This window comes from Narcine bancroftii, chromosome 3 (genome assembly GCF_036971445.1).
Source record: "Narcine bancroftii isolate sNarBan1 chromosome 3, sNarBan1.hap1, whole genome shotgun sequence".
Taxonomy (NCBI): Eukaryota; Metazoa; Chordata; class Chondrichthyes; order Torpediniformes; family Narcinidae; genus Narcine; species Narcine bancroftii.
The window spans coordinates 67,131,311-67,419,668 of NC_091471.1; the positions used below are offsets into that span (position 1 = coordinate 67,131,311).

Below are 288,358 nucleotides of genomic sequence, written 5' to 3' on the forward strand. Positions count from 1 at the left end.
GGATCCAATTATCCAGCACAGAGGTTCAAATTATCCAGCACGTTGCTTCCCATTATCCAGCACAGTGGTTCCAATTATCCAGCACTGAGGTTCCCATTATCTATCACGTTGCTTCCCATTATCCAGCCCAGTGGTTCCAATTATCCAGCACAGATGTTGCCTTATCCAGCATGGTGGTTTCAATTATCCAACACGTTGCTTCCCATTATCCAGCACGGTGCTTCCCATTATCCAGCACAGTTGTTTCAATTATCCAGAACAGTGGTTCCAATTATCCAGCACGGTGCATCCCATTATCCAGCACAGTGGTTCCAATTATCCAGCACGGTGCATCCCATTATCCAGCAGAGTGGTTTCAATCTTCCAGAACAGTGCTTCCAATCATCAATCACAGTGATTCCAATTGTCTAGCACAGTGGTTCCAATTATCCAGCATAGAGTTTCCCATTATCCAGCACAGAGGTTCCCATTATCCAGCACGGTGCTTCCCATTATCCAGCACAGTGGTTTCAAATACCCAGAACAGTAGTTCCAATTATCCAGCACAGAGGTTCCCATTATCCAGCACGTTGCTTCGCATTATCCAGAACAGTGGTTCCAATTATCCAGCACAGTGCTTCCCATTATCCAGCACAGTGGTTCCAATTGTCCAGCACAGAGTTTCCAATTTTCCAGCACGTTGTTTCCCATTATCCAGCACAGTGGTTCCAATTATACAGCACAGAGGTTCCCATTATCCAGCACATTGCTTCCCATTATCCAGCACAGTGATTCCAATTATCCAGCACTGAGGTTCCAATTATCTAGCACGTTGCTTCCCATTATCCAGCCCAGTGGTTCCAATTATCCAGCACAGATGTTGCCTTATCCAGCACGGTGCTATCCATTATCCAGCACAGTGGTTTCAATTATCCAACACGTTGCTTCCCATTATCCAGCACGGTGCTTCCCATTATCCAGCACAGTTGTTTCAATTATCCAGAACAGTGGTTCCAATTATCCAGCACGTTGCTTCCCATTATCCAGCACAGAGGTTCCCATTATCCAGCAAATTGATTCCCATTTTCCAGCACAGTGGTTCCAATTATCCAGCACAGAGGTTCCCATTATCGAGCAGGTTGCTTCCCATTATCCAGCACAGTGGTTCCAATTATCAAGCACAGAGGTTCCCATTATCCAGCACGGTGCTTCCCATTATGCAGCACAGTGGTTTCAATTATCCAGACCAGTGGTTCCAATTATACAGCACAGTGCTTCCCATTATCCAGCACAGTGGTTCCAATTATCCAGCACAGAGGTTCCCATTATCCAGCACATTGCTTCCCATTATCCAGCACAGTGGTTCCAATTATCCAGCACAGAGGTTCCCATTGTCCAGCACAGTTGTTTCAATTATCCAGAACAGTGGTTCCAATTATCCAGCACAGTGCTTCCCATTATCCAGCACAGTGGTTCCAATTGTCCAGCACAGAGTTTCCAATTTTCCAGCACGTTGCTTCCCATTATCCAGCACAGTGGTTCCAATTATCCAGCACAGAGGTTCCCATTATCCAGCACATTGCTTCCCATTATCCAGCACAGTGGTTCCAATTATCCAGCACAGAGGTTCCCATTATCCAGCACGGTGAATCCAGAACAGTGGTTCCAATTATCCAGCACAGAGTTTCCAATTATCCAGCACGTTGCTTCCCATTATCCAGCACAGTGGTTCCAATTATCCAGCACAGGTGTTCCCTTATCCAGCACGGTGCTTCCCATTATCCAGCACAGTGGTTTCAATTATCCAACACGTTGCTTCCCATTATCCAGCACGGTGCTTCCCATTATCCAGCACAGTGGTTTCAATTTTCCAGAACATTGGTTCCAATTATCCAGCACGTTGCTTCCCATTATCCAACATAGAGGTTCCCATTATCCAGGACGGTGCTTCCCATTATCCAGCACGTTGCTTCCCATTATCCCGAACAGTGGTTCCAATTATCCAGCACAGTGCTTCCCATTATCCAGCACAGTGGTTCCAATTTTCCAGCACAGAGGTTCCCATTATCCAACACGTGGCTTCCCATTATCCAACACAGTGGTTCCAATTATCCAGCACGAGGTTTCAATTATCCAGAACAGTGGTTCCAATTATCCAGCACGTTGCTTCCCATTATCCAACACAGAGGTTCCCATTATCCAGCACGGTGCTTCCAATTATCCAGCACAATGGTTCCAATTATCCAGCACAGAGTTTCCAATTATCCAGCACATTGCTTCCCATTATCCAGCACAATGGTTCCAATTATCCAGCACAGAGTTTCCAATTATCCAGCACATTGCTTCCCATTATCCAGCACTTTGCTTCCCATTATCCAGCACAGTGGTTCCAATTATCCAGCACAGAGGTTCCCATTATCCAGCACGTTGCTTCGCATTATCCAGAACAGTGGTTCCAATTATCAAGCACAGTGCTTCCCATTATCCAGCACAGTGGTTCCAATTGTCCAGCACAGAGTTTCCAATTTTCCAGCACGTTGTTTCCCATTATCCAGCACAGTGGTTCCAATTATACAGCACAGAGGTTCCCATTATCCAGCACATTGCTTCCCATTATCCAGCACAGTGGTTCCAATTATCCAGCACTGAGGTTCCAATTATCCAGCACGTTGCTTCCCATTATCCAGCCCAGTGGTTCCAATTATCCAGCACAAATGTTGCCTTATCCAGCACGGTGCTATCCATTATCCAGCACAGTGGTTTCAATTATCCAACACGTTGCTTCCCATTATCCAGCACGGTGCTTCCCATTATCCAGCACAGTTGTTTCAATTATCCAGAACAGTGGTTCCAATTATCCAGCACGTTGCTTCCCATTATCCAGCACAGAGGTTCCCATTATCCAGCACATTGATTCCCATTTTCCAGCACAGTGGTTACAATTATCCAGCACAGAGGTTCCCATTATCGAGCAGGTTGCTTCCCATTATCCAGCACAGTGGTTCCAATTATCCAGCACAGAGGTTCCCATTATCCAGCACGGTGCTTCCCATTATCCAGCACAGTGGTTTCAATTATCCAGACCAGTGGTTCCAATTATACAGCACAGTGCTTCCCATTATCCAGCACAGTGGTTCCAATTATCCAGCACAGAGGTTCCCATTATCCAGCACATTGCTTCCCATTATCCAGCACAGTGGTTCCAATTATCCAGCACAGAGGTTCCCATTATCCAGGACGGTGCTTCCCATTATCCAGCACAGTGGTTCCAATTATCCAGCACAGAGGTTCCCATTATACAGCACATTGCTTCCCATTATCCAGCACAGTGGTTCCAATTATCCAGCACGGAGCTTCCCATTATCCAGCACAGTGGTTCCAATTATCCAGCACGTTGCTTCCCATTATCAGGCACAGTGGTTCCAATTATTTAGCACAGAGGTTCCAATTATCCATCATTTTGCTTCCCATTTTCCAGCACAGTGGTTCTAATTATCCCTCACAGTGGTTCCAATTATCCAGCACGTTGCTTCCCATTATCCAGCACAGTCTTTCCAATTATCCAGCACAGAGGTTCCAATTATCCAGCACATTGTTTCCCATTTTCCAGCACAGTGGTTCCAATTATCCAGCACAGAGGTTCCCATTATCCAGCATGTTGCTTCCCATTATCCAGCACATTGGTACCAATTATCCAGCAGAGAGGTTCCCATTATCCTTTACGTTGCTTCCCATTATCCAGCACAGTTGTTCCATTTATCCAGCACAGAGGTTCCCATTATCCAGCACGGTGCTTCCCATTATCCAGCACAGTGGTTTCAATTATCCAGAACAGTGGTTCCAATTATCCAGCACATTGCTTCCCATTATCCAGCACAGTGGTTCCAATTATCCAGCAGAGAGGTTCCCATTATCCATTACGTTGCTTCCCATTATCCAGCACAGTTGTTCCATTTATCCAGCACAGAGGTTCCCATTATCCAGCACGGTGCTTCCCATTATCCAGCACAGTGGTTTCAATTATCCAGAACAGAGGTTCCAATTATCCAGCACAGTGCTTCCCATTATCCATCACAGTGGTTCCAATTGTCCAGCACAGAGTTTCCAATTTTCCAGCACGTTGCTTCCCATTGTCCAGCACAGTTGTTTCAATTATCCAGAACAGTGGTTCCAATTATCCAGCACAGTGCTTCCCATTATCCAGCACAGTGGTTCCAATTGTCCAGCACAGAGTTTCCAATTTTCCAGCACGTTGTTTCCCATTATCCAGCACAGTGGTTCCAATTATCCAGCACAGAGGTTCCCATTATCGAGCACATTGCTTCCCATTATCCAGCACAGTGGTTCCAATTATCCAGCACAGAGGTTCCCATTATCCAGCACGGTGAATCCAGAACAGTGGTTCCAATTATCCAGCACAGAGTTTCCAATTATCCAGCACGTTGCTTCCCATTATCCAGCACAGTGGTTCCAATTATCCAGCACAGATGTTCCCTTATCCAGCACGGTGCTTCCCATTATCCAGCACAGTGGTTTCAATTATCCAACACGTTGCTTCCCATTATCCAGCACGGTGCTTCCCATTATCCAGCACAGTGGTTTCAATTTTCCAGAACATTGGTTCCAATTATCCAGCACGTTGCTTCCCATTATCCAACATAGAGGTTCCCATTATCCAGGACGGTGCTTCCCATTATCCAGCACGTTGCTTCCCATTATCCAGAACAGTGGTTCCAATTATCCAGCACAGTGCTTCCCATTATCCAGCACAGTGGTTCCAATTTTCCAGCACAGAGTTTCCCATTATCCAACACGTGGCTTCCCATTATCCAACACAGTGGTTCCAATTATCCAGCACGAGGTTTCAATTATCCAGAACAGTGGTTCCAATTATACAGCACGTTGCTTCCCATTATCCAACACAGAGGTTCCCATTATCCAGCACGGTGCTTCCCATTATCCAGCACAATGGTTCCAATTATCCAGCACAGAGTTTCCAATTATCCAGCACATTGCTTCCCATTATCCAGCACAATGGTTCCAATTATCCAGCACAGAGTTTCCAATTATCCAGCACATTGCTTCCCATTATCCAGTACGTTGCTTCCCATTATCCAGCACAGTGGTTCCATTTATCCAGCACAGATGTTCCCATTATCCAGCACGGTGCTTCCCATTATCCAGCACAGTGGTTTCAATTATCCAACACGTTGCTTCCCATTATCCAGCACGGTGCTTCCCATTATCCAGCACAGTGGTTTCAATTACCCAGAACAGTGGTTCCAATTATCCAGCACAGAGGTTCCCATTATCCAGCACGTTGCTTCCCATTATCCAGAACAGTGGTTCCAATTATCCAGCACAGTGCTTCCCATTATCCAGCACAGTGGTTCCAATTGTCCAGCACAGAGTTTCCAATTTTCCAGCACGTTGTTTCCCATTATCCAGCACAGTGGTTCCAATTATCCAGCACAGAGGTTCCCATTATCCAGTACATTGCTTCCCATTATCCAGCACAGTGGTTCCAATTATCCAGCACAGAGGTTCCCATTATCCAGCACGGTGTATCCAGAACAGTGGTTCCAATTATCCAGCACAGAGTTTCCAATTATCCAGCACGTTGCTTCCCATTATCCAGCACAGTGGTTCCAATTATCCAGCACAGATGTTCCCTTATCCAGCACGGTGCTTCCCATTATCCAGCACAGTGGTTTCAATTATCCAACACGTTGCTTCCCATTATCCAGCACGGTGCTTCCCATTATCCAGCACAGTGGTTTCAATTATCCAGAACAGTGGTTCCAATTATCCAGCACGTTGCTTCCCATTATCCAACACAGAGGTTCCCATTATCCAGCACGGTGCTTCCCATTATCCAGCACAGTAGTTTCAATTATCCAGAACAGTGGTTCCAATTATCCAGTACGCTGTTTCCCATTATCCAGCACAATGGTTCCAATTATCTAGCACCGAGGTTCCCATTATCCAGCACGTTGCTTCCCATTATCCAGCACAGTGGTACCAATTATCCAGCAGAGAGGTTCCCATTATCCTTTACGTTGCTTCCCATTATCCAGCACAGTTGTTCCATTTATCCAGCACAGAGGTTCCCATTATCCAGCACGGTGCTTCCCATTATCCAGCACAGTGGTTTCAATTATCCAGAACAGTGGTTCCAATTATCCAGCACAGTGCTTCCCATTATCCAGCACAGTGGCTCCAATTGACCAGCACAGAGTTTCCAATTTTCCAGCACGTTGCTTCCCATTATCCACCACAGTGGTTCCAATTATCCAGCACAGAGGTTCCCATTATCCAGCACATTGCTTCCCATTATCCAGCACAGTGGTTCCAATTATCCAGCAGAGAGGTTCCCATTATCCATTACGTTGCTTCCCATTATCCAGCACAGTTGTTCCATTTATCCAGCACAGAGGTTCCCATCATCCAGCACGGTGCTTCCCATTATCCAGCACAGTGGTTTCAATTATCCAGAACAGTGGTTCCAATTATCCAGCACAGTGCTTCCCATTATCCATCACAGTGGTTCCAATTGTCCAGCACAGAGTTTCCAATTTTCCAGCACGTTGCTTCCCATTATCCACCACAGTGGTTCCAATTATCCAGCACAGAGGTTCCCATTATCCCGCACATTTCTTCCCATTATCCAGCACAGTGGTTCCAATTATCCAGCAGAGAGGTTCCCATTATCCATTACGTTGCTTCCCATTATCCAGCACAGTGGTTCCATTTATCCAGCACAGAGGTTCCCATTGTCCTGCACAGTTGTTTCAATTATCCAGAACAGTGGTTCCAATTATCCAGCACAGTGCTTCCCATTATCCAGCACAGTGGTTCCAATTGTCCAGCACAGAGTTTCCAATTTTCCAGCACGTTGTTTCCCATTATCCAGCACAGTGGTTCCAATTATCCAGCACAGAGGTTCCCATTATCCAGCACATTGCTTCCCATTATCCAGCACAGTGGTTCCAATTATCCAGCACAGAGGTTCCCATTATCCAGCACGGTGAATCCAGAACAGTGCTTCCAATTATCCAGCACAGAGTTTCCAATTATCCAGCACGTTGCTTCCCATTATCCAGCACAGTGGTTCCAATTATCCAGCACAGATGTTCCCTTATCCAGCACGGTGCTTCCCATTATCCAGCACAGTGGTTTCAATTATCCAACACGTTGCTTCCCATTATCCAGCACGGTGCTTCCCATTATCCAGCACAGTGGTTTCAATTTTCCAGAACATTGGTTCCAATTATCCAGCACGTTGCTTCCCATTATCCAACATAGAGGTTCCCATTATCCAGGACGGTGCTTCCCATTATCCAGCACGTTGCTTCCCATTATCCAGAACAGTGGTTCCAATTATCCAGCACAGTGCTTCCCATTATCCAGCACAGTGGTTCCAATTTTCCAGCACAGAGGTTCCCATTATCCAACACGTGGCTTCCCATTATCCAACACAGTGGTTCCAATTATCCAGCACGAGGTTTCAATTATCCAGAACAGTGGTTCCAATTATCCAGCACGTTGCTTCCCATTATCCAACACAGAGGTTCCCATTATCCAGCACGGTGCTTCCCATTATCCAGCACAATGGTTCCAATTATCCAGCACAGAGTTTCCAATTATCAAGCACATTGCTTCCCATTATCCAGCACAATGGTTCCAATTATCCAGCACAGAGTTTCCAATTATCCAGCACATTGCTTCCCATTATCCAGAACGTTTCTTCCCATTATCCAGCACAGTGGTTCCATTTATCCAGCACAGATGTTCCCATTATCCAGCACGGTGTTTCCCATTATCCAGCACAGTGGTTTCAATTATCCAACACGTTGCTTCCCATTATCCAGCACGGTGCTTCCCATTATCCAGCACAGTGGTTTCAATTACCCAGAACAGTGGTTCCAATTATCCAGCACAGAGGTTCCCATTATCCAGCACGTTGCTTCCCATTATCCAGAACAGTGGTTCCAATTATCCAGCACAGTGCTTCCCATTATACAGCACAGTGGTTCCAATTGTCCAGCACAGAGTTTCCAATTTTCCAGCACGTTGTTTCCCATTATCCAGCACAGTGGTTCCAATTATCCAGCACAGAGGTTCCCACTATCCAGCACATTGCTTCCCATTATCCAGCACAGTGGTTCCAATTATCCAGCACAGAGGTTCCCATTATCCAGCACGGTGTATCCAGAACAGTGGTTCCAATTATCCAGCACAGAGTTTCCAATTATCCAGCACGTTGCTTCCCATTATCCAGCACAGTGGTTCCAATTATCCAGCACAGATGTTCCCTTATCCAGCACGGTGCTTCCCATTATCCAGCACAGTGGTTTCAATTATCCAACACGTTGCTTCCCATTATCCAGCACGGTGCTTCCCATTATCCAGCACAGTGGTTTCAATTATCCAGAACAGTGGTTCCAATTATCCAGCACGTTGCTTCCCATTATCCAACACAGAGGTTCCCATTATCCAGCACGGTGCTTCCCATTATCCAGCACAGTAGTTTCAATTATCCAGAACAGTGGTTCCAATTATCCAGTACGCTGTTTCCCATTATCCAGCACAATGGTTCCAATTATCCAGCACAGATTTTCCAATTATCCAGCACATTGCTTCCCATTATCCAGCACAGTGGTTCCAATTATCCATCACAGAGGTTCCCATTATCCAGCACGGTGCTTCCCATTATCCAGCACAGTGGTTTCAATTATCCAGAACAGTGGTTCCAATTATCCAGCACAGTGCTTCCCATTATCCAGAACAGTGGTTCCAATTATCCAGCACAGAATTTCCAATTATCCAGCACGTTGCTTCCCATTATCCAGCACAGTGGTTCCAATTATCCAGCACAGATGTTCCCTTATCCAGCACGGTGCTTCCCATTATCCAGCACAGTGGTTTCAATTATCCAACACGTTGCTTCCCATTATCCAGCACGGTGCTTACCATTATCCAGCACAGTGGTTTCAATTATCCCTCACAGTGGTTCCAATTATCCAGTACGTTCCTTCCCATTATCCAGCACAGTGCTTCCCATTATCCATCACAGTGGTTCCTATTATCCAGCACGTTGCTTCCCATTATCCAGCACAGTGGTTCCAATTATCCAGCACAGAGGTTCCATTTTTCAAGCACGTTGCTTCCCATTATTCAGCACAGTGGTTCCAATGATCCAGCACAGAGGTTCCCATTATCCAGCACGTTGCTTCACATTATCCAGCACAGTGCTTCCCATTATCGAGCACAGTGGTTTCAATTATCCAGAACAGTGGTTACAATTATCCAGCACATTGCTTCCCATTATCAAGTACAGTGGATCCAATTATCCAGCACAGAGTTTCCCATTATCCCAGCACGTTGCTCCCCATTATCCAGCACAGTGGTTCCAATTATCCAGCACAGTGCATCCCATTATCCAGCACAGTGGTTTCAATCATCCAGAACAGTGCTTCCAATCATCAATCACAGTGATTCCAATTGTCTAGCACAGTGGTTCCAATTATCCAGCATAGAGTTTCCCATTATCCAGCACAGAGGTTCCCATTAACCAGCACAGTGCTTCCCATTATCGAGCACAGTGGTTTCAATTATCCAGAACAGTGGTTACAATTATCCAGCACATTGCTTCCCATTATCCAGTACAGTGGTTCCAATTATCCAGCACAGAGGTTCCCATTATCCCAGCACGTTGCTCCCCATTATCCAGCACAGTGGTTCCAATTATCCAGCACGGTGCATCCCATTATCCAGCAGAGTGGTTTCAATCATCCAGAACAGTGCTTCCAATCATCAATCACAGTGATTCCAATTGTCTAGCACAGTGGTTCCAATTATCCAGCATAGAGTTTCCCATTATCCAGCACAGAGGTTCCCATTATCCAGCACGGTGCTTCCCATTATCCAGCACAGTGGTTTCAAATACCCAGAACAGTAGTTCCAAATATCCAGCACAGAGGTTCCCATTATCCAGCACGTTGCTTCGCATTATCCAGAACAGTGGTTCCAATTATCCAGCACAGTGCTTCCCATTATCCAGCACAGTGGTTCCAATTGTCCAGCACAGAGTTTCCAATTTTCCAGCACGTTGTTTCCCATTATCCAGCACAGTGGTTCCAATTATACAGCACAGAGGTTCCCATTATCCAGCACATTGCTTCCCATTATCCAGCACAGTGGTTCCAATTATCCAGCACTGAGGTTCCAATTATCTAGCACGTTGCTTCCCATTATCCAGCCCAGTGGTTCCAATTATCCAGCACAGATGTTGCCTTATCCAGCACGGTGCTATCCATTATCCAGCACAGTGGTTTCAATTATCCAACACGTTGCTTCCCATTATCCAGCACTGTGCTTCCCATTATCCAGCACAGTGGTTCCAATTTTCCAGCACAGAGGTTCCCATTATCCAACACGTGGCTTCCCATTATCCAACACAGTGGTTCCAATTATCCAGCACGAGGTTTCAATTATCCAGAACAGTGGTTCCAATTATCCAGCACGTTGCTTCCCATTATCCAACACAGAGGTTCCCATTATCCAGCACGGTGCTTCCAATTATCCAGCACAGTGGTTTCAATTATCCAGCACAGAGTTTCCAATTATCCAGCACATTGCTTCCCATTATCCAGCACAATGGTTCCAATTATCCAGCACAGAGTTTCCAATTATCCAGCACATTGCTTCCCATTATCCAGCACTTTGCTTCCCATTATCCAGCACAGTGGTTCCAATTATCCAGCACAGAGGTTCCCATTATCCAGCACGTTGCTTCGCATTATCCAGAACAGTGGTTCCAATTATCAAGCACAGTGCTTCCCATTATCCAGCACAGTGGTTCCAATTGTCCAGCACAGAGTTTCCAATTTTCCAGCACGTTGTTTCCCATTATCCAGCACAGTGGTTCCAATTATACAGCACAGAGGTTCCCATTATCCAGCACATTGCTTCCCATTATCCAGCACAGTGGTTCCAATTATCCAGCACTGAGGTTCCAATTATCTAGCACGTTGCTTCCCATTATCCAGCCCAGTGGTTCCAATTATCCAGCACAGATGTTTCCTTATCCAGCACGGTGCTATCCATTATCCAGCACAGTGGTTTCAATTATCCAACACGTTGCTTCCCATTATCCAGCACGGTGCTTCCCATTATCCAGCACAGTTGTTTCAATTATCCAGAACAGTGGTTCCAATTATCCAGCACGTTGCTTCCCATTATCCAGCACAGAGGTTCCCATTATCCAGCACATTGATTCCCATTTTCCAGCACAGTGGTTCCAATTATCCAGCACAGAGGTTCCCATTATCGAGCAGGTTGCTTCCCATTATCCAGCACAGTGGTTCCAATTATCCAGCACATAGGTTCCCATTATCCAGCACGGTGCTTCCCATTATCCAGCACAGTGGTTTCAATTATCCGGACCAGTGGTTCCAATTATACAGCACAGTGCTTCCCATTATCCAGCACAGTGGTTCCAATTATCCAGCACAGAGGTTCCCATTATCCAGCACATTGCTTCCCATTATCCAGCACAGTGGTTCCAATTATCCAGCACAGAGGTTCCCATTATCCAGGACGGTGCTTCCCATTATCCAGCACAGTGGTTCCAATTATCCAGCACAGAGGTTCCCATTATCCAGCACATTGCTTCCCATTATCCAGCACAGTGGTTCCAATTATCCAGCACGGAGCTTCCCATTATCCAGCACAGTGGTTCCAATTATCCAGCACGTTGCTTCCCATTATCAGGCACAGTGTTTCCAATTATTTAGCACAGAGGTTCCAATTATCCATCACGTTGATTCCCATTTTCCAGCACAGTGGTTCTAATTAACCCTCACAGTGGTTCCAATTATCCAGCACGTTGCTTCCCATTATCCAGCACAGTGCTTCCCATTATCCATCACAGTGGTACCAATTATCAAGCACGTTGCTTCCCATTATCCAGCACAGTCGTTCCAATTATCCAGCACAGAGGTTCCAATTATCCAGCACATTGTTTCCCATTTTCCAGCACAGTGGTTCCAATTATCCAGCACAGAGGTTCCCATTATCCAGCACGTTGCTTCCCATTATCCAGCACAGTGGTACCAATTATCCAGCAGAGAGGTTCCCATTATCCTTTACGTTGCTTCCCATTATCCAGCACAGTTGTTCCATTTATCCAGCACAGAGGTTCCCATTATCCAGCACGGTGCTTCCCATTATCCAGCACAGTGGTTTCAATTATCCAGAACAGTGGTTCCAATTATCCAGCACAGTGCTTCCCATTATCCAGCACAGTGGTTCCAATTGACCAGCACAGAGTTTCCAATTTTCCAGCACGTTGCTTCCCATTATCCACCACAGTGGTTCCAATTATCCAGCACAGAGGTTCCCATTATCCAGCACATTGCTTCCCATTATCCAGCACAGTGGTTCCAATCAACCAGCAGAGAGGTTCCCATTATCCATTACGTTGCTTCCCATTATCCAGCACAGTTGTTCCATTTATCCAGCACAGAGGTTCCCATTATCCAGCACGGTGCTTCCCATTATCCAGCACAGTGGTTTCAATTATCCAGAACAGTGGTTCCAATTATCCAGCACAGTGCTTCCCATTATCCATCACAGTGGTTCCAATTGTCCAGCACAGAGTTTCCAATTTTCCAGCACGTTGCTTCCCATTATCCACCACAGTGGTTCCAATTATCCAGCACAGAGGTTCCCATTATCCAGCACATTGCTTCCCATTATCCAGCACAGTGGTTCCAATTATCCAGCAGAGAGGTTCCCATTATCCATTACGTTGCTTCCCATTATCCAGCACAGTTGTTCCATTTATCCAGCACAGAGGTTCCCATTATCCAGCACGGTGCTTCCCATTATCCAGCACAGTGGTTTCAATTATCCAGAACAGTGGTTCCAATTATCCAGCACAGTGCTTCCCATTATCCATCACAGTGGTTCCAATTCTCCAGCACAGAGTTTCCAATTTTCCAGCACGTTGCTTCCCATTATCCACCACAGTGGTTCCAATTATCCAGCACAGAGGTTCCCATTATCCAGCACATTGCTTCCCATTATCCAGCACAGTGGTTCCAATTATCCAGCAGAGAGGTTCCCATTATCCATTACGTTGCTTCACATTATCCAGCACAGTGGTTCCATTTATCCAGCACAGAGGTTCCCATTGTCCAGCACAGTTGTTTCAATTATCCAGAACAGTGGTTCCAATTATCCAGCACAGTGCTTCCCATTATCCAGCACAGTTGTTCCAATTGTCCAGCACAGAGTTTCCAATTTTCCAGCACGTTGTTTCCCATTATCCAGCACAGTGGTTCCAATTATCCAGCACAGAGGTTCCCATTATCCAGCACATTGCTTCCCATTATCCAGCACAGTGGTTCCAATTATACAGCACAGAGGTTCCCATTATCCAGCACGGTGAATCCAGAACAGTGGTTCCAATTATCCAGCACAGAGTTTCCAATTATCCAGCACGTTGCTTCCCATTATCCAGCACAGTGGTTCCAATTATCCAGCACAGATGTTCCCTTATCCAGCACGGTGCTTCCCATTATCCAGCACAGTGGTTTCATTTATCCAACACGTTGCTTCCCATTATCCAGCACGGTGCTTCCCATTATCCAGCACAGTGGTTTCAATTTTCCAGAACATTGGTTCCAATTATCCAGCACGTTGCTTCCCATTATCCAGCACGTTGCTTCCCATTATCCAGAACAGTGGTTCCAATTATCCAGCACAGTGCTTCCCATTATCCAGCACAGTGGTTCCAATTTTCCAGCACAGAGGTTCCCATTATCCAACACGTGGCTTCCCATTATCCAACACAGTGGTTCCAATTATCCAGCACGAGGTTTCAATTATCCAGAACAGTGGTTCGAATTATCCAGCACGTTGCTTCCCATTATCCAACACAGAGGTTCCCATTATCCAGCACAGAGTTTCCAATTATCCAGCACATTGCTTCCCATTATCCAGCACTTTGCTTCCCATTATCCAGCACAGTGGTTCCAATTATCCAGCACAGAGGTTCCCATTATTCAGCACGTTGCTTCCCATTATCCAGCACAGTGGTTCCATTTATCCAACACAGAGGTTCCCATTATCCAGCACGGTGCTTCCCATTATCCAGCACAGTGGTTTCAATTATCCAGAACAGTGGTTCCAATAATCCAGCACGATGCTTCCCTTTATTCAGGACAGTGGTTTCAATCATCCAGAAAAGTGATTCCAATCATCCATCACAGTGGTAACAATTGTCTAGCACAGTGGTTCCAATTATCCAGCACAGAGGTTCCCATTATCCAGCACAGAGGTTCCCATTATCCAGCACAGTGCTTCCCATTATCCAGCACAGTGGTTCCAATTATCCAGCACAGAGGTTCCCATTATCCAGCACGGTGCTTCCCATTATCCAGCACAGTGGTTCCAATTATCCAGCACAGAGTTTACAATTTTCTAGCACGTTGCTTCCCATTATCCAGCACAGTGGTTCCAATTTGCCAGCACAGAGGTTCCGATTATCCAGCACATTGCTTCCCATTATCCAGCGCAGTGGTTCCAATTATCCAGCACAGAGGTTCCCATTATCCAGGACGGTGCTTCCCATTATCCAGCACAGTGGTTCCAATTATCCAGCACAGAGGTTCCTATTATCCAGCACATTGCTTCCCATTATCCAGCACAGTGGTTCCAATTATTCAGCACGGAGCTTCCCATTATCCAGCACAGTGGTTCCAATTATCCAGCACGTTGCTTCCCATTATCCAGCACAGTGGTTCCAATTATTCAGCACAGAGGTTCCAATTATCCATCACGTTGCTTCCCATTGTCCAGCACAGTGGTTCCATTTATCCCTCACAGTGGTTCCAATTATCCAGCACGTTGCTTCCCATTATCCAGCACACTGCTTCCCATTATCCATCACAGTGGTTCCAATTATCCAGCACGTTGCTTCCCATTATCCAGCACAGTGGTTCCAATTATCCAGCACAGAGGTTCCAATTATCCAGCACATTGTTTCCCATTTTCCAGCTCAGTGGTTCCAATTATCCAGCACAGAGGTTCCCATTATCCAGCACGTTGCTTCCCATTATCCAGCACAGTGGTACCAATTATCCAGCACAGAGGTTCCCATTATCCAGCCCGTTGCTTCCCATTATCCAGCACAATGGTTCCAATTATCCAGCACAGATTTTCCAATCATCCAGCACATTGCTTCCCATTATCCAGCACAGTGGTTCCAATTATCCAGCACAGAGGTTCCCATTATCCAGCACGGTGCTTCCCATTATCCAGCACAGTGGTTTCAATTATCCAGAACAGTGGTTCCAAATATCCAGCACAGTGCTTCCCATTATCCAGAACAGTGGTTCCAATTATCCAGCACAGAATTTCCAATTATCCAGCACGTTGCTCCCCATTATCCAGCACAGTGGTTCCAATTATCCAGCACTGAGGTTCCCATTATCCAGCACGTTGCTTCCCACTATCCAGCACAGTGGTTCCAATTATCCAGCACAGATGTTCCCTTATCCAGCACGGTGCTTCCCATTATCCAGCACAGTGGTTTCAATTATCCAACACGTTGCGTCCCATTATCCAGCACGGTGCTTACCATTATCCAGCACAGTGGTTTCAATTATCCCTCACAGTGGTTCCAATTATCCAGTACGTTCCTTCCCATTATCCAGCACAGTGCTTCCCATTATCCATCACAGTGGTTCCAATTATCCAGCACGTTGCTTCCCATTATCCAGCACAGTGCTTCCAATTATCCAGCACAGAGGTTCCATTTTTCAAGCACGTTGCTTCCCATTATCCAGCAGAGTGGTTCCAATGATCCAGCACAGATGTTCCCATTATCCAGCATGTTGCTTCCCATTTTCCAGCACAGTGCTTCCCATTTTCCAGCACGGTGCTTTCCATTTAACAGCACGGTGCTCCCATTATCCAGCACGGTGCTTCCCACTATCCAGAATGGTGCTTCCCACTATCCAGCAGGGAGCTTCCCACTTTCCAGCAGGGTGCTTCCCACTATCCAGCAGCGTGCTTCCCACTATCCAGCAGGGTGCTTCCCACTATCCAGCAGGGTGCTTCCCACTATCAAGCTGGGTGCTTCCCACTATCCAGCACGGTGCTTCCCACAATCCAGCACAGTGCTTCCCACTATCCGGCACGGTGCTTCCCACTATTCGGTACGGTGCTTCCCACTGTCCGGCACGGTGCTTCCCACTGTCCGGCACGGAGCTGCCCACTGTCCTGCACGGTGCTTCCCACTGTCCAGCAAGGTGCTTCCCACTTTCCGACACGTTGCGCCACACTGTCCGGCACGGTGCGCCCCACTGTCAGGCACGGTGCGCCCCACTGTCCGGCACGGTGCGCCACACTGTCCGGCACGGTGCTCTCCACTGTCCGGCACGGTGCTCCCCACTCTCCGGCACAGTGCTCCCCACTGTCCGGCACGGTGCTCCCCACTGTCCGGCACGGTGCTCCCCACTGTCCGGCACGGTGCTTCCCACTATCCAGCAGGGTGCTTCCCACTATCCAGCACGGTTCTTCACATAATCCAGCACAGTGGTTTCAATTATCCAGCACAGAGGTTCCAATTATCCAGCAGAGAGGTTCCAATTATCCAGCACAGAGGTTCCCATTATCCAGCACGGTGCTTCCCATTATCCACCACGGTGCTTCCCATTATCCAGAACGGTGCTTCCCATTATGCAGCATGGAGCTTCCCATTATCCAGCACGGTGATTCCCATTATCCAGCACGGTGCATCCCATTATCCAGCACGGTGCTTCCCATTATGCAGCACGGTGCTTCCCATCATATAGCACGGTGCTTCCCATTATCTAGCACGGTGCTTCCCATTATCCAGCACGGTGCTTCCCATTATCCAGCGCGGTGCTTCCCATTATCCAGCACGGTGCATCCCATTATCCAGCACGGTGCTTCCCATTATCCAGCACGGTGCTTCCCATCATCCAGCACGGTGCTTCCCATTATCTAGCACGGTGCTTCCCATTATCCAGCACGGTGCTTCCGATTATCCACCGCGGTGCTTCCCATTATCTAACATGGTGCTGCCCATTATCCAGCACGGTGCTTCCCATTATCCAGCATGGTGCTTCCCATTATCCAGCACGGTGTTTCCCATTATCCAGCACGTTGCTTCCAATTATCCAGCACAGTGTTTTCAATCATCCAGAACAGTGGTTCCAATCATCAATCACAGTGGTTCCAATTATCCAGCACAGAGGTTCCAATTATCAAGCTCGGTGCTTCCCATTATCCAGCACAGTGGTTTCAATTATTCAGAACAGTGGTTCCAATTATCCAGCACAGAGGTTCCCATTATCCAGCATGGTGCTTCCCATTATCCAGCACAGAGGTTCCAATTATCCAGCACAGAGGTTCACATTATCCAGCACGGTGCTTCCCATTATCCAGCACAGTGGTTTCAATTATCCAGCACAGAGGTTCCCATTATCCAGCACGTTGCTTCCCATTATCAAGCACCATGGTTCCAATTATCCAGCACTGAGGTTCCCATTACCCAGCACGGTGCCTCCCATTATCCAGCACAGTGGTTTCAATTATCCAGAACAGTGGTTCCAATTATCCAGCACAGAGGTTCCCATTATCCAGCACGGTGCTTCCCATTATCCAGCACAGTGGTTCCAATTATCCAGAACGGTGCTTCCCATTATCCAACACGGAGCTTCCCATTATCCAGCACGGTGCTTCCCATTTTCCAGCACAGTGCTTCCCATTTTCCAGCACGGTGCTTTCCATTTTCCAGCACGGTGCTCCCATTATCCAGCATGGTGCTTCCCACTATCCAGCATGGTGCTTCCCACTATCCAGCAGGGAGCTTCCCACTTTCCAGCAGGGTGCTTCCCACTATCCAGCAGAGTGCTTCCCACTATCCAGCAGGGTGCTTCCCACTATCCAGCAGGGTGCTTCCCACTATCAAGCTGGGTGCTTCCCACTATCCAGCACGGTGCTTCCCAGTATCCAGCACAGTGCTTCCCACTATCCGGCACGGTGCTTCCCACTATCCGGCACGGTGCTTCCCACTGTCCGGCACGGTGCTTCCCACTGTCCGGCACGGAGCTGCCCACTGTCCGGCACGGTGCTTCCCACTGTCCAGCAAGGTGCTTCCCACTTTCCGACACGTTGCGCCACACTGTCCGGCACGGTGCGCCCCACTGTCAGGCACGGTGCCCCCCACTGTCCTGCACGGTGCGCCACACTGTCCGGCACGGTGCTTTCCACTGTCCGGCACGGTGCTCCCCACTGTCCGGCACAGTGCTCCCCACTGTCAGGCACGGTGCTACCCACTGTCCGGCACGGTGCTCCCCACTGTCCGGCACGGTGCTCCCCACTATCCAGCAGGGTGCTTCCCACTATCCAGCACGGTTCTTCCCATAATCCAGCACAGTGGTTTCAATTATCCAGCACAGAGGTTCCAATTATCCAGCAGAGAGGTTCCAATTATCCAGCACAGAGGTTCCCATTATCCAGCACGGTGCTTCCAATTATCCACCACGGTGCTTTCCATTATCCAGCACGGTGCTTCCCATTATGCAGCACGGAGCTTCCCATTATCCAGCACGGTGATTCCCATTATCCAGCACGGTGCATCCCATTATCCAGCACGATGCTTCCCATTATGCAGCACGGTGCTTCCCATCATCCAGCACGGTGCTTCCCATTATCTAGCACGGTGCTTCCCATTATCCAGCACGGTGCTTCCCATTATCCAGCGCGGTGCTTCCCATTATCCAGCACGGTGCATCCCATTATCCAGCACGGTGCTTCCCATTACCCAGCACGGTGCTTCCCATCATCCAGCACGGTGCTTCCCATTATCTAGCACGGTGCTTCCCATTATCCAGCACGGTGCTTCCCATTATCCAGCGCGGTGCTTCCCATTATCTAACATGGTGCTGCCCATTATCCAGCACGGTGCTTCCCATTATCCAGCATGGTGCTTCCCATTATCCAGCACGGTGTTTCCCATTATCCAGCACGTTGCTTCCAATTATCCAGCACAGTGTTTTCAATCATCCAGAACAGTGGTTCCAATCATCAATCACAGTGGTTCCAATTATCCAGCACAGAGGTTCCAATTATCCAGCTCGGTGCTTCCCATTATCCAGCACAGTGGTTTCAATTATTCAGAACAGTGGTTCCAATTATCCAGCACGGTGCTTCCATTATCCAGCACAGTGGTTTCAATCATCCAGAACAGAGCTTCCAATCATCCATCACAGTTGTTCCAATTATCCGGCACAGTGGTTCCCATTATCCAATACAGAGGATCCCATTATCCAGCACAGTGGTTTCAATTATCCAGAACAGTGGTTCCAATTATCCAGCACAGAGGTTCCAAATATCCAGCACGGTGCTTCCCATTATCCAGCACGGTGCTTCCCATTATACAGCAGGGTGCTTCCCATTATTCAGCAGGGTGCTTCCCATTATCCAGCAGGGTGCTTCCCATTATCCAGCAGGGTGCTTCCCATTATGCAGCAGGGTGCTTCCCATTATCCAGCACGGTGCTTCCCATTATCCAGCACGGTGCTTTCCATTTTCCAGCACGGTGCTTCCCATTATCCAGCACGGTGCCTACCATTCTCCATCACGGTGCTTACCATTATCCAGCACGGTGCTTCCCATTGTCCAGCACGGTGCTTCCCATTTTCCAGCACGGTGCTTTCCATTGTCCAGCAGGGTGCTTCCCATTATCCAGCAGGGTGCTTCCCATTATCCAGCAGGGTGCTTCCCATAATCCAGCACGGTCCTTTCCATTATCCAGCACGGTGCTTCTCATCGTCCAGCACAGTGATTCCCATTATCCAGCACGGTGTTTCCCATTATCCAGCACGGTGCTTCCCATTATGCAGATCGGTGGTTCCCATTATCCAGAACAGTGGTTCCCATTATCCAGCACGGTGCTTCCCATTATCCAGCACGGTGCTTCCCATTATCCAGAACAGAGGTTCCCATTATCCAGCACAGTGGTTCAAATTATCCAGTACGGGGCTTCCCATTATCCAGCAAAGTGGTTTCAATTATCCAGAACAGTGGTTCCAATTATCCAGCACGGTGCTTCCCATTTTCCAGCACGGTGCTTTCCATTTTCCAGCACGGTGCTTCCCATTATCCAGCACGGTGCCTCCCATTCTCCATCACGGAGCTTCCCATTATCCAGCACGGTGATTCCCATTATCCAGCACGGTGCATCCCATTATCCAGCACGGTGCTTCCCATTATGCAGCACGGTGCTTCCCATCATCCAGCACGGTGCTTCCCATTATCTAGCACGGTGCTTCCCATTATCCAGCACGGTGCTTCCCATTATCCAGCGCGGTGCTTCCCATTATCCAGCACGGTGCATCCCATTATCCAGCACGGTGCTTCCCATTATCCAGCACGGTGCTTCCCATCATCCAGCACGGTGCTTCCCATTATCTAGCACGGTGATTCCCATTATCCAGCACGGTGCTTCCCATTATTCAGCGCGGTGCTTCCCATTATCTAACATGGTGCTGCCCATTATCCAGCACGGTGCTTCCCATTATCCAGCATGGTGCTTCCCATTATCCAGCACGGTGTTTCCCATTATCCAGCACGTTGCTTCCAATTATCCAGCACAGTGTTTTCAATCATCCAGAACAGTGGTTCCAATCATCAATCACAGTGGTTCCAATTATCCAGCACAGAGGTTCCAATTATCCAGCTCGGTGCTTCCCATTATCCAGCACAGTGGTTTCAATTATTCAGAACAGTGGTTCCAATTATCCAGCACGGTGCTTCCATTATCCAGCACAGTGGTTTCAATCATCCAGAACAGAGCTTCCAATCATCCATCACAGTTGTTCCAATTATCCGGCACAGTGGTTCCCATTATCCAACACAGAGGATCCCATTATCCAGCACAGTGGTTTCAATTATCCAGCACAGTGGTTCCAATTATCCAGCACAGAGGTTCCAAATATCCAGCACGGTGCTTCCCATTATCCAGCACGGTGCTTCCCATTATACAGCAGGGTGCTTCCCATTATCCAGCAGGGTGCTTCCCATTATCCAGCAGGGTGCTTCCCATTATCCAGCAGGGTGCTTCCCATTATGCAGCAGGGTGCTTCCCATTATCCAGCACGGTGCTTCCCATTATCCAGCACGGTGCTTTCCATTTTCCAGCACGGTGCTTCCCATTATCCAGCACGGTGCCTACCATTCTCCATCACGGTGCTTACCATTATCCAGCACGTTGCTTCCCATTGTCCAGCACGGTGCTTCCCATTTTCCAGCACGGTGCTTTCCATTGTCCAGCAGGGTGCTTCCCATTATCCAGCAGGGTGCTTCCCATTATCCAGCAGGGTGCTTCCCATAATCCAGCACGGTCCTTTCCATTATCCAGCACGGTGCTTCCCATCGTCCAGCACAGTGATTCCCATTATCCAGCACGGTGTTTCCCATTATCCAGCACGGTGCTTCCCATTATGCAGATCGGTGGTTCCCATTATCCAGAACAGTGGTTCCCATTATCCAGCACGGTGCTTCCCATTATCCAGCACGGTGCTTCCCATTATCCAGAACAGAGGTTCCCATTATCCAGCACTGAGGTTCAAATTATCCAGTACGGGGCTTCCCATTATCCAGCACAGTGGTTTCAATTATCCAGAACAGTGGTTCCAATTATCCAGCACGGTGCTTCCCATTATCCAGCACAGAGGTTTCAATCATCCAAAACAGTGCTTCCAATCATCCATCTCAGTGGTTCCAATTATCCAGCACAGTGGTTCCAATTATCCAGCACAGAGGTTCCCATTATCCAGCACAGAGGTTCCCATTATCCAGCATGGTGCTTCCCATTATCCAACACAGTGGTTTCAATTATCCAGCACAGAGGTTCCCATTATCCAGCACGGTGCTTCCCATTGTCCAGCAAGGTGCTTCCCATTATCCAGCACGGTGCTTCCCATTATCCAGTAGGGTGCTTCCCTTTATCCAGCAGAGTGCTTCCCATTTTCCAGCAGGGTGATTCCCATTATCCAGCAGGGTGCTTCCCATTATCCAGCAGGGTGCTTCCCATTATCCAGCACGTTGCTTCCCATTATCCAGCACCGTGGTTCCAATTATCCAGCACTGAGTTTCCCATTACCCAGCACGGTGCCTCCCATTATCCAGCACAGTGGTTTCAATTATCCAGAACAGTGGTTCCAATTATCCAGCACAGAGGTTCCCATTATCCAGCACGGTGCTTCCCATTATCCAGCACGGTGGTTCCAATTATCCAGCACGGTGCTTCCCATTATCCAACACGGAGCTTCCCATTATCCAGCACGGTGCTTCCCATTTTCCAGCACAGTGCTTCCCATTTTCCAGCATGGTGCTTTCCATTTTCCAGCACGGTGCTCCCATTATGCAGATCGGTGGTTCCCATTATCCAGAACAGTGGTTCCCATTATCCAGCACGGTGCTTCCCATTATCCAGCACGGTGCTTCCCATTATCCAGAACAGAGGTTCCCATTATCCAGCACAGAGGTTCAAATTATCCAGTACGGGGCTTCCCATTATCCAGCACAGTGGTTTCAATTATCCAGAACAGTAGTTCCAATTATCCAGCACGGTGCTTCCCATTATCCAGCACAGAGGTTTCAATCATCCACAACAGTGCTTCCAATCATCCATCTCAGTGGTTCCAATTATCCAGCACAGTGGTTCCAATTATCCAGCACAGAGGTTCCCATTATCCAGCACAGAGGTTCCCATTATCCAGCATGGTGCTTCCCATTATCCAACACAGTGGTTTCAATTATCCAGCACAGAGGTTCCCATTATCCAGCACGGTGCTTCCCATTGTCCAGCAAGGTGCTTCCCATTATCCAGCACGGTGCTTCCCATTATCCAGTAGGGTGCTTCCCTTTATCCAGCAGAGTGCTTCCCATTTTCCAGCAGGGTGATTCCCATTATCCAGCAGGGTGCTTCCCATTATCCAGCAGGGTGCTTCCCATTATCCAGCACGTTGCTTCCCATTATCCAGCACCGTGGTTCCAATTATCCAGCACTGAGGTTCCCATTACCCAGCACGGTGCCTCCCATTATCCAGCACAGTGGTTTCAATTATCCAGAACAGTGGTTCCAATTATCCAGCACAGAGGTTCCCATTATCCAGCACGGTGCTTCCCATTATCCAGAACGGTGGTTCCAATTATCCAGCACGGTGCTTCCCATTATCCAACACGGAGCTTCCCATTATCCAGCACGGTGCTTCCCATTTTCCAGCACAGTGCTTCCCATTTTCCAGCACGGTGCTTTCCATTTTCCAGCACGGTGCTCCCATTATCCAGCATGGTGCTTCCCACTATCCAGCATGGTGCTTCCCACTATCCAGCAGGGAGCTTCCCACTTTCCAGCAGGGTGCTTCCCACTATCCAGCAGGGTGCTTCCCACTATCCAGCAGGGTGCTTCCCACTATCCAGCAGGGTGCTTCCCACTATCAAGCTGGGTGCTTCCCACTATCCAGCACGGTGCTTCCCAGTATCCAGCACAGTGCTTCCCACTATCCGGCACGGTGCTTCCCACTATCCGGCACGGTGCTTCCCACTGTCCGGCACGGTGCTTCCCACTGTCCGGCACGTTGCTGCCCACTGTCCGGCACGGTGCTTCCCACTGTCCAGCAAGGTGCTTCCCACTTTCCGACACGTTGCGCCACACTGTCCGGCACGGTGCGCCCCACTGTCAGGCACGGTGCCCCCCACTGTCCGGCACGGTGCGCCACACTGTCCGGCACGGTGCTTTCCACTGTCCGGCACGGTGCTCCCCACTGTCCGGCACAGTGCTCCCCACTGTCCGGCACGGTGCTACCCACTGTCCGGCACGGTGCTCCCCACTGTCCGGCACGGTGCTCCCCACTATCCAGCAGGGTGCTTCCCACTATCCAGCACGGTTCTTCCCATAATCCAGCACAGTGGTTTCAATTATCCAGCACAGAGGTTCCAATTATCCAGCAGAGAGGTTCCAATTATCCAGCACAGAGGTTCCCATTATCCAGCACGGTGCTTCCAATTATCCACCACGGTGCTTCCCATTATCCAGCACGGTGCTTCCCATTATGCAGCACGGAGCTTCCCATTATCCAGCACGGTGATTCCCATTATCCAGCACGGTGCATCCCATTATCCAGCACGGTGCTTCCCATTATGCAGCACGGTGCTTCCCATCATCCAGCACGGTGCTTCCCATTATCTAGCACGGTGCTTCCCATTATCCAGCACGGTGCTTCCCATTATCCAGCGCGGTGCTTCCCATTATCCAGCACGGTGCATCCCATTATCCAGCACGGTGCTTCCCATTATCCAGCACGGTGCTTCCCATCATCCAGCACGGTGCTTCCCATTATCTAGCACGGTGCTTCCCATTATCCAGCACGGTGCTTCCCATTATCCAGCGCGTTGCTTCCCATTATCTAACATGGTGCTGCCCATTATCCAGCACGGTGCTTCCCATTATCCAGCATGGTGCTTCCCATTATCCAGCACGGTGTTTCCCATTATCCAGCACGTTGCTTCCAATTATCCAGCACAGTGTTTTCAATCATCCAGAACAGTGGTTCCAATCATCAATCACAGTGGTTCCAATTATCCAGCACAGAGGTTCCAATTATCCAGCTCGGTGCTTCCCATTATCCAGCACAGTGGTTTCAATTATTCAGAACAGTGGTTCCAATTATCCAGCACGGTGCTTCCATTATCCAGCACAGTGGTTTCAATCATCCAGAACAGAGCTTCCAATCATCCATCACAGTTGTTCCAATTATCCGGCACAGTGGTTCCCATTATCCAACACAGAGGATCCCATTATCCAGCACAGTGGTTTCAATTATCCAGAACAGTGGTTCCAATTATCCAGCACAGAGGTTCCAAATATCCAGCACGGTGCTTCCCATTATCCAGCACGGTGCTTCCCATTATACAGCAGGGTGCTTCCCATTATCCAGCAGGGTGCTTCCCATTATCCAGCAGGGTGCTTCCCATTATCCAGCAGGGTGCTTCCCATTATGCAGCAGGGTGCTTCCCATTATCCAGCACGGTGCTTCTCATTATCCAGCACGGTGCTTTCCATTTTCCAGCACGGTGCTTCCCATTATCCAGCACGGTGCCTACCATTCTCCATCACGGTGCTTACCATTATCCAGCACGGTGCTTCCCATTGTCCAGCACGGTGCTTCCCATTTTCCAGCACGGTGCTTTCCATTGTCCAGCAGGGTGCTTCCCATTATCCAGCAGGGTGCTTCCCATTATCCAGCAGGGTGCTTCCCATAATCCAGCACGGTCCTTTCCATTATCCAGCACGGTGCTTCCCATCGTCCAGCACAGTGATTCCCATTATCCAGCACGGTGTTTCCCATTATCCAGCACGGTGCTTCCCATTATGCAGATCGGTGGTTCCCATTATCCAGAACAGTGGTTCCCATTATCCAGCACGGTGCTTCCCATTATCCAGCACGGTGCTTCCCATTATCCAGAACAGAGGTTCCCATTATCCAGCACAGAGGTTCAAATTATCCAGCACGGTGCTTCCCATTATCCAGCACAGAGGTTTCAATCATCCACAACAGTGCTTCCAATCATCCATCTCAGTTGTTCCAATTATCCAGCAAAGTGGTTCCAATTATCCAGCACAGAGGTTCCCATTATCCAGCACAGAGGTTCCCATTATCCAGCATGGTGCTTCCCATTATCCAACACAGTGGTTTCAATTATCCAGCACAGAGGTTCCCATTATCCAGCACGGTGCTTCCCATTGTCCAGCAAGGTGCTTCCCATTATCCAGCACGGTGCTTCCCATTATCCAGTAGGGTGCTTCCCTTTATCCAGCAGAGTGCTTCCCATTTTCCAGCAGGGTGCTTCCCATTATCCAGCAGGGTGCTTCCCATTATCCAGCAGGGTGCTTCCCATTATCCAGCACGTTGCTTCCCATTATCCAGCACAGTGGTTCCAATTATCCAGCACAGAGGTTCCCATTATCCAGGACGGTGCTTCCCATTATCCAGCACAGAGGTTCCAATTATCCAGCACAGAGGTTCACATTATCCAGCACGGTGCTTCCCATTATCCAGCACAGTAGTTTCAATTATCCAGCACAGAGGTTCCCATTATCCAGCACGTTGCTTCCCATTATCAAGCACTGTGTTTCCAATTATCCAGCACTGAGGTTCCCATTATCCAGCACAGTGCTTCCCATTAACCAGCACGGTGCGAGCACGGTGCTTCCCATTTTCCAGCCCGGTGCTTCCCATTGTCCAGCACGGTGTTTCCATTGTCCAGCACGGTGCTTCCCACTGTCCAGCACGGTGCTTCCCATTGTCCAGCAAGGTGCTTCCCATTATCCAGCACGGTGCTTCCCATTATCCACTAGGGTGCTTCCCTTTATCCAGCAGGGTGCTTCCCATTATCCAGCAGGGTGCTTCCCATTATCCAGCACATTGCTTCCCATTATCCAGCACAGTGGTTCCAATTATCCAGCACAGAGGTTCCCATTATCCAGCACGGTGCTTCCCATTATCCAGCACAGAGGTTCCAATTATCCAGCACAGAGGTTCACATTATCCAGCACGGTGCTTCCCATTATCCAGCACAGTGGTTTCAATTATCCAGCACAGAGGTTCCCATTATCCAGCACGTTGCTTCCCATTATCCAGCACCGTGGTTCCAATGATCCAGTACTGAGGTTCCCATTATCCAGCACGGTGCTTCCCATTAACCAGCACAGTGGTCTCAATTATCCAGAACAGTGGTTCCAATTATCCAGCTCAGAGGTTCCCATTATCCAGCACGGTGCTTCCCATTATCCAGCACAGTGGTTCCAATTATCCAGCATGTTGCTTCCAATGATCCAGCACAGAGGTTCCCATTATCCAGCACAGTGCTTCCCATTATCCAGCACGGTGGTTCCAATTATCCAGCACGGTGCTTCCCATTATCCAGCACGGAGCTTCCCATTATCCTGCACGGTGCTTCCCATTTTCCAACACGTTGCTTCCCATTTTCCAGCACGGTGCTTTCCATTTTCCAGCACGGTGCTTCCCATTATCCAGCACGGTGCCTCCCATTCTCCATCACGGAGCTTCCCATTATCCAGCACGGTGATTCCCATTATCCAGCACGGTGCATCCCATTATCCAGCACGGTGCTTCCCATTATGCAGCACGGTGCTTCCCATCATCCAGCACGGTGCTTCCCATTATCTAGCACGGTGCTTCCCATTATCCAGCACGGTGCTTCCCATTATCCAGCGCGGTGCTTCCCATTATCCAGCACGGTGCATCCCATTATCCAGCACGGTGCTTCCCATTATCCAGCACGGTGCTTCCCATCATCCAGCACGGTGCTTCCCATTATCTAGCACGGTGCTTCCCATTATCCAGCACGGTGCTTCCCATTATCCAGCGCGGTGCTTCCCATTATCTAACATGGTGCTGCCCATTATCCAGCACGGTGCTTCCCATTATCCAGCATGGTGCTTCCCATTATCCAGCACGGTGTTTCCCATTATCCAGCACGTTGCTTCCAATTATCCAGCACAGTGTTTTCAATCATCCAGAACAGTGGTTCCAATCATCAATCACAGTGGTTCCAATTATCCAGCACAGAGGTTCCAATTATCCAGCTCGGTGCTTCCCATTATCCAGCACAGTGGTTTCAATTATTCAGAACAGTGGTTCCAATTATCCAGCACGGTGCTTCCATTATCCAGCACAGTGGTTTCAATCATCCAGAACAGAGCTTCCAATCATCCATCACAGTTGTTCCAATTATCCGGCACAGTGGTTCCCATTATCCAACACAGAGGATCCCATTATCCAGCACAGTGGTTTCAATTATCCAGAACAGTGGTTCCAATTATCCAGCACAGAGGTTCCAAATATCCAGCACGGTGCTTCCCATTATCCAGCACGGTGCTTCCCATTATACAGCAGGGTGCTTCCCATTATCCAGCAGGGTGCTTCCCATTATCCAGCAGGGTGCTTCCCATTATCCAGCAGGGTGCTTCCCATTATGCAGCAGGGTGCTTCCCATTATCCAGCACGGTGCTTCCCATTATCCAGCACGGTGCTTTCCATTTTCCAGCACGGTGCTTCCCATTATCCAGCACGGTGCCTACCATTCTCCATCACGGTGCTTACCATTATCCAGCACGGTGCTTCCCATTGTCCAGCACGGTGCTTCCCATTTTCCAGCACAGTGCTTTCCATTGTCCAGCAGGGTGCTTCCCATTATCCAGCAGGGTGCTTCCCATTATCCAGCAGGGTGCTTCCCATAATCCAGCACGGTCCTTTCCATTATCCAGCACGATGCTTCCCATCGTCCAGCACAGTGATTCCCATTATCCAGCACGGTGTTTCCCATTATCCAGCACGGTGCTTCCCATTATGCAGATCGGTGGTTCCCATGATCCAGAACAGTGGTTCCCATTATCCAGCACAGTGGTTTCAATTATCCAGAACAGTAGTTCCAATTATCCAGCACGGTGCTTCCCATTATCCAGCACAGAGGTTTCAATCATCCACAACAGTGCTTCCAATCATCCATCTCAGTGGTTCCAATTATCCAGCACAGTGGTTCTAATTATCCAGCACAGAGGTTCCCATTATCCAGCACAGAGGTTCCCATTATCCAGCATGGTGCTTCCCATTATCCAACACAGTGGTTTCAATTATCCAGCACAGAGGTTCCCATTATCCAGCACGGTGCTTCCCATTGTCCAGCAAGGTGCTTCCCATTATCCAGCACGGTGCTTCCCATTATCCAGCACAGTGGTTTCAATTATCCAGCACAGAGGTTCCCATTATCCAGCACGTTGCTTCCCATTATCCAGCACCGTGGTTCCAATGATCCAGTACTGAGGTTCCCATTATCCAGCACGGTGCTTCCCATTAACCAGCACAGTGGTCTCAATTATCCAGAACAGTGGTTCCAATTATCCAGCTCAGAGGTTCCCATTATCCAGCACGGTGCTTCCCATTATCCAGCACAGTGGTTCCAATTATCCAGCATGTTGCTTCCAATGATCCAGCACAGAGGTTCCCATTATCCAGCACAGTGCTTCCCATTATCCAGCACGGTGGTTCCAATTATCCAGCACGGTGCTTCCCATTATCCAGCACGGAGCTTCCCATTATCCTGCACGGTGCTTCCCATTTTCCAGCACGGTGCTTCCCATTTTCCAGCACGGTGCTTTCCATTTTCCAGCACGGTGCTTCCCATTATCCAGCACGGTGCCTCCCATTCTCCATCACGGTGCTTCCCATTATCCAGCACGGTGCTTCCCATTGTCCAGCAGGGTGCTTCCCATTATCCAGCAGGGTGCTTCCCATTATCCAGCAGGGTGCTTCCCATAATCCAGCACAGTCCTTTCCATTATCCAGCACGGTGCTTCCCATTGTCCAGCACGGTGATTCCCATTATCCAGCACGGTGCTTCCCATTATCCAGAATGGTGGTTCCCATTATCCAGAACAGTGGTTCCCATTATCCAGCACGGTGCTTCCCATTATCCAGCACGGTGCTTCCCATTATCCAGAACAGAGGTTCCCATTATCCAGCACAGTGGTTTCAATTATCCAGAACAGTGGTTCCAATTATCCAGCACGGTGCTTCCCATTATCCAGCACGGAGCTTCCCATTATCCTGCACGGTGCTTCCCATTTTCCAGCACGGTGCTTCCCATTTTCCAGCACGGTGCTTTCCATTTTCCAGCACGGTGCTTCCCATTATCCAGCACGGTGCCTCCCATTCTCCATCACGGTGCTTCCCCTTATCCAGCACGGTGCTTCCCATTGTCCAGCAGGGTGCTTCCCATTATCCAGCAGGGTGCTTCCCATTATCCAGCACATTGCTTCCCATTATCCAGCACAGTGGTTCCAATTATCAAGCACAGAGGTTCCCATTATCCAGCACGGTGCTTCCCATTATCCAGCACAGAGGTTCCAATTATCCAGCACAGAGGTTCACATTATCCAGCACGGTGCTTCCCATTATCCAGCACAGTGGTTTCAATTATCCAGCGCAGAGGTTCCCATTATCCAGCACGTTGCTTCCCATTATCCAGCACCGTGGTTTCAGTTATCCAGTACTGAGGTTCCCATTATCCAGCACGGTGCTTCCCTTTAACCATCACAGTGGTTTCAATTATCCAGAACAGTGGTTCCAATTATCCAGCACAGAGGCTCCCATTATCCAGCACGGTGCTTCCCATAATCCAGCACAGTGGTTCCAATTATCCAGCATGTTGCTTCCAATTATCCAGCACAGAGGTTCCAATTATCCAGCACGGTGATTCCCATTATCCAGCACGGTGGTTCCAATTATCCAGCACGGTGCTTTCCATTATCCAGCACGGAGCTTCCCATTATCCAGCACGGTGCTTCCCATTTTCCAGCACGTTGCTTCCCATTTTCCAGCACGGTGCTTTCCATTTTCCAGCACGGTGCTACCCATTATCCAGCACGGTGCCTACCATTCTCCATCACGGTGCTTACCATTATCCAGCACGGTGCTTCCCATTGTCCAGCACGGTGCTTCCCATTTTCCAGCATTGTGCTTTCCATTGTCCAGCAGGGTGCTTCCCATTATCCAGCACGGTGCTTCCCATTATCCAGCAGGGTGCTTCCCATAATCCAGAACGGTCCTTTCCATTATCCAGCACGGTGCTTCCCATCGTCCAGCACGGTGATTCCCATTATCCAGCACGGTGTTTCCCATTATCCAGCACGGTGCTTCCCATTATGCAGATCGGTGGTTCCCATTATCCAGAACAGTGGTTCCCATTATCCAGCACGGTGCTTCCCATTATCCAGCACGGTGCTTCCCATTATCCAGAACAGAGGTTCCCATTATCCAGCACAGAGGTTCAAATTATCCAGTACGGGGCTTCCCATTATCCAGCACAGTGGTTTCAATTATCCAGAACAGTGGTTCCAATTATCCAGCACGGTGCTTCCCATTATCCAGCACAGAGGTTTCAATCATCCACAACAGTGCTTCCAATCATCCATCACAGTGGTTCCAATTATCCAGCACAGTGGTTCCAATTATCCAGCACAGAGGTTCCTATTATCCAGCACAGAGGTTCCCATTATCCAGCATGGTGCTTCTCATTATCCAACACAGTGGTTTCAATTATCCAGCACAGAGGTTCCTATTATCCAGCACGGTGCTTCCCATTGTCCAGCAAGGTGCTTCCCATTATCCAGCACGGTGCTTCCCATTATCCAGTAGGGTGCTTCCCTTTATCCAGCAGAGTGCTTCCCATTTTCCAGCAGGGTGCTTCCCATTATCCAGCAGGGTGCTTCCCATTATCCAGCAGGGTGCTTCCCATTATCCAGCACGTTGCTTCCCATTATCCAGCACAGTGGTTCCAATTATCCAGCACAGAGGTTCCCATTATCCCGGACGGTGCTTCCCATTATCCAGCACAGAGGTTCCAATTATCCAGCACAGAGGTTCACATTATCCAGCACGGTGCTTCCCATTATCCAGCACAGTAGTTTAAATTATCCAGCACAGAGGTTCCCATTATCCAGCACGTTGCTTCCCATTATCAAGCACTGTGTTTCCAATTATCCAGCACTGAGGTTCCCATTATCCAGCACAGTGCTTCCCATTAACCAGCACGGTGCTTCCCATTTTCCAGCCCGGTGCTTCCCATTGTCCAGCACGGTGTTTCCATTGTCCAGCACGGTGCTTCCCACTGTCCAGCACGGTGCTTCCCATTGTCCAGCAAGGTGCTTCCCATTATCCAGCACGGTGCTTCCCATTATCCACTAGGGTGCTTCCCTTTATCCAGCAGGGTGCTTCTCATTATCCAGCAGGGTACTTCCCATTATCCAGCAGGGTGCTTCCCATTATCCAGCAGGGTGCTTCCCATTATCCAGCACATTGCTTCCCATTATCCAGCACAGTGGTTCCAATTATCCAGCACAGAGGTTCCCATTATCCAGCACGGTGCTTCCCATTATCCAGCACAGAGGTTCCAATTATCCAGCACAGAGGTTCACATTATCCAGCACGGTGCTTCCCATTATCCAGCACAGTGGTTTCAATTATCCAGCACAGAAGTTCCCATTATCCAGCACGTTGCTTCCCATTATCCAGCACCGTGGTTCCAATTATCCAGCTCAGAGGTTCCCATTATCCAGCACGGTGCTTCCCATTATCCAGCACAGTGGTTCCAATTATCCAGCATGTTGCTTCCAATGATCCAGCACAGAGGTTCCCATTATCCAGCACGGTGGTTCCAATTATCCAGCACGGTGCTTCCCATTATCCAGCACAGAGGTTTCAATCATCCACAACAGTGCTTCCAATCATCCATCACAGTGGTTCCAATTATCCAGCACAGTGGTTCCAATTATCCAGCACAGAGGTTCCTATTATCCAGCACAGAGGTTCCCATTATCCAGCATGGTGCTTCTCATTATCCAACACAGTGGTTTCAATTATCCAGCACAGAGGTTCCTATTATCCAGCACGGTGCTTCCCATTGTCCAGCAAGGTGCTTCCCATTATCCAGCACGGTGCTTCCCATTATCCAGTAGGGTGCTTCCCTTTATCCAGCAGAGTGCTTCCCATTTTCCAGCAGGGTGCTTCCCATTATCCAGCAGGGTGCTTCCCATTATCCAGCAGGGTGCTTCCCATTATCCAGCACGTTGCTTCCCATTATCCAGCACAGTGGTTCCAATTATCCAGCACAGAGGTTCCCATTATCCCGGACGGTGCTTCCCATTATCCAGCACAGAGGTTCCAATTATCCAGCACAGAGGTTCACATTATCCAGCACGGTGCTTCCCATTATCCAGCACAGTAGTTTAAATTATCCAGCACAGAGGTTCCCATTATCCAGCACGTTGCTTCCCATTATCAAGCACTGTGTTTCCAATTATCCAGCACTGAGGTTCCCATTATCCAGCACAGTGCTTCCCATTAACCAGCACGGTGCTTCCCATTTTCCAGCCCGGTGCTTCCCATTGTCCAGCACGGTGTTTCCATTGTCCAGCACGGTGCTTCCCACTGTCCAGCACGGTGCTTCCCATTGTCCAGCAAGGTGCTTCCCATTATCCAGCACGGTGCTTCCCATTATCCACTAGGGTGCTTCCCTTTATCCAGCAGGGTGCTTCTCATTATCCAGCAGGGTACTTCCCATTATCCAGCAGGGTGCTTCCCATTATCCAGCAGGGTGCTTCCCATTATCCAGCACATTGCTTCCCATTATCCAGCACAGTGGTTCCAATTATCCAGCACAGAGGTTCCCATTATCCAGCACGGTGCTTCCCATTATCCAGCACAGAGGTTCCAATTATCCAGCACAGAGGTTCACATTATCCAGCACGGTGCTTCCCATTATCCAGCACAGTGGTTTCAATTATCCAGCACAGAAGTTCCCATTATCCAGCACGTTGCTTCCCATTATCCAGCACCGTGGTTCCAATTATCCAGCTCAGAGGTTCCCATTATCCAGCACGGTGCTTCCCATTATCCAGCACAGTGGTTCCAATTATCCAGCATGTTGCTTCCAATGATCCAGCACAGAGGTTCCCATTATCCAGCACGGTGGTTCCAATTATCCAGCACGGTGCTTCCCATTATCCAGCACGGAGCTTCCCATTATCCTGCACGGTGCTTCCCATTTTCCAGCACGGTGCTTCCCATTTTCCAGCACGGTGCTTTCCATTTTCCAGCACGGTGCTTCCCATTATCCAGCACGGTGCCTCCCATTCTCCATCACGGTGCTTCCCATTATCCAGCACGGTGCTTCCCATTGTCCAGCAGGGTGCTTCCCATTCTCCAGCAGGGTGCTTCCCATTATCCAGCAGGGTGCTTCCCATAATCCAGCACAGTACTTTCCATTATCCAGCACGATGCTTCCCATTGTCCAGCACGGTGATTCCCATTATCCAGCACGGTGTTTCCCATTATCCAGCACGGTGCTTCCCATTATCCAGAACGGTGGTTCCCATTATCCAGAACAGTGGTTCCCATTATCCAGCACGGTGCTTCCCATTATCCAGCACGGTGCTTCCTATTATCCAGAACAGAGGTTCCCATGATCCAGCACAGAGGTTCAAATTATCCAGTACGGGGCTTCCCATTATCCAGCACAGTGGTTTCAATTATCCAGAACAGTGGTTCCAATTATCCAGCACGGTGCTTCCCATTATCCAGCACAGAGGTTTCAATCATCCACAACAGTGCTTCCAATCATCCATCACAGTGGTTCCAATTATCCAGCACAGTGGTTCCAATTATCCAGCACAGAGGTTCCCATTATCCAGCACAGAGGTTCCCATTATCCAGCATGGTGCTTCCTATTATCCAACACAGTGGTTTCAATTATCCAGCACAGAGGTTCCCATTATCCAGCACGGTGCTTCCCATTGTCCAGCAAGGGGCTTCCCATTATCCAGCACGGTGCTTCCCATTATCCAGTAGGGTGCTTCCCATTATCCAGCAGGGTGCTTCCCATTATCCAGCAGGGTGCTTCCCATTATCCAGCAGGGTGCTTCCCATTATGCAGCAGGGTGCTTCCCATTATCCAGCAGGGTGCTTACCATTATCCAGCACGGTGCTTCCCATTATCCAGCACGGTGCTTCCCATTTTCCAGCACGGTGCTTCCCATTTTCCAGCACGGTGCTTCCCATTATCCAGGACGGTGCTTCCCATTATCCAGCATGGTGCTTCCCATTATCCAGCACGGTGCTAGCACAGTGCTTCCCATTTTCCAGCCCGGTGCTTCCCATTGTCCAGCACGGTGTTTCCATTGTCCAGCGCGGTGCTTCCCACTGTCCAGCACGGTGCTTCCCATTGTCCAGCAAGGTGCTTCCCATTATCAAGCACGGTGCTTCCCATTAACCAGTAGGGTGCTTCCCTTTATCCAGCAGGGTGCTTCCCATTATCCAGCAGGGTGCTTCCCATTATCCAGCAGGGTGCTTCCCATTATCCAGCAGGGTGCTTCCCATTATCCAGCACGGTGCTTCCCATTATCCAGCACAGAGGTTCCAATTATCCAGCACAGAGGTTCACATTATCCAGCACGGTGCTTCCCATTATCCAGCACCGTGGTTTCAATTATCCAGCACAGAGGTTCCCATTATCCAGCACGTTGCTTCCCATTATCAAGCACCGTGGTTCCAATTATCCAGCACTGAGGTTCCCATTATCCAGCACAGTGCTTCCCATTATCCAGCACAGTGGTTTCAATTATCCAGAACAGTGGTTCCAATTATCCAGCACAGAGGTTCCCATTATCCAGCATGTTGCTTCCAATTATCCAGCACAGAGGTTCCCATTATCCAGCACGGTGCTTCCCATTATCCAGCACGGTGGTTCCAATTATCCAGCACGGTGCTTCCCATTATCCAGCACGGAGCTTCCCATTATCCAGCACGGTGCTTCCCATTTTCCAGCACGGTGCTTCCCATTTTCCAGCACGGTGCTTTCCATTTTCCAGCACGGTGCTTCCCATTATCCAGCACGGTGCCTCCCATTCTCCATCACGGTGCTTCCCATTATCCAGCACGGTGCTTCCCATTATCCAGCACGGTGCTAGCACGGTGCTTCCCATTTTCCAGCCCGGTGCTTCCCATTGTCCAGCACGGTGTTTCCATTGTCCAGCACGGTGCTTCCCACTGTCCAGCACGGTGCTTCCCATTGTCCAGCAAGGTGCTTCCCATTATCCAGCACAGTGCTTCCCATTATCCAGTAGGGTGCTTCCCTTTTTCCAGCAGGGTGCTTCCCATTATCCAGCAGTGTACTTCCCATTATCCAGCAGGGTGCTTCCCATTATCCAGCAGGGTGCTTCCCATTATCCAGCACATTGCTTCCCATTATCCAGCACAGTGGTTCCAATTATCCAGCACAGAGGTTCCCATTATCCAGCACGGTGCTTCCCATTATCCAGCACAGAGGTTCCAATTATCCAGCACAGAGGTTCACATTATCCAGCACGGTGCTTCCCATTATCCAGCACAGTGGTTTCAATTATCCAGCACAGAGGTTCCCATTATCCAGCACGTTGCTTCCCATTATCCAGCACCGTGGTTTCAATTATCCAGTACTGAGGTTCCCATTATCCAGCATGGTGCTTCCCTTTAAACAGCACAGTGGTTTCAATTATCCAGAACAGTGGTTCCAATTATCCAGCACAGAGGCTCCCATTATCCAGCACGGTGCTTCCCATAATCCAGCACAGTGGTTCCAATTATCCAGCATGTTGCTTCCAATTATCCAGCACAGAGGTTCCAATTATCCAGCACAGTGATTCCCATTATCCAGCACGGTGGTTCCAATTATCCAGCAAGGTGCTTTCCATTATCCAGCACGGAGCTTCCCATTATCCAGCACGGTGCTTCCCATTTTCCAGCACGTTGCTTCCCATTTTCCAGCACGGTGCTTTCCATTTTCCAGCACGGTGCTTCCCATTATCCAGCACGGTGCCTACCATTCTCCATCACGGTGCTTACCATTATCCAGCACGGTGCTTCCCATTGTCCAGCACGGTGCTTCCCATTTTCCAGCACGGTGCTTTCCATTGTCCAGCAGGGTGCTTCCCATTATCCAGCAGGGTGCTTCCCATTATCCAGCAGGGTGCTTCCCATAATCCAGCACGGTCCTTTCCATTATCCAGCACGGTGCTTCCCATCGTCCAGCACAGTGATTCCCATTATCCAGCACGGTGTTTCCCATTATCCAGCACGGTGCTTCCCATTATGCAGATCGGTGGTTCCCATTATCCAGAACAGTGGTTCCCATTATCCAGCACGGTGCTTCCCATTATCCAGCACGGTGCTTCCCATTATCCAGAACAGAGGTTCCCATTATCCAGCACAGAGGTTCAAATTATCCAGTACGGGGCTTCCCATTATCCAGCACAGTGGTTTCAATTATCCAGAACAGTGGTTCCAATTATCCAGCACGGTGCTTCCCATTATCCAGCACAGAGGTTTCAATCATCCACAACAGTGCTTCCAATCATCCATCACAGTGGTTCCAATTATCCAGCACAGTGGTTCCAATTATCCAGCACAGAGGTTCCCATCATCCAGCACAGAGGTTCCCATTATCCAGCATGGTGCTTCCCATTATCCAACACAGTGGTTTCAATTATCCAGCACAGAGGTTCCCATTATCCAGCACGGTGCTTCCCATTGTCCAGCAAGGTGCTTCCCATTATCCAGCACAGTGCTTCCCATTATCCAGTAGGGTGCTTCCCTTTATCCAGCAGAGTGCTTCCCATTTTCCAGCAGGGTGCTTCCCATTATCCAGCAGGGTGCTTCCCATTATCCAGCGGGGTGCTTCCCATTATCCAGCACGTTGCTTCCCATTATCCAGCACAGTGGTTCCAATTATCCAGCACAGAGGTTCCCATTATCCAGGACGGTGCTTCCCATTATCCAGCACAGAGGTTCCAATTATCCAGCACAGAGGTTCACATTATCCAGCACGGTGCTTCCCATTATCCAGCACAGTAGTTTCAATTATCCAGCACAGAGGTTCCCATTATCCAGCACGTTGCTTCCCATTATCAAGCACTGTGTTTCCAATTATCCAGCACTGAGGTTCCCATTATCCAGCACAGTGCTTCCCATTAACCAGCACGGTGCTAGCACGGTGCTTCCCATTTTCCAGCCCGGTGCTTCCCATTGTCCAGCACGGTGTTTCCATTGTCCAGCACGATGCTTCCCACTGTCCAGCACGGTGCTTCCCATTGTCCAGCAAGGTGCTTCCCATTATCCAGCACGGTGCTTCCCATTATCCACTAGGGTGCTTCCCTTTATCCAGCAGGGTGCTTCCCATTATCCAGCACATTGCTTCCCATTATCCAGCACAGTGGTTCCAATTATCCAGCACAGAGGTTCCCATTATCCAGCACGGTGCTTCCCATTATCCAGCACAGAGGTTCTAATTATCCAGCACAGAGGTTCGCATTATCCAGCACGGTGCTTCCCATTATCCAGCACAGTGGTTTCAATTATCCAGCACAGAGGTTCCCATTATCCAGCACGTTGCTTCCCATTATCCAGCACCGTGGTTCCAATGATCCAGTACTGAGGTTCCCATTATCCAGCACGGTGCTTCCCATTAACCAGCACAGTGGTCTCAATTATCCAGAACAGTGGTTCCAATTATCCAGCTCAGAGGTTCCCATTATCCAACACGGTGCTTCCCATTATCCAGCACAGTGGTTCCAATTATCCAGCATTTTGCTTCCAATGATCCAGCACAGAGGTTCCCATTATCCAGCACAGTGCTTCCCATTATCCAGCACGGTGGTTCCAATTATCCAGTACGGTGCTTCCCATTATCCAGCACGGAGCTTCCCATTATCCTGCACGGTGGTTCCCATTTTCCAGCACGGTGCTTCCCATTTTCCAGCACGGTGCTTTCCATTTTCAAGCACGGTGCTTCCCATTATCCAGCACGGTGCCTCCCATTCTCCATCACGGTGCTTCCCGTTATCCAGCACGGTGCTTCCCATTGTCCAGCAGGGTGCTTCCCATTATCCAGCAGGGTGCTTCCCATTATCCAGCAGGGTGCTTCCCATAATCCAGCACAGACCTTTCCATTATCCAGCACGGTGCTTCCCATTGTCCAGCACGGTGATTCCCAATATCCAGCACGGTGTTTCCAATTATCCAGCACGGTGCTTCCCATTATCCAGAACGATGGTTCCCATTATCCAGAACAGTGGTTCCCATTATCCAGCACGGTGCTTCCCATTATCCAGCACGGTGCTTCCCATTATCCAGAACAGAGGTTCCCATTATCCAGCACAGAGGTTCAAATTATCCAGTACGGGGCTTCCCATTATCCAGCACAGTGGTTTCAATTATCCAGAACAGTGGTTCCAATTATCCAGCACGGTGCTTCCCATTATCCAGCACAGAGGTTTCAATCATCCACAACAGTGCTTCCAATCATCCATCACAGTGGTTCCAATTATCCAGCACAGTGGTTCCAATTATCCAGCACAGAGGTTCCCATTATCGAGCACGGTGCTTCCCATTGTCCAGCAAGGTGCTTCCCATTATCCAGCACGGTGCTTCCCATTATCCAGTAGGGTGCTTCCCTTTATCCAGCAGAGTGCTTCCCATTTTCCAGCAGGGTGCTTCCCATTATCCAGCAGGGTGCTTCCCATTATCCAGCAGGGTGCTTCCCATTATCCAGCACGTTGCTTCCCATTATCCAGCACAGTGGTTCCAATTATCCAGCACAGAGGTTCCCATTATCCAGCACGGTGCTTCCCATTATCCAGCACAGAGGTTCCAATTTTCCAGCACAGAGGTTCACATTATCCAGCACGGTGCTTCCCATTATCCAGCACAGTAGTTTCAATTATCCAGCACAGAGGTTCCCATTATCCAGCACGTTGCTTCCCATTATCAAGCACCGTGTTTCCAATTATCCAGCACTGAGGTTCCCATTATCCAGTACAGTGCTTCCCATTAACCAGCACGGTGCTAGCACGGTGCTTCCCATTTTCCAGCCCGGTGCTTCCCATTGTCCAGCACGGTGTTTCCATTGTCCAGCACGGTGCTTCTCACTGTCCAGCACGGTGCTTCCCTTTGTCCAGCAACGTGCTTCCCATTATCCAGCACAGTGCTTCCCATTATCCACTGGGGTGCTTCCCTTTATCCAGCAGGGTGCTTCCCATTATCCAGCAGGGTACTTCCCATTATCCAGCAGGGTGCTTCCCATTATCCAGCAGGGTGCTTCCCATTATCCAGCACATTGCTTCCCATTATCCAGCACAGTGGTTCCAATTATCCAGCACAGAGGTTCCCATTATCCAGCACGGTGCTTCCCATTATCCAGCACAGAGGTTCCAATTATCCAGCACAGAGGTTCACATTATCCAGCACGGTGCTTCCCATTATCCAGCACAGTGGTTTCAATTATCCAGCACAGAGGTTCCCATTATCCAGCACGTTGCTTCCCATTATCCAGCACAGTGGTTCCAATGATCCAGAACAGTGGTTCCAATTATCCAGCTCAGAGGTTCCCATTATCCAGCACGGTGCTTCCCATTATCCAGCACAGTGGTTCCAATTATCCAGCATGTTGCTTCCAATGATCCAGCACAGAGGTTCCCATTATCCAGCACAGTGCTTCACATTGTCCAGCACGGTGCTTCCCATTTTCCAGCATTGTGCTTTCCATTGTCCAGCAGGGTGCTTCCCATTATCCAGCACGGTGCTTCCCATTATCCAGCAGGGTGCTTCCCATAATCCAGAACGGTCCTTTCCATTATCCAGCACGGTGCTTCCCATCGTCCAGCACGGTGATTCCCATTATCCAGCACGGTGTTTCCCATTATCCAGCACGGTGCTTCCCATTATGCAGATCGGTGGTTCCCATTATCCAGAACAGTGGTTCCCATTATCCAGCACGGTGCTTCCCATTATCCAGCACGGTGCTTCCCATTATCCAGAACAGAGGTTCCCATTATCCAGCACAGAGGTTCAAATTATCCAGTACGGGGCTTCCCATTATCCAGCACAGTGGTTTCAATTATCCAGAACAGTGGTTCCAATTATCCAGCACGGTGCTTCCCATTATCCAGCACAGAGGTTTCAATCATCCACAACAGTGCTTCCAATCATCCATCACAGTGGTTCCAATTATCCAGCACAGTGGTTCCAATTATCCAGCACAGAGGTTCCTATTATCCAGCACAGAGGTTCCCATTATCCAGCATGGTGCTTCCCATTATCCAACACAGTGTTTTCAATTATCCAGCACAGAGGTTCCTATTATCCAGCACGGTGCTTCCCATTGTCCAGCAAGGTGCTTCCCATTATCCAGCACGGTGCTTCCCATTATCCAGTAGGGTGCTTCCCTTTATCCAGCAGAGTGCTTCCCATTTTCCAGCAGGGTGCTTCCCATTATCCAGCAGGGTGCTTCCCATTATCCAGCAGGGTGCTTCCCATTATCCAGCACGTTGCTTCCCATTATCCAGCACAGTGGTTCCAATTATCCAGCACAGAGGTTCCCATTATCCCGGACGGTGCTTCCCATTATCCAGCACAGAGGTTCCAATTATCCAGCACAGAGGTTCACATTATCCAGCACGGTGCTTCCCATTATCCAGCACAGTAGTTTCAATTATCCAGCACAGAGGTTCCCATTATCCAGCACGTTGCTTCCCATTATCAAGCACTGTGTTTCCAATTATCCAGCACTGAGGTTCCCATTATCCAGCACAGTGCTTCCCATTAACCAGCACGGTGCTTCCCATTTTCCAGCCCGGTGCTTCCCATTGTCCAGCACGGTGTTTCCATTGTCCAGCACGGTGCTTCCCACTGTCCAGCACGGTGCTTCCCATTGTCCAGCAAGGTGCTTCCCATTATCCAGCACGGTGCTTCCCATTATCCACTAGGGTGCTTCCCTTTATCCAGCAGGGTGCTTCACATTATCCAGCAGGGTACTTCCCATTATCCAGCAGGGTGTTTCCCATTATCCAGCAGGGTGCTTCCCATTATCCAGCACATTGCTTCCCATTATCCAGCACAGTGGTTCCAATTATCCAGCACAGAGGTTCCCATTATCCAGCACGGTGCTTCCCATTATCCAGCACAGAGGTTCCAATTATCCAGCACAGAGGTTCACATTATCCAGCACGGTGCTTCCCATTATCCAGCACAGTGGTTTCAATTATCCAGCACAGAAGTTCCCATTATCCAGCACGTTGCTTCCCATTATCCAACACCGTGGTTCCAATTATCCAGCTCAGAGGTTCCCATTATCCAGCACGGTGCTTCCCATTATCCAGCACAGTGGTTCCAATTATCCAGCATGTTGCTTCCAATGATCCAGCACAGAGGTTCCCATTATCCAGCACGGTGGTTCCAATTATCCAGCACGGTGCTTCCCATTATCCAGCACGGAGCTTCCCATTAACCAGCACGGTGCTAGCACGGTGCTTCCCATTTTCCAGCCCGGTGCTTCCCATTGTCCAGCACGGTGTTTCCATTGTCCAGCACGGTGCTTCTCACTGTCCAGCACGGTGCTTCCCTTTGTCCAGCAACGTGCTTCCCATTATCCAGCACAGTGCTTCCCATTATCCACTGGGGTGCTTCCCTTTATCCAGCAGGGTGCTTCCCATTATCCAGCAGGGTACTTCCCATTATCCAGCAGGGTGCTTCCCATTATCCAGCAGGGTGCTTCCCATTATCCAGCACATTGCTTCCCATTATCCAGCACAGTGGTTCCAATTATCCAGCACAGAGGTTCCCATTATCCAGCACGGTGCTTCCCATTATCCAGCACAGAGGTTCCAATTATCCAGCACAGAGGTTCACATTATCCAGCACGGTGCTTCCCATTATCCAGCACAGTGGTTTCAATTATCCAGCACAGAGGTTCCCATTATCCAGCACGTTGCTTCCCATTATCCAGCACAGTGGTTCCAATGATCCAGAACAGTGGTTCCAATTATCCAGCTCAGAGGTTCCCATTATCCAGCACGGTGCTTCCCATTATCCAGCACAGTGGTTCCAATTATCCAGCATGTTGCTTCCAATGATCCAGCACAGAGGTTCCCATTATCCAGCACAGTGCTTCACATTGTCCAGCACGGTGCTTCCCATTTTCCAGCATTGTGCTTTCCATTGTCCAGCAGGGTGCTTCCCATTATCCAGCACGGTGCTTCCCATTATCCAGCAGGGTGCTTCCCATAATCCAGAACGGTCCTTTCCATTATCCAGCACGGTGCTTCCCATCGTCCAGCACGGTGATTCCCATTATCCAGCACGGTGTTTCCCATTATCCAGCACGGTGCTTCCCATTATGCAGAACGGTGGTTCCCATTATCCAGAACAGTGGTTCCCATTATCCAGCACGGTGCTTCCCATTATCCAGCACGGTGCTTCCCATTATCCAGAACAGAGGTTCCCATTATCCAGCACAGAGGTTCAAATTATCCAGTACGGGGCTTCCCATTATCCAGCACAGTGGTTTCAATTATCCAGAACAGTGGTTCCAATTATCCAGCACGGTGCTTCCCATTATCCAGCACAGAGGTTTCAATCATCCACAACAGTGCTTCCAATCATCCATCACAGTGGTTCCAATTATCCAGCACAGTGGTTCCAATTATCCAGCACAGAGGTTCCTATTATCCAGCACAGAGGTTCCCATTATCCAGCATGGTGCTTCCCATTATCCAACACAGTGGTTTCAATTATCCAGCACAGAGGTTCCTATTATCCAGCACGGTGCTTCCCATTGTCCAGCAAGGTGCTTCCCATTATCCAGCACGGTGCTTCCCATTATCCAGTAGGGTGCTTCCCTTTATCCAGCAGAGTGCTTCCCATTTTCCAGCAGGGTGCTTCCCATTATCCAGCAGGGTGCTTCCCATTATCCAGCAGGGTGCTTCCCATTATCCAGCACGTTGCTTCCCATTATCCAGCACAGTGGTTCCAATTATCCAGCACAGAGGTTCCCATTATCCCGGACGGTGCTTCCCATTATCCAGCACAGAGGTTCCAATTATCCAGCACAGAGGTTCACATTATCCAGCACGGTGCTTCCCATTATCCAGCACAGTAGTTTAAATTATCCAGCACAGAGGTTCCCATTATCCAGCACGTTGCTTCCCATTATCAAGCACTGTGTTTCCAATTATCCAGCACTGAGGTTCCCATTATCCAGCACAGTGCTTCCCATTAACCAGCACGGTGCTTCCCATTTTCCAGCCCGGTGCTTCCCATTGTCCAGCACGGTGTTTCCATTGTCCAGCACGGTGCTTCCCACTGTCCAGCACGGTGCTTCCCATTGTCCAGCAAGGTGCTTCCCATTATCCAGCACGGTGCTTCCCATTATCCACTAGGGTGCTTCCCTTTATCCAGCAGGGTGCTTCTCATTATCCAGCAGGGTACTTCCCATTATCCAGCAGGGTGCTTCCCATTATCCAGCAGGGTGCTTCCCATTATCCAGCACATTGCTTCCCATTATCCAGCACAGTGGTTCCAATTATCCAGCACAGAGGTTCCCATTATCCAGCACGGTGCTTCCCATTATCCAGCACAGAGGTTCCAATTATCCAGCACAGAGGTTCACATTATCCAGCACGGTGCTTCCCATTATCCAGCACAGTGGTTTCAATTATCCAGCACAGAAGTTCCCATTATCCAGCACGTTGCTTCCCATTATCCAGCACCGTGGTTCCAATTATCCAGCTCAGAGGTTCCCATTATCCAGCACGGTGCTTCCCATTATCCAGCACAGTGGTTCCAATTATCCAGCATGTTGCTTCCAATGATCCAGCACAGAGGTTCCCATTATCCAGCACGGTGGTTCCAATTATCCAGCACGGTGCTTCCCATTATCCAGCACGGAGCTTCCCATTATCCTGCACGGTGCTTCCCATTTTCCAGCACGGTGCTTCCCATTTTCCAGCACGGTGCTTTCCATTTTCCAGCACGGTGCTTCCCATTATCCAGCACGGTGCCTCCCATTCTCCATCACGGTGCTTCCCATTATCCAGCACGGTGCTTCCCATTGTCCAGCAGGGTGCTTCCCATTATCCAGCAGGGTGCTTCCCATTATCCAGCAGGGTGCTTCCCATAATCCAGCACGGTACTTTCCATTATCCAGCACGGTGCTTCCCATTGTCCAGCACGGTGATTCCCATTATCCAGCACGGTGTTTCCCATTATCCAGCACGGTGCTTCCCATTATCCAGAACGGTGGTTCCCATTATCCAGAACAGTGGTTCCCATTATCCAGCACGGTGCTTCCCATTATCCAGCACGGTGCTTCCCATTATCCAGAACAGAGGTTCCCATGATCCAGCACAGAGGTTCAAATTATCCAGTACGGGGCTTCCCATTATCCAGCACAGTGGTTTCAATTATCCAGAACAGTGGTTCCAATTATCCAGCACGGTGCTTCCCATTATCCAGCACAGAGGTTTCAATCATCCACAACAGTGCTTCCAATCATCCATCACAGTGGTTCCAATTATCCAGCACAGTGGTTCCAATTATCCAGCACAGAGGTTCCCATTATCCAGCACAGAGGTTCCCATTATCCAGCATGGTGCTTCCTATTATCCAACACAGTGGTTTCAATTATCCAGCACAGAGGTTCCCATTATCCAGCACGGTGCTTCCCATTGTCCAGCAAGGGGCTTCCCATTATCCAGCACGGTGCTTCCCATTATCCAGTAGGGTGCTTCCCATTATCCAGCAGGGTGCTTCCCATTATCCAGCAGGGTGCTTCCCATTATCCAGCAGGGTGCTTCCCATTATGCAGCAGGGTGCTTCCCATTATCCAGCAGGGTGCTTCCCATTATCCAGCACGGTGCTTCCCATTATCCAGCACGGTGCTTCCCATTTTCCAGCACGGTGCTTCCCATTTTCCAGCACGGTGCTTCCCATTATCAAGCACTGTGTTTCCAATTATCCAGCACAGAGGTTCCCATTATCCAGCACGTTGCTTCCCATTATCAAGCACTGTGTTTCCAATTATCCAGCACTGAGGTTCCCATTATCCAGCACGGTGCTTCCCACTGTCCAGCACGGTGCTTCCCATTTTCCAGCAAGGTGCTTCCCATTATCCAGCACGGTGCTTCCCATTATCCACTAGGTTGCTTCCCTTTATCCAGCAGGGTGCTTCTCATTATCCAGCAGGGTACTTCCCATTATCCAGCAGGGTGCTTCCCATTATCCAGCAGGGTGCTTCCCATTATCCAGCACATTGCTTCCCATTATCCAGCACAGTGGTTCCAATTATCCAGCACAGAGGTTCCCATTATCCAGCACGGTGCTTCCCATTATCCAGCACAGAGGTTCCAATTATCCAGCACAGAGGTTCACATTATCCAGCACGGTGCTTCCCATTATCCAGCACAGTGGTTTCAATTATCCAGCACAGAAGTTCCCATTATCCAGCACGTTGCTTCCCATTATCCAGCACCGTGGTTCCAATTATCCAGCTCAGAGGTTCCCATTATCCAGCACGGTGCTTCCCATTATCCAGCATGGTGGTTCCAATTATCCAGCACGGTGCTTCCCATTATCCAGCACGGAGCTTCCCATTAACCAGCACGGTGCTAGCACGGTGCTTCCCATTTTCCAGCCCGGTGCCTCCCATTGTCCAGCACGGTGTTTCCATTGTCCAGCACGGTGCTTCTCACTGTCCAGCACGGTGCTTCCCATTGTCCAGCAACGTGCTTCCCATTATCCAGCACAGTGCTTCCCATTATCCACTGGGGTGCTTCCCTTTATCCAGCAGGGTGCTTCCCATTATCCAGCAGGGTACTTCCCATTATCCAGCAGGGTGCTTCCCATTATCCAGCAGGGTGCTTCCCATTATCCAGCACATTGCTTCCCATTATCCAGCACAGTGGTTCCAATTATCCAGCACAGAGGTTCCCATTATCCAGCACGGTGCTTCCCATTATCCAGCACAGAGGTTCCAATTATCCAGCACAGAGGTTCACATTATCCAGCACGGTGCTTCCCATTATCCAGCACAGTGGTTTCAATTATCCAGCACAGAGGTTCCCATTATCCAGCACGTTGCTTCCCATTATCCAGCACAGTGGTTCCAATGATCCAGAACAGTGGTTCCAATTATCCAGCTCAGAGGTTCCCATTATCCAGCACGGTGCTTCCCATTATCCAGCACAGTGGTTCCAATTATCCAGCATGTTGCTTCCAATGATCCAGCACAGAGGTTCCCATTATCCAGCACAGTGCTTCACATTGTCCAGCACGGTGCTTCCCATTTTCCAGCATTGTGCTTTCCATTGTCCAGCAGGGTGCTTCCCATTATCCAGCACGGTGCTTCCCATTATCCAGCAGGGTGCTTCCCATAATCCAGAACGGTCCTTTCCATTATCCAGCACGGTGCTTCCCATCGTCCAGCACGGTGATTCCCATTATCCAGCACGGTGTTTCCCATTATCCAGCACGGTGCTTCCCATTATGCAGATCGGTGGTTCCCATTATCCAGAACAGTGGTTCCCATTATCCAGCACGGTGCTTCCCATTATCCAGCACGGTGCTTCCCATTATCCAGAACAGAGGTTCCCATTATCCAGCACAGAGGTTCAAATTATCCAGTACGGGGCTTCCCATTATCCAGCACAGTGGTTTCAATTATCCAGAACAGTGGTTCCAATTATCCAGCACGGTGCTTCCCATTATCCAGCACAGAGGTTTCAATCATCCACAACAGTGCTTCCAATCATCCATCACAGTGGTTCCAATTATCCAGCACAGTGGTTCCAATTATCCAGCACAGAGGTTCCTATTATCCAGCACAGAGGTTCCCATTATCCAGCATGGTGCTTCCCATTATCCAACACAGTGGTTTCAATTATCCAGCACAGAGGTTCCTATTATCCAGCACGGTGCTTCCCATTGTCCAGCAAGGTGCTTCCCATTATCCAGCACGGTGCTTCCCATTATCCAGTAGGGTGCTTCCCTTTATCCAGCAGAGTGCTTCCCATTTTCCAGCAGGGTGCTTCCCATTATCCAGCAGGGTGCTTCCCATTATCCAGCAGGGTGCTTCCCATTATCCAGCACGTTGCTTCCCATTATCCAGCACAGTGGTTCCAATTATCCAGCACAGAGGTTCCCATTATCCCGGACGGTGCTTCCCATTATCCAGCACAGAGGTTCCAATTATCCAGCACAGAGGTTCACATTATCCAGCACGGTGCTTCCCATTATCAAGCACTGTGTTTCCAATTATCCAGCACTGAGGTTCCCATTATCCAGCACAGTGCTTCCCATTAACCAGCACGGAGCTTCCCATTTTCCAGCCCGGTGCTTCCCATTGTCCAGCACGGTGTTTCCATTGTCCAGCACGGTGCTTCCCACTGTCCAGCAGGGTACTTCCCATTATCCAGCAGGGTGCTTCCCATTATCCAGCAGGGTGCTTCCCATTATCCAGCACGGTGCTTCCCATTATCCAGCACAGAGGTTCCAATTATCCAGCACAGAGGTTCACATTATCCAGCACGGTGCTTCCCATTATCCAGCACAGTGGTTTCAATTATCCAGCACAGAAGTTCCCATTATCTAGCACGTTGCTTCCCATTATCCAGCACCGTGGTTCCAATTATCCAGCTCAGAGGTTCCCATTATCCAGCACGGTGCTTCCCATTATCCAGCACAGTGGTTCCAATTATCCAGCATGTTGCTTCCAATGATCCAGCACAGAGGTTCCCATTATCCAGCACGGTGGTTCCAATTATCCAGCACGGTGCTTCCCATTATCCAGCACGGAGCTTCCCATTATCCTGCACGGTGCTTCCCATTTTCCAGCACGGTGCTTCCCATTTTCCAGCACGGTGCTTTCCATTTTCCAGCACGGTGCTTCCCATTATCCAGCACGGTGCCTCCCATTCTCCATCACGGTGCTTCCCATTATCCAGCACGGTGCTTCCCATTGTCCAGCAGGGTGCTTCCCATTATCCAGCAGGGTGCTTCCCATTATCCAGCAGGGTGCTTCCCATAATCCAGCACGGTACTTTCCATTATCCAGCACGGTGCTTCCCATTGTCCAGCACGGTGATTCCCATTATCCAGCACGGTGTTTCCCATTATCCAGCACGGTGCTTCCCATTATCCAGAACGGTGGTTCCCATTATCCAGAACAGTGGTTCCCATTATCCATCACGGTGCTTCCCATTATCCAGCACGGTGCTTCCCATTATCCAGAACAGAGGTTCCCATGATCCAGCACAGAGGTTCAAATTATCCAGTACGGGGCTTCCCATTATCCAGCACAGTGGTTTCAATTATCCAGAACAGTGGTTCCAATTATCCAGCACGGTGCTTCCCATTATCCAGCACAGAGGTTTCAATCATCCACAACAGTGCTTCCAATCATCCATCACAGTGGTTCCAATTATCCAGCACAGTGGTTCCTATTATCCAGCACAGAGGTTCCCATTATCCAGCACAGAGGTTCCCATTATCCAGCATGGTGCTTCCTATTATCCAACACAGTGGTTTCAATTATCCAGCACAGAGGTTCCCATTATCCAGCACGGTGCTTCCCATTGTCCAGCAAGGGGCTTCCCATTATCCAGCACGGTGCTTCCCATTATCCAGTAGGGTGCTTCCCATTATCCAGCAGGGTGCTTCCCATTATCCAGCAGGGTGCTTCCCATTATCCAGCAGGGTGCTTCCCATTATGCAGCAGGGTGCTTCCCATTATCCAGCAGGGTGCTTCCCATTATCCAGCACGGTGCTTCCCATTATCCAGCACGGTGCTTCCCATTTTCCAGCACGGTGCTTCCCATTTTCCAGCACGGTGCTTCCCATTATCCAGGACGGTGCTTCCCATTATCCAGCATGGTGCTTCCCATTATCCAGCACGGTGCTAGCACAGTGCTTCCCATTTTCCAGCCCGGTGCTTCCCATTGTCCAGCACGGTGTTTCCATTGTCCAGCACGGTGCTTCCCACTGTCCAGCACGGTGCTTCCCATTGTCCAGCAAGGTGCTTCCCATTATCCAGCACGTTGCTTCCCATTAACCAGTAGGGTGCTTCCCTTTATCCAGCAGGGTGCTTCCCATTATCCAGCAGGGTGCTTCCCATTATCCAGCAGGGTGCTTCCCATTATCCAGCAGGGTGCTTCCCATTATCCAGCACGGTGCTTCCCATTATCCAGCACAGAGGTTCCAATTATCCAGCACAGAGGTTCACATTATCCAGCACGGTGCTTCCCATTATCCAGCACCGTGGTTTCAATTATCCAGCACAGAGGTTCCCATTATCCAGCACGTTGCTTCCCATTATCAAGCACCGTGGTTCCAATTATCCAGCACTGAGGTTCCCATTATCCAGCACAGTGCTTCCCATTATCCAGCACAGTGGTTTCAATTATCCAGAACAGTGGTTCCAATTATCCAGCACAGAGGTTCCCATTATCCAGCATGTTGCTTCCAATTATCCAGCACAGAGGTTCCCATTATCCAGCACGGTGCTTCCCATTATCCAGCACGGTGGTTCCAATTATCCAGCACGGTGCTTCCCATTATCCAGCACGGAGCTTCCCATTATCCAGCACGGTGCTTCCCATTTTCCAGCACGGTGCTTCCCATTTTCCAGCACGGTGCTTTCCATTTTCCAGCACGGTGCTTCCCATTATCCAGCACGGTGCCTCCCATTCTCCAGCACGGTGCTTCCCATTATCCAGCACGGTGCTTCCCATTATCCAGCACGGTGCTAGCACGGTGCTTCCCATTTTCCAGCCCGGTGCTTCCCATTGTCCAGCACGGTGTTTCCATTGTCCAGCACGGTGCTTCCCACTGTCCAGCACGGTGCTTCCCATTGTCCAGCAAGGTGCTTCCCATTATCCAGCACAGTGCTTCGCATTATCCAGTAGGGTGCTTCCCTTTTTCCAGCAGGGTGCTTCCCATTATCCAGCAGTGTACTTCCCATTATCCAGCAGGGTGCTTCCCATTATCCAGCAGGCTGCTTCCCATTATCCAGCACATTGCTTCCCATTATCCAGCACAGTGGTTCCAATTATCCAGAACAGAGGTTCCCATTATCCAGCACGGTGCTTCCCATTATCCAGCACAGAGGTTCCAATTATCCAGCACAGAGGTTCACATTATCCAGCACGGTGCTTCCCATTATCCAGCACAGTGGTTTCAATTATCCAGCACAGAGGTTCCCATTATCCAGCACGTTGCTTCCCATTATCCAGCACCGTGGTTTCAATTATCCAGTACTGAGGTTCCCATTATCCAGCATGGTGCTTCCCTTTAAACAGCACAGTGGTTTCAATTATCCAGAACAGTGGTTCCAATTATCCAGCACAGAGGCTCCCATTATCCAGCACGGTGCTTCCCATAATCCAGCACAGTGGTTCCAATTATCCAGCATGTTGCTTCCAATTATCCAGCACAGAGGTTCCAATTATCCAGCACAGTGATTCCCATTATCCAGCACGGTGGTTCCAATTATCCAGCACGGTGCTTTCCATTATCCAGCACGGAGCTTCCCATTATCCAGCACGGTGCTTCCCATTTTCCAGCACGTTGCTTCCCATTTTCCAGCACGGTGCTTTCCATTTTCCAGCACGGTGCTTCCCATTATCCAGCACGGTGCCTACCATTCTCCATCACGGTGCTTACCATTATCCAGCACGGTGCTTCCCATTGTCCAGCACGGTGCTTCCCATTTTCCAGCACGGTGCTTTCCATTGTCCAGCAGGGTGCTTCCCATTATCCAGCAGGTTGCTTCCCATTATCCAGCAGGGTGCTTCCCATAATCCAGCACGGTCCTTTCCATTATCCAGCACGGTGCTTCCCATCGTCCAGCACAGTGATTCCCATTATCCAGCACGGTGTTTCCCATTATCCAGCACGGTGCTTCCCATTATGCAGATCGGTGGTTCCCATTATCCAGAACAGTGGTTCCCATTATCCAGCACGGTGCTTCCCATTATCCAGCACGGTGCTTCCCATTATCCAGAACAGAGGTTCCCATTATCCAGCACGGTGCTTCCCATTATCCAGAACAGAGGTTCCCATTATCCAGCACAGAGGTTCAAATTATCCAGTACGGGGCTTCCCATTATCCAGCACAGTGGTTTCAATTATCCAGAACAGTGGTTCCAATTATCCAGCACGGTGCTTCCCATTATCCAGCACAGAGGTTTCAATCATCCACAACAGTGCTTCCAATCATCCATCACAGTGGTTCCAATTATCCAGCACAGTGGTTCCAATTATCCAGCACAGAGGTTCCCATCATCCAGCACAGAGGTTCCCATTATCCAGCATGGTGCTTCCCATTATCCAGCACAGTGGTTTCAATTATCCAGCACAGAGGTTCCCATTATCCAGCACGTTGCTTCCCATTATCCAGCACCGTGGTTTCAATTATCCAGTACTGAGGTTCCCATTATCCAGCATGGTGCTTCCCTTTAAACAGCACAGTGGTTTCAATTATCCAGAACAGTGGTTCCAATTATCCAGCACAGAGGCTCCCATTATCCAGCACGGTGCTTCCCATAATCCAGCACAGTGGTTCCAATTATCCAGCATGTTGCTTCCAATTATCCAGCACAGAGGTTCCAATTATCCAGCACAGTGATTCCCATTATCCAGCACGGTGGTTCCAATTATCCAGCACGGTGCTTTCCATTATCCAGCACGGAGCTTCCCATTATCCAGCACGGTGCTTCCCATTTTCCAGCACGTTGCTTCCCATTTTCCAGCACGGTGCTTTCCATTTTCCAGCACGGTGCTTCCCATTATCCAGCACGGTGCCTACCATTCTCCATCACGGTGCTTACCATTATCCAGCACGGTGCTTCCCATTGTCCAGCACGGTGCTTCCCATTTTCCAGCACGGTGCTTTCCATTGTCCAGCAGGGTGCTTCCCATTATCCAGCAGGTTGCTTCCCATTATCCAGCAGGGTGCTTCCCATAATCCAGCACGGTCCTTTCCATTATCCAGCACGGTGCTTCCCATCGTCCAGCACAGTGATTCCCATTATCCAGCACGGTGTTTCCCATTATCCAGCACGGTGCTTCCCATTATGCAGATCGGTGGTTCCCATTATCCAGAACAGTGGTTCCCATTATCCAGCACGGTGCTTCCCATTATCCAGCACGGTGCTTCCCATTATCCAGAACAGAGGTTCCCATTATCCAGCACAGAGGTTCAAATTATCCAGTACGGGGCTTCCCATTATCCAGCACAGTGGTTTCAATTATCCAGAACAGTGGTTCCAATTATCCAGCACGGTGCTTCCCATTATCCAGCACAGAGGTTTCAATCATCCACAACAGTGCTTCCAATCATCCATCACAGTGGTTCCAATTATCCAGCACAGTGGTTCCAATTATCCAGCACAGAGGTTCCCATCATCCAGCACAGAGGTTCCCATTATCCAGCATGGTGCTTCCCATTATCCAACACAGTGGTTTCAATTATCCAGCACAGAGGTTCCCATTATCCAGCACGGTGCTTCCCATTGTCCAGCAAGTTGCTTCCCATTATCCAGCACAGTGCTTCCCATTATCCAGTAGGGTGCTTCCCTTTATCCAGCAGAGTGCTTCCCATTTTCCAGCAGGGTGCTTCCCATTATCCAGCAGGGTGCTTCCCATTATCCAGCAGGGTGCTTCCCATTATCCAGCACGTTGCTTCCCATTATACAGCACAGTGGTTCCAATTATCCAGCACAGAGGTTCCCATTATCCAGGACGGTGCTTCCCATTATCCAGCACAGAGGTTCCAATTATCCAGCACAGAGGTTCACATTATCCAGCACGGTGCTTCCCATTATCCAGCACAGTAGTTTCAATTATCCAGCACAGAGGTTCCCATTATCCAGCACGTTGCTTCCCATTATCAAGCACTGTGTTTCCAATTATCCAGCACTGAGGTTCCCATTATCCAGCACAGTGCTTCCCATTAACCAGCACGGTGCTAGCACGGTGCTTCCCATTTTCCAGCCCGGTGCTTCCCATTGTCCAGCACGGTGTTTCCATTGTCCAGCACGATGCTTCCCACTGTCCAGCACGGTGCTTCCCATTGTCCAGCAAGGTGCTTCCCATTATCCTGCACGGTGCTTCCCATTATCCACTAGGGTGCTTCCCTTTATCCAGCAGGGTGCTTCCCATTATCCAGCAGGTACTTCCCATTATCCAGCAGGGTGCTTCCCATTATCCAGCAGGGTGCTTCCCATTATCCAGCACATTGCTTCCCATTATCCAGCACAGAGGTTCTAATTATCCAGCACAGAGGTTCGCATTATCCAGCACGGTGCTTCCCATTATCCAGCACAGTGGTTTCAATTATCCAGCACAGAGGTTCCCATTATCCAGCACGTTGCTTCCCATTATCCAGCACCGTGGTTCCAATGATCCAGTACTGAGGTTCCCATTATCCAGCACGGTGCTTCCCATTAACCAGCACAGTGGTCTCAATTATCCAGAACAGTGGTTCCAATTATCCAGCTCAGAGGTTCCCATTATCCAACACGGTGCTTCCCATTATCCAGCACAGTGGTTCCAATTATCCAGCATGTTGCTTCCAATGATCCAGCACAGAGGTTCCCATTATCCAGCACAGTGCTTCCCATTATCCAGCACGGTGGTTCCAATTATCCAGCACGGTGCTTCCCATTATCCAGCACGGAGCTTCCCATTATCCTGCACGGTGGTTCCCATTTTCCAGCATGGTGCTTCCCTTTATCCAGCAGGGTGCTTCCCATTATCCAGCAGGTACTTCCCATTATCCAGCAGGGTGCTTCCCATTATCCAGCAGGGTGCTTCCCATTATCCAGCACATTGCTTCCCATTATCCAGCACAGAGGTTCTAATTATCCAGCACAGAGGTTCGCATTATCCAGCACGGTGCTTCCCATTATCCAGCACAGTGGTTTCAATTATCCAGCACAGAGGTTCCCATTATCCAGCACGTTGCTTCCCATTATCCAGCACCGTGGTTCCAATGATCCAGTACTGAGGTTCCCATTATCCAGCACGGTGCTTCCCATTAACCAGCACAGTGGTCTCAATTATCCAGAACAGTGGTTCCAATTATCCAGCTCAGAGGTTCCCATTATCCAACACGGTGCTTCCCATTATCCAGCACAGTGGTTCCAATTATCCAGCATGTTGCTTCCAATGATCCAGCACAGAGGTTCCCATTATCCAGCACAGTGCTTCCCATTATCCAGCACGGTGGTTCCAATTATCCAGCACGGTGCTTCCCATTATCCAGCACGGAGCTTCCCATTATCCTGCACGGTGGTTCCCATTTTCCAGCACGGTGCTTCCCATTTTCCAGCACGGTGCTTTCCATTTTCAAGCACGGTGCTTCCCATTATCCAGCACGGTGCCTCCCATTCTCCATCACGGTGCTTCCCATTATCCAGCACGGTGCTTCCCATTGTCCAGCAGGGTGCTTCCCATTATCCAGCAGGGTGCTTCCCATTATCCAGCAGGGTGCTTCCCATAATCCAGCACAGACCTTTCCATTATCCAGCACGGTGCTTCCCATTTTCCAGCCCGGTGCTTCCCATTGTCCAGCACGGTGTTTCCATTGTCCAGCACGATGCTTCCCACTGTCCAGCACGGTGCTTCCCATTGTCCAGCAAGGTGCTTCCCATTATCCAGCACGGTGCTTCCCATTATCCACTAGGGTGCTTCCCTTTATCCAGCAGGGTGCTTCCCATTATCCAGCAGGTACTTCCCATTATCCAGCAGGGTGCTTCCCATTATCCAGCAGGGTGCTTCCCATTATCCAGCACATTGCTTCCCATTATCCAGCACAGTGGTTCCAATTATCCAGCACAGAGGTTCCCATTATCCAGCACGGTGCTTCCCATTATCCAGCACAGAGGTTCTAATTATCCAGCACAGAGGTTCGCATTATCCAGCACGGTGCTTCCCATTATCCAGCACAGTGGTTTCAATTATCCAGCACAGAGGTTCCCATTATCCAGCACGTTGCTTCCCATTATCCAGCACCGTGGTTCCAATGATCCAGTACTGAGGTTCCCATTATCCAGCACGGTGCTTCCCATTAACCAGCACAGTGGTCTCAATTATCCAGAACAGTGGTTCCAATTATCCAGCTCAGAGGTTCCCATTATCCAACACGGTGCTTCCCATTATCCAGCACAGTGGTTCCAATTATCCAGCATGTTGCTTCCAATGATCCAGCACAGAGGTTCCCATTATCCAGCACAGTGCTTCCCATTATCCAGCACGGTGGTTCCAATTATCCAGCACGGTGCTTCCCATTATCCAGCACGGAGCTTCCCATTATCCTGCACGGTGGTTCCCATTTTCCAGCACGGTGCTTCCCATTTTCCAGCACGGTGCTTTCCATTTTCAAGCACGGTGCTTCCCATTATCCAGCACGGTGCCTCCCATTCTCCATCACGGTGCTTCCCATTATCCAGCACGGTGCTTCCCATTGTCCAGCAGGGTGCTTCCCATTATCCAGCAGGGTGCTTCCCATTATCCAGCAGGGTGCTTCCCATAATCCAGCACAGACCTTTCCATTATCCAGCACGGTGCTTCCCATTGTCCAGCACGGTGATTCCCATTATCCAGCACGGTGTTTCCCATTATCCAGCACGGTGCTTCCCATTATCCAGAACGATGGTTCCCATTATCCAGAACAGTGGTTCCCATTATCCAGCACGGTGCTTCCCATTATCCAGCACGGTGCTTCCCATTATCCAGAACAGAGGTTCCCATTATCCAGCACAGAGGTTCAAATTATCCAGTACGGGGCTTCCCATTATCCAGCACAGTGGTTTCAATTATCCAGAACAGTGGTTCCAATTATCCAGCACGGTGCTTCCCATTATCCAGCACAGAGGTTTCAATCATCCACAACAGTGCTTCCAATCATCCATCACAGTGGTTCCAATTATCCAGCACAGTGGTTCCAATTATCCAGCACAGAGGTTCCCATTATCCAGCACAGACGTTCCCATTATCCAGCATGGTGCTTCCTATTATCCAACACAGTGGTTTCAATTATCCAGCACAGAGGTTCCCATTATCCAGCACGGTGCTTCCCATTGTCCAGCAAGGTGCTTCCCATTATCCAGCACGGTGCTTCCCATTATCCAGTAGGGTGCTTCCCTTTATCCAGCAGAGTGCTTCCCATTTTCCAGCAGGGTGCTTCCCATTATCCAGCAGGGTGCTTCCCATTATCCAGCAGGGTGCTTCCCATTATCCAGCACGTTGCTTCCCATTATCCAGCACAGTGGTTCCAATTATCCAGCACAGAGGTTCCCATTATCCAGCACGGTGCTTCCCATTATCCAGCACAGAGGTTCCAATTATCCAGCACAGAGGTTCACATTATCCAGCACGGTGCTTCCCATTATCCAGCACAGTAGTTTCAATTATCCAGCACAGAGGTTCCCATTATCCAGCACGTTGCTTCCCATTATCAAGCACCGTGTTTCCAATTATCCAGCACTGAGGTTCCCATTATCCAGTACAGTGCTTCCCATTAACCAGCACGGTGCTAGCACGGTGCTTCCCATTTTCCAGCCCGGTGCTTCCCATTGTCCAGCACGGTGTTTCCATTGTCCAGCACGGTGCTTCTCACTGTCCAGCACGGTGCTTCCCATTGTCCAGCAACGTGCTTCCCATTATCCAGCACAGTGCTTCCCATTATCCACTGGGGTGCTTCCCTTTATCCAGCAGGGTGCTTCCCATTATCCAGCAAGGTACTTCCCATTATCCAGCAGGGTGCTTCCCATTACCCAGCAGGGTGCTTCCCATTATCCAGCACATTGCTTCCCATTATCCAGCACAGTGGTTCCAATTATCCAGCACAGAGGTTCCCATTATCCAGCACGGTGCTTCCCATTATCCAGCACAGAGGTTCCAATTATCCAGCACAGAGGTTCACATTATCCAGCACGGTGCTTCCCATTATCCAGCACAGTGGTTTCAATTATCCAGCACAGAGGTTCCCATTATCCAGCACGTTGCTTCCCATTATCCAGCACCGTGGTTCCAATGATCCAGAACAGTGGTTCCAATTATCCAGCTCAGAGGTTCCCATTATCCAGCACGGTGCTTCCCATTATCCAGCACAGTGGTTCCAATTATCCAGCATGTTGCTTCCAATGATCCAGCACAGAGGTTCCCATTATCCAGCACAGTGCTTCACATTATCCAGCACGGTGGTTCCAATTATCCAGCACGGTGCTTCCCATTATCCAGCACGGAGCTTCCCATTATCCTGCACGGTGCTTCCCATTTTTCAGCACGGTGCTTCCCATTTTCCAGCACGGTGCTTTCCATTTTCCAGCACGGTGATTCCCATTATCCAGCACGGTGCCTCCCATTCTCCATCACGGTGCTTCCCATTATCCAGCACGGTGCTTCCCATTGTCCAGCAGGGTGCTTCCCATTATCCAGCAGGGTGCTTCCCATTATCCAGCAGGGTGCTTCCCATAATCCAGCACGGTCCTTTCCATTATCCAGCACGGTGCTTCCCATTGTCCAGCACGGTGATTCCCATTATCCAGCACGGTGTTTCCCATTATCCAGCACGGTGCTTCCCATTATCCAGAACGGTGGTTCCCATTATCCAGAACAGTGGTTCCCATTATCCAGCACGGTGCTTCCCATTATCCAGCACGGTGCTTCCCATTATCCAGAACAGAGGTTCCCATTATCCAGCACAGAGGTTCAAATTATCCAGTACGGGGCTTCCCATTATCCAGCACAGTGGTTTCAATTATCCAGAACAGTGGTTCCAATTATCCAGAATGGTGCTTCCCATTATCCAGCACAGTGGTTTCAATTATCCAGCACAGAGGTTCCCATTATCCAGCACGTTGCTTCCCATTATCCAGCACCGTGGTTCCAATGATCCAGTACTGAGGTTCCCATTATCCAGCACGGTGCTTCCCATTAACCAGCACAGTGGTCTCAATTATCCAGAACAGTGGTTCCAATTATCCAGCTCAGAGGTTCCCATTATCCAACACGGTGCTTCCCATTATCCAGCACAGTGGTTCCAATTATCCAGCATGTTGCTTCCAATGATCCAGCACAGAGGTTCCCATTATCCAGCACAGTGCTTCCCATTATCCAGCACGGTGGTTCCAATTATCCAGCACGGTGCTTCCCATTATCCCGCACGGAGCTTCCCATTATCCTGCACGGTGCTTCCCATTTTCCAGCACGGTGCTTCCCATTTTCCAGCACGGTGCTTTCCATTTTCCAGCACGGTGCTTCCCATTATCCAGCACGGTGCCTCCCATTCTCCATCACGGTGCTTCCCATTATCCAGCACGGTGCTTCCCATTGTCCAGCAGGGTGCTTCCCATTATCCAGCAGGGTGCTTCCCATTATCCAGCAGGGTGCTTCCCATAATCCAGCACGGTCCTTTCCATTATCCAGCACGGTGCTTCCCATTGTCCAGCACGGTGATTCCCATTATCCAGCACGGTGTTTCCCATTATCCAGCACGGTGCTTCCCATTATCCAGAACGATGGTTCCCATTATCCAGAACAGTGGTTCCCATTATCCAGCACGGTGCTTCCCATTATCCAGCACGGTGCTTCCCATTATCCAGAACAGAGGTTCCCATTATCCAGCACAGAGGTTCAAATTATCCAGTACGGGGCTTCCCATTATCCAGCACAGTGGTTTCAATTATCCAGAACAGTTGTTCCAATTATCCAGCACGGTGCTTCCCATTATCCAGCACAGAGGTTTCAATCATCCACAACAGTGCTTCCAATCATCCATCACAGTGGTTCCAATTATCCAGCACAGTGGTTCCAATTATCCAGCACAGAGGTTCCCATTATCCAGCACAGAGGTTCCCATTATCCAGCATGGTGCTTCCTATTATCCAAGACAGTGGTTTCAATTATCCAGCACAGAGGTTCCCATTATCCAGCACGGTGCTTCCCATTGTCCAGCAAGGTGCTTCCCATTATCCAGCACGGTGCTTCCCATTATCCAGTAGGGTGCTTCCCTTTATCCAGCAGAGTGCTTCCCATTTTCCAGCAGGGTGCTTCCCATTATCCAGCAGGGTGCTTCCCATTATCCAGCAGGGTGCTTCCCATTATCCAGCACGTTGCTTCCCATTATCCAGCACAGTGGTTCCAATTATCCAGCACAGAGGTTCCCATTATCCAGCACGGTGCTTCCCATTATCCAGCACAGAGGTTCCAATTATCCAGCACAGAGGTTCACATTATCCAGCACGGTGCTTCCCATTATCCAGCACAGTAGTTTCAATTATCCAGCACAGAGGTTCCCATTATCCAGCACGTTGCTTCCCATTATCAAGCACCGTGTTTCCAATTATCCAGCACGGTGCTTCCCATTGTCCAGCACGGTGATTCCCATTATCCAGCACGGTGTTTCCCATTATCCAGCACGGTGCTTCCCATTATCCAGAACGATGGTTCCCATTATCCAGAACAGTGGTTCCCATTATCCAGCACGGTGCTTCCCATTATCCAGCACGGTGCTTCCCATTATCCAGAACAGAGGTTCCCATTATCCAGCACAGAGGTTCAAATTATCCAGTACGGGGCTTCCCATTATCCAGCACAGTGGTTTCAATTATCCAGAACAGTTGTTCCAATTATCCAGCACGGTGCTTCCCATTATCCAGCACAGAGGTTTCAATCATCCACAACAGTGCTTCCAATCATCCATCACAGTGGTTCCAATTATCCAGCACAGTGGTTCCAATTATCCAGCACAGAGGTTCCCATTATCCAGCACAGAGGTTCCCATTATCCAGCATGGTGCTTCCTATTATCCAACACAGTGGTTTCAATTATCCAGCACAGAGGTTCCCATTATCCAGCACGGTGCTTCCCATTGTCCAGCAAGGTGCTTCCCATTATCCAGCACGGTGCTTCCCATTATCCAGTAGGGTGCTTCCCTTTATCCAGCAGAGTGCTTCCCATTTTCCAGCAGGGTGCTTCCCATTATCCAGCAGGGTGCTTCCCATTATCCAGCATGGTGCTTCCCATTATCCAGCACAGTGGTTCCAATTATCAAGCACAGAGGTTCCCATTATCCAGCACGGTGTTTCCCATTATCCAGCACAGTGGTTCCAATTATCCAGCACAGAGGTTCCCATTATCCAGCACGGTGCTTCCCATTATCCAGCACAGAGGTTCCAATTATCCAGCACAGAGGTTCACATTATCCAGCACGGTGCTTCCCATTATCCAGCACAGTAGTTTCAATTATCCAGCACAGAGGTTCCCATTATCCAGCACGTTGCTTCCCATTATCAAGCACCGTGTTTCCAATTATCCAGCACTGAGGTTCCCATTATCCAGTACACTGCTTCCCATTAACCAGCATGGTGCTAGCACGGTGCTTCCCATTTTCCAGCCCGGTGCTTCCCATTGTCCAGCACGGTGTTTCCATTGTCCAGCACGGTGCTTCTCACTGTCCAGCACGGTGCTTCCCATTGTCCAGCAACGTGCTTCCCATTATCCAGCACAGTGCTTCCCATTATCCACTGGGGTGCTTCCCTTTATCCAGCAGGGTGCTTCCCATTATCCAGCAGGGTACTTCCCATTATCCAGCAGGGTGCTTCCCATTATCCAGCAGGGTGCTTCCCATTATCCAGCACATTGCTTCCCATTATCCAGCACAGTGGTTCCAATTATCCAGCACAGAGGTTCCCATTATCCAGCACGGTGCTTCCCATTATCCACCACAGAGGTTCCAATTATCCAGCACAGAGGTTCACATTATCCAGCACGGTGCTTCCCATTATCCAGCACAGTGGTTTCAATTATCCAGCACAGAGGTTCCCATTATCCAGCACGTTGCTTCCCATTATCCAGCACCGTGGTTCCAATGATCCAGAACAGTGGTTCCAATTATCCAGCTCAGAGGTTCCCATTATCCAGCACGGTGCTTCCCATTATCCAGCACAGTGGTTCCAATTATCCAGCATGTTGCTTCCAATGATCCAGCACAGAGGTTCCCATTATCCAGCACAGTGCTTCACATTATCCAGCACGGAGGTTCCAATTATCCAGCACGGTGCTTCCCATTATCCAGCACGGAGCTTCCCATTATCCTGCACGGTGCTTCCCATTTTCCAGCACGGTGCTTCCCATTTTCCAGCACGGTGCTTTCCATTTTCCAGCACGGTGATTCCCATTATCCAGCACGGTGCCTCCCATTCTCCATCACGGTGCTTCCCATTATCCAGCACGGTGCTTCCCATTGTCCAGCAGGGTGCTTCCCATTATCCAGCAGGGTGCTTCCCATTATCCAGCAGGGTGCTTCCCATAATCCAGCACGGTCCTTTCCATTATCCAGCACGGTCCTTCCCATTGTCCAGCACGGTGATTCCCATTATCCAGCACGGTGTTTCCCATTATCCAGCACGGTGTTTCCCATTATCCAGCACGGTGCTTCCCATTATCCAGTACGGTGGTTCCCATTATCCAGAACAGTGGTTCCCATTATCCAGCACGGTGCTTCCCATTATCCAGCACGGTGCTTCCCATTATCCAGAACAGAGGTTCCCATTATCCAGCACAGAGGTTCAAATTATCCAGTACGGGGCTTCCCATTATCCAGCACAGTGGTTTCAATTATCCAGAACAGTGCTTCCCACTATCCAGCACGGTGCTTCCCACTATCCAGCAGGGTGCTTCCCACTATCCAGCAGGGTGCTTCCCACTATCCAGCAGGGTGCTTCCCACTATCCAGCAGGGTGCTTCCCACTATCAAGCTGGGTGCTTCCCACTATCCAGCACGATGCTTCCCACTATCCAGCACAGTGCTTCCCACTATCCGGCACGGTGCTTCCCACTATCCGGCACGGTGCTTCCCACTGTCCGGCACGGTGCTTCCCACTGTCCGGCACGGAGCTGCCCACTGTCCGGCACGGTGCTTCCCACTGTCCAGCAAGGTGCTTCCCACTTTCCGACACGTTGCGCCACACTGTCCGGCACGGTGCGCCCCACTGTCAGGCACGGTGCGCCCCACTGTCCGGCACGGTGCGCCACACTGTCCGGCACGGTGCTCTCCACTGTCCGGCACGGTGCTCCCCACTGTCCGGCACGGTGCTCCCCAATGTCCGGCACGGTGCTCCCAACTGTCCGGCACGGTGCTCCCCACTGTCCGGCACGGTGCTCCCCACTATCCAGCAGGGTGCTTCCCACTATCCAGCACGGTGCTTCCCGCTATCCAGCACAGTGGTTTCAATTATCCAGCACAGAGGTTCCCATTATCCAGCACATAGGTTCCCATTATCCAGCACGGTGCTTCCCATTATCCAGCACAGTGGTTTCAATTATCCAGCACAGAGGTTCCAATTATCCAGCAGAGAGGTTCCAATTATCCAGTACAGAGGTTCCCATTATCCAGCACGGTGCTTCCCATTATCCACCACGATGCTTCCCATTATCCAGCACGGTGCTTCCCATTATGCAGCACGGAGCTTCCCATTATCCAGCACGGTGATTCCCATTATCCAGCACGGTGCATCCCATTATCCAGCACGGTGCTTCCCATTATCCAGCACGGTGCTTCCCATCATCCAGCACGGTGCTTCCCATGATCCAGCACGGTGCTTCCCATTATCTAGCTCGGTGCTTCCCATTATCCAGCACGGTGCTTCCCATTATCCAGCACCGTGGTTCCAATGATCCAGTACTGAGGTTCCCATTATCCAGCACGGTGCTTCCCATTAACCAGCACAGTGGTCTCAATTATCCAGAACAGTGGTTCCAATTATCCAGCTCAGAGGTTCCCATTATCCAACACGGTGCTTCCCATTATCCAGCACAGTGGTTCCAATTATCCAGCATGTTGCTTCCAAAGATCCAGCACAGAGGTTCCGATTATCCAGCACAGTGCTTCCCATTATCCAGCACGGTGGTTCCAATTATCCAGAACGGTGCTTCCCATTATCCAGCACGGAGCTTCCCATTATCCTGCACGGTGCTTCCCATTTTCCAGCACGGTGCTTCCCATTTTCCAGCACGGTGCTTTCCATTTTCCAGCACGGTGCTTCCCATTATACAGCACGGTGCCTCCCATTCTCCATCATGGTGCTTCCCATTATCCAGCACGGTGCTTCCCATTGTCCAGCAGGGTGCTTCCCATTATCCAGCAGGGTGCTTCCCATTATCCAGCAGGGTGCTTCCCATAATCCAGCACGGTCCTTTCCATTATCCAGCACGGTGCTTCCCATTGTCCAGCACGGTGATTCCCATTATCCAGCACGGTGTTTCCCATTATCCAGCACGGTGCTTCCCATTATCCAGAACGATGGTTCCCATTATCCAGAACAGTGGTTCCCATTATCCAGCACGGTGCTTCCCATTATCCAGCACGGTGCTTCCCATTATCCAGAACAGAGGTTCCCATTATCCAGCACAGAGGTTCAAATTATCCAGTACGGGGCTTCCCATTATCCAGCACAGTGGTTTCAATTATCCAGAACAGTTGTTCCAATTATCCAGCACGGTGCTTCCCATTATCCAGCACAGAGGTTTCAATCATCCACAACAGTGCTTCCAATCATCCATCACAGTGGTTCCAATTATCCAGCACAGTGGTTCCAATTATCCAGCACAGAGGTTCCCATTATCCAGCACAGAGGTTCCCATTATCCAGCATGGTGCTTCCTATTATCCAACACAGTGGTTTCAATTATCCAGCACAGAGGTTCCCATTATCCAGCACGGTGCTTCCCATTGTCCAGCAAGGTGCTTCCCATTATCCAGCACGGTGCTTCCCATTATCCAGTAGGGTGCTTCCCTTTATCCAGCAGAGTGCTTCCCATTTTCCAGCAGGGTGCTTCCCATTATCCAGCAGGGTGCTTCCCATTATCCAGCAGGGTGCTTCCCATTATCCAGCACGTTGCTTCCCATTATCCAGCACAGTGGTTCGAATTATCCAGAACAGAGGTTCCCATTATCCAGCACGGTGCTTCCCATTATCCAGCACAGAGGTTCCAATTATCCAGCACAGAGGTTCACATTATCCAGCACGGTGCTTCCCATTATCCAGCACAGTAGTTTCAATTATCCAGCACAGAGGTTCCCATTATCCAGCACGTTGCTTCCCATTATCAAGCACCGTGTTTCCAATTATCCAGCACTGAGGTTCCCATTATCCAGTACAGTGCTTCCCATTAACCTGCACGGTGCTAGCACGGTGCTTCCCATTTTCCAGCCCGGTGCTTCCCATTGTCCAGCACGGTGTTTCCATTGTCCAGCACGGTGCTTCTCACTGTCCAGCACGGTGCTTCCCATTGTCCAGCAACGTGCTTCCCATTATCCAGCACAGTGCTTCCCATTATCCACTGGGGTGCTTCCCTTTATCCAGCAGGGTGCTTCCCATTATCCAGCAGGCTACTTCCCATTATCCAGCAGGGTGCTTCCCATTATCCAGCAGGGTGCTTCCCATTATCCAGCACATTGCTTCCCATTATCCAGCACAGTGGTTCCAATTATCCAGCACAGAGGTTCCCATTATCCAGCACGGTGCTTCCCATTATCCAGCACAGAGGTTCCAATTATCCAGCACAGAGGTTCACATTATCCAGCACGGTGCTTCCCATTATCCAGCACAGTGGTTTCAATTATCCAGCACAGAGGTTCCCATTATCCAGCACGTTGCTTCCCATTATCCAGCACCATGGTTCCAATGATCCAGAACAGTGGTTCCAATTATCCAGCTCAGAGGTTCCCATTATCCAGCACGGTGCTTCCCATTATCCAGCACAGTGGTTCCAATTATCCAGCATGTTGCTTCCAATGATCCAGCACAGAGGTTCCCATTATCCAGCACAGTGCTTCACATTATCCAGCACGGTGGTTCCAATTATCCAGCACGGTGCTTCCCATTATCCAGCACGGAGCTTCCCATTATCCTGCACGGTGCTTCCCATTTTCCAGCACGGTGCTTTCCATTTTCCAGCACGGTGCTTTCCATTTTCCAGCACGGTGATTCCCATTATCCAGCACGGTGCCTCCCATTCTCCATCACGGTGCTTCCCATTATCCAGCACAGTGCTTCCCATTGTCCAGCAGGGTGCTTCCCATTATCCAGCAGGGTGCTTCCCATTATCCAGCAGGGTGCTTCCCATAATCCAGCACGGTCCTTTCCATTATCCAGCACGGTGCTTCCCATTGTCCAGCACGGTGATTCCCATTATCCAGCACGGTGTTTCCCATTATCCAGCACGGTGCTTCCCATTATCCAGAACGGTGGTTCCCATTATCCAGAACAGTGGTTCCCATTATCCAGCACGGTGCTTCCCATTATCCAGCACGGTGCTTCCCATTATCCAGAACAGAGGTTCCCATTATCCAGCACAGAGGTACAAATTATCCAGTACGGGGCTTCCCATTATCCAGCACAGTGGTTTCAATTATCCAGAACAGTGGTTCCAATTATCCAGCACAGAGGTTCAAATTATCCAGTACGGGGCTTCCCATTATCCAGCACAGTGGTTTCAATTATCCAGAACAGTGCTTCCCACTATCCAGCACGGTGCTTCCCACTATCCAGCAGGGTGCTTCCCACTATCCAGCAGGGTGCTTCCCACTATCCAGCAGGGTGCTTCCCACTATCCAGCAGGGTGCTTCCCACTATCAAGCTGGGTGCTTCCCACTATCCAGCACGATGCTTCCCACTATCCAGCACATTACTTCCCACTATCCGGCACGGTGCTTCCCACTATCCGGCACGGTGCTTCCCACTGTCCGGCACGGTGCTTCCCACTGTCCGGCACGGAGCTGCCCACTGTCCGGCACGGTGCTTCCCACTGTCCAGCAAGGTGCTTCCCACTCTCCGACACGTTGCGCCACACTGTCCGGCACGGTGCGCCCCACTGTCAGGCACGGTGCGCCCCACTGTCCGGCACGGTGCGCCACACTGTCCGGCACGGTGCTCTCCACTGTCCGGCACGGTGCTCCCCACTGTCCGGCACGGTGCTCCCCAATGTCCGGCACGGTGCTCCCAACTGTCCGGCACGGTGCTCCCCACTGTCCGGCACGGTGCTCCCCACTATCCAGCAGGGTGCTTCCCACTATCCAGCACGGTGCTTCCCACTATCCAGCACAGTGGTTTCAATTATCCAGCACAGAGGTTCCCATTATCCAGCACATAGGTTCCCATTATCCAGCACGGTGCTTCCCATTATCCAGCACAGTGGTTTCAATTATCCAGCACAGAGGTTCCAATTATCCAGCAGAGAGGTTCCAATTATCCAGCACAGAGGTTCCCATTATCCAGCACGGTGCTTCCCATTATCCACCACGGTGCTTCCCATTATCCAGCACGGTGCTTCCCATTATGCAGCACGGAGCTTCCCATTATCCAGCACGGTGATTCCCATTATCCAGCACGGTGCATCCCATTATCCAGCACGGTGCTTCCCATTATCCAGCACGGTGCTTCCCATCATCCAGCACGGTGCTTCCCATGATCCAGCACGGTGCTTCCCATTATCTAGCTCGGTGCTTCCCATTATCCAGCACGGTGCTTCCCATTATCCAGCGCGGTGCTTCCCATTATCCAGCACGGTGCATCGCATTATCCAGCACGGTGCTTCCCATTATCCAGCACGGTGCTTCCCATCATCCAGCACGGTGCTTCCCATTATCTAGCACGGTGCTTCCCATTATCCAGCACGGTGCTTCCCATTATCCAGCACGGTGCTTCCCATTATCCAACATGGTGCTGCCCATTATCCAGCACGGTGCTTCCCATTATCCAGCATGGTGCTTCCCATTATCCAGCACGGTGTTTCCCATTATCCAGCACGTTGCTTCCAATTATCCAGCACAGTGGTTTCAATCATCCAGAACAGTGGTTCCAATCATCCATCACAGTGGTTCCAATTATCCAGCTCGGTGCTTCCCAATTTCCAGCACAGTGGTTTCAATTATTCAGAACAGTGGTTCCAATTACCCAGCACGGTGCTTCCATTATCCAGCACAGTGGTTTCAATCATCCAGAACAGAGCTTCCAATCATCCATCACAGTTGTTCCAATTATCCGGCACAGTGGTTCCCATTATCCAACACAGAGGATCCCATTATCCAGCACAGTGGTTTCAATTATCCAGAACAGTGGTTCCAATTATCCAGCACAGAGGTTCCAATTATCCAGCACGGTGCTTCCCATTATCCAGCACGGTGCTTCCCATTATACAGCAGGGTGCTTCCCATTATCCAGCACGGTGTTTCCATTGTCCAGCACGGTGCTTCCCACTGTCCAGCACGGTGCTTCCCATTGTCCAGCAACGTGCTTCCCATTATCCAGCACGGTGCTTCCCATTATCCAGTAGGGTGCTTCCCTTTATCCAGCAGGGTGCTTCCCATTATCCAGCAGGGTGCTTCCCATTATCCAGCAGGGTGCTTCCCATTATCCAGCTGGGTGCTTCCTATTATCCAGCAGGGTGCTTCCCATTATCCAGCACGTTGCTTCCCATTATCCAGCACAGTGGTTCACATTATCCAGCACAGATGTTCCCATTATCCAGCACGGTGCTTCCCATTATCCAGCACAGAGGTTCCAATTATCCAGCACAGAGGTTCACATTATCCAGCACGGTGCTTCCCATTATCCAGCACAGTGGTTTCAATTATCCAGCACAGAGGTTCCCATTATCCAGCACGTTGCTTCCCATTATCAAGCACCGTGGTTCCAATTATCCAGCACTGAGGTTCCCATTACCCAGCACGGTGCTTCCCATTATCCAGCACAGTGGTTTCAATTATCCAGAACAGTGGTTCCAATTATCGAGCACAGAGGTTCCCATTATCCAGCACGGTGCTTCCCATTATCCACCACAGTGGTTCCAATTATCCAGCATGTTGCTTCCAATTATCCAGCACAGAGGTTCCCATTATCCAGCACGGTGCTTCCCATTAACCAGCACGGTGGTTCCAATTATCCAGCACGGTGCTTCCCATTATCCAGCACGGAGCTTCCCATTATCCAGCACGGTGCTTCCCATTTTCCAGCGCAGTGCTTCCCATTTTCCAGCACGGTGCTTTCCATTTTCCAGCACGGTGCTCCCATTATCCAGCACGGTGCTTCCCACTATCCAGCATGGTGCTTCCCACTATCCAGCAGGGAGCTTCCCACTTTCCAGCAGGGTGCTTCCCACTATCCAGCAGGGTGCTTCCCACTATCCAGCAGGGTGCTTCCCACTATCAAGCAGGGTGCTTCCCACTATCCAGCATGGTGCTTCCCACTATCCAGCAGGGAGCTTCCCACTTTCCAGCAGGGTGCTTCCCACTATCCAGCAGGGTGCTTCCCACTATCCAGCAGGGTGCTTCCCACTATCCAGCAGGGTGCTTCCCATTATCCAGCACGGTGCTTCCCATCATCCAGCACGGTGCTTCCCATTATCTAGCACGGTGCTTCCCATTATCCAGCACGGTGCTTCCCATTATCCAGCGCGGTGCTTCCCATTATCTAACATGGTGCTGCCCATTATCCAGCACGTTGCTTCCAATTATCCAGCACAGTGTTTTCAATCATCCAGAACAGTGGTTCCAATCATCAATCACAGTGGTTCCAATTATCCAGCACAGAGGTTCCAATTATCCAGCTCGGTGCTTCCCATTATCCAGCACAGTGGTTTCAATTATTCAGAACAGTGGTTCCAATTATCCAGCACGATGCTTCCATTATCCAGCACAGTGGTTTCAATCATCCAGAACAGAGCTTCCAATCATCCATCACAGTTGTTCCAATTATCCGGCACAGTGGTTCCCATTATCCAACACAGAGGATCCCATTATCCAGCACAGTGGTTTCAATTATCCAGAACAGTGGTTCCAATTATCCAGCACAGAGGTTCCAAATATCCAGCACGGTGCTTCCCATTATCCAGCACGGTGCTTCCCATTTTCCAGCACGGTGCTTCCCATTATCCAGCACGGTGCTACCCATTTTCCAGCACGGTGCTTCCCATTTTCCAGCACGGTGCTTCACATTATCCAGGACGGTGCTTCCCATTATCCAGCATGGTGCTTCCCATTATCCAGCACGGTGCTAGCACGGTGCTTCCCATTTTCCAGCCTGGTGCTTCCCATTGTCCAGCACGGTGTTTCCATTGTCCAGCACGGTGCTTCCCATTGTCCAGCAACGTGCTTCCCATTATCCAGCACGGTGCTTCCCATTATCCAGTAGGGTGCTTCCCTTTATCCAGCAGGGTGCTTCCCATTATCCAGCAGGGTGCTTCCCATTATCCAGCAGGGTGCTTCCCATTATCCAGCAGGGTGCTTCCCATTATCCAGGAGGGTGCTTCCCATTATCCAGCACGTTGCTTCCCATTATCCAGCACAGTGGTTCCAATTATCCAGCACAGAGGTTCCCATTATCCAGCACGGTGCTTCCCATTATCCAGCACAGAGGTTCCAATAATCCAGCACATAGGTTCACATTATCCAGCACGGTGCTTCCCATTATCCAGCACAGTGGTTTCAATTATCCAGCACAGAGGTTCCCATTATCCAGCACGTTGCTTCCCATTATCAAGCACCTTGGTTCCAATTATCCAGCACTGAGTTTCCCATTATCCAGCACGGTGCTTCCCATTATCCAGCACAGTGGTTTCAATTATCCAGAACAGTGGTTCCAATTATCCAGCACAGAGGTTCCCATTATCCAGCACGGTGCTTCCCATTATCCAGCACAGTGGTTCCAATTATCCAGCATGTTGCTTCCAATTATCCAGCACAGAGGTTCCCATTATCCAGCACGGTGCTTCCCATTATCCAGCACGGTGGTTCCAATTATCCAGCACGGTGCTTCCCATTATCCAGCACGGAGCTTCCCATTATCCAGCACGGTGCTTCCCATTTTCCAGCACGGTGCTTCCCATTTTCCAGCACGGTGCTTTCCATTTTCCAGCACGGTACTTCCCATTGTCCAGCACGGTGCCTCCCATTCTCCATCACGGTGCTTCCCATTATCCAGCACGGTGCTTCCCATTATCCAGCACGGTGCTAGCACGGTGCTTCCCATTTTCCAGCCCGGTGCTTCCCATTGTCCAGCACGGTGTTTCCATTGTCCAGCACGGTGCTTCCCACTGTCCAGCACGGTGCTTCCCATTGTCCAGCAAGGTGCTTCCCATTATCCAGCACGGGGCTTCCCATTATCCAGTAGGGTGCTTCCCTTTATCCAGCAGGGTGCTTCCCATTATCAAGCAGGGTATTTCCCATTATCCAGCAGGGTGCTTCCCATTATCCAGCAGGGTGCTTCCCATTATCCAGCACGGTGATTCCCATTATCCAGCACAGTGTTTCCCATTATCCAGCACGGTGCTTCCCATTATCCAGAACGGTGGTTCCCATTATCCAGAACAGTGGTTCCCATTATCCAGCACGGTGCTTCCCATTATCCAGCACGGTGCTTCCCATTATCCAGAACAGAGGTTCCCATTATCCAGCACAGAGGTCCAAATTATCCAGTACGGGTCTTCCCATTATCCAGCACAGTGGTTTCAATTATCCAGAACAGTGCTTCCCACCATCCAGCACGGTGCTTCCCATTATCCAGTAGTGTGCTTCCCTTTATCCAGCAGAGTGCTTCCCATTTTCCAGCAGGGTGCTTACAATTATCCAGCACGGTGCTTCCCATTATCCAGCAGGGTGCTTCCCATTATCCAGCACGTTGCTTCCCATTATCCAGCACAGTGGTTCCAATTATCCAGCACAGAGTTTCCCATTATCCAGCACGGTGCTTCCCATTATCCAGCACAGAGGTTCCAATTATCCAGCACAGAGGTTCACATTATCCAGCACGTTGCTTCCCATTATCAAGCACCGTGTTTCCAATTATCCAGCACTGAGGTTCCCATTATCCAGTACAGTGCTTCCCATTAACCAGCACGGTGCTAGCACGGTGCTTCCCATTTTCCAGCCCGGTGCTTCCCATTGTCCAGCACGGTGTTTCCATTGTCCAGCACGGTGCTTCCCACTGTCAAGCATGGTGCTTCCCATTGTCCAGCAAGGTGCTTCCCATTCTGCAGCAAGGTGCTTCCCATTATCCACTAGGGTGCTTCCCTTTATCCAGCAGGGTGCTTCCCATTATCCAGCAGGGTACTTCCCATTATCCAGCAGGGTGCTTCCCATTATCCAGCAGGGTGCTTCCCATTATCCAGCACATTGCTTCCCATTATCCAGCACAGTGGTTCCAATTATCCAGCACAGAGGTTCCCATTATCCAGCACGGTGCTTCCCATTATCCAGCACAGAGGTTCCAATTATCCAGCACAGAGGTTCACATTATCCAGCACGGTGCTTCCCATTATCCAGCACAGTGGTTTCAATTATCCAGCACAGAGGTTCCCATTATCCAGCACGTTGCATCCCATTATCCAGCACCGTGGTTCCAATTATCCAGTACTGAGGTTCCCATTATCCAGCACGGTGCTTCCCATTAACCAGCACAGTGGTCTCAATTATCCAGAACAGTGGTTCCAATTATCCAGCACAGAGGTTCCCATTATCCAGCACGGTGCTTCCCATTATCCAGCACAGTGGTTCCAATTATCCAGCATGTTGCTTCCAATGATCCAGCACAGAGGTTCCCATTATCCAGCACAGTGCTTCCCATTATCCAGCACGGTGGTTCAAATTATCCAGCACGGTGCTTCCCATTATCCAGCACGGAGCTTCCCATTATCCTGCACGGTGCTTCCCATTTTCCAGCACGGTGCTTCCCATTTTCCAGCACGGTGCTTTCCATTTTCCAGCACGGTGCTTCCCATTATCCAGCACGGTGCCTCCCATTCTCCATCACGGTGCTTCCCATTATCCAGCACGGTGCTTCCCATTGTCCAGCAGGGTGCTTCCCATTATCCAGCAGGGTGCTTCCCATTATCCAGCAGGGTGCTTCCCATAATCCAGCACGGTCCTTTCCATTATCCAGCACGGTGCTTCCCATTGTCCAGCACGGTGATTCCCATTATCCAGCACGGTGTTTCCCAATATCCAGCACGGTGCTTCCCATTATCCAGTACGGTGGTTCCCATTATCCAGAACAGTGGTTCCCATTTTCCAGCACGGTGCTTCCCATTATCCAGAACAGAGGTTCCCATTATCCAGAACAGAGGTTCAAATTATCCAGTACGGGGCTTCCCATTATCCAGCACAGTGGTTTCAATTATCCAGAACAGTGCTTCCCACTATCCAGCACGGTGCTTCCCACTATCCAGCAGGCTGCTTCCCACTATCCAGCGGGGTGCTTCCCACTATCCAGCAGGGTGCTTCCCACTATCCAGCAGGGTGCTTCCCACTATCAAGCTGGGTGCTTCCCACTATCCAGCACGATGCTTCCCACTATCCAGCACAGTGCTTCCCACTATCCGGCACTGTGCTTCATACTATCCGGCACGGTGCTTCCCACTGTCCGGCACGGTGCTTCCCACTGTCCGGCACGGAGCTGCCCACTGTCCGGCACGGTGCTTCCCACTGTCCAGCAAGGTGCTTCCCACTTACCGACACGTTGCGCCACACTGTCCGGCACGGTGCGCCCCACTGTCAGGCACGGTGCGCCCCACTGTCCGGCACGGTGCACCACACTGTCCGGCACGGTGCTCTCCACTGTCCAGCACGGTGCTCCCCACTGTCCGGCATGGTGCTCCCCACTGTCTGGCACGGTGCTCCCCACTGTCTGGCACGGTGCTCCCCACTGTCCGGCACGGTGCGCCTCACTGTCAGGCACGGTGCGCCCCACTGTCCGGCACGGTGCGCCACACTGTCCGGCACGGTGCTCTCCACTGTCCGGCACGGTGCTCCCCACTGTCCGGCATGGTGCTCCCCACTGTCCGGCACGGTGCTCCCCACTGTCCGGCACGGTGCTCACCACTGTCCGGCACGGTGCTCCCCACTATCCAGCAGGGTGCATATCACATCCAGCACGGTGCTTCCCACTATCCAGCACAGTGGTTTCAATTATCCAGCACAGAGGTTCCCATTATCCAGCACATAGGTTCCCATTATCCAGCACGGTGCTTCCCATTATCCAGCACAGTGGTTTCAATTATCCAGCACAGAGGTTCCAATTATCCAGCAGAGAGGTTCCAATTATCCAGCACAGAGGTTCCCATTATCCAGCACGGTGCTTCCCATTATCCACCACGGTGCTTCCCATTATCCAGCACGGTGCTTCCCATTATGCAGCACGGAGCTTCCCATTATCCAGCACGGTGATTCCCATTATCCAGCACGGTGCATCCCATTATCCAGCACGGTGCTTCCCATCATCCAGCACGGTGCTTCCCATTATCTAGCACGGTGCTTCCCATTATCCAGCACGGTGCTTCCCATTATCCAGCGCGGTGCTTCCCATTATCCAGCACGGTGCATCCCATTATCCAGCACGGTGCTTCTCATTATCCAGCACGGTGCTTCCCATCATCCAGCACGGTGCTTCCCATTATCTAGCACGGTGCTTCCCATTATCCAGCACGGTGCTTCCCATTATCCAGCGCGGTGCTTCCCATTATCCAACATGGTGCTGCCCATTATCCAGCACGATGCTTCCCATTATCCAGCATGGTGCTTCCCATTATCCAGCACGGTGTTTCCCATTATCCAGCACGTTGCTTCCAATTATCCAGCACAGTGGTTTCAATCATCCAGAACATTGGTTCCAATCATCCATCACAGTGGTTCCAATTATCCAGCACAGAGGTTCCAATTATCCAGCTCGGTGCATCCCAATTTCCAGCACAGTGGTTTCAATTATTCAGAACAGTGGTTCCAATTATCCAGCACGGTGCTTCCATTATCCAGCACAGTGGTTTCAAACATCCAGAACAGAGCTTCCAATCATCCATCACAGTTGTTCTAATTATCCGGCACAGTGGTTCCCATTATCCAACACAGAGGATCCCATTATCCAGCACAGTGGTTTCAATTATCCAGAACAGTGGTTCCAATTATCCAGCACAGAGGTTCCAATTATCCAGCACGGTGCTTCCCATTATCCAGCACTGTGCTTCCCATTATACAGCAGGGTGCTTCCCATTATCCAGCAGGGTGCTTCCCATTGTCCAGCAGGGTGCTTCCCATTATCCAGAACAGAGGTTCCCATTATCCAGAGCAGTGGTTCGCATTATCCAGCATGGTGCTTCCCATTATCCAACACAGTGGTTTCAATTATCCAGCACAGAGGTTCCCATTATCCAGCACGGTGCTTCCCATTGTCCAGCAAGGTGCTTCCCATTATCCAGCACAGTGCTTCCCATTATCCAGTAGGGTGCTTCCCTTTATCCAGCAGAGTGCTTCCCATTTTCCAGCAGGGTGCTTCCCATTATCCAGCAGGGTGCTTCCCATTATCCAGCAGGGTGCTTCCCATTATCCAGCACGTTGCTTCCCATTATCCAGCACAGTGGTTCCAATTAATCAGCACAGAGGTTCCCATTATCCAGGACGGTGCTTCCCATTAACCAGCACAGAGGTTCCAATTATCCAGCACAGAGGTTCACATTATCCAGCACGGTGCTTCCCATTATCCAGCACAGTAGTTTCAATTATCCAGCACAGAGGTTCCCATTATCCAGCACGTTGCTTCCCATTATCAAGCACTGTGTTTCCAATTATCCAGCACTGAGGTTCCCATTATCCAGCACAGTGCTTCCCATTAACCAGCACGGTGCGAGCACGGTGCCTCCCATTTTCCAGCCCGGTGCTTCCCATTGTCCAGCACGGTGTTTCCATTGTCCAGCACGATGCTTCCCACTGTCCAGCACGGTGCTTCCCATTGTCCAGCAAGGTGCTTCCCATTATCCAGCAGTGCTTCCCATTATCCACTAGGGTGCTTCCCTTTATCCAGCATGGTGCTTCCCATTAACCAGCAGGTACTTCCCATTATCCAGCAGGGTGCTTCCCATTATCCAGCAGGGTGCTTCCCATTATCCAGCACATTGCTTCCAATTATCCAGCACAGTGGTTCCAATTATCCAGCACAGAGGTTCCCATTATCCAGCACGGTGCTTCCCATTATCCAGCACAGAGGTTCTAATTATCCAGCACAGAGGTTCACATTATCCAGCACGGTGCTTCCCACTATCCAGCAGGGTGCTTCCCACTATCCAGCAGGGTGCTTCCCACTATCCAGCAGGGTGCTTCCCACTATCCAGCAGGGTGCTTCCCACTATCAAGCTGGGTGCTTCCCACTATCCAGCACGATGCTTCCCACTATCCAGCACAGTGCTTCCCACTATCCGGCACGGTGCTTCCCACTATCCGGCACTGTGCTTCCCACTGTCCGGCACGGTGCTTCCCACTGTCCGGCACGGAGCTGCCCACTGTCCGGCACGGTGCTTCCCACTGTCCAGCAAGGTGCTTCCCACTTTCCGACACGTTGCGCCACACTGTCCGGCACGGTGCGCCCCACTGTCAGGCACGGTGCGCCCCACTGTCCGGCACGGTGCGCCACACTGTCCGGCACGGTGCTCTCCACTGTCCGGCACGGTGCTCCCCACTGTCCGGAACGGTGCTCCCCAATGTCCGGCACGGTGCTCCCAACTGTCCGGCACGGTGCTCCCCACTGTCCGGCACGGTGCTCCCCACTATCCAGCAGGGTGCTTCCCACTATCCAGCACGGTGCTTCCCACTATCCAGCACAGTGGTTTCAATTATCCAGCACAGAGGTTCCCATTATCCAGCACATAGGTTCCCATTATCCAGCACGGTGCTTCCCATTATCCAGCACAGTGGTTTCAATTATCCAGCACAGAGGTTCCAATTATCCAGCAGAGAGGTTCCAATTATCCAGCACAGAGGTTCCCATTATCCAGCACGGTGCTTCCCATTATCCACCACGGTGCTTCCCATTATCCAGCACGGTGCTTCCCATTATGCAGAACGGAGCTTCCCATTATCCAGCACGGTGATTCCCATTATCCAGCACGGTGCATCCAATTATCCAGCACGGTGCTTCCCATTATCCAGCACGGTGCTTCCCATCATCCAGCACGGTGCTTCCCATGATCCAGCACGGTGCTTACCAATATCTAGCTCGGTGCTTCCCATTATCCAGCACGGTGCTTCCCATTATCCAGCACCGTGGTTCCAATGATCCAGTACTGAGGTTCCCATTATCCAGCACGGTGCTTCCCATTAACCAGCACAGTGGTCTCAATTATCCAGAACAGTGGTTCCAATTATCCAGCTCAGAGGTTCCCATTATCCAACACGGTGCTTCCCATTATCCAGCACAGTGGTTCCAATTATCCAGCATGTTGCTTCCAATGATCCAGCACAGAGGTTCCGATTATCCAGCACAGTGCTTCCCATTATCCAGCACGGTGGTTCCAATTATCCAGAACGGTGCTTCCCATTATCCAGCACGGAGCTTCCCATTATCCTGCACGGTGCTTCCCATTTTCCAGCACGGTGCTTCCCATTTTCCAGCACGGTGCTTTCCATTTTCCAGCACGGTGCTTCCCATTATCCAGCACGGTGCCTCCCATTCTCCATCACGGTGCTTCCCATTATCCAGCACGGTGCTTCCCATTGTCCAGCAGGGTGCTTCCCATTATCCAGCAGGGTGCTTCCCATTATCCAGCAGGGTGCTTCCCATTGTCCAGCACGGTGATTCCCATTATCCAGCACGGTGTTTCCCATTATCCAGCACGGTGCTTCCCATTATCCAGAACGATGGTGCCCATTATCCAGAACAGTGGTTCCCATTATCCAGCACGGTGCTTCCCATTATCCAGCACGGTGCTTCCCATTATCCAGAACAGAGGTTCCCATTATCCAGCACAGAGGTTCAAATTATCCAGTACGGGGCTTCCCATTATCCAGCACAGTGGTTTCAATTATCCAGAACAGTTGTTCCAATTATCCAGCACGGTGCTTCCCATTATCCAGCACAGAGGTTTCAATCATCCACAACAGTGCTTCCAATCATCCATCACAGTGGTTCCAATTATCCAGCACAGTGGTTCCAATTATCCAGCACAGAGGTTCCCATTATCCAGCACAGAGGTTCCCATTATCCAGCATGGTGCTTCCTATTATCCAACACAGTGGTTTCAATTATCCAGCACAGAGGTTCCCATTATCCAGCACGGTGCTTCCCATTGTCCAGCAAGGTGCTTCCCATTATCCAGCACGGTGCTTCCCATTATCCAGTAGGGTGCTTCCCTTTATCCAGCAGAGTGCTTCCCATTTTCCAGCAGGGTGCTTCCCATTATCCAGCAGGGTGCTTCCCATTATCCAGCAGGGTGCTTCCCATTATCCAGCACATTGCTTCCCATTATCCAGCACAGTGGTTCCAATTATCCAGAACAGAGGTTCCCATTATCCAGCACGGTGCTTCCCATTATCCAGCACAGAGGTTCCAATTATCCAGCACAGAGGTTCACATTATCCAGCACGGTGCTTCCCATTATCCAGCACAGTAGTTTCAATTATCCAGCACAGAGGTTCCCATTATCCAGCACGTTGCTTCCCATTATCAAGCACCGTGTTTCCCATTATCCAGCACTGAGGTTCCCATTATCCAGTACAGTGCTTCCCATTAACCTGCACGGTGCTAGCACGGTGCTTCCCATTTTCCAGCCCGGTGCTTCCCATTGTCCAGCACGGTGTTTCCATTGTCCAGCACGGTGCTTCTCACTGTCCAGCACGGTGCTTCCCATTGTCCAGCAACGTGCTTCCCATTATCCAGCACAGTGCTTCCCATTATCCACTGGGGTGCTTCCCTTTATCCAGCAGGGTGCTTCCCATTATCCAGCAGGGTACTTCCCATTATCCAGCAGGGTGCTTCCCATTATCCAGCAGGGTGCTTCCCATTATCCAGCACATTGCTTCCCATTATCCAGCACAGTGGTTCCAATTATCCAGCACAGAGGTTCCCATTATCCAGCACGGTGCTTCCCATTATCCAGCACAGAGGTTCCAATTATCCAGCACAGAGGTTCACATTATCCAGCACGGTGCTTCCCATTATCCAGCACAGTGGTTTCAATTATCCAGCACAGAGGTTCCCATTATCCAGCACGTTGCTTCCCATTATCCAGCACCGTGGTTCCAATGATCCAGAACAGTGGTTCCAATTATCCAGCTCAGAGGTTCCCATTATCCAGCACGGTGCTTCCCATTATCCAGCACAGTGGTTCCAATTATCCAGCATGTTGCTTCCAATGATCCAGCACAGAGGTTCCCATTATCCAGCACAGTGCTTCACATTATCCAGCACGGTGGTTCCAATTATCCAGCACGGTGCTTCCCATTATCCAGCACGGAGCTTCCCATTATCCTGCACGGTGCTTCCCATTTTCCAGCACGGTGCTTTCCATTTTCCAGCACGGTGCTTTCCATTTTCCAGCACGGTGATTCCCATTATCCAGCACGGTGCCTCCCATTCTCCATCACGGTGCTTCCCATTATCCAGCACGGTGCTTCCCATTGTCCAGCAGGGTGCTTCCCATTATCCAGCAGGGTGCTTCCCATTATCCAGCAGGGTGCTTCCCATAATCCAGCACGGTCCTTTCCATTATCCAGCACGGTGCTTCCCATTGTCCAGCACGGTGATTCCCATTATCCAGCACGGTGTTTCCCATTATCCAGCACGGTGCTTCCCATTATCCAGAACGGTGGTTCCCATTATCCAGAACAGTGGTTCCCATTATCCAGCACGGTGCTTCCCATTATACAGCACGGTGCTTCCCATTATCCAGAACAGAGGTTCCCATTATCCAGCACAGAGGTTCAAATTATCCAGTACGGGGCTTCCCATTATCCAGCACAGTGGTTTCAATTATCCAGAACAGTGGTTCCAATTATCCAGCACGGTGCTTCCCATTATCCAGCACAGAGGTTTCAATCATCCACAACAGTGCTTCCAATCATCCATCACAGTGGTTCCAATTATCCAGCACAGTGGTTCCAATTATCCAGCACAGAGGTTCCCATTATCCAGCACAGAGGTTCCCATTATCCAGCATGGTGCTTCCCATTATCCAACACAGTGGTTTCAATTATCCAGCACAGAGGTTCCCATTATCCAGCACGGTGCTTCCCATTGTCCAGCAAGGTGCTTCCCATTATCCAGCACGGTGCTTCCCATTATCCAGTAGGGTGCTTCCCTTTATCCAGCAGAGTGCTTCCCATTTTCCAGCAGGGTGCTTCCCATTATCCAGCAGGGTGCTTCCCATTATCCAGCAGGGTGCTTCCCATTATCCAGCACGTTGCTTCCCATTATCCAGCACAGTGGTTCCAATTATCCAGCACAGAGGTTCCCATTATCCAGCACGGTGCTTCCCATTATACAGCACAGAGGTTCCAATTATCCAGCACAGAGGTTCACATTATCCAGCACGGTGCTTCCCATTATCCAGCACAGTAGTTTCAATTATCCAGCACAGAGGTTCCCATTATCCAGCACGTTGCTTCCCATTATCAAGCACCGTGTTTCCAATTATCCAGCACTGAGGTTCCCATTATCCAGTACAGTGCTTCCCATTAACCAGCACGGTGCTAGCACGGTGCTTCCCATTTTCCAGCCCGGTGCTTCCCATTGTCCAGCACGGTGTTTCCATTGTCCAGCACGGTGCTTCCCACTGTCCAGCACGGTGCTTCCCATTGTCCAGCAAGGTGCTTCCCATTATCCAGCAAGGTGCTTCCCATTATCCACTAGGGTGCTTCCCTTTATCCAGCAGGGTGCTTCCCATTATCCAGCAGGGTACTTCCCATTATCCAGCAGGGTGCTTCCCATTATCCAGCAGGGTGCTTCCCATTATCCAGCACATTGCTTCCCATTATCCAGCACAGTGGTTCCAATTATCCAGCACAGAGGTTCCCATTATCCAGCACGGTGCTTCCCATTATCCAGCACAGAGGTCCCAATTATCCAGCACAGAGGTTCACATTATCCAGCACGGTGCTTCCCATTATCCAGCACAGTGGTTTCAATTATCCAGCACAGAGGTTCCCATTATCCAGCACGTTGATTCCCATTATCCAGCACCGTGGTTCCAATTATCCAGTACTGAGGTTCCCATTATCCAGCTCGGTGCTTCCCATTAACCAGCACAGTGGTCTCAATTATCCAGAGCAGTGGTTCCAATTATCCAGCACAGAGGTTCCCATTATCCAGCACGGTGCTTCCCATTATCCAGCACAGTGGTTGCAATTATCCAGCATGTTGCTTCCAATGATCCAGCAGAGAGGTTCCCATTATCCAGCACAGTGCTTCCCATTATCCAGCACAGTGGTTCAAATTATTCAGCACGGTGCTTCCCATTATCCAGCACGGAGCTTCCCATTATCCTGCACGGTGCTTCCCATTTTCCAGCACGGTGCTTCCCATTTTCAGCACGGTGCTTTCCATTTTCCAGCACGATGCTTCCCATTATCCAGCACGGTGCCTCCCATTCTCCATCACGATGCTTCCCATTATCCAGCACGGTGCTTCCCATTCTCCAGCAGGGTGCTTCCCATTATCCAGCAGGGTGCTTCCCATTATCCAGCACGGTCCTTTCCATTATCCAGCACGGTGCTTCCCATTGTCCAGCACGGTGATTCCCATTATCCAGCACGGTGTTTCCCATTATCCAGCACGGTGCTTCCCATTATCCAGTACGGTGGTTCCCATTATCCAGAACAGTGGTTCCCATTATCCAGCACGGTGCTTCCCATTATCCAGCACGGTGCTTCCCATTATCCAGAACAGAGGTTCCCATTATCCAGCACAGAGGTTCAAATTATCCAGTACGGGGCTTCCCATTATCCAGCACAGTGGTTTCAATTATCCAGAACAGTGCTTCCTACTATCCAGCACGGTGCTTCCCACTATCCAGCAGGGTGCTTCCCACTATCCAGCAGGGTGCTTCCCACTATCCAGCAGGGTGCTTCCCACTATCCAGCAGGGTGCTTCCCACTATCAAGCTGGGTGCTTCCCACTATCCAGCACGATGCTTCCCACTATCCAGCACAGTGCTTCCCACTATCCGGCACGGTGCTTCCCACTATCCGGCACGGTGCTTCCCACTGTCCGGCACGGTGCTTCCCACTGTCCGGCACGGAGCTGCCCACTGTCCGGCACGGTGCTTCCCACTGTCCAGCAAGGTGCTTCCCACTTTCCGACACGTTGCGCCACACTGTCCGGCACGGTGCGCCCCACTGTCAGGCACGGTGCGCCCCACTGTCCGGCACGGTGCGCCACACTGTCCGGCACGGTGCTCTCCACTGTCCGGCACGGTGCTCCCCACTGTCCGGCACGGTGCTCCCCAATGTCCGGCACGGTGCTCCCAACTGTCCGGCACGGTGCTCCCCACTGTCCGGCACGGTGCTCCCCACTATCCAGCAGGGTGCTTCCCACTATCCAGCACGGTGCTTCCCACTATCCAGCACAGTGGTTTCAATTATCCAGCACAGAGGTTCCCATTATCCAGCACATAGGTTCCCATTATCCAGCACGGTGCTTCCCATTATCCAGCACAGTGGTTTCAATTATCCAGCACAGAGGTTCCAATTATCCAGCAGAGAGGTTCCAATTATCCAGCACAGAGGTTCCCATTATCCAGCACGTTGCTTCCCATTATCCACCACGGTGCTTCCCATTATCCAGCACGGTGCTTCCCATTATGCAGCACGGAGCTTCCCATTATCCAGCACGGTGATTCCCATTATCCAGCACGGTGCATCCCATTATCCAGCACGGTGCTTCCCATTATCCAGCACGGTGCTTCCCATCATCCAGCACGGTGCTTCCCATGATCCAGCACGGTGCTTCCCATTATCTAGCTCGGTGCTTCCCATTATCCAGCACGGTGCTTCCCATTATCCAGCGCGGTGCTTCCCATTATCCAGCACGGTGCATCCCATTATCCAGCACGGTGCTTCCCATTATCCAGCACGGTGCTTCCCATCATCCAGCACGGTGCTTCCCATTATCTAGCACGGTGCTTCCCATTATCCAGCACGGTGCTTCCCATTATCCAGCACGGTGCTTCCCATTATCCAACATGGTGCTGCCCATTATCCAGCACGGTGCTTCCCATTATCCAGCATGGTGCTTCCCATTATCCAGCACGGTGTTTCCTATTATCCAGCACGTTGCTTCCAATTATCCAGCACAGTGGTTTCAATCATCCAGAACAGTGGTTCCAATCATCCATCACAGTGGTTCCAATTATCCAGCTCGGTGCTTCCCAATTTCCAGCACAGTGGTTTCAATTATTTAGAACAGTGGTTCCAATTACCCAGCACGGTGCTTCCATTATCCAGCACAGTGGTTTCAATCATCCAGAACAGAGCTTCCAATCATCCATCACAGTTGTTCCAATTATCCGGCACAGTGGTTCCCATTATCCAACACAGAGGATCCCATTATCCAGCACAGTTGTTTCAATTATCCAGAACAGTGGTTCCAATTATCCAGCACAGAGGTTCCAATTATCCAGCACGGTGCTTCCCATTATCCAGCACGGTGCTTCCCATTATACAGCAGGGTGCTTCCCATTATCCAGCAGGGTGCTTCCCATTATCCAGAACAGAGGTTCCCATTATCCAGCACAGAGGTTCAAATTATCCAGTACGGGGCTTCCCATTATCCAGCACAGTGGTTTCAATTATCCAGAACAGTGGTTCCAATTATCCAGCACGGTGCTTCCCATTATCCAGCACAGAGGTTTCAATCATCCACAACAGTGCTTCCAATCATCCATCACAGTGGTTCCAATTATCCAGCACAGTGGTTCCAATTATCCAGCACAGAGGTTCCCATTATCCAGCACAGAGGTTCCCATTATCCAGCATGGTGCTTCCCATTATCCAACACAGTGGTTTCAATTATCCAGCACAGAGGTTCCCATTATCCAGCACGGTGCTTCCCATTGTCCAGCAAGGTGCTTCCCATTATCCAGCACGGTGCTTCCCATTATCCAGTAGGGTGCTTCCCTTTATCCAGCAGAGTGCTTCCCATTTTCCAGCAGGGTGCTTCCCATTATCCAGCAGGGTGCTTCCCATTATCCAGCAGGGTGCTTCCCATTATCCAGCACGTTGCATCCCATTATCCAGCACGGTGCTTCCCATTATCCAGCACAGAGGTTCCAATTATCCAGCACAGAGGTTCACATTATCCAGCACGGTGCTTCCCATTATCCAGCACAGTAGTTTCAATTATCCAGCACAGAGGTTCCCATTATCCAGCACGTTGCTTCCCATTATCAAGCACCGTGTTTCCAATTATCCAGCACTGAGGTTCCCATTATCCAGTACAGTGCTTCCCATTAACCAGCACGGTGCTAGCACGGTGCTTCCCATTTTCCAGCCCGGTGCTTCCCATTGTCCAGCACGGTGTTTCCATTGTCCAGCACGGTGCTTCCCACTGTCCAGCACGGTGCTTCCCATTGTCCAGCAAGGTGCTTCCCATTATCCAGCAAGGTGCTTCCCATTATCCACTAGGGTGCTTCCCTTTATCCAGCAGGGTGCTTCCCATTATCCAGCAGGGTACTTCCCATTATCCAGCAGGGTGCTTCCCATTATCCAGCAGGGTGCTTCCCATTATCCAGCACATTGCTTCCCATTATCCAGCACAGTGGTTCCAATTATCCAGCACAGAGGTTCCCATTATCCAGCACGGTGCTTCCCATTATCCAGCACAGAGGTCCCAATTATCCAGCACAGAGGTTCACATTATCCAGCACGGTGCTTCCCATTATCCAGCACAGTGGTTTCAATTATCCAGCACAGAGGTTCCCATTATCCAGCACGTTGCTTCCCATTATCCAGCACCGTGGTTCCAATTATCCAGTACTGAGGTTCCCATTATCCAGCTCGGTGCTTCCCATTAACCAGCACAGTGGTCTCAATTATCCAGAGCAGTGGTTCCAATTATCCAGCACAGAGGTTCCCATTATCCAGCACGGTGCTTCCCATTATCCAGCACAGTGGTTGCAATTATCCAGCATGTTGCTTCCAATGATCCAGCACAGAGGTTCCCATTATCCAGCACAGTGCTTCCCATTATCCAGCACAGTGGTTCAAATTATTCAGCACGGTGCTTCCCATTATCCAGCACGGAGCTTCCCATTATCCTGCACGGTGCTTCCCATTTTCCAGCACGGTGCTTCCCATTTTCAGCACGGTGCTTTCCATTTTCCAGCACGGTGCTTCCCATTATCCAGCACGGTGCCTCCCATTCTCCATCACGGTGCTTCCCATTATCCAGCACGGTGCTTCCCATTCTCCAGCAGGGTGCTTCCCATTATCCAGCAGGGTGCTTCCCATTATCCAGCACTGTCCTTTCCATTATCCAGCACGGTGCTTCCCATTGTCCAGCACGGTGATTCCCATTATCCAGCACGGTGTTTCCCATTATCCAGCACGGTGCTTCCCATTGTCCAGTACGGTGGTTCCCATTATCCAGAACAGTGGTTCCCATTATCCAGCACGGTGCTTCCCATTATCCAGCACGGTGCTTCCCATTATCCAGAACAGAGGTTCCCATTATCCAGCACAGAGGTTCAAATTATCCAGTACGGGGCTTCCCATTATCCAGCACAGTGGTTTCAATTATCCAGAACAGTGCTTCCTACTATCCAGCACGGTGCTTCCCACTATCCAGCAGGGTGCTTCCCACTATCCAGCAGGGTGCTTCCCACTATCCAGCAGGGTGCTTCCCACTATCCAGCAGGGTGCTTCCCACTATCAAGCTGGGTGCTTCCCACTATCCAGCACGATGCTTCCCACTATCCAGCACAGTGCTTCCCACTATCCGGCACGGTGCTTCCCACTATCCGGCACGGTGCTTCCCACTGTCCGGCACGGTGCTTCCCACTGTCCGGCACGGAGCTGCCCACTGTCCGGCACGGTGCTTCCCACTGTCCAGCAAGGTGCTTCCCACTTTCCGACACGTTGCGCCACACTGTCCGGCACGGTGCGCCCCACTGTCAGGCACGGTGCGCCCCACTGTCCGGCACGGTGCGCCACACTGTCCGGCACGGTGCTCTCCACTGTCCGGCACGGTGCTCCCCACTGTCCGGCACGGTGCTCCCCAATGTCCGGCACGGTGCTCCCAACTGTCCGGCACGGTGCTCCCCACTGTCCGGCACGGTGCTCCCCACTATCCAGCAGGGTGCTTCCCACTATCCAGCACGGTGCTTCCCACTATCCAGCACAGTGCTTCCCATTATCCAGCACAGTGGTTCAAATTATTCAGCACGGTGCTTCCCATTATCCAGCACGGAGCTTCCCATTATCCTGCACGGTGCTTCCCATTTTCCAGCACGGTGCTTCCCATTTTCAGCACGGTGCTTTCCATTTTCCAGCACGGTGCTTCCCATTATCCAGCACGGTGCCTCCCATTCTCCATCACGGTGCTTCCCATTATCCAGCACGGTGCTTCCCATTCTCCAGCAGGGTGCTTCCCATTATCCAGCAGGGTGCTTCCCATTATCCAGCACTGTCCTTTCCATTATCCAGCACGGTGCTTCCCATTGTCCAGCACGGTGATTCCCATTATCCAGCACGGTGTTTCCCATTATCCAGCACGGTGCTTCCCATTATCCAGTACGGTGGTTCCCATTATCCAGAACAGTGGTTCCCATTATCCAGCACGGTGCTTCCCATTATCCAGCACGGTGCTTCCCATTATCCAGAACAGAGGTTCCCATTATCCAGCACAGAGGTTCAAATTATCCAGTACGGGGCTTCCCATTATCCAGCACAGTGGTTTCAATTATCCAGAACAGTGCTTCCTACTATCCAGCACGGTGCTTCCCACTATCCAGCAGGGTGCTTCCCACTATCCAGCAGGGTGCTTCCCACTATCCAGCAGGGTGCTTCCCACTATCCAGCAGGGTGCTTCCCACTATCAAGCTGGGTGCTTCCCACTATCCAGCACGATGCTTCCCACTATCCAGCACAGTGCTTCCCACTATCCGGCACGGTGCTTCCCACTATCCGGCACGGTGCTTCCCACTGTCCGGCACGGTGCTTCCCACTGTCCGGCACGGAGCTGCCCACTGTCCGGCACGGTGCTTCCCACTGTCCAGCAAGGTGCTTCCCACTTTCCGACACGTTGCGCCACACTGTCCGGCACGGTGCGCCCCACTGTCAGGCACGGTGCGCCCCACTGTCCGGCACGGTGCGCCACACTGTCCGGCACGGTGCTCTCCACTGTCCGGCACGGTGCTCCCCACTGTCCGGCACGGTGCTCCCCAATGTCCGGCACGGTGCTCCCAACTGTCCGGCACGGTGCTCCCCACTGTCCGGCACGGTGCTCCCCACTATCCAGCAGGGTGCTTCCCACTATCCAGCACGGTGCTTCCCACTATCCAGCACAGTGGTTTCAATTATCCAGCACAGAGGTTCCCATTATCCAGCACATAGGTTCCCATTATCCAGCACGGTGCTTCCCATTATCCAGCACAGTGGTTTCAATTATCCAGCACAGAGGTTCCAATTATCCAGCAGAGAGGTTCCAATTATCCAGCACAGAGGTTCCCATTATCCAGCACGTTGCTTCCCATTATCCACCACGGTGCTTCCCATTATCCAGCACGGTGCTTCCCATTATGCAGCACGGAGCTTCCCATTATCCAGCACGGTGATTCCCATTATCCAGCACGGTGCATCCCATTATCCAGCACGGTGCTTCCCATTATCCAGCACGGTGCTTCCCATCATCCAGCACGGTGCTTCCCATGATCCAGCACGGTGCTTCCCATTATCTAGCTCGGTGCTTCCCATTATCCAGCACGGTGCTTCCCATTATCCAGCGCGGTGCTTCCCATTATCCAGCAAGGTGCATCCCATTATCCAGCACGGTGCTTCCCATTATCCAGCACGGTGCTTCCCATCATCCAGCACGGTGCTTCCCATCATCTAGCACGGTGCTTCCCATTATCCAGCACGGTGCTTCCCATTATCCAGCACGGTGCTTCCCATTATCCAGCACGGTGCTTCCCATTATCCAACATGGTGCTGCCCATTATCCAGCACGGTGCTTCCCATTATCCAGCATGGTGCTTCCCATTATCCAGCACGGTGTTTCCTATTATCCAGCACGTTGCTTCCAATTATCCAGCACAGTGGTTTCAATCATCCAGAACAGTGGTTCCAATCATCCATCACAGTGGTTCCAATTATCCAGCTCGGTGCTTCCCAATTTCCAGCACAGTGGTTTCAATTATTTAGAACAGTGGTTCCAATTACCCAGCACGGTGCTTCCATTATCCAGCACAGTGGTTTCAATCATCCAGAACAGAGCTTCCAATCATCCATCACAGTTGTTCCAATTATCCGGCACAGTGGTTCCCATTATCCAACACAGAGGATCCCATTATCCAGCACAGTGGTTTCAATTATCCAGAACAGTGGTTCCAATTATCCAGCACAGAGGTTCCAATTATCCAGCACGGTGCTTCCCATTATCCAGCACGGTGCTTCCCATTATACAGCAGGGTGCTTCCCATTATCCAGCAGGGTGCTTCCCATTATCCAGCAGGGTGCTTCCCATTATCCAGCACGGTGCTTCCCATTATCCAGCACGGTGCTTCCCATTATCCAGCACGGTGCTTCCCATTTTCCAGCACGGTGCTTCCCATTTTCCAGCACGGTGCTTCACATTATCCAGGACGGTGTTTCCCATTATCCAGCATGATGCTTCCCATTATTCAGCACGGTGCTAGCACGGTGCTAGCACGGTGCTTCCCATTTTCCATCCCGGTGCCTCCCATTGTCCAGCACGGTGTTTCCATTGTCCAGCACGGTGCTTCCCACTGTCCAGCACGGTGCTTCCCATTGTCCAGCAACGTGCTTCCCATTATCCAGCACGGTGCTTCCCATTATCCAGTAGGGTGCTTCCCTTTATCCAGCAGGGTGCTTCCCATTATCCAGCAGGGTGCTTCCCATTATCCAGCAGGGTGCTTCCCATTATCCAGCTGGGTGCTTCCCATTATCCAGCAGGGTGCTTCCCATTATCCAGCACGTTGCTTCCCATTATCCAGCACAGTGGTTCACATTATCCAGCACAGAGGTTCCCATTATCCAGCACGGTGCTTCCCATTATCCAGCACAGAGGTTCCAATTATCCAGCACAGAGGTTCACATTATCCAGCACGGTGCTTCCCATTATCCAGCACAGTGGTTTCAATTATCCAGCACAGAGGTTCCCATTATCCAGCACGTTGCTTCCCATTATCAAGCACCGTGGTTCCAATTATCCAGCACTGAGGTTCCCATTACCCAGCACGGTGCTTCCCATTATCCAGCACAGTGGTTTCAATTATCCAGAACAGTGGTTCCAATTATCCAGCACAGAGGTTCCCATTATCCAGCACGGTGCTTCCCATTATCCAGCACAGTGGTTCCAATTATCCAGCATGTTGCTTCCAATTATCCAGCACAGAGGTTCCCATTATCCAGCACGGTGCTTCCCATTAACCAGCACGGTGGTTCCAATTATCCAGCACGGTGCTTCCCATTATCCAGCACGGAGCTTCCCATTATCCAGCACGGTGCTTCCCATTTTCCGACACGTTGCGCCACACTGTCCGGCACGGTGCGCCCCACTGTCAGGCACGGTGCGCCCCACTGTCCGGCACGGTGCGCCACACTGTCCGGCACGGTGCTCTCCACTGTCCGGCACGGTGCTCCCCACTGTCCGGCACGGTGCTCCCCAATGTCCGGCACGGTGCTCCCAACTGTCCGGCACGGTGCTCCCCACTGTCCGGCACGGTGCTCCCCACTATCCAGCAGGGTGCTTCCCACTATCCAGCACGGTGCTTCCCACTATCCAGCACAGTGGTTTCAATTATCCAGCACAGAGGTTCCCATTATCCAGCACATAGGTTCCCATTATCCAGCACGGTGCTTCCCATTATCCAGCACAGTGGTTTCAATTATCCAGCACAGAGGTTCCAATTATCCAGCAGAGAGGTTCCAATTATCCAGCACAGAGGTTCCCATTATCCAGCACGTTGCTTCCCATTATCCACCACGGTGCTTCCCATTATCCAGCACGGTGCTTCCCATTATGCAGCACGGAGCTTCCCATTATCCAGCACGGTGATTCCCATTATCCAGCACGGTGCATCCCATTATCCAGCACGGTGCTTCCCATTATCCAGCACGGTGCTTCCCATCATCCAGCACGGTGCTTCCCATGATCCAGCACGGTGCTTCCCATTATCTAGCTCGGTGCTTCCCATTATCCAGCACGGTGCTTCCCATTATCCAGCGCGGTGCTTCCCATTATCCAGCAAGGTGCATCCCATTATCCAGCACGGTGCTTCCCATTATCCAGCACGGTGCTTCCCATCATCCAGCACGGTGCTTCCCATCATCTAGCACGGTGCTTCCCATTATCCAGCACGGTGCTTCCCATTATCCAGCACGGTGCTTCCCATTATCCAGCACGGTGCTTCCCATTATCCAACATGGTGCTGCCCATTATCCAGCACGGTGCTTCCCATTATCCAGCATGGTGCTTCCCATTATCCAGCACGGTGTTTCCTATTATCCAGCACGTTGCTTCCAATTATCCAGCACAGTGGTTTCAATCATCCAGAACAGTGGTTCCAATCATCCATCACAGTGGTTCCAATTATCCAGCTCGGTGCTTCCCAATTTCCAGCACAGTGGTTTCAATTATTTAGAACAGTGGTTCCAATTACCCAGCACGGTGCTTCCATTATCCAGCACAGTGGTTTCAATCATCCAGAACAGAGCTTCCAATCATCCATCACAGTTGTTCCAATTATCCGGCACAGTGGTTCCCATTATCCAACACAGAGGATCCCATTATCCAGCACAGTGGTTTCAATTATCCAGAACAGTGGTTCCAATTATCCAGCACAGAGGTTCCAATTATCCAGCACGGTGCTTCCCATTATCCAGCACGGTGCTTCCCATTATACAGCAGGGTGCTTCCCATTATCCAGCAGGGTGCTTCCCATTATCCAGCAGGGTGCTTCCCATTATCCAGCACGGTGCTTCCCATTATCCAGCACGGTGCTTCCCATTATCCAGCACGGTGCTTCCCATTTTCCAGCACGGTGCTTCCCATTTTCCAGCACGGTGCTTCACATTATCCAGGACGGTGTTTCCCATTATCCAGCATGATGCTTCCCATTATTCAGCACGGTGCTAGCACGGTGCTAGCACGGTGCTTCCCATTTTCCATCCCGGTGCCTCCCATTGTCCAGCACGGTGTTTCCATTGTCCAGCACGGTGCTTCCCACTGTCCAGCACGGTGCTTCCCATTGTCCAGCAACGTGCTTCCCATTATCCAGCACGGTGCTTCCCATTATCCAGTAGGGTGCTTCCCTTTATCCAGCAGGGTGCTTCCCATTATCCAGCAGGGTGCTTCCCATTATCCAGCAGGGTGCTTCCCATTATCCAGCTGGGTGCTTCCCATTATCCAGCAGGGTGCTTCCCATTATCCAGCACGTTGCTTCCCATTATCCAGCACAGTGGTTCACATTATCCAGCACAGAGGTTCCCATTATCCAGCACGGTGCTTCCCATTATCCAGCACAGAGGTTCCAATTATCCAGCACAGAGGTTCACATTATCCAGCACGGTGCTTCCCATTATCCAGCACAGTGGTTTCAATTATCCAGCACAGAGGTTCCCATTATCCAGCACGTTGCTTCCCATTATCAAGCACCGTGGTTCCAATTATCCAGCACTGAGGTTCCCATTACCCAGCACGGTGCTTCCCATTATCCAGCACAGTGGTTTCAATTATCCAGAACAGTGGTTCCAATTATCCAGCACAGAGGTTCCCATTATCCAGCACGGTGCTTCCCATTATCCAGCACAGTGGTTCCAATTATCCAGCATGTTGCTTCCAATTATCCAGCACAGAGGTTCCCATTATCCAGCACGGTGCTTCCCATTAACCAGCACGGTGGTTCCAATTATCCAGCACGGTGCTTCCCATTATCCAGCACGGAGCTTCCCATTATCCAGCACGGTGCTTCCCATTTTCCAGCACAGTGCTTCCCATTTTCCAGCACGGTGCTTTCCATTTTCCAGCACGGTGCTCCCATTATCCAGTACGGTGCTTCCCACTATCCAGCATGGTGCTTCCCACTATCCAGCAGGGAGCTTCCCACTTTCCAGCAGGGTGCTTCCCACTATCCAGCAGGGTGCTTCCCACTATCCAGCAGGGTGCTTCCCACTATCCAGCAGGGTGCTTCCCACTATCAAGCTGGGTGCTTCCCACTATCCAGCAGGGTGCTTCCCACTATCCAGCAGGGTGCTTCCCACTATCAAGCTGGGTGCTTCCCACTATCCGGCACGGTGCTTCCCACTGTCCGGCACGGTGCTTCCCACTGTCCGGCACGGAGCTGCCCACTGTCCGGCACGGTGCTTCCCACTGTCCAGCAAGGTGCTTCCCACTTACCGACACGTTGCTCCACACTGTCCGGCACGGTGCGCCCCACTGTCAGGCACGGTGCGCCCCACTGTCCGGCACGGTGCGCCACACTGTCCGGCACGGTGCTCTCCACTGTCCGGCACGGTGCTCCCCACTGTCCGGCACAGTGCTCCCCACTGTCCGGCACGGTGCTCCCCACTGTCCGGCACGGTGCTCCCCACTGTCCGGCACGGTGCTCCCCACTATCCAGCAGGGTGCTTCCCACTATCCAGCACGGTGCTTCCCATTATCCAGCACAGTGGTTTCAATTATCCAGCACAGAGGTTCCAATTATCCAGCAGAGAGGTTCCAATTATCCAGCACAGAGGTTCCCATTATCCAGCACGGTGCTTCCCATTATCCACCACGGTGCTTCCCATTTTCCAGCACGATGCTTCCCATTATGCAGCACGGAGCTTCCCATTATCCAGCACGGTGATTCCCATTATCCAGCACGGTGCATCCCATTATCCAGCACGGTGCTTCCCATTATCCAGCACGGTGCTTCCCATCATCCAGCACGGTGCTTCCCATTATCTAGCACGGTGCTTCCCATTATCCAGCACGGTGCTTCCCATTATCCAGCGCGGTGCTTCCCATTATCTAACATGGTGCTGCCCATTATCCAGCACGGTGCTTCCCATTATCCAGCATGGTGCTTCCCATTATCCAGCACGGTGTTTCCCATTATCCAGCACGTTGCTTCCAATTATCCAGCACAGTGTTTTCAATCATCCAGAACAGTGGTTCCAATCATCAATCACAGTGGTTCCAATTATCCAGCACAGAGGTTCCAATTATCCAGCTCGGTGCTTCCCATTATCCAGCACAGTGGTTTCAATTATTCAGAACAGTGGTTCCAATTATCCAGCACGATGCTTCCATTATCCAGCACAGTGGTTTCAATCATCCAGAACAGAGCTTCCAATCATCCATCACAGTTGTTCCAATTATCCGGCACAGTGGTTCCCATTATCCAACACAGAGGATCCCATTATCCAGCACAGTGGTTTCAATTATCCAGAACAGTGGTTCCAATTATCCAGCACAGAGGTTCCAAATATCCAGCACGGTGCTTCCCATTATCCAGCACGGTGCTTCCCATTTTCCAGCATGGTGCTTCCCATTATCCAGCACGGTGCTACCCATTTTCCAGCACGGTGCTTCCCATTTTCCAGCACGGTGCTTCACATTATCCAGGACGGTGCTTCCCATTATCCAGCATGGTGCTTCCCATTATCCAGCACGGTGCTAGCACGGTGCTTCCCATTTTCCAGCCCAGTGCTTCCCATTGTCCAGCACGGTGTTTCCATTGTCCAGCACGGTGCTTCCCACTGTCCAGCACGGTGCTTCCCATTGTCCAGCAACGTGCTTCCCATTATCCAGCACGGTGCTTCCCATTATCCAGTAGGGTGCTTCCCTTTATCCAGCAGGGTGCTTCCCATTATCCAGCAGGGTGCTTCCCATTATCCAGCAGGGTGCTTCCCATTATCCAGCAGGGTGCTTCCCATTATCCAGGAGGGTGCTTCCCATTATCCAGCACGTTGCTTCCCATTATCCAGCACAGTGGTTCCAATTATCCAGCACAGAGGTTCCCATTATCCAGCACGGTGCTTCCCATTATCCAGCACAGAGGTTCCAATTATCCAGCACATAGGTTCACATTATCCAGCACGGTACTTCCCATTATCCAGCACAGTGGTTTCAATTATCCAGCACAGAGGTTCCCATTATCCAGCACGTTGCTTCCCATTATCAAGCACCTTGGTTCCAATTATCCAGCACTGAGTTTCCCATTATCCAGCACGGTGCTTCCCATTATCCAGCACAGTGGTTTCAATTATCCAGAACAGTGGTTCCAATTATCCAGCACAGAGGTTCCCATTATCCAGCACGGTGCTTCCCATTATCCAGCACAGTGGTTCCAATTATCCAGCATGTTGCTTCCAATTATCCAGCACAGAGGTTCCCATTATCCAGCACGGTGCTTCCCATTATCCAGCACGGTGGTTCCAATTATCCAGCACGGTGCTTCCCATTATCCAGCACGGAGCTTCCCATTATCCAGCACGGTGCTTCCCATTTTCCAGCACGGTGCTTCCCATTTTCCAGCACGGTACTTCCCATTCTCCATCACGGTGCTTCCCATTATCCAGCACGGTGCTTCCCATTATCCAGCACGGTGCTAGCACGGTGCTTCCCATTTTCCAGCCCGGTGCTTCCCATTGTCCAGCACGGTGTTTCCATTGTCCAGCACGGTGCTTCCCACTGTCCAGCACGGTGCTTCCCATTGTCCAGCAAGGTGCTTCCCATTATCCAGCACGGGGCTTCCCATTATCCAGAACAGAGGTTCCCATTATCCAGCACAGAGGTTCAAATTATCCAGTACGGGTCTTCCCATTATCCAGCACAGTGGTTTCAATTATCCAGAACAGTGCTTCCCACTATCCAGCACGGTGCTTCCCATTATCCAGTAGTGTGCTTCCCTTTATCCAGCAGAGTGCTTCCCATTTTCCAGCAGGGTGCTTCCAATTATCCAGCACGGTGTTTCCCATTATCCAGCAGGGTGCTTCCCATTATCCAGCACGTTGCTTCCCATTATCCAGCACAGTGGTTCCAATTATCCAGCACAGAGGTTCCCATTATCCAGCACGGTGCTTCCCATTATCCAGCACAGAGGTTCCAATTATCCAGCACAGAGGTTCACATTATCCAGCACGTTGCTTCCCATTATCAAGCACCGTGTTTCCAATTATCCAGCACTGAGGTTCCCATTATCCAGTACAGTGCTTCCCATTATCCAGCACGGTGCTTCCCATTATCCAGAACAGAGGTTCCCATTATCCAGCACAGAGGTTCAAATTATCCAGTACGGGTCTTCCCATTATCCAGCACAGTGGTTTCAATTATCCAGAACAGTGCTTCCCACTATCCAGCACGGTGCTTCCCATTATCCAGTAGTGTGCATCCCTTTATCCAGCAGAGTGCTTCCCATTTTCCAGCAGGGTGCTTCCAATTATCCAGCACGGTGTTTCCCATTATCCAGCAGGGTGCTTCCCATTATCCAGCACGTTGCTTCCCATTATCCAGCACAGTGGTTCCAATTATCCAGCACAGAGGTTCCCATTATCCAGCACGGTGCTTCCCATTATCCAGCACAGAGGTTCCAATTATCCAGCACAGAGGTTCTCATTATCCAGCACGTTGCTTCCCATTATCAAGCACCGTGTTTCCAATTATCCAGCACTGAGGTTCCCATTATCCAGTACAGTGCTTCCCATTAACCAGCACGGTGCTAGCAAGGTGCTTCCCATTTTCCAGCCCGGTGCTTCCCATTGTCCAGCACGGTGTTTCCATTGTCCAGCACGGTGCTTCCCACTGTCCAGCACGGTGCTTCCCATTGTCCAGCAAGGTGCTTCCCATTATCCAGCAAGGTGCTTCCCATTATCCACTAGGGTGCTTCCCTTTATCCAGCAGGGTGCTTCCCATTATCCAGCAGGGTACTTCCCATTATCCAGCAGGGTGCTTCCCATTATCCAGCAGGGTGCTTCCCATTATCCAGCACATTGCTTCCCATTATCCAGCACAGTGGTTCCAATTATCCAGCACAGAGTTTCCCATTATCCAGCACGGTGCTTCCCATTATCCAGCACAGAGGTTCCAATTATCCAGCACAGAGGTTCACATTATCCAGCACGGTGCTTCCCATTATCCAGCACAGTGGTTTCAATTATCCAGCACAGAGGTTCCCATTATCCAGCACGTTGCATCCCATTATCCAGCACCGTGGTTCCAATTATCCAGTACTGAGGTTCCCATTATCCAGCACGGTGCTTCCCATTAACCAGCACAGTGGTCTCAATTATCCAGAACAGTGGTTCCAATTATCCAGCACAGAGGTTCCCATTATCCAGCACGGTGCTTCCCATTATCCAGCACCGTGGTTCCAATTATCCAGTACTGAGGTTCCCATTATCCAGCACGGTGCTTCCCATTAACCAGCACAGTGGTCTCAATTATCCAGAACAGTGGTTCCAATTATCCAGCACAGAGGTTCCCATTATCCAGCAGAGTGCTTCCCACTATCCAGCAGGGTGCTTCCCACTATCAAGCTGGGTGCTTCCCACTATCCAGCAGGGTGCTTCCCACTATCCAGCAGGGTGCTTCCCACTATCAAGCTGGGTGCTTCCCACTATCCGGCACGGTGCTTCCCACTGTCCGGCACGGTGCTTCCCACTGTCCGGCACGGAGCTGCCCACTGTCCGGCACGGTGCTTCCCACTGTCCAGCAAGGTGCTTCCCACTTACCGACACGTTGCTCCACACTGTCCGGCACGGTGCGCCCCACTGTCAGGCACGGTGCGCCCCACTGTCCGGCACGGTGCGCCACACTGTCCGGCACGGTGCTCTCCACTGTCCGGCACGGTGCTCCCCACTGTCCGGCACAGTGCTCCCCACTGTCCGGCACGGTGCTCCCCACTGTCCGGCACGGTGCTCCCCACTGTCCGGCACGGTGCTCCCCACTATCCAGCAGGGTGCTTCCCACTATCCAGCACGGTGCTTCCCATTATCCAGCACAGTGGTTTCAATTATCCAGCACAGAGGTTCCAATTATCCAGCAGAGAGGTTCCAATTATCCAGCACAGAGGTTCCCATTATCCAGCACGGTGCTTCCCATTATCCACCACGGTGCTTCCCATTTTCCAGCACGATGCTTCCCATTATGCAGCACGGAGCTTCCCATTATCCAGCACGGTGATTCCCATTATCCAGCACGGTGCATCCCATTATCCAGCACGGTGCTTCCCATTATCCAGCACGGTGCTTCCCATCATCCAGCACGGTGCTTCCCATTATCTAGCACGGTGCTTCCCATTATCCAGCACGGTGCTTCCCATTATCCAGCGCGGTGCTTCCCATTATCTAACATGGTGCTGCCCATTATCCAGCACGGTGCTTCCCATTATCCAGCATGGTGCTTCCCATTATCCAGCACGGTGTTTCCCATTATCCAGCACGTTGCTTCCAATTATCCAGCACAGTGTTTTCAATCATCCAGAACAGTGGTTCCAATCATCAATCACAGTGGTTCCAATTATCCAGCACAGAGGTTCCAATTATCCAGCTCGGTGCTTCCCATTATCCAGCACAGTGGTTTCAATTATTCAGAACAGTGGTTCCAATTATCCAGCACGATGCTTCCATTATCCAGCACAGTGGTTTCAATCATCCAGAACAGAGCTTCCAATCATCCATCACAGTTGTTCCAATTATCCGGCACAGTGGTTCCCATTATCCAACACAGAGGATCCCATTATCCAGCACAGTGGTTTCAATTATCCAGAACAGTGGTTCCAATTATCCAGCACAGAGGTTCCAAATATCCAGCACGGTGCTTCCCATTATCCAGCACGGTGCTTCCCATTTTCCAGCATGGTGCTTCCCATTATCCAGCACGGTGCTACCCATTTTCCAGCACGGTGCTTCCCATTTTCCAGCACGGTGCTTCACATTATCCAGGACGGTGCTTCCCATTATCCAGCATGGTGCTTCCCATTATCCAGCACGGTGCTAGCACGGTGCTTCCCATTTTCCAGCCCAGTGCTTCCCATTGTCCAGCACGGTGTTTCCATTGTCCAGCACGGTGCTTCCCACTGTCCAGCACGGTGCTTCCCATTGTCCAGCAACGTGCTTCCCATTATCCAGCACGGTGCTTCCCATTATCCAGTAGGGTGCTTCCCTTTATCCAGCAGGGTGCTTCCCATTATCCAGCAGGGTGCTTCCCATTATCCAGCAGGGTGCTTCCCATTATCCAGCAGGGTGCTTCCCATTATCCAGGAGGGTGCTTCCCATTATCCAGCACGTTGCTTCCCATTATCCAGCACAGTGGTTCCAATTATCCAGCACAGAGGTTCCCATTATCCAGCACGGTGCTTCCCATTATCCAGCACAGAGGTTCCAATTATCCAGCACATAGGTTCACATTATCCAGCACGGTGCTTCCCATTATCCAGCACAGTGGTTTCAATTATCCAGCACAGAGGATCCCATTATCCAGCACGTTGCTTCCCATTATCAAGCACCTTGGTTCCAATTATCCAGCACTGAGTTTCCCATTATCCAGCACGGTGCTTCCCATTATCCAGCACAGTGGTTTCAATTATCCAGAACAGTGGTTCCAATTATCCAGCACAGAGGTTCCCATTATCCAGCACGGTGCTTCCCATTATCCAGCACAGTGGTTCCAATTATCCAGCATGTTGCTTCCAATTATCCAGCACAGAGGTTCCCATTATCCAGCACGGTGCTTCCCATTATCCAGCACGGTGGTTCCAATTATCCAGCACGGTGCTTCCCATTATCCAGCACGGAGCTTCCCATTATCCAGCACGGTGCTTCCCATTTTCCAGCACGGTGCTTCCCATTTTCCAGCACGGTACTTCCCATTCTCCATCACGGTGCTTCCCATTATCCAGCACGGTGCTTCCCATTATCCAGCACGGTGCTAGCACGGTGCTTCCCATTTTCCAGCCCGGTGCTTCCCATTGTCCAGCACGGTGTTTCCATTGTCCAGCACGGTGCTTCCCACTGTCCAGCACGGTGCTTCCCATTGTCCAGCAAGGTGCTTCCCATTATCCAGCACGGGGCTTCCCATTATCCAGAACAGAGGTTCCCATTATCCAGCACAGAGGTTCAAATTATCCAGTACGGGTCTTCCCATTATCCAGCACAGTGGTTTCAATTATCCAGAACAGTGCTTCCCACTATCCAGCACGGTGCTTCCCATTATCCAGTAGTGTGCTTCCCTTTATCCAGCAGAGTGCTTCCCATTTTCCAGCAGGGTGCTTCCAATTATCCAGCACGGTGTTTCCCATTATCCAGCAGGGTGCTTCCCATTATCCAGCACGTTGCTTCCCATTATCCAGCACAGTGGTTCCAATTATCCAGCACAGAGGTTCCCATTATCCAGCACGGTGCTTCCCATTATCCAGCACAGAGGTTCCAATTATCCAGCACAGAGGTTCACATTATCCAGCACGTTGCTTCCCATTATCAAGCACCGTGTTTCCAATTATCCAGCACTGAGGTTCCCATTATCCAGTACAGTGCTTCCCATTATCCAGCACGGTGCTTCCCATTATCCAGAACAGAGGTTCCCATTATCCAGCACAGAGGTTCAAATTATCCAGTACGGGTCTTCCCATTATCCAGCACAGTGGTTTCAATTATCCAGAACAGTGCTTCCCACTATCCAGCACGGTGCTTCCCATTATCCAGTAGTGTGCTTCCCTTTATCCAGCAGAGTGCTTCCCATTTTCCAGCAGGGTGCTTCCAATTATCCAGCACGGTGTTTCCCATTATCCAGCAGGGTGCTTCCCATTATCCAGCACGTTGCTTCCCATTATCCAGCACAGTGGTTCCAATTATCCAGCACAGAGGTTCCCATTATCCAGCACGGTGCTTCCCATTATCCAGCACAGAGGTTCCAATTATCCAGCACAGAGGTTCTCATTATCCAGCACGTTGCTTCCCATTATCAAGCACCGTGTTTCCAATTATCCAGCACTGAGGTTCCCATTATCCAGTACAGTGCTTCCCATTAACCAGCACGGTGCTAGCACGGTGCTTCCCATTTTCCAGCCCGGTGCTTCCCATTGTCCAGCACGGTGTTTCCATTGTCCAGCACGGTGCTTCCCACTGTCCAGCACGGTGCTTCCCATTGTCCAGCAAGGTGCTTCCCATTATCCAGCAAGGTGCTTCCCATTATCCACTAGGGTGCTTCCCTTTATCCAGCAGGGTGCTTCCCATTATCCAGCAGGGTACTTCCCATTATCCAGCAGGGTGCTTCCCATTATCCAGCAGGGTGCTTCCCATTATCCAGCACATTGCTTCCCATTATCCAGCACAGTGGTTCCAATTATCCAGCACAGAGTTTCCCATTATCCAGCACGGTGCTTCCCATTATCCAGCACAGAGGTTCCAATTATCCAGCACAGAGGTTCACATTATCCAGCACGGTGCTTCCCATTATCCAGCACAGTGGTTTCAATTATCCAGCACAGAGGTTCCCATTATCCAGCACGTTGCATCCCATTATCCAGCACCGTGGTTCCAATTATCCAGTACTGAGGTTCCCATTATCCAGCACGGTGCTTCCCATTAACCAGCACAGTGGTCTCAATTATCCAGAACAGTGGTTCCAATTATCCAGCACAGAGGTTCCCATTATCCAGCACGGTGCTTCCCATTATCCAGCACCGTGGTTCCAATTATCCAGTACTGAGGTTCCCATTATCCAGCACGGTGCTTCCCATTAACCAGCACAGTGGTCTCAATTATCCAGAACAGTGGTTCCAATTATCCAGCACAGAGGTTCCCATTATCCAGCACGGTGCTTCCCATTATCCAGCACAGTGGTTCCAATTATCCAGCATGTTGCTTCCAATGATCCAGCACAGAGGTTCCCATTATCCAGCACAGTGCTTCCCATTATCCAGCACGGTGGTTCAAATTATCCAGCACGGTGCTTCCCATTATCCAGCACGGAGCTTCCCATTATCCTGCACGGTGCTTCCCATTTTCCAGCACGGTGCTTCCCATTTTCCAGCACGGTGCTTTCCATTTTCCAGCACGGTGCTTCCCATTATCCAGCACGGTGCCTCCCATTCTCCATCACGGTGCTTCCCATTATCCAGCACGGTGCTTCCCATTGTCCAGCAGAGTGCTTCCCATTATCCAGCAGGGTGCTTCCCATTATCCAGCAGGGTGCTTCCCATAATCCAGCACAGTCCTTTCCATTATCCAGCACGGTGCTTCCCATTGTCCAGCACGGTGATTCCCATTATCCAGCACGGTGTTTCCCAATATCCAGCACGGTGCTTCCCATTATCCAGTACGGTGGTTCCCATTATCCAGAACAGTGGTTCCCATTTTCCAGCACGGTGCTTCCCATTATCCAGCACGGTGCTTCCCATTATCCAGAACAGAGGTTCCCATTATCCAGAACAGAGGTTCAAATTATCCAGTACGGGGCTTCCCATTATCCAGCACAGTGGTTTCAATTATGCAGAACGGTGCTTCCCACTATCCAGCACGGTGCTTCCCACTATCCAGCAGGCTGCTTCCCACTGTCCAGCGGGGTGCTTCCCACTATCCAGCAGGGTGCTTCCCACTATCCAGCAGGGTGCTTCCCACTATCAAGCTGGGTGCTTCCCACTATCCAGCACGATGCTTCCCACTATCCAGCACAGTGCTTCCCACTATCCGGCACGGTGCTTCACACTATCCGGCACGGTGCTTCCCACTGTCCGGCACGGTGCTTCCCACTGTCCGGCACGGAGCTGCCCACTGTCCGGCACGGTGCTTCCCACTGTCCAGCAAGGTGCTTCCCACTTACCGACACGTTGCGCCACACTGTCCGGCACGGTGCGCCTCACTGTCAGGCACGGTGCGCCCCACTGTCCGGCACGGTGCACCACACTGTCCGGCACGGTGCTCTCCACTGTCCAGCATGGTGCTCCCCACTGTCCGGCATGGTGCTCCCCACTGTCTGGCACGGTGCTCCCCACTGTCCGGCACGGTGCGCCCCACTGTCAGGCACAGTGCGCCCCACTGTCCGGCACGGTGCTCCCCACTGTCCGGCATGGTGCTCCCCACTGTCCGGCACGGTGCTCCCCACTGTCCGGCACGGTGCTCACCACTGTCCGGCACAGTGCTCCCCACTATCCAGCAGGGTGCATCCCACATCCAGCACGGTGCTTCCCACTATCCAGCACAGTGGTTTCAATTATCCAGCACAGAGGTTCCCATTATCCAGCACATAGGTTCCCATTATCCAGCACGGTGCTTCCCATTATCCAGCACAGTGGTTTCAATTATCCAGCACAGAGGTTCCCATTATCCAGCACGTTGCATCCCATTATCCAGCACCGTGGTTCCAATTATCCAGTACTGAGGTTCCCATTATCCAGCACGGTGCTTCCCATTAACCAGCACAGTGGTCTCAATTATCCAGAACAGTGGTTCCAATTATCCAGCACAGAGGTTCCCATTATCCAGCACGGTGCTTCCCATTATCCAGCACCGTGGTTCCAATTATCCAGTACTGAGGTTCCCATTATCCAGCACGGTGCTTCCCATTAACCAGCACAGTGGTCTCAATTATCCAGAACAGTGGTTCCAATTATCCAGCACAGAGGTTCCCATTATCCAGCACGGTGCTTCCCATTATCCAGCACAGTGGTTCCAATTATCCAGCATGTTGCTTCCAATGATCCAGCACAGAGGTTCCCATTATCCAGCACAGTGCTTCCCATTATCCAGCACGGTGGTTCAAATTATCCAGCACGGTGCTTCCCATTATCCAGCACGGAGCTTCCCATTATCCTGCACGGTGCTTCCCATTTTCCAGCACGGTGCTTCCCATTTTCCAGCACGGTGCTTTCCATTTTCCAGCACGGTGCTTCCCATTATCCAGCACGGTGCCTCCCATTCTCCATCACGGTGCTTCCCATTATCCAGCACGGTGCTTCCCATTGTCCAGCAGAGTGCTTCCCATTATCCAGCAGGGTGCTTCCCATTATCCAGCAGGGTGCTTCCCATAATCCAGCACAGTCCTTTCCATTATCCAGCACGGTGCTTCCCATTGTCCAGCACGGTGATTCCCATTATCCAGCACGGTGTTTCCCAATATCCAGCACGGTGCTTCCCATTATCCAGTACGGTGGTTCCCATTATCCAGAACAGTGGTTCCCATTTTCCAGCACGGTGCTTCCCATTATCCAGCACGGTGCTTCCCATTATCCAGAACAGAGGTTCCCATTATCCAGAACAGAGGTTCAAATTATCCAGTACGGGGCTTCCCATTATCCAGCACAGTGGTTTCAATTATGCAGAACGGTGCTTCCCACTATCCAGCACGGTGCTTCCCACTATCCAGCAGGCTGCTTCCCACTGTCCAGCGGGGTGCTTCCCACTATCCAGCAGGGTGCTTCCCACTATCCAGCAGGGTGCTTCCCACTATCAAGCTGGGTGCTTCCCACTATCCAGCACGATGCTTCCCACTATCCAGCACAGTGCTTCCCACTATCCGGCACGGTGCTTCACACTATCCGGCACGGTGCTTCCCACTGTCCGGCACGGTGCTTCCCACTGTCCGGCACGGAGCTGCCCACTGTCCGGCACGGTGCTTCCCACTGTCCAGCAAGGTGCTTCCCACTTACCGACACGTTGCGCCACACTGTCCGGCACGGTGCGCCTCACTGTCAGGCACGGTGCGCCCCACTGTCCGGCACGGTGCACCACACTGTCCGGCACGGTGCTCTCCACTGTCCAGCATGGTGCTCCCCACTGTCCGGCATGGTGCTCCCCACTGTCTGGCACGGTGCTCCCCACTGTCCGGCACGGTGCGCCCCACTGTCAGGCACAGTGCGCCCCACTGTCCGGCACGGTGCTCCCCACTGTCCGGCATGGTGCTCCCCACTGTCCGGCACGGTGCTCCCCACTGTCCGGCACGGTGCTCACCACTGTCCGGCACAGTGCTCCCCACTATCCAGCAGGGTGCATCCCACATCCAGCACGGTGCTTCCCACTATCCAGCACAGTGGTTTCAATTATCCAGCACAGAGGTTCCCATTATCCAGCACATAGGTTCCCATTATCCAGCACGGTGCTTCCCATTATCCAGCACAGTGGTTTCAATTATCCAGCAAGGAGGTTCCAATTATCCAGCAGAGAGGTTCCAATTATCCAGCACAGAGGTTCCCATTATCCACCACGGTGCTTCCCATTATCCACCACGGTGCTTCCCATTATCCAGCACGGTGCTTCCCATTATGCAGCACGGAGCTTCCCATTATCCAGCACGGTGATTCCCATTATCCAGCACGGTGCATCCCATTATCCAGCACGGTGCTTCCCATTATCCAGCACGGTGCTTCCCATCATCCAGCACGGTGCTTCCCATTATCTAGCACGGTGCTTCCCATTATCCAGCACGGTGCTTCCCATTATCCAGCGCGGTGCTTCCCATTATCCAGCACGGTGCATCCCATTATCCAGCACGGTGCTTCTCATTATCCAGCACGGTGCTTCCCATCATCCAGCACGGTGCTTCCCATTATCTAGCACGGTGCTTCCCATTATCCAGCACGGTGCTTCCCATTATCCAGCGCGGTGCTTCCCATTATCCAACATGGTGCTGCCCATTATCCAGCACGATGCTTCCCATTATCCAGCATGGTGCTTCCCATTATCCAGCACGGTGTTTCCCATTATCCAGCACGTTGCTTCCAATTATCCAGCACAGTGGTTTCAATCATCCAGAACATTGGTTCCAATCATCCATCACAGTGGTTCCAATAATCCAGCAAAGAGGTTCCAATTATCCAGCTCGGTGCATCCCAATTTCCAGCACAGTGGTTTCAATTATTCAGAACAGTGGTTCCAATTATCCAGCACGGTGCTTCCATTATCCAGCACAGTGGTTTCAAACATCCAGAACAGAGCTTCCAATCATCCATCACAGTTGTTCCAATTATCCGGCACAGTGGTTCCCATTATCCAACACAGAGGATCCCATTATCCAGCACAGTGGTTTCAATTATCCAGAACAGTGGTTCCAATTATCCAGCACAGAGGTTCCAATTATCCAGCACGGTGCTTCCCATTATCCAGCACGGTGCTTCCCATTATACAGCAGGGTGCTTCCCATTATCCAGCAGGGTGCTTCCCATTGTCCAGCAGGGTGCTTCCCATTATCCAGCACGGTGCTTCCCATTATCCAGCACGGTGCTTCCCATTATTCAGCACGGTGCTTCCCATTTTCCAGCACGGTGCTTCCCATTTTCCAGCACGGTGCTTCACATTATCCAGGACGTTACTTCCCATTATCCAGCATGGTGCTTCCCATTATCCAGCACGGTGCTAGCACGGTGCTTCCCATTTTCCAGCCCGGTGCTTCCCATTGTCCAGCACGGTGTTTCCATTGTCCAGCACGGTGCTTCCCACTGTCCAGCACGGTGCTTCCCATTGTCCAGCAACATGCTTCCCATTATCCAGCACGGTGCTTCCCATTATCCAGTAGGGTGCTTCCCTTTATCCAGCAGGGTGCTTCCCATTATCCAGCAGGGTGCTTCCCATTATCCAGCAAGGTGCTTCCCATTATCCAGTAGTGTGCTTCCCATTATCCAGCAGGGTTCTTCCCATTATCCAGCACGTTGCTTCCCATTATCCAGCACAGTGGTTCCAATTATCCAGCACAGAGGTTCCGATTATCCAGCATGGTGCTTCCCATTATCCAGCACAGAAGTTCCAATTATCCAGCACAGAGGTTCACATTATTCAGCACGGTGCTTCCCATTATCCAGCACAGTGGTTTCAATTATCCAGCACAGAGGTTCCCATTATCCAGCACGTTGCTTCCCATTATCAAGCACCGTGGTTCCAATTATCCAGCACTGAGGTTCCCATTACCCAGAACGGTGCCTCCCATTATCCAGCACAGTGGTTTCAATTATCCAGAACAGTGGTTCCAATTATCCAGCACAGAGGTTCCCATTATCCAGCACGGTGCTTCCCATTAGCCAGCACGGTGGTTCCAATTATCCAGCACGGTGCTTCCCATTATCCAGCACGGAGCTTCCCATTATCCAGCACGGTGCTTCCCATTTTCCAGCACAGTGCTTCCCATTTTCCAGCACGGTGCTTTCCATTTTCCAGCACGGTGCTCCCATTATCCAGCACGGTGCTTCCCACTATCCAGCATGGTGCTTCCCACTATCCAGCAGGGAGCTTCCCACTTTCCAGCAGGGTGCTTCCCACTATCCAGCAGCGTGCTTCCCACTATCCAGCAGGGTGCTTCCCACTATCCAGCAGGGTGCTTCCCACTATCAAGCTGGGTGCTTCCCACTATCCAGCACGGTGCTTCCCACTATCCAGCACAGTGCTTCCCACTATCCGGCACGGTGCTTCCCACTATTCGGCACGGTGCTTCCCACTGTCCTGCACGGTGCTTCCCACTGTCCGGCACGGAGCTGCCCACTGTCCGGCACGGTGCTTCCCACTGTCCAGCAAGGTGCTTCCCACTTTCTGACACGTTGCGCCACACTGTCCGGCACGGTGCGCCCCACTGTCAGGCACGGTGCGCCCCACTGTCCGGCACGGTGCGCCACACTGTCCGGCACGGTGCTCTCCACTGTCCGGCACGGTGCTCCCCACTGTCCGGCACAGTGCTCCCCACTGTCCGGCACGGTGCCCCCCACTGTCCGGCACGGTGCTCCCCACTGTCCGGCACGCTGCTCCCCACTATCCAGCAGGGTGCTTCCCACTATCCAGCACGATTCTTTTCATAATCCAGCACAGTGGTTTCAATTATCCAGCACAGAGGTTCCAATTATCCAGCAGAGAGGTTCCAATTATCCAGCACAGAGGTTCCCATTATCCAGCACGGTGCTTCCCATTATCCACCACGGTGCTTCCCATTATCCAGCACGGTGCTTCCCATTATGCAGCACGGAGCTTCCCATTATCCAGCACGGTGATCCCCATTATCCAGCACGGTGCATCCCATTATCCAGCACGGTGCTTCCCATTATGCAGCACGGTGCTTCCCATCATCCAGCACGGTGCTTCCCATTATCTAGCACGGTGCTTCCCATTATCCAGCACGGTGCTTCCCATTATCCAGCGTGGTGCTTCCCATTATCCAGCACGGTGCATCCCATTATCCAGCACGGTGCTTCCCATTATCCAGCACGGTGCTTCCCATCATCCAGCACGGTGCTTCCCATTATCTAGCACGGTGCTTCCCATTATCCAGCACGGTGCTTCCGATTATCCAGCGCGGTGCTTCCCATTATCTAACATGGTGCTGCCCATTATCCATCACGGTGCTTCCCATTATCCAGCATGGTGCTTCCCATTATCCAGCACGGTGTTTCCCATTATCCAGCACGTTGCTTCCAATTATCCAGCACAGTGTTTTCAATCATCCAGAACAGTGGTTCCAATCATCAATCACAGTGGTTCCAATTATCCAGCACAGAGGTTCCAATTATCCAGCTCGGTGCTTCCCATTATCCAGCACAGTGGTTTCAATTATTCAGAACAGTGGTTCCAATTATCCAGCACAGAGGTTCTCATTATCCAGCACGTTGCTTCCCATTATCAAGCACCGTGTTTCCAATTATCCAGCACTGAGGTTCCCATTATCCAGTACAGTGCTTCCCATTAACCAGCACGGTGCTAGCACGGTGCTTCCCATTTTCCAGCCCGGTGCTTCCCATTGTCCAGCACGGTGTTTCCATTGTCCAGCACGGTGCTTCCCACTGTCCAGCACGGTGCTTCCCATTGTCCAGCAAGGTGCTTCCCATTATCCAGCAAGGTGCTTCCCATTATCCACTAGGGTGCTTCCCTTTATCCAGCAGGGTGCTTCCCATTATCCAGCAGGGTACTTCCCATTATCCAGCAGGGTGCTTCCCATTATCCAGCAGGGTGCTTCCCATTATCCAGCACATTGCTTCCCATTATCCAGCACAGTGGTTCCAATTATCCAGCACAGAGTTTCCCATTATCCAGCACGGTGCTTCCCATTATCCAGCACAGAGGTTCCAATTATCCAGCACAGAGGTTCACATTATCCAGCACGGTGCTTCCCATTATCCAGCACAGTGGTTTCAATTATCCAGCACAGAGGTTCCCATTATCCAGCACGTTGCATCCCATTATCCAGCACCGTGGTTCCAATTATCCAGTACTGAGGTTCCCATTATCCAGCACGGTGCTTCCCATTAACCAGCACAGTGGTCTCAATTATCCAGAACAGTGGTTCCAATTATCCAGCACAGAGGTTCCCATTATCCAGCACGGTGCTTCCCATTATCCAGCACCGTGGTTCCAATTATCCAGTACTGAGGTTCCCATTATCCAGCACGGTGCTTCCCATTAACCAGCACAGTGGTCTCAATTATCCAGAACAGTGGTTCCAATTATCCAGCACAGAGGTTCCCATTATCCAGCACGGTGCTTCCCATTATCCAGCACAGTGGTTCCAATTATCCAGCATGTTGCTTCCAATGATCCAGCACAGAGGTTCCCATTATCCAGCACAGTGCTTCCCATTATCCAGCACGGTGGTTCAAATTATCCAGCACGGTGCTTCCCATTATCCAGCACGGAGCTTCCCATTATCCTGCACGGTGCTTCCCATTTTCCAGCACGGTGCTTCCCATTTTCCAGCACGGTGCTTTCCATTTTCCAGCACGGTGCTTCCCATTATCCAGCACGGTGCCTCCCATTCTCCATCACGGTGCTTCCCATTATCCAGCACGGTGCTTCCCATTGTCCAGCAGAGTGCTTCCCATTATCCAGCAGGGTGCTTCCCATTATCCAGCAGGGTGCTTCCCATAATCCAGCACAGTCCTTTCCATTATCCAGCACGGTGCTTCCCATTGTCCAGCACGGTGATTCCCATTATCCAGCACGGTGTTTCCCAATATCCAGCACGGTGCTTCCCATTATCCAGTACGGTGGTTCCCATTATCCAGAACAGTGGTTCCCATTTTCCAGCACGGTGCTTCCCATTATCCAGCACGGTGCTTCCCATTATCCAGAACAGAGGTTCCCATTATCCAGAACAGAGGTTCAAATTATCCAGTACGGGGCTTCCCATTATCCAGCACAGTGGTTTCAATTATGCAGAACGGTGCTTCCCACTATCCAGCACGGTGCTTCCCACTATCCAGCAGGCTGCTTCCCACTGTCCAGCGGGGTGCTTCCCACTATCCAGCAGGGTGCTTCCCACTATCCAGCAGGGTGCTTCCCACTATCAAGCTGGGTGCTTCCCACTATCCAGCACGATGCTTCCCACTATCCAGCACAGTGCTTCCCACTATCCGGCACGGTGCTTCACACTATCCGGCACGGTGCTTCCCACTGTCCGGCACGGTGCTTCCCACTGTCCGGCACGGAGCTGCCCACTGTCCGGCACGGTGCTTCCCACTGTCCAGCAAGGTGCTTCCCACTTACCGACACGTTGCGCCACACTGTCCGGCACGGTGCGCCTCACTGTCAGGCACGGTGCGCCCCACTGTCCGGCACGGTGCACCACACTGTCCGGCACGGTGCTCTCCACTGTCCAGCATGGTGCTCCCCACTGTCCGGCATGGTGCTCCCCACTGTCTGGCACGGTGCTCCCCACTGTCCGGCACGGTGCGCCCCACTGTCAGGCACAGTGCGCCCCACTGTCCGGCACGGTGCTCCCCACTGTCCGGCATGGTGCTCCCCACTGTCCGGCACGGTGCTCCCCACTGTCCGGCACGGTGCTCACCACTGTCCGGCACAGTGCTCCCCACTATCCAGCAGGGTGCATCCCACATCCAGCACGGTGCTTCCCACTATCCAGCACAGTGGTTTCAATTATCCAGCACAGAGGTTCCCATTATCCAGCACATAGGTTCCCATTATCCAGCACGGTGCTTCCCATTATCCAGCACAGTGGTTTCAATTATCCAGCAAGGAGGTTCCAATTATCCAGCAGAGAGGTTCCAATTATCCAGCACAGAGGTTCCCATTATCCACCACGGTGCTTCCCATTATCCACCACGGTGCTTCCCATTATCCAGCACGGTGCTTCCCATTATGCAGCACGGAGCTTCCCATTATCCAGCACGGTGATTCCCATTATCCAGCACGGTGCATCCCATTATCCAGCACGGTGCTTCCCATTATCCAGCACGGTGCTTCCCATCATCCAGCACGGTGCTTCCCATTATCTAGCACGGTGCTTCCCATTATCCAGCACGGTGCTTCCCATTATCCAGCGCGGTGCTTCCCATTATCCAGCACGGTGCATCCCATTATCCAGCACGGTGCTTCTCATTATCCAGCACGGTGCTTCCCATCATCCAGCACGGTGCTTCCCATTATCTAGCACGGTGCTTCCCATTATCCAGCACGGTGCTTCCCATTATCCAGCGCGGTGCTTCCCATTATCCAACATGGTGCTGCCCATTATCCAGCACGATGCTTCCCATTATCCAGCATGGTGCTTCCCATTATCCAGCACGGTGTTTCCCATTATCCAGCACGTTGCTTCCAATTATCCAGCACAGTGGTTTCAATCATCCAGAACAATGGTTCCAATCATCCATCACAGTGGTTCCAATAATCCAGCAAAGAGGTTCCAATTATCCAGCTCGGTGCATCCCAATTTCCAGCACAGTGGTTTCAATTATTCAGAACAGTGGTTCCAATTATCCAGCACGGTGCTTCCATTATCCAGCACAGTGGTTTCAAACATCCAGAACAGAGCTTCCAATCATCCATCACAGTTGTTCCAATTATCCGGCACAGTGGTTCCCATTATCCAACACAGAGGATCCCATTATCCAGCACAGTGGTTTCAATTATCCAGAACAGTGGTTCCAATTATCCAGCACAGAGGTTCCAATTATCCAGCACGGTGCTTCCCATTATCCAGCACGGTGCTTCCCATTATACAGCAGGGTGCTTCCCATTATCCAGCAGGGTGCTTCCCATTGTCCAGCAGGGTGCTTCCCATTATCCAGCACGGTGCTTCCCATTATCCAGCACGGTGCTTCCCATTATTCAGCACGGTGCTTCCCATTTTCCAGCACGGTGCTTCCCATTTTCCAGCACGGTGCTTCACATTATCCAGGACGTTACTTCCCATTATCCAGCATGGTGCTTCCCATTATCCAGCACGGTGCTAGCACGGTGCTTCCCATTTTCCAGCCCGGTGCTTCCCATTGTCCAGCACGGTGTTTCCATTGTCCAGCACGGTGCTTCCCACTGTCCAGCACGGTGCTTCCCATTGTCCAGCAACATGCTTCCCATTATCCAGCACGGTGCTTCCCATTATCCAGTAGGGTGCTTCCCTTTATCCAGCAGGGTGCTTCCCATTATCCAGCAGGGTGCTTCCCATTATCCAGCAAGGTGCTTCCCATTATCCAGTAGTGTGCTTCCCATTATCCAGCAGGGTTCTTCCCATTATCCAGCACGTTGCTTCCCATTATCCAGCACAGTGGTTCCAATTATCCAGCACAGAGGTTCCGATTATCCAGCATGGTGCTTCCCATTATCCAGCACAGAAGTTCCAATTATCCAGCACAGAGGTTCACATTATTCAGCACGGTGCTTCCCATTATCCAGCACAGTGGTTTCAATTATCCAGCACAGAGGTTCCCATTATCCAGCACGTTGCTTCCCATTATCAAGCACCGTGGTTCCAATTATCCAGCACTGAGGTTCCCATTACCCAGAACGGTGCCTCCCATTATCCAGCACAGTGGTTTCAATTATCCAGAACAGTGGTTCCAATTATCCAGCACAGAGGTTCCCATTATCCAGCACGGTGCTTCCCATTAGCCAGCACGGTGGTTCCAATTATCCAGCACGGTGCTTCCCATTATCCAGCACGGAGCTTCCCATTATCCAGCACGGTGCTTCCCATTTTCCAGCACAGTGCTTCCCATTTTCCAGCACGGTGCTTTCCATTTTCCAGCACGGTGCTCCCATTATCCAGCACGGTGCTTCCCACTATCCAGCATGGTGCTTCCCACTATCCAGCAGGGAGCTTCCCACTTTCCAGCAGGGTGCTTCCCACTATCCAGCAGCGTGCTTCCCACTATCCAGCAGGGTGCTTCCCACTATCCAGCAGGGTGCTTCCCACTATCAAGCTGGGTGCTTCCCACTATCCAGCACGGTGCTTCCCACTATCCAGCACAGTGCTTCCCACTATCCGGCACGGTGCTTCCCACTATTCGGCACGGTGCTTCCCACTGTCCTGCACGGTGCTTCCCACTGTCCGGCACGGAGCTGCCCACTGTCCGGCACGGTGCTTCCCACTGTCCAGCAAGGTGCTTCCCACTTTCTGACACGTTGCGCCACACTGTCCGGCACGGTGCGCCCCACTGTCAGGCACGGTGCGCCCCACTGTCCGGCACGGTGCGCCACACTGTCCGGCACGGTGCTCTCCACTGTCCGGCACGGTGCTCCCCACTGTCCGGCACAGTGCTCCCCACTGTCCGGCACGGTGCCCCCCACTGTCCGGCACGGTGCTCCCCACTGTCCGGCACGCTGCTCCCCACTATCCAGCAGGGTGCTTCCCACTATCCAGCACGATTCTTTTCATAATCCAGCACAGTGGTTTCAATTATCCAGCACAGAGGTTCCAATTATCCAGCAGAGAGGTTCCAATTATCCAGCACAGAGGTTCCCATTATCCAGCACGGTGCTTCCCATTATCCACCACGGTGCTTCCCATTATCCAGCACGGTGCTTCCCATTATGCAGCACGGAGCTTCCCATTATCCAGCACGGTGATCCCCATTATCCAGCACGGTGCATCCCATTATCCAGCACGGTGCTTCCCATTATGCAGCACGGTGCTTCCCATCATCCAGCACGGTGCTTCCCATTATCTAGCACGGTGCTTCCCATTATCCAGCACGGTGCTTCCCATTATCCAGCGTGGTGCTTCCCATTATCCAGCACGGTGCATCCCATTATCCAGCACGGTGCTTCCCATTATCCAGCACGGTGCTTCCCATCATCCAGCACGGTGCTTCCCATTATCTAGCACGGTGCTTCCCATTATCCAGCACGGTGCTTCCGATTATCCAGCGCGGTGCTTCCCATTATCTAACATGGTGCTGCCCATTATCCATCACGGTGCTTCCCATTATCCAGCATGGTGCTTCCCATTATCCAGCACGGTGTTTCCCATTATCCAGCACGTTGCTTCCAATTATCCAGCACAGTGTTTTCAATCATCCAGAACAGTGGTTCCAATCATCAATCACAGTGGTTCCAATTATCCAGCACAGAGGTTCCAATTATCCAGCTCGGTGCTTCCCATTATCCAGCACAGTGGTTTCAATTATTCAGAACAGTGGTTCCAATTATCCAGCACAGAGGTTCCCATTATCCAGCATGGTGCTTCCCATTATCCAGCACAGAGGTTCCAATTATCCAGCACAGAGGTTCACATTATCCAGCACGGTGCTTCCCATTATCCAGCACAGTGGTTTCAATTATTCAGCACAGAGGTTACCATTATCCAGCACGTTGCTTCCCATTATCAAGCACCGTGGTTCCAATTATCCAGCACTGAGGTTCCCATTACCCAGCACGGTGCCTCCCATTATCCAGCACAGTGGTTTCAATTATCCAGAACAGTGGTTCCAATTATCCAGCACAGAGGTTCCCATTATCCAGCACGGTGCTTCCCATTATCCAGCACGGTGGTTCCAATTATCCAGCACGGTGCTTCCCATTATCCAACACGGAGCTTCCCATTATCCAGCACGGTGCTTCCCATTTTCCAGCACAGTGCTTCCCATTTTCCAGCACGGTGCTTTCCATTTTCCAGCACGGTGCTCCCATTATCCAGCACGGTGCTTCCCACTATCCAGCATGGTGCTTCCCACTATCCAGCAGGGAGCTTCCCACTTTCCAGCAGGGTGCTTCCCACTATCCAGCAGGGTGCTTCCCACTATCCAGCAGGGTGCTTCCCACTATCCAGCAGGGTGCTTCCCACTATCAAGCTGGGTGCTTCCCACTATCCAGCACGCTGCTTCCCAGTATCCAGCACAGTGCTTCCCACTATCCGGCACGGTGCTTCCCACTATCCGGCACGGTGCTTCCCACTGTCCGGCACGGTGCTTCCCACTGTCTGGCACGGAGCTGCCCACTGTCCGGCACGGTGCTTCCCACTGTCCAGCAAGGTGCTTCCCACTTTCCGACACGTTGCGCCACACTGTCCGGCACGGTGCGCCCCACTGTCAGGCACGGTGCGCCCCACTGTCCGGCACGGTGCGCCACACTGTCCGGCACGGTGCTTTCCACTGTCCGGCACGGTGCTTCCCATTTTCCAGCACGGTGCTTCACATTATCCAGGACGGTGCTTCCCATTATCCAGCATGGTGCTTCCCATTATCCAGCACGGTGCTAGCACGGTGCTTCCCATTTTCCAGCCTGGTGCTTCCCATTGTCCAGAACGGTGTTTCCATTGTCCAGCACGGTGCTTCCCACTGTCCGGCACGGTGCTTCCCACTGTCCAGCAAGGTGCTTCCCACTTTCCGACACGTTGCGCCACACTGTCCGGCACGGTGCGCCCCACTGTCAGGCACGGTGCGCCCCACTGTCCGGCACGGTGCGCCACACTGTCCGGCACGGTGCTTTCCACTGTCCGGCACGGTGCTCCCCACTGTCCGGCACAGTGCTCCCCACTGTCCGGCACGGTGCTCCCCACTGTCCGGCACGGTGCTCCCCACTGTCCGGCACGGTGCTCCCCACTATCCAGCAGGGTGCTTCCCACTATCCAGCACGGTTCTTCCCATAATCCAGCACAGTGGTTTCAATTATCCAGCACAGAGGTTCCAATTATCCAGCAGAGAGGTTCCAATTATCCAGCACAGAGGTTCCCATTATCCAGCACGGTGCTTCCAATTATCCACCACGGTGCTTCCCATTATCCAGCACGGTGCTTCCCATTATGCAGCATGGAGCTTCCCATTATCCAGCACGGTGATTCCCATTATCCAGCACGGTGCATCCCATTATCCAGCACGGTGCTTCCCATTATCTAGCACGGTGCTACCCATTTTCCAGCACGGTGCTTCCCATTTTCCAGCACGGTGCTTCCCATTTTCCAGCACGGTGCTTCACATTATCCAGGACGGTGCTTCCCATTATCCAGCATGGTGCTTCCCATTATCCAGCACGGTGCTAGCACGGTGCTTCCCATTTTCCAGCCCGGTGCTTCCCATTGTCCAGAACGGTGTTTCCATTGTCCAGCACGGTGCTTCCCACTGTCCAGCACGGTGCTTCCCATTGTCCAGCAACGTGCTTTCCATTATCCAGCACGGTGCTTCCCATTATCCAGTAGGGTGCTTCCCTTTATCCAGCAGGGTGCTTCCCATTATCCAGCAGGGTGCTTCCCATTATCCAGCAGGGTGCTTCCCATTATCCAGCAGGGTGCTTCCCATTACCCAGCAGGGTGCTTCCCATTATCCAGCACGTTGCTTCCCATTATCCAGCACAGTGGTTCCAATTATCCAGCACAGAGGTTCCCATTATCCAGCACGGTGCTTCCCATTATCCAGCACAGAGGTTCCAATTATCCAGCACAGAGGTTCCCATTATCCAGCACGGTGCTTCCCATTATGCAGCATGGAGCTTCCCATTATCGAGCACAGTGGTTCCAATTATCCAGCATGTTGCTTCCAATGATCCAGCACAGAGGTTCCCATTATCCAGCACAGTGCTTCCCATTATCCAGCACGGTGGTTCCAATTATCAGGCACAGTGGTTCCAATTATTTAGCACTGTTCTGGATAATTGAAATCTCGTGCTGGATAATTGGAACCACTGTGATGGAGAATGGGAGGCACCGTGCTGGAAAATGGAAAGCACCGTGCTGGAAAATGGGAAGCACCGTGCTGGAAAATGGGAAGCACCATGCTGGATAATGGGAAGCTCCGTGCTGGATAATGGGAAGCACCGTGCTGGATAATTGGAACCACCGTGCTGGATAATGGGAAGCACCGTGCTGGATAATGGGAACCTCTGTGCTGGATAATTGGAAGCAACATGCTGGATAATGGGAACCTCTGTGCTGGATAATTGGAACCACTGTTCTGGATAATTGAAACCACTGTGCTGGATAATGGGAAGCACCGTGCTGGATAATGGGAACCTCAGTGCTGGATAATTGGAACCACGGTGCTTGATAATGGGAAGCAACGTGCTGGATAATGGGAAGCACCGAACTGGATAATTGAAACCACTGTGCTGGATAATGGGAAGCACCGTGCTGGATAATGTGAACCTCTGTGCTGGATAATTGGAACCTCTGTGCTGGATAATGGGAAGCACCGTGCTGGATAATGGGAACCTCTGTGCTGGATAATTGGAACCACTGTGCTGGATAATGGGAAGCAACGTGCTGGATAATGGGAAGCACCCTGCTGGATAATGGGAAGCACCCTGCTGGATAATGGGAAGCACCCTGCTTGATAATGGGAAGCACCCTGCTGGATAAAGGGAAGCACCCTACTGGTTAATGGGAAGCACCGTGCTGGATAATGGGAAGCACCTTGCTGGACAATGGGAAGCACCGTGCTGGACAGTGTGAAGCACCGTGCTGGACAATGGAAACACCGTGGTGGACAATGGGAAGCACCGGGCTGGAAAATGGGAAGCACTGTGCTAGCACCGTGCTGGATAATGGGAAGCACCATGCTGGATAATGGGAAGCACCGTCCTGGATAATGGGAAGCACCGTGCTGGAAAATGGGAAGCACCGTGCTGGAAAATGGGAAGCACCGTGCTGGAAAATGGGAAGCACCGTGCTGGATAATGGGAAGCACCCTGCTGGATAATGGGAAGCACCCTGCTGCATAATGGGAAGCACCCTGCTGGATAATGGGAAGCACCCTGCTGGATAATGGGAAGCACCCTGCTGGATAATGGGAAGCACCCTGCTGTATAATGGGAAGCACCGTGCTGGATAATGGGAAGCACCGTGCTGGATAATTGGAACCTCTGTGCTGGATAATTGGAACCACTGTTCTGGATAATTGAAACCACTGTGCTGGATAATGGGATCCTCTGTGTTGGATAATGGGAACCACTGTGCCGGATAATTGGAACAACTGTGATGGATGATTGGAAGCTCTGTTCTGGATGATTGAAACCACTGTGCTGGATAATGGAAGCACCGTGCTGGATAATTGGAACCACTGTTCTGAATAATTGAAACCACTGTGCTGGATAATGGGAAGCACCGAGCTGGATAATTGGAAGCTCTGTGCTGGATAATTGGAACCACTGTGATGGATGATTGGAACCACTGTTCTGGATGATTGAAACCACTGTGCTGGATAATTGGAACCACTGTTCTGGATGATTGAAACCTCTGTGCTGGATAATTGGAAGCAACGTGCTGGATAATGGGAAACACCGTGCTGGATAATCGGAAGCACCATGCTGGATAATGGGAAGCACCATGCTGGATAATGGGAAGCACCCTGCTGGATAGTGGGAAGCACCGTGCCGGACAGTGGGGAGCACCGTGCCGGACAGTGGGGAGCACCGTGCCGGACAGTGGGGAGCACCGTGCCGGACAGTGGGGAGCACCGTGCCGGACAGTGGGGAGCACCATGCCGGACAGTGTGGCGCACCGTGCCGGACAGGGGGCGCACCGTGCCTGACAGTGGGGCGCACCGTGCCATACAGTGTGGCGTAACGTTTCGGAAAGTGGGAAGCACCTTGCTGGACAGTGGGAAGCACCGTGCCGGACAGTGGGCAGCTCCGTGCCGGACAGTGGGAAGCACCGTGCCGGACAGTGGGAAGCACCGTGCCGGATAGTGGGAAGCACCGTGCCGGATAGTGGGAAGCACTGTGCTGGATAGTGGGAAGCACCGTGCTGGATAGTGGGAGCACCATGCTGGATAGTGGGAGCACCGTGCTGGATAGTGGGAGCACCGTGCTGGATAGTGGGAAGCACCGTGCTGGATAGTGGGAAGCACCGTGCTGGATAGTGGGAAGCACCCAGCTTGATAGTGGGAAGCACCCTGCTGGATAGTGGGAAGCACCCTGCTGGATAGTGGGAAGCACCCTGCTGGATAGTGGGAAGCACCCTGCTGGAAAGTGGGAAGCTCCCTGCTGGATAGTGGGAAGCACCATGCTGGATAGTGGGAAGCACCGTGCTGGTTAGTGGGAGCACCATGCTGGATAGCTGGAGCACCGTGCTGGATAGTGGGAGCACCGTGCTGGATAGTGGGAAGCACCGTGCTGGATAGTGGGAAGCACCGTGCTGGATAGTGGGAAGCACCCAGCTTGATAGTGGGAAGCACCCTGCTGGATAGTGGGAAGCACCCTGCTGGATAGTGGGAAGCACCCTGCTGGATAGTGGGAAGCACCCTGCTGGATAGTGGGAAGCACCCTGCTGGAAAGTGGGAAGCTCCCTGCTGGATAGTGGGAAGCACCCTGCTGGATAGTGGGAAGCACCCTGCTGGAAAGTGGGAAGCTCCCTGCTGGATAGTGGGAAGCACCGTGCTGGATAGTGGGAAGCACTGTGCTCGATAAAGAAGAAAATAAAACAATTTCAAAGCTTGTACTTGGCTCCACTATTCAAACGTTGCCTTTGCTCCGTTCCACGGTCCGGTGATGTTATTTGGGCGTTCTCCTGCATCAATCGACGCTCACATGTGTCATTTTTGAGCAACTTCATCCACGCCTCGCGCATTCAGAAATTCCTCAGTATCCTGTACTGCAAAATTGGCGACAGGAATGAGTTTCAATCTTGTGCGCTCGGGGAGAGAAGCCAGTACAATATTCAGGCTGGTGGAGGCACGGATTTTGTGTGTGTGTGTGTGTGTGTGTGTGTGTGTGGTTGGGGGTTGGGGGAGTGGCGGTAGCATGGATGGGGAAAGCCGTGCAGAACTTCTGCGAATTCAACACCCAGCTCCACACATCGACAGATGGCGCGTTGAATCCACCTAAGCCGGGGCTGGCCCCAAGAACTGCATTTTGCATGAACGGGAAACCCTGCCACCCATTTGTGTCACATAAATTCTTCTCACTTAAAACGCTTCGACCGCGTGTGTTTGAAAAAAAACAATTCCTTTTTTTTCCCTGAAATAATAAATGAGACTGACTTTGAATTGCACTGAGGGAACTTACACCTTTCCATTTCGACCTCCGAAATTTTGCTTTAATTCTTCCAGCTGTGAGAATAGATGTTGCAGTGTAAACAAAAAAAAAGCCTTTGAACAGGGAGATGAATGCAGACTGAGGCAGGGAACCAATTGGAAGATCAAGCCCTCCTCCCAGCGGCTCCCTGTGGTACAGTCTTGGCTAACCCGCTATTTAAACGGCAGTTTTGCAACCCTCAACGCGAAAAGCAACCCGTGGGTGCACGGTGTGCGATCGCTTTCAGGAAGAACTGACCTCAACCCAATTTCCCAACTTGTGCAAACTTTTCCCCCCTCTTCAACTTGCTGCCTGGCTCCCCCCCTCCCCCTTCGCTCCATCCTGCGTCCTAGCAAAGCACCAAGCTGATCCCAAAGATGAGGTGCGGTTCAACCGGTCAGGTTTTCCTGTACTCTACGTGGGTTTCCCTCGTCCTTGGCAGCACGGTGGATGTCAGCGTAATGGTGTTGCTGCCGGTGGAGAGCTCGTATCTCTTCTCCATGAACAGAATCAAACCTGCCATCGACTACGCCATCCAGAACCTGGCTCAGCCCAAGCTCAACTTCAGCGTGCGGTACTTTGACTCCGATTGTGGCAACAGGGCACTCTTTCATCTGGTGGACGTCAGCTTGCTGCAGAAGCCCGATGTCATCGTGGGTCCGGTGTGCGACTACGCGGCGGCGCCGGTCGCCAGGCTCGCGTCCCATTGGAACATCCCGATGGTTTCAGCCGGACCCTTGGCATCTGGTTTCGCACACAAGGTCCCCGAGTACTCACACCTCACCCGGGTCTCCCCGTCCTATTCCAAGATGGGCGAGATGTTTCTGGCCATGTTCCGGCGCTACAGGTGGAAGAGGGTGTCGTTGGTGTACGCCGAAGATTTCGCAGAGAGGACCTGCTTCTTCACAGTGGAAGGGGTCCACATCGCCTTCGTTGGTGCAGACTATCACATGCATTCAGTTCCTATCTTTGATGAGGAGGATCAGTTTGACCACATCGTGCAGGATATCAGGGACAATGCCAGGAGTGAGTCCACTTTTAAATAACACCTTTGCCAAATCTACCCCTTCCTTTCTTTCTATGTTTAGCATCTGACACCCCTAAAAAGGAGAAAGGTGACTTCAGGTATAAGGGCAACAAGTTATATCCCAACGTTAGACTCTATTTAAACGTGTAATCTGTGCATAGAGGTGAGTTTGGAGAGAGAAAAGGGGTTCGGATTGGTGCACGGTTGGAGACAATGAGAGGATTCCTGACAGGTTAGATGGGTTGCACGAGCAAAACACATGTAAGTGGATGAATCAAGCTGGGGGAAAGAACAAATCGACCGGACATTTATTAAATGGACATCTATATTCGGATTTGAGGTGTAACATTGCATGCATCAGGTGCCTTGCCGTTCGGCATGGGCGATCATGTGTCTCCATCCATTAAGGTCTCTGACCCAGCGAATTGGAGTTGTTGCCTCCCCGTTTCTAACCATGATGTTAATCCATCTATCATTTTTATTCTGTTTTTTTTTCCTTCCAGCTTTCCAGTTGTTCTAATGTATCTCTTGGCATGACGTGTCCAAAGAATTTTGATTCTTTCAAGTAATGTATGTTTTGTTTTTGTTCTTTGTAGAACTTCTTCCTTTGTTGTCCTGTCCGTATATGATGTGCACAGCATTCTTCTGAGAAACCACATCTCTGTTGCATTGATTCTTTTTGTGATGGTCCATGACTCGCAGCCACACATCAATGTAGGAAGAATGTAGCAACTGAGAGTTCTAAGGGAGATATCAATTGCTATTTTCTTGTTCGTTAGGATGTTCCTCATTTCTATAAATGCTCTTCTTGCCATTACTTTTCTTGTTTTTATGTCTGTTTCGCATTTGCCATCAGATGTTACTCATGATCCAAGGTACTTAAAGTTGTGAACTTGTTTCAGGATTTCATTTCTCAATATGATCCTACAATTTGGAATATCAGGTTTCTTTATTGTTACCATTACTTCAGTCTTATTTTTGTTTAAAGTTAGGCTCTCTGTGTTGATGGTAGATACTAATTTTTGTAAATTTACTTCACTGGCCCCTTTTACATAAAGGCTTCAAGACACAGATTCTCTGGATTTCTGATGCTTCACCTACCTGCGTGAATGCCAAAAAAGGGGGATTGGTGTTTCCATTTCCCTCTGGGTTCTCACCACCTAGGCAAGTAGTGCCAGAGGTGGAGCAAAGTCACTTCACTTCCTGCCTAAACAGACAAGCACTGAAAGCGGCTCAAAAGGGGGATGGCTGATGTCATCGTGATGACGTCCTCAGCCTGCGACCAAGGTTTGTCCATTGCTTATTGAAAATACAATGCTGGATAAACTCAACAGGTCAGCATACTTTATACTGTATAGCAAAGATAAAGATATATAACCAATGTTCTGGGCTTCATACATTGATGAAGGGCTGAAACCTGAAATGATTAAACTTGGATCTTTATCTTTGCTATATGAAGTACAGTGATCTGCTGTTCTTTTTAACTCTTAATATTCCCATTTATTTTGCAAAAGTGTAGCATTTAACTGAACTGAAACTAGGGCAGAAAATGCAGCAAGCCATATAATATAAAGGGACAATTGTACATTGATAGGGGCAGTGGAATTTACTTGATTGAACTTTTAAATTGAGCAAATGGAGTGGATATTGAATGTGCTTAACCATTGAAAGCTGTCTGTTTCCCAAGATAATGTTTAAAATTTCCCCGCTGTTTGGTGGGGGGGGGGGGGTGATGTTTTTTTTTACAGTTGTCATTTTAAAATGGTATAATCAGGGGCTTAATTAATTCCCATGCAAAAAAAAAACTGCAAAACTACTCGGAGAAGCACTAGGTGCCAGTATAATCGATTGGGGTGGCATAGTTCTTGGGCAGAAGTGATATTCTGGGGAGTGATGTCAGGGAGAGTGATGTTCAGGGGAGTGATGTCATGTGGGGGGGGGGGTGATGTTAGGGGAGTGATGTCAGGGAGAGAGTGATGTTCAGGGGAGTGATGTCAGGGAGAGTGATGTTCAGGGGAGTGATGTCATGTGGGGGGGTGATGTTAGGGGAAGGGATGTTCAGGGAGAGTGATATTTGGGGGCAGAGGATAGTGTTTGCTGAGAGAAATAACAGTCTTTCTGTCATAAATATTGATCTTCTAATATCAATAGGCTGCAAGAGCGATTATTTCGATGACCTTAACATACGTCCCCTCCAGTCTGTTGCCACATTGAATGGCTCGAATAAAAGTTACATGTTAGTTAGAGAATAGCTAAGATCAATCTTGTTTTGAATGTTGTACTGTGCTTTCATGCGGGTGAACTGTTGCTTCGATCTTTATGCAGTCTTGATCTCAAATGCTGCAAAGATGCAAAAGCAAGAAAACTGCTTCCTGCTCTCATTTTAAAAAAAATCTCTGTTCATAAACAACTCCTGTGGTGCACCAAACAGTAAAATGTTCAACTTAAAACTTCCTTATTCCTTTTCTCCCGCTCTGACCGAGGAACAGTCTGTGCACCTGGCACAGCCCTCAACATTATTGAGTTCAGAGATATTTCACTTCCTGGCGTGTATGTTCTTAATCACAGCAGAGGGTGGCGCTGCTGTGAATCACGTCCCACCCCTTTTTCCCTGGGAAGCCAGATCACTATGTAAAAGGACTCAGCAGCGTAACGCTGAATCCACCTTTCAGATTTCCCTTTTACATTAATCGTGAGTTGGGCAATAAAGTGGCTCCTCTATGTAAAAAGGGCTACTGTTTGCTATCAGGACTGTATTGAGATTGGTGTAACATTACTGGAGCCATAATTATATCACAGAGAGAGAAAGTGAGAGTTCCTGCAGCTAGTTGTATGTAGTTCTCAAACCTATCCATAACAGCACAGCAAAATAAACAAAATTTAGACTAATTTCTTCAATGAATATCTGTTCTGTCATAAAAGAGCATGGGAGAAGTTGTAAGGTTTTGTCCAAGATACCTACTGCTTTTTGTTTGAATCCACATAATTTATTGAATATTAACTTTTTCTGGCAATCTTGATATCTCAGGGTCCATATTATAGTAGAGTCTTATGTTAATTTACAAAATGATCTAGTCTGAAATCTTTTGTTGGAGTAACTAGGGATTAAAATAATAACTAGCTAAAAAGTACTTAGTTCCTTTTGAAGGATACCTCTCCAGTCTGCAGTATCTGAAAAACTGGCATTGCAAAAGCTTCAAGATGCCATTCTGGTGTAAGATATCAAAATTGGCAATATATGTAACTGGAATCAATGATGAAAAGGTAGAAATTCACTGGCACTGAAGTAATTCAGCAGTTGAATATTAAACCCCATAGGAGCCAACAACCTGGCCAAAATTGCATGTCAAAACTGGTGGAGGCATATCACCCAACTTTATTGTGTATTTTATATGAATCAAATAAACTAAATATATATTCTGGGTCATGCAGTCCACACAAAAGATTGGAAATGATGTAGCACAGTCACAATTAGAATTCGGAACTCTAGAAGCATGTGGGTATGTGCTGCAGCTTTACAAAACTAATGCATTTGGTCTTATTGGTGTGGCATCTATATTGGTGAAAGCAAATGCAGCTTGGGTGATCTCTTTGCCAAATACATGTGCTCGGTTTATGAGTTAAGGCTTGAACTTCCTGTAGCCAACTATTTCAATTGCCGCATCTGTTCTCTGTTCTTTCACAATCATATTCCTCTCGCACAGCCTTTCAGTTAAAAAATGAACATCATTTTTTTTTCTAATTTAAGGTATACCCCACTTCTATCTGATCCCAGTATGCCAATCTCCTTTACCTACTTCTATTCTCACTTTTCTCTCCAATCCCAACCTCCTTCCTATGGTTTCTCCCCACATCTGTCTCTTGACTGTGCGGCCAAGCAAAATTCCAAAGCCATCTACAAATTTGCCGTTGACACCACATTTGTTGGCAGAATTACAAACAGCAATGAGGAAGCGTACAGGAGGGAGATAGATCAGCACGTTAAATGGTGTAACGACAACAACCTTCTGCTCAATGTCAGCAAAACTAAGGAGATGATTGTGGACATCAGGAGGAAGTCAGGGGAACATCACCCAGTCCTCATCGATGGCTCTGTAGTGGAGAAGGTCAAGAACATCAAATTCCTGGGTGTCAACATCTCCGAGGATCTGTTGTGGCACCTCAATTTTGATGCAATCATGAAGAAGACTCACCAGCGGCTATACTTTGTGAGGAGTCTGAGGCAGTTTGGTATGTCACCGAAAACTCTTGTAAACTTCTACAGTTGCTACTGTGGAGAGCATTCTGGCTGGTTACATCACTGCCTTGTATGGAGGTGCCAACTCTCACTTCATTGAGGACATATACATGAGGCGGTGTCTTAAAAAGGCAGCCTCTATCCTCAAATACCCCAGCACCCAGGCCACACCCTCTTCACTCGGCTACCATCGGGGAAAAGATACAGGAGCCCCTAAAGATGACACTTGGTGGCACAAAGACAGCCTCTTCCATGCTGCCATCGGATTCCTGAATAATTAATGAACCAAGACACTGTCTATTATTGGTATTATTATTTTATTTTTTAATAGTAATATCATAAGATGGTTATAATATGTATATTTGCACTGTGACACTGCCGCAAAACACCGACTTTCATGACAATAAATCCTGATCTTGATCCTGAATCTCCACCTCTCCCACTTTTTTCCCAATACCCTATCGCATTTGTCACCTCCTCTGCTTCTTTCCCATTCACATAAGTAATATCACCTTCAAAAGAGTACTGATGTGAAACATTGATTGACCCATGGATGCTGCCTGATCCATTGAATTCCTACTGCAGCTCATTGTTTGATTCGAGTACCAAGAATGGAAAAAAGCTAAACGACAACAAAGCAGGGCAGTGTCTAGAATATCCAAGCTTGGACAAGAAAGAATCTGATTGGATAAGACTGTGGACTGCAGATGCTGGAAACTGGAGCAAATAAAAAAAAACTGTTGGAAGAACTCAGTGGGCCAGGCAATGTCCATGGAAAGAAATGGACAGTTAACGTTTCAGGTCAAAACTTTACTTTGGAACTGAGAAAGCAGTGGTCAGACAGACTATTTAATTGGGGGGGGGGGGGTGATCAGTAGGTGATAGGTGGACCAAGGAAGGGTGAAGGATGATGGATAGATGGAGCAAGGTGCATTGGAGACCTGGCTCCATGTCTCCATCATTGTTACACAACTCCACCCCGGCTGTCTCCATTCGTTTGCTATCCTTCAACCCCTCCCTCATCCACCTATCAACTACTGACCCCTTTCCTGCTCTTTAAAACTGCCTGTCTCCCTTCTCCTTTCTCCGTTCTAAGACAAGGTTCCAACCTGAAAGGTTGACTATTTATTTTTGTCCTTGAATGGTTCTTGACCTGGTGAGTTCCTCCAGAAGTTTGTTTCTTATTCTAGACTGCAAGATCGATAGTTTCCTGTCTCCATTTTACAGCTCCACTGCAAAATATTTTCAAAATAGATCCACTTTGAAGTTTCTTTCTCTCTTTGATGGAATTGCTGTGAGATGTCCTCCAACAGCTCCTCTTTTGTGAGTTCTACCACCCTCCTGCTTTTCCATCACATTCTCACCCGAAATTGTAACCATAGTCACATGTCATTCTCCACCATCTTGGGTGATATGGTTAGTGTAGCAGTTATCACAACACTATTAAAGCGGTCATAATTCAAGTTCAAATCCAATGCTGTCTATGAGGATTTTTTATTTTCTCCCTGTTCTGCATGGGTTTCCCCTGGGTGCTTGGGTTTCCTCCAGGTGCTCTGGCTTCCTCTCACCCTCCAAAAAGATATTGGGTTTGTAGGTTAATTGGTGTATTTGGGTGGCATGGGCACTTTTGCTGGAAGGGCCTGTTACATGCTGAATCTCTAAATTCACAAAATATCTTGTCCTGTATGGCTTCCTGCTCCACTTCCAGGCTTCCCAGTTTTGATTCAGCCAGTATCTCTGGGGTATGTACACACCCCAATGGTTTCCTATGTGTCAAATGCTCTACACTCTCTACCATGCATTGGTACCTCTGGGCCTTTCCTGCAGCTCTGCCAAACCTGCTGTGGGATAGAATTCATTGTCTTCCTGCACCAAATTAATTCCTGAAACCAGTGTTTCTTCACCATCTTCGTATCTTCCAAGGATCATAAGCTTACCTACCTGAAAACCCTTGGTGCTCCGCTGGACCAGGCCCCCAATACTGGTACATTGGTCACTCTACTCCCTTGGGCTGAGTCCCTGGGTGCAATGCAAAGTCCAGGGCTTCACTTACCTGGCTCCTGGTTAGATTCCCCCAATGCTGCTCATCCCTGCTGTAGATCCTGCCATACCTTTCACTCCTCCTCTGGATATAGCCCATCCCCAACCAATGCACATTGTCTTCCCTCACAAGCATTCCCCCCCCCTATCATATTACCTTCCCAGGAGCCCTCCCTCCCTTTATCTTCTGACCCCCATGCCTGGCCCCAACTAACTCCTGCTCTGTATTCAACATCCCTTTTTGACATCTCCCTCTCCAATACTGAGGGTCTGTCCTCGGAAGAATCCTCATATTTGTATCCCTGAACCTGCACTGCAACAAGTTCCAGGATCACCATGAGATCCACGAGGATGATTCTGGGAATGAAAGGGTTATCGTATGAGGAGTGTTTGACAGCTCTTGGATTGTATTCATTGGAATTTAGGAGAGTGAGGAGGGATCTCAGTAAAACATTTCAAATATTGAAAGGCATGGACAGAGTAGATATGGAAAGATTATTTCCCATGGTGAGAGAGTCTAAGACAAGAGGGTACAACTGGAGGATAAAAGGGCATCCACTTAGAACAGAGGTGCGTAGAAATTTCTTCAGCCAGAGGGTGGAAAATTTATGGAATTTGTTGCCATATGCAGTTGTGGAGCCAGGTCATTGGGTTTATTTAAGACAGAGATGATAGGTTCTTGATTAGTCAAGTCATCAAAGGTTATGGGGAAAAGGGTGGGCAGTAGGGCTGATTAGGAAATGGATCAGCTCATGATTGAATGGCAGGGCAGACTCAATGGGTTGAATAGCCTACTTCTGCTCTATGTCATGGTCTCTCTGAACTTGCAGCTCTCCACTCACTCTGCACCCATCCCAACATTGTTATCAAAGCTATGTCATTGTTGTTTAGTAGATCATCTTCTGCTTTGCAGTAGCCAGATATAATTATTGGATACCTCCTCATACCTTTCCCAGAGTCCATCACATCACCGTCTCTCATGCCATCACAGATCTCATCTCTGTGGTTCAGGAGATCTCCTGTTCATCACACCCAAACTAATAGTTCCCCAACCCTGCAGTGCATGGGTTTGCCCTAGCTGACCCATTGCTTATGCGTGTGCTTACCCACTGAGCCTATCTCCATGTATCTCCACTCTATCTTATTCCCCCCCTACCCTATCCCTTGTCCATTCCCTTCCCACCAACATTCAGGATACCCTGCATGCTCTGCACCATTTAAAAAAAATCAAATTGCTGGCCAGCCACTGAGCCACCTCATCCTTACCATGACCTCCAGTTCATATTCACATCCATTTTCCTTCAAGAAGGCCTTAGGATCCTGCTGATTTTTAAAAAATAAATCGAACACAGATCCAATCAGTTTCCCTCCACTAACACATTCCTCTACCTTGCAGAACTTATTCTTGTCCTTGAGAGATTGAAATCAAAGATGTAGTCATCAAGACTTTCCGAAGCACCTATTCTTTGTCCTCAAGTGCCAACTGGGCTCAAGCCCAAAATGTTGTTTATGTATTTTTTATCTTTGCTATATAATGGGCACTGTTTGACCTGTTGAGTATCTCCAGCATTACGTTTTTACTTTATGCCAACTGAACTCCTATTTTCCATCCTTTCCATATCCCCTCCCCATTTCCATGCCTAACTTGTCTCTCCCAGCCCTCCACTATTACCAAGGGTAGGCCAACCACAAATTTGAACAGGACCTCATATCTTAATTACACCCCAACAGCAGGAGCATTGAATTTTTCAATTTCAAATAGCCTGCTCCCTCTTGGTTCTTTTCTCTCTTTCTTATTTACATATATTTATTTCCAACCCTGCACCTCCTGCCCAGTTAGCTAATTCCTTTCCCCACCTTCTCCATCTACTCATCACCTACCCTTCAACTATTTTTTCTTCCCCCATTGTTTCTATCCAAGGCACCATCCCTTCCAAGAATCTCCTTTCTTCAGCAGCTGTCTCCAGCTTCACCTTCCCTCCATCATCCAGCCTCTATTTGCCACTACCTTTTTGTTCTTCTTTCTTTGGCTTGGCTTCGCGGACGAAGATTTATGGAGGGGGTAAAACTCCACGTCAGCTGCAGGCTCGTTTGTGGCTGACAAGTCCGATGCGGGACAGGCAGACACGGTTGCTTAAACATCCCAACACTACCCCTCCTGGCTCCATTTGGCCACCATTCTTCACTCCTCCTTACCCATGCCCCTCATTTCAATACTGCTTGTCTTCACCCTCCTATCTCAGCTACAATGCAAAATGTTGACTGTTTTTTCCCCTTCATGAATACTGCCTGATCCTTGGATTTCCTTGATTTGTTATTGGTATCACAGTAGCTTGATAAGGGAAGAAGGGACAGCAGCATTGGAGGTGGGGGGGGGGGGGGGGAAGGAAGGGTTGTGTCGGTAAAAGAACTGGAAAGACAGGAAATGGGGGGGGGGAAGAAAAGGCAAGCAGATTTAGTGTAAAACCGTGAATCAAATGTTCATGCCATCTGGCTGGAGTGCGCCCAGATGGAAAATAAGGTGTAGTTCAATCTGGGGGTGGTCAGGGTGGGTCAGTACATAAGGCCATGGACAGATATGTGAGCCTGGGAGAGTGACTAAGAATTGAAGTGATTGGCCACAGGTTTGCTGTGGTTGCAGACGGAGAGGAAGTGCTGAATGAAGCGATCTCCCTGTCTCTCCGATGTAGAGAATGCCATAAAGGGTGCACTGGATGCAGTAAATACATCTTCTAGATGTACAGGCAAAGTGTTGCTTAAAATGGAAGGCTTGTTTGGGGCCCCGGATGTGGTGAGGGATGAGATGTGGGTGCAAGTGTTGCACCTCCTGTGGAAGGTGCCAGAGAACTCTAGTTTTAATATTTTACAACACCATCAAAAGTTTTGACTAGGGATCTTAAATCTGCACCAGGGACATTTAAAAAAAAAATTCATCTATAAGATAATGGTTGATTTAAACTCCAGAGAAAGACTGAAGTGGTCAAGGCTACCGACCACCATCATGTCACCTTCTACAGGAGCAATATCAAGAGTGTCTTGGCTGTCTGCATGACAATGTGATATAGTTGCTGCAGAAAAATGGATCAACCCCATCAATCCACAGCACCATAAATGCAGCAGAGAGGATCATTCCACCCCCTCAACAATTGACATGACCTACTGGGGTCATTGTCTGAAAAGGGTGTGCATCTTTCAGCTGCTCCCATTGGGATAAAAATACAGGAGTATCACAGCCAAAACCACCAATCTGGAAACAGCTTCTTCCCCCGGGCCGTGAGAATGCTGAACAACCAAAGGAACCGCTCACACTAACCATCTGACTCATATTCACAAAACAATATTTATTTATTTATTTGCCTCTGTGAGCACTTGTCCTGCACGTGTATTGTTTATCTGTATGTGTGTTACGCCTGGCTATTTGTCTGCATGGTTAGTACCAAGGCCTGGAGAATGCTGTTTCATCAGATTGTACTGTACAATCAGAAGATAATAAACTTGACTTCACTTGACTTGAAATTCTGCATGATGTGATCTCCTGCATTGGTTTCCTCAGTTATATAAAGTAGATCAATGCTGGGAATATGTATCATCTAACCACGTGATCCAATTACTTTGTCTTGAATATTTGTACTATTTTTTCATTAATTAGTTTAAATAAGATAAAAATAAAATAATGACTTTTTAAATGGTTAACCATTGCTTAAACATCCCAACACTACCCCTCCTGGCTCCATTTGGCCACCATTCTTCATTCCTCCTTACCCATGCCCCTCATTTAGCCATGCAGTGATAATCTTTTGTCTTAAAATCCAAGACATGCTCATCCATAACTGCTGCCTTTATCATGATTCACAATGAGTCCTGTTGAACCTTTCTCTTGGTCTAGCAGTTTCTCAATTTAAAGATTCCCATCCTGCATCTCCATCGCCCCTTCTTCTCTCTGTAATCTGCACAGTTCTGTTTCCCTCTGAAATATCTCCATTCCTCCAATTCTGGACCATTGCACTTTTCTCATTTTCATGGCTTTACCAACAGTAATCATGCCTCAAATAGCCTAAATCCACCCTTTGGCATTTTAACTTGATAACACTTAATGTTTCTCAGAATCAAATTCAGTTTGATATTGCTGCCAATGGCACGCTGAGTGAATGCAAGTGCTGCTCTTGCAATGGAGGTTTATCTCTGTATAATTACTAACACTGGTATTTTTGTTAAGTGATCACAAATTGCGAGATTCTTCCAAAATTTTACTACTTTAATTTATCAAATAGAGCTGTTATTGCCTCTTCTGGCTAATTTAGGACTCCATATCCAAGCACTGTGGTTGACTGTGCAAACCACTCAGTTGTCAGAGGAGAGCTAACTGGGCTGCCAATGCAAATTTTCCAGTGAGAATGAATATTAAGTTTTGGACACAATATTCAAAGTTGCATATTTAATCCTGCTTCAAATATCATGTGTTGTTTTATTCATTGGGTCATACCTCAATGTGGTTTTGAACTGTGCTTGACTTAATTAGAAGCATTTTCATTTTCGAGCTAAATGGTTCAATTCACATTTCCTGCTTTGACATATATATTCTTAGTGATTATGGTGTCGAGGGTGAGGTACAATATCAGAGTTGCGGATCTTTAAATCAAAAATTGAAATCATTTTATTTAGCAAATGGATATTGAAATTTTAAGATAAATGATGAACTTGGAATAAAAAGTATTTCACCTAAGACATCTTTGATTCAAAATAATCTTTTACCTTTTACTAAAGATGATCAATTTTAAAATGTTTGGTCTCATAATGTTATTAAAAATGTAGAAGATTGTTATGAACAAAGCTATTTGATGTAATTTCAACAGTTAAGAAATAAATATGGAATAACTTTCTGTTATTGTCAATTGAGAGGATACTTGTGGGAAAAATTAGGATCAACAATATACTTACTGGCTTGAATTGAGTTGGAAGTTCTTATTAGGAGAGGTTATACTAAGAAATTTATTTCTGACACGTATCTTTTATTACAAGCAGACACTATTAAAAAAAGAATTCATAAATCTAGAGCAGCAGATTTAAACAAATATACTTACTGGCTTGTATTGAGTTGGAAGTTCTTATTAGGAGAGGTTATACTAAGAAATTTATTTCTGACACGTATCTTTTATTACAAGCAGACACTATTAAAAAAAAGAATTCATAAATCTAGAGAAGCAGATTTAAACATTACAATTGATGAAAAAAATGGACAGATCTTTGTCAAGATTGTATGACAAATATTATAAATGTTAGGTATAGTTTAGTTCAATATAATTGTTTATATCAACTATACATACATATATAAGATATAAATATATATATATTTATAACTTTATTTATTAATTCATCAAAGTTATTACATACAGTAAAGAAAAATACATATTATGAACGATATTTTTTTTAAAAAAAGAGGAAAAAAAAAGAAAATAAAAGAAACCCCCTTCCCCCTTTCAGCCAGCTCTCTTTAGGAGAGCCAAAGAAAGAAAAAATAAAACCAAAATATATTTACTAAAATCTAATCAAGATAAATCTAAATGTAAATATTCTAAATATAAAGACCACTTATTAAGAAAAAAAATAATTATCATGTAAAACATATGTAATTTTTTTCCATTACCAAGTTTTCATCTCATTATGCCATCAACTATATTTAATGCCAGAAAATTGCATCAAATGCTATTAGATTTATTAGATAAATATTTTAGATGTGGAGAAGAAATAAGAACTTTTTACATTCTACTTGGTCATATTTTAAAGTTAGAATCTTCTGGATGGATTTAGGAAAGTTTTCAGAACAGATTACTGGTATTGTTTTTCCACAAAATCCAGATTTATTTTTATTGGTGAATATAGAAGGAAAAAGACGTGAACTAAAATGATTATTTTATCAAACAAAATTTATTAAAATAGCATTAGTGGTGGCAAGGATGTGTATAATCAGATGCACATTTAGGTATGGAGAGATGGAATATGGAAATTCAAAGTTGTATTGCTTTGGAGAAAATTACATATAATTTAAGAAATAAATATTCTATTTTCTCACAAATTTGGAGCCCATATATCCAAAATTTAGGGATAAATATGTAAAAATATATTTCTGTCCTCTTAAGACCTATAATAATCTTCTTCCCTCCCTAAAGTCACTATATAAAAACTGTAAGATCCTAATATGTGAGCTGATCCTTTGTGCAATCTAGATTAAAATTATTTTTCTCTTATTTCTTATTTTTTCCCTTAATATTTTTTCACATAACTATATTATATATTTTTCTACTATTATGTTTTTTTTTAGTTGGAGGGGATGTAAGGTTAAATCACTGTGTAATCATTGTAATTTCAAATTTAATCAAGTTTGCTTATGTAGAAGGATATAATTACATTGATGGAAAATTTTAAATAAAATATTTTTAAAAATGGATATTGATATTTTATCCCATCATTTAAATACAGAATTGAATTCTGGTGTTTTTGCTGCACTAACACTTTAAAAATTGGCAATTAGCACTGAAAAACATATATTTTATTGTTTCTTAAGCATACTGCATTAACTTACATAACCACTGACTGCATCTCTCATTATTAATCATATGTAAAATTTAAAGCTAAATGTTCCATAGATGTTAAATTTTTTCTATTCTTCTTTGTTTCATGTATTAAAAAAAAACATTTTTTAATCATATCTCATGTTCAATCTTTCTCAAAATGCTATCCTCATTATTGATTTACTGAATGTCTGTCAGATATCTGTCAGTTATTTATTTCCAGCAGATTAGGGCTTTCTTCTTTCCAGGTTGATTTTATTTGTTGTGTTGTCTCATAGTCAGCCATACGTAAGTCATGAACAAAGATGTAACTTTGCTGCCTGCAATTTTCAGTCATTCATACACGGCCTGTATTACAATGGCAAGGATTTGGTGCCATCCATTGTATTGTTTTAAGAGTTCCAGATGTGACATTTTTGACATCAGCTGTATTTTAACATTATCTCATTAAGTAATTTATTTAAAGAAATACAATTAAAAGCAAATGTCAACATTCAGGCATCAATACAATGACATCATTGTTATCTTTTACGTTTTATGTCTGGTTCTTGTGTCACTTTAACCAATCTATTTTTCAACTTGATCTATAAATTGAAATCAGTGCTGTATTAATAATATAAAACATTGGGTTTGGTACTGAAACTAAAATTTATGATGGTAGGAATGCATTTACCAATTGAAGTACCCCAGTCCTCTCCTTACACTCTCCCATAACTGTCAATTCATCTAAAACTCTGCCACAAAGTTCAACAATGCATTGAATACAGCTAACCCATCTCCACTTGTTAGCCCAGTTTTGATAACCACTTCCCTTTGAAATGCTCAGCTTGTTTTTGTGTTCTTCTATAGCCTTTCCCCTCCTATTTCTACAGTTCCTCCTCTCTTCAGTTTTTGTGTTCTTTATAGCCTTTCCCCTCCTATTTCTACAGTTCCTCCTCTCTTCAGGCTCTGTTTTCCTCAAACTCTGCACATCCCAAATTTTACTCACTCTTCCTTTCTGACTATGCCAAATAGAGGCCTACAATTCTCTCCTGAGAAGGTTTAATCTGTAAACTTGGGGAAGGAGCGGGGGGGAATTATGATGGCAGCACACTTAGTGTAGTGGCTAGCTTAACGCTATTACAGCACAAGTGATCAGGGTTCAAATTTAAATTTACATTTTGTAAGTTACGGGAATTGCCAAATTAAAGTGAACTTTACATAATTAAGGACTACAATACAGTTTTCTTTTCAAATTTATATTTTGCACTCAACAGTCTTTTAAACTGTTTATTCTTAATGCAGGTGTATTAGTTAGATATTGTAAGAGTGTTTCTCCGGAAACCGGAAAATCTGCATATCCAGTATCTGCAATCACCATAGGTGATTGAAGCTTCTTAGTGTATTCCTTAAAACATGTCTTTTTTTTGCAGTTTTTCCTCATTAATTTAAATTTTATGTTTTTTTTTTAAACAAAAAAAGGTTTATGAATAGTTCCCAAGAAGCTCTTTGGAATATTTTTTTAAATCCATGTCGTTGTTTTAATTTTTTTTAAAGTCAATTCAATTTATTTAATCTTCTATTGTAAAGTTTATTTTTAAATATTGTGTTGATGGACTGTGGGGGTCACTGACAAAATTGTCTAAATGTACTTGTTATAGAACTAAGTTCTATAACTCGTTATTGCACAGTCAATTTGTTTACATTCATCATCTGTTTACAGATCTTTATTTGTTTACATGTATATGCTGTGTACAGTTTTTTTTGCACTACCAATAAGTGATAATTCTACCTCAAGTATCTCAGGTTGTATGTGATGTCATGTATGTACTCAGACAATAAATCTGAAATCTCATCTGAAATAGAGGCAGTTAAGTATCAGCCACATAGGTGGTTGTCACATCAGGTAGATGTTGAAGATTTTGTCTGTGAGAGACATTTGAAAACAAGACAGATTTCCATGATTACTGCTACTAAGAGTGGCATTATCGCAATGCCAACTTTCACTTAATTATATGAATTTTAATTCCAGAAACTTCACAATTATGCTCTCACAGTGTAAGCATCCAAATAGATTGTGTGCTTTTGCAAATATATTTTTCTAGATCTGAGAAGCATGGAGAATATTCCTTGGAATATTTGAAGTGAAAATGTAGAGTTTTTTTTTTAAATGGTGAGAGATTGAAAGGTATTATTTTCAGGGAAAGATGGGTATTCCTGTACATGTATCACTAAAAAGGCAGGTTTGGCAATCTATTAGGAAAGCAAGCAGGGGAAGGCAAACAATATTTTATTGCAGTAGACATTTGAAAATACCTTGCTCCAATTATGTAGGGCCAGTCTGATACCATATCTGGAGAACTGAGCAAAGAAAGAATATCGCTGTGACAGAGAAATTGAACAAGATTGATTCCTGTGATGATAGATTTGTCATATGAGGGCATTTAACAATTCTAGACTGTACTGTCTTGAGTTTAGAAGAGGAAACCATGATCTCTTTGAAAAACACTAAATGTATAAAGGTCCTGAGAGGGTAAATGAGATGTTGATGTTTCTTCGAGCTGAGGTAACAAGAGCCAGAAATCAAGATCTCAAAATAAGGGCTTGTCCATCTAGGATATCAATGTTCAAAATTGTATTACTCTGGGGCTAGTGAAGCTTTGGAATTCTCTGTCCAAGAGGAGTGTAACATTTCAGTTGGTGAGTATATATGAAATTGAGAGTGATATATTTTTAGATATAAAGGAAAATGAGAGAGATGCTTAGTGCAGAACGTGGGGCTGAGATAAATGATCAGCCATGCTCTTGTTGAATGGGAAGCAGGCATGAGAATTTCAATGACTCACAGCTGCTGGAACATGGAGCATCAAAGTATAGTACAGGCCCTTCAGCCCACAATGTTATGCTGACATATAAACATACTCCACAACAATCTAATTTTACCTAACTCACCATCCATAACTCTATTTTTCTTATATTCATGTGCCTGTCTAAGTGTGTTTTGAATGTCCCCATTACCACCACTACCCATAATGATGCTTTCTAGGCATCCTTACCCCTGACATCTGCCTTAAACTTTCCTCCACTCGCCTTAAACCAATGTCCTCTGGTATTTGCTATTCTCAGCCCAGGAAAAAGATGCTGACTGTCCACCCTATCTAAGTAACTCATGATCTTGTATTCCTCAATTAATTCACCTCTCATCCTTCATCGCTTAAAGAAACATCAATCCTTCGTCAATCTTGCTTCACAAGGCATGATCTCCAATCCAGGCAACATCATAGTAAATCTACTATTCACCATCTCCAAAGTATCTACATGTACATCCTTCTTGTAATGTGGAAACCAGAATTGAACATATTATTCAAAGAGTGGTCTAACTAGAACTAGAAAATTGCAACATTATCTCATGGGGTTTGAACTCAATCCCCAGACTATTGAATGCCAACAAACCATATTCCTTCTTCACCACTCTATCACCTTGCATGGCAACATTGAGTTATCTATGGTCCTGGACACCAATATCTCTCTGCTCCTCTACACTATTAATAAGTCTGCCATTAAATACATACTCTGCCTTCGTTCGACTTCCCAAAGTGCATCACCTTACACTTATGCCAACTGAACTTCATCTGCCACTTTTGTGCCCAACTCTGTCTACATTTAGCTTTAAACAATGACAACCTTCTCCACTATCCACAACACCCCCAACCTTTCTATTATTTGTAAACTTACTGACCCAGCTCTCCTTCTTCATCCAAGTTATCTATATTAAAAAAAATCACAAAGTGCAAGGGTCCCAAAACTGATCCCTATAGAACTCAACTCATCACTGACCTCCAGGCAGAATACATTCTTTTTTCTACTGTTCTTATATTTGATTCTACCATAACCAAATTAAATATCCTCTTCAAATCAAGGTTTCAGGAGATGAAAGAAAGATGTTTTATTTGGAGGAGACATTTTTTGATAGTGAATAATACACCAAAGACAATAAACAGCTTTCTTTTTATTTTCTTTGTTTCTTCCTCTTACTGTGTTTTTCCTGAAATACTCCTATGGTACAAGCACTGAAGAAATATCCACCCCATACTATTGAAAGACCAAAATATATCAATAAGTTGAAGAGTGTTACATAACCCAATCTTGAGTTTAACCAATGAAGAAAGATATCAAGGTTTTGTTTGAAATGCATGTGGCCATTCCTTGCAGTTCAACAACTCATCACTTGACAGGAAGGCACAACTAGTGACTGCACTTCCTGAGAAGACTGAAGTGGGCCACCATTATGTCAATCTTCTACAGGAACTCTATTGAAAGTGTCCTGGACAGGTGCATCACAGTTGCATGGTTGCTGCAGAGAAATGGATCAGATGTTAATCCACATGACTAAAAGAACAGCAGAGAGGATCAGTTGTGTCTCTCTCCCACTCCCCCCCCAAAATAAACCTCTCCCCTTTGACGAGATCTACTGGGATCATTGTCTGAAGAGGATGCTCCCATTAGGGAAGAGATGCAGGAGTATCAGAGCCAATACCAGGCTGAGGAAAAGTTTCTTCCCATGGGCAGTGAGAATGCTGAACGACCAAAGGAATTGTTCACACTAACCATCTGAGACTCTCATTTGTAAAAAGCATTATCTATTTATTTATTTATTTAAATAGATAAAATGTTTATCCTTCAAAATGTATTATTTCTGTGTGTGTGTGTGTTATGTCTGGTTGTGTGTCTGTATTTTGCACAGAGGACCGGAGAATGTTTTTTTCATTGGGTTGTACTTGTACAATCAGATGACAATGACTTGACTAGTTAAATAAAAATCTTCACCTTTCTTTTGCACCATTTTACAATGTTATGTTATGTTGGTCATGTGGGACTTAATCAAACATCAATTGATTTGTGGACCAAGCCATCATTTCCTGCTGGTTTGTGATTGCCTTGGAAAGGTGCTATTTGCTGCCTTCAGGAAATGAAACTGTAATAAAACACAGTTAGAAAAGATCAATATTATCTCTCTATATTAGCCCAAATCAGATTATTTCATCATGGAGTTCTTACAAGGCCAATGTTGGGCTTGCCACTTTAGGGAACATGAATTTTCTTCCTTGGAGCCAATTTTAATTATCTTTACAGTATTCAGTGTTGTATCTTGGGTATTGATCCAATTTTTAAAAAACTAATTTTAACTATCCCCATTAATATATAGTATTCCCCAATCTGACATTTTATAGAATTTCCTCCTAATACTTTGTCTGGTAAATGTTACACTCTTATCTTTCAGTTTTGCACTAATTTGTTTGAATGAGTCGCATGTTTTATTTATTTTCATCTCAATGTTAGAAATATGATCCAGAATAGGACCAAAACAACAGGCATTAAGTCAGGTCTGGTCTTACTTATAGCCTGTATAATTGTAGCAAAACATCCTTGTGTTTACCTTTTATAATAAAGGCCAACTTTTCATTTACCTTCCTAGTTAGTCACTGTGTCTATGTGCTGACCTCGATGTGTCATTCACCAAGAGAGCATTCTATAGTGTCTCTCCATTCAAACAATTTCTGTGTTTGTAATCTTGTACTTTCCCTTATTAGACCATAAGACCATAGGGAATAGGAGCAGAAATAAGCTATTTAAGCCCATCGAGGCTGCCCCATCATTTAATCATGGCCCATTTTCCACTTCAGCCTGACTATCCAATGAGGGATAGCCTTCTCACCATAACCTTTGATGCCCTGGCTAATCAATAACCTATCCATTTCTGTCTTAAATACACCCAATGACCTGGCCTCCACAACCGGCTGCAGCAACAAATTCCGTTGATTTACCAGCCTCTTGCTGAAGAAACTTCTCACATTACCTATAGTTTGTTTTCTTTTTCCTTTTCCTTTTGTATCAACAACATGGATCATATGCATCTCGTTTACCATAGTTAACTATCTGTATTTGATATTATTATTTTCTTAAAAAAAAAGACAATGAAAAGATTTTAAAAGAAATACATTTCTCCACATCCCTATCCTAAGTGGATGCACTACAACTCTGAAGTCGTGCCCTCTTGATACTCCATCAAGGTGATGCTCCATCTACCTATCAATAACCTTTTATAGAGACTTTGCAGTTTATTGCAACTTATTTTCCTACATATCTTTTATAAACAGAACATTTAGTTATAGCATTTTTTATATCTTCATCAGTGAGATTGAAAATAGAGGAAATCCTAATACTAATTCCCTTATTAGCCACTGATCATGATTTACTAACATGAAAATCAACCATTTTTCCCAACTCTGTTATTTTGCAAATTAGCCAATCATCTCCCTAAACTAAAAGATTGGCCCAAATGCCATCATAAGCCTTGATGATCTACAGTGACCTTTCATTAATTTCTTGAAGTACAAATACATTTTATCTACTTGTTTTCCCTTATCCTCTTTGCTCCTTGTATCTTTAGAAAACTCTCTCAACAGAGTAAAAAACAAACCTTTAAATTCATGTTGACAATGCTTGGTTAAATGGTGGTTTTCAAAATAAAGATATTTTAACATTTGTTTCATACTTTCTCTCATTTTTTTAAATCAAGTTACAATTTGCACACAGTGTACTTTGATAAATATGCACCAGACATGGACATGGCATGAATTGGTAATGTTGGTATAATTTGTAACTACCTCTTAAGGTACACCATTGCTAACTTTCAATTTAATAACTTTCTTCCATTGACAAAGTGCTTTGTTTATATGATTAATTATTATTCCCCTCTTTTAGGTTGCAGCCACTGCCAAGAAATGGTAGGGTTTAAGGGGCAGGGGGAGTGGGGTTGGCAGTGGATGGGGTTGAAGTTGGTTATCAACTTGGGGAAACAATAGGTGAAGAGATCAGTGGAGGTGCCAGCCAAGTAATGATTCTGAGGAGAGGTTTCGGGCAAGGTCAGTCAGCAATCTTGAAGCACCAAGGTGATCACAAAGAAAGACATACCTGAAGAAGGTGGCTCCATAATACTTCTCAGAAGTGATTAGGCATGAGGATGATCTTATTTTAACTAAACACAGAGCAAATTTGGACCTTCCGGTTAAATCCTTAGTCCAGAATAATTGCAAAAATGTAGTCAGGCAGCATCTGTGGAAAGGAAAGGAGTATCGTTTCAGGTCTCAGAATCTTCATCAGAATTCAATTGCTGAGTTATATCATCATTTATTCTTTTAAACTCAATGTCATCTTATTAATTTCATTTTACTAGGCAACTGCAGCTGCTCTAACTTTCCCACAAAGCCTGATACCATGAATCAATCTGTTGAACCTTTGTATTATTCCCTCCATTGAAAGTATGCCCTTGTCTTTATAGTTTTGTAGGGAGAAAACCTCTGTATAATATACCAGTCTTGATCAGCCCTGCCCTATATAATAGCAGAAATATATCTTTACACTTCTACTCAAATCCTCTTGCATTAAAATAACATTTGCCTTCTTAATTTCATTTTGTACATCTGAAATTTTGCTGGTATGCATCAGGCGATCTACTTTGGTAAATATTGCCAAGGCATTGTTTATATCTACTGAAGTGAATAATTGGACATCCCTCAATCACCAATAATTACTAAACACGAAAGGATGCAATGTTTTCTAAAGAGTTTTATTAAGGTTTTGTCACCTTTTGTGATTCTTAATCTTGATCTATTCAGGATGAAATTTGCTTTTGGAGCAAAATGAAAATTTAAGGAAAATTGTCTTTATCACAGATAAAAATGGATGATAATAGGAAAGAAAATCAGCTGCCAAATCACTCTCATTGATTTTCTTCAGCTGCAACAACTTCTTATCACTGTCATTGTAACTCAGCCACTGCTCAATTATTCTAGTCCTTTGGAACTTGGGTACTATTTGGTGTAAGGTCTGCTGAAACTGATTAAAAATCACACCGATTGGAAGGCAGAGATTTAAGGGGATGTGTAGAAGGAGGGAAGGAAAGTTGAGAATAAAATTATTTCAGTTGATGAATGCTGGAAAAGGAACACTGCTTGAAAGGGAGGGAGATGATTTAATCTGTTCACATTGATTATTATCTAAAATTACGAAGAATCAGTGGATCAGGGAGCATCAATAGAGATAAAAGGATAATCGGTAGGTCAGGCCATGACCCTACATCAGGGCTGAGTGTAACGGGAAGGTATAAAGGATGAGAGAGAGAAAGATGAGGTGGAAGCTGGTGAGAATATTACTGTAGGTTCTAGCATTTTTGTGGATGGTTACCAAATATTTATCATGCAACTGAACAAATACAGGTACACAATCCTTTATCCAGAATCCTTGGAGGACAGTATGTTCCGAATTTCGGAATTTTCCAGATTTCAGTACAAAAGCCCAGATTTAAGCCCACCCGAATTGTGCTGCCATACCCACCCCCTTCTAGTCACACTGGTGTCTCTCCCTCCCCCCCCACTGCCCCACCCACCCAAGTTGTGCTGCCGTCTCTCTTCCCCCCTCACCCACCTGAGTCGCGCTGCCGTCTCTCTCCCCCTCGCCCATCCGAGTCGCGCTGCCGTCTCTCCCCTCACCCACCCACCTGAGTCGCGCTGCCGTCTCTCCCCTCACCCACCCACCTGAGTCGCGCTGCCGTCTCTCCCCTCACCCACCCACCTGAGTCACGCTGTCATCTCTCTGTCCCCCCCAACCTAGTCATGCTGCCCTCTCTCCCCCCCAACCTAGTCATGCTGCCCTCTCTCCCCCCCAACCTAGTCATGCTGCCCTCTCTCCCCCCAACCTAGTCATGCTGCCCTCTCTCCCCCCCAACCTAGTCATGCTGCCCTCTCTCCCCCCCAACCTAGTCATGCTGCCCTCTCTCCCCCCCAACCTAGTCATGCTGCCCTCTCTCCCCCCCAACCTAGTCATGCTGCCCTCTCTCCCCCCCAACCTAGTCATGCTGCCCTCTCTCCCCCCCAACCTAGTCATGCTGCCCTCTCTCCCCCCCCAACCTAGTCATGCTGCCCTCTCTCCCCCCCAACCTAGTCATGCTGCCCTCTCTCCCCCCCAACCTAGTCATGCTGCCCTCTCTCCCCCCCAACCTAGTCATGCTGCCCTCTCTCCCCCCCAACCTAGTCATGCTGCCCTCTCTCCCCACCAACCTAGTCATGCTGCCCTCTCTCCCCCCCAACCTAGTCATGCTGCCCTCTCTCCCCCCAACCTAGTCATGCTGCCCTCTCTCCCCCCCAACCTAGTCATGCTGCCCTCTCTCCCCCCCAACCTAGTCATGCTGCCCTCTCTCCCCCCCAATCTAGTCATGCTGCCCTCTCTCCCTCTCTCCCTCTCTCCCTCTCTCCCTCTCTCCCTCTCTCCCTCTCTCCCTCTCTCCCTCTCTCCCTCTCTCCCTCTCTCCCTCTCTCCCTCTCTCCCTCTCTCCCTCTCTCCCTCTCTCCCTCTCTCCCTCTACTATACCAGCACCAGGGAAAAAATTGCTGGATTTTGGAGTTTTTTGGATTAGATGTCCAGATAAAGGATATGTACCTGGTCATTACTACTGTCTAATTTTATCATTCAATACAATAAATCTGTTCTACTTTACAAGTTACAGGTTCCATTATTGTCATGTACATAATACACTAAATTTGCTTACTTTTATTTCTTGTAAAGGCACACAAGTGTCACAAATCCAGCATACCTACCAAAAAAGGAGAAACAATAGAGAGACCCTTCACAATCAATGAGTGTCAGTGGACTGTACCACATCCTCCAATGCCATGTTTCCTATCTCCTGTAACGTCTGTAGCATCACGTCCTCCTGTCTATTCCTGCGTGAACCTGAGCTCCAGCATCCGTGTCACCGTACTTAGCCCCTGGTTCCAAATCAAAGTTGTTAATCCCCAAGTCCCTTCAGGAATATTGCTCGGCATTGGCACCCTCATGAGTCTCAGACATAATACCTGGTTCCCACAAGCCAGCCTCCAGGAGCCCTTAGCCTGGACTGAGTCTTTCAGCCACTGAGCTTCTTCTTATTACACTGATGTAATCAACACTGTAGGGTTTAACAAGAGAGGTTTAATTATTTTATATCAAGGAAAAAAATGGCACATGAATTATTTTTATCTGACCTAATGACTGAGCAATTATCACAACATTGCTATTACTTAGAATGAACCATAGAACATTACAGCACAGAAACAGACCTCCAGGCCTTTTAGTCTGTGATGAACCTTGTTTTTTCACTAAGTCCCACTGACCTGCACCCAGTCCATAGCCCTCCATACCTTTCCCATCCATGTTCCTGTCCAAATTCCTCTTAAATCTTAAAATTGAGCCTCCATTCACCACTTCAGCTGGAAGTTCTTTCCACTCTCCTACCACTCTCTATGTGAAGAAATTCCCCTTTATGTTCCCACTAAATATTTCCCATTTCACTCTTAACCCACATTCTCTGGTTTGTATCTCACTTACCCTCAGTGGAAAATGCATATCTATATTTACTCTGTCTAACCCCCTCATAATTTTGAATGCCCCTAACAAATCTCCTCTCATTCTTCTGCGCTTCAGGGAATAAACCATATAACCATTTAACAATTACAATCTGGATACAGGCCATCTCGGCCCCTCTAGTCCATACCGATCTAAGTGATCTCCTCAAATCCCACCTACCTGCACTTTTCCCATAACCCTCCAATCCTCTACAATCCATATATCTATACAGAATTTCCTTAAATGACAAAATTGACTTTGCTGTGACCATCTCTTCCGGAAGGTCATTCCACTCAGCCACCACTCTCTGAGTGAAGTTCCCTCTCATGTTACTTTGAAACTTTTTCCCCCTAACTCTTAACTTGTGACCTTTTGTTTGAATATCACCTACCCTCACTGGAAGAGCCTATTCACATCTATTCTATCTATCCCCCTCATAAATTTAAATTCCTCTATCAAATCCCCCCTCAACCTTCTATGCTCCAATGAATAAAGACCTAATCTACTCAATCTTTTTTTGTTATCTAGATTCTGAAATCCAGACAACATTTTAGTCAATCTTCTCTGCAACCTCTCTACCTTAATAATATCCTTCCTATAATTTGGTGACCAGACTGTACACAGTATTCTAAATTTGGCTTCACCAATGCCTTGAATAGTCACAACATCACTTCACAAGTCCTATATTCTATGCTTTGATTTATAAAGGCCAGCATGCCAAAAGCTTTCTTCACCACTCGATCTGCATGAGATGTCATCCTCAAAGAATGATTAACCATTATTCCTAGATCTTTCTGTTCTTCTACATTCTTCAGTGCCCTCCTGTTTACTGCATGTGTCCTGTTTAGATTATTCCCTCCAAAATGAAGTACCACACTTTTCAGCATTAAACTCCATCTGCCATTTATCAGCCCACTCTTCTAAGCAGTTCAAATCCTCTGAAATCCCTGTGAACCTTCTTCACTATCAACAACTCCACCTATTTTAGTATCAACCACATATTTACTAATCCAGTTTACCACTCTATCATCCAAATCATTAATGTAAATTACAAATAACAAGGGACCCAATACTGATCCCTAACTTGTTTAACTTTTCCCTGCAACTCATTTCCTGAAGTCCAGGCAAGATCCTAGTAAATCTTCTCTGCACTCTTTCTAAATTATTGATATCTTTTCTGTAGTTAAGTGACCAAAACTGCACACAATGCTCCAAATTTGGCCTTACCTATGTTTTATACAACTTTAATATAACATCCCAACTCCTGTACTCAATACTTTGATTTATGAAGGCCAATATGCCAAAAGCTCTCTTTACAATCCCATCCACCTATGACACTATTTTCAGGGAATTATGCATCTGTATTCCCAGATCCCTCTGTTCTTCCATACTCCTCAGTGACCTACCATTTACCATGTATGTTCTTTCTTGCTTTATCCTTCCAAACTGCCACACCTCACTCTTGTCTGCATTAAATTCCATCTGCCATTCTTCATCACATTTTCCCAGCTGGTTCAGATCCCTCTGTAAGCTTTGAAAACTTTTTTCACTGTCCATAACACCTCCAATCTTAGTGTCATCTGAAAATTTGATGATCAATTTTATCACATTATCATCTAGATCATAGATATAGATGACAAAAAAATAATTGTCCCAGGATGGATCCCTGAGGCACACAACTAGTTACAGGCCTCCAGTCTGAGAAGCAATCATCCATCACTACTCTCTGGCTTTTCCGTCCAGCCATTGTAAATTCCAGTTCACTACTTCACCATGAATACCTAGCATCTGAGCATTCCTGATTAACCTCCAACACAGGACCTTAACAAAAGCCTTACTAGACAACATCCACAGCCTTTCCTTTGTTAACATTCCTGCTAATCTCTTCAAAAAAAATCTTAAGATTGGTTAAACATGACCTACCACAAATAAACCCATGAAGACTATTCCTAATCAGTCCATGGCTATCCAAATAACTGTATATCCAATTTCTTAGAACACTTTCCAATAATTTACCTACTACTGACATCATGCTAACTGGCCTATAATTTCCAGGGTTACCTTTGGAGCCTTTTTTTAACAATAGAACAATGTGAGCTACCCTTCAATTCTCTGGCACTGCACCCATGGCTAAGGACATTTTAAATATTTCTCTCAGAGTCTTGCAATTTCTACACTAGTCTACCTCAAGATCCGAGGGAATATCTTGGTGTGGTCAGAGTGGACAGAGAAAAAAAAAACTATTTGGCCAGGTGGAAATTGTTTTCAGATGCCAATGGCATAAGTGCAATGTGATATGCAAATGGTTTGTGGCCCTGGAATTGGGTAATATGAAGCATATGTGCTTGGACCTTAAAATTGCTGAGGATGGACGAGAGACTGTCTTATATTTTTGTTAAAAAAATTATATTAAATTTATTGAACACCTTCCACAACTTTAGAATGTTTGCAACTGGTTTTCAAGTAAATAAGCTATCTCTGAAAAGTATTACTGTTAACCATATAACCATATAACCACTTACAGCACAGAACAGGCCAGTTTGGCCCTACTAGTCCATGCCGTAGCAAATCCCCACACTCCTAGTCCCACTGACCAGCACCCGGTCCATACCCCTCTAGTCCCCTCCTATCCATGTAACGATCCAGTCTTTCCTTAAATGTAACCAATGATCCCGCCTCGACCACGTCTGCTGGAAGCTCATTCCACATCCCCACCACCCTCTGCGTAAAGAAATTTCCCCTCATGTTCCCCTTGTAATTTTCCCTTCAATCTTAAACCATGTCCTCTAGTTTGAATCTCCCCCTTTCTTAATTGAAAAAGCCTATCCACATTTACTCTGTCTGTCCCTTTTAAAATCTTAAACACCTCTATCAAGTCCCCTCTTAATCTTCTACGCTCCAGAGAAAAAAGCCCCAGTCTGCACAACCTTTCCCTGTAACTCAGACCCTGAAATCCTGTCAACATTCTCGTGAACCTTCTCTGCACTCTCTCTATTTTTTTATATCTTTCCTATAATTTGGTGACCAAAACTGTACACAGTACTCCAAATTTGGCCTCACCAATGCCTTGTACAATTTCATCATAACCTCCCTACTCTTGAATTCAATACTCCGATTTATGAAGGCCAACATTCCAAATGCCTTCTTCACCACACCATCTACCTGAGTATCAGCCTTGAGAGTACTATTTACCACAACTCCTAAATCCCTTTGTTGCTCTGCACTCCTCAGTTGTCTACCATTCAATGTATATGACCTATTTAAATTTGCCTTTCCAAAATGCAGCACCTCACATTTCTCTGTATTAAATTCCATCAGCCATTTCTCAGCCCACACCTCCAGCCTTCCTAAATCACCTTTTAATCTATGGTAATCTACCTCACTGTCCACAACACCACCAATCTTTGTGTCATCCGCAAACTTGCTTATCCAATTTTCTACCCCTATATCCAGATCGTTAATATATATAACAAATAATAGTGGACCGAGGACTGATCCCTGAGGAACTCAGGACTACAATTTGTATTCTTCGTTCTATAACATGATACATGTACATTATACATGCTGTACATTATACATGCTGTACATTATACATGCTGTACATTATGCATGCTGTACATTATGCATGCTGTACATTACACATGCTGTACATTATGCATGCTGTACGTTATACATGCTGTACATTATGCATGCTGTACATTATACATGCTGTACATTATACATGCTGTACATTATGCATGCTGTACATTATGCATGCTGTACATTATGCATGCTGTACGTTATACATGCTGTACATTATACATGCTGTACATTATACATGCTGTACATTATACATGCTGTACGTTATACATGCTGTACATTATGCATGCTGTACATTATACATGCTGTACATTATGCATGCTGTACATTATACATGCTGTACATTATGCATGCTGTACATTATGCATGCTGTACATTATACATGCTGTACGTTATACATGCTGTACATTATGCATGCTGTACATTATACATGCTGTACATTATACATGCTGTACATTATGCATGCTGTACATTATGCATGCTGTACATTATACATGCTGTACATTATGCATGCTGTACATTATGCATGCTGTACATTATACATGCTGTACATTATACATGTTGTTTACTCATAAAACACATTCATATTAAACTCATGTTTTGAAATTGCAAAAAAGATTATTTCATCCAATAATTAGTGCTATTTGGTTAAGGGATTTAGCTTAAGTATCGTCTGGCAGAAAACAAATGTAGAATTCATAGAAATTTGATGACGGAAGTGTGATGGGAAATTCTGCTTGATAATTCTTGGATATTGGGAAGCATTTATTTAGTAATTCAGATGACTGTTTATGATAAAATATGCAATCTGTGAAGGGATTTGATTCACTGCATTATCACAAGTGATCACGAAATCCAAGTCAATTGGAATAGTTGTTTATAAATGTATCGAGGTTGATCTGCCATTTTTCATTCCTTGTAAACTTGAGTGTTCTGTGTTTGGAGATTGACATTGGCTTCTGGTTAAGAAGGACAGTAATAGATTTTAAATCTTAAGAGGGAAATCAGGAAGGCAAGAGGAAGGCATGATATAGTTCTGGCAGATCAGGTAAAGGAAAATCCTAAGAGATTCTAAAAGTTTATTTCAAGTTGAAGGGTAATGAGAGAGAAAATAAGTTGCTTTAAGGATCAATGTGGTTTTCTATGTGTAGTGTCATGGGAGATGAACAGGGTCTTAAATTAATACCCCATATGTTTTTAACATGAAAGAAATGAAAGCCAGGGATATCTTGGAGCATATCCACATTACAAAAGATGAAATGCTGGTAGTCTTGATGTGTATTAAGAAAGGCCTAGTCAAGTGTATCCGAGGACATTGTGGGAAGCTAGAGTAGAAACTGCAAGGGGTCTGCCCATCTTTAGTCACAGGTGACATGCTGGAAGATTGGATAGTGGGTACTGTATTTAAGAAGGGCTACCAGAACAAGCCATGTGACTATACGCCAGTGAGCCTCCATCAGTGGTGAGAAAGTTTGTGGATGGGATTCTGAGGGACTGCATCAGCCAGCCTTTGGAAAAAGAAGGACTGACAGTCAGCATGGATTTGTGCATGGGAAATCATGTCTCACAAATTGGATTGAGTTTTTGAAGAGGTGACTGAGAAGATTGACAAAGACAGAGCAGTGCACATTGCCTGCATAGACTTTAGCACGGCCTTTGACGAGGCCCCGCATGGTATATTGATTGAGAAACTGGGATCACATGGGATCCAGAGTGAGATAGCTAAATGGATTCAAATCTAGCTTTGTAGAGGAATCAGAGGGTGGTAGTGAAGGGTAGGTTTTCAGACTGAAGGCCTGTGACTAGTGGTGTGCTGTAAGAATCGGTGCTGGGTCCACTGTTATAACTAATTCATAATAAAGATTTAAATGAGAATGCAGTTGACATGTTTAGTTAGTTTGGAAATGACAACAGAATGGGTAATATAGAGGACAGCGACGAAGGTTATCCAAAATTACAAGAACTGGAATAATCGGGAAAGTGGACCAAGGAAGTACAGATGAAATGTAGCAAGGACAGGTATAAGGTGATAAGTTAAATCAAGGTAGAGCAAACTTAGGCAATGGCAGGGCCCTGGAGAGTGAACGCAGGGTACAACTACATAGTCACCTGAAAGTGGTAACGAAGACAGACAGGGTGGTGAAGAAACTGTTTGGTCAGGGCATTGAGTACCAGAGATAGGATATCATGTTACAGCTGTACAAGATGTTGGTGAGATCTAATCTGGAGTAGCGTGTGCAGTTCTTGTCACCAAGCTGAAAGGGATGCAGAAAAGTTTCACATGGATATTACTAGGACTGGAGAGCTCGACATTAGGGAGAGTCTTTATTTCCTAGGAGAAGATTAAGGTGTAGGAATCTGAGAGGGAGACCTTGTAGAGGCATATAAAATTATGAAGGTGTAGATAAAGTGGATGGAGGCTTTCTTTTTCCCAGATAGGGGATCCTGAGTGTAAACGTTTTCACATAAAAGCTGGTATGTACTTGGAATGAGCTGCAAGACGAAACTGTTAAAGAAGGTAAAATTACAACTTTTAAAGAACATTTATACAGATATATGGATAGGAAAGATTTGGAAGGATATGGAGCAAATACAAGTAAGGTTAGAGAGAGAATTTGATTGATATTTGGAAGGTATCAAGAGACTGGATATATAAAAAAATACATAGACAGGAACTGATCAGCAATAGTCAACATGGCTTTGTGCATGGTAGGTCATGTCTAATAAATCTTATTTTAACCAGTTTTTTTGAGACATTTACCAGGAAAGTTGATGAAAGAAAGCAGTGGGTTCTGCCTACATGGACTTTAATAAGGCCTTTGACAAGGTCACACACGGGAAGTTTGTCAAGAAGATTTAGTCACTTGGAATCCAGAATGAGGTAGTAAATTGGATTAAATATTGACTTCATGGTAAAGCCACACAGTGGTGGTGGATGATTGCCTCTCTGTGACTAGTGGTGTATCTTGGGGATCACTGCTAGGCGTATTGTTGCTCATCATCTTTATTAATGATGAGGTTAACAATGTGGTAAATTGGATCAGCAAGTTTACAGATGACACAAAGATTGAACATTGAAGTGTACAGCAAGAAAGGCCCTTAAAGCTTGTTATAGGATCTGCACCAGCTGGAAAATGGGTTGTAAAATGGCAGATAGAATTTAATGCAAACAAATATGAGGTGTTGCCTTTTAGAAAAACGAATCAAGGTAGGGCATACTCAGTAAATATTGAGGAGTGCGGTAGAGCAGTGGGATCTCAGATTACAGATACATAGTTTCTTTGCAGTCATGTTCCAGGTTGTATTGTTGGGCCAAATGTCCTGTATCTTGTTTTGAGATCCCTTCATAGCTTAGCATATCTTCTCTCCTCTGTAACCCTCTCCCAGCACTGCAATCCTCTGAGATATCAGTGCTTCTTCATTTCTGTTAAGTGTAATCAATTAAGTATCAACTCTTGAAAATCTAAAGAGAAAGAAAAAATGTTCTGGAAATGTAACTGCTGCATGATCTGCTGATCTTTTCCAGCATTTTCTGTTTTTATTTCTTAGCACCTTGCTCTACTCGCTATACACCTATGATTGTGTGGCTCGGTATGACAGTAACAGCATCTACAAATTCGCTGATGATACCAAGGCCGTGGGTTGTATTAAAACCAATTATAGGCAGCAAGATTAGCATAGTAGTTAGCGCAACATTGTTCCAGTGACAGTGATTAGGACTGGTCTTCTAATCCCACTCTGTCTGAAAGGAGTTTCTACATTCTCCCATATCTGGGTGAGTTTCCTTTGGGGGCTCCACCTTCCTCCCACTATTGGAAACATACTGGGGGTTGTAGGTTAATTGGGTGGCATGGACTCATGGGCCAAAACGGCCTGTCATGCCTAAATTTAAAAAAAAGATGATGATACAGGATGGAGATTGGAAACTTGGCTGAATGCTGAATGGTGTACTAACAACAACATCACACTCAATGTCACCAAAACTAAGGAGCTGATTGACTTCAGGAAGGAAAAACTAGAGGTGTCTCAGTCAGTGATAATTGGGGGATCAGAGGTGGAAAGCATGAGTAAGTTCTTGGGAGTCACCATCTTGGAGGATATTTCCTGGACCCAATACACCAATGGCATCGTGAAGAAAGCATGTCAGTGCATCTACTTCCTCAGGAGTTTGTGAAAGCTTGGTATGGCACCTGGCCAATTTCTACAGATGTGTGGTGGAAAGTGTGTTGGCTGGCTGCATCACGGTCTGGTATGGGGACACCAATACCCTAGAATGAAAATCACCGCAAAAGGTAGTGGACACAGCCGAGTACATAACTGGAAAAACTCTCGCCACCATCAAGAACATCTACAGGGAATGCTGCCATCCCACTCAGCACACACTTTGTTCTCGCTGCGACCATCGGGAAAGAAGTATAGGCACCGCAAGACTCACACCACCAGGTTCAGGAACAGCTGCTGCTCCTCCACCATCTGACTCCTCAACAACAAACTCAATCAGGGACTCATTTAAGGACATTTAATTTTGTCCTTTACTGATTATTTTTTCTCTTTCTTTTTAAAATATTTTTTATTGAGTTTTACATATAAGCATACATACAGAATTGAATATTGCATAAAAATTCATTTGTATGAGAATAAGCACACACAAACCTCCCCCCAAAGTAAATAAAACTACGTTAATAATTGCTTATAATACCTCAAAACATTTAATTGAAATGATCTATGCAACCATGTTAAACCTGTTTCTTGAAATAACTTTTTAAAATAAAGGAAAAAAAATTAAAAAAATTATAGAAACTAAATCTAATCTATCCCACTCTCTTTAATCAAGGTTATCTTGTATAAGTATTAAAAAAAAAATAATGTGGAATCAATGGTGACCCCTGGGAGGACACCATTTTTTATACTCTATGTATAGAGTATAAAAAAATTCTGAGAATGGGCCCCACAATTTCATAAATTGGAACTTTAGATCTTTAATATTATATCTAATTGTCTCTAAACTTAAATAGGACTGTACATCATATAACCATGTGTGTGAGTAGGGGATGAATCATCTTTTCATTTCAGTAAGATTACTTGTTTGGCTATCAACGTGGTAAAAGCTAAAACTTTTTCCAGAGATGCCAATATAGATTTATCTGGATCACGAGAAAAAACAAATAGAGCAATTAATGGGCAAGGTTCAAAATTGATGTTAAAAATAGTTGATAAAGTTTAGAAAATGTCTTTCCAAAATCTCTCTAAAATTGGGCATTTCTAAAGCATAAGGATCAGGGAAGCTTCAAAAAATAATAAATTTCTCACTTAGTGGATCAGCATCAAGATAAAAGTGAGAAAATTTAAGTTTGGATGTGTCTATTCTTTTTACCACTTTAAATTGTAATAAACAATGCTGTCCACCAAATGAAAAGTCATTAATCAAGCTGAGTGGAGTAGCAATATTCATCTGAATATGTAATATTCATATCTTGTTCACAATCACTCTTAATCTCAGCCATAGATAGTAATTTCAAATCTAATTAATTATTATAAATACATGATACATGAAAATAAAACTGTCAATTTAAAAAAGCAAATCAAGAATATTAGTGTTGGAAATTTGCAGAAAATCCAAAATCATAGACTGAAAAAAATGTCCAATTTGTAAATATCTAAAAAAATATCAATGGGAAAGATTAAATTTAGTTGATAATTATAAAAAAAGAGGTAAAATTAACTTGAATAAAGAAATTGTTGAAACTTTGAATACTATTCTATCCCATTCCTTGAAACCTATATCCAACAAGGATGGTTGAAGAAGTGAAAAACCATTAAGCCCAAATAATTTCCTAAATTAATCCCAAGTTCTCAATTGACTTCTCATTGACAGATTATGACTCAATTTGGAAAAGGGAAATGGTAAAAAGGATCTTAAAATTGCCAAAATAGATGTTTTTTTGGTGAACTTCAATTACATTTCTACCCAAGAAGGCCAATTCACTGACTTATCCAAATGTAATAATAATAGTAAATTACATATGTTAATTGCCCCATAGTACAATCTAAAATCTGGAAGTGATAATCCTCCATTTAATGTGGTCGTTTGAAGATGGGCTGTATTTATACATGTCCCCCCCCCCCCCACCCCCCACCCCGCCCCCACCCTGCTATATATAAGTAGAAATATTGAATCCAGTGAAAAAAGATTTGGGAATAAAAATTGACGAAGCTTGAAAAAGATACAAAAACTTAGGTTAAATGTTAATTTTAATTTTATTAATACATCCCATCATTCTAATAGATAAGGGTGATTAACTCAATAATGTTAGGAATTAAAGTACCTTTAAAGAAATTGCTCGAGACAAAAATTGAGAACAAAGAACATTTATTACTACAACAATGCAAAGTTGGGTGCTTCCCCTTACCCTGGGAATACACACACACACTGGGGCTCACCCAACTTTTATACAGTTGATTTCAGTGTAGGAATACCCTCCCCCTTACATTCTTCTGCCTCCTGCTGGAGAGGTTTGGCATTAGGCAATCCTGCCTGCCTACGTGCAATTTCAGTATACTTGGAGAACCAGGGGGGGTTATCCTGTCGGTGTCCCTTCATGTCATTGTCCTTATTCACACCTTCCTGATTCTCTGGGCTACAGTCTCTTGATATGCAGAGTTGACTCATTCTATCTAGGGTTGGCTAATTTCATATGTATAAATCTGTGTATGGTTAGCTAATTAGAAATGTATGACTTGGTACTTCTGTCCAGGGCTAGGAGACCCTTATCTGATCCAGACTACCTCAACTTCCTACATTCTATTGTACCTTACCATTCCTTATCTTAGTCCTATGGTCTTGTCACAAAGGATAGAAGATTCTTATGTTAATCGTGCTGACTCTGCTTTCCTGCATCCTAAGCCCCAAACTTATCCTGTTTGAACTGGTTTCAGCCATTTTACTGATGAACTTTAGTTTCTTCCATGTTCATAATTTTAGGTCAATTTTCCCATCTCTCACAATCCTCACTTTTCTTTTAGATCAGTAATACTGATCTTTCACCATGATCAGTGTTACTGATCTTTGGTTACTAGTGTCAGTGTGACTGATCCCCCCCCCCCCCTTTTCCTCACTTTTCTTTTAGATCAGTAACACTGATCTTTCAAGTGTAAGGTGTAGTTTTACCCAGCTGGTCAATAACCGAATTGTAATGTCTGTGTAAAGTCTTTAGGTAGGGGAGCACCATGAAGGTCAGGGGAGTGAGTCCAGCTGCTTATTAGGGTTTGGAGTATCAGGCTCCAGTTCTCAGTAAAGAGTCTAGTCCATCCCATACGTTGAAATATGGAAGCAGTGTCTTTGAATCACACGACCTTTGTAAGTGTTGTCCCGACGAAGTCTGTGAGAGGCGCTGCGTTCAGCAGCGAACGAGTCGCAGTCTATGAGAAGCGCTGCCTTCAGCAGCGAACGAGTCGCAGTCTATGAGAAGCGCTGCCTTCAGCAGCGAACGAGTCGCAGTCTATGAGAAGCGCTGCCTTCAGCAGCGAACGAGTCGCAGTCTATGAGAAGCGCTGCCTTCAGCAGCGAACGAGTAGCAGTAGTCAGGCGGTTCCGTTTGATTGTGGCTAGTATCTGATGTCCCCTTCAGCCCCGAACCCTAGGGCCACCGATCTCCGAAGGCTGTTTGGAGCCTGATATTAAAGTGTCAAGCAGCTCACGTTGTTGGAAACTGGTGCTCCCTTTCATGGGGTGATGTAAAGAGACCAAGCTGGGGGGGGGATTGTTTCTTGTGATTTAACTGTGTGTTGCAGCTTGTCTGCTAACATTAGCATATGTGTCAACTCTCTCTCTCTCTGCTACATGTACAATCCTGACTACCATTCTGTCTGTCTTTGTCCCACCATGTCCTTTGTGAGGATTTTGACACCCTGCACTCTACTTCGCTCCTTTCCACGTTATATAACCACCAGATGAGCAGCAGCTCCCTGAAAACAGGTGTTCCCCTTCAGGGATGATCAGAGAGAGAGAGCCAGGTGGGGGATTATGTGTCTCGTGGTTGTGTGAAGTGTCTGTTTGTTTTGCGGTTAGCTTGTTAGTTTCCCCCTTTGTGTGAAATGTACATTGTTTGTTTTGCGGTTAGTCTGTGTACACAGGTGCCTCACTGTGTGACTGCCTATCCCCACTGTGTTTCCCTGATCCGTATTCTAAATACCTTGCCTCTATGCCCTCTCTAGCCTGTAAAACAGTACAATCTGTAACCTCTGCTACCCCTTCTCCAGAAGTACTTAAAACATCGAGAGTACTCCACTAAAGCTGTTTAATTCCCCTGGTCCGTATTGGGATCCCTTATATCCCATTATGACTATACATTAAATCTATGCCCTGTCTACATTCTAAAGGAGCTGAATTGTAACCTCTGCTGCCCCTATTCCAGGGGGGCTTAAAACATTAACGAACAATATTCCAAAGAAATTAGTAAACAACAATGAAGAATACATGTAAGCTCATTAAAATACAATAAGAACTGAATAAAACACAAAAAATGTAAAGCTCATTGAAAACTGCAATAAAATGCAAGAAGAACTGAATAAAACCACAATAAATGTCAAACTCATTGGAAACTGCAATAAAATACACAAAACTGAATAAACCACGATAAATGTAAAGCTCATTGAAAACAGCAATAAAATACACAAAACTGAATAAACCACGATAAATGTAAAGCTCATTGAAAACAGCAATAAAATACACAAAACTGAATAAACCACGATAAATGTAAAGCTCATTGAAAACAGCAATAAAATACACAAAACTGAATAAACCACGATAAATGTAAAGCTCATTGAAAACAGCAATAAAATACACAAAACTGAATAAACCATTAAAAAAAACGAATAAAATTGTAACATTATGGCACTTTGTCATTAATTCTTTGAATGTGGGTCCAGCCTTTCTCTCTTGTTCTTACTGCGGTGTCTGTAATTAAAAGTACACAGAAGGGACCATCCCAGGCAGGTTTTAGTTGATCCTCTTGCCATGCTTTTACATATAACCAATCACTAGATTTTAATAAAATGAATAACAATCTGACTTTCCTTTGTGTTAGTGTAAAAATTGTAAAATGAAACACAAACCATATTTGCATGGGTTTTGAATATGTTAGACCTTATTAAAATGCAGTTGGAGCTGCTTGTCTGTATGGGGCACAACCCTCCAATTTGTTAGAGTGAGTACATAACAGACATTGCAGCACAAGAGCCCCTGCAAGAGAACTTGAAACATATTCAACCTTTAGTTCTGCCTTAAGTAAAATGCCTTGTGCCACAGCTCACAGGAGCTGGCCTTATTTAAAACAGTCTGTAAAACAGGCACCAAAAAAAGTTAAAGATGTTCTTATGAAGATTGCACACACAATAATTTAAGTACAGGCTAGTTTCTATTATATTCCACTTAAAAGTTCTGCTGCATGAATCCTGGAGCTTGTGGAGTCATTATTGAATCAAGAAATATTGGTACCATGCCAATCTCATTCTAACATGCCAATTTCTCCAGTCCTTAAGTCAAGATGTACTGAATAGCATCTGGTACAAGATCTGTGAGTTCTCAATGATATTATTATTCTTATGCACCCAATTGTTCTGAACTATGCCACCAATTTAAATCATATTCCACCTATTGCAATACTCACACAGCACCATAGACCAGTTCGCAGGTTTATTTCTCCATTAAGCTGAATCCAGTTGCGCAGGGTTTACCTCCGTGATTATTTACAATGTAACTTCCGCACTACCGGATTTAAATATAAACCTGATGAATGGGGGAAAGTTATCATGAATTAAATAACAGCGGCAATACAGAGAAATTGTGCTGAGGCATTAATTTCACTCCAGAGGAAAATGCACCAGAGAAATGAATGATTAAACTTATAGGAATCCCCATAGGAATCCCCAGAGGTATCTTTATTCTCCAGAGGTGGGTGATCTTTAAACTCACGGACCTTGACTGCTGAATGTGTAGAAGAAATGTATTAAATGTGTTGATAGGGCTCCATACCTCTAACTGCAAGACAAGAGCCTGAAGCCTCAATTTCAAGTGCCACAGTGCACTTAAAGGGACATGCACACTCCCCCTTCAACTGGCTGATCCAGCCACTTTACACATCATATCCTTTCTTTATCTCACATACATTTAAAGTTAAGATGTATAGAACTCACCCTATTTGCGCAAACATTTCTCCCTGCAAATGTTATAACATCACTATTCTCAGGTAGTCCCTGTGCAAAATCACATTTGAATACAATTTATTTCATAAATTGGAATTAACTGGTAGTTAAATTCGCTAATTCTTCAGTATTGAAAAATGATCCTTTATGACATTTAAATTTTTAGCATGAATTTTAATCAATATTGGTCAGTGACTGAAGTGGGAAGTCGTGATTTATGAAATTATCTCTGGTCTCTACTCTCCCACTCCCTGCACTTCTCCCAACATTCAGGAGCTGGCACACAGTCCCTGCCTTTTTTTTTCATGTTACTCATCTACTATTACTTTAACTGCTTGCATCAAAATGTTAGCCTTTGCTTTCTGCTTATCCTCAGATGTCTGGACAAATGCTTTTTGTGTGATCTGTAGAAGCTGGGTTATTCCCTGCTCATGCCAATTTTCTGTCTTTTGTAATTTTCTCTTAATGTCTGGGGCTGAGTTGGTAACAAAACCTGTTAGTACCAATTGTTCCCCTGCTGGGGATTCTATGTCGAGACCCCCATATTGTATATATATTTGGTCCCAAAAATTGGTCTAACTGTTCGGCACATCCCTGGGGATCTTCTATCAGGGAGGTCAGCTCTTTCTTAAAGTTACACACTTCAGTACTGGTCAGGGGCACATTTACGAAACCGAGACCCTCTCCCATGGGAACTTCCCACAGTGGTCTCATCCAATTGGTTTCTAGCTTATTAGGTCTGGGTTCCTGCTCCCTGGGAAATGAATCAAAGGGTTCTGCCCTTTCTTCCTGAAGAGTCTCACGCTGTTCTGAATTAAAGTTACCTCTCTCTCCTGCCAACAGAGGTGGTAATCGAGTGCTTTGTGAGCAAGTTATCATACCACTCCTGCTCTCTTCTCTCTTCTCTAGTGGTGGGGGAGGTGGGGAAGGTGCAGAAGGGTAGGTCATAGGAGGGGAAGGAAAGATAGGAGCCGGCATAGGAGGAACATAGGGTGGAGGGAGGGAATGTAACACATCCCAACCCTGTGATTCAGGGACAAGAGGTTCCTCCTCTCTCTTATCCCTGGATTCTTTCTCATTCAAAACCAGCTGTTCAATGGATCCCTTGAGCCAGCAGGCTGCATATTCCCTGCTCTCAACATTGTCTGGCTGGTTTTGATAGAGCCATAAGTTCAAAGCTTCACACATCCATTCATCCTCGGATCCGAATTTTGGCCAGTACACGGAGCTCCCTTTAACCGGGTATCCCACCCATTCATTACAACAATACCTGACCGTCGTCAGTTTGTCTTTACCGCGGGTCTTTCCTGTGCCCCACTCAGATAACATCATCCCAAGCGGGCTGTACGTAGCTATCTGGTGGTCACGTCCTGTGTCAGGACTCTCATCTCTACTGCCCGCTAGTTTGTCTTTACCGCGGGTCTTTCCTGTGCCCCACTCAGATAACATCATCCCAAGCGGGCTGTACGTAGCTATCTGGTGGTCACGTCCTGTGTCAGGACTCTCATCTCTACTGCCCGCTATTCCCATACTTAGGAACAAGTAAAATACTCTTACCGAGTTCTGGCAGTACTGCTCTAGCGCGCGTCCTTCCGCCGTTTGTTCTCAATGCCTCTTCTCGGATATCACTCGCTTCTTCCACTGACCAGCCACCCGTCGCCCGTGAGTCCAGCTGAATCAGCCGGGGTGCACCTACTCTCGTCGTCGGGGTACTCTGTCAGTGGAGGGAGTGTGATCCCGGACGAGCCCCCATTTGTTAGGAATTAAAGTACCTTTAAAGAAATTGCTCGAGACAAAAATTGAGAACAAAGAACATTTATTACTACAACAATGCAAAGTTGGGTGCTTCCCCTTACCCTGGGAATACACACACACACTGGGGCTCACCCAACTTTTATACAGTTGATTTCAGTGTAGGAATACCCTCCCCCTTACATTCTTCTGCCTCCTGCTGGAGAGGTTTGGCATTAGGCAATCCTGCCTGCCTACGTGCAATTTCAGTATACTTGGAGAACCAGGGGGGGTTATCCTGTCGGTGTCCCTTCATGTCATTGTCCTTATTCACACCTTCCTGATTCTCTGGGCTACAGTCTCTTGATATGCAGAGTTGACTCATTCTATCTAGGGTTGGCTAATTTCATATGTATAAATCTGTGTATGGTTAGCTAATTAGAAATGTATGACTTGGTACTTCTGTCCAGGGCTAGGAGACCCTTATCTGATCCAGACTACCTCAACTTCCTACATTCTATTGTACCTTACCATTCCTTATCTTAGTCCTATGGTCTTGTCACAAAGGATAGAAGATTCTTATGTTAATCGTGCTGACTCTGCTTTCCTGCATCCTAAGCCCCAAACTTATCCTGTTTGAACTGGTTTCAGCCATTTTACTGATGAACTTTAGTTTCTTCCATGTTCATAATTTTAGGTCAATTTTCCCATCTCTCACAATAATGATCTTAGTTTGATCTTATTGAATAATGCCAAAAAATTCACTTTCAATAAGTTTTTATAACTTTTCATAATTGTAATTCTTAAGGAAAATTGGAATAACCTACGAAAATATCTTTTGGGGGTAAAGGTTCACTCCTATGCAAATTTAATTTATAACTTGAAAACTGACTATATTGATCAACCAAAATTAATATGTTTCATATAGAAATTTTGGGTTTTGAAATAAAAAGCCATAAATCAAAAAGCAAAGGACTTAAAGGACAACCCTGCTGTATTCCTCTGTTAAAATTAAACATATCTGATTAATGTAAGTTAGAGCAATCAACACCTTGGAGCATGAATTCAATAATTTAATCCATTTAATAAAGTCTGAATCAAAATTAAATTTACTTAGTGCAGGAAATAGATATTCCCATTCCACCTGATCAAATACTTTTTCAGCATTTAATGAAATAATACATTCTATTGATGAAATGGAAGGTAGATATAGAATGTTCAATAATCAATGTATATTATGATATGAACCTTGGATAATTTTATTTTTGACTGAGGACAAGACTGAATCTACTGCGGGGGATTTGACAGCTGCTAGGAGCTGTAATAATTCTGGGCTACCACGAGGGAACTTTGACAGCTGTCAAAGCACGGGAACCACGTGCTGAAAGTCCATGGCTCACAGGAAAGCAAGCCTGCAGCTGTTAACCTCTCTCCACCAATGGGGAGAGCTGGAGGCATGTGCTGGGCAGTTTAACAAGCCCAGCATGCTGGTTTTGAAGAGGTTTGTCGGTGGATTGGACTGTAGGCAGTCAGACCGTTTTGTTCCCGGGTACTAGCACTGACGTCTGGAGCTGTAAGTCAGTGGGCTCACCCAATAGTATTAGTGGGAAAAGGAAGACTGAAGTACTTTCTCCACGGGTGTCAGTATTGTTGTTCTGACAACAGTTTGGGGAACTCTGATATCCAGAGTGTGTGTGGGACTGTCCAGTGCCTTTCCTATCCCCTTTCAATAGGAGGATTTCATGTGACAGGAGTCATGGGACTACTCTAGCCAGGGTTTCCAAAGGAAAGGATTTGTGTGACAGAAGGTCACTTGTTAACCCTAAAGAGGGCTTCAAAAGAGTGAGCCTCATGGTGACCAGGAGGTCACTGTGAAATTTCCAGTTGAAGAAAGTAAAGGTGATTGTCACCACATTCAAACTCAAGCCAATCTCATGTCCCCTGACAGGGTTAAAAACCTATAGGGACCAGAGCATCTGGATACAGCCGCAAACTAAAAGACCAGTGGGCAAGAAAACAAATAATCCCAAGCCAGGAGACCAGATCTGCGAGGTGCTCCTTCTTGACTGATAGACTTGACATAACTGATGTGGGGGTTTTGTTTTAGGAATTTTGGTGATTTTTTGGAGCATTTCAGCTTGGACTGTAATGGTCTGGGTTTTTACCCCCACATACACCATATAACAATCTGTTGTTTATATAGAGTTGCCATTAAGGCTGGTGTTAGGATGTTAAGTTTATCGGGTTAATTTTATTATTATTAGCTTGTTAATACATTTTGTGTTAAACTTAACCCATTCGTTTATGTTTCTCTCAATTGTTGCTGGAGAGTGTAGCAATTATAATACATATAACGATTTTTAATAAAACCAGTTTGGTCTGAGTCTATAATAAATGGTACATTTTTTTCTCATCTATGTGCTGGAATCTTTGATAGACTCTTCATATCAATGTTAAATAATGATGAAGTACATTCTGTTGGCTCTTTCGCTTTTCTTAGAATGAGAGATAAATGATAAAGGCACCTTCTCTTCTTTAAATGAGTCAGCCAATACCAGTTGAGATACAAGCTGTTGAAGAAGGATTTATAAAATTCTACAGGAAATCCAACTGGTTGTGGAGATTTACCTGACTAATGAGGAAATAGCCACACCTATATCGTCATTTGAAATAGGTTTCTCTAAACTTGCATGTTTATCTTGAGAAAGTACAGGGAAATTCAATCGATCCATGAATTCCAACATTGAAGCATAGTCATTATTAAATTCAGAAGTATAAAGGTTAGAGTAAAATTCTCTAAAGGTCTCATTTATTTTGAAATGATCTGTTGTCATATTACCATCGCACACGCATATCTTATTTATTTGTTTTTTTTTAGCAGAAATGCCTTTTAATTGTTCACCTCGTAACTTATTAGTTTTTTATATGTGATTATAAAATTGACTTCTATTTCTTAACAATTGCTGTTCAATGGGATAAGTAGAGAGAAGATCAAATTTAGTTTTAAATTCTACTCTTCTCATATATTTCAAGATTTTTATTTTGAGCAAGTTGTAAGTCAATTTGCTTAATCTGATTAATTAAATCTACCCTTTCTTGTTGTCTTTTTCTTGATATTAGCCATATACAAGATAATTTGCCCTCTGAAATATCCTTTCATTTTATCCCAAACAATCAAGTTGGACATTGTTGGGGAGGAATTAGTATCAAAAAAGAACTGAATTTGTTGCTCCACAAAATCTAAAAATTCTCTGTTGATAAGAAGAGTAGTATTAAATCTCAATTGTTTACTAATCATGGAATTATCATACAAATTCAAAGACAAATAACTGGGGCATAGTCAGAAATAACCATTCCTTGATACTCACATGATTTAGTTAGGGATTATCAATTACAAAGTAATTAATCCACATATAAGAATGATGAACATTAGATAAAAAGGTGTATTCTCTAGAAGTAGGGTTTAGAAAGTGCCAAACGTCTGTAATAGCAAAATTGAATAGAAAGGAATATATTATACCAATTTTTTCTCTCTCTATTGCACAGTCAATTTGTTTACATTTCTTTATTTGTTTACACGTACTCATTGAATACAGTTTTTTCCCCCATGGCTAATAAGTGGTAATTCTGCCTGGCAGAATCTCAGGGTTGTAGTTGATGTCATGTTAGTACTCTGACAATAAATCTGAAATCTTTATTTTGGAATTTCAACATCTGCATTCTTTTTGCTTTCTCCTTATTGAGATCACAGTACTGAATCTTTCTGATTTAAAACATTCCTTAAAACCAATCTCTTTTGATCATTTTGTCCAAAAATCTTGTGGCTTAGTTTGAAAATCTAATTGCTTGTGATGAGGTGAAGTTGCTGTTTAATAATATAAATAGAGTAGAAATTAGATTGGTGTAAATTGTTTCAAATGATGAATGTAAGAGACCTGGAGCATGGTCGTTTGTGCTCCGACAGACCCTATAGGAACATAGGAAGTAGGAACAGGAGTAGGCCAAAAATGGCCCATCGAGCCGGCTCCGCCATTCAATACGATCATGGCTGATCTAATTTATGACCTAACTCCACCTACCTGCCTTCTCCCCATATCCCCTAATTCCTCTCTGGTTAATGTGTCTTTCTTTTCTCTTCCTTTTTTTAATTTATTTGTTCTCGGTCGGTGGCGTCCTGTTTTTTTTTATGTTAAATAAGCGTTTTTGCCTTTTTATGTAAGTTAAGTTTCTTTATTTAAATGTTAATGTGTTTTTTTTAATATTTTTTTGTTGTGGGGGGGGTATAAAACTAGACTCAGTAGAAGAAATGTAAATCTACTTGATGAATGTGATTGGTTTTACTGTAAATTATTGGAACTGTCTGAGTTTCAAAAAATCATAAATAAAATATTTTTTAAAAAGCATCAAAACAAAGCAAGCACGATTATGATGGGAGAGGCATAAACTTATTTGTTGTGAAATTGTTTTTTTAAGTTATCTGGACTAAGTTGGAGTGCTGTATGATTCGGGTCACCTTGATTATGATCATTGGACTTTTTTCTTCCACTAGTTATTCTGTGACCATTATCAAAACGGCTCAGAGGCATTAAAGGTGAACACATTCAAGTTTGCTGTGGTAGTTACCTTGAACGACATCTTTCTCTGCCATTCCCCTTATAGTTTGGTGAGCTATCAGCATCTCTGTGACCGTGAATGTCATCTGCAAGGAGTAGGAGGATTTGGATTCATTAGATACAGTTCCATCCTAATTTTTCCTTGTCTTTGTGTCTGCAGTTGTGATCATGTGTGCAAGTAGCCACACCATCCGGAAAATCATGCTTGCTGCACATCGCCAGGGAATGACCAATGGAGATTATGTGTTCTTCAACATCGAGCTCTTCAACAGCAGCTTATACGGTATTTTCCACCTTTACCCCTCAGAATTCTCATTTGTCTAATATTAGTGATTTGTAGTGGTAAGTCCATTTTCAATCTCCCTTTGGTGTTGTAACACTAAACAAAGAAAGATAATGCATATTGGACCTTTACTTTTTAATTCCATGTACAGGTCAAAAGTAAGCCCTGGTGTATTCAGTCCATTTATGCTTCATTCTATCCTTCTTCTGCACTTCTCCTTTAAATGATCCTTTCCCTTGGTGTGTTTGTTGACCCTTCCCTGAAGGGGATTTATAGAATTTGCTTCTTACATTTTTGTGGTGGCAAGTTCCTGATAGTTATCACTCGCTGGCGAAGACGATTTCTTCTGAATAGTTTTGCTCTTTTCTGCAAATATCTGGACATTCGGTCATAATTTGGAAATGAGTGATGGAATGAGATTCAATGAGAGCATTTGAAAGAAAGTTGGATATTTATTTGAGGGGGTATAAATTATAGGAATAGGTAAGGTATGGGACAGAGTGAACACTCTCACTGAGAATCGCAGTGAGCTCAATGGAACAAATGCCTCTTTGCAAGCTCTAAATATGCATCTAGATTCAGGATTACCCTATTATCCCCTTTTCAGAGAAAAAAATTCTAGACCCTTCATTTCATTCTTTAATTTCTGACTTATCCTTTAAATCATCTTTGAATCCTCTCCAGTTCTTCCATACGGTATAATCCTGATTGGGACTGTGCATGGGAATCCAAATCTAAACAGAGATCAGTCTACATATATCATAACTTCTTTGCTTGGCAATTTCCACCCTTTAGAAATAAACTACTCAGCTGGTTTTCTGTTTTATTTGCTTTAGTATTCTGTTGCCCATTTTTTGATAATTTGCTGCGAAGATTCCTTAGTTTTATTCATAGTTATGAATTTATACATAATGTTTTTATTATAAAAATATAACACCTCATATATATCTTTACAGAGGTTTGTGTTAATTAAAAAGAAAATTATTTATTACACCGACTACCTGACTTTCAAATGTCTAATTATGAGTTTTAGGCTTATGCATGGCTGTCAATTCTTAACACTGTCACTCATACTAAGCCATTCATAATAACTTAAACCCTTTAAATTAGTTGAAGAGAAATTGTGAAATCAAATGTTATAACTAATTCTGCTGGAATATTTCCAGATTAAATCATTTAATACGAGCAGCAATGGGGCTTTTAATGGAAATAGTGGCTTCTAGCCACTCACGCACTTCCTGAAAATGGCCACAGGTGATCTTCATTTTCTGACCCCATCTTCAGTTAGTGAGAGTAATTCTTTTGCATCCCATCTTATTGAGAGTGCAATTATCCTCCCATGCCATGACATTCTAATTTACAAACAGATTTAAAGGAAGGTAATCCATATATCCAATATATGCATTGCTTGAAGTTCCTTTATTGCCTTCTGGTACTCTTTGTAGTTCTCACATTTGGTGTTGTCCACGTCATAAATATTTTTAATCATTGCATTGGTTAATATAAATTGTAAATAGTGCCAGCACTCAGCTTTCTGTCATTTTCAAGATTCAAGAATCCTGCAGGGGCCAGAGGGCTGGCGCGGCTGCTCGGTTATGGCGAGGCGGGGCAGTGGCCAGGGAGGAGTGGGGTGGGCTTGGTCCGGCTGACAGGATAAGACGGCAAGGATGAGCCGGCTGGGCTGCCAGAGGCTCTGGGCAACAGCTCGCTAAAGTTGCAGATATGTCCGCTGGAGCGTAACTGCCGCGATGCCCATCGAGGTCGGTGAGAAGCTGCCCTCTGTCGAAGGGGGCCCACACTGTGTCGCCAACATCGCGGAGCTCTTCAAAGGGAAGAAGGGATTCTGATTGATGTGCCGGGAGCCTTCATGCCCACCTGCAACAACAACCACCTGCCCTGTTACCTGGAGAACTATGAGGAGCTGAAGAAGAAAGGGATTGACATCATCGCCTTCATCGCTGTGAATGACACCTTTGTCTTGAAAGCCTGGGGAGATCATCACAAGGTGGATGGCAAGATCTGGATGCTGGCATATCCCACTGGATCATTCACATGGGCCTTAGATCTGGAGCTGGACCAGGAGCAGCTGATCGCCGCCCTGGGGAACAAATGCTGCAAGAGGTTCCTATTGGTTTTGGAGGATGGAGTGGTGGTGAAGCTCCAAGTGGAGCCTGATGGCACTGGCTTGAGCTGTAGCCTCGGCCAGCACGCCAAGAGCATCATCTGAGGAGCTGCTTTACCCACCCCTCCCAACCCAGGTGTTTGACGTCAGCACTGCGCAGTTAGAATAAAATTATTCTAACTGGGAAAAAAAAAGATTCAAGATTCCTTAATAGTCATGGGTGGCATGGTTAGTGTAGTGATTAGTGCAATACCTTTATAGCGCTAATGATTGGGCCCGGGGTTCGAATCCCATAATATCTGTCAGGAGTTTACATGTTTTCAACGTGTCTGCTTGGGTTTTCCCCAGAGCTTTGGTTTCCTCCCACTGTTCGAAACATACCAGGTTGAAGTTTATTTGGGTGTAAATGGGGCAGCACGGACCTGTGGGCCAAAATGGCCTGTTACTGTACTCAATGTCTAAATTCATATCATAGTACAGAACATGTAATATTACACAAATTTGGCCTCTGCCTGCGATCAGGCAGACAAAGAGTTGCCATTAATGTCGCCCAGTGCCTCCTACAGAACATGAGAAAGAGAAGGAAAAGAGATCCTTCAGAATCACTGAGTGTCCATGGATTGACCACCAGCGCTCCCGCAACCTCTGCAGTTGCACTTACTCCTGTTTGATCCATCGGCAACCCGAACTCCAGATGCAAACCTCCGACATCATTAGGAAGCCTTTAACTTCAGGAGCCTTTCTTGGCCTCAGCAACCTCTCGAATCCTGGCTCTGATACCCAGCTCCCATGAGCCAATCACTACCAGCCAACAGCCCATGTGGGTCCATTGCCTGAAAGTTGCCCGCAGCTTTTGTGGGTCACTCAGGCTGCTGTCCCCCTTGCTGGCCTGCTGCCGTGGTCACTGTCCTGTAGGGCCATCTCCTCTTTTTCAAATGTGAATGTTCTACACTGTGCTGGTCCTCTGCCCCTGGAGCTGGCAATTCTTTGTGGCCACTGCCATACACAGACATCACCATCTTGGGCCCAGACCTTGTGGTTGCAGGATTTTATTTACAAACACCATCAGCTCCTTTAACAGGCCAGTTAAAGCCTATACTCTGTTGCCGGTATTATGAGCCCAAAGGACCCCAAAATCCAGCAGCAATAGACATTCACCAAGACAAGTAGTTTTTAAAACAAAGTTATTTTTAATCAACTTTAAACATGAAAATAGAATCAAACTTTAACTTAAGTCTATACTTATACTTAACTATTCTCTATACTAATCCAAATTAATTCCCTTCTAATTCTAACCGCACGTGTATGCAATGTGTGTGTAATTTCAAGAAAAGTTCAATTTCACTTCTTATCCAAGTTCTCTGGATTCAGGCAACCTTTACTCTGTGCACAGAATTTAACATGTATAAAGTTCAGCATGCTTTGGTGCTTGAAAGGTAAATGTTTACTGCTCAGGAAGGTTCTTGTAGGGTTTGCAGAGAGAGATTTGTTGCTCCAGGATTTCCACAACTGAGGTACCACCATTATACACCTCAAGGTCTCGCTGATGAAACTTGCCCCATCAGGTTTTTCCAGATGATAACCTCTTCCTCTAGGCCACCACAAAGCTCCAATCTGTTCCCTCTTATTCCAAGAGAAACCTCAGTCAGATAGCACTTCCAGCCATCCACTGCTTTGGAACTTTTCATCAGTTCTTCCTGGATTGCACTTTTCAGTGTCCCACACACACACTTACTGAGAGAGCTTGTGACCTCTCTCTCTCTCTCCCCCCAACTGAAACTTCAGTGAAAAGCATGTGACTCATGTGACTTGCAAAACCCCTACCTTCTCCAGCAAACAACAGGACTTCTTCCTTCTGCTCAAGTTATTATTTTAAGTATAAACCAAACCCAGGTGTGACCTTTCTGTGAGAACTTTGCAGAAAGGTTACTTGTAGTCAACCTGACTCCAGCAAGACAATGGTCATGCATTTTATGAGCCATTTCCATTAGCACCTACTTGTGAAATGTGCATAACATTTTCCAGAGATCCTGCCATGTGAATTCTTGAGTCTTTCAAATAAGATCTGTTTTAAAATGTGTATATGTATGTAGCCTACTCTAAATTTTGCCAAATTCCCCAAAATATTATAATCATTACACTGGCATGAGGACTAGGTAGTTGAACCCTTTGAAGCAGCACTGTGACTCTCTTCTCTCCTTCCACCTTTGACAACTCAGTATAACCTTCTTTAAAGTTTACTCTCTTTACTTTGGAGCAGTTTTATTGCTTGTCTCCTGAATCTGTGTGCTCTGTTATCCCTAGCTTCCTGAAAATATGGAGCAATGCTCGTGCAAGGAAGTTACCTTTGAGTTCATTATCCAATTAGGCTTTCTTTAAGCATGAGTTTACATTTCACTTTGATGAATGATCTATTTTGGGGTGAGAAACAGATTATTTGTGATGATTGTGTCAAATGCAACAGCAGGACACCTCCCCCAAAAAATCAGTTTCCTTTTTTTAATCTTTTCTGGGAGTCGAATCCATCTCATGTTACAGAATTTTGCCAAAAATAGCTGACACTTTCATTTCAGTTCTACTTAATTAGCTTCAGCTCATGTCTACGTAATTACGAATGGTCTGAGCTTTTTTGACTGAGCCGGCTTGTAAATGTCCATCTCTAAATGCCCTTGATAAAGTGGCAGTGAGCCTTCTTGATCCTTGAAGTGTGGGTGTACTTGCGCTCATTGTCAAAGGAGTCACAGTAAAGGTGTGACTGAAGCAGAAATTATATTTATTTTCTGTAAGAAACTTCCAATTAGGCTCTTCTCTGTTCCAAGTTTTACTTTGAAGTGAGGGCACAGATACCTTAATGGAATTGTCAGAATTTTAATGCTACCTAGTAAATCATGGTGAATTTATACACTGGTACTCTTAATACAGGTACATAATCCTTTATCCGGGCACCTAAAATCCGGAAAGCTCTAAAATCCAGCAAGTGTAGAGGGAGACGGCAGTGCGAGTCTGATAGGTGAGCAGGAGAGACCGGTAGCGCGAGTCGGGCGGATAGGGGGGGTGTGGCGAGACCAGCACCGCGAGTTGGGCAAGCAAGGGGGAAGACCGGCAGCGCGAGTCGGGCAAGCAAGGGGGAAGACCAGCAGCGCGAGTCGGGCGGGCGAGGGGGAGGGGACGGTAGCACAACTGGAAGGGGGTGGGGGTGGATATGGTAGTACAATTTGGGTGGGCTTAAATCTAGCTTTCCGAAATCTGGAAAAATCTGAAATTCAGAACACATTGTCACCCAAGGGTTCCAGATAAAGGATTGTGTACCTGTACAGGTAATAAGCCGTCAATCAGCCTTCACAGTTAGTGTCCATTCTGTACATGTTCATTTTGGTGCAATTACATGCCAGTTACTTCCCTTACAATAAAGTCATAAAGTCACGAACAGGGTCTTTGACCTAACTTGTCCATACTGACCAAGTTGGCATACTGAACTGGGCAAATTTGCCTGCATTTGCCTCATAGCCTTCTTTGTCATTCCTATTCATATATCTGTCCAATGAAGAGACCCAGGCAAATGATCTGGGCAGCTGGGGAATGTCAATGTTGTCGGTGAATTGAATCAGGAATTAAAAGGCTTGGACCAGTAATATAAATTAATCTGGTTTGTTGATATGTTTTAAGGAAGGATACCTCCTGTTCTTATTTCATTTGTCTTATTTGTGTAGTCAGATCTGCCACAATATGGTTTATTCTTAACTGGTTTCTCTCAGTTCAAAGACAACTAGAGATGAGCAATAAAAACTGCCCTTGCCAAAGTCACCCTCATCCCATGAATCAATAAAAAATGCTCACTTCCAGATCTACAAATTATGGCCGCATTGTTGCTGCCAGCAATGGAGTGTTGCCATGCAATGAGTATCTCAGCAGTTAAGTACTCTATAATATATTGCCTGTTAATTTTAGCACACTCTGTGAATTCTGTGTTCGAGTATTCTGCTGTGATTTGTGAAGTTGTTCAATCAAATCTCCTGATGTCAGCAAATAACAAGAGAAGCAACAGACTAATGTGGTGCAATCATGGTCCCAGATTGTAACCACACGCTCCAGATTTTTTAAATGAAAGTGTTATGCTAATAGACCATGAGGTGCACATCTGTCCACATAAAAACATCAGGTGTATTCATGTGATTAGCATCAAGAAAGAGCTGGCAGTTTCCCAGCGGGTTCCATTTCACCTGGAAATAATGGCCAGCTAACATTATCCATTCTGGGGTCATTTAATTCTTGAGGAAATTGTGCATAAAGTTAGTCACCAATCAATCCAGTTTTGGGATTTATATTAAATTCTTGAGAGAGTGCGTGTGATACTTTGAAGCCATTTTATTGCTATAACATGAACGTTGGTTACATCAGTTTTCTTCAGAGGATGAAAAAGTCAGTTTCACAGGCTTGGTGCTGATGTGAAAAACAGTATGATTTGACATTTGAAAATGATAATGTACATATTTTCTTTCCCATTGTTTTATAACCCACATAAATTGAGCACATTAGCACAATTCATAAAAATTCTAAGTATTGTAATTGTTGCGAGTTCAGTGAACCCCATATACCAGCAGCAATAGAAATACATCAAAGCAATGGTTCCTTAAACAAAATGAGTTTAATTCCCTGAATATAGAACAAGAAGATCAACACTTAACTTATCAACACTAAGTTATTTAGACAATCCCTCCCCCCACCCCCCCGACCTAATCTAAGCGCAATAATGTTTTTTTTTAACTGGCCATTCTTCCACTGTACTGTCCACAATTCCATGGATACAATTTCCAGTAATCAAACAGAATCAAACATTCAAGCAAAGTTCAGTGCTTTACTTAGAATTAGCAGGCAGGAAAGTTGTGGAGGGTTACAGAGAGATGGTTGCTGCTTGTTGGACACCCCAAACAAGAGTGTCTTCCAGAAGAAAAGTTTTCTTTCCAGGTTCTTTTCACAGAGTTCTTCTCCTCTTTGCCACACTGGGAAGATAAGCCACCATGCCCGATTTCCACAGAGAGTACACTCGGGCCACGATATTAGAACTCTGCCCAGCCTTGGGAAAGGAAGCCTTTTCACCAGTTCCTCTTCCGTCCAGCCTTTTCTCCAGTTCTCTGCCTCTCCCCTCCTGATTTTCCAGGCGCTGCTATTTTTCTTTGGTTTCAGTTCGCAAATGTTGCAATTCCCAGGCTTTACAAACTAACACATGCCCCCAACTCTCTGCAAATGCTTCAGTTTCTGGGGTGTGCTTGCAAATGTTGCTGAAGCCCAGAACCTTCTGTTTGCACCTGGCCTCGGAATTTTGCATTGTTCGATCTGTAAAATGCATGCAACCTAAATGCTAACCTATTTCTAATCCCTTTTCTAAGCATATATTCAATTAACCCATTGCATCACATAATAAAGCATCAAATAGGTTCTGTATCGCATTTGTAGCAGAATAATCAATTTCTTTATATGTCAGTTTTGGGTGTAATTTTAATGTCCATTTCATAGCTCATTTTACATATTGTTACAATTTGTATTAATTAACTATTTTAAATAAATAATACAATTGTATCCAAACAATAAGCTCTAATTATATTGTTGTGAGCAATTATCAAATAAAATCTTTATTTTATTCTTAGGAAATGGTTCGTGGAAGCAAGGAGATAAATTTGACTTTGAAGCCAAACAAGCCTACCATTCCCTTCAGACAGTGACTCTACTCAGGACGGCAAAGCCAGAGTTTCACAAGTTTGCTACTGATATGAAGAACAGATCACGCCATCAGTATGATTTGAGATCTGAAGATGATAATGTACGTAAGTCTGATGTATAATTTTTGAAAAAAATTAAGCATTTATCGACCATTCAAAGGTAAACTTAATTCAGGAAGTTAAAGATCAGGTGAGGGATAGAATCAGTGAAGTCTGACTTGTATGATAAGTATACAGGAGCAAACTCAGATGGTCAACTAAATTGAATCAATGAAAGAGTTATTTAGTCACTATGTAACAGAGTGGAATTAACATTAAGGCAATGTGCATGGTGGCTGCAAATGCAACTTTGATTGATGTTATAAGTAAATACTTGTGAAAATATCTAGCAACATTTTGTTGCTGATAAGAAAACTTACCTACTCTGTCTGTTCAAGCAAATAAGAAGGTAAAGTCAGAAAATTACCAGCTACATGATAAATTTGTCTGCTTGAATTTTACAGCTGAAGGTATCAACTCCATTTCTACTAAGATTGCTCTAGGTTGCTTTTTCACTGGAGTGAATCAACTTCCATCATAACTTCACCTGATGATTGATAAAATTTCTCAGATTAACAATATACACACATATTGTGATTTCTGTTGTTTTCCCCCTAAATTTTGGAAATGGAGGTTGGGGGGGGTGGGGGGGAAGGGAGAGGCAGAGGGAGAAAGGGCGGAAGAGAAATTTTTATTCTAAAAATTTTACCCATTTGAAGCCTTATATTCAAGCAAAGTTCAGTGCTTTACTTAGAATTAGCAGGCAGGGAAGTTGTGGAGGGTTACAGAGAGATGGTTGCTGCTTGTTGGACACCCCAAACAAGAGTGTCTTCCAGAAGAAAAGTTTTCTTTCCAGGTTCTTTTCACAGAGTTCTTCTCCTCTTTGCCAAAATCCTCATTGTGTCAAAATCAAGTTATCATTGAATATAGACATTCACAGCATTGATTTTCTAAGTGAGGAATACATATTCTTCTGTGAAACATAATAATCTGCAGACACTTGTGATTGTAGTAAAAACACAGCAATGCTGGAGGAGCTCAGCAGGTCTCGCAGCATCCATAGGAGGTAAAGGTCTATTGATGTTTTGGGCCTGAACCCTTCTTCAAAGTGAAGATATTTAACCTTGAAGAAGGGCTCAGCTCCAAAATATTGGTTATAGACCTTTATCTCCTATGGATGCTGTGAGACCTGCTGAGCTTCTCCAGAATTGCTGTGTTTTTACTACACAATCTCCCACATAATTTCTACTTACCTGAAATATTGAATAAGATTCAAAATTTATTGTCATGAACCAGTCATGAAATTCAGTGTTTGGTGGCAGTGTCGTAGAATGAACATTCATGTGAAAACCATTTTACAACATAACTATAAAAAAATAATAGTGGGTGAAAAGTAAGGCATTGATTATTCAAGAATCTGATGGCAGTGGGGAGGAAGCTGTCCTCGTGCCATTGAGTGCTCGTCTTTAGGCTCCTGTACCTTTTTCCTGATGGTAGCAGCATGAGAGGGAATGGCCTGGGAGGATTGAGGCTGTGTCTTTTTAAGACACTACGTCATGTAGATGTCCTTGATGGAGTGAAGTCTGGAGCCTGTGATGTCACGGGATGAGTGAACAACTCTCTGGAGTTTATTCTTGTCCTGAGAGTTGGCGCCTCCATATCAGACAGTGATACAACCAGCCAGAATGCTCTCCAAAGTACACTGGTAGAAGTTTATGAGAGTCTTTGATGATATACGAACCTTCTCAGACACCTCACAAAATATAGCTGCTGGCGAGCCTTCTTTGTGATTGCATCAATGTGGAGGCTCCAGGACAGATCCTCGGAGATGTTTGGCACCCAGGAATTTAAAGTTCTTGACCCTCTCCACTACTGAGCCCACGATGAGGACTGGGTCATGTTCCTCTGACTTCCTTCTGAAGTCCAAAATCATTACCTTGGTTTTGCTGATGTAAAGCACAAGGTTGTTGTTGTTACACCATTCAACGAGCTGATCCATCTCCCTCCTGAACACTCCCTCAGTGCTGTTGGTGATTCTGCCGCCAACTGCGGTGTCATCGGCAAACAAGTAGATAGCATTAGAATTGTGCCTGACCACACAGTCCTAGATGTTTAATTTAGTAGTGTGCTAAATACAAATCCTTGGGGTGTGCCTGTGCTGAGGAGGAGACATTGTTTCCAATTTGTTCTGACTGTGGACTTCTGATGAAATATACATGTCACATCTGTGAACCAGCGCAGTCCTCATTACAAACAGAGTGCAGTCTCCTAAGAATATAAGAACGGTGAAGAACAAATGATCTTGTGCCAAATTGATGGCAAATAAAGCTGAAACATTCTTTGTAAATAATATTTCTTGATGGTGTGCAATGCACAAAAATGCTGGAGGAACTCAGCAGGTCATGCAACATCTATGGAAATATGAAAGCATACAGCAGCAAACTGGGAAATTATGACATTTCGGGCCTGAGTCCTTCATCATTGGTAAATGGGAGGCATGTGCCTTAATAAAAAAAAGTGGGAGGAGAAAAGGAGAGGAGGGAGGAAGGTGGGGATGTAGGGGGAGTGCAGGCTGACAGGATATTGGTGGGAAAGTGGAAGTGAACAAAGCTGAGAAGTGATAGGGGAAGGGTAGTTCTCTGAATGGAGAGAGAAGGGAATCGGGGTGTGGAACTGGAGGGCAGTGAGGGAAAGAGAGAGAGAGACTCCGGGGAGAATTTTAACGGAAATTTGAAAAGTTGATGTAAATACCGTATGGTTGCCCCGTTGGACTATTAAGTGTTGTTCCTCCAATTTGTGGGTAGTCTTGGTTTGGGAAATGGAGTGTGGAATTAGAATGTGTTGTTGACGAGTTGCTGGTCTGCTATCACTTTATTGCTTTCATCTAAATATTCTCTGATTTTGCACGATAATCTATAAACTGAAATTTTGGAAAACTTATTGGACAAGGGGGAACATGTATACACTGTGTACAGTTTTTTGTTTGCACTACCAATAAATGGTAATTCTGCCTCGCCCGCAGAAAAATAATCTCGGGGATGTATGTGTGTAGTCTGATCATATATCAGAAATCTGGAAGATGAACCACTAAGAGAGCTCATAATATTTGTTGTATTTCTTTAATGTGCCAGCGATAAGTTTGATGATAATTCCTGCTGTGGCATAACATTTGTTGCATCTGTGTTTTGCACACATATCAGGTGATATTCCACGCAGAGCAGCTAATGTTGCCCCAAGCCCATCTGTTCCATCTTTATTTCAATTCAAATAAAAATGGGACTGATGGTAATGCACAGTGAACCTGCTTATGATCTTCATCCCATGTGCCTGTCATCACATTATTACCACAATATATAGAAATATATTAATGTCATTTGGGCAAGATCATTATCTTTCAGGAGCTAAGGCAGATCTACTAATGGTGAAAGCCGTCATGTTGTCATCAGTTGAAGATGCATTTGTCAACAACAATCTTGGCAACAGCTAGTCAAGTTGCAGTTTTGGGAGTCATTATCAATTTGGCATTCATCAGTTGTTTGGTCATTTCATCCTTCAGAGATCAAAGGCCAATTTGTGATGGTGGGGGTTGGGGGGAGGGGAAGGAGTGTCATAACAGCAAATCTAAGCAATATTATTCTAATTCTAACTTAGATATCAGGCCCTACTCATACTCCCCACAAAATCAATTGCCTTATTTGAATTTGCTTGTGGCACATCATTTGATTACTTCAAGGAAGACTCTGTTGCTCATGAGAGTAGGGCATTATAAGTGCCATAAAATATAATTTTGTGGCTGTTCACTTTTTAAAATGTATTTCCAAAGTGTGCAAATTGAATGTACTTTCTAAAAACTATTGCAAATGTTGGCTCAAATGGTCTTCAAGACAGAAAGTGGCTTAGAGACATGGAATTACAGAAACACACCACCCGAATTACTGTGATGTCCTCCTGAATTGTCATCTGCAGAATGCTTTATGGCATCAGCCTTGTCAAGCGTAAGGTTATGTCCTGACATTCTTCAGACCTTGTTGAAAAAAATGGTTAATGCAAAGCAAAGTGTTGTAAATGTTTTAAATTTCCAGGCTGGTTTTCCTGAAAGTATAAAGGTACTCTGGAAAATTGTGAGTTTTTAGCAGCTGATTTTTTTTCCATCCATGTACATTAATAGATAATAAAAATAGAAACGGCAGGATTGGAGTTTTATGATCTTCTGTTCCATATGTTCACGAGTGAAAGATTGGATTACTCCTAGAAGGTAGCAGCATATTAAATATTTTTCCATGCGTAAATGGAGTCAGGGATCAGTGATCATTTAAAGTAAAAAATAAATGAAAGTCTAAAATTCACCTCTGGGGGATTTATTTCATTCTTGTTTTCATCACTGAAGCGTACAGTAGATTTATATCTGGACCTGGTTTTACATGTGGACTCCTGTGAGTGTATCACTAGAGACCATTAATCTGGGTCTAACCTTTATGAAATTTAAAAAAATATATCTATGTAGTGTCATCTTTTGTAGTTCTTTGGAGTTTAACATATTCAGCATGAAGTTAATTTTTCAAATCAGAAGATAGTTATTGAAAATTCCTTTGAACAATAAGGATTGTTTGTTTTAAATCAGTGAATTCATTCATCATCTGGATGGAATCAAGTTTCTGAAAAGTTAATGGAAGAGCACCATATGGGAATTTTCAAAGGGAATTGGATATATACAGTAAAGCCCCTCATATCCACAATTCAAGCTACCGGCAGTCTCGAGTAACCGGCATAAAAAAGATCAAGTTAAAAAATAGGAATAATATAATAGATAAAAATACACAGGTTTAAAATTATAAAAGCAAATATTCTCTGAAGTAACACATAAACCTTTGGTGCAGATGGAAGCAAATATTCAGCCCCAGAGTCCCTTGGTCATGCTTTGCTCATTGCAGCTGTTTGAATAAAGTTGTGTGAAACAGCAATGGTATCACCCAGGATGAAGAGCTGTTTGATGCCGCTCTCTGTTGGGTGACTCTCTTAAAGTGCCTCCTTATTCCTGTTTAGCAAGAGGTGCTCCAGTCAGAGGCTTTATCTGTAAAGTTGGAAGAGGGGGTGCTAATTATCTTTAATATTAGTGTTCATCTTTTGGGCAGTTCTGTGGAGGGGGAGGAACCTGCAGATGTAGTGATGGTTAAATGTTTTCAAAGAATGTAATTGAATATAAAGTAAAATGCTTTAAAGTTTATATGTTCATGCAAGTGAAGTTTGTTCAGTGTGAGTACAGTATAGTATTTTTGTCTTTTAAGTTATTTACACTTAATGCAGGTGCATTAGTTAAGCATTGTAAGAGTAAGTCTCAAGCAACTGGAAAATATAGTTATCCAGCATCTACCAATCCCCATAGGTGATAGATACCAAGGGTTTTACTCTACATTGTAAATAGCTGTACTCTCAGCATTGATCCTTGTGGTAATCCACTAGTACCTGCCCACCAATCTGAAAAGGAGCCATTTCAAGCACACTCTGCTTTCTGCCTGTCAATCTACTTTGGTGTATTAGTTAGTAAGTGTAAGTCTCAACCAACAGGAAAATACACTTATCCGGAATCTACCAATCTCCATAGATGTCGGATACCAGGGGTTTTACTGTACTCGAAATGGAAACATTTGCAGGACCACTGGGCAGGAACAAGAGACCCACTAGATATTGCTTTCCAAGAACTGAACATGCACAATGATCAAATAATGTCCTTCTACCCTGCATGATATGCCCATGGAACTTTATAGATGAATTCATAAATCTTTAAATCAATTCATTGGAATTACATAAAACAACACTTTGGTTTGAAAGGACATTTCAGTCTTCCTGTATAGTTTATCCAGAAAATCTAGAGCGATCACATGCAGTTTAATATTGACAAGGGCTTAGCAACCCATTCATCTGTGCAATCGTATGGTTGGGAGGTTAGAGTGCTCCAACTGTTCAGTTTATTAAAAAAGTGCATTAGCACATCTCGTAGTGTTTGCCTAGCTCAGATCATGCTACCCATTACCGGATTGGTTTATGAGGTAATCTGTGCAGCCACTGATAGGTATATCCCTCCAGTTCCAGGCTGGTTAATCATTAAAAGCGCCCTGAAGCACTGTAGACCAACCTAGTTTGAATGCCATATTATCTCGTTTACCAGAGAAGATTGCAAGGATTACATGACAAAGAATTATACAAAATTCACGCCACAGGAATGTTCATTCAGCTTAACTTGTCCTTCCAAATGTATTTCAACCAGCCCTGTTATTATTGAAATAAAAAAAAAGAAAATATAACAGATATTGGAAATCTAAAGTAAAAATGGGAACTGCTGGAAATACTTTGCAGCTCAGTCAGCATCTCCAGAGGAAGAAGTAGACTTAATCATTCAGTTTAATGAATTTCTGTGTATATGAACATTGTACAACATATATAACAATAAGTGAATTAACATTATGGAACTTACATCAGATCTTTTCAACATAGCTTTCTATGATTTAAAAAAAATTGACTATGCTGGAAACACATCAGCATCTGTGTGGCTAGGACATAGTGCCAATGATGTAGGTCAAGGTCGTTCACCATAACTGCATAAAGTGACTTGACAACCTTTTATTTTAGGTCACAGAAAGGCAAAGCAGTGGAAAGAATGGAGGGAATGTCCATAATATACGGTCAGTTTTGGAAATGAAAAAGGTTTAGGATAACTGTAATTCAATTTTAATATTTAATAGAGAAGTTTCACTGAGAGAGAGAGGGAGAGAGATAACATGTTTATAGAGGGAGGAGATTTTCCCCTTCAAGGAAGCTTCACAGTACAATGCTACATTTTTGACAGTATGACAGTTTCCTGTCACATTCTATTAAATTGAGTGCAACCTTTAATCAGCAGGTCTTTGTGCTATCTACATTTGCATATGTTACACCTCCCACAGCACTACAAACTTCTGTTAAACTCGAGAAATAGAAAAACTGCAGATGCTGGAAACTTGAATGAATAAAAAGATGCCGGATGGACTCAATGGGGCAGGAGAGAAATGTGCAGTCAACATGTTGGGTTTGGAGTCTTTATCGAGGCAGAGATTTATGAAGGGTCTTGACTCAAAACGTTGACTGTTTCTCCATGGATGCTACCTAATTTACTGAATCCCTTTAGCTTCTCATTGATCACTTGGGAATCTCTTTGCTCACTGTTCTGTTAGACTGGTCTCTTGCAGAAAAAAACAGATAATAGCTTTCCTGATTGGGAATCAGTGTCCTCAAGACTCTAAACTGCATTTCTGTATAGCAATTGCTTTTGTTTTATATGTCAGGGCTTTTATGTTGAATCCTATTATTATTTTGTAAATCCAGATATTCAGACCTGCTTCTCTCTATCTTAAGGTCATTTCATATTTGGCCTCTACCTGGAGACCAGCTACAAGAGCAGATGGAAAACTTAAGACTTACCTTTCAGACAGCAGCCCTAAAAGGCTATTCCAGTGTCACATTCATATGGACAGGTGCCTTGTAACGTCTTCCAGATCTGATGGAGGCAGGGCGACTGGTGCCATAGCACCACTCATCATAAGTACGCGGCAGAACAATGACCGTTTTCCCTACCCGTAATCCCTCACACAGCTGGAACTGCTCTGTGTTTCCCAGAGAAGGGTGTGGTTAACTGATAAGTAAATATACGGATGATACAAAAATAGTGGGAACGGTGGATTGTGAGGAAGGTTTTCTTGCGTTACAGAAGGATTTGGTTTGTTTGGAAGAGTGGACTGACAGATAACAGATGGAATTCAATGTAGACAAATGCGAGGTGTTGCATTTCGGTAAAAATAACCAGAAAAGGACATATGCAGTTTTGTGGGGTGGGGGTGGTGGTGGAATTGAGGCACGCAGAGGTACAGAGGGACCTGGGCATTATGGTACAGAGTTTATTAAAGATGGACTCCCATGTAGACAGGGTGGTTAAGAGGGCATAAGGTATGCTGGCCTTCATAAATCATAGTATAGAGTATAGGAGCTGGGTACTGATGCTGCAGCTGTTTAAGGTACTGGTGAGGCCTGGTTTGGAGTACTGTGTTCAGTTCTGGTCTCCAAATTATAGAAAGGATATAGATAAGGTGGAGAGGGTGCAGAGAAGGTTTACAAGGATGTGGCCTAGCTTACAGCATCTGGATTACAAGGAGAGATTAATGAGGCTGGGACTTTATTCATTGGAACTTAGAAGGCTGAGAGGGGACTTGATAGAGGTATTTAAAATTATGAAAGGAATAGATAGACTAGACGTAAATAGTCTCTTTCGTCTAGGAGAAGGGGAGGTTGGGCCAAGAGGGCATGAGTTAAGGATAAGGGGGAAAAACTTTAAGAGAAATATTAGAGGATGCTTTTTCACTCAGCGAGTGGTGGGAGTATGGAATGATCTTCCAAAAGAGATAGTTGTGGCAGGGTCCCTTCTATCATTTAAGAGAAGATTGGATGTGTATATGGATATGAGGGGATTGGAGGGTTATGGGCAGAGAGTGGGAGGGGGAGCTAATGGAGTTATTCAAGTGAACCGGTGCGGACTCGAAGGGCCGCCGTGGCCTGTTTCCACACTGTAAATGGTTATATGTTTATATGGTTTTGGGCAGCATGGCACATCCCAGTGAAGCTGTTATAGCCCACACCAGCCACCCCCGACGGCTCCTGCTGGCCCCAATGATTCCTGCTGCCCCGACAGTTCTGGCTGCTCTGATGGCTACCACTGCCCCAATGGCCTCAACTATGTTCAGCGAGAGGAAGTTCCACAAGTTCATGACTCTCTGAGTGTTCTCCTCATCTCAGTCCTAAATGGCCTTCTCCTTTGTCAGTGGATATATGCTTCTTATTCAACAGTTCTGCGGAAATTAAGGATTAATAATAAACAATTAAAGAATTAGAACTTTGTTCTTTAATTGCTTTATTCAGATCATTTCAAGAAGATAAGGTTTTATTGACTCAAACTCAAAACTGAATTTTTTCTTTTATTTCATTGTTAGCCAGATGTCCAATTTTGATTAAATGGAAAGATAATACTCCACCTATTCATAAACAGTGGTTAAGTGATATCATGTCTTGTTTAAGTTTAGAAAAATTATATATGCCATTAAAAAGTCAAATATTAACTTTCAAAAGAGGTGGGGTCCATTTGTGGACTATTATCATAACCTAAATGATCAGGGTTGTTTGGAAGCTTTGGTGCTGGGCTGTCCATCTCCAGGTTGTTGTCACTTGATTCCTTATCTTTTGAATTGTAAATTAAAATATACAACTACTGTTCAATTTTGCTTAATATAAAATATCAATAAAAATATTTTAAAAAGAAAGAAAAGAATGAAAGAAAGCATTTGATGCTATCTGTTGAGTTCAGTGGTGAATTTAGCAAGTTTAGTGACTTTAAAGGGGTTTTTATACACAAAATCCACGTTATTACTTGCTCATGTTTCAAAAAAAGGCTGATTTATGCTGAGGACTGAAAAGACGGATCAAGCAGTCCTTTTATGTAGCCCAGAGCACCATGCAGGCTTCTCAGGGCAAAAGAGGGTGAGATGTGTAGCACAGCTGGAGCCACCCTGCTACAGCCTCACTGCCCCACTGTCTAACAGCTCCGCTGTCCCACTGCCTGACTGTCCCATCGCCCTTCTGCCTGACAGTTCCGCTGCCTGGCAACCCCCCTGACCTGCTGCCTAACTGCACCCCCTGCCCTGCTGCCGGACAGACCCCTGCCCCTCTGCCTGACAGCTGCCCACTCCCAGATGCCTGACAACTCCCCCGAACCCTGCTGCTTGATAGCCCTGACACCCTTCCTTCTCTATTCCCCTCCCTCTCCATTGCCCTCCCTCCCCACCCACTCCCTCTATCTTCCAGTCCCCCCTTCCTCTTCCCCCATCTCTCCTCTATCAGCCCCACACTGATCCTGTCGCCCCGCTGCTTGACAGACTCATCAGGAGCGGGGCGGTGTGAGGGAGTGGGGTGGAGGGTTGTCATGAGGGAGCAGGGCAGCATGTGGGAGCGGGCAATGTGAGAAAGCAGGCAGAGTGAGGAGCATGGAAGAGAGAGCGAGCACAGCCTGACAGCTCCACTGGCCGCTCCGTCAGTGTGCAGCGAGGTGACATGAAGGAGCAGGCGGGGAGAGGGAGCAGGGCAGGGGAGTGACTTGAGGGAGTAGGACTGCGTGAAGGAGTGGGGTGGCAAGAGGGACCAGGCGACGTGAGGGAGCATGGTGGAGTGAGTGAGTGCAGCCTGACAGCTCCACTGCCTGCTCTGTGACAAGGCAACAGGGTGACAAGGCTGTCAGCATGACATCAATCATCTTACCTTCCTGTTTGAAGCCGCTTTTGGTGGCAATCATTTTACGCAGGAGGTGGAGTGACTTTGCTCCACCTCTGACACTACCACCCTTGGTGGAGGGAACTAGGATTGCATTGGACCCACCAATCCACATGTGGACCTTTTATGCAGGTAAGTGGAGTGTCTTAAAGGTAGAGGAAACCTGTCTTTACAGCTTGCTAATTTTCACTATAAAAGGGCTTTAAGATAGTACAGTACCAATGGAGTGTTGCCATAACTTAGAATCAGTCAGTAATTGGATTTGATCTTGCTAAGAAAATGCCTAGTATCTTTTCAGGAAATACAATATTTCACCACTGATGAAGTCCTTTCCAATTGTAGTTATTGTTGCAATGAATAGAAAGGGAATAGTAATTAAATGATAAAAATTATCCAAGATCGTAGTGATTAATTTCCTCTCTTTTTAAAATATTGTTCTGGTATATTTTACTTTTACATGAGCTTAAAGGTACAGTATTTAATTTAAGGTCACATCCAAAAGACAGCATCTCAGCAGTGAGAAACTGAAGTGTCAGCCTGGATTTTAATTTTCATACGTTACAGTGAGGCATGAAACCATATCCCTTTGACTGCAGTGCGACTGTGTTACCATTTGCACCGTGGCTGACACATAAATACTCACAGTACTATATCCCAGTTCAAAGAACTATCACCCGTGAGTGAAATGGAGTGAAGCACTTATTCACTCTGCAATTTGGCCTATGCTACAAAACTATCCATTTGATTTGTAACTTGGTTTTAACTCAACAAACTCAGTGACAAAATTAAATACGTAAAAGAAAACAAGAATCAATTAAGACCATTTAGAGGGTACATTTCAGTTACTCTGTGAATTCTTTTAAAAAGTACAGTTTAACTGATGTATCATTCATTTCATTTCAATTAGATTTAAGTACATTAACAAACAGATGGAGGGAGTTTGTGACTGCCTGCAGCTCTTCAGGTGACGCATGACAATGACAATTATATCACAATTATTAAATATAATTTAACTTTTATCTGATGTCTCACAGATGTCACTGAATCATATTTTGTCTGACACACATTGAGGAGCTGGAACAATCTGAGCCATCACAAAATGCTCCTCTTTTTACCTTACCCATGGAAGCATAGATCCATAGAACATTACAGCACCGAAGACAGGCTCTTTAGCCCTTCTAGTCTGTGCCAAGCTATTCTTCTGCTTGGTTCTACTGCCCTCCACCCATTCCATATCTTTCCATGACCCTTTCATCCATGTACTTGTCCATATTTTTCTTAAATGTGAAAACTGAGCTGCATTCACCACTTCAGCTGGCAGCTCATTCCATACACCCTCCGCTCTGTGTAAAAAAAACTACTTCCCCAATTTTCCCCCTAAACTTCTCTCCTTTTACCCTTAACTGATACCCTCTGGTTTGAATCTCCCCTAACTTCTATGGAAAGTCTATTTGCATTTGCTCCATCTATACCCATCATAATTTTGTATACCATACCTCTATCAAATCTTCCCTCATTCCTCTATGGTCCAGGGCGTAAAGTCATAACCTGTCAAACCTTTCAGTGTAACTCAGTTCCTCAAGTCCCTCAACATCCTAGTAAATCTTCTCTGCACTCTTTCAATTTTATTTATATTTTCCTGGAGCTAGGTGACCAAAGCTTCATGCAATATTCCAAATCTGGTCATACAACTTTACCATAACACCCCAACTTTATTCAATACTTTGATTTATGAAGACCAATATGCCAAAACCTCTCTTTACTACCCTATTTATCTGTATCCCTAGATACTTCAGATCTAGCACACTTCTCAGTGCCCTACCGTTAACCTTGAATGTCCTACCTTGGTTTCCCCTTCCAAAGTGCAGCACCTTACACATGTCTGCATTAAATTCAATCTGCTATTTTGCAGCCCATTTTTGAAGCTGGTGCAGATCCCTCTGCAAGCCTTGAAAGCCTTCCTTGTTGTCCACTACACCTCCAATCTTTATGTCATCTGCAAACTTGCGGATCCAATTTACCACATTATCATCTAGATCAATGATATAGGTGACAATCAACAATGGACCCAGCCACACAACTAGTCACAGCCCTCAAATCAGAGAGGCAATCATCCACTATTACTCTCTGCCTTTTACCATAAAGCCAATGTCAGATCCAGTGTACTACCTTGCCATGAATACCAAGCGACTGAAACTTCCTGATAGAAATTAATGCTTCAGAGGGTGATGTCAAAATGATGAATTTTCAGAAAGATTTCCAAAATGTGATGAAAACCTATAGAAATCAGGTATATTCTTGGGATTAAATTTGAGTTTAAATTTAGAATAGCAGATATCTCCATTGACTAGTAGAGAGTATCGCTATTACCTATGCACATACAAAGCCATTCTGCCTTTGTGGGTGAAACAGGCTCAACTTACTTGCATAAACAATATTTCAGGCTTGAACCCTTCATCAAGGTATGAACAGAATGTAGACAGGTGCCTGGACAAAATGGTTGGTGGAAGGGCAGGGGAAGGGGCACAGTCCCATAGGTGGGAGGTAATGTGGATAAGGGAGGGAGGACACACCATCAAACAAGGCGAATGGCAAGCTCTGTGAATGGAGAGGGAAAGGGGTGGAAAACTGAGATAAGAAAGACAAAGGGATGGGAAAGAGAGGGACAAATCGACTAGCAGAATCTAGAGAAGTCAATGTTAATGTCATCCAGTTGGAGAGTGACCAGATGGAAAATTAAGTGTGCTTTTCTAATATATGGGTGATCTTACTTTGACAGTACATGAGGCCATGTTTTCTGCTTGTGGGATCATGTTCTACCAGCTGCCCCTCTCTTCCCCCATTTAGTTTGGGCACCTGCCTACATTTTGCTATACTTTGATGAAGGGCTCAAGCCAGAAACATTGGTATCATGTCTTTATCTTTGCTATATGAAGCACACTGTTCATCTGCTGAGTTTCTCTAGCATTGTGTTTTTACTTCAATCAGTCTTTTGTGTTTTACTCTTAACTTACTTCCGTATGCAAATAATGGAATCATCTGCAGTTTGAAGTCTCCTTTGTGAAACTGGGTTGCTGGTTATTTAGCCAACATGGGCAGCACAGTTAGCGTAGTAGTTAGCAGAATGCTATTACACCGCTATCGACCTGGATTCAAATCCGCTGTTATCTTTAAGGAATTTGTATGTTCTCCCCATGTCTGCACGAGTTTCCTCCAGATGCTCCAGCTTCTTCCCACACGTCAAAATGTATGGGGCTTCAAAGTTAATTGGTGCATTTGAGGGTCATGGGCCCGTGGACTGGAAGGTCCTGTACCATGCTGTACATCTAATTTAAATTTAAAAATGAAAGCTGAGATAAGATTACCTGAGTCTACATACATACCTTCCAACCAGTAAATTTTAAAGGACTAGGGATAGTGAGGAAGGTTTTCTTGGATTACAGAAGGATTTGGTTTGTTTGGAAGCGTGGGCTGAAAGATGGTAGATGGAATTTAATATAGACAAGTGCGAGGTGTTGCATTTAGGTAAAAATAACCAGAATAGGATATATGCAGTTAAGGGGAGGGCACAGAGGTACACAGAGGAACAGAGGGACCTGGGGGTTATGGTACAGAGTTCATTAAAGGTGGATTCCCATGTAGACAGGGTGGTTAAGAGGGCATAAGGTATGCTGGCCTTCATAAATCATAGTATAGAGTATAGGAGCTGGGTACTGATGCTGCGGCTGCTTAAAACATTGCTGAGGCTAGGTTTGGAGTATTGTGCTCAGTGCTTGTCTCCAAATTATAGAAAGGATATAGATAAGGTGGAGAAGGTGCAGTGAAGGTCTACAAGGATGTGGCCTAGCTTACAGCATCAGGATTACAGGGAGAGATTAAGGAGACTGGGACCTTATTCATTGGAACTTAGAAGACTGAGAAGGGATTTGATAGAGGTATTTAAAATTATGAAAGGAATAGATAGACTAGACGTAAATACTCTCTTTCGTCTAGGAGAAGGGGAGGTTGGACCAAGAGGGCATGAGTTAAGGATAAGGGGGCAAAACTTTAAGAGAAATATTAGAGGATACTTTTTCACTCAGCGAGTGGTGGCAGAATGGAATGATTTTCCAAAAGAGATAGTTGTGGCAGGGTCCCTTCTATCATTTAAGAGAAGGTTGGATGTGTATATGGATGTGAGGGGATTGGAGGGTTATGGGCAGAGAGTGGGAGGGGGGAGCTAGTGGAGTTGTTCAAGTGAACTGGTCCGCACACAAAGGGCCGACATGGCCTGTTTCTGTGCTGTAAACTGTTATATGATTATATGGTTATAATCATCAAATTGGTAAAATATTTTTAAAAAAGAAATGCTTTGCGGAATGTGGAACCAGGAGCAGTAGTAGTGTAGCCAGTGGGAACAACTGCAGGCAACAAGTACAATCAGCACATTTTGCTGAATTATAGCAAATAGCAAAAATCCAGTAAAAAATAGTCAACAATGCATCAGAATGGACAGATTCAAACACACGGGCTATGTTGAGTCAAGTAATCTCTGAAAAGTCTGATGGTTGTCTTTAAAAAAATTCAGCCAAATTGAAGTATCAATAATCTATTAATAATTTATAGTTTCAAATACAACAGGACTTTTAGACTAATGCCTTCAATCATGCAAATTAAACCTATGCCTGAATTTTTAGAAGTAGCATTGTCCTGGTAAGCATTCATACTGTTCATTTGAAGTGAAGAGAACAAACTCATGAAGGAATGACATTATACTGTCGATTGTCTTTTGACATTACAAATATTAACACTTGATTGTCTATAAATGCACACTAACCTAAAGGATGCAGAAGCCATGATATCCAGAATATGAGGAAGAGAGTGCATTTGTTTAAGTATTTAGCTAGGTCTGCCATTAATCTTAGTCATGTGCAAGTTGTTGGGGCTCAAGGGAAGGCCCATTACTTTCAAACAGGAAAAGAGGAAATGTCAGACAGCCAATCAATCATAATCCATCTGGTTTGGCTCCCGCTGGCTCTGATAAGGTTCCGAGAATGGATCTCATCCGTTTTGATGATGAAGGTATATGTAGGAGAGAGAGGGGGACATCAAGAGAGTGGGGGACATAAATCAGAAAAATAAATGAGTTAGCCAAGAAAGAAAAATAGCAACTTTTTTTGAGTACAAGGGGTAACCTTATAAAATTCCATGAATGGTCCAGATGCTTATATACCTGGGATTGTTTGTATATTGGAGATTTGTAAAATACACTTTCAAGAATTCTCCATATATTCATGTTATCTAAAAGTAATAACTGAAAAATTCGGAGAGTGGCATATTTACCTATTGCACTCGGTTGCCCAGCCCAATGAATAGATCGCTAGATAGTTAAGTTTGAGCATTTGGTAATGGAACACATCAGAGCATGGGGATGCTGGATCCTTTTCAATTTGCCTGTAGAAGAAACCGTTTCACAGACGATGCTATAGCCTTGTGGCTTCACTCCATTCTGTGAATGATGCCCCATATACCAGGTTACTGTTCATTGACTTCAACTCAGCCTTTAATATGATAATTCCCCAGAAGTTGGTGGAGAAGCTGTCTCACTGGGACTCAACACCCCTCTCTGTAACTGGATCCTGGACCTCCTGACAGAAAGAGCACAGTCTGCCCAGGTCAGTAGCAAAATATCAACCACCATCACACTGAGCACTGGAGCACATCAGGACTGAGTACTCAGACCACTTCTGTTCACGCAACTGACCCAGCTCCAACAGTGTCATCAATTTTGCAGATGACACAACAGTAGTTGGCCTCATCTGCAACAACGATGAGTCAAAATATAGAGAAGAGGTGGAAAATCTCATGAAATGGTGCGAGAGTAACAAGCTGAGTCTCAATGTGGACAAGACAAAGGAGATGATTGTGGGCTTCAGGAGGACCAGGAACAACCATCCTCCAGTACACATCAACAGAGTGTAGAGAGAGTGAAGAGCACCAAGTTCCTTGTTCCTTGTAGTTCACTTAACTAGTGACTTATCGTGGACACTCAACATCTCCTCACTTGTCAGGAAGGTGCAATAGTGACTGCACTTCCTGAGAAGAGTGAAGCAGGCATGGCTACTGGCCACCATTATGTCAACCTTCTATAGGAGCTCTATCAAGAGCATCCTGGCCAACTGCCTCACAATGTGGTATGGTTGCTTCAGAGGGATCGGAGCTCAATCCACAGGACTATAAGAATAGCAGAGAGGATTGCTGGAGTCCCCCCCCCCCCCCCCACCATCGACGTGATCTATTGGGATCATTGTCTGAAGAGGGCACGCAAAATCATTGAGGACCCCCTTCCACCCTGCACACAGCATTTTTTCAGCTGTTACTGTTCAGGAAGAGATACAAGAGTGTCAGAGCCAGTACCGCCAGGCTGTCAGGCTGAGGAACAGCTTCTTCCCACGGGCTGTGATAGTGCTGAACAATCAAAGGAACTGCTCCCACTAACCATTTGAGACCCTAAATTGTACAAAACAAAATCTATGTATGTATTTATTTATTTATTTTTATAGCTATAAAACTTGCCCTGCATATGCATTATCTGTTTGTATGTTTGCATGTTTTTGCACTGAGGACAGAAGAACACTGTTTTGTCAGGTTGTAATCAGATGACAATAAACTTGACTTGAATATTTCTTCTGTAAGTGTTATGACAAACCAGCAGCTTTGAAAACAGACAAACTGTTTTTTTGATTCATTGCCATCTGTGGGATCAAACCATGCAAAATAGCTGTCAATGCCTTAGCTAGTAATACAATATAAATTGAAGGATGTTTTGTAAATTCAAAGGTATGAATTTCATAGATGGAGACAAAGTGCTGATGCAAAATCACACTGCATATTCTATAAGCATTGGCTAATGAATTATGTAAAAATAAATGAATCTGTTCTATTTTATTAAACCTGTATCTCATAAAAATTAGTTCAGGTGGAAATGGGAGGTTTCAGTCTTGAGTTTAATAACAGTCTGGCAGCTTTCATGGTGCTAAGATGTATTCAGTTCAAACTCTTAACTTCTGTTGGTGAAGTAGGATTTAAACATTGTTTGTACTTCTGTTTGAACACACCTCTGGTATTGTACATGTGCTGAGAAGCACATTAATAAAATACAAGGGAAGAAAAACTAGTTCTGGTATTTTGGCCCTGCCTGCTCTCCAGTGACAGCAATATGTAAATAAACTCAAAGAATTAGGTAAATCAACATTATTTACTCACTCTCAAAGAAACAAAGTATGAAGAATCAAAGCAGAATGAAAAGAACATGAATGCTAATGTTACCATTGAGATTGAGCATACAGCACAAACATTTCTTAACCCAAAAACAGTCTGAATTTGCGATGGGGTGAAGACATTCTTTCATTCACCAGTGGAACACTCTCGGAAGATTACATCATACTGATCGCTTTTTGTCCTCTGATAAATGGGGATCTAACAGGTATGCTAATAAATTACAACCCCATTTGTAACTAATTTGCTGAAAAGAATGCAGAAACATATCAAATCATAAATGCTTGACTTGTTCTTTCATTTGTTTAAGTCAAGCATTGACTGCTAATAGACAAGCTTTTGTGCCTCATGCCATTATAAGAATGGGAAGGAATTTCACATAATGACACTGGATAATTTGTCACAATGAATAGCTCTATTCAGTGTTCAGAGAACCATTAAAGCAGGATTATACCATATGAACTGAACAAAGTATAGACCTGCCTACATTTTTCTAGTGTGGATATTCTCATCCTTTCATCCATAACTTAACCATTCACATTCACACTCATTATTACTCCAATTAAACACACAACTGAAAAGTTCGTTCAAGCACAGAAAAGGTCATCAAAATTGGAGCCATCTCTTGCACTAAAGTTTTAAAATTAGCAAGAGAATTTAATATTTTTGTACATATACTGTATACACTACTATAAAGAAAACTTGGATTTTACAAAAAAATGCATGTAAGAAACACAAACAAAAGAATGAAGTAAAACCAGAAAATTCTGGAACCCCTCAACAGGTCAGGAAACCATCAGATCAGTGGAAAGAGAAACACAGTTAATGTTAGAAATCAATGAACTATCAATATAACAGATGTTGAGATTTTCCATTATTTTATATCTTTGTTTCAGATTTTCAGATGTTGTGGTATTTTAGTTAAGAAGATCAATGTTTTTTTTTGCACCTCATCCACAGGCTCTCCTCAGTTCAATCATCCAAGATCATATGAAGGAATCTGTATGCATGCACATTGGCACTCAATCCCTTTCTCACCACCACCCTTCAATTTAGTCACTTTTACACAGCCACTGAACAGCAGAAAATTTCAGGAACATTCCTGCTCCAGTGGCAGTGTAAAAATGTTGGGACGGAATTTTTAATGCAAATTCCATCCCGTAATTTTTCCACTCACCCTACACATTTTTAGAAAGCGGATGCAATGTAAATTGACTGCAGCTACTCCATTAAAAAAAAGCCTCCAGGATTAATGAATATAATGTTCCACACTCCGACAAACTCTGCAACACAGGAAGGCTGTCTGAAAGGACCCTAAAAGTGCCCCTGGGTAAAAAACCACATCCCAACACACCAGAGGTAAGTATGCTAAAAATTTTTTTTCGGAATAATTCAGGTTTCTGTGTAAAAATGCCCTTTGTTATTTCTAATTTGTTACTGTATTTGTTTGCAAGAAGTTCCCACGCACTTCAGTTTTACATGACTGTTCTCACTGTTAAAAAACTGTAACGATGTCCCCTTGTTCAAAAGTCTCTCAGTCATCAAAACAATCTAATGTCAGGAATCTTATATGTTTCAACATGATTACTCCTCATTCTTCTCATCTCCAAAGAACATAAATCTATTTTTCTACATAGAAACATGGGCAGCATGGTTAACGTAGCAGTTAGCGCCAAAATATTACAGGTCCAGTGACATGGGTTCAAAGCTGGCACTGGCTGCGAGGAGCTTGTATGTTCTCACTGTGTCTGCATTGGTTTTCCCAGGTTTCCTTCCACCCTCCAAAATGTATGGAGCTGTAGGTTAATTTAGATGAAATTAGGCAGCATGGTTTTAATTGGCCAGAATCAGCTTCTACTGTGCTGTAAATTAAAAAAAATAGTTACAGCAGAAGGTCATTCAGCCCTTTAACCCTTCTCCACCATTCAAACATCTTCATGACCTAATTCCTGCTTTCTCTTACACATCCCTTTATCCCTTTGGCCAATAGGGCCACATCCAATTCTCTTTTGAACATATCTAATGAAATGGCATCAACATCTTTCTGTGAGTCTTCTCTGAGTGAAAAAGTTACTCATCATCTAAGTTCTAAATCACTTACCCTATATCCTTAGTCTGTAACCCTTTATTCTGAACTTCCCCAACATCAGGAACATTCTTCCTACTAACCTGTCTAGTCCTGTCAGAATGTTAAATGTCTCAATGAGATCCTTCTCATTCTTTAAATTCTAATGAATATAACCCTAATCTATCCATTGTTTCTTTATACGTCAGTCTTGACATCCCAGGAATCAGTCTGGTGAACCTTTGCTGTACTCTCTCAATGGCAAGAAAGTCCTTCCTCAAATTAGGAGACCAAAAGTACACTAAAGTCTCAATCAACTGCAGTAAGTCCTTCATTGCAATCTTGAAATCCTCTCACCATCATGGTTAACATGCTGTTTGTTTTCTTCATTACCTGCTGTACCTGCATTCCAAACTTCAATGACTGGTGTTGTGACACCTTCCTTTTTCCTAATTTCTTGTCATTCAGATAATTACCTCCCTTTCCGTTATTTCCACCAAAATGGATAACCTCGTAGCTAATTACATTATAATGCATCTTTGATACATTTGCCGATGAATGATCCTGATAGTTAGCACTGTCTCCCAATTTAGTGTCATCTGCAAATTTAGAGATATCATATACAATTCCTCCATCTAGATTATCAGTATACAGTAAAACTCATGGTATTCGGAATTCAGGCAACCCACAGCGTTAAGCAACCAGTAACAAAAATTGAGGAAAATAAACAAAATATTAAAATAAAAAATAAAAATGATTTTACAAAAATGCACGTTTAAAATTGTAAAAGTAAATGTTCTCCGAAGTGACACATAAACCTTTGGAGAAGATGGGAGCAAATATTTAGGCAGTGGAGTGCCTTGGTCATGCTTTGCTCATAGGAGCTGTTTGAATAAAGTTGTGTGAAACAGCAATGGTGTCGCCCATTGTTCTTCCATGAGGTTGAAGCAGAAGAAGTGATTCCTAAAATCCTGAAGTCGGTTGATGCAGCTTGCTATGGGGATGACTCTCTTAAAGTGTCTCCTTATCCCTACCGAGTAAGAGTCACCCAATTAGAGGTGGAAGGGGAGTTAATTATCAATAATGTTATTGTTCATTTTTCTGGAGGATCCATAGAGGGGGTGGAACCTGCAGATGCAGTGACAATTAAATGTTTTCAAAGAATGTGACTGAAAATAAAGTAAAATTCTTTTAGGTTTAATTATTAATGCAAGTGAAGTTTGTTCAGTTTAAGTACAGTATAGTACTTTTGTCTTTTAAATTATTTATACTTAATGCAGTCATTATAAGAGTAAGTCTCAAGCAACTGGAAAATACACTTATCCAGCATCTACCAATCCCATAGGTGATGGATACCAGGGGTTTTACTGTGCATTGTAAATAGCTGGACTAGTAGCTGCCCACCAATCTGAAAAGGAGTCATTTCTAACCACATTCTGCTTCCTGCCTGTCAAAGTACTTAGGTATATTATATCCTGTATAACATTCTGATTTAGCACATCAATCTCTTGCATAGGTCTGTATCAAAAGCCTTTTGAAAGTCTAAATACATCATCTGAACTGGTTCACCATTGTCCACTCTACCGGTTACATCCTCAAGAAATTCTCAAAAATTTGTCAAGCATGGTTTGCCTTTTGTAAATCTATGCTGACTGGAACTAATCCTGTCACTCTTTTCTAAATGCAATTAGTCAGGGTAACACTTCTATATTCCTGATTTTTTTTTGCTTCCTCCTTTCACAAAAAGTGGTGTCACATTAGTAACCTCCAAATCAAAGGAACTGATCCAGGGTGTGGAGAATATTGGAAAATAATAAGTTATGCATCCACTATCTCTTGGACCATATCATTAAGTATACTAAGATTCAAACTATCAGGTCCAGAGGATTTATTGACTTTCAGTACCATCAATTTAGCCAACAGAATTCTTTGCTTGAGCCTTGGATCTCTACTACACCTAAAATGTTATGCATATCTTCCTTAGTGAAGATTAGATCAAAGTATCTATTCAATTAGTCTGCCATTTCTTTGTTCCTCTTCCCCATTATAAATTCCCCTGATTGTGAATGCAAGGGACCAACATTTATTTTAACTTGCCTCTTTTTCTTTAATTATCTATAGAAGCTTTTCTATTTTCCTCCTTCAATTTAGATCATTCTTGATAGGGCAACTATTTCACACGACCACATGAATCTCTTCTAAGTGCCTCCAATGTCAGTATATCTGTAATAGGGAAGTCAAACTGCAGTAACAGCACCTCAGAATTCATGAAAACTATCTCAGCAATATCAGTCCTCCAAACTCAAAATCACTTTTTACTCTCTCCACTTCCGGATTTCCTTTTTTTGTTTCAATAGGTTTGTTAAAAGCCATCGTTTAATTCAGGCTTTTAGTTGTTCACTTTTTCTTCACTGGCTCATGGGCATTAACTCCATTAAATTCATATCAATAAAAGGATCCCAAAAACTAGTTAATTTTAATGAAAGCAGGTTCTATTTTAGAGGTTTCTGGAGAGTTGTTCTAATTATTTACTTGACAAGTATTGGTTTCTGCATGCACATTGCCGCATCAGAAAGTGCAAAACATACCAGAGTTGAACCCAGTGTGGTCTTTGATCATTGATGACTTTTAAAAAGTTAATGTTTCCCTCAGCATTTTGGGCAAGGAAAGAAAACAAAGTGTTTTCTTTGACAAGTACTGCACAGTGATTATGATGGAACATGCGCAAGAACATAATATTATTCCTGCTGGTGCTTCTTGACTGTCAGACAGCTTGCTGATATTAATTGTCCTTTGCATAAAGAGAATGCCACTTTTACAGGTGCTGCCCCTGTTGCTTTCACACTATCATGAGCCAAAGTGAGCAGAAGCTATCTTTTGTATATTCAACAAGTAGTGAAAAAAAGATGTAGAATTTTTTTAAGTGAAAGATTGAGGCATATACTTTTAAAAACAGTTTCGCATAATTTTGAACCATCAGGCTGTCCTTTCCAATCTTTCATAAATCACAACAAACTAAAAATAAAACTTAGAAAAGCGAACAGATGGTATATGTTTTCTATTGTCTTCTGTTTGTTTGTTTAATCAGGTCTAAGATCAGCAAGGACACTGCTCACTTAAGCAATGAGTGCTACTGCACAGTTACACATACTTCCTCTCATTGGAACCAAACTAAGTCCAGATTGTTTTTGGCATACGGATGCTAAACTGACATTGGAATATTGAACCATGACTTAAAATTATATATCAGGATGCACATTTTTTTATTGGGAGGATGATCTTTTAACAGGGCAAATATTGCTGTGATTGTTTTGGGAATTCTAACTTTATAGGTTACCCACTGCATATCAAGCAAAAAGCTATAGCTGATGGAAATCCAAAATTAAATAAGAGAAAGGTCATCAGTTTGGAACTTTAATTCAGTCTTTTTTTCCACAGATGCTGCCTGACCTGCTGAATATTTCCTGCTGCTCTGTTTTTATTTCAGTTATTGATTGACCTCATTTGGTTGTTGAGGTACTTTCAGAACTTTGTTCAAATTGTAGGTGGCTACCAGAAGTTGTGTTTCAGGTGCTGAAAGACATCCATGGTTTCTGCTTTCCCAGTTTTGACAGCAGTTGAATGACTTCCTCTTGAAGCATAACTGAGTGGGCAGAGGACATCCACAGAAGGACATGCTTCCAGGAGGAGAAGAATGGAGAGAAAGATTTTGGCAGGAAAACTAAATCTACACAAAGTCTTTAGGAATCACTTCTTCTGCTTCAACCTCATGGAAGAACAATGAGTGAGAAGCCACAATGAAAAATGGTGTGTACTGCAAGCTTAGAGCTGGGCAAGCATCTGTAGCCAGGGGATGCCTGGGGCAACTTTACCAATGTAATTTTATGCATCTTGCTGAAGTGAAAATTTTTGTAGCAACTCGCCGTTTGATATCTAATATTACAAAATCACACCTAATTTGGGGAATGACATCTTACATTCCATCTCGATAATCTCCAACAGGACTATCAATATTGACCTCCAAATTCCATTAACCCCCTCCCCAGTCTGTCTCCTCATTCCTCTGTCTCCCTTCCTTCAACTCCCTACCCACTTCTGTTCCTTCTCCTATCAGTACGCTACCCTTTTTACCCCTCCCCATCTCTTTTTACCTTCTATCTCTTATAGCCTCCCATCTGTATCAATCCATTTTCTCTTTTCTGTTAGCCTGTACTCTTCCCCTACACATCCCCCCCCCCCCCACCCCCTTTCCACCTTTTTATTCAGGTATTTGCTTGAGGAAGATCTCAGGCCTGAATTATCAATTGCCTTTTGCTTCTTATGGATGCTGCATGACCTGCTGAGTTTCTCCAGCACTTTTGTGCACTACACTTGACCTCAGCATCTGTAGATTTTCTTGTTACCTAATGTGCTGAGTGTTTCTACATATTCTGCTTTAATTTCACATTTTCAGCTTTACTTTTTAAAAATTTTAATGCACTTTCACTGCTCTATCTCCTGTGTGAAGCTCAAACGTTAATTGAATGGCGTTGTTTATTGTCATGGGTACTGAGGTACAGTGAAAAGTTTTGTTTCATGTGCTCTCAATCTAAGTCAACTCATACTTAAATACAGCAGTTAGTAAATAATAGTATATAATAAAATGGAATTGCAGAGTGCAATGTCACTGGAAGTCAAATATGCAGGGCATATTATTACAAAGGCAAAATGCAGGGTAGAGTCTTTTATGCCCTGTTAACAGATAGGTTAAAACAGTGCAACGAGAGCTCCATTTAAGGGTCTGCTAACAGCAGGGAAAAATAAATCTTTCCATGAATCTGGAGGTTCATGTTTTCAAGCTGATGTATTTCCTGCCCATAAAATTTGAGCAAAGTCCTGGTGGGGGAGGGGCGGAGGGCTGAGCCAAAAAAAGGTCGAGAATGGCTGCTTTAATATGTTGGCAGTTTTTCTGATGGAGTGGGTGATATAGACAGAGTTGATGGAGGAGAAGTTGGTATGTGTGATAGCCTGAGCTGTGTTCACAACTCTCTGCAGTTCCCATGATCTTTCTTCTTTGGCTTGGCTTCGTGGACGAAGATTTATGGAGGGGGTAAAAAGACCACGTCAGCAGCAGGCTCGTTTGTGGCTGACAAGTCCGATGCGGGACAGGCAGACACGATTGCAGCGGTTGCAGGGGAAAATTGGTTGGTTGGGGTTGGGTGTTGGGTTTTTCCTCCTTTGCCTTTTGTCAGTGAGGTGGGCTCTGCGGTCTTCTTCAAAGGAGGTTGCTGCCCGCCAAACTGTGAGGCGCCAAGATGCACGGTTTGAGGCGTTATCAGCCCACTGGCGGTGGTCAATGTGGCAGGCACCAAGAGATCTCTTTAGGCAGTCCTTGTACCTTTTCTTTGGTGCACCTCTGTCACGGTGGCCAGTGGAGAGCTCGCCATATAACACGATCTTGGGAAGGCGATGGTCCTCCATTCTGGAGACGTGACCCATCCAGCGCAGCTGGATCTTCAGCAGCGTGGACTCGATGCTGTCGACCTCTGCCATCTCGAATACTTCGACGTTAGGGATGTAAGCGCTCCAATGGATGTTGAGGATGGAGCGGAGACAACGCTGGTGGAAGCGTTCTAGGAGCCGTAGGTGGTGCCGGTAGAGGACCCATGATTCGGAGCCGAACAGGAGTGTGGGTATGACAACGGCTCTGTATACGCTTATCTTTGTGAGGTTTTTCAGTTGGTTGTTTTTCCAGACTCTTTTGTGTAGTCTTCCAAAGGCGCTATTTGCCTTGGCGAGTCTGTTGTCTATCTCATTGTCGATCCTTGCATCTGATGAAATGGTGCAGCCGAGATAGGTAAACTGGTTGACCGTTTTGAGTTTTGTGTGCCCGATGGAGATGTGGGGGGGCTGGTAATCATGGTGGGGAGCTGGCTGATGGAGGACCTCAGTTTTCTTCAGGCTGACTTCCAGGCCAAACATTTTGGCAGTTTCCGCAAAGCAGGACGTCAAGCGCTGAAGAGCTGGCTCTGAATGGGCAACTAAAGCGGCATCGTCTGCAAAGAGTAGTTCACGGACAAGTTTCTCTTGTGTCTTGGTGTGAGCTTGCAGGCGCCTCAGATTGAAGAGACTGCCATCCGTGCGGTACCGGATGTAAACAGCGTCTTCATTGTTGGGGTCTTTCATGGCTTGGTTCAGCATCATGCTGAAGAAGATTGAAAAGAGGGTTGGTGCGAGAACACAGCCTTGCTTCACGCCATTGTTAATGGAGAAGGGTTCAGAGAGCTCATTGCTGTATCTGACCCGACCTTGTTGGTTTTCGTGCAGTTGGATAATCATGTTGAGGAACTTTGGGGGACATCCGATGGGCTCTAGTATTTGCCAAAGCCCTTTCCTGCTCACGGTGTCGAAGGCTTTGGTGAGGTCAACAAAGGTGATGTAGAGTCCTTTGTTTTGTTCTCTGCACTTTTCTTGGAGCTGTCTGAGGGCAAAGACCATGTCAGTAGTTCCTCTGTTTGCGCGAAAGCCGCACTGTGATTCTGGGAGAATATTCTCGGCGACACTAGGTATTATTCTATTTAGGAGAATCCTAGCGAAGATTTTGCCTGCAATGGAGAGCAACGTGATTCCCCTGTAGTTTGAGCAGTCTGATTTCTCGCCTTTGTTTTTGTACAGGGTGATGATGGTGGCATCACGAAGATCCTGAGGCAGTTTACCTTGGTCCCAACAAAGCTTGAAAAACTCATGCAGTTTGGCATGCAGAGTTTTGCCGCCAGCCTTCCAGACTTCTGGGGGGATTCCATCCATACCTGCTGCTTTGCCACTTTTCAGTTGTTCGATTGCCTTATATGTCTCATCATGATCTTTACACTTGTTTTAATAAACTTTTGGACTTAGTGCCCTTGAGTTCCTTGAACTATAACAACTGCACCTGTATGAGTGATGAATATGGATCATGATGCTGTCTTCTCTTTTTATATTGAACATTTTATTCAAGTTTTAAGAAAATCCAGAATATAGGACTCAATTAATATAATAATAATAAAAATAATAATAATAACATTGAATATAAAATATGGAAAAACAGTCATAAGGTCCCAGTGCCCCTCCCCAGATTCAAAAGAAAAGGGGACAGACAGCAGGGAATAGAGAGAGAGAAAAAGAAAGAAAATGGAAAAGTAAAAGCAACAGAATCAAGTTTCGACGTCTCAGAGTCACATTATTTTAAAAGTATTAAATTTCTAATAAGGAGTATAATGATTGACTAATATCAAAAATAAACTATACAATCTGGACATATAAGTAATCTTAATAAGGTTACCAAATTTTGACAAAAATACTATATCTATTTCTAAGTCTGCAAAAATCTTCTCTCAAGGGGAATATTAACTTTGCACTTCCATGTTCCATGATCAATATGAAGTAGGGAATCGGATTTCCATGTTACCGCTATACATTTCCTGCCTATTGACAATGCAATTTTAATAAATTTAGATTTACTTCTAGAGAAGTTAACTTTTATAACTGCCAAAATCCTAGAAGAAAAAATTACGGGTCTAGAGGGAATTTTACCACCACAATTTTTGTCAACACTTCCCCCAATTCTATCCAAAAGGATCTTATTTTCATGCATAACCAGGTGAAATGTAAAAAGGTACCAACATCGATACCACACCTAAAACACCCATTAGAAAATTCTCGTGTATTCTTATGTATCTTTTGAGGTGTGAGTTATAATCGGTTCAAAAAATGATAATATATCAGTCTATATTTAGAATTAATTCAGGTAGTTATATTATCTACAAATAGATCTGACCAGCATTGTGGATCAACTACAATGCACAAATCCAATTCCCATCTCTCCCTCGATCTTTGTAGTTCATATTTTGGGCTTTGATCTTGGATCAGAGCATATATATTAGAGTGTAGCACACACACACACACACACACACACACACATACTGTGTGGTAGGTTAAGCTCACTCCTTTATTAGGACTGGAAAGACTGCTTTTATACTGTTCAAGTTCCCGCCGTTTTTGCTGATTGACTGAGTCATCCATATGAATAACAATAGCGGGTGGGAACATCCATCCCCTTCTTCCCCAGCCTGTTTCTGCTGAGTTAGTTGGGCAGCTTGACCAATGCCATTTTAGGGCTGTTGGTCTGATGCTGCCCCAGCTTCTAACCCCACCGGTTCATTGTCCTGGAAGTCGCCTTAGTGATCTCTGTCCGCGTCTGCTGCCACACGATGAGCCGGCCCGATCTCCACAATTGTGGGCTGCCACAAGAGATAAATTTGGTTTCATTCCTCTTTTGAATTAGAATTTCCACGACTAAGCACATTGGTAAAACGATTAATGGTCCCCACTTGTCCCTCAAAAAAGATCACAATTGGAGATAGCTGAAGAATGTGTTATTAGGTCAATTATATTTATTTTTAAGTCATTCAAAAGACTTAAACTGCCTCTGCTGATCAATAACAATCTTCAATGCACGTGATACCATGTTGGTACCAGGTAGCCAAGATTCTATTACCCAAAGTCTTTTTTCTCGTACTTTATCAGTCATTCTCAACTGGCCATATGAGCCCATGTAATCTGTAGATTACAGCATATTCAAAGGGGCCATGGGCTGAAATTATAAAATATATTTTACGTTGTTATGCAGTCGGTAGGAGAGCAGTACAGAAGAAATGAATGAAACTTCACAAGGAAGGGGGGCCCATAAACTTTGAGAAAAGTCCTCAGGGAGCCATGGATAAAAAAATGTTGAGAAGAGCTGTGTTATATTGATCAATGGTGATGACACATAATGTTAGTTGTGCTTCCATGACTTGCAAACATGGAAAAATCCAGTGCCAACATTTGTCCACATTTACTGTTAATTTAATTGTCATGAAGTGACCAAATGAGCCAATCATATTCCGAAAATGCTTCAGAATAATTGGCAATGCAAAGGATTTCTAATGGTTAATGGTGTAAATAGTTAGAAGTCTTCAAATTTTCAAAATAAGATAATCTGATGAGCTTGTGACGTGATGTAAGAGGACTTCTTGAAAATTTCAGTTTATAGAATTTTTGATTTGCCAATGAAATATTTATATTCCTTTTAACAATCCATTTATTAGTATATCTTTCTGAAAAACAACAAAGGAAGCAGCTTTTTCTTTATATTTACCTCTCAGGTTTAATTAATTATGTGAACGGGGTGCTTGTTATTCCAGCGTGAAGCAGCACTGTTAACCTATCTGATATCATGGAACAGCATGACATGAGAAAGGGACTGAAATGCAATGCTAGAAAGTGACCTAACGATTCAGAAACTGTTCAATTTTCTGTCCAATTGGCTCTTTTTGTTATCTATCTTCCTACACACAAGTCATATTCCTGATAATATACTTTTTTTTCCCCCCAAATCATTCCCTGGTTGCTTCTAACCATAAGCCCCTTTCAGACTTGCGTCCCACTAAATTGGCTGTTCAGTGTCCCAGGTTAAGAATGGCGGTTTGGATTTTCACACTTGACCACTCTTAACTGGGACACTGCATGTGTTCACATTTGCAAGAAGCCATCCCCGGGGTTAGGACTGTTCTACCTTCTACCGGTGATGTCGTGATGCTTCGGGCGATGGTGGCCCTGCTCTAAATCTTGATCAATGTATTATGATCTTATATTTGAAAAAAATGAATCATGCCCAATTATAACATAATTAAACTTTATGTACAGCACAGTTTGAGCCCTTCAGTCCCTGTTGCTGTGGTGCTGACCTATATAAACCTTTATAATGGACTGTGGGAAAGTGCTTGCAATAAATAGCAATAGCAGACAATTTTTGAACAGCATGGGAAAGTTGGTAGCACTATCTCTTACAATATAAATACCATGGGGAAAAGCAATGGCGGTCCTGCCCTCCCAGAATTTCCTGTAGCAGAGAAAAGGCTGTATATCTGACTGCATGCACAAAGTACTCATTGAGGGGTTTTTCCTGCCACACAGCATTCTGGGAAGTCAGGTCCCCAATCTCTTTTTCCCACAGTCTTTAAAAATTGTGCACTATAGAGCTACCAAATTTGCCATGCTCTTTAAAAATTGTCCACTATTGTTATTTATTTCCCCTCTCTCTCTCTCTCTCTCTCTCTCTCTCTCTCTCTCTCTCTCACTCACTCTCCCCCCCCCCGCTGTGATTTTCCCACAGCAAAGTTTATACTTTCATTTTAATCTTTTCTTCCTTCACGTTCCTGCACTCATGCAAAAACTTGGGTTATTTCAATCCCACAATGCAATTGCCCATTTCACACTTGCCTGACTGCAAACACTTGATGCCAGCATGCATTGAGAAGATTTTCTTTTACACTAGACACTTTAAAGGCCGATTGGTAGTTAATTCCTGGGTCCACTTGCAAGTGTTAAAGGGGCTATGGATCATTTTTGGACAGAGTTTCAAAATAGGTTTTGATGGTACATTTCCATCTTCTTTACCTGAATAACATCCTGGGTCAACATTTGATTTTAGAGTTTCCCATGCTTCAATGTTTTTAAGGGAATTAAAAGCTTTAAAAAAATGATGCAAGTACTGACCAAAAAAGTTGTTGGCTCATAATTGTCCATCAAATATATGTGGTCTCCAGCAAAATAGTTGAGCATGTGTTTATCCATCATCTGAGGACCATGCCTGTTGTGTGATAAAGACTGCAGTTTTAAAATTAAAATATGGAAAATGAAGTTGATTCTACTCACATCCAACTCAGATAAAAATTAGTCAATATGTTATTTGAAAAAAAAGTTTTGGGACCAGAAAAACATCTAGCCAATTGACAGCTCATAATTACAGCCATCAATCTTCTCACCACTCTCCCCAACACATTCTCCTAGACAGTCAATTCTGAGCAGCATCTAAAAATGTCCCTGTCATCAGGAACTATTGGGCTGTATGGGAACATTCATTCTATGCTCACAGCCCACTGATTAAATTAAGGAAAGTGCTGATTGGCATTTTTAGGTTAAAGCTGAAGTTTGCTTCCTCATCCCTCCAATTACTGTCGAGGGAATGAAATCTGATATTGAGATAAAGTGTGTGGGAGAAATTACATTTCTAGTTGTCATATATCGAGATAAATGTCTTCTGTTGATGGATTTGAAAGCACTGGTTTAGAATTGTATCTACATTACTGCTCAATTTAACCTTAGCCACAAAGAACAGGCTTGGTGGAAGAACTAGGCGAAGGGTAGTATTTGTGCAAGCTTCCATTACTTCATTAAACACATCTACTTTTCCTCTTATTTGACATAATACATTCCATAAAAATCACAACAGTGTGGAAAGCATTAAAAATATTTTTAAAAATTCATATTGCTCCATAAAATGAAATAATTCTATAGAGTTCTCAGGTTTGAATTTGGCATGGAAATTGCACAAGTGTGAGACTATAGGAAAAGAATGTGCACAGTGTCATTGCAGGGATTAGACATAACTGGTAAGACCCAGATTTATTGTAAGTGTCTTCCATGTTGGCCATTCTTTAATATGATTTGTGATTAGAATTGACATTACAAGCAGCCAGGGAATTAAAGGTATTCCATCAATTTCCAATTGAGAAACTTTTACTTCATAAAACTAAATGGATTAGTTCAGGCTATATTATTAAAAAAAATATTGGAGGAAAGCCTGACGAGCAATAAAAAAATTACCTCAAACTCATTAAAACAGTCCTTGGATTCTTTGTTGCCTTAAACTCAGTGGAAGCTTTTTAACACATTATTGATCCCCTCTCATGTTTGACTGGTGACTTACAGATGGACATCATTCAAGTATTAAATGCAAATACCATAGTTCTTCCTAATTTCTTTCTGATATGTGCCTTACAGTGAAATGATTTCTTTGTAATGTAACTTACTTAGGATGATAATGCATTTTTTATCATAGATTGCCATGGAATTATTTCTCATTATAAGATAATTTGACTCTACATATCCACTATTTGGAGAAAGTGGATTCTGTTCAGTTCTCAAAACACAGTTGCTTTCCAAAAATTAGCAATGGCATTCCATACTGAAATGAAAGAATAAACCCTTGTGACAGGTTAAGACCCGAGGAAAACATTACAAAATAAGATGATAATAATAGGTGGAGAACACCAAATATTTTAATTTATCATTCCAGGGTAATCCTAATTACTTCTTCCTTTTATTGCTGAATGGTTCAGTTCCATAATTTTGCAATGATTTTTCTATCCCGTTCTCTAAGCAATTACAATAAACGTGATCGGATGGAAAAATTAGTTCTAACATGAGCAAACAAATAAATTGTTGGAGGAACTCAACAGGTCAGACAGCATCAATGGGTTGAAACGCTCAAGTCAACATTTTGGATCTGGACCTTTTGTTGAGACAAAAATAAGAAGAGCTGACATCACGTTGAGGGAAAAAGAAAATGGAGCGAGGAGAGCTGACGAGAGGACAAGAGGTGATAGGGTATTGGAGAGAAGTAGAGAGATAGATAAAGGGAGAGATCACAAGGGTGGGGTGGGGAGTTAGAGAGACAATTAAGTATGGGAGTAGGGAAAAAAGAGATGAAAGCAGTGGTACTTGATGGAGGTTACCTGAAGTTGGAAATATCCGTGGCCATGTTGTGTGGTATAAAGCTGCCAAGGAGGAATATGATGGGTTGTGTCTCAGTTTACATTTCACTTCACCCTGTCAATGGACAAGGCTGAGGACTCATCCATTGTCAGGGTGAGGCCAGACATAAACCTAAGGAACAGCACAATGAATTTTTCCTGGACATCCCTAAAATGAACAGCATGGACATTGATTTTTCCAACTTTACGTAACCCCGTCCCATCGAGTACCACAGTTTCCTTCTCTTCTTTACCTACTCCTGTTCTTATTTTTCATTCTTTTTTATTCTTTCCATAACTTTTCTTCCAACCCCCACCCCTCCCCTTCCACTTCATATAAGGGCTTATCTCCACCTCACTCCCATACCCTATCACCACTTGGCCCCTTCCAAAGTTCGATCCCACTTTATATCCCTAATAACACCATTTAGTCTTGATAAAGGGCCAAGACATAAAACATTGGCTTGACCATTTCTACCCATGCAATGTGTCTGACCTGCTGAGATCCTTCAGCAATTTTTTGATTGCTCAAGAGTCCAGATTCTGGAGAGTTTGTGCTTCTATAGTTCTAACTTAAGTTCTTAGTACTTTTTACCACTGCCCTATTGTTCCAGAGTTTACTGTAATTTAAATATGTTTTACTGGGTCAACTTATCCTTACCCTTAATAGTTATATATACTTCAAAGTTTTTCAAACTTCTTAACTGAAAAGCTTTGCTATTCTTCTTTCCTTCACCCCCAACACTAGGGGTCAGTCTTGTGATTTTTTTATCTGCAAAGCCTCAAGTGCTCGAGCAGGAACAAAAAAGAAATAAAGAAACAGAAATAATAGACACATTAATATAAATGGAATGGAGAGATATCTATCATGTGCAAGTAGCAGAGTTTTGGTTTTATTTGGACATCACATTTGGTGCAGACATGTGGGCCAAAGGGCCTGTTCCTGTGCTGAACTGTCTCCATTCATTTCGGCAATATTCCTTTGTTTCTTCTTCCCTTGATTTACATTTTCATTTTAATCCTTTGTCCATGTCCTTTGGAAAGTATTTTCACTGCTCTCTATGTGGAAATTTACTTCCTGATTTTACTCTGATTCAGTCTTGCTTTAATGTAAAGATGCTGGGATAGAAATTCCGCATGTGCTTTCACTAAGAATCCAGTACTTTAGTGTCTGCTTGTTGTACAACACCCCCGAAATTAATTTCCACTGATTTGAGTGTCTTCATATTTTCCTACGACAAAGAAAGAAGTCACTTGGCCTATCGAGTCTAGGGCAGCTCAGAGCAATTCTGTCAGTACCATTCGCTCACTTATTTCTCTGTAACCTATTTTATCACATATGCTCAGTAACACACCACCCCCATCCTCTCTCTCCACCTTTATTCTCCCACTAGCCACATATAATTGGGATAATTTACAATGGCCCATTAACCTGTCCAGCCCACTCCACTTTAGGATGTGAGAGGAAACCAGGGCACCCAGAGAAAACAGGTGTTACGATGAGACAGCTGCACTGCCTGTACTGACTTGTGTTCTACTGCTTTGGCTGAATAATTCAGCATGTTGTTGACTGTCGGGTTAATTTTACCATTGAGGCCACGGGTCTTTTTCAACATAAATCACTGATTATTTTGGTATCATTTATGGATTATACATAAACATATTTCCCTTCCTATATGAATTGTTTTTCATATTCTTGTGTAGGTATTTTGTGAAACATTCTGTAATTTGCTACCCCATTTGATTATTCTTTGTGAATTAGAATAGTCCCTTTGAGTCCTGTGTAAATGGAGTCAGTAATAGAGCTTTGATGCTTGAAAGAAAATCTTCAAAGGACGGAATCCTCTGATGGTCACATTTTGGAAAGTTATGTTGCAATAATTTTCTCAAACCAGAAAAAAAAGCAATGTTATTGATCTCAATCATATAACCAAATGCATTTACATTTTAGAAATGATAAAATATTGTACATAATGAAGATAACAAATGATGAACTTCAGAAAATAATCTAAGTAATAGATCATATCCGTTTCTGTTCTTTTCTAATATGGTTCCCATTACAGAAGATTCTTATGACGTTCATAGCATTATCTTTCAAAGTACTATATTACATTAGTATAGATCAGAATCCTTAACCTCCAATTTGAGAAAGTTCCTCATTTAGATATATCCCTTGAGCTCCAGGTATGTCAATCTAGCCTGCAGGAACTGGGCTTGTATATCCAGAAAACTGGAGATTTGCATGCTTGCAGTTGGATACATTTGGAAGTTACTATGCAAGGAAAGACAGCTGTCTAAAATGATTTTGTGTGATTTAACCCTTACACGATTTCAAAATATTGAGGATCGCTCCAGATATTAATTACACATGAGTAACACCAAATTCCATCCATATATTGCAACCACTCCCCAGAGTAAGTTATTGAAGTGAACATGTAGCTATTCTGATCATTCTGATTCTGATTGTTGGGTGAGAATGAATATTTATCTGCAAGGCTCACTAATGATAGAATCTCCTTGAAGGTTTCACATGTGGCTGAATGTTTTGGAAATGCCCAGCATATTAAAAATGTTACATCCTTCATCTACACCTAGAAATTTAGTCATGTTACATTGCTTTCAGCATTATATGAGGAAACCATATTATCTCACATTTCCTGGAATTAAATGTGACAGTTTCTGGCTTGCATTTCCCACAGTGAAAATTTAGTTGAGCATATTGTTGTCACATAAAACTCTTGAATAGATAATATATTTTTTGATTGACCACAGATATCATTGCATAATTCTTTGTGCACTGCCAAGATTATAATTTTGTTGAAAGAAATTAGATCATGGGTCATTGGATCATGTCTGCACAACAATATTTCAATAGCATTTCTCAGTTTGCAACCATGGGGGTTGCAACCAAGGGGGCTCCTAACCTGGGAATGGGTATCTGACTCAGGTATGAGTCATGTAACCTTTAATTTAATTATTTGTTAGCACTTCTTCAGAGTTCCACAGTGCAGAACCCCACCATCCCAAATGCCATATGTTGCTTGGTTCCTATATTCCCTAACCCCCCCCCACTTTCCTGACCCACTTATCACCTTTTCTATGGTTTTGGTCACCCGACCAAGGCTCATCCAAACCCACGGCTGATCATCTTAGCTTCTGACCCCTCTTCCAATCTCCATGATTTCAAGTACTGTACACTCATTATCCCTTACCTCTAATTCCTTGAGTTTGCTGGATCCACTCTCAGGAGCAGACTATTTTCCTTTGCTTGCAACTTTTTTATTTTTAACTTTTAATTAGCACAATCTTCCCTATGAATTTCACAGAACCAATATAACAGTTGCAGATAAATTTCTATGTTTAGGATTAGGATCTTCATGAATGTTATATCTGCCTTATTCAAACTAGAACATTATAGCACAGCATGGGCCCTTCAACACATGACATTGTGCTAGCCTATATAAAACTACTCTACAACAATCTAATCTTTCCATACTTCATGCCAATGACCCACTATTTTTCTTACATTTATGTGCCTAAGTACATTCAAAAGAGTCTTTTGAATGTCTCCATTGTAACGGTCTCCACCAGCACGTCTGGCAATGAATTTGCGGTATCTATTACTCTCTGAACAAAACAACTACCTCTGAAATCTTTTCTAAACATTCCTGCACTCATCTGGTAATTTGTCACCCCCTAAACAAGGTGCTGGCTGTCCACCCGACCAAATGTTATATTGTATACCTCTGTTAAGTCAACTTTCATCCATCATCGCTCAAAGAGAAAAACCCTATCAGCCTTGCTTCATAAGTCATGTTCTCCAATCCAGACAACATCCTGGTAAATCTCCTCTGCACCTTCTTGAAAGCATCTACATCCTTCCTGTTATGAGGCGACCAGAACTGAACACAATTCTCCCTAGTAATTCATGTTCATGTTCTTGAATTCTTCAAACTTTCATTAAACAGTTGTTTTGTAATAATTTACATCAAACCGGCCATCGGTCTGGATGTGGTTATTTAAGGCACTTCCTGTGATCTCAAAGGGAGAAATTGATTTAACAGCAATCATGTTTGCTGACAACTTTTACCACCTTCTTTCTCATAAGTCAGTGGTTACCTTCTTTACTAAATTATTGTGATACGTATAAGAAAGAAGGAAGTGGTTTTCTTCACACCTTATACATGAGCAAAAATTGTAAGTTGGAAGTGCACTTTCATGGTGTATTCATATATAAGGTAACTGTGGCACTACAACCTGCTCTGGTTCCCTGTTTTTGGGAAGAGTAATGATTGTCAAATTATTAGTCAATAATGTCCGAGTTCTTAATTCAAGGACCAGACCTCTTTAATATCACAACTGAAGGTTTAACAATTGTTTTAGAACCTTTTGTCGTTTCAATAAAACCAGTGCTAAGATGGTGTGATGACCTTTTCGTGACATCCTATGGTGATATTTTAAGTGATACCTGGTGTCCACTTCACAGCACATGTCCAACACCACCCAGCACTCATCCCCCTGAAGTCCCAGCTTGTTGGCTCAACGTCTAGTTTTGAGAAAGACAGTGAAGCTGAGCTGAAGACAGACACTTGAATGCATCCGGCGTATGTTCCTACAACATGGAAGTGATCTTTCTAAATTTTCAAGCTTGTTCTTTCAGCTTCAGATTATGTTCTAAAGGTTCAATTTTCCTCTTTATGCCATGTAATAATATCTAAAAATGTATCATATATGATATACTGTACTTCAATTTTTGTTTGCCACAAGAGTCGGCATTTGCATTGCTCATTGGCCCTAACAATAAGAGAAAGAGAAGCAACAAGGAGTCTCTTCAGAGTCACTGGGTGTCCAGGAATTCACCACCAGTGCTCCTGCAGCCTCACAGACTATTGTTTAAACCACTGGTAATCTGAGCTTAAGATCCACACCTTTGCTACAATCAGTGTCCGAGGATACTTCGGAGTCCATCTTGCCCTCAGCACCCCCTGAAATCCTGGTACTGATATCTAGTTCCCATGTGCTGGTCTCCAATATCCCGCAGCCTGCATGGGTCATTCGACCACAAGTCGCCAACAGCCTGTGTGAATTCTTGCAGGTCTGCTGCCACAGTCAACTTCCCTGTCGAATTGTCTCCCTTGCTTCTCCTTCTCAACGGGGAGTGTTCTCCCCATTTCTGGTGCTCTGCTGGTCCTCTGCTCCCGAGATTCTGCAACGCATCGTGATATGCTGTCGGGCATAGACACTGTCATCATGGGCACAGATGGTTGTGGTTGCAGGATGTAAAAATTAACCTTCAACAGGTTATTTAAAACCTGTGCAGAGCCGTGGGCATCAGGGCGATGCAGTAGGAGCCTGCAGAGCAGAACTGTGTCTTCACTCCCCACGTTTCTGGGTCCTCACCAGTGGCAATGTTGCCGTATCACCAGTTCCAGCAGCATCAACATTTTTTACATCAACCTCTGCCAGGAAGAAATGAATGATCCGGTGTTTTAAGCTATTGAGCTGTATTTAACATTTCTACACCCACGGACTTCTTATAGTAAAATGTTTACCTATCCTATGGCAAGTATGGCAAGAGCAAGAGTGCAGGAATGAGATTGGGTGCAAAAGAGGTAATCTATGTGTTGTATCAGCTTTGTGTGTAAGGTCCCAAATGAATACTGTCACATTTGTGGCCCGAAATGTGAAGTTGATAAAACATTAAACACAAGTTTTATCAGGTAAACTTCTCAGTGGCTTTATTCTCCCATTTCCTTTGTTCTCCTGCTTGTGTTCTTATCTCTCTCTCATACCACGTGACTTCCGGTACATCTCGTACAAATTCATTATCATGACAAATACTTCTACTCTTTATTTACCAAGGAGAAGGACGGGGAAGATCATGGGCCGAAGAACCCATTTTCTTTTGCTGTACAACTCTATAATTCCAAAGAGTGAAAGTAAAATTCAAATGAACAAATTAACCTTTAAACATGTAACTATTTTAATGAAGTATCTACCCAGAAAGGCAGTTGAAAGTGGATGTTAGGATAGATCTTCAGATATATATTTTACATATACCTGTAATTGTTTCACTCATTTCTGTGAAACCTGCAATTAATTCACACTATTTCATTTACTCAAGCTGGTTATGACTTCTGCAGGTAAACATGTTTGTGGAGGGGTTCCATGATGCCATTGTTCTTTATGCCAAAGCACTTCAAGATGTTCTGAAGCGAGGATATAGTAAAACCAATGGATCACAAATTGTACAGAAGATGTGGAATACATCCTTTGAAGGTAAAATACTCTTTTATGAGGACTTGCAATGATCTCATAGACAAATGATGCTTTAGATGTATATCAATAAGTTGGAATGGGTGCAAAGGAGATTCACTAGGATGCTGTCCAAACACAGAAATGCAGGAGGAACTCAGCCAGTCTCGCACTGTGCACAGGAGGTAAAGATATATTTGGGCCTGAGCCCTTCCTCAAAGTGTGAGTGAAAAAACACAGATCTGAGTTTCTACAGCACTCTCTGTTTTCACTACAATCACAGCGTCTGCAGATTTTCGTGTTTAACTTCAGTAGAATGTTGCCAGGACTGGAGGGCTTGACTTACAGGAACAGTTGGATAGACTGGGTCTTTCGTCCTCAGGGAAAAGCAGGCTGAGGAGCGACATTATGGACATAGACAAAGTCATGAGGGTCATGGATAAAGTGAAAGCTCAGTCTTTTCCCCACTGTAGAATTTCCTAAAACTAGAGAAGTTAAATTTAAGGTGAGGATGGAAAGATTTCTGAGAGACAATTTTTTTCATTTAGAAAGAGTTTGTTTATGAAATGACCTGCCAGAAGGAACCGTAGTAGAGGGTACAATAATGACATTCAAAAGACATTTAAACAAATCTGTGGATTGGAAGGATTTAGAAGGGTGGCACGGTTAGTGTAGCAGTTAGTCTAGCCTTTACAGTGCTAGCGATTAGGGTTCGAATCCCATGCTCTCTATAAGGAGTTTGTACTTTCTCCCTGTGTCTGCTTGGGTTTTCTCCAGGGGCTCCGGTTTCCTCCCACCCTTCAAAAAGAATGTATAGGTTAATTAAGTTTAAATTGGGCGGAATGGACTCATAAGACTTAATTGGCCTGTTATATGGACTGAATTCAGGCAAATGGATTAGCCATGCCTGCCAACTTTGTTGGGAAGGATGAGTAGGCTGAAGGGCCTGTTCCATGACTCTATGATGCTGGGTCTCTGACTGATGTGTGCAAGGCTCTGAGCAGCCTTGGACACATCATCAGGTTAAATATTAACAAACATTTTAAACTTGGATTCACCAGGTGAAGTTTCATAAATTTAAATTTAACTTTTGACATAGAACACAGTAACAGGCCCTTTCAGCCCACAAGCTTATGCTGTCCAGTACACTCAAATGACCTACAACCCATGGTACATTTTGAATGGTGGGAGGAAACTGGAGTCCCCAGGGAAAACCCACTCATACACAGGGAGAACATACAAACTTCTTACAAACCATGTGGAATCAAACCCTGGTCCCGAGTGCTGGCGCTGTAATAATGTTTAAATTTAAATTTGTACATTTTGAATAGCAGTTGCGCTTACTGCAAACACTAATCGTGGTGCCCCATATTTCACAGAGTGATTCTTAATGTTAATTTAATCAAATTCCTTATTCCATTGTCTTACCAAAGCTTTGATCTTTCATTGCTGAACCCTGAATCTGTCCTATTCCTCAGGCTTACTATTTTTTGGTGACATGATGTCCTTATTAGTTGATATTGCTTCAACACACTTTTGTTGCATTATCATGCTACAAAGAGATCTCTATCTCTTGGAAATTATGTATTCATACTTTAGTGGTTCTCAATCTTTTTCTTTCCACTCATATACCACTTTAAGTATTCCCTATGCCATAGGTGCTCTATGATTAGTAAGGGATTGCTGAAGGTGGTATGTGGGTGGAAAAATAAAGGTTGAGAACCATTGCTTTAAATGGTCATTTATTGGCATAACTTCCAAAGTAATTGGAAAAAAACCAGAAAACCACCGTTTTAATCATATCTAATTGACTAATTATGTGCACGGTTTCATAACTCCAAAGGAAATTGGACAATGACAAAGTGAAATATTTCAGTAACAATTGAGTCTAGAGCAGTGATTCTCAACCTTCCCTTCCCACTCCCATACCACTTTAAGCCATCCCTTACTAATCACAGAGCACTTGTGGCATAGGGATTACTTAAAGTGGTATGGGAGTGGAAAGATAAAGGTTGAGAACCATTGCTTTAAGTGGTCATTTATTGTCATAACTTCCAAAGTAATTTCCTAATTTACTGTGGCCAACTTATGTCTCATGTCTTTTCAGATTTAAAATCATAGTTTCAAATTGTACAAAATAACTGCCAATATTTATGTTTAACTTCAACATATTATGATCATTATTCCCTAAATCCTTGTAACTAAACAGATTACCAATTATCCTTTACTTTTTATACAGTAATATAGCCTTTTCCCTCTTTAATTCAATAGCATACTGATCTTGAACATCATCTCTCTTTGATGCTGCATGAATTTGTCTCCATTTTATTAAAGCTCTTTTGGTTTGCAAGCTTATATTTAAAGTTCTTCATGATTATTGTATAATCCTTTTCACATATATCTCTGACTCCTTGATTTATATCATGCCTTGCATTACCAATATTTCTTTAGGAACCTATGGACAATTCACAAATGTTTTCTGACCCTGAGTACTGCAGAGGTACAAAAAATATTTAATGGGAATTATCAACATGAGACCGTTTTAAAATTAATGGTTTAGGATTTCATAAATGAAATTGGGAAGTGCTTTTTCACATCAAAGTGAATAAATATCTGAACATTCTCAGGCAATGGAATCAGGGCTGGTTGGAAGATTGCGATCTATTTTTGTTTGATGTAGGTATCAGGTGAAATGGACCTTTGAGGATAAGATCCAGAATGCAGTAATTTAAATTCAGAAAAACTCTGAAGAGTAAAAATTATTTCTAAGCCTTGTATATGGCTGGTCTCTGCACCAGATTCTTCTTGCAGGGAAGATTGGTGTAGTTTTTGGGCTACATATCTGCCAGGAGAGACACATATCATTATTGGGATTTAGGCATTTGGAAAAGTAATATTATCTGGCAGATCTGGCTACCTGGAAGTAACCATGTTGTTGAGTTATTCTGTCTAGTTCTTGGTGGTGAACTCTTCAGCAACTGAACTTTGGAAGGGACACAGTTCAAGGCCTGTTTGAGAAACACATCACGGTGTACCAGAGGGAGTGGTGTGGAATTTTCTCTGTCTGTCCAAACATATTTCAGACAAATCTATGTTTGAATTGGCCTGTATTCAGAATCCATTTGCCTAAAAAAAACAAAGACAAAATAATTTTAATGAATCCAATATTAATTATTGGTAAGGCAAATCATGTATTCTTATAGTTGGAATTATCCACCATTCTATTAGCTAAATTAGAAAATAAAATGGTATTTATTATGAACACAGACATTAGAAAACAATAGCAATTTATTTGGGAACGCCAAAAAAAATGTTGGAAGAAGAATGGGATTTCCTGTTGTATATTTCTTCATGAATCTGTTGAATCATCTCTTGTTTCATTTGGATTTGAAGCATTTTTTTAGTTAATTATTTTCTTCATATGGTGCATTCCATTTATCAGGCATTGCAGGCCAGGTGTCAATTGACGCTAATGGAGACAGATATGGAGATTTCTCTGTGATAGCAATGACTGACCCTGCAACTGGGACACACGAGGTATTTAAAATACTGTAATTACTAATCATTGCCACTTTTTGTGATGTAATGATAAATATTTGTACAGGAATTAATTAGCTGTTTATAATGATCTGTTGAATTTACCCTTCACTGGTGGAAGAATCAAAAGTCATTATCATTTTATTTAATGAATTATTTACATTTGTAGATGATTTTATTTAAATGCTTCAAAGTAAATATTGTTGAAAATTAAAGGTTGTTGGAAATATTAATATACATTTTCCCAAATTTGAATGTTATGAATATTATGGCACATAATATTTATGCAGAGAACTAATGCAGACAAACGGAATTAATGCTATTTTTGTATTGTACTGTCATCGGAGAAAGAGGTTTTTCAAGGTGGCCAGAGAGTTTGCAGATTGTGCATTATCCTATATAAGTTATTGCATTGCAACAGCTGTTACAAAACACATTCTTTTCACCTCTTGAATATCAAGCTCCTTTGGTTCCAAAAGCAGTGAGTACTTTTCAATAATATTCATTGTGTGCCATTGGATGGATATACTTTTCTGTTTCCTTAGTAAATCTTACATTATTAAAATTGTCAACTATTTGCCTTTTGGGAAACTCTAACACTGAAGCATTGCACCTGTTGTGGAGCCTTTTAGTTACCTTAAGGTACCAAAGTACTGAAGCTATTGCGCTGTGTACATTGCTAATAATATATGTAGTTCTCTGACAGAGTTGCATTGAATTTGGTGCATCTGAAATTGGCATCTTTCAATTTATAAGTACAAAATGATTCTACAGTATGAAAGCACTTATTTTTCCAAAACCTAACAAATACATTACTTTCTGAAATTTTTGACTCCTTTTGTTGGTGATCCATACTATTTTCCCATCACAGCCATTCTTCCCAATATTGTAGGTAACATAGTTTCTGAAAACAAACTGAAATGTGGAACTAAAATTGTGCTTGTTGGTTTTTAACGTTAATTCCAAATAATAACGCAGAGAGAGGAGGTTATTGTTATATTGGGTATGGTGAATTTCATTGAATAAAGGTCATAAAGTGTGGGGTGAAGAGAATTACATTGATGCAGATCCTTATTTTTCTATGTTTATTTGATTACAGGTAATTGCTAATTACTATGGCTTGAATGGAACCTTTGAACTTAGGCCAAATGTGAGACTTCCTTGGGCAAATGGAATGCCACCTCCAGATGAACCAAGCTGTGGTTTTTCCAAGGACAATACTGCCACCTGTAAATCATGTAATTTTTCTTTCATCATTGAACTCTTCTCTCATTTCTAAAGGATTTGGGAGAATATAGAGTAAAAAGATATATGCACAGGGTCAGGGTTTCCAGCCCATTGTATTTACAACAGCTTAAACCAATCAATTTTATCCAATTTATATTCCCATCAACTTCTAGATATTGCAAGACCTACACATTAAGGGTAGTCTACAGTTGCCAATTAACCTGCCAACCCAAATGTCTTTGGATTGTGGGAGTAAACCCACAGAATCATAAGGAAAATCCTGCACAAAAAGTAGAGGAAGCCAGGATTAAACCTGGGTCACTGCAACTGTGAGGTTAAGGTGTACCAGAAGTGCCACCTAACATAATACTAATCTAATAATACTGATTATATCATATCTAACATCATTCATTTCTAATAAGCAAACTAATAGTAATGAAAAAAAATATCTGCAATAATGACTGATCAGTGAGCAATGCCACATGGTTTCTATTTCTGGGGTTTAAAAGAAAAAAGGGTAACCATAATTTTCATCAGCTTTTGTTGTTTGCAAAATGTTAATTTGGATTTGGAAAAAAAAACTGCTAATGCCACAGCTATTTAAGAATAACAAGAGAGGAGACAAGGAAACTTATAGATGTTACTCTCACACATATAACAATTGGAGCACAGAAACAGGCCATTTTGGCCTTTCTAGTCTGCACAAAACTAAGTACTATCCTCTAGTCTCACCTACCTGCACCCTACCCATAACCCTCCATTCCGCTCCCATCCATAAACCTATCCAATTTTTCCTTAGACAACAAAATTGACCCTGCCACCACTACTTCTCCCGGAAGTTCATTCCACACATGTTGAGAAAGTAGGGAATTTATCACATCATTAGGGAGAACCAATTTACATTACTGAAGGTCTCATGAGCCTGAGTTAATTTATTGAATTTTTTTTGGATTGTAGTTTTAGACAAAGTTCCATCCATTTATAGATACTATTGATGTAGGCTTCAGAAGGTATCTGTAATGTTCCTCGTAAAGAAATGCTTTGTTGAACACAAACACATGAAAATAAAGCTAAATTATTTCCTGAGTTGGTGAATTAGCTGGAATTATAGTTAGATGCTCTAATTATGAGGTTGTCTATAAAATATTTCTAGTGGGGATTTAATGTTTCACTATGTTTATAATTTAACATAAGAATAAAAAGTGACACAGCTGAATCAGGTGGCATTATAAATATTAATAGATGAAATTAATAGGTAACATTGTCATAAGTGGATGTCAAAATGGACAAATGAGAGCCTATCATGCTTAACCCCAAAATGTATCAAAATAATTATCTTATAAATGATGAAATGCATGAAACAATCTAAAAAGACTTAGTTACTTCAAATATAAGGAAGTAACTACAAAAAGACATCAAAGTCTTTAACGTAATGTTGACCTTTATATCTTTTGTATCCTGACCAGCTCAACCCTGCTCAATTTGCCTGCCTCCTAATTGTAAGATGCTAACCAGTTAACCAATCTGAATGATACATCATTCATCGGCTAAATCCCATCATTCTTCCACCACCGTAGACATACTGCAACAAAATTTAAATTTTAAAATTAGACCTATAGCACAAAACAGGTCCTTTTGGCCCACAGGTTTGTACCACCCTATTACACACAATTGACCTACAACCCCCCCCCCCCCCCCCTCACACCGGTACATTTTGAATGGTTGAAGCAAACCAGAGCCCCTGGATAAAAATCACGCCGACACGGAGAAAACGTACAAACTCTTTACAGGCAGCTCAGGATTTGATCCCTGTTCCTGATTTTTGGTGCTGTAATAGCATTGCACTAACTATGTTATTCAGTGTTATAACATATTCAGTACTATGTTAACTGTGCTGCCCCAAAACAATTTCTTTTGCAAATCTCTGCAAAATTTCCATGGTCCTCTAAGGGGTCCAGTCGTGCAGACAGTAGAATGAGATATGTTATGTAGGACTAGATGTTAATATCCCTTATTGCACTCCCGAGACTTGCTGCCTCACCTCTGCAAGGTAGCCAAATGAGGGGTGGCATCTTCTAGGTTATCATGTGGGCACCCTCCTTCCTCAGTGTTTTTCTGATAGACCTACGACACCTCTGGAGGGTAGAGCAGTGAATTTCTATGTCCTGGGCTCGCCCCCTAGATGTCATTCACTCACTCGGGTGCCCAGGAAGTGTGTGTCAATTATGCCATAGTGCTGGTTGGAGCACACCTGCAGCACTCAAAGTACCTTATACCACGATGAATATATTAGTCTCAGAAGATTGATTTAATAATTTTGGCATTTAGCGAACATTCAGCATTTAAGAGATTTCATCTTGTTCATTTCCATTCAGTGATGTATGCCAGTGCCTTTGAGGTCTTTTTTTTTTAATGTGATTTACAGTTTTTTTTACTTTAAATAAAAGCATTTGGATTCCAAAGTTTACACAAACTGGAGTTGTAATCCTTAAGAAAAATTGAGAAGTAAATTGATATGTTGTCCAGTGGAACTGATAGTGTTTAAAGAGGAGGAAGGAGGGGGTGAGTGTATAGGATTAGGAGCAGAGCCCGCAAATTAGAGTTTGGCCTTTCACAAGTAGAGCTGACAAAAACTGGCAAGAATTTTGAACAAGATCATAAACTGCAGTTTTCATGATAAGTTTTTTTTATTAAACAGAGATGTTAAGGATGTGATTGAAAAGCAGATATATGGAATTAAGTGACGGAACAGCCTTGATATGGTTGAATGATGAAAGAGGCTTAAGGGCTAATTAACTGCCTCTTTTTTTTTCCTCATACAAGAGACAATCAGGAATCATTCTGCTTTGATCCTGCTTTGAGTTCATTTGATGGGTTCATTGCAGAGTAATGCTTCAAATTAAACTGGAGTAAAGCTAAATTTGAAATTAATGCATAAGTAATAATGGAAAAATATTTAATACAGTACAGCAGAATATAGTAGGAGGAGTGCATTTTCTGAATATCAGCTTTGTTTAATCTGAATATTTAATCAGTATGAACAGTAACAACTTGTCTTGTTCTGTGTAGGTGGGCTTGGAGAGTCTGCAGTCACAGGCATTGTAGTCGGCTCTCTATTGGGATGTGCACTGCTGCTCGCATTTTACTTGTTCAGGTATGAGTTACCATTTGGGAATTAAGCCTGGTGAGGAAAATAAAACAAATTTCTTCATTTTCTTATTCAGTACTAAGTATCTGAATGGACATTCTTTTACTTAAACAGCGTGGGCATTTTAAGAAACATGCATTTATTTTACTTATTTCATTAAAACAAAAAGCTGGTGAAAATGCATCTTGGTGCAGTAGATGTCTCTTTGATTAATGTATATGGTGTCCTGAGCAAGTCTGAGGGCTCTGGCAAGGCCACCAGCTTGATTTGAGTGAATGAATGAAATTGCTGCAGCATACAGATATCCTCTCTCATACCAATTACATCAATCTGTTGTTGAAATAAATATCGGGGCATATTTTAGGAACAAAGTCACATAGCACTGCATTTAAAAGAAAATTCAAATTTTTGTTTGAGGTAAATAACTTCGAGTTTGTTTAGGTTATTTCTTAATTTATCTTAAAGCTTTAACAGCAAAAGTATACCTTGGCAGTATTCTTTTTGAGACTGTCCAAAGGATTTCCACTATGGATACCACACTCTGGTGTTAGTGGTAGAAGGTAAACTGTAACGGAATGCAACATAACTGATTGAGGTCAGAGTACTGTAGCTCGAGGCAGAATGCTATAACATAAGGGCAAAGGGCAGCACAAGGGCAGCACAAAAGGCAAGAGTTGTCTGTTCCCATTTATCAGAACTACTTCATAAGCTTTCTATGCCCTTATTCTTCCTTTAATAACGTAGGCGTCATGTAATCACCCAAGTCTGTAGGAAGTAGGGGCCCATGTCACCAGATGATTAGTAAATGTAATGTAGGTGGGCGGTACTCCTCACAGCAAGCCTTAATTAAATGCTGTCTCCAAATCTATTTGACTAATATTTTCAGTCTTGAGGCACATAAAGAAGGATATACTGTATCCCTTGGACCTGACCAAGTATGTTTGAGGGAATTGTGGGACTCTGCCAGAGGTCTTTGCATCTTCCTTAGCCACAGAGGAGGTACCAGAAGATTTGAGGTTGGCTAATATTATGCCTTTATTTAAGAAAGATTGCAAGGACAAGCCTGGAAACTATTGAGTAGTGATTCTAGCATCATTGGGAAAAGTTACTGGAGGAGGTTCAGAGTGATAGGATATTTCTTATTGGCAAATACAAAAATTGATTTGGGATATTCAGTATGGCATTGTGCATGTAAACGTGTCCAAGGGATTGACAAGGCAGGGCAGTAGACATTAGCGTGGACTTTAGCAAGACTTTTGATGCTGTCCTGTGTAATGGACTGGTCCTGAACATGAAATCACATGGGAGCACAGTGAGTTTTAGCAAGGCTTTTGATGCTGTCCTGTGTAATGGACTGGTCCTGAACATGAAATCACATGGGAGCACAGTGAGTTTTAGCAAGGCTTTTGATGCTGTCCTGTGTAATGGACTGGTCCTGAACATGAAATCACATGGGAGCACAGTGAGTGTTCCAATTAGATACAGATTGGGCAAAATGGTAGGATACAGAGGATGATAGTGGATGACCTTTAGTCAAATTTAGTGAATTGTGTGCTGCAGGGATCAATGCTGGGTCCACTGTTGTTTGTTATCTATATTAATGATTTGGATGAGAATGTAGGTGCCATGATTAGTATGTTTGTGCATGACAACAAAATTAGTGGCATGGCGGATGGTGAAGAACATTGCTTTAAGTTTATAAATAAATCTAGATCAATTTGGAAAAGTGAGCAAAGAAATAGGAGATGAAATTTAACTCAAAGTGTGAAGTAATGCATTTTGGGAAGTTGTCAAGGCAGGACGAAAACAGTGACTGACAACTTCCTGGGAAGTTTAGAACAGAGAGGCCTCAGGTTACATATATAGTTCCCTGGAAGTGGTGACACAGGCAGACAAAGTGGTGAAGAAGGTGGATGGTGTACTTGCCTTCCTCAGATAGGGCAATGAGTACAATTGAATCATTTCATTTCCACACCCCATTCCCACACTGACATGTCTGTCAATGGCCTCATGCACTGACAAACCTAGGCTACCTGCAAATTGGTGGAACAACACCTGATATTCCATCTGGGTACTCTCAAACCATATGGTATTAACATTGATTTGGCAGTTTCTGTTAGGCCCCTCCCCCTCTCTCTCTCACTCTCACTCTCTGTTTCCTAATCCTCTGTCTCCTTTCCTCCTTCCTTACCCCCTTCCCTTTCCATTCAGAACTATCCATCCCCCAATCATTTCTAAGCTTTTTTTTCCTCTTCTGCCCTCCCACCTATTTCCACCTATGAACTTGCCTGTTGGCCAGTGCATCTTCCCCTGCCCCTTCTTCCCTCCTTTCCTCTCCTCCCCTCACATTTTTATTCAGGCACGTGCTTGCTTTTTGCTCTTACCTTGACGAAGGCCTCAGGCCCAAAACATCGGTTATATATTTTTGCTTCCTATGATCCTACATGATCTGCTAAGTTTCTCCAGCACTTTTGTGCATTGCACTACAATCTCAGCATCTGCAGACTTCACTGTTTAACTGAGTCTAAGAGTTGGGATGTCATGTTACAGGTGAACTGGACTGCAGTAAGACTGCACATGGAATACTGTGTGCAGTTCTTGCCACCATAGTAAAGGAAGGAAGTGATTAAGAGAGGGTACAAAAATGATTCACAAGAGTGTTGCCACAACTAGCGGGCTTATGTAGAGAGTGGATAGGCTGGGACTGTTTTCCCTGGTGTGAATAAGGCTGAGGGCTGACTTTAGAGAGGATAATAAAATCATGTGGGGTATGTATAAGGTGGATGGACACAGTGATTTTTTTTCAAGGGGAGGGGAGTCTAAAACTAGAAGGCATAGATTTAAAGTGAGTGATTTAAAGTTACCTGAGGGGCATATTGTTTTCATAGAAGGTGGTGGGTAAATAGAATGAGTTGTCAGAAGAAGTGGTAGAAGTGGGTCCAGTGAACTGTCTCAAAGAAATTTGGGCTTGTTCACGGATAGGAAAAGATTAGATATGGCCCAATGCAGGGAATCATGGCCAGCTCAGGAAGGCACTCATCATCATGGTCAAAGTGGTTGCTTCTGTTCAGTATATCCCAATGGCTGTATGAGTATATACACTAGGTCAGGACAGGAAATAGATCTGTCTGTGATGATGGAAAAATAAATTCAATGGTAATGGTGCTTTTGAAAGGATATGCTTTGATCTCCAAAAGTACAGTACTGAAATGTTACATCTGACGGTATATTGGATTTCACATTCACAAGTTTGAGATACCCCCTTGACTGCACAATTAGAAATTCATCTCTTTATTCAGAGAAGAAGGCCCATTTAGCTTCTTCAAAGGAGATGAAAATGTGAAAAGAGATCATTGAAAATAAAGCTTTTGGGTGAATGAAACCATTGAAGTATGTGAGAGTTGGATTGACTGCAATATTTTAATGGTTTCTGACAGGCCAGATGGGCAGATCTAGTTAGTTTTGGTCCTGTACCATCATAACATAGATAAAGCCATTCTGCTCATCATACCTATCTAGACTTTGAGATAGAATCAATCGATTAATGTTTGTGTCCAAATCCTATGGCCCTGTAATTATTTCACCATCAATTCTGTTTCCACAGCCTGAGAAGATTATAAGTAAAATACCCTATAGTTCAAGGGGCAAAGTTCAGATCAACGACCCATTCCCATCAGCTGATTTTTCTTCTCACAGATGCTGCTTGATTAGCCGAGTTCTTCAGCATTTCTGTTTTTGCTTCACATTCCAGCACCTGCAGCTTTATTTGATTTGCATGATTAATCAAAGCTTGCTTCATCTGACAGAGGCAATGCACCAAATTCATCCTGCCTACTCAACATGATTTTGACAGATAGCTAGAGATAATCACCTCATCTGTTGGCTAATTAGGATAAATTATCTGCCTCTAGATCTTGCTGTTCTACGCAGTTGTGGGCTAGTGGCAGCAGGTTGACTCCCAGCCAATGGGCTTCCAATTATAGGTGGCGAGTTCCACTCCTGCATGAATAATGTTTAAATATTAAGGGACTCAATGGATCTGCCATTAGTGCAGAAAATGCTGCTGAAATAAAAGGTCTCAGTAAGTCATGGGGTAGGTATAAGAGATTGAATGACTTTGTCGTGTCTCTCATGCTCATGTCAACAGATGGTGAGGGCTCCATCCTCTGGCTCACTGGTTGTCACGTGTTGTTAGCACAATTACCAAACTTAAAGATACATTGGAAATGAACAGGAATATGTTATAGAATGCCAAGGAAGAGTAAAATATACAGGTTCTCCCCTATTTAAAATGATATTTCAAAGTTACAGTGGTTCAAATCTGTACTTTCAATTTCGATATCTTCCTGAAGAAGACTATACCTGTTAAACCATCAACAAGTGTCAATGCCCCAGTGCCTTCAACAAGTGTCGATGATGCAAGTGTGTTCTGAGTTGTTCTCGAGCATAGAAGAGAGTGAAATTGATGACCCTGTCACTTTACCATCCTCACCATCCAGAAATTAATTTTGGTTCAATGTTTAAAAAATTCTTCATGCCCAGTATACTTTCAGTTGTGTACATTAATGTTTATTTCAGTGTGCAATAATGATATTCAAAATTTAATTATAAAAAATGGTAGGTGCAGTATTCTTTTTTGACTTACAATGGGTTTGCCAGAATGTAACCCCATCATAAGTTGGTCTGATGTGATTGAAATGTTTGGCTTGGCTTAGTACATGGAAAATCATATCTCATGAACTTGACTGAGATTTTTAAAGAAATAAACAAGAAGAATGAAGAAGGCAGAGCTGTGAATATTGACTATGTGGACTTCAGAATGGGGTTGGACAAGGTCCCACATAGTACTCTGCTGTAGAAGGTGGGAAGGGAATCCAGGGGTGCTGGCCAATTGGATACAAAATTGGGTTGGTGGTGTCAAGAGTGCTAGTGTTTTTCAGATTGGAGGGTTTTGACCATTTGTGCAGCAGGGATTGTTCTGGGTCCACTCTTATTTATCATTTATATATTAACAACTTGGATGACTATAACTGGTTAGTTAGTCCGTGAATGACACTAAAAGCAATGGTATTAAGGACAATGAGGAAGGTTATCTAAGATTTACAACTAGATCTTGATCAAATGCAGGAGTAGACACATGGCAGATGAAGTTTAATTTGGATCAGTGTGAGGTGTTACATTTTGGTAAGTCAAACCAAGTCATGACATGTATAGTAAATGGTAAGGTAAGAATGGTGTTGTAGAAAAAAAGAGGTCAAGGGGTGCAGGAACATGGTTCGCTGAAATTGGTGGTTAGGTTAGTGAAGTAGGCCTTTGTCTTACTTGCCTCTATCAGTTAGGACCACAAGTTTATGCCTCCCAATTTACACTTAATTAACCTACAAGCTCCGATATGTTTTGAGCGGTGGGAGGAAACTGGAGCCGCTGGGCAAAACCCACACAAACATGGGGAGAACATACAACTCCTTACAGATAGCACAGGATTCAAACCCCAGTCCCGATCGCGGGCGCTGTGAAGTTGTTGCACTAACCACTATACCAAAGATGCTGCCCATATCATATTCAATTAACACCTTTTGCCTGTTGGTCTGGACTCTTCCCCTTTCTCTCTTTCTCCTTCGAGTCTTTATTCAAATGCATTCTTGTTTTTGCCTATAGCTTGAAGAGATTTTTAGGTGCAAAACGTCTGTAATACATCTTTACCTCCTGGACACTGTGAGACCAGTTGAGTTCCTCCAGCATATCTGTGTGTTTTTACCACACATAACGATCCCAGAGAAATTATTCCTATGGAGAAATGGGAAAAATTTTTGTTTTTATGAATCTTTATTCGAAATGCATCCAGTTCTGGTCCCCATGTTTAAGAAAGGACATACTTGCTATAGAGGGAGTGCAGTGCAGGTTTACAAGGTTAGTTCCCGGGATGGCAGGATTGTCATACGTAGATAGGTTAGAAAGCCTTGAATTATATCTGATGGAATTTAGAAGGATGAGGGGAGACATGATTGAGGTATTTAGGATTATCAAAGGGCTTGACAGGGTGAAATCAGAGCACATGTTCCCAATGATGGGTGAGACAAGGACTAGAGGGCCTAGTATAAGAATACAGGAAAGGCCATTTAACACAGAAATGAGGAGAATTTTTTTTACCCAGAAAGTTGTGGGTCTGTGGAATGCATTGCCACAGAGGGTAGTGGGGATGGATTTGTTGGATAAATTTAAGAGAAAGTTGGATAAGGCTCTTGTGGGCAGGGGAGTTAAGGGTTATGGGGATAAGGCTGGAATTGGTTATTGAAAGGGAAAGATCAGCCATTATCTAATAAATGGCAGTGCTGACTCAAAGGGCCGATTGGTCTACTCCAGCACCTATTGTCTATTGTCAAAATATTAAATTAAGACATTTTATTATGGAGTACCAAGAAGTAATTCTCCAACCATGTACTTGTGACAAACAACATTGATTATGCCCTACTGCAAAGAATTGGGCAACATATCTCAAGATGTGTTGGTGGCAAGTTCCCTGTAGCAAGTTCACACTGGAAAATTACCCCATTTATGTTAAAAATGCAACAAGTAAAAAACCACACAATTTGAAACATCTCTGTAAATTAGGCATGTCCTGTAACATTCTTTGCTGAATTTGGAAGTAGTCTAGTAAAGAAACCTAGCACATCGGAAACAATCTCTGTCAAATATCTGTCCAGGAATGTTCTCTGAAGTCATTTCAAATTTGAATTGATCTGTAAAGGAGCCAAGATGGATCTGTTTAGAATTATCCCAATTTGTCCAGTTTGGACTTCTTACAATTTTAGACACAGTTCACTGTCTGGTTCAGCTAAATGCAGTATCAGACTTTCATAGCACAGATGTTAAACTCTAACAATCTGAAGCTGGCTCCAGAAAGCTGATCAAAATCTGAAATCGGATTTGAACTCGCATAGGTTTTATTAGCATTAAAATTAGGATATTAACAATCCTTCCGTTTAAACTTTCTGTCATTGAAGAAATGATACTCTTCTCCATTGAACATTCGTGGCTCTTTGAAGTAGATTGTCCTGAGATGATGATAATTAAATATCTTTCAAAGAACATAAAGTTTATTTTCCTTGAAAAGAAGTATTAGCAGCTGAATTACCTGAAAAGTTATTGCTAAGCAATCACATTTTTATTCTTAATAATCTTGCTTCATTTTGCTTCATTTTGGTTGAGTTTTTAGTTCCAGTAAAAGGCACCTAATAGTTTGTGTCATGTTACACATAGGATTTTATTGATGAATCAAGTTTATCAATATCTTTAGTTCCATCCTTATGCACAGTAGACCAAATGTCCAGTTTTTAAAAAAATATAGAACATCCTGTTGATAGCTGCTTAATTCATTTGTGGGACATTAAGAAGTGATCATTTTGATAACTTCATGGTCAGCATTTAAAAACAATTTCCATGAATTACATTGTATTCAAAGCAGTGATTTTACTTGTCAATATTTGTGTATCAACCACTTAAATCTCCAGCAATTCATCATTTCTGATTAATTGATGAATGTTGATAATGCTGATGGTGCCAGCATTCAATCCCCAATTGTAAATATCCTACAGAAAGTGCTAGTGAACCTCTTCCTTTGAACTGCTTCAGTTCCAATGGTCAGAACATACATACAATGTTGTTGGTCAATTGTAGGATCTTGACCCAATAATTTGTGAGTAAATAAATAGAAGAATATTTCTGACTGAAATGTTTGATTTCATTAAGTGGACATCAATTATACCATATTGGTTCCAAAACCATATTCAATGTGCAGGCAAATTGTGGAATTAATTAGGCTGGATTCAATTTGATTAGGATAATAGTGGTATAAATGTTGGCCAGAATAGCACAAAGTAAGTAGAACAGGACCTCATTCATTTCTCAACACTAATGCTAGTATGAAGTTCAGTGGTCCATTCATTACACTCTCTTAACCTCACATAGCTGAACATATGTTTAGCTCCAGGAAGGATTTACACTCACTGCTAATAAAGGCATCACTAAATAATTTCAGATCAGTGGCAGATTAATTTCTTTTAGTTGCTGCCATGAATTTACAATTATTTGTCTCTTTCTAGACTTATGTATAGTTGCTAAAGTCCACAGGAAATGCAGGGTGAGAGGAGTTGCATAACCCTCAGTTTCTGAGCACCCCATGATAACTCTTCAGTGTATTGCAGCTGTAAGGAATCTTCCTCCCAGACTATCCAGCTGGTGTGCTCAAACACCAGCTAGATAGTATCATTCTGTTGCAATCCACTGCATTAGCTGCATTTAAAACATAGAACAGCACAGTACAGCTCCTTCAGCCCACAATGTTTTGCCGACCAATGTTACCTATCACAGCTAGTTAAGGGATAGTGAAGGACAAAAAAAAGAGTATCCTTTGTTAACTGATGTCATTGGTTGGTACCCCATGCTTAAACACACAACATCCATATTATGTTGAATCATAATGTATAATATACAAGAGTATTTTTGAGTTGGGAGCTAATAAATTATAGCTCACCCCAACTCTTCAGAATCTTTATCCATGATTTGGATGAAAGGATTGTTTGCTGAGATACAAAGTTGGATGTGTGATTTGGGCAAAAGGCATAAAGGTTGCAGAGAGATGGAAACAAGCCAAATGAATGGCTTATGGCATGGTTGTAAATAAAACTAGAAAATTAGATTATGGTGACAGATTGAATGATGTTTAATGTATAAATAAATGCTGAAGAGACTCAACAGTCACTTTTATCCATCTATGGATAGAAATAGTCAGTCAGAGTTTTGGGTTGGGACCCTTTTACAAGACTGAGACACTCAGATATATGTTGCCTCACCCCCTGAGTCTGTCCAGCTTTCCTTTGTCCATCCAAGATTCCAGCGTGGTAAGTTTTTGTTTTCTCTGAAAAGCGTTGATGTTTGGCATGATATTGCTATTCTTCTACAATTAGCTTGCAGGTGCAGCATGCAATAAGTGTATTGGTCTTTCATGTAAGAAGATTGGAGTACAAGAATAAAGACTCCTTACTGAAGTCCATGTATGTTCTTGGTGAGAATGTGCCTAGTGTATAATGTACAAGTTTAGTTTCATTTCCTAAAGAGAGTTGTACTTTGGAAAGAGATGTGCAATAGAATTAACCCCACTGATTCCTTATTTGAAGGATTGACCTTCAAGGAAGACAAGTTAAGCAGATTGACTGTTGAGTTTAGAAGAATATAAGGTTATCAACTTGAAGTACAAAGAATTCTTAGCCAATTATCAGGATTGAACAGATAGAACTTGTGTTCAGAACTAGGTCACAGTCTCAGAATAATGGTTGGTATTCAGGCTGAAATGGAAAGAAATTTCTTTACTTGCAGGATAATGAATTCTCCGCCCAAGAACACTGAAGTAGTTCGGTGGAGCACATTTAAGGCAGACCAAATAATATAAGAAATAGGGGCAGGAGTCGGCCATCCAGCCTGCCGATCCTGCTCCACCATTCAATGAGATCATAGCTGGAGAAGTCGATGTTAATTCCACCTGGTTCAAGGGTGTCCAGATGCAGTGGAAGCTGAGATAGTGATCAGAGAATGGTACACGACAGTTGAGCCCACAAGACCACTAATGACATTTACCAGTTCAAAGAATGAGCTCCAAACACAGAGCAAAACAATACTACCAGTCTCCTCTGTGTTCTTTTTCATTGTACATCCTGGCAAGCCTCCCAATACATCAGGCATGGGGAAGACTGCCAGCCACGTTTTGCAAGCAGACTTGTTCAGTCCACACCTAGGTCATGCAACATTAACATTGTTCTGAGGAACTATACCACTATTCTTAACCTCCCTCCTACACCATTTCCACCAGCACAGAAACAGACCATTTAACCTACACTTGCCCATGTCAACTCTGATGCCTGTGATGCTAATCCCACTTGCCTATATTAGGCCCATATCTCTCAAAGTCTTTCCTATTCAAGCATACTTTTGTGGACAGTATGAAGGGTAACTTTAAGATACAGAGTCATCCTCAATGTATTAATGAAATGGGCTGAGAAATTTCAGATGAAGTTTAATTCTGATAAATGTGAGGGGGTATAGTTTGCAAGTATTTATGAAGCTAGGACATACTCCATGAATGGTAAAGTCCGAGGGAGTAAAAAGTAAAGGTTCCATTATTGTTATGTAATACTACATTTAGAATGTAACATGCATGAAATTCTTTAACTTTGTCTACTGTAAGGAAACAAGATAGTTACCACTTTGTCCAGCATCCCTCACAGAAATGAGGCCCTAGCAAGGATTGAACCCACAACCCCTGATTTACAAGACCAGAGGTCTAACCACTGAGCTATCAGAGCCTAATGAGGAACAGAGGTACCTTTATGTGCAAGTGAAAAGATCCTTGTAGATGGAGTTGCAGTATAGTTTGATAACATGGTTAAGAGGCACATGAGATATTGGCTTTCATTTGTTGGGACGTTGAATACAAAAGTGGTAGTACAAGAAGTTATGTTTCAATTTTATAAAATGTTAATCATATCTCAGCTATAGTACTGCAGGCAGTTCTGGTCACCATCCAGCAGGAAGTATGCGATACCATTGGAGAAGGTGAAATGAAGATTCATCAGGATGTTGCCTTGGATGGAGCATTTTACTAATGAGGAGAGATAAATGAGCTAGGTCTGTGAAGAGAAGCTGCAGAAGCTAGGGCTTTTTTTTCTCTTGAGTGGAGGAAGGGTCATTATAAAGTATTGAGAGGTATAGATAGGTAAGACTGCAGAAAACTTTTCCCATTATCAGAGGGTGTTGGGCAACTGCAATGCACTGGCAGAGAAAGTGATGAAAGCATTTAATTTTGTCGAGATGAGCATTTGAATAGCCTAGATATTGAAAGCAAGTGGCCAAAAGCTAGAAGGTGGTATTAACATAGATAAATACCCACTTGTCAGCATGGACATGTGGGCTAATGTCTCTTTGAATCTACCAGTCCTTTTAAATATTGTATCTGCTTTTATCATTATAAACAATATAAATCTTTATCAGGTCAGCCATGGCTTCCATAGCTTCAATTAGAATAAACCCTGCCTATCCACTCTCTCCCTAACTGCAGGCCACATCCTATTGAATCTCTTCAGCACTCCCTCAAATGCTACCACATCTTTCATGTACAGTAACTAGAACCGAAAACTATTTTCCAAGGATGGTGTCACTAATGTTTTGAACAGCTCCAATGCGATGTCCCAAATGCTTCTACCGTTGCTAAATGCTTTCTCATTTTCAGTGAACAATTAACTTTCTGCTGAACTAGTAGATTTCAGTATCTCGTTGCTTCTCCAACTGCCTACTATTGAGAAGCTCTTGGATACCTGAGAATTATTCACATGATAATTGAATCATTCCTCCAATAAACCATTCCATGCAGTGTAACAAAATAAAATTCTGATTCTTGCCATTCACCTTGTGGTGCTTAGTACTTATTGGAATACCGCTTGTGGAATCTGAACTGCTTGCAAATCCATCTTCTTTAAACTCCCTCTGTACACGTGACAATAAACTATAGAAAAAGTTACTTCCACTGTACTCTCCAATCGAAGGGTGGATTTAAAAATAGTGTTTCAGGTGTGTATGGCTAACAAATTTTCAAATGGGTTTCAGTTGGTGGCTTCAGCCCTCTGAATATAGATAATAATGACATGATAATAATCAAGAAGCTGAATGTTTCACTGTCATTAGCACTTCAAAGTTCTGGTACAGAGCACTTTCAGTATAGGAGAAAGATGTGAAATACTCAAATTAAATCTGTAATGTTGGCAAAGTTATTGGCAACAAAACAATAAATAAAACATTACTCGCGATCCTGCATCAGTGGTGAAAGTGGAAGCTGAAAGAATAAAGAAAGCACAACATTCCAAATGTGATTCCACATACTCCTTCTTAAAAATTGTCCTCCTTCTCCAAAAATTGTAGCTTCTCTTCTGCTGTCATCAGCTTGGCCCTCATCCACATATCCTCCATTACCCTTACTTCTGCCCTGGCACCCATTCCCCTTCTCCTCTCCTGCTGCCCTGCTGGCTTCTTCATCCAAAATATCATCCTCTGCCATTTCTGCCACCTACTACACGGTTTCACTACCAGGCACATCTTCCCATCTCTGCGTTGCGCTGGGAGAGCTCCCTCCGTGACTCCCTTGTCCACTCCTCCATCCCCACCAATTGTCTCCTTAGCACCTACCCCTGTGACTTCAGGAGATGTTCCACCTGCACCCTCACCTCCTCCCTCACCACATTTGGGGCCTCAAACAGTCTTGCCAAGTGAAGCAACTCTTCATTTGTAAATCTGCATCTGTTGCATTCCATGCTCCCGTGTGGCCTTCTCTACATCAGAGATACATGAGGCAGATCGGGAAATCACTTTGCTGATCACCTCGGCTCTGTCCTCCGAAATAGCGGGTACTTCCCAGTGATCACCTTTTTTCAATTCCCCATTCCATTTCCATGCAGACATGTATGTCCATGGTCTCATGCACTTCCAGACTGAGACCAGCGACAAATTGGAGGAAAAACACCTCATATTCAATCTGGACATCCTCCAACCAGATGGCATTGACTTCAACTTCTCTGATTTCCATTAGTCCCCCTCCTCAACCTCCTCATTTCTTCCCTTCTCTGATGTCTATTTCTCTCTTCCTTTAGCTCCAGCTCTCTTCCCCTTTCCCTCTACCTCCATTCCTCCAGCTGTGAATTCACAGTAATCCCCTCCCCTAATCACTTCTCACCTATCCTCCTACGTCCAATTATCATCTTTTGTCTGTTAGTCTTTCCTTCTATTACCCATTTAATTCAGGTGTCTGCCTGCTTTTTAACACCTTGAAGAAGGGCTCAAGCCCGAAATGTTGGTAATTTATCTTAATTTTCCATGGATGCTGTGAGACCTGCTGAGTTCCTCCAGCATTTCTGTGTTTTTACTACAATCACAGCATCTGCTGATTTTAGGTTCATTCTATATCATCAACCTGATATCCTTATTAAAATGGGAAACTGAACCATTTGTTCACAAAGTAAACTTTGTAATATTGCTCCTTTGTTTGCAGGAAGAAATATAGGATAACCGTTGAGAGACGCGCTCCAGTGCACGAAGCTGACAATGGTAAGCACCACCACTTGCGAGAAGACTCTGTCCAGTCCAATCTGTCAACAGCTTAAACAGTAGAAATGAACCTTCCTTTATAAACTTTCAATTTAAAGGGGGAAGTTCCCAAAAGTGTCATTACAAACAAAGAGAGGTTGAAATGAAATTCATTCTTTTGAAGCATAGGCTATTAATTTGTTATAGTTTTTTTTTGCTTTTGAAAACTCAGGAAAAAATCACTTTACATTGCACCACACCACTGGAACCTGCATTTCGTGAAGCTTATCAAATGCCATTCATCTTGTTTCCTTAAGACCAGCAGTGACTCACACTGGCAACAGAAGAGAACCTTCAAAAGAAGATATTTTGTATATGGTCATTTAACCCAATATATATATTTCATGGGAGCTATCCCGTATCCTGAAAAAGGAAAACATTTAACTCTATAAAATTAGGAGCTAATCTTTGAAATATTGCATTATACATTACTTTTTCATACCATTAGTTATAAAGTAAAACAAATGGAGAATTCAATGCTAGTATTGGGTAAATGTGTGACTACTTAATGCACTTAAATCAAATTTGTAACTCAGCTATTGTGATGAGTTTATTGATATGTTTATTTTAATTGGATGCATGCCTTCATTGAAATAGCACAAGGAGAATTTGTTACAGGCATTAAAATTCATCCAATATTGTTAGGAAAGAAAGTTATGCCCTCTGATGGTATTAACATTTGTGCATTTGGTATGAATTTGTATTTTCTATTTCACTTGTAAAACACTGCTTAGAATTTTGCAATTACTGCTTACACCAGAGAATGCTAACTGGAACTATGCAGCTCTTAGCTGGAATAGAACTGTAATTTTTTTCCCAAAATGATTTTTAGAGCTTTGGTGTTTGAAAACAATTATGATAGCTTGCATTTATGTAGTGATTTTAATAAGCAAGCATCTTTAATATTATTAATCTAGTAATCCTGTGCTGTGTAATATTCATCAGACTGTAAGCAGTGACTCATTCACTGGCAATTTATTTATGTATGATTATAAACTCAGCTTTGAACACAGAAGTGAAGTGTTAATATTCAGTTAATTTCATCTAACACTACATGGTCTCTTCAATTAATATTGACAAGTGTTTGATGTATCTATAAAATATTTGGGAATACCATTTTAAAGAAGTAGACCACAAAATAAGTCAATATTTTTATTCTTTAATAAAAGTGTTAAAAATTATTAGTATTTTACACAATGCGTCAAACATTATCATGTATATAATAAATAAAAATGAATACATGTGTACAGTATTTGATCAGTTGAGATTTCAGGCCTGTTTTAGAATGGTCTTGAAAATAATATTGTTATTATACAAGTTGGTTATTTAGATGCTGCTATTTATATTTTAGTGGGCACCTGAAAATATACATAGTATAGGAATGATCCCAGTAAAGCTTGTGATGTAGAAAGGAAGGGATATTAGTTGAACATGATAACAAATTTATACTTAATGAATATATTCAATTAATTGTGCCTTCCAAGCTCTTTATTAGGTTATAACTACAGCAGAAAAAATATAGCACATTGTTACATTAACATGTGGTGTATATACATATCTTTGGCACCCATAAATATGATTAATTTTCCTTAATTAATTGTGAAGGACTTGGTAATTTTTTTATACATCTACAAGCAACTAATACTGTCAATGCCACAACAAGACTCCATACAAGTGTAAGAAGTCTACATTTTCTGATGGACCACATTATGTGGTTTAGGCCAACCCAATCATTAAAATAAAATGAAAACTGGCTTTTAAAAATGCAAGCTCATTATCAAAAAAGGAGCACTCATGTGTTCTCTTAATATTTGAAATGTGTGGTATTGAAATTGAATTGTGGATCGGGGATATGAACTGTTGCTTCAAACAAGATCATTATTATGAAGTGAAAAAAAAGATTATGTACTGAAATGAAGTTTTTTTATATATATATTTCCGTCACTTCGAGCAGGTACCACTTGATACAATGTCAGCAACTGATGTCAATTATACATTTGCCAAGTGCTGTCAATGTTCAGCTTGTGAAGTGCTGTTTTAATATGTAATTAAAAATGGAAAACGTGTGTTTAAAATTTGAGTGATTTGAGAATACTGGGGGGGAAATAACTAAGATTTGAGGTGCAAATGCAAGGTGCCATTCAATATATCAGTAAAATATTGGCATAAGTTAGAAATATCTGCATATAATGTGGTATTTATTTAACAGTTGTGCAGTGTTAATATTCATAACTGTAGATAGTTTTTAAAATTACATTTTATTCAAGATGAGTTGGTCCGATTTATCATATCTATACGTTGCTTTATTGCAGTTTTGTGTCTATGGACCTTGAAGATATGTAAATGTCTTTGTAAACTATTTTATTTTCTGTAAACTGATATGTCATATTCTTTATAGAATATTAAATCAAGGCAGATATTGGCAATAAAATAATGAACAATAAAACCCTTTGCTTCTTTTTCTGTGTAATTCTTGATGATTGCAAAATGCTTAGAGCATGCTATAAGTGCTACTGTCTGTAAATAAGCTCTTTGACCAGTGAAATAATGCATGTAATTAAACCAAGCATGTTTATCAGGTTTGAGGATGTACTCAGGGATAACCATATGCACCTCACCTTTAATTGCATGAACATGAATGCTATTTTGTATTTAATTTACCCTATATGTTTTCTGTAATTAACCAATATTGTCATGTTATTCTAACCTCATTGCTTCTGGTCCTCCATCAAGAATTCACTCATTGAAATGTAATATTTTTTACAATATTTGTCACTTGTAGGAAGGGAGCTAACACATGCTTCCCATTTTATCCCTTAGGTCCCCACTGCTGCCACCCTCTGCTATGCTTCCTCCTTCAGCTGAGAGCACGGGATGATCTGGGTCACAATCTACTCCATTGTCACCATTAATTCCACACTATAAATGGTCAACAGGAGGTGCACGCCTGCAGGACAGGACTGGTCCTGCCAGTTCTTCCTTCAGCTGAGATGGAATATACTGTTGCTTCCAGGCCTTGGCCTAGTCAAATGCCCACTGACGTATAACTTCTGTTGTTTTATTTTCATGTAGAATGTGAATAATTTTTAGAAGGAAGTTAAAATTCTCCCTTGTATTAACATATTCTCTGGAGCTTCCATCATCATAAAATTTCCAACCAACGTCTTTCAATGTTAAGGGTGCCCTCCATTAGTGGCAACACAAATATTACACTCAATATTAGGTTGCCAAAAATGTATGAACAACTCCAACAGATTTTATGAGCATGTATCTTTGGTTCAGCATTTTTCCAAGAAATAGTTAATTAACCTTGCTCAGGTCATTTCACAGGAATGTGGTCAGCTCATTATTGAGAGGAGTCGTGGGAAATGTAACATAGTGACCATTCTAAAATTCAAATCAATAAGTTAGCTCATTAAAGGCTTGTTTGTAAAGCATCCCATATTTAGCCAGTAGAACACAATGTCCAATCTGTCACTAAAACCAGATTCTTGACATATCAGTGATCCCTGACATTATAATTACAGGAATAAATTATTAAAATTCATTGATTAAATTTAATATCCATTGAAAATATTTCAAGGCTCCACATACAATTTAATGAAGCAATAACAGCAAGAGCAATTACTTTCATTTACATAGCATCACGAATATCTCAAAGCAGCAAGATGCTCCACAGGTGCAATTGTCAAAATGATACGGGTTAGGATATAGATTTGAGAGAATGTTCAGTGAGATAAAGTTTGCATTTGATACATGGTAGAAGGTTTGACAGGACAGTATTTGAATCCAGCTTTAAACAATTGAATCTAGAGTTAGAAAAGTCATGGATGAAGGCATCAGATGCAAGTAAACAAAGGAATGGGCTCTCCGTCATTGTGATGGTCGTGAGGGCAGGGAAGGGAATCAGAGATTAGCTGAGAATAATACTGTTAGTTTCGGATTGTTATTGGGAAGTGAATAAAAGTACAGATTCTTAGAAATAGAAGAAGTAAAACAGTCCTAGTTATTATATTTGACCCTGGGATGAGTTTCCAACCAGTAACACATTGCCTTTATTCACCTCTGCAGCATCACCTGATTCCACCCTTTCCTCAGCTCAACGGCAGCTCAGCCCCTCATCATGTACCTGCAAGTTCCAGTCTTGAGCCATCTGCTGCTTCACTCACTGTCCTCCAATCTCTTACTCTGGACAAATTGGTACGCTTTCAAAACTATGTCACCAACATTATCTTGCTCATGGCCTTGTTCACCTGCTTGCATTATTCATATTCACTTCTGTGCCAAATTTTAAATTTGATTTTAAAATTTCATCCCCATTTTTACATATCTCCATAACAGACTCACACTGTTCCATCACTCCATCTGAATCATGTCCTCCAGCATTATATGTCTTGTTGATCTTTGTGTCCACTCAATTTTAATTGTACAAAAGTTGGCAAGTGCATTTCCTTCCAAATTCTGGAACTTTCACTTTTAAACTTCCACCCTTCTTTAAAAAAAAACTCTTTCGTATCTACCTCGTTAGCTGAGAAATATGTCATTTTTCCCAAAAGTCCCATCTCACTGACTGAATGTAAAGTTTGAGATTTTGCCATCATATTCCTTAAGTCCTTTCAATATGCAAGAGGTACAAAACGAATTCAAATTGTTCTTGCAATGACATATAGTTGCAAACTGGAGTGGAGCTCAGATTTGCCAAATACTAACCTATTAAACTGCTTAAATCAATTCTTGAGAAAGCAGATATCAATGCCCTACTCACATCAAACTAGCACTTTGATTGCTCCCTAGGGAGAAGAAGGTCTCAAACTACCCTGTTCTCTGATAAAATCGAACTCACCCAGACTATGTACATGTTGCTTTGGTTCAAGAGAACTTTGCACCATGTTTCACATTCCTTTTAGTTTCATCAAGAACTTTGGCTCCATCTGATCAAACTGCATCTCAGCATGTTTATCATCTTTGGCTGTGATGCTTCTATTCTGGTCTACCAATATGTTGATTATATGGGTTCATGTCTGGGATTTAGGATTGGATTTCTAATATATCTTTCATCTGGTGGAAGTCTGGCTTTGGTACTGTAGAACCTCTTCCTGGATAGATATTAATAAACGGTAAGATATTTTATAAACAGAACAAAGCATTGTGGCCCAATAACGTGTCACATGGCCTCAAATATGAGCAGCTACAACTCTTGAGTAAATAAATCTCATAGTATGTTTGATCTTTGTCATTTGACAGATATTCTTAGAGAATGTTAGTAGCTTGAATTTGTCTGATGTGTACTAATGAAAGCTTGGATCTTTATTTTTTGATCAAATCACTTGAAGTTAATAAATAGCTATATGTACCTGTGAGGGTCTGTTTTTAATTTTCAAAAGTAAAGGACATCTAACATTGGAAATAAATAACCTTTTACTTTGGGGCAATCATTTTATGAACAGTTGGTTAAATGTATGACTTGTTACATGTTAAAAATTTCCTAATGATCATACCCGACATTAAAATAGCTTTAATTGATTTAGGAGATGCCTCGCTATTTCCTTCTCAAAGGAAATTGTATATGGACAATAAATATCACCATTTCCAGCAGTGCAAACACCTTCTGAAAGAATACAAATAGTTTCAAAGCATTCCTAAGGCAGCAGACTTGAGTTAAAGGCTGATTCCGAAATTATTAGCAACAGTCTTTTTAATTATTGCAAATGTGAGCACTGCTGCACGAATAATTCTGACGCAATGTCCACAGAATATACAACAGGCTTTAGTTAGCTTTAGCTTGTACACACCAGTCTCAGTATACTCCTGGCTTCACATGTCTGACTGTCCCTGAAGGGGCCAGCTCGAGTCTTTATATAGGCCGGTGACTGACAGCAGGCAGGTGGGACCAGCCTCCCAGATTGCCTACCTGCAGGTACAGTGGTTGACTCCTGCAGTAGGCTTGTAGGAGTGCGGCCAGCATAGAAAGTTTGTAATTAGTTGCATAAATTAATATTTTCATTGTGACAACTGTATCTAACAACACAATCTACAATGAACTGATGTTAATGATCAAATACAAATTCATTACTGCAAAATATTTTGGGCCATTGACACTAATGTATCTTACACAGTCAATAATAAAGAATGCCTTTTCTCATTTTATATTGTACTCTAGGTTTTAGTGGATAATGAAGAAGGTTTTTCAAGGATTGCAGAGGGATTTGGGCTGCTTAGAAAAGTGGGCTGAAAAATGGCATATGGAATTTAATGCTGATAAGTGTGAGGTGCTTCATTTTGGTAAGAAGAATCAGAACAGGACATACGTGGTAAATGTGAGAGCATTGATGAATACAGAAGAGCAGAAAGATTTAGGAGTAACGGTACATCGTTCCCTGAAGGTAGAAACTCACGTGAATAGGGTGGTGAAGAAGGCTTTTAGTATGCTGGCCTTTATCAATCATTGCATGAAATATAGGAGTTGGGAGGTGATGTTGAGACTGTATAAGACGTGGGTGCGGCCTAATTTGGAGTTCTGTGTGCAGTTCTGGTCACCTAATTATAGGAAGGATATAAACAGAGTGGAGAGAGTGCAGAGAAGGTTTACCAGAATGTTACCTGGGTTTAAGCATCTAGAGTATAGGGAGAGATTGGACAGATTAGGTCTTTATTCTTTGGAGCGTAGAAGGTTGAGAGGGGATTCGATAGAAGTATTTAAGATTATGAAAGGGATAGACAGAGTGGATGTGGATAGACTATTTCCGTTAAGAGGAGGAAAGATTAAAACAAGAGGACATGAGTTAAGAATTAAGGGGCAGAGGTTTAGAGGTAACATGAGGGGGAACTTCTTTACTCAGAGAGTGGTAGCCGTGTGGAATGAGCTTCAGGGAGAAATAGTGGCGGCGGAGTCAATTGTATTATTTAAGAAAAGGTTGGACAGGTATATGGATAAGAAGAAGATGGAGGGTTATGGGCATTGTGCAGGGAGGTGGGATTAGAGAGGGGTGTTTGTTCGGTGCGGACTAGAAGGGCCTAATGGCCTGTTTCCGTGCTGTAATTGTTATGTTAATCCAGGGAGAGAGGTTTTCTTCACAGTGGGGTGAAGTTTTGACCTCAGCAGAGATCTGCAATTCCATTCTGAACAATTTTAAAAAAAAGAAATATATCTGTTGCAATCACTGAGAGCAACAATTGAACAATTTACCATTGTCTGTTTTCACAAATCAACAAGCAGTGAGATGATTTTGAAGGGAATGGTGAATGGCTCTAAGATATTTTCAGTGAATGGAAGTAGGGAAGTAAAAAAAAAAGGGAAAAATAATCATCACTGTATAATATATGGCCCAAACTTAATTAGCAAGCATACTTTAAACAATCTTTCAAATATATATCAAATATATATACAAGATCTTTTAATAACTATTTGGTAAAAAGACAGCATATCATATTTTTTTCCATATTTATTGTGAAATCAAGTTTCTATGGAATAAAATCACAACAGCTGAGCTTTGCATCTTTGTGAACGTATTTTCATCAAAAAATGCCCACAGAGCAATATTGTAATATTGCAGCAGAAATGGAATTTGACCAGATGTAACAAATAATTATAAAAATATAATTGTCTATATGACCAACTAAAATAATGCTTTATTGCAACTTTCACATCATTGAAAGTAATTAACTATTAATCTGAAAACAAGCTTTTGTTAATGACTAGAGTTTTATTTTGAAAACTGAGCAAGCCAAGTTCAGAACACAAGAGTACACATTAGACAAAATATAAGACATTGCTTACGAATTCCTCATGCGGCTTCAAGTGCCTATGGCAATAGTTTAAGGGCTTGGAAACAGATATCTAGCCATTGGCATCCTGGTCTGAGTAACAATTTGACAGAGCCTGTATAACAAAGAAACTTCTTATCCAAAAAGTGAACTTTTCCACCAAATAGTCTACTTGCTATCTAACACTCAAGTGTGATGTTAACTGTTACAGAGGAAATATTAGTCAATCTTGAATTGCGTCTTTGATAATTTGGTTGAAACATAAAGATTACTCGGAAAATTCAAGGTTTATTGGAATTAATTTTAGGTTTGCAGTTTTTTTTCCTTCTGACAGGCTGAATTAATATCATTCAATTTACACCATCTTCCACGCTCAAACCTAATCTTATTACATATGAATTTGGTATAATAAAACATTACAATCCAAAACAATGTACAATTAAATCATATAACATAACAGCTTTTAATTAAAGGCCTCATATCAAATTTGGAATATTGGAGAAAATGCTTGGACAATTCACAAGGGCAAGCAATGGAAAGAACAATGGAATTTTTCGGTCGCATATAACATGATTTAATTGTGAAAGTAATCTGGCCTATAAGAATTTACGATTAAAAAGCAAAAAATATGTCATTGTTCAAATTGGGGTAAATATATCAATATGTTTTTAAAAATATATTTTCAAGTAAATCTATGGGCACTGAGGATATTAGATGCTGCAAGAACTGATGAATGGTTGTCATTTATTTACTTGGTCTAGTGATGATGTTAATTGAAGCAATAAGCAACAGGGATAATTCTCCAAGTCAATTGAGCTGGTGACAACAAACTCCTGTTCAGTAGTTCATCCGTGCTCTGGTAAGTTTTGATTTTCAGTTTTGATAAGTGTATTTTTGTTTTAAATTTAAGTAAGGATATACTTACAGAGGGGGTTCACAAAGTTAATTCTTGATTTGAAGGAAATGTACCCCAGGTTACTACCAGAGGTGAGGGAAGAGATTGCTGGGGCTTTGGCTATGATATTTGCATATTCCCTGGCCATAGGGGAGGTACTGGAGGATTGGAGAATGGCAAATGTTGTTCCACTTTAAAAAAAAAGATAATAAGGAGATTTCTGGGAATTATAGACCTGTGAGTCTTACGTCAGTCGTGGGCAAACTATTAGAGGGGATTCTTAGGGATGGGAGTTACGAGCATTTAGAGATGTAGTCATCTCAGGGATAGTCAGCATGGCTTGGTGAGGGGTAGGTCATGCCTCATGAGCTTAATTGAAGTTTTTTGAGGAAATTACAAAATAAATTGATGAAAGTAGGAGGTAGATGTGGAACATATGGATTTTAGCAAGCCATTTGACAAGGTCCCCCATGGTAGACTCATTCAGAAAGTCATGAGGCATGGGATCGATGGAACCTTAGCCAAGTAGATTCAAAATTGGTTTGCTTGCAGAAAGCTGAGGGTAGGAGTAGATATACATATTTGGCTGGTAGTTGGTGACTAGTAGACCTGCTGGGATCTGTTCCGGAACCCATGCTCTTTATAAATGATCTGAATGAAGAGGTAGGTTTGCAGGTGACATGAAGGTTGGAGATATTGTAGATAGTGCAGAACGTTGTTGTAGTTTACAACAGGATATAAACAAGATGCAGAGTTGGGTGGAAAAGTGGGAGATGATGTTCAATCTGGATAAATGTGAAATGTTGCATTTTAGATGGTCAAATGTAAAGACAGAGTACATCATTAATGGCAGGATTCTTAACAGTGTGGAAGAATAGAGGAACCATGGGGTCCAAATCTATAGCTTTCACAAGGCTGCTGCATAGATTTAAAGGGTGGTTAGGAAGGCTTATGATCTTCATTAGTAGAGGGATTGCGTTCCAGAATTGAGAAGTAATGTTACAGCTCTATAAAACTTTTGTTAGATCACCCTTGGAATGTTGTGTTCTGTTCTAGCTGCCTCATTATTGCAAGGATGTGGAAGTTATGGATATGGTGCAGAAGAGATTTACGAGGATTATGTCTGCATTGAGAACCTGTCTTTGCAGCAAATAATGTTGAAAAAGGACATAGAGGTCTACAAGATTATGAGAGGCATAAGGTGGATAACAAGCATGCCTTTACTGGGGAAAGAGGAGCAAATGTCAGAGGACATCTGTACAATGTGAGAGGAGATAAGTTTAGAGGAGACATCAGGGACAACATTTTTAAACACAGAGAGCAGAGCAAGCTTGGATGCATTGTCAGGGTAGTGTTAGAAGCTGGTACAATAGGGTGATTTAAAACCCTCTTCCACAGGCTCATGGATGTAGAAAAATAGAGGGTTATGGGTGTAAGGTAGGGAAGGTTTAATTTGCTGACTAGGTTGCTATTAGTTGGTGCAACATTGTGGGCTGACAGTCTGTACTGTGCTGTAATGTTCTATGTTTTATGATATGACTTGTGAGAAGTATTTTACCTTGTGTGGACATGAAAGTAAAATAAGCCAAGTGAAATAACATTTTGACACTTGAAAATGATGGCATTGTAACTCTGCCTTCCCTTTTGGGCTCACTATTCTTCGGTCGTGCATCCTCTCATTTCTTTCCATTCTTCTTCTGCTTTGGTGAAGAAGTTCTGTCCATTTTATAAAGTCTTAAATGCTAGAAATAGCTACCTTCTTTTTTGCAATGTGAGGACTACATCAACATACTGGGGACATGAAGACTATTATTGTGGTACCCTGCAGACTTGAAGATATTTACTTCACTGAACCTTCAGAAATGTAACTGGAATGATCAAGTACCTAAGAAAAAATACAATCAGGAGTCAATGATCCTAGCACCATAAACCAGAGTCATGGTGCTTTTCTCGATATTTTGTGGTAGATAAATAAAAATTTTTTATCACAGTGGAAACTCTCAGTTTTGTGAGTTGATATGTAAGTTGTCGTCTGTTCTGAATTCCATAATTTTTTTGAATCTCTACTAGTCATGTTGGCTTTTTATTTGTTTCTAAAGATTCTTGGAAAGGGTTTTCAATCTTTAAAAAAAATAGAACACAAACTCTGCTAATTTTTATGAGAACAAAAGCCCCATCATCAAATCTGACAGAGACAAGTGGACAATTAGAAAAGGGAGACATAGGACAGAATACCATCAATGACAAGAGAATGGGAGGACCTGGTTCCATCACTTCAGGCGTAGATAACAACTGCTCATCTGCCTATGCACTATGTTGGCAGAGAATCATAGCAGAATGGAAAACATAATAGGATATAATTGGGCAAAAAAATTGTTTGTCTGAAAAGGACCAATTTGAGTATTTGATGACTGCACTTAGCATTATATTGAAGCAGCTAACTACAATGCTTTTTTATTATTCAGATTATCTTTTATGGTTACCTAGAAACCTGAAGGAGTTCATCTATTATGCATCTCATTACTAAATTCAGCCAGTTTTCTTCCCAGGAGCCATAATTTAAGGCAGATACCTGAAATCACCTGCGTCCTGTGAGGAAAAAAAAAATGATATTTTTCTTTTTTTTAAATTAGAGTTACAGCTCAGTAACAGCCGCTTCCAGCCCACAAGCCTCTACTGCCCAAATAGACCAATTCACCAATACAGATTATATTTGGATATTTCTGAATTTAAATATGATCAATTCAGCATCACTTTATCAGTCCAAAATTGGACACCCAAAACCCACTGCATTGCATGAGGACTTGGTTTGATTAAGTGCAGTGATCTGCCTCAACAACTATCGAACAGTAGCACTTACATCAACAGTGATGAAGTGTTTTGAAAAGCTGGTGGTGAAGCAGATCTGAGTGGTGACATGGATACGTTCCAGTTCGCCTATCGTAGATAGAGGTCTATGACATCTCACTGGCTCTATAAAAACGCCTGGAACACCTGGACAGCAAAGATACATACATCAGGATTCCCTTTATTGACTACAGTTCAGGATTTAACACAATTATCCCCTCAAAACTGACCAGAAAACTCAATTTTACTAGACTGCTCCTCTCCAGGACCAAGTTTTTTGCACTAGAGTACATCAAGACTGTGTTCTTACCTTCCTGCTCTAGTCACTTTACACTTATGACTGTGTAGCTTGGTACAATAACACCATCTACACAAATGTATTAGAGGTGGCCCGCCACCATCTACAAATTCGCTGATGACACCACAGTAATGGGTTATTTAAAAGAAGGGGAAGAGTCAGCTTACAGGATGGAATTGGAAACCTGGGCTGAATGGTTCACTAACAACAAGCTTGCACTCAATGTCATCAAAACTTAGGAGCTGATCGTTAACTTCAGGAAATAAAAGCCAGAGGTATACATCCAGTTATCAATGGGGGATCAGAGGTGAAGAGAATGAGCAATTTTAGGTTCTTGGGAGTCACTATCTTGGTGGATCTTTCCTGGACCCAACACACCAATGGCATCATGAAGAAAGCATGTCAGTGCCTCAACTTCCTCAATAGTGTACGGAGGTCTGATATGACACCAGAAACCCTGGCAAATTTCTATAGAGGTGTGGTGGACTGCATCACGGTCTGGTATGAGACACCAATAACCCCTGAGCGTAAAGCACTCCAAAAGGTAATGGACACAGCTCAGCACATCTCAAGCAAAACCCTCCCCTCTGTTGAGTACATCTACATCAAAGATGCACACCACCCAGCACACATTATTTCCTCGATGCTGCCATCATGGAAGAGGTGTAGGTGCCACAAGACTCACACCACCATGTTCAGGAACAGCTGTCACCCCTCCACCATCAGACTCCTCAACAATAAACTCAATCAGGGACTCATTTAAGGACTCTTGTGCACTTTATTAATTGATTTTCTTTGTTCTCTCTGTATTGCACATAGTTGAATTATATTCATTATCATTTTACAGTTATTTTATTTGCTTATATATGCTTGTGGTGTGTACTATCAGTTGGGGTGATTGTGCTGTGCCCACAGGAAAAAGGAATCTCAGTGTTGTATGTGATCTGATGTATGTACTCTGACCATAAATCTGAAATCTGATTGAAAGCATTTGACCTCACACTTTCTTATGATACAGAAGGAGGGTGGAGCTGAGAGGCAGCAGCATTATCTGCTCTGCCATTCTATACCAGGGCCATAGTTTCAGATTTAAAAAGTAATCCATCTCAGACAGGAATTATTAAAAAAAAATATATCCAAAACAATTGACAATGTTGGAAATCTGATGCAAAGGAAGATGAGAGATACTCAGCAGGGCAGGTAGCATCTGTGGAGATGTATGTCTTCTCATCAGAATTACTTTTTACTGTACAGGCTGCCAGGAAACTGGTAGCAAAGGGAAACCAAGATATGAGTTGGACAGAGGAAGATTAATGCATTTATTGAAAGCCAAATGTATCGATCCCGTGACATTGTTGTCAGAGCAGTATTCAAAACCTTTACTGATTCATCTTCATCTTCTTCAAACATCATCTATGAGTAAGAACAGTTAATCAATGTTTTGAATCTGAACTCTATAAAGGGTCTTGATCGAAATGTTTCTCAGTGTTTCAGTTCCATGCAATGCTGTTTTCATACCATTCCATTTACAAAAAAAAAAACCCGAAGCACTCTGCACACAGTTCTGCAATATTGAGGTTAAAACTGGTAAGAGGCAACAAAAATTTTGCCACTCCAGAAACATATTGTAAATCTCCAGTGATCAAATCTAAAATCAAAATCCCCTAGGACAGGGGTGTCAAACTCAAATTCACGGAGGGCCAAAATTAAAAACTTGGACTAAGTCGAGGGCCGAACTAAATATTTAATGAAAATTTTCAACAACATCTGCATGTTTTCTCTTCTTTCAACAGATGTAATGTTAAACTTTAGGATATAACTTGAGGAGGATAATGTTACAGGTCAGGAGTAGGTAGCTCAAGTTCACCCTTTGCTTGACCTGAGGGAAACCTATTTGGTCCCTGTGGAGATGTCGTCAGCATTCACAGGCTGTGTCCATTTTGGCCTGCATCAGGACTCAGCATTTCCTGCTCACTCCTCAGGCTCTAGGCCTCTATTCACCCTCGACCCACCATCCCTCTACCTGACCAGTCCTTTACCCAACCTCTACTCACCCCTCACTCCACTCGCTCTGCCTCTACCCACCCCATCCTATACACGCCCCTCCACTGCCTCTCCCCTCAACCTGTTCCTCCCTCTACCCGTCTCTCACCCTCTAATCACCCCTCCCCTACTCACCCTGCCCCTCCCCTTTTACCTCTTCCCTATCCACCCCTCCTTCTACTCATCCCTCCCTCTAACTACCCCTCGCACCCCCATAACTTCCCCTGCCCATTACTCCTCACCTACACCCTCTGCCCACCCCTGCCTACCCACCCACTCAGGCCCAGCGCGCTGCCGATCAGCCTTTGCGGACAGCCACCCTCTCTCTCTTCACGTGCAGGGCCGAACCAGCCGTCCCTGGGGTCCGCGCGGGTGCAAGCGCTGAAGGCCGTGGCGACCGGGAGAAGTGCGCTCGCGCTGTGGAAGGGCCGTCCGGTGCCAGTCGCGCGGGGCTGGCGCTGCCCGGGGGCCGTGCGCAGCCTGCCATGCCCGTCGCGCCGACAGGAAATCACAGGCGCTCGCCCATCCGCCGCACCGCTCGACAGGTGGGAGAAGTGACTGGTTGTGCGGGGAGCCTTCCAACCGGCTTGCCGGCTGATGACCTCGACAGACTTCTCGTGTTACAATTTCTCGTGTTACAATGGGGAAGGATGTGCAACGAAGGGGGAGGATGGTGGGGGTGACATGACCAAAAAACAGCATCGGCTCTTCCTGCAGGGCGGGCCACCTCTAATACATTTTTGAAATGATCTTGCGGGCCAAATATAATTATATCGCGGGCCAAATTTGGCCCGCGGGCCAGAGTTTGACATGTGTGGCATAGGAGGTCAAAGAGAATTAATGGCATTGCCATTATCAAAACTCCTATTGTGCAAATCACAATTACCAGAAGCATAAAAGAAGCTTAAATGGACTGACTATAATAAAATTGAAAGAAAAGTCCAGAATTTGGATATTAATTTTTGTAATGCTCATTGGTTCACTGATATGAGATCCCTTCTGTCATGAGCAGCCAATTCATCTGTTTGACTTGCAGCACGCTGCACAGGCACCATTTTGAGTGCTGACAAAAGGTCGAAAAAAGTTAGCGATTGAACCGTAATTAAGATGATCTGATCAACATATGGAGGCTGAGTGCGAACCCCAGGATCTCCTTCGAAGGAGATGAGCAAAAAGCGATCCAGGACAGCCGGTGGGAGGTTCCAGGGGCCTGAGGTGAGGAAGGAGTGCAGCAAAAAGGCTTTAAGCTCACAGAGCTCCTACAGTGCAACCGAAGCACCGAAGGACCAGAGGGCCTGCCGGGAGGCAGTCAAACCAGTGAGAGGCAGCCACGCTGGCCTACATCTGTTGAGGATTGTGTCAGGGCAAGCTGATCTACCTCCATTGGGGGTGGGATCAAGTGACAGCGGCCTACCCTTGTGGAGGGTGGGGCCCAAGACTGGCTGCACTAGCCGAGCTTTGCCGAAGTTGGGGTCCGACATGTCTGGCAGTGATACAGAAATTCTGCCGCAGGAGGCAAGCTCAATGAGGGCATGTCTCATCAGTTCTAGTGGCAGTGAAGAGGAGATGCCTTCACCTAGTAAGACAAGGCCTGGCCACTCTATGACCCCCCTCGACGGGTGAGGATGACCTCCGGCCGCCCAAAAAGCCTGAAAAAATGCAATGTAAGTGTCTCTGATACATGGGCACCCGTTCGATCAGGGTCTGTCACAAAAGTCTGCCAGAGTGCAGAGCCTACGACCAATGAAGAGATCTCGCTAAGACTGGACAAGTTGGAAGGCATGATATCAGCAATCATGAATAAACCACAAGTGCCTTCTGAGCAGGGGAGGTATCTTATTTCCAATATGAATGGGATGAAGTAGAGCCTGAGCTGCCTGACATGGAAATCGAATCCCCTAACCCCCAATACACTTCTCCCATCGGTCGGAATGGGAGAAATGTTCCATCTATCGCAACAAAATTTGCAGGACCAAGGGGCTTTGGGCAACCCTTCAATAAAGAAATTGCAAGGTCAATATCTTATCTGGTATCTAATGTCTTCAAAGAGACTGTGCTAGAGGACTCAATTAAAAATACCCCTGCCCAGCCAATTGCCTCAGCTGGATGTACCAAAAGTAAACCCCACAATTTGGAACAATTTGAACGTCCTCACGAGAGCCAAGGACATGAAGCTGCAAAGATTACAGGGCTCTCTGATTAAAGGTATCACTGCGTTTGCCCAGACACTGTCGTCAGATATAACAGAGACACAACAAGATATGCTGGGGTTGCTCTCCCATGCCAATTACGAATTTAATGCCTTCGGTGTGCTCATTTATGTAAACTCTCTAAACCTGTTACTAAATTTCTCTTTAGTGATGATCTGAGTAAACAGGTGAAGGACCTGAATGAGCAGCAGAAGGCAACGGCTGAAATGGTTAGAGGCTTAAGAGTACAGGCACGTGCAACTGCTATGTTTCATCCCCATCACAGGTATGCGGGGAACATTAAAACAGGATTACCTTCTCAGGCGGCACCACCACACAGGCATTTTTTAGGGAAATGCCCTCTGTGAATATAGCAGCAGCAGAATTTTCCTGTCCAAAGCTCTTCACAGAGGTTGAGCCAGATTGTTCAGCCATGCCGGCCAAGCGCGTTGAAAAACTGAGCACCACCTATAGACAGCTGAATGCATTTTCTAATTATGATGATAAGATTGTGGGCGGTCGATTAATTATGTTCTTTAGCCACTGGTGTAATCTTACTACTGATACTAATGTATAGCATAGTGTCTGGGTATCAAATTAAGCTAGGAGCAAGGGCTTATACAATTATATATGCAGCCCCCTGCTCATGGAAGCTACACATAAAGAGATTAAGCCTTTAGAATGCAAGAAAGTAACAGAACACTGCTGCTGGGAAGAAAATGAGTTCATATGAAACATATTCACGAGACCAAAGAGAAGCGGGGGAACAAGAGTGATCTTCGATTTATCTGACCTAAATTAATATATCTTATACCAACATTTTAAAATGGACACAATTCACTCCTTTATGCCATTATTACATAAGGGCTATTTTATGGCATCCGTCAATTTACAAGATGCTTATTATTCAGTATCTATTCACCTGGTCTCTAGAAAGTACCTGATGCAAGATATTCATTCAGTTCCTCTGCCATCTCCTTGTCTCTCATTACAATGACTCCAGCAACATTATCTATCAGTCCTATATCTGTTCTCACCTTTTCTTAATTCTTAATATACATAAAAAAAGATTTTTCTAACTTTAAATATTATTTGTTAGTTTCCTTGCTCATACATCTGTAGACCCCTTTATTCCACTGATATACTGATATCTCTGATTTTAGTTTCTCCCTCTTAAACTGCATCACAACACCTCATTACACACTACTCAATCTAGAATTGCCATTTCCCTGGTTGGCTCAGCAACAAAATGTTCTAAGAAGTCATCCTGAAGGCATTCAATAAATTCCTTCCCTTGGGATCCAGTAACAACCTAGTTTTTAGAATCTACTTGCAAATTGGAATCCCCCATGACTATTGTAGCATTGCCTTTTCTGCATGCCTTCTCTATCACTCTATGTAGTTTGCAAGCCACGTCCTGGCTACTGTTTGGATGCCTGTCTACAACTCCCATCAGTGTCTTTTTACCTTTACAGTTTCTTATTTATACCCACTGGGATTCTATATTTTCTGATTCAGTGTCTCATCTCTCCAAAGGTTTAATTCAATTTTTAACCAGCAGAACCATCTCATCCCTTCTGGCTACATCTTGTACTTTCAAAACACTGTGTTTATCAGAGGCATATCTAGGGAAAATGGCGCCTATGGCAAGCATTGAAATTGTACCCCTTGTTAAAACTTACTTCAACCCTTCACCCCATAACCATCTCTCGCTGCTGTCATGACATCCACATTGCCTTCCCTATCTGTCCTTCTCCTCTTCTCTCTCCGTGACGTGCTCCTCTTCCTCTGCCAATCCCACATCTTGGGGGGGGGGGGGAGGGATGGATGCACCAGGTTCCTTCTTAAGGATCTCATCCCTTTTCCTATGTCATTGGTACCAAGATGGACCATAACATCTGACTGTTCACCATTCCATTTGAGAATGCCGTGGACTTGATCTGAGACATCCCTGACCCTGGGACATTGGATGTAACATACTATCCGGGAGTCTCAATTTCTTCACGGAACCTTCTATCTATTCCCCATCTACGAGGCACAAATGATAAGTGATCTCTTGTATGAATGAATGTAATTTCAATGGCCTTGAAGCAACTCCACAACATCCTGCTGATTGTACTCATTTGGAGGCCCTGAGAAGATTAAGATGAACCTTTTGGATATTATGTGATATATTTTGAAGGATCTTAAATTAATTTCTTCCACTTTATTAAGGAAATGATCACTATTTTTTAAAGAAAATAACTCTTTTACAAGTCAGTTACAGTAATCTGAAATTGATGTCTTCATCTGTGGTATATATGGACACTGTGATCTTAAATTCTTTTTTTTAGTTATATCCCTATTTTTCAGGACCAATAGTTGCCAAATTACCACTGTCAAATACACCAAACCATTCTTTTAAATGCAAAGTCAACTCGTTTCAAACTATGTTTTAAAATAACTGCAAGATTTTGTTGGTGCATAGCACAGATTAGTTTGGTGACAAACACATCAGTATGAATGGAAACTCAGGAAAAGGAACGCAAGTGACACAATTGAGGGCTAAATTGGTGCAGAAATTGCTGAATGCACCTGTGGAACTTCACACTTGTATCATTATTGTCTGTAACATAACTGATTTACAGGTAAGCTGCATCTATACTGCAGCCATACTGTTGTCTATATCCAGAAACAAATCTTTAGAAGCAGTTTTTAATGCAATGGATTTTAAGAGTAATCTTCTGTAATATTCGAAGTCTGAAAGATGTCTGTTTCCCCACTGTGTGATGCCTATTTTCCCCACTGTGAATCATAAAGAATGACATTTTGGCAAAGAGGTGTTTATTTTAACCACTATTTCACAGCATTCTGTAAATTCCATTCTGTTATTCTGTCCAGTTTTGAATACAATTTACTTTTTCTTATTATTTATTGTCACCTACTTTGTGAATGGCTTGGTTTAATGTTTCATGTTTGTTGAATCTAGCCAACTGGGATTGGAATTTAAGAGATTTACATCATTTGTCATCACCAAACACAACTGTAACCCATTTACAGTTCCTGAGGGTGGACATCTGGATTTAATCTACTGTGAAGAATAGTATGATTGTAGCTTTTCTCAATGTTTTGATTTTGCAAGGATGATCACAGCTGCAGTAAATAACAATGGAATCTCCTTCTGAATTTTATATCTTTTGCTTTGTTTGCAATAGTGAAAGAAATTCTGTTGTAACCAGCGCAGGTGTTTACACCGTTTTAAAATCAAGAGGTTTAATCACACTGATCCTCATGCGTTAATGTTAATTCAGTCATTCTTTTATAATATGTACTTGGACATATTTTAATATGAAATCTGAAACCATGACTATACTGTCACTTATAGCCTATTCTGAAACACTTAAGAACTAATTGAAAGCCCGAATGAAAATGCCACACAATGGTTAAAAGTGATGTGTATTTAATATCCCTTCCTTGCTATTAATAGTATCTTTTCTAGTACCTGTTGCCTCTTTTGTAAAGTGGCAACTACTTGTTACTGTTAAATGCGTAGCTAACATGAATAAAAATATATGTATAAATCTGCAATTAGATTCTAGAATATTTCTCAAACAACAAATAGGCCACATTTGCTGTGAATTAAAATAAATCCAATTGTGGATTAGGTGGTGGGCTCATATCAGCTCATACTTTGGAGTGTAGAAGGTTGAGAGGGGATTTGATAGAGGTATTTAAGATTATGAAAGGGATAGACTGAATGGATGTGGATAGACTATTTCCGTTGAGAGTAGGAGAGATTGAAACAAGAGGACATGAGTTAAGAGTTAAGGGGCAGAGGTTTAGAGGTAACATGAGGGGGAACTTCTTTACTCAGAGAGTGGTAGCGGTGTGGAATGAGCTTCCGGGAGAAATAGTGGCGGCAGAGTCAATTTTATTATTTAAGAAAAAGTTAGACAGGTATATGGATGAGAAGAAGGTGGAGGGTTATGGTCATTGTGCAGGTAGGTGGGACTAGAGAGGAGTGTTTGGTTCAGTGCGGACTAGAAGGGCCTAATGGCCTGTTTCCATGCTGTAATTGTTATGTATGTTATATATGTTATATATGTTACTTGTGAATCTAAATAATGAATAGAATTGATGCATAGAAATTTGACACATTTGGCATGTGTGCAAGTTGTTCAAAAAAGGCTGCGAGATTGTGCTGGCAATCATTTCCATGCTGATTTATGACCAGTGGGAAATAGGACCCCAGACCTCTGTGTGCACTTGACCTTAGTACAGTTGACTTTTGCCCAGTGTCGTTTGTGCAGCTGTTACAGTCAAGGGTTGCACAGCACACATTACCTTCACAGCCAGAAGAAAGTGAAACTTCATGGGAATGCTGCAACTTTCATTGTTAACTCACCTAAAAATCTAAGACCACATTGTATGGGCTTTGGGAATGATAATGAGACTAAAGGGAAATAAAAGCAGAAATGCTGGACATGTTCAACAAATAAGACAGCAAGTATGCAGAGAACAACCCAATTCATATGACATGGAACCATAGAACATTACAGCACAGAAAACAAACTGTTCGGCCCTGCCAGTCTGTGTCAAACTATCAATCTGCCTAATCACACTGACCTGCACACACTCCTTATCCTTCCATACCCCTCTTATTCATGTGCCTGTCCTAATTTTTCCTAAATGCTAAAATTAAGCCTGTATTCACCACTTTGTTTGGCAGCTCTTTCCATATTCCCACCACTCTCTGTGTTAAGAAGTTCCCCCTAATGTTCCCCCTCAACTTCTCCCGTTTCACTCTTAACCCATGTCTTCTGGTTTGTATCTCATCCAACCCTAATGGGAAAAGCATTTACTCTATTTATACCAATTAAAATTTTGTATACATCTATCAAATCTCCCCTACTATGCTCGAGGGAATAAATTCCCAACCTTTCTCCATAACTCAGTTCATGAAGTCCTGGTATTACCCAAATAAATCTTCTCTACACTCTTTCAATTTTATTGATATCTTTCCTGTCATCACGTGATCAAAACTGCACATAATACTCCAAATTTGACTCATCAATATCTTTATACATATTTACCATAACGTCCCAAATGCAACACTCAATACTTTGATTTATGAAGGTCAAAATGACAAAAGTTCTCTTTATAATCCTTTCTCTCTGTGATGCCACTTTCAGGGAATTATGTACTGCATTCTCAGATTCCGCTGTTCCACTGCACACCTTAGTGATAGTGTAGTGAGCCTTGTCAAACCCACACATGATGCCAGGCTGCGGGAGCGTGTTGCCAGGGGAATGGCCAGGCCTTACAGTAGCATTATGACATCATTCCCGTGAGTCTGTCGCTTCCCCTAAAAAGGAACATGCATGATTTGAATAAAAGGTAGTTACTGGTTTACTTGCTTGCTGTGGACAGCATTTATTTCAACAGCTCTGCATTTCACAGTGCTACAACACACAATTTATAGTATATGTCCTACCTTGATTTGTCCTTCCAAAATGCAAGATCTCACACTTGTCTGCATTAAATTCAATATTTAAGATTATTTTATTTTCATGTAATAGTACAGAACAAGTAATATTACATGAAATTGCCTTCTGCCTGCCGTATGAAAGTCAAAGAATTGCCATGAGTGTCACTTGATGCCCCTTATGGTACGAGAGAAATAGAAGCAAAAGAAAGTCCCTTCAGTCACTGAGTGTCCCTGAATTTGCCTCCAGTGCTCCCACAGCCTCTGCAGCCGCAAAGACTTCTGTTCGATCTATCAGCAACATGAGCTCCAGATCCCAACTTCTGACAATGATCAGGAAGGCTTCAGTACTTGAGGCCCTTTGGAAGTCCTTCTTGCCCTCAGCGCCCACTCGAATCTCAGATCCAACACCTGGTTCCCATGAGCTAGTCTCCAGCAGCCCTCAGCCTCTATAGGAAAACTGACCGTAAGTTATCTGCAGCCAGTGTGGGTCCCTCTGCCATTATGCCCCTTACTGATCCACCTCTGTGGTCACCATTCTATAGGGTTCTACAGCCGCTGAACCCTCACTGATTTGCTGCCATGGTTACCATCCTTTAGAGTCATCTCTGCTTCTCCTTCTCAACAGAGGTGCTCTCCCAGTTTCTTATGCACTCCACTGGTTCGCTGCTCCCTCGGAGTGTGCAAAGTCTCATGGGCACTGCTAAGCACAGGCACCTTCCTGGCATAAACCCTGCGGTTGCACCATTTTAAAACAAAATATCATCATTTCCTTTAATAGGCTTTTTAACATCTGAATGGTATATTAGGCATTAGGATTGGGCATTTGAACCATTCGGAGTAGCATTGTGTCTCTACTTAACCACACTCCTGGATCTGCATTAGCTGCCATTTTGCAGCCCTCTTTGCCAGCTGGTCCAGGTCCCTTTGTAAGTCTTGAAAACATTCCTCGCTATCCACATCACCTCCAATCTTTGTGTCACCTCCAAACCTGCTGATCCAATTTATCACATTATCATCTAGTCCATTGATATAGATGATAAACATCAATAGACCCATCACAGATCCTTAAGGTACACCACTAGTCATAGCCCTCAAATCAGATCACCTGGCTGTGCTCCTTCTGCCTTTAAGCCTAACAAGAGACCCATTTTATTCATGGATATCTTAAAAATCTCACTCCAGCAGGGCATGATAGCCAGTTATTTCAAATGGATGATATGGGCCAGAGGACCCCAAAACCCAGCAGCAATAGAAATTCACCAAAACAAATGGTTACTTAAACAAAAGTTGCTTTTAATTATCTTTAAACATGAAAACATGATCAAATTTAAACTTATTACTATTAACTTAACCCTTCTAATTCTAAGTGCACGTGTATGTAATGTGTGTGTAAGTTCAGAAAAGTTATTTAATTCACAGTCCAATTTCACTTCTCACTCCTCCGAGTTCACCAGTATCAGGCAATTCTTATACTGAGCACAGAATTTAACAGTTATGAATTTCACCAGACTTTGGTGCTTGAAAGGTAAATGGTTACTGCACAGGAAGGTTCTTGTCAATTTTCAGAGAGAAATTTGTTGCTCATTGGACACAAACTCATTCCTTCCGATCAGTCACTTCAAGTTCTTGCCGAAGAATCTTGACCCATCAGGGATTTCCAGATGATAACCTCTTTCTTTCAGGTCACCACAGAGTTCCTTTTCTGTTTCCCTTATTTCAAATGAAACATTATACAGCCAGCCATCTCCTCTTGTATGGAACAAGGGCTTTGACCAGGATGAACTAAGAACTCACAACCCATCTTCAAAATGAGGTTTTTCTACAAGCTTGCCAGCTTGTCATGTTCTAGTTCCAGCTGCTGCTACTGAACTATAGAACTGAATTCTCTCTCTCTCTGAGAAAACCCTCTTAGAAGAGTAAACTGCATTCAAACAGACTACGGCACCAGACCTAATATTCTAAATCCATTCATCTGTTGCTTTCCAAATCAATAATCCATTACACCACAGCATGTCCAATTAACACCTACTTCTGAAGTCCTTATAGGCATAACATAACATAATTTACAGCACGGAAACAGGCCATTAGGCCCTTCTAGTCTGCACCGAACCAAACACCCCTCTCTAGTCCCACCTCCCTGCACAATGCCCATAACCCTCCATCTTCTTCTCATCCATATATCTGTCCAACCTTTTCTTAAATAATACAATTGACTCCGCCGCCACTATTTCTCCCGGAAGCCCATTCCACACGTCTACCACTCTCTGAGTAAAGAAGTTCCCCCTCATGTTACCTCTAAACCTCTGCCCCTTAATTCTTAACTCATGTCCTCTTGTTTTAATCTTTCCTCCTCTTAACGGAAATAGTCTATCCACATCCACTCTGTCTATCCCTTTCATAATCTTAAATACTTCTATCAAATCCCCTCTCAACCTTCTATGCTCCAAAGAATAACGACCTAATCTGTCCAATCTCTCCCTATACTCTAGATGCTTAAACCCACGTAACATCCTGGTAAACCTTCTCTGCACTCTCTCCACTCTGTTTATATCCTTCCTATAATTAGGCGACCAGAACTGCACACAGAACTCCAAATTAGGCCGCACCAACGTCTTATGCAGTCTCAACATCACCTCCCAACTCCTATATTCCATGCAATGATTGATAAAGGCCAGCATACTAAAAGCCTTCTTCACCATCCTATTCACGTGAGTTTCTACCTTCAGGGAACGATGTACCGTTACTCCTAAATCTTTCTGCTCTTCTGTATTCATCAATGCTCTCCCATTTACCACGTATGTCCTATTCTGATTCTTCTTACCAAAATGAAGCACCTCACACTTATCAGCATTAAATTCCATCTGCCATTTTTCAGCCAACTTTTCTAAGCAGCCCAAATCCCTCTGCAATCCTTGAAAAACCTTCTTCATTATCCACTATTCCACCTATCTTAGTATCGTCTGCATATTTACTAATCCAATTTACCACCCCATCATCTAGATCATTAATGTATATAACGAACAACAATGGGCCCAATACAGATCCTTAAGGCACACCACTGGTCACCAGCCTCCAACCTGACAGACAATTATCCACTACCACTCTCTGGCCTCTCCCTTTCAGCCAATGTTCAATCCATTTGACTATCTCAAAATTTATACCTAAAGACTGCACCTTCTTAACTAACCTTCCATGTGGTACCTTATCGAAGGCCTTACTGAAGTCCACATAGACAACATCCACTGCGCTACCCTCATCCACATTCCTAGTCACCTCTTCAAAAAATTCAATCAGATTGGTCAAACATGACCTTCCTCCCACAAATCCATGTTGAGTGCTCCTGATCAGACCCTGTCTATCCAGATGTTTATAAGTACTATCTCTAAGAATTTTCTCCATTAATTTACCTACCACAGACGTCAAACTTACAGGCCGATAGTTGCCAGGCTTCCTCCTTGAACCCTTTTTAAATAACGGAACCACATGCGCAATGCGCCAATCCTCCGGCACTATCCTTCAAAGTTTTTGGAAAGACTGTCTGGCTTGAGCCAAGCTTTGGAATTTTAAATGAGATCTGTTTTGAAATGTTTGTATCTGTATGTGAACTAACTAAAAACCCCACAATTTATCTTCCAAAAGCATAGCTATATACAATATAATATATAATATAATTTGTCACACAGGCATCAATCATACTGGTGCCCAAGAAGTGTGTTGTAACCTGCCTAAATGACTATCGACCAATATCGACCTCACATCAATAGAGATGAGGGGCTTTGATAGACTGATGTTGAAGCATGTCAGCTCCTATCCAAGTAGTGACAGAGATCCATTTGAATTCACCTACCATAGCAACAGGTCTACGGCCGATGCCATCTCACTGCTCTACATAGAGTCCTCGAACAACTGGATAGTAAAGATGCATAGTTCAAGATGCTCTTTATCGACTACAGGTCAGCCTTCAGCTATCATCCCCTCAAAATTGAACAGTAAACTCCAAGATCTGAGACTCGACACCTCACTGCGTAATTGGATTCTGGATTTTCTCACCTCCAGACCACAATCAATGAAGATTGGAAAGAACATCTCCTTCACAATCTTCATCAGTATTTTGAGTACCACAGGGCTGTGTTTTTAGCCCCCTGATCTGCTCGCTATACACTTACGAATGTGTGGTTTGGTATGACAACAACACAAATTACAAATTCTCTAATGATACCACATTAGTGGGTATAAAAATGGGTGATGAATCAGCATTCAGGAGGGAGATTGAAAACTTAGCTGAATGGTGCACAAACAACTTCGTACTCAATGTCACCAAAACCAGGAAAAGAAAATCAGAGGTCTACAATCCAGTGATCATTGGGGGATCAGAGGTGGAGAGGGTGAGCAAAACTAGTTCTTGGGATTTGCTATCTTGGAGGATCTTTCCTGGACCCAACACACTAATGGCATAATGAAGAAAGCATGTCAGCGCCTCCATTTCCTCTGTAGTTTGCAGAGCTTAGGAATTATATCAGAAACCCTGGCAAAGTGTGTTGATTGGCTACATCATAGTCTGGTATGGGGATACCAATGCCCCTCTGCATAAACCTCTTCAAAAGGCTGTGGAGACAGCCCAGAACATCATAGGCAAAAAGCTCCCCACCATGGAGAACATCAACAGGGAATGCTGCTGTTGGAGAGCAGCAGCAATCATCAAGGATTCACACCACCCAGCACGTGCACTGTTCTCGCTGCTGCCCTCGAGAAAGGCGCATAGGTGCCACAAAACTCACACCTTCAGGTTCAGGAACGGCTGCTACCCCTCCAACCTCAGACTCCTCAACAGCAAACTCAACCACAAATTCATATAGGGACCCTTATACTTGCACTTTATTAATTTTTTCTCTCTGTATTGCATAGTTTGTTTACATGTATTTATTTATTTACATGTGTAAGTTGAGTACAGTTTTTTTTTGCACTACCAGAAAGTAGTAGATCTCCCTCGCCCGCAGGAAGAAATTCTCAGGGTTATGTAATGTCATATATGTACTCTAACAATAAATCTGAAATCTCAATCTGAATCTACAATATATCTGCTAGAACCACTACAATTTCTACACTAGCCTCCCTCAAGGCCCTTGGGAATTTATACCCCTTTATTCGCTTTAAGAGAGCAAGCACCTGCTCCTCATTAATCTGTATAGGCTCCATGACATTACTGCTTGTTTGCTTCTGTTATCTTTGCCTTTAATCCTGAAATGAACATCACAAGATCACAAGATAAAGGAAGAGACATAGGCCATTCGGTCCATTGAGTTTGCTTTGCAACTCCACCCTGAGCTAAACCGTTCTTACATAAATTCCAAATTCTGGCCTTTTCCTCATATACCTTGATACCCTGACTAATTAAATATCTATCAATCTCCTCCTTAAGCAGCTTCCATAGCTGCATGTGGCAATGAATTCCACAAATCTACAACCCTCTGGCTAAATAAGTTTCTCCTCATCTCTGTTTTAAATGGGTACCTTCTATCTCTAAGACTGTGCCCTCATGTTCTGGATTCACCAACCAAGGGAAACATTTTATTCACAATTTTTTCTCTCCAATCCTTTCAGCATTTGAAATGTTTCCATGAAATCCCTTCTCATTGTTCTATACACAATGAATACAGTTCAAGAGCCCATAAACGTTCCACATATGTTAGCCCCTGCATTCCAAGAATCATCCTGGTAAATCTTCTCTGAACTCTCTCCAAAATCATTAAATCCCTTCTAAGATAAGGGGCCCAAGACTGCACACAGTGCTCCAAATGAGGTCTCACTAGTGCCCCAAAGAGCCTCATCAACACGTCTTTACTCTTATACACTATCAGTCTTGAAATGAATGCCAACATATCATTTGCTTTCTTTTCTGCTGATCCAATCTGATTATTAACCTTTACGTTATCCTGCATGAGGATCCCCAAGTCCCTTTGCACTTCTGAATTTTGAATTTTCTCACCATCCAAATAATATTCTGCCTATTTATTTCCTCTTCCAAAATTTACAACCATACATTTCTCAACATTGTATCTCATCTGCCATTTCTTTGTCCAATCTCCTAAGCTGCCCACGTCTCTCTGCAATTTTGGTTTCTTTCACACTTCCTACTCCACCACCTATCTTGAAGTCATCTACAACTTTGGACACAAAACCATTCATTCCATAATTTAAATCATCAATATAGATGGTAAAAAGAAGTGACCCCAATACCGACCCCTGCGAAAAACCACTAGTAACCACCAACCAACTAGAACAGGATCCTTTTATTCCCACCCTTTGTTTTCTTCCAATCAGCCAATACACCCAATCTAATGTCTTTCTTGTAATTCCATGGGCTCTCTTCATATTAAACAGTCTCTTTGTGGCACCTTATCAAAGGCCTTTTGAAAATCCAAATACTGAACACCCACAGCCTCTCCTACTTGAAATTTCCTCAAAAAACTGCAATAGTTGGTCAGCCATGATCTTCCCTTAATGAAACCATGCTGGCTTGGACCTATCATGTCATGCGCCTCAAGGTATTTCATAGCCTCGTCGTTGAGGATCAACTCCAATGACTTTCCAACCATCGATGTCAGACTAATAGGCCTATAATTTCCTTCTTTTCATGCCCTTCTTCTTCTTTCTTAAACAGTGGAACTACATTTGGAACCTTCCAATCCTCTGGAACTATTTGCAGAGTCTATTTATTTCTGGAAACTAATTTCTAGTGCCTCCACAATCTCCAAAGCCACCTCCTTCAGAACCATGGGTACACCTCATCTAGTCCAGTAGACTAATCTATCTTTAGTTCATTTAGCTTACTAAGGTCTATCTCTTTAGCAATCTTGATTGTACTTAATTCTATTTCCTGAGACCTCTATCAGGTATACTGCTATTGTCTTCTTCGGTGAAGACTGACACAAAATACTCATTTTTCTGACACCTCTTTGTTACCCATCATAATTCATCTTTTCTTTATTAATGAATTTCTTTGTCTCTTTCTGTGAGTTTTTGTTTTCCAGTCCTCTGTTTTTCCACTTATTTTTGCTTCTTTGTATGCCCTCCCTTTTGCTTTGTTTTAGCCTTAACCTCTCTTGTTAGCCACATTTGTGCCATTTTTGTATTAATATTTTTCTTTTTTTCTTTGAATATATCTATCATGCACTTTCTTTATTTCTTGTATAAATATCATCCAATTCTGCTCTGCTGTTCTCACCATTTAGCTTACTTTTTCAGTCAACTTGAACCAGTTCCTCTCTCATACCACTGTAATTTCCTTTGTTCCACTGAAATATTGTCACACCTAATATCATCTTTTCCTTTTCAAATTTTGAAACTGAACTCAATCATGTTATGATCACTACTTCCTAAGGGTTCCATTACCTTTAAATCCCAAATCACTTCAGATTCATTACACATCAAAACTGCCAACCTCCTGGTTAGCTTATTGGCAAGCTGTTCCAAAAAGTCATCCCGTAGACATTTTAAAAACACTCTCTCCTGAGATCCAGTACCTTCCTGACAATCCCCTTCCATGTTAAAATCACCCATAATTATTTTGACATTTTCCATCTGACATGGTTTTTCTATTTCCAGCTGTAACTTGTAGTCCACGGCCCAGCTGCTGTTTGAGTGCTGGTATGTAAATGCTAATATGGTCCTCTTACCCTTGCCATTCCTTAACTCAACCCATGATGATTCTACCACTTCTGACTCTCTGTCCCTTCTTTCTAGTGATTTAATATCATTGCTTACCATCAGGACCATGCTACCCCCTCTACCTACCTGCCTATCTTTCTTAGGGATTGCTTAAGGTGGTATGTGAGTGGAAAGAAAAAGTTTGAAAATGACTATTTTAATTGTACCTAATTGACTCGTTATATGTATGGTTTCATAACTCAAAGGAAATGGGCCAATGACAATTTTTCTCAAATAAAATATTTCAGTAACATTTGGGTCTAGAGCAGTGATTCTCAACTTTCCCTTCCCACTCACATATCAGGGAGCCCCAATGGCATATGGATTACTTAAAGTGGTATGTGAGTGGAAAGAAAATGGTTGAGAACCACTGTTATACACTATGTACCCTTGGACATTCAGCTCCCCATCACATCCATCATTAATCCATGTCTTGGTGATGTCACAATAACTTATCTTTTAATCTGTAGCTGTACAACAAGGTCATCTATTTCATTCCTAATGCTCCATTCATTTAAGTACAGTACCCTTGGACCAGAATCTGTTACTGATTTTGCTTCATTTCCATTATACAGCAAATTATCTTGCCTTTTCACCTCCTGTCCTTTTTGTCATCTTTGCCGCACATTGTTTTTGATATTTTTCTATATTCCTCTTTCTTGACCGTTATACCCTGGTTCCCTTCTACCCTAATCTCTGCACTCACATGCTGTTACCCACCCCCCTGCCAAACTAGTTTAAACCATCTCCAACTGCTCTAGCAAACCTACTTGCCAGGATATTGTTCACCCTCCAGTTTAGGTGCAGTCTGTCCTTGTTTGTAGACGTCAGACCTTCCCCAGTAGAGATCCCAGTGATCCAGAAATATGAAATCCTGCCCCCTGCACCAATTAACTCTTCAGCCATGGATTCATCGGCCATAACTTCCTGATCCTACCCTCTTTGGAGTGTGGCACAGGCAGCAATCAGTCCAAAAAACGTAGTCACCAACAACACTCATACCAACATACAAACAAGCACAAAGCCCTTCCAGTTACTGAGCTCATCCTTGACAAGAAAACCAATCCACACCCTTCAGATCCGTTCTTATTTCCTCAAAATTGGATTTTCTCCAATTTCAAATCTCACCTGAGGACCAGCCCTATCTTTATCCATCATTATCTTGAAACTAATTATGATCACTGGGTCCAAATGTATTATGTTCCCCGACACATACTTCTGTCACCTGTCCTGTCTAGTCTAGTATTGCATTCTCTCTAGTTGGTGCCTCAATATACTGATTTAGAAAACTTTCCTGAACACATTTAACAAACTCTGTTTTTATGAACAGTCACTCAACAGTCTCACTGCTCGTGTGAAGAAGCCGTTTCACAGACTAGTAGTTCTGGCCCCTGATGCTCCTGTCTCTCTTTCCTAATAGAAGTAGGTGGAAGATGATGTTGTGCAGGATGTTACGGGTTGTCATTAATTTTGTGAGACCTCTTTTGACAATGATAAATCCCATCGATAGGTGTGTGGGGGGGGGGGGGGGGGAGGGTGGATTGAGACACCAGCGATCTCCTCTGTCTCTCTTACAGTCCCGTGGATTAACCTCCAATCTGAAACTCTACAGAAACCATGGTAGCTGGCAGCCTTGCCCACCTCATTCTTCTCAGGAAGTGCAGTTACTGTTGGACCTTCCTGACAACTTAGGATATGTTTTGTGTCCAGAATAAATCACTTCTTAAGTAAACTCCAAGAAATTTGATGTTCTCTATTCTCTCTACTACTGCACTATCAATGTGTAGCAGATCCTCCTGAATTCCACAATCACCTCCTTTGTCTTATCCATGTTGAGACTCATGTTGTTATTCTTTCACCATTTCATGAGAATTTCCACCTCTTCTCTGTAGTGTGGCTTGTCGTTGTTGCTGATGAGGCCAACTAATGTTGTGTCGTCTGCAGACTTGATGACTTGGTTGGAGCTGGATTTGGCAATGCAATTGTTGGTCAAAGTAGCATGAACAAGAGTGGCCTGAGCACACAGCCCTGAGGTCCGCCAGTATTCAGCATGACAGTGCTTGACGTTCTGCTACCTGACTGCGATCTTTCTGTGTGGAAGTCCAGAATCTAGTTACAATGAAGGATGTTGAATCCATCTTCTCCACCAGCCTCTGTGGTATGATAGTATTAAATGCAGAGCTGAAATTAATTAATATCAGTCTGGTGTATTAGGTGTTGTTCTCCAGGTGGAACAGAACAGAGTGAGGGACATGGCTATAGCATCATCAGTGGAACCTTTCTGTCTGCAGGTGAATTGAAATGGGTCCAGTGACTTTAGGAGGTATGCTTTGATGTATTCCATCACCAGAATGGTAGCAGTCAGTCTCTCTGGGCAGTTGTCATTAAGGTCTTTTACTGTCACCCTCTTTGGTACCGGGATAATGGTCGCTGTCTTGCAACCCACAGGGACAACAGTCTGCTGCAGTGATGTGTTGAGGACATCCATAAGGATCTCTATCAGTTGGTCTGGACAGTTCTTCTGCCACTAACTGGGTATATAGTCTTGCCCTGCTGCCTTCTGTGGGCTCACCTGGATAGAGATCTCTTTGCCTCAGCCACGGCTATATAAACTGCATGTTCATCAGGCGGAGAGGGAGCTTTCTTTGGTGTGAGCTTATTCTCATCGTAGAAGGTTTTCAGATTGTCTGGAAGAGAGAAATCGTTGGCTGACTCACAATGTTTTCTTGTGCTCTTTTTGCCACATGTATCTTGTGTCACCCCTGTCACACAGGTGACTATGAATCATCTGTGCATACCCACACTTTGCCTTCCAGATCACATGGGAGAGTTCAGCCCTGGCTGATCTTAGTTCCATCTTGTCTCTTGTCCTGAAGGCAGCATCATGAGCTCTGAGAAGTTCATAGACTTCTGTGGTTTGCCCTGGTTGAGGAGCACTTGACCTCATTGACATCCTCGATGCATTTGCTAATGTAGCCAGTCACTGAGCTCATATATGCCTGAATGTTTACATAACTGTTGTAGGTGGTTTCCTCCCTGAAATGGCTCCATTCCCTGGTCTCATAGCAGTCCTGTAGCACTGCTGTAGCACCCCTGGCTACATCCTTATATCCCTGTGAAATGGCCAGCCATCTGTATGCCGGGGTTAGTGGGACGGATATGTGATCTGGATAACAAAGGTGGGGGTGAGGTGCAGTCTTTTAGGTGCCAGAGATGTTGGTGGCAAGGTGGACATGCTGCTGAAACCTTAGCAGAACAGTTTTCAGGTTGGCATGGTTGAAGTCACCAGCTACAATCGTGGAACCATGAAGGTGGGACGTCTGCACTTCGCAGATGGCACCATCAAGCTGCTTCATTGCTTCACCCTCATCTGTCGAAGGTGGAAATTAAATTGCATCAATCGGCATGGCTGAGAATTCCTTGGACAACTAGAAGGGTCTGCATTTCACCAACAGGTATGCTATCTCCATTGAGTAGAAGGTCTTTACAACATTTGTGCACGAGTTCTCACTAATGTCAATGCAGAGTCTCCCTGCTCACATCTTGCCAGAAGCAGCAGCGTCTCTGTCTGCCCTGAAGGAGAAAAGACCATTAAGATGGGTAGCTGTCTGAAGTCCTGGGAACACATTAGTCAGAAAGGTTCAGATGCTAGGAATTCATGGGGAGGTAGTCAACTGGATTCAGCAATGGCTACACGGGAGAAGCCAGAGAGTGGGGTGGATTATTCCTTCTCCGACTGGAGCCCTGTGACTAGTGGTGTGCCTCATGGATTGCTGCTGGGACCATTGTAATTTGTTGTCTATATCAATGATCTGGAAGATAATGTAAAATGGATCAGCAAATTTTTAATTAAAAAAAAATTTAGACATACAGCACCGTAACAGGCCATTTCAACACATGAGTTTGTGCCGCCCAATTTACACCCAATTAATCTACACCACCCCCCACCCCCCCAACCCAGTACATTTTGAATGGTGGGAGAAAACCGGAGCCCCCGGGGAAAGCCCATGCAGACATATGGAGAACGTACAAACTCCTTACGGCCAGCATGGGATTCAAACTCCAGCCCCAATTGGTGGCGCTGTAAAGTCGTGATGCTAACTGCAATGCCAACCTTGCAGAAGACACAAAGATTGGAGATGATAGGAACAGTGAAGAAGGCTTTCAAAGCTTGCAGACGGATCTGGATGTGGGCTGAAATGGGCTGAAAAATGTCCAATGGAATTTAATGAAGACAAATGTGAGGCATTACAGCTTGGAAGGACAAACTAAGGTAGGCCATACACTGTAAAACATAAAGCACTGAGGAGTTCAGTAGAACAGAGTGATCTGGGAATACAAATACATAATTCTCTGAAAGTGGCATCATAGATAGAAAGGTGTATAAAGAGACATTTTGTCATATTGGCTTTCATAAATCAATGTATTGAGTGTAGGAGTTGGGATTAATGACAAATTTGTATAAGATATTGATGAGGCCAAATTTGGAGTATGGTGTGCAGTTTTGGTCACCTATCTACAGGATAAGATTGAAAGATTAGAAGTCCTATAATATCTAATTATTTATTTCAACCAGCTATTTTAGATCCTGGTTTACAATAATGTCTATTTGATACATTAAATATCATCCCCAATAGTTGAAGAGATATGAAATGTTGTAAAAAGAGTTCTTAATGGTCTTTTCTCCTTCAGGGCAGACAGAGACGCTGCTGCTTCTGGCAAGATGTGAGCAGGGAGACTGCATTGGTAAGAAGAGCAATTCTATTAAAATGGAAGGATGAGTTCCCACCTACACATAGTCAATATCTATTAGATATTATGTCTTTTTTAAATCTGGAGAAAGTTAGGCATAATGTCACAAAAATGAAGATTTATTTTGATAAGACTTGGGGCTGATTTATAGCTCACATCCATAATTTGACTAATTAGGTATGATAATGAATGTCACTGGGCATGCTTGTTTGGATTTAACACTACACACAATATGAATTTTAACCTTGATTGTTGTGGGTTTGAATTTTTTTATTTCATTTTTCTTTTTCTTTTTTCTTACTTATTTCTTATAATATTGTTTTCATTACCATTTATTGGATTTAGAATTAAGTAGTATTGCTACTGTATGCTATTATTTCTAAATCTGCAAAGATTTAGTTGCAATTGATTTACTGCTTTTTTGTTTGTTTTTCTTATAAAACAATAAAAATAATTTTAAAAGAAAGAAAGAGTGCAGAGATGATATTGCCTGGACTTCAGGAACTGAGTTACAGAGAAAGGTTAAACAGGTTAGGACTGCAACATAGATGAATGAGGCGATACTTGAAAGAAGTATTTAAATTATGAAGAGATTCTTTGGCTTGGCTTCACGGACGAAGATTTATATACAGAATAAATGTAGAAAGGCTTTTTCCACCAAAGGTAGGTGAGATAAAAACCAGAGGGCATAGGTTAAGGACGAAAGGGGAAAGGTTTAGAGGGAACATTGTGGGGAGGGGGGGGGGGGACTTTTTCACACAGAGAGCAGTGGGAGTAATGAATGAGTTGCCAGCTGAAGTAGTGAATACTGCCTCTGTTATATAGTCAGGATAGTGTGAAAACTATTTTGTAACCACATAAGAAAACATCATTCTCACTGTAGTAACTGTAGTGCACCACTGTAGGGCATATGTATTTGTATATGGGTGTGTGAACAGTGTCCTGAGATGGTGGAAAACATCAGTAAGTAAAAGTCTCTTCTGTTATTTGAATCTTATAAATTAAAGTTATTCCAGTAGCCTCCCAAGTAACTTAAGAGACATAATATGGTGGCAGTAGTATAAGGGAACAAGAATAAAGCCATACAACTGATTGTAAGCACTGAAATATGAAGGGGAAGAAGAGAAAAAATATTATTCGAAAAAATGGCTGGAGCAACAGCAGTTCACCCAGTGATAGACTAGAAGCCTGAAGATATTGTTCAATCATTGTAGCTGTGTACTGGACTGGTATATACAAAGACACTGAAAATATGGTGGCTACATGTCAAATCTGCCAAAAGTACAGAGACACACAACAAAAAGATGAAATGATTTCCACAGAAATACCTGCCAGGCCATGGGACGCAGTGGGAGCAGAGTTGTTCACCGAGAATCAAGAGTGGTATTTAATAGTAGCCTGTTATTACTCTAAGTTTTTATTTATCAAAAGGGTGAAAGACCTGAGAGTGTCAGTTATCACCTCAAAAATGAGAACACTTCTTGCTAAACAAGGAATACCTGAGAAAATAATATGTGACAATGGAAAATAGTTCACATCACAAGAATTCAGAAAGCTGGCTGTAGAGTATGGATTTGTTATCACTATATCATCCCCCTACTACCCCAAAGGTCATGGGTTCATTGAAAGACAAGTGCAAACTGTGAAAAGCACACTAGTTAAGGATCGCAAAGCAAAAGGAAACCCATACCTAGCTCTTCTATCAATACGAGCAACACCTTTAAGGGCTGACATGAAGTCCCCAGCAGAACTTCTAAATGGCAGGAGATATAAAACAACTCTGCCAAGAAAAATACACCCTCCAGAAGATCAGGAGGAAACCAGAAGACTGGATGATACGCAAGAAGGACAGCAACATTACAACAAACATGCACAAATATTGCCAGAATGCTTCAGAGGGCAGCATGTGCACATACAAGAGCCGATGTTGAAAACAGGGACCCCAGCAAAGGTTATCAGAAAAGCTGAGACACCAGATCAAACATTGTTGAAACAGACTCTGGCCATCAGCTGAGGAGGAACAGAATTCACATCCGGCCGACACAAGATGTGATGAAACAGAAAGCTTTAATACCAGCAAAGCCTGCAACACCAATATCAAGTGAAGAGACCACAACCACTAATACAGAAACATCAACACAGCAGTTGTCAGGTGAAGCACAACAAAGTACATCAACTATATATGTACCAGTAATACAGAGCCCAACAATTGTAGCTAAATCCACAAGATTGCAAAGCAACATACTGCCACCAGTGCAATATTGTTAAGAACTATTTAAAATAGATATGTAAATAAATTATTGTACAAGTTCAGTTACTTAAGTTACACTTGAAATAAAATGATAATGAACACTAAATTTTTCTTTATCTCGAGAAGGATAGATGTTATATAGTCAGGATAATGTGAACTATTTTGTAACTGCGTAAGAATACACATCTCTGTAGTGCACCATTGTGGGGCCTATGTACATGTATATGGGTGTGTGAACATTCTCCTGAGATGGTGGAAGGCATCAGTATGTAAAATTCTCTTCTGTTATTTGAATCTTGCATCTTTAAGTTATTTCAGAAGCTTCCCAAGTAACTCCAGAGACATAACAGAGGGTTGTGGGAGTATGGTACAAGCTTCCAACTGAAGTAGTGAATACTGGCTCCATTTTAATTTTTAAGAATTTTTACAGGTACTTGGATTGGAGGGGCCTGGAGACCTATGGTCGGAATGCAGGTCAATGAGACAAGGTAGAATAATAGTCTGGCATAAACTAGAATGGCCCAAGGGCCTGCTTCTGTGCTGTATTGTTCTATGTTTCTATGGTTTCTGTAATCACCAGAGCACAACACCCATGCAGTTCTCTCTGATTCAGATGTAGCCTCAGGTAATCTATTTTCTTCTTCATCCATCTTATATTTGCAAGTAAGATTGTTGGGAGCACAGGTATGACTCTCAGCCTAACCCCAATGCTGACCCACTTGCAATGCTTCTGACTTCTTGCACTCTGCAATGCGTCCCATGTGTATCCAGTGATCTGTTTCGCAGTTTGGTGCAGTCTGGCTTTTATCGTTCAGTAAGCAAAACCTATTCAGTAACTTAGCAATTCAATCCTATAATTTGTAAGTCTGGATCATATTTCTTACTTTCTGACCACAGCTGTGATAGATTCTCCGACAAGTTATGTCAGACTGCTCAAACTACAGGAGAATCACGCTGCTCTCCATTGCAGGCAAAATCTTCGCTAGGATTCTCCTAAATAGAATAATACCTAGTGTCACCGAGAATATTCTCCCAGAATCACAGTGCGGCTTTCGCGCAAACAGAGGAACTACTGACATGGTCTTTGCCCTCAGACAGCTCCAAGAAAAGAGCAGAGAACAAAACAAAGGACTCTACATCACCTTTGTTGACCTCACCAAAGCCTTCGACACCGTGAGCAGGAAAGGGCTTTGGCAAATACTAGAGCGCATCGGATGCCCCCCAAAGTTCCTAAACATCGTTATCCAACTGCACGAAAACCAACAAGGTCAGGTCAGATACAGCAATGAGCTCTCTGAACCCTTCCCCATTAACAATGGCATGAAGCAAGGCTGTGTTCTCGCACCAACCCTCTTTTCAATCTTCTTCAGCATGATGCTGAACCAAGCCATGAAAGACCTCAACAATGAAGACGCTGTTTACATCTGGTACCACTCGGATGGCAGTCTCTTCAATCTGAGGCGCCTGCAAGCTCACACCAAGACACAAGAGAAACTTGTCCGTGAACTACTCTTTGCAGACGATGCCGCTTTAGTTGCCCATTCAGAGCCAGCTCTTCAGCGCTTGACGTCCTGTTTTGCGGAAACTGCCAAAATGTTTGGCCTGGAAGTCAGCCTGAAGAAAACGGAGGTCCTCCATCAGCCAGCTCCCCACCATGACTACCAGCCCCCCTACATCTCCATCGGGCACACAAAACTCAAAACGGTCAACCAGTTTACCTATCTCAGCTGCACCATCTCATCAGATGTAAGGATCGACAACGAGATAGACAACAGACTTGCCAAGGCAAATAGCGCCTTTGGAAGACTACACAAAAGAGTCTGGAAAAACAACCAACTGAAAAACCTCACAAAGATAAGCGTATACAGAGCCATTGTCAAACCCACACTCCTGTTCGGCTCTGAATCATGGGTCCTCTACCGGCATCACCTACGGCTCCTAGAACACTTAAACCAGCGTTGTCTCCGCTCCATCCTCAACATTAATTGGAGCGACTTCATCCCTAACATCGAAGTACTCAACATGGCAGAGGCCGACAGCATCGAGTCCACGCTGCTGAAGATCCAGCTGCGGTGGGTGGGTCACGTCTCCAGAATGGAGGACCATCACCTTCCCAAGATCATGTTATATGGCGAGCTCTCCACTGGCCACCGTGACAGAGGTGCACCAAAGAAGAGGTACAAGGACTGCCTAAAGAAATCTTTTGGTGCCTGCCACATTGACCACCGCCAGTGGGCTGATATCGCCTCAAACCGTGCATCTTGGCGCCTCACAGTTCGGTGGGCAGCAACCTCCTTTGAAGAAGACTGCAGAGCCCACGTCACTGACAAAAGACAAAGGAGGAAAAACCCAACACCCAACCCCAACCAACCAATTTTCCCCTGCAACCACTGCAACCGTGTCTGCCTGTCCCGCATCAGACTTGTCAGCCACAATCGAGCCTGCAGCTGACGTGGACTTTTACCCCCTCCATAAATCTTCGTCCGCGAAGCCAAGCCAAAGAAGAAAAAAAGAATCCCATCACGTTTGAAACAGCAGAATCCCAGAATATTCAGCTGCCAGTCCTGCCCCTTTTGCAACCAAGTTTCACTAATGGCCACAATGTCATAATTTTACGAGTCAATCCATGCTCTAAACTAATCTGCCGTTCCTGCAATACCCCTTGCATTGAAATAGATGCACTGGAGAATTTTATTTCTGACATGACCAACACTTTGATATCTTTCTTTCTATGCAGTCTTAAACATTATCTTTTTCACCCTTCAATCCACTATGTACTATGGCATTCTGATTCCCATCCCTCTGCAAATCTAATTTAAACCTCACTTCCCCCCTCCACCCCCCCCCCCTCCACCCACAAAAGAGCAGCACCACCAAACCTTTTTTGCAAGAATATTTATACCTCTCCAATTCAGGTGCAAACTCTCCTGCCAGTCCAAGTCCCAACTTCCCTGGAAGAGAGACCAATGATCCAGAAACCTGAAGCTCTCTCTGATGCACCATCCCTTCAGCCATGTGTTAAGCTGCATTTTTATAACTTTTCTAACCTCATTAGCACATGACACAAGTACCAGTCTTGAGACCACAACCCAAGAAGGCCTGTCCTATAACTTCATACCTAACTCCCTGAACTCTTTTTAAAGGACCTCCTCACCTTTCTGACCCATGGCATTGGTCCCTACATGGACCACGACACCCGGTTCACCCTTCCTCTTGAGAATGCTGTGAACTCGATCTGACATATCCCAGACCCTGGCAACGTACCATCCAGGATTTTCGATGCCTTCACCAGAACCTTTTATCTGATCCCCTTATTATTGAATCCCCTAATATTAAAGCTCACCTCTTCTCTTCCATCCATTTATTAGCCACAGGCTCAGACTCTGTGCCAGAGACCTGACTGCTGTGGCTTGTCCCTTGTAGGCCATCACCCTCAACAGTATCCAAAACCATATATGTGCTATTGAAGGAATCAGCCGCTTGGGTACGCTGCATTGACTGCCTTTTCCCTTTCCCTCTCCTGACTGTCATCCAGCTACCTTCCACCTGCCTGCTAAGTGTGATTGTAACTCCTGTCTTTCACCCCTTTAGTTTCCTGAATGTTCCAGAATTCATTCAACTCTAGCTCCAATTCCCTAACTTGCTTTTTTGTTCCTACAGTGGCATCCATCTCCAATCCGCTAACATCTCCGGCATCTGCGTTGCTGCTGGGGAGTGCAAGATGCTGCAGGGATGATCTTGAGGGAACCAGGGTCCTCCATCATGCTGCGAATCGCAACTGAGTTCGCAGAGTGGTTTGTTCCCCCATGTGGACTTGGCGGAGGATCTCACCTGGTCCCTTAACACTGGCTCCATACCCAAGAGAGCCCAGTAGCACCTCTACTTCCTGCAAAGGCTAAGGAAAATTCACCTCCCACCCTTCATCCTCACTACATTCTACACAAGATTTATTGAGAGCATCCTGTGCAACTGCATCACCGCCTGGTTTAGAAGCTGTACCACCTCGAATGGCAAAACCCTGCAGAGGATAGTGAAGGAAGCAGAAAAGGTCATTGGGGTTTTTTTCCTACTATGAAGGGGATCTACAATACTCGATGCAGGTGAAAGGTAATAAACATTATGAAGGACTCCTCATGTCAACTATTCTCCTTTCTGCTATCTAGTAGGAGGAACTAACCATGGACTTTTACGGTATACGTCTTAATATTTTAATGTGTTTATTCTGTTACGAGCCCAAAGGACCCCAAAACCCAACAGCAGTAGACATTCACCAAGACAAGTAGTTTTTAAAACAAAAGTTACTTTTAATCAACTTTAAACATGAAATAGAATCAAACTTTAACTTAACTCTATACTTACACTTATTCTATACTAACCCAAATTAACCCCCTTCTAATTCTAAGCACATGTGTATGCAATGTGTGTATAAATTCAAGAAAAGTTATTTGGTTCACAGTTCAATCTCACTTCTTATCCAAGTTCTCTGAATGCAGGCAATTCTTATACTATGCACAGAATTTAACATGTATAAAGTTCACCAGGCTTTGGTGCTTGAAAATAAATGTTTACCACTCAGCAAGGTTCTTGTAGGGTTTGCAGAGAGAGATTTGTTGCTCCAGGATTTCCACAACTGAGGCACCACCATCAATCACCTCATGATCTCGCTGATGAAACTTGCCCTATCAGGGTTTTTCAGATGGTAACCTCTTTCTTTCAGGCTATCACAGAGGTCCTTTCTGTTCCTGTTATTCCAAGAGAAACATCAGACTGATAGCACTTCCAGCCATCCACTGCTCTGGAACTTTCTGTTTCAAACCAACTCTTCCTGGCTTGGTTCAGCCGTGACTGTTCAGTCTCTTTTCAGTGTCACACACATTAGCTGAGAGGGCTTGTCTTCTCTCCCTCTCTCTCTCTCTCTCTCTTTTCAACTGAACTGCTAGAAAGCCCATGTGACTCTCTCACTTGCAAACCCCCCACCTTCTTCCCCAAACAACAGGAGTTCTTCTCCTTGGTCAAGATGTTGTCTTAGATGAACAAAACCCACGAGTGACCTTTCTGTGCACTCTTTCAAAACCCTTGAAAAGAGATTCCAACAGCCAGTTTGTCTCCAGTCCATTCATTTTATGACATCAGTTCAATTAGCACCTACTTACGAAATGTGCATCACATTCTCCAGATATCCTTCAATGTTATTGAATATGAATTCTTCAATCTTTCAAATAAGATGTTTTAAAATGTGTGTATGTATGTAACCCACTAATCTTACCAAAATCCCAAATATTTATAATCCATTACAATTCTATTCAATCAATTCTATTATTTAATTATGTAAATATGCTCCATGGTCCTGGAGAAACACTATCTTGTCTTTACCGTGCAAGTAAGCATGAATGATAAATGAAGGTGACATGACTTGACTTGAATGGTACAGGTTGAAATATGGCCCATCCAGATGCCCTCTGCCACTCCTGCTATTGTGATCTATCACTGGTGGAATTTCTTGTGGAGGCTCTTTAACCGTTATGACCTGGACTTTATGGCATTGAAAGTCGCGATCCCGAAGTTGAGTGGCCACCCTCTTGAAAGTTGTGCCATTTTTAACAGTGCCAGTAAATTGGCGATCTATTTCCCCCTGAGCACCAGGAGCTCACGTACTTCGTTATCACCCCAGTTTGCAGACATACTAGATGTGCCTTGCTCATAAGAACCAATTCATTCCTGAGCTTGCGATAGGTTAACTGCCAAGTTCACAGATGGTTAATTTTAAAATCTGCATGCTTCATTCGCAGGATGAGGACATCATCATGACGTCATCAGCTGTTCCCCCTTTCAAACCGATTTCAGCACTTGTCAGTTTTAACTTAGAACCTTCAAGACAGATTTCCTGTGGCTTTTATATGTTTAACTTATCTCCATGAATGCAGAAAAGGTGGATTGGAGGGTCCATTTCCATCCATGTTTACTCTTCCAAGGGATCTACTATCAGAAGTGGAACAAATTCCTACGTGAACTGACAAGGACTGAAACCAGCTCGCTACGTAAACAGACTCAACAATTGACTTCAGCGTGAACACTGAATCCATCTTTCCAATTCCCCTTTTACATAGATCGTGAGTTGGGCAATAAGATGGCTTCTCTATATAAAAACCCCTAGTAGGACCCTTGGCGAAAATTTTCTGCGTTCATACAGGTAAGCAAAGCATGAGGAAATCTGTCTTAAAGGTTTTATGTTAAGGGGCTAGTGTGTCTGCTCTGGAGAAAATGACTATTCTTAACTTGTGCCCAATAGTAGTGGCAGCTATTTGCTCTACAACCAGGTCCTTGTGTAAGTTTCAATGATCCCATTTTAGTACACAAATCTGTGAGCTGCATGCCATGGCATTCCCTTTAATGTAAGTTTGCTTAATTTTACACATCTTTTTGAGTGAAGGGAGTGAGATCCAACTCTATTTTAACATATCAAATGAAAGAGAGCACCAACTTTTTGATTGGAGTACTTTCTAAATGGTTACAGGCAAGAAATAGTAGAAGTTCAAAAAGTTTTGGAGCATAAGGAAAATAACTTATAGACTAAACGGGGAAAGAACAGAGATTTGGGGACTGTCCAGATTACTCTCCAGAGAACTTGTATGGAGAATAACTAAATGATTCATTTTCTGCCTAATGATTCTGTAATCCTATAATGAATTTGTCTTTGATGGATACATTAAATAATCAGTATGGCTGATGAAAAATTTGCCATTTTATCTGTAAATAGGCAGTGAAAGAAGATAGACCAATTTACATGATTAAAAACAACTGTGGTTAGACTATGACAAGAGAAAAGATTTGTGCAATGTACATTAGGATGTGTGCATTTGCTCTAGAGAAAGTATAGGTTCCAACTTGACCATACTTTTTCTCTCACTGATGCTGGTCAACTCGCTAAGATCCTCCAGCAGATTGTTGATTGCTATAGGTTCGAGGGACTCAAGGTAAAATTCAAATCCCTACAAAGTGAAATAAATACAATTCATTCTTTGTTCTGCTTTCTAAGAATTCCTCAGTTCACTTCTTTGGCTTTGATCTCCATATTAATGTGCAGAATACTCCACATATAACTGTAGAATTGAAGCATATTAACCTTCCGTGAATCATGCACCAAGATGCCCCTGTCCTTGCATCTCAGACTCTGAAATTATTCATTATCGAGATAATAAGCATTTTTAATATTTTGGCTGTTAAATAATTTGAATATTGCTGAACAATTTCTCAATAATCACCTTAACTGCAGCACTTAAAAACTGCTTCATGCATGTAGTCAAACAATTACACGCAATGTAATCCAGGAAAGGCTGATAACCTTTTTTTTAAGATTCTTTTTATGGCAATATATTTTGATTAATCTGATTCTAGCAATAAAAAAAATCAAAACAAAACATCATCAGGTTTATCACAATTATCAAGTCAAGTGTATTTATCAACTGATTGCACAAATGTAGCCCGATGAAACAGCTTTCTCTGGTCCTCGGTGCAAAATATGCTGTTAACTTTTGCAACTGAAGACCTATCTATCATTTTGATCAAAGAATTTGTGATTAGAAAAGTGCACAGATTATATTAGCTAATATCCCTGTCTAATACAGAATGAGCTCTAATTATATGATGCTTGAAAATTGCAAAAGCAATTACACATTATATAACCCTTTTCCTTGCCATTGCAACTAATGAAATTACTAATTGACCAAAGAAAAAAAACACAAACTATTATTGTTCAAGTTTTATGAAAACAAATTTCAATGATTAGAATGCATTTAATTTCTATAATCAAGATGCATCCAATCCAAACTAAACGCCATATATCTTTTCTAAGTTACATATTCCTGGACCTCTGATATAATTTATTTCTGTCAGGATAACATACGGTGTATAAATTCCTAATTCAAAATAAATTTATTTTTTACATAGAAGTTATGCATTTAAAGTGATTCTCAGATAAAAAAAACAACAACTGAATACTACATAATGAAAAAAATGATTCTGTTCAGGGAATTTCAGCATGAATATTTCAGGAAGCTACCTGCTTATCTTTTTTTGGGAGAGAATGATCAAGTACCCTTGGACGAACCTTTGTTCACTTTCATAAATCACAGGGGACTGAAAGGGAAGTAGATGGAGAAAACATAGAGTATAAATGGCCCATTGTGAACGGACTGATGAATGATCAAGCTATTTCTAACGAAGTGAGTTTTGCAGGGTAGCTGGTGAAATTGAAGGGTTGTTGGTGAACAGGTGGAAGAGACTAACTAAACTTTTTTCTCTTTCTGGCCCAGATTAAGCTCACAGTATTTTCCAAGAATTTTAGAGTCATACACTAAATTTACTAATACACTGTGAGCTAGTAAAATACATATAAAAGTCCTCAAATTTTGATTTAGATGAGCGAATTGATTTGCTCCCTTTTCTGGATACCTGACACATGTAATCTCAAAGGTTATTAGAAGGCAGAACAGGTTGTTTTGGCATGATCTTGTTTTAATTTTATCCAGTCTACACCATGACAGAATGAAAATAACAAGTGAAATGTTATGATAATTAGTGAACATCATTTTCACTTTTGTTATAGATGATTGTTAGATGTTTCTTGCCTTGAGACTTATTTACACGGCTGCTCCTTCATGTACTTTCTTTTCTCCAGTCTTTTCATCCTTGGTGGTCTCCTCAGTTTTGGGCCATGACTTCCCACCTTGACTTCTCATTAAGATAAAGCAAAAGCACTTGGAGTACCCGTGTCTTTATTCATCTCGACTCCAAGTGAAATCCGATCAATAAGTGCAGATAAAATCATTGACCCTTCAGATATGCATCATTCAGTGCTAGCAGACTTATGCAAGAATATTAAGAATTAGTCTACATTGCTTGAGCTTTTTAACTTATTTATCTACTAAAAAACATATTGGGTTTCTCTGGAGCTGTTTAGCTCTTGTGTGTTGTGTAAAGTCTCTTCTGTTTAAACAGGTGGAAAGCATACTAGAGTATTGCATACAACACACCATTCAAGCAGTAAAAGCTAATGGTACCATTGTCTATCAGCAGACAGTAGCCCTTGTGAACCAGATCACATCCAAGAAATCCAGTTCAGCATCATTTCCTGTGCATGACCACAGTACTTTAAATAGCAGAGACAGCTGGATGCTAGTTGTAAGGGTTCAAATGAAAGCAACCTCAATTCATTGAAGATGAGCCAAAGCAAAGTGATACAACTGCATTTTTCTGCACAGACATGCACAGGAAAAGTACTAATTTATTAAAATAAAGGAGATCAAAGTTTCAATGTAAAATAAATGCATTCCTGCTGGTCATCCTCTACAACTACTTGTATTGCATATGTAATGGAACATATTTTCCAGTTGTACAGTTTCTTCGTGCTGGTTCACCAACTCTTAGGAACTATAATCTCAAATTTCTGTTCCAAGTATTTCACATAATGTATCTTCAATGTCTTGAGAAGGGGAGAAAGATTAACAGTGAGAACCAGAAAAGTAAATGAAAAGGAAGGCTTGAAGCCTTGATCAAAGATACATCTTTTTAGAAAATTCCTGAATGGATTGGCAGATTATAAATTCAATGGGGTAGAAATCTATTGTCATTATCTTGGAATCAGAGCAAGAACACTGAGTGCCCATGGTATGCATTTGCTGATTTTTATCTTAACTCCAAAATGTTTCATCAAAACATTTCAACCATATTGCCTCTCAGTCTAATCCTGTCCTTTTTCCTTCCTTCCTTTCCATATAATTCTCTCAATCCCTTGCTTTCAATCATATTTCTAATCCATTTTAAAAGTATAATGAAATCTGTTTCAAGAATGATTGCTGTCAAATTTCAGATTCTTACTCTTATGTGTGAGGTTTTATTTTTCCAGCCTCCTTGTGTGATTATTTTGCAATTATCTTAGATTATTTCCCTCCAGTTAACAGCAAGAGACACCAAATTAAATGAAAGATAATTGAGTGTTGTGATAATACTGGCAGAGTTGGCAGTCTTGTGTCAACATCACGAATTGCCCAGATCTTCCTTTGTCCTCTAACTTAATAGGCTGTATTATATTTTTCAAACAGACAACAGAAACTTGTAAAAGCTTCCTCTGCACTGCAGAGGCCTCAATCTGAAATATCTAAAATGTGAATTTTTAAACATGTTCAAGAAAATCTAATGAAGCAATATGTAGACACTTCTATTCAGAAAAAGGCTACATTTGGACAAGTGGTGGATGTGTCATTAGGAGATAATTTTGGGATCAGTGACCATTTTTCTATAAGATTCAAGATGGGACTGATCATCAAATTAAAGTTGTAAGTTACTTGTATTGAATTTCAGCCATTGGAATGACAGCTCTCACAAATCCCTTGAAAATTGTGCAATAACAGAGCCAGGAAAACAAATATAATGATATTTTAGCAGATTTTTTTTAATGGATAAATATATTTTCTGGCTCATAAGATTTAACTTTCTCCACATCATATTGATTAATGAGTCAAATTGTTCAATGGGTTTAAATACTGATCTCCCTACCCAACAATATTATGAAGTATTTCCATTGCAAGGATTGAAGGAGTTCAGGACGGTTTGCCACCAACTGCAAGGATAATAAGAGCTGGATTTGTTGGAGTGCTAGAAATCAAATATAGAAAAGCATCAGCATTCCCCAATCTATTACTATTTAACTAATACTTCATCTCTCTGTTCCTACTAAAGTGGATCATTTTGCTTTAATAAATATCATGTTTCTTCTACCATGTACTTGACCACTTAAACTATTAGTCTGGATTTGGTCACATGCAAACTTATAAAGAAATAAATTCATGTCATGTGGCTGGAGGGTGCCCAGCCGGAAAATAAGGTGTTGTTCCTCCAATTTGCAGGTGGTCTGGGTGGGACATTTTACAAGGCCATGGATAGACAAGTGAAAGTAGGAGTGTGACCCAGAATTGAAATGGTGGGCCACTGGGTGTTTGCTGCGGTGGTGAATAGAGATGCTGAGTGAAACAATCTACCACTCTGCAACTGGTCTATCCAATGCAGAAAATGCCATAAAGGGTGCACCGGATGCAGTAGATAAGTCCTCTGAATGTATGAGTGAAGTGTTGCTTCATGTGAAAGGCCAATTTGGGGCTGAAGTGCCAGTTAATGAAGTAGACAAAGCCATATGGTCAAACAATAATCATCACCTTCCCAAGATCGTATTATATGGCGAGCTCTCCACTGGCCACCGTGACAGAGGTGCACCAAAGAAGAGGTACAAGGACTGCCTAAAGAAAGCTCTTGGTGCCTGCCACATTGACCATCGCCAGAGGGCTGATATCGCCTCAAACCGTGCATCTTGGCACCTCACAGTTCGGTGGGCAGCAACCTCCTTTGAAGAAGACCACAGAGCCCATCTCACTGACAAAAGACAAAGGAGGAAAAACCCATCACCCAACCCCAACCAACCAATTTTCCCTTGCAACTGCTGCAACCATATCTGCCTGTCCCACATCGGACTTGTCAGCCACAAACGAGCCTGCAGCTGACGTGGACATTCACCCCTCCATAAATCTTCGTCCGCAAAGCCAAGCCAAAGAAAAGAAGAATCATGGCTTTTATTGGCAGAAACTCATGGTACAATAATGAAAGACATTAGGTGCATACACAGTTATTCCCAAGGGGAGTTTCCTTAATAGTAGAGATAATGCACAGCCAATGTTAGTATAGCAAGGCTCACCAGAGGGGAGACAGGCAGCTTGGCAGACATTCACCACAGGGACCATAGACCGTGATGAGGGAGAAGGTATGGGTGCAAGTGTTGCACCTCCTGCAGGCACAGAGGAAGGTGTGGGTGTGTGTGATGAGTGGGGAGGGATAAGTGCACAAGGAAACTGTGGATGGAGTGGACTCTGCAGAAGGCCAAGAGGGGAGGAGGAGGAAAAATGTATCTGGTGGTGGGATCCTACAGTAAGTGCTGGAAATTCCGGCATATGATGTTTTGGTTGCGTAGACTGGTTGGGTGGTAGGTGAGGATGTGGGGGATTCTATATTTGTTGCTTCTGGGCGGCAGAGGGGGCCAAGGTAGATGAGCAGGAATTGGAGGAGATGCGGATGAGGACTGAGTAGATTGTGGTGGAGAGGAAGCCATGTTTGTGGAAGAAGGCAAACATTTTAGAAGCTCTGGACTGGAAGACCTCATCTTAGGAACAGATGTGGCAGAGAAAGAGAAATTAAAGAAGAGGGTTGGAATTCTTGCAGGGACCAGGGTATGAGGAAGTTTAGTCCAGGTACTTGTGGGAGTGGGAGGGTTTGTAGTATATATCAGTGGAAGGTTTGTCTCCCGAGATGAAGACAGAGAGATCTAGGAAGAGGAGAGTGTTATCAGAGATGGACCAGGTAATTTTGAGGTTGGGTGGAAGTTGAACGTGAAGTGGATGAAGCTGACAAACTTATCATAGGTGCATGAGACAGCCCTGATGTAGTCATCTATATACTGGAGGAAGAGTTGGGGGTGTTTTGCCTATGTAAACGCTGCATGCTCCATGAAGCCTAAAAACAGGTAGATGTATCTGGGATCCATGTGGGTACCCATGGCTACTCCTTTGATTTGAAGGAGTGGGATGAGTTGAAATTATTTAGAGAGAGGACAAGTTCTGACAGGTGGAGGAGGGTGGTGGTTGAAGATGACTGGTTGGTCTTTGGTACAGGAAGAAACGAAGTGCTTTCAGTCCTTCTGTGTGGGGAAGAGAGTTATAAAGGGATTGGACATCCATCATGAAGCTGATTCGGGGAATTTGAAGTCATTGAGGAGATGAAGGACATGTGAGGTGTCGTGGATATAGGTGGGGAGAGATTAGACTGGGGAAACTATCGGTCTACCTAGATGGTTGAGTTTGTGTTTCTTGGGTAGGAGATGAAAACAAGCAGCACTATATATTCTAATGAATATTATCAATAACTCAAATCAAATATACATGATTCATTTAGACAACTTCTGAGGGTACTAAAGGAATTACCATATATTTTCCCATCGAACTATGAATATTTCAGTTGAAGTAAAGACTTTTTTTTTAAATAGAAAATGTGGACTGAATCCTTTGCTCCTGATTATTTTGGTTCCGCAGATATAGCTATCCTTCTCAGTGGGACTTTCTGTTCTAAGACTCCTGCTCCCAGGGCAGTACCAGTTCTGAATCATCATGTCATGCATTTCTCTGTGGGAGCACCAATGAAATGTTTACATAGATAAGCTTGCACAATGACTCATAACCAAATTAAAATATTTAGTCTACAGCCAACCTGGGACAGTTCAGATACCACTGTTCCAAAACCATGTTATTGAAACTCATGTTTCAGTCCCTTTGGTTTTCTATTGCTGATAATGTAGGGAACACATCTGTAATTACATTAAAATGTTGATTTATTTGCAGTATTCTTATTTTAGATTTGCATGGTTACCATTTCCACAATTTGAAGTTTAGCAGAGCAAAAGTATTTGGAAGTAGATGTACAGCATTCACTGAAACTCAAACCTATGTCCATATGAAAGGTGCTTGAAAAGACAATAAGAAATATGTGCTAAATGTTAAGCAATAGAGAACTCTGTACTACTAATTTCATAAATATGTATTACATCAATTCAGTATGGCCCATGGACATAAGGAGAATCTGGAACTACTCAAAGGAGAAAAGGAGAATTTGATGATTTTAAAATTTGCAATCTGGTAACTAAGGCTGCACTATTTTCTGTAGATAGGGGAGAGGGGAGAGAGGGGGATAGAGAGAGAAGGATGTGTGAGGAACTTTAGGAAGTGAATAGAACAGAGGAATTAGTTTTGTATTGCTTTACTAAACAACGAGCACAGATATGATAACTGCAAGTTGAAGCAGGAGGTGGAATGGCACCATAAGGGTTTTGTTTTTGGATGATGCAGATTATGTCGAGGGTCTAATGATCTAGAAGCACAATCTGACCCACCATAGCAATTGGGGATTTTAAAACTGGGAGTCAAGGTGATGAGCAAAATTTCATCAAAACTCACACACTTAATGTTTATTTTAAGAGGACAAATCTGATGATCTTGGTCTGTCTGTTTTGTGTCTAACTCTGGATCTATAGCTATCTGGCTAATTTATTTACTACCCTCTGAAATGGTTAATTAGATATACAGTTGAACAAAACTGCTACCAGTTATCATAATTAAAATCACATTTTTATACATCACCTGATATCAGGATATTTAATTTATAAAAAAACACATTAAAAGTCCTCCTTACTGGATAATTATGATAAAATTGGAGGTTCTGTCCCACAAACAGGACAAATAATGTTCCAGCCAATTTTTTCGATTCCTCCAACACTTTTCCTGCTTGTATCTTGTCCCACTGGTAAGAAAGACAAACTCATGATGGTAGTGGGGAACTGGGGAAGAAATGGGCCTTGCCTCTGGAATCTGTGAACTTTCATAACATGAGTGCAAATACAGATAATAATAGCATTCATTGAGCTGTTACCTCTGACATCTGGCATCTTCATTCATTAGTTCTCTGAGGTCCTCCATATGGTTGATGTGAGATGTTTTTAAAAAAATTAAGAGTTTTTCACTTCCTTGACTTGTGGCGTTTTCATGTCGATTCCATCTGGTGTGGAGAACAATCTGGGGAACTGCCATTCATCTACTTTGTGATGTACTTGTCATACTTAGCACGAGTCCAGCCTTCCTGGTCCATTCCATTCATGACAATTGAAGATTTTGACATGTGCCCCAAAGATATAGCTGTCATCTGCTATGTCTACTGCCTCCTTGGATTCTCTGCAAATCTCATCTAAGTTCTTCTGAAATATTCCTAGTTTACCCTAAGGCTAATAGATAAATGCAGGAATTTGTTAAGTCCAAATGGTGTGTTGAATGTTGTCAACAGTGAAGATTCCTCATCAGGTTTCACATTCCAAACACATTTCTGGCATGAGGTTTGCTGAAAACTTTGGCTTCTGTCTTTGCTGCAGCAATTTCTCTCACAATGGCTCTGCTTGATCTTCTGGCTTTATTTCAGGGTGAAATTATAACTCTAATAAAGTCTAAACAGTAATTGTTCCAGTCTGGAGATACAAGCGACTGCAATGATTAGAATCAGGAAAATGAAATAAACTAGTAGGTTGAGCAGCATCTGTAGAAGCAGAAGGATGGTTGATATGTGGTTTGAGACTCTAGTGCAGTACTGAGAGCATAGAGGAAATATGATCATTAAAAGTGAGAGGGAAGTATGAGACAGGCTGTTAGATGATAGGCAGAACAATATGGGAGGGGAATAGTGGGCAGATGATTGCAGAAGAAGTACTAAGAAATATGGAAGAATGGGTAGAATAGAAAGACAAGGAAAAAGTAGGCCCAGAGGAAAGCAGAACAGATAAAAAAAGAATATGTGGCTGGTGGTGGGATTTACAATGGCATTGTATTGGGAGTGGAAGATATGGAGATGGACAATGTGCTGGTTAGAGATTTGTGTGGTAAAAGATGAAGACCAGAGAACTCTATCTCTGTTCTGAAATGCAGGGAGCAGCACCAATGCAGTTGTCAATGTAATGGAAAAAGTGTTAGGGCATGGTGACAGAGTAGGTTTGGAAACAAGCACTGTTCCATATAGTGTTAGGTAAAAACATCATGAGCTGGGAATGTAGAGGGAGTCACCCAGTGCTGGGCCGTAACAAGATGCAGTTGTGACCTTGTACTCTCAAGATAAGAGTGGGGATGACAAATTGATGTGCAGGAGGCTAGCAGAGAGGGACAGCAACAGTTTATTCATTGGACAATGTCATGGTATGATAATTTACTAAGTACGTATCCTAAGGTATATAAAAAACACCACTTGCTGGTAACGGCAGAATACGCCTTCTCCAACTAACACTGTTAGTTGCAAGTGTTACAATCCGGCAATAAAGAACAAAGAACCTTGATTTCGACTCAGTCTGGTGTTTGACTCACTCATTCATGAACAAAGCAGACCTAACAATAGCCAACAAAAAGGCAGGCATAACTGGGGTGTCAATGAGTGCCCATGGCTGCATTTTTGATTTGTTGAAAGAGGGTAAGAATGTTCTTCCAGGCTGATGAGTGCTGGTGGAGGGGAACTGTTTGAGTCTTTGTTGTAGCAAGAACTGGAGAGCCTGAAAATCATCCTAATGGGAGATTCACACAGATTGGATGTCCATTATAAAGATGAGGAGGTAGGGACCAGAAAGTTGCCAAAATGGTGATGGGCATGATGCGTGTCCTAGATATAGGCAAGAAGAGAATGGATAAGGAGAGATGAGATAGTCAAGGTGTAAGAAGATAATGGAGCAAGAGCTTGCAAAAACAATGATTTACTAAGGCAGCTTTGTTTGAGGATAAGTGGTAGAGGTAGGCAGAGCAGGTTTGAGGGATTACCAGGCTGGAGGCTGTGAAGAGAAGATTTCCTGATGCTTGTATTCTACACAGATTTTTCCCATGATCTTGGTGTCTTCTGTTCATTTTCTACTATGCATTTTATCAGGCAGAGAAAGATGTGGAATATCTTGCATCACATTCAACTGCTGATAACTCTCCATCTATGTTGGCAAATCTTGTCTCTGCCATCAGAAGTGCTTTAAATTCAAATGCTATTGAAATACTCTCATGAAAGGTGACTTCCTGAGCTGTCCATTATTCTTCACTTTTCAGGCTGAGTTGACAGGCTGAGTTCTTCCAGCATTTCTGTTTTCTCTCATTATACTCATTACAATTATGAATGGAGTGTGGTGAAGACAGGTACTCTCACATAAAAAGATTTAGATTCCTCCACTACACATCAACAACTCTGTAATAGAGAGAGTGGAGAGCACCAAATTCCTTGGAGTTCACTTAACTAGTGACCTATCGTTGACACTCAATATCTCCTCACTTGTCAGGAAGGCGTAACAGTGACTGCACTTCCTAAGAAGATTGAAGTGGGCAAGGCTACCGGCCACCATTATGTTAACCTTCTATAGGTGTTCTATCATGAGTGTCCTGGCCAGCTGCATCATAGTGTGGTATGATTGCTGCAGAGAAATGGATCGGAGGTCAATCCACAGGACCATAAAAGTAGCAGCGAGGATCATTGGAGCCTCCCTCCCACCTATCAACGTGATCTACTGGGATCGTTGTCTGAAGACCACGTGCAAAATCATTGAAGAATCATTCCACCCCGCACACAGCATCTTTCAGCTGATCCCATCAGGAAAGTGATGCAGGAGAATCAGAGCCAGCACCACCAGGCTGAGGAACAATTTCTTCCCACTGGCAGTGAGAATGGTGAACAGCCAAAGGACCTGCTCACACTGACCATCCAAGACTCACATTTCTACAAAACAATATTTATTTTTATACTTTTACAGATATAATACTTGTCCTGCATATGTATTATTTGTCTGCATCTGCGTTATGTCTGCATGTTTATGCATCGAGGACTGGAGAACGCTGTTTTGTGGGGTTGTACGTACAATCAGATCACAACAAACTTGACTCTTATTTGTGGGAGGATATTTGTTCTGAATCCTCATCACCCCTTCATGACTGATGATCATAACACTGATTTCACTCCTGACAAATGTTAGCAGACTACTTTTGTGAAACTTAGCGATTTCCCAAGTGAGAATTATTTTACTCCCAGGACATAGTTGCTCTTCCCCTTGAGGATAAGACATCTATCTCATTCAGTGATAGCCTTTCTGCTTACTATGACTCTTCTCTTTGGCTTGGCTTCACGGACGAAGATTTATGGAGGGGGTAAAAGTCCACGTCAGCTGCAGGCTCGTTTGTGGCTGACAAGTCCGATGCGGGACAGGCAGACACGGTTGCAGCGGCTGCAGGGGAAAATTGGTTGGTTGAGGTTGGGTGTTGGGTTTTTCCTCCTTTGCCTTTTGTCAGTGAGGTGGGCTCTGCGGTCTTCTTCAAAGGAGGTTGCTGCCCGCCAAACTGTGAGGCGCCAAGATGCACGGTTTGAGGCGTTATCAGCCCACTGGTGGTGGTCAATGTGGCAGGCACCAAGAGATTTCTTTAGGCAGTCCTTGTACCTTTTCTTTGGTGCACCTCTGTCACGGTGGCCAGTGGAGAGCTCGCCATATAACACGATCTTGGGAAGGCGATGGTCCTCCATTCTGGAGACGTGACCCACCCAGCGCAGCTGGATCTTCAGCAGCGTGGACTCGACGCTGTCGACCTCTGCCATCTCGAGTACTTCGACGTTAGGGATGAAAGCGCTCCAATGGATGTTGAGGATGGAGCGGAGACTGAAAGCACCTCAGTTCCTTCATCAATTGGTGGGTTTGCTAAATACTTTCTAAAATATTTCATGGAATTATAAAAATGTTGCACCCTTAATTAATGAAATGCAATGCTATAGCAGTGCCAGAAACCCAGGTTCAAATCTGTCACTGTAAGGAGTTTTTAAGTTGTCTTTGTGACTGTGTGGGTTTCTTCTGGGTACTCCAATTCCCTCCCATGTTCTGAAGATGTATGGTATTTGAGGGTTAATTGGTCACATGGATGTGTCTGGGAGGTGCAGGTTCATAGACCGGAGGGTCTGTTAACATGTTATATCTCTAAACTAAATGTCTTTATCAACAGCCCCTTTTACACTTGCATCTTACCCCAGGAATTAATGGCCAATTGGTAGGATGAGGGTGAAGTCTGAAACCAAATTAGTTTGAACGCCCGCGTAAAATTACGTCATTTCACACCAGGGATAGACTGACTCACTCCCTGCTGCAATCCCCGGATCTGCAGATGCAGGAGTTCCAATTAGCCAAGTGTGAAATGAGAATTGTATTGTTGTACAGAAATCATTCAAGTTTTTGCCTGTGCATGAGCATGAAGGAATGAAAAGATTAAAATGGTATAAACTTTGCCATGGGAAACTCGCAGTGGGGGAGAGAGAGAGAGAGAGAAAGAGAGAGAGAGAGAGAGAGAGAGAGAGAGAGAGAGAGAGAGAGAGAGAGAGAGAGCAAAGTGGCCGCATTAAACAGCAATAGCAGACATGTAGGAAAGTTGGTAGTGCTATCACGCACAAGTTATAAAGACCGTGGGAAAAAGTAATGGCGAACCTTCTGTCCCAGAATTCTGTATGGCAGAGAAACCCCTCCATGAGTGCTCTGTTCATGCATCTATGCCACATGGAATTCAGGTGGGCAGCTCTGCCATCGCTTTTTCCCAGAATCTTTATAAATTGTGCACAATAGCTCTACCAACATTCCCACATTGTTTAAAAACTGTCCACTATTGCTATTTATTGCTAGCACTTTACCCCGGTCCCTTATATAGGTCAGCAAAACGAGAACAGGGGCAGAAGGGTTCATACTGTGCTGTAAATAAAGCTATATTATGTTATAATTAAGCATGAATAATTATGGTTAAATATAAGATCATCATATATTGATTAGGATTTAGGGCAGGTCCATCATCGCCCAATGCATCATTACATCACCAGTTGAAGGTAGAACTCTCCTATCCCTGGGGATGGCTTTGAAGTGTGGTGTAACTGAAAGCGTGCAGTGTCCTGGTTAAGAGTGGCCAAGTGTGAACAGCAAAAAAAGCCATTCCTAACTGGAACACTGAATGACCAATTTACTGGGACGCAAGTGAATAAAAGGCTAATAATATTGATGCATCTGAAATGACCTGCTACTGAGATGGTTTAGTATTGATAAATGATGCAATATTTTTGTTCTCCTATCTCCCATTAAGTTGTATTTTTTTAGAGAGAGATGTAGCAGTTCACCCACAGCAAAACAATTGGTGCTTTGGTTTCTTGTTTTGACATACACAAATCCACCTCTGTGTGGATATGGGAGACATGGATATAGTTTTTCATGAATATTGTTCATTGTTCCACAAAAAAAGGGAAAACCAACTATTGCACTTAACAAGTTTTGTGACATACAATATTGAACGAGTCCACCACATTGTGACAGAAAACATTGGGTGGTTTCACATTCTGAAGTGAAGAATGGCCAATTTTAATCCTAAGCAATTAAGAGAAGCAAGAGAGGAAAAAGGGTCTGCCTAAGAAAATTACGGTAAAAGTTCGAAAGAAATATTATTTCTCATTTTTAAAAGGCAAGAACAAACCTGCAGAGCTTCTGAAAATCTGATGCATGATCAATTTGAAATAATTAGCAGGTTTGGGTATATTTGAGAACAGAAAAATGAACTTTTCCAGAGCTTGTCCACATTGATCGGTTAAGCAAAGTTGTGTTTTTGAGGCAGTAGTTCAGGAGAGGAGGAATTAATTAGGTGCCCATATAATTGTAACAGGAGGTTTTGCAAGTTCCCACATGGGATACTTGTTGGTAAAGTAACATTATAACAGATTCTGGGAAAAAGTGGCAATTTAGATGTTTAATTCAGTAAAAATGAAGCGTACCTGCTGTCCGATGATGTTGTGAGAGCAAGAGATTTGACAGTAGGATTTTGCAAGGGTCATTTAGTTCTCATAAGCAGAAACCCAGGTTTTTCAGACCATTTAGTCCACTCAATTATGCTGACCAAGTTGGCATTCTCAGCCAATCTTGTTTGGCTGCATTGTTCCATGTCATTCTAAATCCTTTCAATCTATATATTTGTCCATGTATCTACTGTATGTGGTAATTTTACCTGCTTTGATAGCTTCTTCTGGTCAGTCATCCAAGTTTCAGACCACCCTTTGAGCGAAAAAGTGCCTCTCAGGTCCACCTTAAATCTCTCCCCTCTCATCATAAACTTGTGCGCTCTCTTTCTACCTTGGGGGAAAAGGCTGTGAGGATTCACTTCACCCATTCCACTCATGGTTTTATAAACCCCCATAAGGTCCACCTTTAGCCTCCTGCACTTGAAGGAGTGAAAACTCAGCCTATCCAATCTCTGCCAATGGTTCAACCCCTCTATTCACAGAATTATTCTCGTGAATCACTTCCGCACCCATTACATTCTTGTATTGAATACCTTTACATATTGTATATAAACATTTGATGAGGAGAAACAAGGTGAAGGAACATGAAGAGTTGGAGTACAGAAAACTTGATGGACCTTGGAATGTGTGACTACAGATAACTGAAGGGAGAATGATAGGTAACTATGGGGGTTAAAGTATATAAATAATGCATTTCATATCAAAAGAACATAAGAAAGAGGAGCATAAATGAGAACTATGAAATGCACAGCGTGAGTACTGTGTACAGTTCTGGTCAACACATTACAGGAATGATGTGATTGCACTCAAGAGGGTACAGAGGATATTTACAAGGACATTGCCAGGATT

General features: G+C 44.4%; 1 protein-coding gene and 1 pseudogene across 4 annotated transcripts; both read left to right on the forward strand.

Moving 5' to 3' along the window:
• The first annotated feature begins 118,856 nt into the window (after nt 1–118,856).
• Nucleotides 118,857–239,462, forward strand: npr3 (natriuretic peptide receptor 3). Of its 4 annotated transcripts, none has more exons than XM_069924226.1 (9): nt 118,857–119,675; nt 163,231–163,353; nt 171,121–171,293; nt 209,637–209,772; nt 213,191–213,285; nt 214,385–214,523; nt 217,582–217,666; nt 230,751–230,806; nt 239,371–239,462. In XM_069924226.1, the coding sequence occupies exons 1-9, from the start codon at nt 119,027–119,029 to the stop codon at nt 239,430–239,432; spliced, it is 1,518 nt and encodes a 505-aa protein (XP_069780327.1). In that variant the 5' UTR covers nt 118,857–119,026; the 3' UTR covers nt 239,433–239,462. The 4 variants fall into 4 exon arrangements, with proteins under 4 accessions (XP_069780327.1, XP_069780324.1, XP_069780326.1 ...); XM_069924223.1 differs by lacking the exon at nt 239,371–239,462 and adding an exon at nt 233,666–236,181; XM_069924225.1 differs by lacking the exon at nt 239,371–239,462 and adding an exon at nt 233,666–236,181 and having other exon boundaries at nt 214,385–214,514.
• Nucleotides 165,021–165,580, forward strand: LOC138757232 (peroxiredoxin-5, mitochondrial-like; annotated as a pseudogene).
• Nucleotides 239,463–288,358: the final 48,896 nt, after the last annotated feature.

Bases quoted from the DNA above. Each gene is read 5' to 3' on its own strand.
- npr3 (XM_069924223.1), top strand. From the start codon at position 119,027: ATGAGGTGCGGTTCAACCGGTCAGGTTTTCCTGTACTCTACGTGGGTT. The intron at 119,676-163,230 runs GTGAGTCCACTT...TTGTGTCTGCAG, and splicing joins TATCAGGGACAATGCCAGGA to TTGTGATCATGTGTGCAAGT. The intron at 171,294-209,636 runs GTACGTAAGTCT...TGACTTCTGCAG, and splicing joins TGAGATCTGAAGATGATAAT to GTAAACATGTTTGTGGAGGG.